Source organism: Calypte anna, chromosome 7 (assembly GCF_003957555.1).
Source record: "Calypte anna isolate BGI_N300 chromosome 7, bCalAnn1_v1.p, whole genome shotgun sequence".
Classification (NCBI taxonomy): domain Eukaryota; kingdom Metazoa; phylum Chordata; class Aves; order Apodiformes; family Trochilidae; genus Calypte; species Calypte anna.
In genome coordinates, this window is record NC_044253.1 from 18,679,583 (window position 1) to 18,967,940 (window position 288,358).

The 288,358-nt window shown below is 36.1% G+C and overlaps 3 protein-coding genes across 29 annotated transcripts; 1 reads left to right on the plus strand and 2 right to left on the minus strand.

Annotated features, from left to right (window-relative positions):
• Nucleotides 1–12,151: 12,151 nt before the first annotated feature.
• On the minus strand, nt 12,152–32,923 carry SLC38A11 (solute carrier family 38 member 11). The gene is given in 11 exon segments (XM_030454502.1): nt 12,152–12,397; nt 14,333–14,464; nt 15,113–15,225; nt 16,718–16,879; nt 17,829–17,899; nt 25,823–25,902; nt 26,408–26,514; nt 28,930–28,995; nt 30,693–30,827; nt 32,292–32,366; nt 32,773–32,923. Coding segments are annotated over 11 exon segments (1,338 nt in total).
• Nucleotides 32,924–75,627: 42,704 nt separating this feature from the next.
• LOC103530341 (sodium channel protein type 2 subunit alpha) lies at nt 75,628–130,131 on the minus strand. 15 transcript variants are annotated; one of them, XM_030453852.1, is made up of 27 exons: nt 129,865–130,131; nt 126,646–126,764; nt 125,656–125,745; nt 124,000–124,128; nt 123,226–123,317; nt 122,105–122,377; nt 121,749–121,812; nt 120,717–120,858; nt 120,362–120,568; nt 119,908–119,911; nt 117,286–117,569; nt 113,536–113,883; nt 111,643–111,775; nt 108,914–109,152; nt 106,381–106,554; nt 105,087–105,443; nt 102,643–103,125; nt 93,131–93,251; nt 92,409–92,563; nt 89,847–90,020; nt 86,180–86,302; nt 83,980–84,261; nt 82,073–82,126; nt 80,959–81,096; nt 79,020–79,124; nt 77,675–77,945; nt 75,628–76,820 (listed from the first exon to the last, which is right to left on the minus strand). In XM_030453852.1, exons 1-27 carry the CDS (start codon nt 130,129–130,131, stop codon nt 75,628–75,630), a joined length of 6,021 nt encoding a protein of 2,006 aa, XP_030309712.1. The 15 variants fall into 15 exon arrangements, with proteins under 15 accessions (XP_030309712.1, XP_030309714.1, XP_030309710.1 ...); XM_030453854.1 differs by having other exon boundaries at nt 113,587–113,883; nt 117,286–117,578; XM_030453850.1 differs by having other exon boundaries at nt 117,286–117,578.
• A 22,462-nt stretch (nt 130,132–152,593) lies between these two features.
• Nucleotides 152,594–228,100, plus strand: LOC103533323 (sodium channel protein type 2 subunit alpha). Of its 13 annotated transcripts, none has more exons than XM_030453825.1 (27): nt 152,594–152,877; nt 173,946–174,264; nt 177,425–177,543; nt 180,073–180,162; nt 181,883–182,011; nt 182,686–182,777; nt 183,657–183,929; nt 187,658–187,721; nt 188,290–188,431; nt 189,232–189,438; nt 190,597–190,884; nt 193,988–194,368; nt 195,366–195,498; nt 196,778–197,016; nt 197,863–198,036; nt 199,716–200,072; nt 201,618–202,097; nt 211,275–211,395; nt 211,753–211,907; nt 212,852–213,025; nt 215,099–215,221; nt 219,054–219,335; nt 219,835–219,888; nt 220,996–221,133; nt 222,198–222,302; nt 223,265–223,535; nt 224,752–228,100. In XM_030453825.1, the coding sequence occupies exons 2-27, from the start codon at nt 173,998–174,000 to the stop codon at nt 225,945–225,947; spliced, it is 6,054 nt and encodes a 2,017-aa protein (XP_030309685.1). In that variant the 5' UTR covers nt 152,594–152,877; nt 173,946–173,997; the 3' UTR covers nt 225,948–228,100. The 13 variants fall into 13 exon arrangements, with proteins under 13 accessions (XP_030309685.1, XP_030309692.1, XP_030309686.1 ...); XM_030453832.1 differs by lacking the exons at nt 152,594–152,877; nt 182,686–182,777 and adding an exon at nt 182,498–182,589 and having other exon boundaries at nt 173,944–174,264; nt 193,988–194,335; nt 224,752–225,717; nt 225,772–228,100; XM_030453831.1 differs by lacking the exon at nt 152,594–152,877 and having other exon boundaries at nt 173,998–174,264; nt 193,988–194,335; nt 224,752–225,717; nt 225,772–228,100.
• Nucleotides 228,101–288,358: the final 60,258 nt, after the last annotated feature.

A 288,358-nucleotide genomic window follows, 5' to 3' on the forward strand; every position in this document is an offset into this window, starting at 1 on the left:
GGAATAATCAATAAGAGAGCTAAAGAGAGTTCAGAGGAGAAAGCTGTGTGTCAGGCAGCTTGAGACAGTATAAAGAGACTACAGAAATACATGCATGCAAGGAAAGAGCTGTCAGGCACTTAGAAATTGGAAGTTAGTATTCAGTCACCCTCAGTTTCAAGAGTATGGGCTGAATTGTTACATGAAAGGGAACTGCAGTTCTCACGATACTGCATTCTGCAATCCAGGTGTGTCTGCTGCAAAGCTGACCTTCTGACAAGCACCTGATCTCATTTCAGTGCCTTGTATTCTCTGTGACATACTTCACAGTCACTTTAACATAATGAACACAGACTTCCTCAGAATATTGTCTTACAAATTGGGTTGTGATACAACTGGATGCCCAGAAGTAGAATGAATAAGTATTAAAAAAAAAAAAAAAAAGTAGAAACTCATCTTGTTTCTGTCTCTTTCTTGAAGCCCTGTTCTCAACTGTTAGGACTGCTTTCTAACAGTCCTCCTCCAGGTGTATCTAAGGATCATGAGTTATCTCATGAACAGGATTTCAGGTGTTCTGTGCTTCAAGTGTTCTCTTGTGCAGACCAATGCCAGTGTTTGTTCAGCAGCTGCCATTGTCTGATACAATGCACCTGGGTTACCCTTTATCAGACCTGTTCTTCCAGCTAGTCCACATTCCTTGCCCTCAGCACTTCCAGGATGGGGAGAACCTTTATGAAGACACTTCCTGAGCGTCATCCCGAAGGGGCATGCTCCCTCTTCAAGAAAACAATTATCACTTTCATAATACATATAAAACTGAAACAAATGGTTTGAAAAATATTTTTACTCATAACCCTGATAAAATTCTTACTTTCTTCTTTTCCTTCTTGGTGCCAGGAAAATAAATTCCCACCTTTCTACACTTCAGCTTGATTTTATTTTGTCTTTTCCAAAGTTTTTGGAACGTCTGATGCTCTTTGCAAGTTCAGTGCAAACCCCAGCTAAAAATTATTTCTTTACAGAAGATGGGTATGTTCAGCAAACCAAGTATCACAAAGCTCCTGATTCATGCTTCCTTAAAGGAGATAACCATGAATAATCCCATGAATTCACTGTCAACTGAGAAGAACGATGTACTGAATAGTACGAATGCCCTCTGCAGGTAGAACAAGAAACCGCTGTAATTCTAGGATCAATTTCTCTTTGTGTATTTGTTAAGTAGGTGATGAATAAACAAGTCCATCGTAGTCATTATTACCCTGTTCTAACAATGTCTGAAAATTGTAAATGGTATCTCCTGATATCATTGACAGACAGTTGGTTAATCTATCATGGACTTTCACCAGTCAAAAAGGCAGACTGTGTGGGTACTGCTGAATTAAATAGGAACAAGGAGCAAGATTGAACCCTGTACCCTTGTCCATCAATGCTGCTTAACTGTTATAACACTCACAGTGCGGTTTGACTGTACCTGCTAAGCATTTTTTTCCCAGACCTTCTGTATAACACAATCTATGAGTGTCCAGCAGTCCATGAGCTGCTGCACATACTTCCCACCATTTTTTAATAATTTGCGCTGAAAAAAACCCACCTTTCTCTCACAAAGATATTATCCTGTGCCAAAGCAGTGTTCATTTTTGCCCAGGGAACATCTAAGGCCAACCAATATGTACTGTGAACATAACCAGTCCATGCTATTTGGCCTCTGATCTAGAGACCATTCTTCTCTCTATAAAGCCTAAAAATCCTACTGCAAGAGTAGGATTGGAGTTAATCAAGACTGTATTTTCCTGAAAGTCCAGTTTAGTGTGGGGGACAGCCTGTTTTAGGTGTCAGGCAAAAATAGCTTCCTGTTAAAGCTGTTATCAAAACAGATGCTAAGCCATCAGGCTTACATAGGCCTGCTCTGAGGCTGCTGCTGTCTCTGTCCACAATACACATTGCCAGAGGTTTCAGAGCCTCTGTCACAGTGATCTCCTATTCTCCACAGAAAAAAAGCTGTCAGCAACTATTGCATGCCTGAACTCTGTGACATTCAGCCCCATGACCTCCATTTCAGCACATTCATGCTGGTCTTCCAATTGGCAGAGTCTATTGTGGGTGAGATCAACAGAAATATAAATACATGCGCTCAGTTTAAGGGAAGAATGATCTCATCCCCTAGCCAAAGATGAATGTGAATAAAATTAAAGATTATTATGAATTCAAAGCAGGAAAGAAGGCTTTTAAAGGACTGATGGACACCATGTGGAGTGCTGTAATGTCATACACAACAGGAGTAACAAAGCAACAACAGTACTAAATATCAAAACCAATAAAGGATAGTGGTATGACAAAGAAAATTCTACAGCCATGTTTTAACATGATCATCCTTGTTATTTCCAAAGGAACTCCTGACCACTTCCTAGAGAATATTCCCGAAACAATTTGCCAGATTGTCTCTAATGAATGGCCTTGATTTCTAGATACACATGAGCTGCTGTTCTAACTTTGTGTGTAGTACAGAATAACAGCTGCATTCAAAGACTGGCTGTTTAGATAAATACCTTGCTTGCATTTGATGATTACGCTGCCATGGAAGTTCAGGTAATACATATAGTCCACAAAATCAATATACACCATTACAACACTTGTCCGTCCACAAAAACATGAACAAATTACTTCATTCCTGTATTTGGGAAAGCAAAGAGAGGTGTTCTACATACAGAAGCCTAAGCTGTCAAGAGAATAAGAACTCAGGATCAGAAAACTTTGATCAGCTTTGAGTTCAAAGACATATCACAGCACAGGTAATTTCCAAACTGGATTGTTGACACTTGTGGTTACAAAAATACCTTTTTCTGTTCATGCCTACAGAATACTTGGAAATCAGTCAGTCCACATACATGGGTTTGGACTTTCTGGGTAGTCTTCTAATTCATTCTGAGTCTATCAAAGACTGGACGTCCTATTTACGTTCCATGAAACATAGAATGGTTTGGGTTGGAAGGGAAACCTAAGACAAAGACATGCTTCTCATGGGTCCTGCAGGTGTGCCAAGCACAGAAGATTATACAGAGCAAGTATAAGAGCCATGATTATTTGAAAATGCTTTTTTTTTTTTCCTATTTCTATGTCTGTCCTTTTATGTGCAACCTAACAGCAAGTAGATCAATCTTTACTTTTATTCCCCTGATGGATGTGTTGAAACACAAATACTCTTAAGGATAAACTTTCCATGTCTATAAAAATGGGCTTAGCAGCAAGAGACAGCGCTAAGTGCTTTGATTTATTTGCATGCTGTGTAAATTATCTAGTTTGTAAGTTCCTGTTTTTAAATTGCATTTTCTCCTTTGCAAAGAATGTGTGAGTGGGTTTGGGTTTGGTTTTATTTTGCATATGTAAGCACACATATAATTCCTACTTCCTAAAATACACTATAGTATATACTATACTTGCATTATTCTGGAAATTAGGTAGCAGGATATTTGTTACTTGCCATATTCTTCTTACACCATTGATTTTTGTAGCTGTCTCCTCTGATAAACAAGTTAGCACTGTATACACCCCTGTCCTGAGACAGAAGAGCCTAGTTCAATCTTCACAAAATGCCACCTCTAGTATACCACTTGTCATATTTCTGATTTTTTGTCAGATCTCTCTCATCTTTCCCGTACAAAAACCTTCAGGCAGCTACGGTCAATTTTAAGCTTTTGCTGTTCAAACAAACCAGCTTCATTAATGTGCCAATACATTTAATTAAACACTGACTACATACCTTGGGTGGGGTTTACAAAAGCTCTCAAGCTAGGTTCCTTTTCACACTTTGCTGCATAAACTGAAAAGGGTATTTATCAAGATGTCTGCAAGTAAAATAGTCAAGAAAACAAGGAGTGTAAAGCTGCCAGCCTTCAAAGTACCTGGACATATCATTTGCAGCATCTAGAGTACAGCATGTCAACAGGTTGTCATAGCCCCAGATTGAGACTTCAAAGAATGGCAGAGCATGTTAACTTTACTGCATTTTAACACAGGCCAACCCTTGCTTTATGAATATGAAATTAGCATAGAATTTTCTGATCTGCAGAAGGTTTTATAGTTAATATATTGTGTATAAAATTCCCAAGGCTCTTAAGATTACTGATGTATCTTTGCAGCTTAATTTCAGTTCAAACAAGGACTTTTTCTAATTTTTTTAGATTTAATAACTATCATCTGCAGCTTCAATCACCTCTCCAAATATTGCTACAATTATTAAACCTACAACACAAATCACATTTGATTAGGAGAAAAGCTACAATTTTAAGATAAAACTGCTAGCATTTAAACTGAAATATAATAAGATAAATGATGAAATTAACCCCAACAATTACTGCTAGAAGAAAACTAATAAGGAATTAAGACCTTGATTTAAAAGAAGTGTTGAGAATTCTGTTCATCCATCCTCACTCACATTTTCATTTAATTAAGTAACATGTGTAATAACCATTCTATAAAAAAATAAAACACAAAAAATAAACTGAAAATAAAGCCATCCCAACTCAGGCTGCCATTAATTTTTGAGCACCATCTGCTGGTCTGCTTCTAAAACAACAACCAAATTTCTCAAATGATACGTATGTATCAGGTCTGTATTAATTACTTACTTTGTTACATATTTATTCCCACAAGTCACCATTGTCATCATGCTAGAGGAAATAAAATAATTCGTGTAATAATGGATGGCTATATATAAGATGTGTTGGAAAGGTTAAAATAGCTGCTCTGTTTTTACCATAGGCTGAGATAAACCTATAAGCCTGTCACGATGATTCTTCCAAGCTGAAAACTTTTCCGAAGTAGACTGAAAATGAAAGCACCTTGGCCACTGTTTTCTTCTTAACTTACATGTCACCCCGACCACAACTCTTGTCAGCAACGAAAGAAGAGATACCACTGCCACATTTCTTGCAGATTCTCAAGATACTACTGGAAAGAGATGTAGAGAAATCTACAAAGAACCTCCACTTCAAATGTATCATGATGATTACTACTTGCTCACCTCTTGCTTCTAGTAATGCAATGCCTTATGCTTTGTCTGTCTTTTTCCTTACAACATACCAGAAGGAGAACGACCTAGCATTTCCTCTGCAACAAGATGACAAAATCCACTGTTAGGAGAATGGAATCTGGTGGAATTAAATATTATCCAGTCTGGAGCCTTATTATTTTCTCTTTTCTCTAGACTTCTAAACAAAGATATACTTAATTTGCACTTACCCGATTATTTTGCAATATAAGAAATCTGTACTTGCTTTCTGATAAAGATAATTTAACATCCATTTTAGAAGAGAGCATTTTCGTCTTACCACTTTCTTCTCACAGTTCCGACAAACATAACTAAATACCACAACCACATATAGTACTTTTAAAATATCAAATAAATTCAATAAGAATTATTTTCAATATCAAACTGAACTTACAGCCTGCAAGGCCTAGAGACAAGATACTGATTCATTGGTATGCTGAACAGTCATTTAATTAATTGGAGTATTGAATTATTAAAGTCACTAAAATAATTAATTCTATTATTATTTTTTTCACCTTCTAATACTATTTTCTACTGCCCACAATCCTGTAGTCAATATAGGTATATTCCATGTAATAATTATTATTTCAGAGTAGACTGTTGTTAAGAGTAAAATCTTGATTCCAACAGTATCCCAACCCTTACCTTTTTTTTTCTTTTTTTCATATTGAAGTAAACAGGATTGTTTCTGCATTTTTATTTAACCTTATATGTTCAGGATTGAGACCCTGGAGTCCAGTGGAAGCTCATAAAAATTTAAATCCCAGTAAAGGAGCATGCAGAAAGCTACTGGTAATGAATGAAGTCTTTTTGATATTGAAATATGCTTAATACTTCAAAGAACACGAACACCTCATACAGCAGAAAAAAAATCCAAGTTGTTAGTCAGGATTAAGACGTTTCTAAATACAGAAAATGCAATTAATTCTTAATACCCATCAGTAATTTGCAAGAATCCCAAGAGCATTTGTATAGACTCTATTTTACAAGAGTACTGACAGCAGGGTTAGTCCAAAAGCAAAGATCCTGGAATAACATAAACAGAAATGTTTCCACAATTCCTTTAATATCCCAATTAATACATTATGTTTGCTTTTGTAAAAGAGCAGTATATAGATTTGATTTGTGCTCTTTTCTCACTACACAAAGGGGTAGGTATATTATGATGAAAATGTATAAGCAAATTTTTATTTATCATTGTATAGAGAAGTTAAGTAAAAAATTTTAACACAGCAGTTTATCTAGTTGTTTGGTTGTATCTAGTTCTGTTCATCTTTTCATATTAACATTTTTTTCAGTTACAGTGATAGTCTTCATAAACTTGTACCAGTCCCATGATACTCTGTGTAGCACCTAAGTGACATCCTGATGCACAGGATCTGCTATTTTATCATTTTACATTGGCACTATCTGTCTTATTATAGGAAATGGCTAGAAGCTGTGGCACAAGTTGCTAAGTCTCATCATATGAAGTAATTACTTGAAAACACTCTTACCTCAACATTTTAAAAATACAGTCCAATGAAATGGAGTTTATACTGTTAAAATACCAATGTTATGAATGAGTTCCCATTGAGTTCCCAGCTTATATCTATCTATAGCACTATGCCGGGGATTTTTGTCTCCAGTTTTGTAAGTATTAAACATCACTTAAGAGCATTTGCAAATTTTCAAAGAAGTTCCTTCCTCAGTTGCAAAAGACTGGTCTTTTGATGCCCTACCAAAATCTGAGGATTGCTTTTGTAGCTGAACCTATATTAAGAAAACAGGAGCTGCTTCACACCCCTAGGGTCTAGCTCCATTGCTTTCTCCAACGTGCTGGTGTAAGATTGCTGCACCCATATGCTTTTTCCAGTTTGGATGAGTCCAAAGAGCCTACCAGCTATGATTTGATGCCAAATATTATATCTTTGCATTTCACCATTGAGGCTTACCCTTCTATAAAACCTGGACTAAATTATATATGATCTTTGAAAGACTGAAAATATCAATTATCCTATGATAACTGGAAAATATCAAAACTCCACACAGGCTTCCTGAGGGTTTATGAAGTGTCTGGAAGGACCAGTATGCAATAAACTCTTCTTTGATAATCAGATTTCTGAACAAAGTGGGCTAAGCCATGATCTTTTTGTATAGTGTAAAAAAATACTGCCTCATTAGAAGAAACAATCTTTTTTTTTTTTTTCATCTCACTTCTTAAGTCATTGGGTGGGAATATATTTAATACATGCTGTTAAGTAGATGAATGGAATCTAAGAACATATTTTTTTCTTGCCACAAGGCAGACTAGCTCTGTTACTAATGTTTTGTGTCATCATAGAGCATGCTGTTAATTTAAAATGCTGTAAAACATGGTATTATGGTATTTTCTTATATCTTACCTCCTTCAAAACTTAGTTTTAGGGATTTCTCTCTTCTCCATAAGATAGGTACTTACACAGTCCTGGGGAGGTAATAATCCTTCTGAGAAAACTCAAGTTATTTTAAGACATCTATTATTCTGTAGTGGGTCAAAGCCAAGAATTATAATGAAAAGGAAAATACATGGAAAAGACTTTGCACTTCATAAATCAGAGCACTGAAGTGGGATGTAAAGGACCTGATTCAAAAGGCAGAATACTTTCAGTGAAAAAATAAAACAGAAAAGACGGAAAGAGAAGCACTAAATGAGCAGAAATGAATTTATGTGACCTGAACATTGCTTAAATTTTCTCATATTGTTATGTTAGTGCCTAGTCAAGTGACTCCTTCAGTCAAACAGCACTGGAAGATATTTGTATTTGCTTCTCCTTAACTTATCTCTTCTAATGACAGAAAACTACCTGAAACTTACTTGCTGAAATTCTTTTAAAACATTCCCTTTCTATGACATATAAAGGTAGGATAAAAGGGAAAAGCTAGTGCTCAGTAGAGGGAAAGAGATCTAAATATAAAACCCTGTAATCATGTAACTTTTATGAACTGTAGGGCCTACCTTAATAATTTACATATTATCCAAGCAGTCACTGTTGGCTATAAAGAAAATATTTGTCTCTTGCCCTCAAAATTATTTTTTCAAATGAACTGGTATGAAAGAAAGCTTAAATTAGACACCTCTTACTTCATCAGATGTCGTGTGACCTCAACTTTGCCTCCTTTGATGAGCTGATTGGTGTCTTAGGAGGGCCAGGACTGCCCTGTATTTGAGCATATCCTGTATAAAAGGCAGGGCTCTGCTATTTCACAGTGCAGCACTACAAAAACTAGAATAACTACTAACCACTTGGCTTACACAAATAAGGTATTTGACACCTCTGTCCTTTTGCAGAAGAGCCACAAAATGCAGTGGACAAAGCATAAGGATATTTTCTAACCTTTTCCCCCAAAAATATTTGAACCAAAAATAAAAGCAAAGGGACCCTCTGTTACACAGTGACATATTTTTGTTGCTCATTCATGACAGGGACAAAATATAGAGAAACAGCACAATATGGCCAATGTATTATAGTTACTGCTTATGATACTACAGCACGTACGAGGCCCTGTACTAAGCAGTATTCAATACAGAAAAAACATAAAAAACTTTAGAAACAAGTCAGGATAGATACATACAACAGACAACCACGAAACCTCAGCGAGTCTTTGCAAGACAGGAATATCATCACTGACAGGTTTTCTGCTCCCATTAAGACAAAGGACACCACTTAGGAGTCAAAGGCAAGAAGGAGGTAACTGGGGTGGGCTGTGTGGAATTATTTCAGTACTGAGCTTTCTACTTGCTACGGCTGAGTCTGCCAAGTGTTCTGCTTGTGGCAGACATAAACTTACCATTGAAAGCTGATTTGCATGATCACACCTAACGCAGTTTTTACACAATGGCATCTGTAATTCATTCCAAGAGTGTCTAATAGTAATTTTCACTTGGTTTCTGTCTTCAGCTCATTACTTCAGTACTTGTATAAATTCAGTAAGTCCATGAATTTTAGTGGCTCTTGTGTCCTTTAGGAAACCTTATGGGAAAATTCAGACTTGCCTGAAGTCCTCTTGAATGCCTGCTACATTGATTTTGGAATTCTATCCAGCAACTATAGCTTTTCTATACAGTATAGTCTTCTGAAGCACCTAGAATGAACATTTAGCTAAGAGGGCAAAGAAAAATAAGGACAAGAAGGGATAATAAAATAATCTGATTTCTCTTCATTAAGAGTTTTGAGAAGAATGTGGAATCTGTACCAAACATGTACCTGCATCTCATCTTCTCCAAAGCACTGGATGATAGAAACCATTTATTTCCTTGACTGGCCTAAAGTCAAATCCTTTACTTTGTAGAATTTATGACAATTCAAAAACAAATAAATAAATCTAAGTAAGTGTTGCAACACAGTTTTTAGGCTGAAACTGAAGAATTGATTTTTTACTATTAGATCTCCAAGTGATGTGAACCTTTTCAAAATTTAAAATGTTTCTCGAGCAAATTCTTTCACTAATCCTGTAAGAATGCCTCGTTAGCACCTATTGAGGCCTAAAACTGGTCAGACCACCTCCCCGGCGCCTACCGAAAACAATAGGGAAATTAACAAATAGATAAGGAAAAGTCTGTTCCGGGAAACCCGTGAATTTCTTCAATTTATGCAAACGAAGACACCCTCCTTCCTCTCCCCGTTTTATTTTAAAAACCTAACAAAAGAACCAAGCAGAGGGCAAGCATTCGGCGAGCCAGCAAGCGACGGACAAGCCACCAGAGCAGCTAACTCCAGAAGCAGCCAGGAGCCAACGAGCAACCAGCCCTGAAGGCAAAGCCGAGAACAGCTCCGCAGCGGTCTGGACTCGGTAACCCGATCTCCTCTCTTTACTTGTTCTCTTGTTCCCTGAAAATAAATCCCTATAACTTGTTAAAATCACTAAGTATTATTATTTTTTTTTGTAATTCTGCGCGTCTCTGAAGCAGTGGCTGGTTTTCCTCAAACAAAATATTAAAATAATAGGTCGGATCGCGACACCAAGTCACAGAACTTCTATAAAAGCATAAATCTGCTGTGCATTATGTTTGCTTTTTGACTCCTCCCTTCTTCCTGCTATGGAATATGTTCAGTTTGATGTTTTGCATTCAAAATACCTTTGTTTAGTACTTTTTTTTCTTTCTCCCTAACTCCTATGTAGTGTTTACAACAGAGTGCAAATAAATCCTCAGAATACATATAAATTGTGTTTGCTACTGAGTCACAAATGCTAAATAGTTTATCTATAAATAAATAAATAAGTATCCTTACCCAGATAATATGTACAATATGAGACATAAAGGTTTTATATGTGAAAAATATATAGAATTCTGTCCATTTAGCAAGCGTGAGTCACTCTGCTCCCCTTCCATATAGAAATTTGAGAAAAAGGAAAATTCTCTAGGAAGTCTAAGGCAATAAATGGGGTTTGCTCATCTGACAAACTTTCAATAGAAAATACTTTGGGAATGTAGAGAAGTCTGTGATTAATAAGAAGCACACTGTTCTAGAAAGTTAGAAACGGTCTGCTTAGTTCCTGCAAGAACGGTAATTGTACACCTGTGTCCTAAAATGCCTTCTCAGGTGGAACTTGGAAGCAATAGTGAGTCACACTGCCAGCTTTTGATGTGACTATTCACCCAAAGGTAAGACAAGATCAGCTATTCTGAATCTAAATTGGTGAAAAATATTCTGTCAATAGTACCAGGTACCTGGACAGCAGAGAAATTATCATCCTCAAAGCTGACTCTATGATCACCATCTAGTGACCCTTGCTTAAAGATCTGTTTAACTAGAAGTCTTTAATGAAATTTCTCTGTTGTACATGACAAACTGAATACAGAAACCATTACCAGGTCATTTAGCAGCATAAGAATGGAGTAGCAATATGTAGCCAATTGTCAAGGAGTAGCTGGCAGCAGAAACCACAATGATCACAACAATGCAAATGCAACTCAAAGTACGCAGCTTGATCTGACAACAAAACATTTTCAAAATCCCAGCATTGGGTAGTATCAGCATAGTCTATATAATTTAAATTTCAAATTACTCATCTTCTAATGTCATGTATGTGCTTGTGTATTTTTATATATACATGCATGTATATATATGTAACCATATACATATATATATAGAATAACAATATATATATATACATATAAACTATTAAATACTTTTTGGAGAACAAAGCAAATTACCAAAATTTTGCAAACCATGACAAAATTCAAAGTCATCTATCAAACCTATTGAAACAGAGGACTGGAAAGATAACCAAGTTCATAATGTTGGTTTTTTTTACATAATTTGCTCAAGCTGCACATGCCTGGCATATAACAATTTTTGGTCTAGTTTCCAAAATAATGAGCAAGATTATAAATGTAAGAATCAAGTTGTGTTTGTTGTGCATTTCATTTTCTTCTCTGTCAACTCAGAAGTTTTTACAAAGACCACTTATTTGAATCTTTTTATATTCACCTGTGGATTTATTAGTGTAAAATCTTTTAATTAGAAGACTACAAATTGTAACAGTTACAGTTCAGTCAGAATACAATTTTCCCCTTGACTCAAGAGCCAGTACAAGGGATGTTTTCAGCACTAAAGGACAGTTTCTGCAAAATCAAAGACAGAATTAATTTAATATTAATTAAGATAATACTAATATTTAACATAATGTTTCAATTTAATAGCTAAAATTTAATACAAAGACTCAGACATCTTCAGAACTTCAAAAAAACCCCATACTATAGTGTGTTAATAAATATGCATTCAACGATTCTAAAATTAGTAAGAACTAAATGACAGAACTGAAAAATGGGATATGTTTACATTCAAAACCATCTGATTTCCAGCTTTTAAACAGCATTTCAGATCAAGTTTAAAAATGCTGCCTTTTGGGTACATTTACAAACTTATTCAAGTAATGTCTATTGAAAGGCATCTCTGAGAATTTGTTTCAAAAGCTAAAACTTGAGTCTTACCTGGAAAAGAATGGCAGCATAAAACCGAGTATGGAAATGCAGTTAAAAATTTAAAATTCTTAGTGCATATCAAAACATAAAAGCTGCATGTTCCACTCTCCTTTAAACTGACAGGCACGTCTGGCTTGTGAACTGTACCTGATCCAGTCCGGAGACTGGTGTGCTACCTATGGTGGAAGTGTACTGTTGTGAAATGACACATTACCAGGGAAACAGTAGAACATTTCCTTTCCATGGCTACATTCCTGGGGATGCAAGACAGTCATAGCAAACCCAACTGTCATCACTAGCACACCAAGAGCAAGAATCATGCAGGACAGGAGGTTATCTGAGTGGTTCCATCGCTCTTTGGACAGCCTTAGATAACACGCTGTTGGGATGATAAAAACAAGTGGGGTAGCACTCAGAACTCCCTGTGTGTGGGAAACAATAGAAAAAAACCCTCATGAGGATGTATATTTAGATGCAGAGAGCAAAACTCAAAATTTCTAAATGGTTGTGATTAGATTAATGCTACAGTAATGCCAGAGAGTAGAGGCCTTTTCCAGGATTGCTACATGGAAGACTTTAATTTTAAATCACAAATAACTTGAAAAAATATCTGCAAAATGATTTGAAATATTTCAGATTTACTTTAATGTTCTTCCATTGCTGATATGGAATAATATTTTTTGTTGCAATCCACGTAAGAATCTAGATCAAATACTGCCTTAAAAGAAAAAAGTAGAAACATTATGGATCCATTCAAAAATTCTGATAAATTTTGTGTTCATTACCTGATTATTTTGACTGTTCTATGGAAGTGAAGCTCCCTTTGAGAGAATAGAACTCCCCTCCTATTAGAAGTTCAGGTCCTTATAAAATGCACTCTCAGATAGGGACAGATAAAAAGATCTGCTTAATAACATTTTATAGTTTTTAAATTATGCAAAGCCATTGCATAATTGAAGTATGTTACATGCCAAAAAAGATTATATTTATGCAGAAATTTTGAACATTTACAGTTTTACATACTCAGTGAACAATATGTTTCAACTTAATTATTGAGATAGCAATCCAGCCTGCTGAATAACTTCGCATCACTATTTGTACAAACTCTAGTGTATTTTTATGGTAGCAGCCAGTGAAAGTGATCAGCACAGACATCAAAAATTGGTACACAAAGTATCTTCTTCATAAAAACTGAGACTATTAAGCATGTGAAGCAAAACAAACCAGCATTCCACTGTAAGAACAATACAGCAAAGTCTGTGGACCCTTGAACTGCTGCAGGAATAAATCTTTTCCCTGTGGAATTACCACAGGACAAACACAATTGCTTGTGTTTTGCTTTAAAACCAGAAAGCAGAGGAAAGCAAGCAGAGTCAGAGAAATAGCAGCGAATGCTGTTTGGTGAAAGGCCAAAAGACAGCTCTTCTGCTGGACAGAAAGCCTGCTGAGAAGACAGGTCATCTTTCATTCACATCTAAAGACTCTGCCTATTCATTTTTCATTAGTGGTGGATACCAAGACTAAACAATCTTTTTAAGTGCAATTTTCATGGCAAATAAATACATACAGCTATTGTCAAATTCTCTCTTAAAACAGAAGAACACCCATCACCCCTCAAGACATGAGCTACCCATGCAAATGCCTGGCTATGCACTTCCATTTGTAGCTAAATCAAGGTACCAGCTTGACTACCAAGTAATTGCTTAGACCTCTCTGGGTAAAGATACTGCATTGATTAAATATTTTATTTTGAGTGATTATTTCTAAAACAATTAATTCCAAATAGGAACCACACACTTACGCTAGAAAGAATCACTTGCAGTTGTCTGATGAAAATCTATTCCAACAGATTATACAATGTAATAAATGTAAAACAGATACTAGGTTCATTGTAACAATATTCAGCTATTTGGCTGGAGTAGCATGTGTGTATATATGCACACATTAAAATAGTTCCACTGGTGTTTATACACATGGGTGAATTTTCCATATTTGTAAGGGGAAAAGATGGATCAGAAGCAGAGATTAGAGAAAGAAATGCTAGATGTAGTCCTACAATACAGTTAAGTATATTAGTGATTTACTCTGCCATTTAAATACATGTTGTAAGTTATAGCCTCTTGTCATATCTCCAAAACTGTTCTAAATGCCCCCCCAGCTATATGAACTTTACTTGCAAAACTTCTTTCCTCCTCCAATTATCCAACTTTGAAGCAGTGAATAATTTTTTTTTTCCTAACATTTCTACTGACTACTATGTTGAATTATATAAGGTTTTCAGTAGACCTGTGGATTTTTCAGAGTTCTGTTCTAAAAAGAGGGGTTTATTAAATTAGAGAGTATACAGGTTCACTTACATTCAGCTCTAAAACTATTCCAAGGCAATCATACATTAGGGATACACCAGTGGCCACGGCAATGATAACTACTGTCACAGCAATATGGCAAACTCTTGAGAGGTTCCCATGGAAAAACACATTGGCAATTACCTGAAACAGAACCACAATTTAAAACCTTGATTTTCTTCTTCATGTTAATGAACAGCTTATTCCAAATCTTCTAACCTGAGGAAACTAAAAGGATGAGTGAGAATACACTGACTGAACTTCACCTGTTTTGCTTCAAGAAAGCATCTTCATCCAGAAAAAACTTGCAACAAATATTGATAATATTGCAGAACACTTGCAAGACTCGCTTAATTACACACGCAGGATTTAGGGTATATTAAACTTCTCAACTACAGAGTAAAAATCACTTTAAATTATTTATTGAACAGATGGATTTCCTCAGTTGAGATACTTTCATAAAACAACACTAGGAAGCATAATAATTATGCAATTTTCAGCTATTCTCAATGTAACAACAGTGACATTTATGCTAAACTTGGAATTTTAAGCAACCCTGATAAAGTATTTTTTAGTATAATACTGAATAGTATTATAATAACAAATTTTGTTTTCAAAACAAAATTATATTGACAGAATCAGTACCTCTCACTCATTGCACGCCATGGGATAGGACATGCTGATACTTATTACAGCTCAACCAGTGACTCTGGCTGTAATATGCATTAATAAAATGAGAATACTACTAATAGATATGAACATTATCATAGGGAGAATATAAAAAATTCTTACCTCTCTGGTCACAAAACATTCAAGGGGGAAGGTCAGAATTACAGTAATTCCATAACAAAACCTCCCAAATGTAGCAAGGTTGTCATCTCTACAGTAGTTTTCAAATATATCTCCTGAGGTATAGCAAAACACCAGTTAGTTTGAACTTGATGTCTTTTGCCTGTTTACAAATTGAAGCACAAGTTACTGGAGTAATTGAGACTTTGTGATCCTGTCTCCTGACTGTAGTTACCCTCCCAAATTGCATCCAGGAGGAATTTGCACCCTATGTTGCTAGTGGCACTGTTTTTATTTCAAGTAGCATTTATCTTGCAAAACTATTTTGACATATATACACACTAGAGCTTGTCATCTGTTACCTTCCCCTTAACACAGATTTTGTAAAAGATACCGGTGTTTGTTAAAAAGTGACAAAATCAGAAAGAAAGGTTTTATATAAAGGATGAATTTCCTTTAGAAAATGTAATTCCTAGAAGAAAAAGGAAGATCACAGAGTTACATCTGGAGAACTGCATTTTCCTGAGAGAACCAAATAATCATAGCTGCTAACCTGCAGTGATGAATTTCAAATATACTTAACCCTGAATGCCCATTATAAACATGGATTATCACCTAGCACATCTTACACCTAACAGTAAAAGCATTGCATGAGAATTCAGATCATCATCTTGCTTAGAGCTTACCACAAAGAAACTGGAATAATCTCTGTGGCACAAGCGACACTGCAAGAGAGTGATCAGACAATCTGTCAGGTCTTTCCTACATTACTACTCTACAGTCTTTTGATTTGCTACTTTTAGGATCACTGGCAATGGTGATGAAGAAGCAGTAAGGTGTACTTTAGAGAAACCAGCAAAAAGATTTTGACAGGCAAAACAGAAGGCAAGATGGAACCCACTTACAGCAGAATCGTATGCTGAGAAATATCTGCAGTCAGAGCTTTCTATACTTGAAACCAGTTTTCACTTACTCTAGCTACAGCTGCACCTAAAACAGTAAGTTATTCTGCATAAACAGGACTGGAGTCAGGGAAAAAGGACTGATCACCCACTAACCCCTATCCTACAACTCCTCTGTTCTCAATTACATGCTGCTCATCAAGGAAAAAAAAAGTTTTGAAGATGTCTCCTACTATTTGGAACAGCACTATAAAAAAAAATAAAAACAAAAAAACCCCCAGAAAATCTGCTTTCTTATGAGATTTTTTTTTTCCTGAAGAAGGTAATGCACAGAATAAATTTATGCCTTGTTCTTCTGAAAGCACCTTTTCCATTTTAACAAAATTATGATAAATAGTATGATGTAACATTTATTATATATGTATATTTACACATATATGTATATTTCTATACACAGAGAGGCGGCAGTAGGATTAGTTACAGCAGGACAGCTATTGTAAAGATAGGGAAAATCTGTAAGTCAGAGCTAGGATGCTGCATTAGCACAGAGAGGAAAAGGTACAGGAGAAATACAAATATGTACCAGTCACCAGGCAATTTCTGTTCTTACTCCTCTCTGCTGGTGGACCATGTGGCTAAAATATGGAACTAATTTCTTGAGAAGTATTGTGGTTATAATAACAATTCGAGGGATCAAGCAGTTTACCTTCTGTATATCCTGTAAAAGTCATATATCCACATGAAGCAAACACTACACTGATAACAGCAGCAAATGAGACAGACACATGTGTGACTCGAGACCAGTTCTTTAATGAGGGTTCTTCCAGAGATCCATATATTAAAAAGCTGTTATGGTTGCAGATGAATGCTGAAACACAGGTAAATGTAAGAATTAATGTATGAATTAATGCATATATGCATATAAAATAAATGCATGGAGTTTATATTCCAAGGTAGGAGAGACTAAGGACAGTTTGAATCCACTCGTCATTCATACAAACATTAATCCTGCAACAAGTGGCAAAAATAAGTGGCTCGAAGTTTTATTTGATTTGATGAAGGCTTGTACTCATCTAGAGCTGATTCTGATTACATCACCTCAAACTGCCATGCCATTTCCCACCTTCCCCACCTCCATTCCATCTCTGTATTTCCCCTTCCTGCTCTACTTATGCTTAAGAACCCAAGTGCAGTCCTAATAATTATTTAAATCCACAGAGCCATTTGCTAATTTCAGACTTCCTATCACATCCATTTTAGTCAGCAGCAAACACTGGGAGGCTTCAGATTACCACTAGTGTTATGAAGAAGTAATATGCCAGATCCTCCATACAGAAATGGATTTTAAAATTAGTATAATGGAGGTGAATTGAGACTCACCTAAATGTTTCATTTTGAGAAACAGGAAGAAATAGGCACTCTCAAGCAAATGTGTGCACTGCAGTCTAAGATTCCTTTGTTAGGGGTTATCCAAGACCATGCAGAACGATCACAGCCTCCTCAATTTATCAGTCAGACTGACCCTTATTAGTGCAGGTGTTTTAAGATGACCAGGACACTTGAGCTGGATTCATCTGCCATGTCACTATCTCTGCTGCAGTGGCAATAGCTTCCAGGGCCAAATGGGCAGTGGATAGGGATTATTCTTATACCATAACAATCAAGTTCACCTAATAATGACTCAAAGCCAACTTCATTTTTTTTCTAAAACAGCTTAACATGAATATAAAAATATGCAATATATAGGCCCAAATTATTAGTTTCTTACAGTTGATATGAAAAACAAAAATACAAAAAAAAAAAAAAGAATTACTTACCAAATGACATCACCCCAATGGCTTGTATTGCATTTGGTTTTGCAAATACCCATGCATTTTCTGATTTAGGTCTAAAACAGACATTTGTTTCACTGATTATCCTCTTTTCAATATCATTAAAAAAATTTTAAAATACTAACATGCTATACATAGCATGTATATAATTTAAAATACTAACAACGTCCTATATTAGAGAACTGCTAGTCAGATCTCCAGAACTCTCTGAAGGAGCCGCAGTGTCCATCAACAGCAAGTTGAAACTAGGGAGGTATCCTTCTCACCTCATTTTGATTAAAATCTTTCTATAACCAGCCTTTGCAGACAAAAATGTCAGCCTGTTTCACAGTGACCAGTTTGGTAAATAAACTCTTCAAGTCACCATATTCCATGAAAACAGCAACAGCGAAGGTAAAAGCTGTTACCAATTCTGACTAAGTCTCAACCCAAGAGAGTCAATTTCTTCCTTTGAATTTGAACATGTAATCCATGTAGTCTAGAAATACTTTTCTCCTAGACCACAAATAAAGATAGGCAGTTTGCCCTTTAAACCTGGTTCCAAATACTCCTTAAAGTAACCAGATTCTGCTAGTTTCCAAAGGAGTGGTAAAATAAAGTGTAAGAGAGTATACGGAGATGTCTGTAATCAGGCAAAAATGTTACTTGCCTCCCACTTGCTCCTCTAAGATATGCCTATGATTTTGGACCTCTGGTAATTGTAATTATTAGAGGAGGATGAGAGAAAACAACCAGCAAACTGTGTAAAAAGACATCTGATTCATGAACTTGCATGAAGGAAAGAAGAAACACAAATCATCCTTTTCCATAACTACAATTAGCTAAAAATATCAGATGAAATTCACAAGCCATTAGAATTGTAATATTAAGGCACAAACAAAGGAACAGTACAGAGAAATCTGCTTTTAAGAGGCTGGCTGCTTTTACCTTTGATTGCTCTGTTTTTATTTCAAGGGAAAGCTGCTGTCACCTGAGGCCTTAGCTGCTATTTTCCTACTGCCCTAGAAAGCAGTACAGTATTGATGTGAGCTCTGTGAAGGTAACAATGGCACCTTTGTCTCTCCCTCTATCTGGTAATAATTAGTTTTGACAGCTATAATGGCAGATGCTATGCAAGGTTTATTGATTTCAAATGTTTAGCCTACAACCCCACCCCCTAAAAAAGAAAATAAACACACAAAACAAACAAAAACAAACAAAAACCACAAATGAACAAAAAGCAAGACAAGGAAGATTTTGTTGGTTTGCCCTTTAGAATTGGCTTATTATTTCTAGAGAGCTCAAATAGTCAGTCCTTCCATTATTATATTAGAAAACCCCACAGATTTGCATCATCCAGTACACATTCAGTTCAGCCTTAGACAACCCTTTCAGCTTTTAAGCTGTCATTGCTAAGCTGAACTTGAAGTGAACAGAACCTGAGCATCAAAATAAAGTTCAGCTCTTTGCCTTATATGCAGTATATTGTCTTGACTACTGTAACATAGTGCTTCTAGTCTTATTCAGCTGAACATAGCCCTCCTAAAATAATTCTCAGACTCATCACATAGATTTAACAAATGGATGAAACAGAATTATCTGGCATTTGTCTTGTGAATAAGATTTCCAACCTGCTGCAGCTGCTGTAGTTTTTTATAGAGTATCCTCTCTCAACTTGATGCAACTGATTTTAAATCACTATAAATGCCTGTGGAAAATTCATAATTTTTAATGTATTGTTTTACAGGAAAACATCCATTATCTGTTTGGAAAAAATAATCAACAACATGACAAAATAAAAAAAGAACACAGAAAGCCAAGATTACAACTGCCACATTCTCTATCCACTAGAGGTCAGCTTTGATATCAAACATACAGAATGACAATTTGGTATTATCCTTTGACAATATATTTTGTGAAAGTTTCCTTAACCCCCTTTATATTAATAATTAACACTTAATAGCACTTATAATACCATATAAGCCAAAATATTTTTAAATGCACAGAAGTAAAGAATGCTTTTTTCTGAAACATTTGATTTCTTTGAAACTGGTTGATCCTGTGCAACAGTATAGCTCTATCATAAGCTCCTCTAAATAGGGGTTAAAAAAACTAAACATAGAAAGTACATGCATTTCAGGTGAAACTTTTTACATAAGGTGACTAAATAATGAATTAAATAAAATAATTTTAAAAAATAATCACAAGAGCTAGTTTTCCCTTGTGAAGTACTAGTTTATGCCCTAGCAATATGCAACAGATCAAAATATAGCTTTGCTTTATGGATGAATGGCAAATCAGATTAGAAACATTATTTGGAGGAAAAAAAATCCAAAAGAACAAAATCCTGCTCATTTAGCAGCATTAGAAGATAAATTCCACCCATGTTAGTTGCAGAACACAGGAAAAATTTCAGAGCCATGATTTGAACACTATCAGAAGCTTGAAATGTCATACACTGCACATTGCTACACTTGATATATGCAACAGTTTATGACTCTTTCTTACAGTAAGTCTTATATTGCTGCATGTGTTTCAAAAAACATTTTCATACCTTGGGAATAGAAGTATCTCACACGGATGTGATCCATGAACTAAGAAGTGAAAGCAACACAGTAAAGAATTCAATTTCTGAGTGTTTGAAACTAATAGTCAACAGCTCCAGAGTTTTGACCATATCAACAACAAATCAACCCCAAGTCTGGTCTGCAGGACATACAGACTTCAGCAAAGCTCCTGGAAAAAACTTTTACCCTTTTCCTGAAAAAGGGTGTAGGTGACATGGAAGTGTCTATATAAAGTAGACTTCAGACAGGGAGATAAAGTTTTATCAGGAAACAGTAGTTAGTAGCTAATGAAGAGCCATATAGTGAGTAACCAGGTAAAATGACTCACAAGCCAAAGGGCACCTAATGGAAACATCAAAAGTCAAGGTTAAGATACACACAGATTCATATAAATACATGCATCTCTGTAGGCAGATGCATACACAGGTTGAAAAAGTCTGTTACAAGAACACCAGGTAGCACTATAGCTGTTCTTTTTCAATCCTGCTGATGCTGTTCAAGATTAATTTATTTTATTTTGAGAGAGGGCCCTAGGTTCTGACCAGTTCAACCTACATTCCTGCTAGGAATTGCTATGTGAAGATTTTAACAGCTGATCATACAAGAATAGCCCTAGATGTGAATATCCATGGGTGATGAAAACAGCTAGCATACTGCTCCTTACTCTGTGAATAAAAACACTGGCATGAACACAGAGTACTTTTCATGCTAGAGAAAGAGAAGTAGTTAGATGAAACAGAATGAAAATTAACAGAAGAAATACATTTGTGATGCTTAACTCATTTCTTGAGAGCTGTACTATCACTTGTAGTAGAAGTTGTAAAACAAGGTAAAAGCTGAGAAGTAATATATCAGACAGGATAAAGTCTCAGCTGAAAGTAAATCAACAGCAGGAACTGTCTGTAGGAACTGAAGCTTAGTGGTGAAGAAAACCTAGAGGTTAAGAAAATAAGACTGCTCAGTCTTCAGTATTCTTAAGGGAAAGTAGAGCACAATAAACAGTGAGTTTAAAAATGTTTAAAAAAATATTCATTTTTATCTACATTACAGCAGAGTAAAATGAAAATAACAAATGAATCAGGAAAAAGTTAAGACCTTCTTATGGGGTAAATGGAATTTCACATCCAGATCATGAGTAAGAGCTGGGTAAACTTGTTTGGCAGTTTAGAAGAGTGTATCTTCTACTCCTTGTAAAACATAACAGCAAAATTTTCCCTATCTGAAGACCCATGCTATCTTTTCCATCAATTTTGTAGAAATGCTGCCAACTGTAACACAGCAGCAGAGTGCATCATAAGCAAAACATCTTTAAGGAGTGCAAAAGAAATATATGCCTCCAATCTCTACCCAGCTTGCAGGTATGAAACACAGCATGAAAAAACCCCCAAATAAGCTGATTTCTCTAGGAGAAGCAAATTCCTATGTTTATCAGGGGATCTACATGTCGGAATGAGCAAAAGATTTCCATTGTTTTGGATTTAAGATCAGTGTCAAATGACCAAGTTTAGGACGAAAACAGCATTTATCAAAATAATCCAGGAACACATGGCAGATTAATTCAGGTTTAATTCAATGATTTAGACTCTTAGGAAATTCACTGTAAAATTTCAATTCAGTTCTATCCTAAGGTAAGATAGCTTTTAAGCTATTCTTTAAACTTTCAAAGTGTAAAGATACTGAAAAAGTTTATAGGTCTGAATATGATTCCAAACAATATACTGGAAAGAAAATGAGGAGTGCTCACAGCAGCCTTGAATTTTATATCACTCTAGGTCATCTTGGTTGTGAAAGAACATAGATGAGGCAACGCTATACATTATCCCCACTAGTCACAGCTGCATTACTCCTCTTTTTTCCTTAATGAACTACTTAGCAGTTCCGTAAATATGCAGTAGCTTACTTTTATTTTTTTAATTTCATCACACACTAAAGTTCATCTTTGCTTACTATTGGATTATTTATATGAAGGAAAGAATCAGCTTTCTTCTTTCAAGCTACTTTTCTAAACACTTGGTCTTTCATCCCTGTGATCAGCTGCCAGTTGAGTAATTCTCACATCCTATTTATGTGTAGCAGATGCTATTGAAGTTTTTTCCTAGAGATTCATGTATTATGCAGACACTGACATCATGTCATTCTTTCCAAAAGAACACCAAATTAAAATGATCCATCTTTTTTAGCTACATAAAATTCTGCTTTTTACAGCAGTGAATGTTAGTTTCAGATATGAACCACAAATTTATTTTAGGCAGGATTAACATACTGTACATTTACAGCCTGATAGAATTCTAACCTATTGGTTTTAATTGTAGTAGAAAAATACCCAGCTATAAACAGGTGGAAATAAAATAAAAACTGGATCATCAACAAATTTTTGTCTGCAGGTTCATTATATACACATATATATATATATATATATATCTCCTTCAGGCAATAATAATCAAATGTATGAAATTAACCAGAAGCACAACTGAAAAAAAACCCCAAATACTTTAGGTTCAGATTTTTCTTAACAAGTATGAAATTATACCAAATCATCACTTATATTTTTTTTTTCCCCAGAGTGTCAGCTAGAGAATAATATTCCTATAATGTCCCTGGACAACCTGCTCTACTACCAAAGCAACTAAAATAATAATAATAATAATAATAATAATAATAATAATAATAATAATAATAATGCAACAGTCCAAAGACTTATAATTTATGTTTTTCAGCCTACAATTTCAAGTACATCAAACCATTAAAAGCAGAAATAAGTTTCCTTTTCCCTGATGGTCTGAAAAATTGCAGAAAGTTTCTAGGAAAGACAATATTCTCTGTTGTCCAAATAATAGAGATAATTTTCAACTACAACAGAGTTTGCATTTAAGAAAGAAATCAGATTTATTGTCCCCAGGAAGTCTTCTTGTATCTCTCAAAGGGAAGCTTCGGTTGCAAAAGACCTTCAAGATCATTTAATCAAGCCTTTGACCAACACTGTAAGTTCACCACTAAACCACGTCCCTTTTAAATAAAAGCATCATCCTTAACAGAAAGTACAAAATGTGCAATTAGCACATGCATGCTGGAGAATAGGGTGAAAAAAATCATCATGATTATGTTGATACATGGAGACATTATCTGCTAAAGCAGTACTCACTTCTATCCTGATACATTCTACAGTTATGCAGGAGAAAATGGTTTCATATGAAAAAAGCAGGGAAAAAAAGGAAAAAAACCCTCAAAACAACACCAGCTTCATGAGAACAGATTAAAAGGAAGGAAAGACTGCAAAGTTCTGCAAAGGAGGGCTTGGTGCTTCTACTGGACTGCAAACCCAAGGCACATCCACAGGATCATGCTAATTTCCAAGGAGGTAAACATCAAATTATGTTAAATAAACAGAATCATGGCAAAGCCCAGAAGATGCAGTTGAAAAGGTCTTCAAGACACTTTGCAGTCAAGATATATCAATCTTTTTTCTCAGGTTTTCAATGAGAATATCACATGTAGTTGGGGCACTTTAATTTACTGAGAACTGAAAGCAGCTATTGAGAATGACCAGTAGCAGAGAAAATGGCAGGAACACTTAAGGAACTGTGTTTTAGACTACAGAGGGGATCATGAAAGGAGAACAAGTTACAGCTCTTTACAGGTGTTTTTTAAGGGTTCAAAAAGCAATGAATAGTTTGCTGTCCATATCCACTGTTGTTAGGCCAAGAAGCAATCACCATGACATACAAAACACATTTAGGAAGAATTCATAAGAAATGGATTGCTAAGAACTCGAATGGGAAATTATAGAATTTCCCAAGAGCAAATTTGCCAAGAGCAAACCAGACAATCATTTGTCATCAATGATGGGCACGCAATCAGTTCTGCCATGTAACAACTGTAGGATTTAAATATTCTCTCTTGGCCTAGTAAAGACTTTATCTGGGATTGTACAAATTATTTTCCTGTATCCAAGTACTTAAAATCTCCTTGAAAACTCCAAATTATTTAATTTAAATAAGGATTTGCAGTAAGAGCATTCTTTATTTTACTACAATGGAACACATATTAAAATGTATTAGTGTTCTTTATTATCACTGCAGAAAAGCAAGATGGCATGCCATCATGCCATTAACAAAATATTAGATGGTTTTAATCATTAACATATATGTCTAACTGTAAAATACAAATAGTAAAAATGGACATTGATAGAATGCAGTTGAGGAAAAAATTCTAACAGTTTTCGAAATTGTTAGATGCACTTTTGAAAACAAGAAGTGCAAACACAAAACTGGAAACACAAAAAAGTCTGAAGAATTAAAAAGTAAAACTTCAAGATTTATGTAACACTCAGCATTCTTTATCATAAGAAAAAATGAAGCAACACATTCCATATTTTTCAGTGCATCACAACTGTTGAGAAGAAATGCTACCATAGTAACAAGTTAATAAGTAATCATTATATATAGCTTCTTTCTTGACAGGGTATTCTGAAGCTACCTTTTCCAATACTCCTTGAACACAGTATTCAAAACATGCTGTCTCACAGTGTTCCTATTGCTTTTATGTTCCTATTGTTTTTATGGATGACAGACAATATCTGGTACAATTTTAGAAAGTGCTATTCCTGCCATTTTCCTAGTATTAAACATGAATTATGTGTAACTGCTGAAACAATCATGGTGGAAGAATCCACTTCTTATAGAAACATTAGAAACACCTTATAAAAATATTCTAACATATGAAAAAGTACATTCAGAAATAGCTTCTAATCTTTATTAATAAATCTTCACATCATTTAAATGATAAAGTAAAAGGGATAAAGCAGAGCTAGGGCATAAAGGAATGTAATAGATGCATAGCACTTTCTTGCAATATAATTGTAAAAATATTGCCACAACACACATTCATGCATACTAAAATGTCTAGAACAGTCCAATTTTCAATGTTGCATACTACCTTGAGAGTATGAGTGCTGGAAAGCAGTTTTGTGTACTTATACTGTTGTTTTCCCAGGTTTTAATTATGTGTTTTCATTTTGAAATGTATTAATATTAAAAATAAATATTCCTAAGATACTATCTAAGATTGTAAATATAGCCATCTGACAATAATGGACAAAATTAAAGATTCTCAGTTCTCAAGTGACAGACTACCTCACATACCCGTTCACAACCCACCTGCTATTAGATATCTCACCTGAATTTCCAATTAAGCTGTCGTTTTTTGAGACTTTTTCTTACTTTACTTATGTGCAACAGAACAAAAAATAAAGCCAATTTTTAGCAGTTCATTTTGCATTGCTGCTAATACAGATTTATTTTTCATTTATCCATCTCTTTAAAAACAGCCATGTTCCAAAACATGGAATCTGCCATGTGCAGATACATGCAAGAATGAAATAACCGATTACATACAACCAAAAATTATTTTTGTGGCAAGTGTCAGAATACTTACACTTGTGGACCAAGTGCTACTGCTCTCACCATCACAATAACCAGGATGACAATGGTTAAAATCAGAGAAATAAGAGATACCTGGTAAAGGTGAAAAAAACACAATTTCAGTCAGTATGCTTGATGAAAGACTGTCCTCTTAGCATAAAAATGTACCTTTTTTTCCCTAAAGAATAATTATGAGTCAAATGAAGTCCTAAATACCACATAAAATATCCATGAATAGCAAGTTTGTCTTATAAAATAATCTTTTTTACTTACTAGCCAGTTGCAACTATTTGTATAATTTTGTGTGATATTGCTATTTAAACATTTCAAGGTCAGGTCTACATCACCCTGTGCTTTACAAGATTTGAGTTTTACTAGCAACAGATGGGAAAATTCTAGTGACTCATATGTAGACTAAATTTTTGCTTAAACAAGTTTTCTGATATTTCTGGGGACAGAAGACAGTCTGAACTTGTAAAATATTTAACATTGTCTAGCTATATGTGATTGAGTTTAAATACATTAAGTTCTGACTGGCACTGATTTTCTAATAGCATATAAAAAAGTGAACCAAAAACCAGCTGCTGTTGTAATTTACCTTTGCCAGTTTTGATATGTCTCGATATAAAGATAGAGGCAAGGTAAAGATGATGGTGGTAAGAAGAATAATGAAGTGACGGTCAGTAAGCACATTTTCCGGTGCAACTAAAGCAAAAAGAAAGTATTTTATTTCTCTAAGAGACTGACATAAGGAACAGGTTAGTTACATTTGAAAGGCTAGCAGTAACAAACAGATTTTGACAAGGTTTTTATCTACTTTGAGCTAAGTATCACCAAAATAAAGACTAAGCATAAACTAACCATGAGGAAGCAACACAGAGTATGTGCATAATCACAAGAATTCTGCAAACTTAAACCAAATGCAAAACTAATTGAATATATTATATCAAAATGTGAAGTCTGGCATTTCTACACGTAGATGAATATAAAACATTTGATCATGCATTGGTCAATGTTGTCGGACTGCAAAAAAACATTCTACTTCTTTCTGATATTCACTCTTGAGGATTTTTGACACTGTGTGTTAACATCAATTACTGTGTTGCTGGAGACATGCAAATCCTTAAAGAACAAGCCTAAGTTGTTCTTAAGTAAACTAATTTCGAGAGTTTTTTTAAAGCACCTTCTTTCCTGCTGTGAGCTGTCTTCTCTTTGTAAAATAGAGATTACCATGTGATGGCAAAGTTAGAATATTCCCTCCAATCAGTAGGATTTGTTTGTATAAATATATATGGTGCGTTTTTCAAGCCAATGACAACTTAAAACATATCTCAGATAAAGACTGGGAGGAGAAAGGATTGAGGACAGCCCTGAGGAGAAGGACTAGGGGATTATGGCAGACCAGAAGATTAACATGAGCTATTAATGTGGGCTTGCAGCCCAGAAAGCCAATCCATAGCCTGGGCTGCATTAAAAGAAGCACAGACAGAAGTTGAGGAAGGTGATTCTGGCTCTCTCCTCTGTTCTTGTGAGACCCCACCTGGAGCACTGTGTCCAGTTCTGGAGTCCCCAACACAGGAAGGACACAGAGCTCTTTGAGTATGTCCAGAAAATAATCAGCAGGCTGCAGCACCTCCCCTATGAAGACAGGCTGAGGAAGCTGGGGTTGTTCAGCCTAGAGAAGAACAAGTTCCAAGGTGACCCTATCACAGCTTCTCAGCATCTGAAGGGGGCCTACAATAAAGCTGGGGTAGGGCTTTTTACACGTGTGTGTTGTGAGAGGACAAGGGGCAATGGTTTCAAACTTGAAGAGGGAAGATTCAGGCTAGACATTAGGAAAAAAATCTTTTCTAGGAGAGCGGTGAGACAGTGGAACAGGTTGCCCAGGGAAGCTGCAACTGCCCCCTCCCTGAATGTGTTGGATGGGGCCTTGAGCAACCTGATCAACTGGGAGGTATCCCTGCCCATGCAGGGTGTGTGGAACTAGATGATCTTTAAGGTTCCTTCAAACTGTAGTCATTCTATGATTCAGCCAGACTGCCATGAATCATGGATTGAATGAAAGCTTGCTGAATAATTATGACTGGAAAGAGACCAGCAATTGACACAAAGTGTTGTGTTCAGTTCCCTCTACTTCTTTGGGAGATTATGCTTTCTAACCACTTTCCAAGCAGGCATTCTACCACACAAGTGAAATAACATGACATGCTGGATGTTCCTCCAATTACATAGGTTGTATTGTATATGAATTATGATATATTCACCCTCAGTCTCAACCTGATCAGGTATTCATAGTAGAACACAGTGTGATGTTAAAATGGCATCCACATCTTGCAGGATTCACCTGCTGAAAGTTATAGTCGTCGTGTGAAAACCAAATATTCCATGCAAATATTAATTTCCACTTCATTGCAGACATGTTATTTCTAGTTTAATTTGCCAGTGAATAGGTTTTTTTAACTTGGATGGCTTTGTGCGAAAGAGGGTGGTAAACATGTCACAAAGCTCTCCTCTGACTTTGCTGGGAAAGCTTAAAGAAGAGAAAGAGTAAAAAGTATATGAGTTAAATTATTAAAGCATGACATTTGGTTTTGGAGTGAATATCTAGCAGAACTGAAAGTAACTAATGCCATTCATTAACAGCTCTTACAGATTAAGCATTAAATCTTTATATTATTTGCTAGCCATTCAGAGTTATTCACTAGATAAGGTGCAGTTTCAGTATATAAGTTATTATTGTAGGAAATACCTAAAAAAAGAGGACAAAATATGATGACTTTGTAAATCTGCTGTGGAAGACTCCTATTTGCTTAGCATTTCATTGAAGCATGTGGTCTCTTCACTGACGCCAAGTTCAATGATAACAAAGGACTAGGATTCATACTTTTTATTTCAGGAAGACTTATTAAAAACAAAACAAAACAAAACCACATAAAACCACTCATAAAAATAATACAAATATCCTCCAAGTCCTTAACTTGAACTATATTGAAGAGTAATCCAGAAGCAAAGTTAACACATAGTATTTCATACTGACACAGGATGCTAATCCCTTAATACTTATGCTATATTCCTATCTGATACATTTTCTCCATTCTAAATTGTTTAAATGCATCTTACCTCCAGGAATTCTCTGAAAAACTTTAGTTACAGTGTCTCCTGTTATTATGTTGTAACTAATCATAGCTTAAAAAAAACAAATTTTTTGTTAGTACAAGTCAAATATGAAATATTTAATAAAACATTTAACACACTGATTTTATAGACTTCAGGATTATATGCCACTATCTATACCATATGAATCCTGGCTAGCACTGCCAATGTCTAATTTTCAGGTTTTAAAGAAATTAAAAGACTCTTCAATGTTCATTTTTTTCTCTCTCTCTCTTTTTTTTTTTTTTTTTTTTTTAAATACAGGTACAACCTAAGGAAGAATCTGGTCCAATAAGCAATGCTGTTACACAGACTTGACATATAAGACTACTTCAGAAGAGTAAAAGTTGCTTTTAAAAATTACTTGTTTCCAGCACTAACTCTTTGTCAAGTTTATTTTCAAATTCTTGTTTCTGTTAGGTAAAGTTCCTTTGTTAGTCTAATAAATGGTCCTGTAATCAAATGCATAGGACTTTCAAGCTAATGTAAAAAGCTAGCACAGAAAGGAGAAAACAGATGAAGAGAAGCAGATCTGGATTTCCATTCCTTCCTCTCATTATATGAAGTGTAGCCTTAACATTCATATTTAATTCCTACTCTACACCAGAAGTGTGTATTTGTGTGCATATGTGTGTATACATAAACCAAAATATATTTATATACTCATTTGGTCTTCATCATTTAGACAGATTACATATAGGTATTAGCCTTAACTAATGTTTAAGTATTCATTGTTGTAAAACTGTAAGTCATTGGCACTACTTATATAAAGAAATTCAAGCACATATAAATGCGTAAGTAGTTCCCTGGAAAGGACTGAGATCTTCGTGGTCTTTTCAGTTCTTTGCCATACTCTCTATGAAGCTGTAATTATACTCTTTTTAGTTGACCTATGTAACATTTTTACCTGCAGTAACAGTTAATTGACTCTCTTAAAATCCCAGCTACCTCTAATAAACTCCGACTGATTATTCCCAAAGCAGGAATTTTGATCTGGGACTGTGGTGAATGAATCCAGACTCTTGGTACCTCAAGGCACCACCTCTTGCAGTACCATGTGTGAGAATATCAAGCTTATTTAAGATTTATGTTACTTCTGCAGAGAACAGATTCAGAATATCACTTTATTTAAACTTTGAGTCTAATTAATTCCTGCATGATAATACCTGTTTGTTCTTTTACTATTTCTTCCTCAAAAGTGGTATGACTGCCAATTACCCAGTAGGTCTTAAAAAGCTTAACTTATGCTTTTGAGGAGTAGTGTCAGCACAGAACATTCAAGTGAGATCTGATCATGGCTTTTCCAGTAACAGTAATACTATATCTTTGGGAAAACAATGAATTCATTATACTCCTAAAGACACATTTTCATTTTGTTTCAGGCATATCAAATTTGTGCTCTTGCTACTCACTGTGGAACAGAATTTCATCTTTGTTGTTTCTCATGGATACTTTTGTCATTAATTTGTAAGTGTGTGATCACTAACTTCTCTGCTATTACATTTCACTTTATTTCTGTAATTCTGGTCCTCCAGTTAATTAAATTCTTCCTAAGTCATTCTTCTGAACACACTAAAAAATTCTTAATTTTCTTTTTTTTATATTAGGAAAGATACATATACAGTATATGCTGTACAGAGTTCTTACTACTTAACCAGGGAAAGAATAGGGTAATGTGAAAAAGCTTGTTATTTATAAAACTTAGTAACTTATATTTCACTCGATCTTACCAATAAATGGATAAAAAAATTGAAGAGTTGAAAGAATTAGATAACCTACAAGACCGTATGTTTTTCTGACCAGCTCTTGATAGGTGTTGCTATTGGAGAGGGTTCCTCCTTTGATCAGTAATATAATGGAATAATCTGTTAAAATATAAAATTACTATTAAAGACAGTATAAAGCACCCCATGGTTGGATGCTGCTCATCTTTTTCAGTCCTTAAGAAAAAAAAATCTGTAAGAAGTAAAAGAGTGGCACTGGGAAAAGCAGAGATGAGAAAACTCACAAGGGATCTCAACCCATTGAAACCAAGAGTTACAGGCTCATGCTGGAAGGAAGTTCCAACTTTTCCAATTGGAGATGGCAGAAATATTAATTTTCATTGTCTTCCAGTATGGTCAAAGGTAATGAGAACTATCATGAGCACCAAAAAAGAATAAAACTGGATTAATAATGCAGAGAGCTCCTAAATGGACTGAACATTTGCTTATATTCTGAAAGGGAGTAAAATGTGAGGATGGCCTGTGTCACAGTGCTAGAACTCTTAATCACTTTACTCAGCTATTTATCTAAGGTTGTGAAAAATTAAGCCTGGTTAGCATTTTGTATCTTCTCTATTGTTTAGAATAAAAAAATATTTTAAACATTTTTACTGGATACTTTCAAAACAAAACATGCATGAACTGTACTGTAAAACCATGTGTGTGACACAAGATAAACCTGATTTCACAGACAGTATTACTCTCAGACTGAACCTCAACTTTTTTATGAAGAACAGCTCAAAATGTTGTTGTTATGTCAAGCTATGCTTAATCTTCATTCGACAACCACAGGATTTTCCAGTCCAGATTAGTTACAGCCCCTACCTTAGCAGAGATGACTTGACAAATAGCAGGTAGACCTCATCTATTCATTCTGTGGCTTTTACTTAGTTTGTAATCTATGCAGTTAACAGTGAATTCCTGTGAACAGTATTGGTGTTTGTTATCTTCTAGAAATAATTAAAATTATGAAATCTTCAGTCTTTAGGAGAGGAGATTTATACTGGGTGTTAATGGGAAAGCCAATCTGGTGATTCCCATGAGTATGTGCAATTCTTACTAAAGTTTTTGAGAAAATTCTCCTTTGATGCTAATATATTTACTTATGTTTATTTTTTTGCTTGTTTATTTATTTTTCAAAACTTCCCTTTTTGAAGGTAAATCCTTTTTTTCTTGATGATGATAATTAAAATATTAAAAATAAAAGTATAATCAAAATTTATGTTCTGCTGTGTATTTTTAAAAACTGATATCCAACCTACTCAAGGATCTGTCTTTATTACGGTAAAAGTGTAAAACAGTGATTAACAGGCAGAAGTAAGAGCTATTCTTCCAAGTGCCAACTTAACCTAGTCTAAACCAAAATGCATACAAAAAGCAACATTATATGTTATACAGTATAATTCTCTGCTTTTACTAATCTGCTCGAGGGATTAGTGAGGTAAGGAAAAATATTGTAATTTTTATTGCCACACATATACTCCTTTAAGCTATCATTAAGCTCAAGATCAGCTAAACATTGAAAGACTAATTTTCACTTTACAACAGAAACTTCTTCTAGAGTACCTGTGATATAGGCAACTAGAAATAAAAGCAGTACTCCTAGTGGAAAACCAGCTTCCTTCAATGAATATGGCAATCCTGTAAATAAGAAAATGAGAGATTATAGAAGAACCTTCCAAATTACTTATCTGTGACAACAAAACTAAAGAAATACCCAAATTTTTTAAATGTTAACAATCTCCCAAATTGGGCCAGCATGCTTAATAACTTCAGAAGGTTCATTTTTAGCAAAATGTTGCTTATATGTAAAGTTCGGACAGCACTTGCCTAACCATTTCTCTGTGGTCATTATGGCAAAAGAGGCTGTAGAGTATCTACCACTGAGATGAGATCTCAGCTGGACACATTTTCACATAATAAGTAAATAAAACTAGAGAAAAATCTCCATGAACAGCAGAAGAAATCAAGGCAACTGTTATTCTCCAAACTGGATAGTCATGCATATACAAACAAGGCTGAACACAGGTTAAGAATGTACACTTACCTATAATACCTGATCCTATGATAGAGTTGATAATGTTAAGTCCAGCTGATGCCATATCACTGTTCCCTACTTTATTCTTGGGCTTACTAACAAGAGCTGTTTGGTCATCTGTTTCTACCTATTTCAGGAAGAAAATAATTACATTACACATGAGAAAACTAGGTGAGAAGGAAGACTTTACACATATATAAATAAGTCCATTCAAGGTTAAAATAATTGTCATATGCTCAAATTTGTAAAGTTAATTTGATAACCAATTTTTTTTTTTTTTTTTTTTTTGTGAGAAATCAAAGGGGCATTAGGCATCTAATTCCTTTATAAGTCCAGCTTATAATCTTTTGTAACTAATTCTCTGAAAAAAAAATAACTGGAAAGACAGAAATACATATAAATTCAGAGGAAGGCTGTTAAACAATAGGGTTTTTAGACATATTCCAAAGGCAAAAACATGAATCAAGTACTTTTGAAATTTTTTGGGCTAAACGACTGGACACTAAAAATAAGTTTTTGAATCAGAAAATGAATTACTAGTAACTAACACAGTATGCAAGCCTCTTTTAGGTTAGATATTAGAAGAAAACTCTTCACTGAAGGGGTAATTAAACAGTGGAACAGGCTGCCCAGGGAGGTGGTTGAATCACCATCAGTAGAGGTGCTTAAAAGTTGTATAGATTTGGTGCCTAGGAACATCGTTTAAGCACTGGACTTGTTAGAGTTAGGTTAATGGTTGGTAGGGTTAGGTAATGGTTGATAAGTTAGGTTGTGGTTGGATTTTATTATCTGAAAGGTCTCTTCCAACCAGAACAATTCTGTGATTCAATTTAAGGTTTTATCCAGCATTTTAAGTATTTGTGTAATCCAATGGTTTAGCTCACTATGAATAATAGTTAATGACACTAATGAAACTGAGTAGTACCAGAAAGTTTCTGTGGGAAGGTCTAGTAAAAACCAAAGTTCAAAGCACAATCTGCAGCCAGTGGCTTTAAAAAAGAATCAAAGTTCTTATCTTCAAAAAAGAATTTTTCATAGGCATAAAGTACTTCTGACCTTAGATCACCATTCTTCTGCCAGAGAACATTTAAGAATCATTCATTAGAAGGCGAGTATTTTAAATTAAGCCATGTAATTCAGAAGAGGAGCATACATTTAATGAAGAAAATACTCAACTGTATTCTATAAAAGTAAAACATTATATATTTACCATTAAAATAAAAACACTATTTCATGGGTGCAAGTATCTAACATACACAGCAGGTAGTACAAACTCAGATGCTTGTCACTAATACTTCTGGAAAAAAAATTTGACTGATAAATCTAAGCCATCTGTAGGTAGTGGCATAAGCTGACAAGCATAAGAGTGCCTCAAGGAGGGATACATATTGGCACCTTTAATCCTTAAGTGGAATTAACATAGGAATAACAGTACTAGCTAAATTGAAAGCCTGGTATAGTCTGATATTCCTTTTCTGACAGTGGCCTTGAAAGGTGCCCAGGGAAGAGTGTAAGTACATGAAGAACAGTTGGCAAATAACTTTCCTGTCCCAGCTTTCCTAAGTTTGCATATGCAGACTTCCCAAAGCAGAGGCAATCTTGGTGCATCGCACCCCTTCATAGGTTGCTCCTTGAATTAATCCTTTTTTTGAAGCCACATTTATTTTTTAGTATGTACAATGTCTTGTGGCAATGAGTTCCACATCCAAATTATACATCATGTGGAAAGACAAGTATTTCTCTTTGATTTGCATCTACCATGAAGAAATCCCACTTGGTGTTCCAACAAATGCACCACTGCTTCCTTATTATCTTCATATGCAGTGTTACAGGCAAAATTCTCTCTCACCTGTTTCTCATCTAGTCTTAACAGGTGCTGCATTTTATTTCACCACTGATTTAAGCAGCAGGAGCACCAGTGTCACCCTCTCCTGAAATTCTAGTGCTTTCTGCCACTTAGAGCAAAGTGTGTGACATTGCACTGACCTAGAACAATCCAGTTCCCTCTTGGTGGTTGTCACAAGAAAATAAGCAAAATGTGCTCTGTTCAGCTCAGAGACTATGATGAACCCTGGTCATTTCCACACTTAAAGAAAACACATATGAACTCCCAAAAAGGTCGGGAAAGGACAAGAGAAACTGTGACACAGGTGAAATAGCTTCTGTGTCAAGACCTGTGCTCTTGAGGGTTCACTTGGACTGCAGACAGGTGACCCAATGCTTGCTGGGGGGCTGTAAAAGAGGTAAATGGGATAACTTCACCTCTCATAAGGTCCTCTCACAGGGACGGGATTCAAGCCATGAGACAAACTGGAGCACCCAATTTAATACCATCAGGCCCACCAGGAGATAGGGTACACTAGTTCTGGTCCTCAAACGAGACTGAATTATAGCCATGCCAAGCAGCCAGTTCCCCTACCTCAACAGAGTAGGGGCCCTCAAATTGCCTTTTTTTTCTTTCTTTCTTTTTTTTTTTTTTTTTTTTTCCCCCTCCTTCCCTGCGTGGTACCTATAGGTCTCCCTTCCTCATGCGAATCATGAGGCCACTCAGCAGAGCCCAAAAAGCAGTAGCTGTTGCGGTCCGGTCGCCAGCGCTGGAGGGGAGCCGGGCTGAAGCGCCGACCCGCCCGCATCGCTTCCCGCAGCCGGTCGGTATGAAGCCCGCCCAAACCAGCCACGGTGCCTCTCAAAAGCCCCAAGCCCCCGTCCCCTCCTGGCGACGGACGGGCCGAGGATAGTAAAGAGAAGTCAGGTGAATGGCGGCGGGCTTGCTCAGCCGCGAAGAGCTTCCCTCCATCCCTGCCTCAACCATCCCTGCCGCCGCCGAACTCAACCCCTCCCGGTACCTGGTGAGCAGCGGCCGGTAGAGGCTCCGGCCCGGGCCGCTCCATCGTCGGCTGCTGCGGAGGAGGCGCGGTGCGTCCCTCACAGAGCCGCTGAGCTGCTGCCGGCTGCCCCGAGAGAGGCGGGGGTGGGAGCGAAGGGGCGCGGCAGGAGGGGAACAGCTCGGGCTCCTTTCAGGCGGGCTCGGACGGGTCCCGCGGCACCTCCCCGGGTTTTTGAAAGGCATGAGCTTATGGGCCTGGCTCGCCCGAGACCTGTCTGTCACTGTGTATGCCCAGAGACCTCCTGAGAGGGAGTCAGGTGCTGGGAAGAGTGTCGGAGCCTCCCGCTGGCTGCCGGCTGCTGCCTCAGGGCTGTGAAGGCTGGGAGCGCCCTGGCGTGAGGGAGCAGGCGGCTCCTCCGGCCAGGTGCTTCCTTCGAAACTTTCCAGAAAGTAAGCGCTTCAGCGTTGTATTTATGAGACCCCAAATTTACAAAATACTTGTCTGTATTTCTCTGTATGTCTCTAAAGCTTTCTCTGTGGGCTGGATTGGGAAAACCGGCTCCGATGTCCTAGTTGCTCATTTGTTGTTCGTTTTCAATATCAGTGTTATTTACAAAGCCATAGTACTGCAGTCATCGTTTTTTCTCCTCAGGGTAATTAAGAGATGCAAAATTGCAGTTCTGGAAGCTTAGTGGCAGTAGGTGGCACAGTTATCTTGAGCTGAGACCAGGCAGTTTTCAGCAGAAATGTGCTTTGTAAAAATAGAAAAAAAGCCACAGAAAGAACCCTACATATTAACCAAAAACATGTAGGAAGTAGTAAGCAATAATAAAAAATTGAGACAACCATTAGTGTAAAAGTAGGGCCTACAAGAGTCAATAACTGAGAACTTAGTCCAGTTAAATGAGGGCCCAGTCAATAGAATGTGGGCCCAAAGCTTTCAACAAGATAAAATCATTGTGAGAAAAAAACCCTGAGAGATGACAACTAAATGGCAGAATAAAATAGAGCATGTTAATTTCTTTCCTGTGGTATTAAGAACTCTTACATTTGAGAATACTTTTCTAGGGTAAACTGCAGTGGTTAAAGTAGTACATATGCTGTACATCAGTAATTTTGTCCTTAAAGATCTATGATGCATATGATTTTGTATGTAGAACAAAGTGCACATAAAGAGCATATATGACATTTTTGTTCCATAGCTTAAGCATATTAGCTTCAGCTCTTTCAAAAAACTCTCTAATCAACTCCATGACAAGCTACAAGCTGACGTGTGTTCTTGTGTGACCAGTCAGATGACATGACTCAGCAGAGAAGATTTGAGAGGCCTAAGGCACAGCGAATAGTCTGTGATTTAGTAGAAACATTTTTTTTCTGGCACTATTCAAAGAGTTCTGTGTAAGCCCAGGGAATTAAGCTGTTTTAAAGCAGAATGTAATAAAGTGTATAGTAGGTTTTCATGACAGTATTCTAACAGACTCTGTATGTTTAAGTACCGTAGCAACTTCCTCACAAAGCCTTTTTGTCAAACCCATATGCTCTACAATAGACCCTCTGAGTTATGTGATTTTGTTTTAATTCCAGTTTGGAGTGTGCATTTGTTACTTCAGAAAATAACTTCTGTTTTGTGCAAATGTTTTCTCCTTTATGTCCTTGTTATTAATCAGACACATTCTCCAGGCATTTATTTGACACAAATTTAGCGAAGTTCCCACTATATATGTGAGGGGGCTGGTGCCTGGCTGTGGTGCCCACTTATTTAAGAATCCTAGAATTTTACTTTTATCAGTAATACTGGCATGATTCTGAGCAGTGTTTGTAAACTTAAAAGCTTTAAGTCAGTATACCAGCCCTGAATTAGGGGAAGGAATTGGCAAAAGATTGTGCAGAGGATCTTTTTCCTGTACTATGAGGGTAGTCTTTGATTACTTGGGTTGTCCTGTGCTTCTTGCTGGGCCTTGCACTGTGGCTATTGTATGAAAAGCTCAATACTAGTTTTAATCTTAGCAATGAGACCAGTCACACATTGTGAATGAAATTATAGGGTGCACTCAAATGCCACTATCCAGTGTTTGAATTATATTCTGTGTGAGAGTTTGCTGCAGGACAGGTTATACAATTGTTTACTCCTGTGGTTGTGGTGGAAGGCCAAGCTCTGAAGGATGCCAACACAGTTAAACCTCAGGGGTAGGGCAGTTCTAAAAAAACCCAAACAAATAATAAGGCATTTTCCAAAAAGAAAACACAAAGGAAGTTTTGTCAAAAAAAAAGGAAACTGAAAGGATCATAAATCTTCATTAAATGTGGAAACATATTAAGGCAGGCTAAAATCAGAACAACAACAAGCAAAAAGGAATTGGTATTAGTAACTTTAGTATTTATGAGCAGAAGTCCTGCAAGAGAATCCTGAGAATCCACAGAGGATTAAAGCTAGATGGGAACAAGCAGCATAATAAAGTCACAACAGAAAAAGTAAGCTTTTTATTCACTAGAAAGCAACTTAGAAAGACAGGAATCACAGGATGGTTTGGGTTGGAAGAGACCATAATCTGGTTCCAATCCCCCTTTATTGGCAGGGACACCTTCCACTAGAACACAGAACTCTTCCCATGTGGAGGACCAGATAGGAAATATACTTTAAATGGAATTATAAATAGAGTGAACAGAAAAGATTAGCTGTAATTAATTGGGATGATCAATGTATTCATCATGGAAACCTAAATTACTTTGCAGCTGGGCAAAGGCAGTGCTAAGTTTCTGCTTAATATTGGTGGTACTAACTAGTGTTGGAAAATGGCAATTGAACCATAAATATGGCTACCTAAAAGGACTCCAGGAAACTACATACCAATATGCATGATATCTCCACTGAGCAAGGTAGTAGAAACTACACTAAAACTATAATAAATAATAGGATGAGATGGCATTGAGCTGTGTTGGCAGAGCTTTTTGGAGAAGCCTGCACTGTTATAGCTTTTGCTTTGTTAATGTTATAGCTTGAGATCTAAATTTCAAAATGCTAATAAAACAAATCATCTTTCATAAGCGTTAAGCATATTAAAGCAAAGCGTTTGACACTGTCTCCCACAGCATCCTCCTGAAAAAGCTGTCAGCCCGCAGCTTGGACAGGGACACCCTGTGCTGGGTTAGGAACTGGCTGGAGGGCCGGGCCCAGAGAGTGGTGCTGAACGGGGCTGCATCCAGTTGGCAGCCGGTCACTAGTGGTGTCCCCCAGGGATCAGTGTTGGGCCCGGTTCTGTTCAATATCTTCATTGATGATTTAGATGAGGGGATTGAGTCCATCATCAGCAAGTTTGCAGACAACACTAAGCTGGGGGGGGAGTGTTGATCAGCTGGAAGGCAGGAGGGCTCTGCAGAGGGACCTGGACAGACTGGAGAGTTGGGCTGATTCCAATGGGATGGGGTTTAACACGGCCAAGTGCCGTGTCCTGCACTTTGACCACAACAACCCCATGCAGTGCTACAGGCTGGGGACAGAATGGCTGGAGAGCAGCCAGGCAGAAAGGGACCTGGGAGTCTGGATAGACAGGAAGCTGAACATGAGCCAGCAGTGTGCCCAGGTGGCCAAGAAGGCCAATGGCATCCTGGCCTGTATTCGGAACAGCGTGGCCAGCAAGTCCAAGGAAGTGATTCTGCCCCTGTACTCAGCTCTAGTGCGGCCACACCTCGAGTACTGTGTCCAGTTCTGGTCCCCTCAGTTCAGAAAGGATATCGAGGTCCTGGAGCAGGTCCAAAGGAGGGCAACCAGGCTGGTGAAGGGACTTGAGCACAGACCCTATGAGGAAAGGCTGAGGGAGCTGGGGCTGTTCAGCCTAAAGAAGAGGCGGCTCAGGGGAGACCTCATCGCTCTCTACAACTACCTGAAAGGAGAGTGTAGCCAGGGGGGGGTTGGGTTCTTTTGCCAAACAACTTTCAACAAGACAAGAGGGCATAGTCTTAAGTTGTGCCAGGGAAAGTTTAGGTTAGATATTAGAAAGAATTTCTTTACGGAGAGAGTGATCAGGCATTGGAATGGGCTGCCCAGGGAAGTAGTGGATTCTCCGTCCCTGGAGATATTTAAAAAGAGACTGGATGTGGCACTCAGTGCCATGGTCTAGCAACCACAACAGTGGTAAAAGGGTTGGACTCGATGATCTCTGAGGTCCCTTCCAACCCAGCCAATTCTATGATTCTATGAAAGCAAACAAGGCATTAGAAAACTAGAGAAAACTCAATACTATAAGCTCCTTGTGTACTCCAAGGATGCGGTCTAGATCATCTGAAAACATATGAGATAAAAGATAGAAGAAAAATTAAACATGAAGCCAGCCTAGAAAAAGAAAAGCTATGTGATGCCAATTGGCAAATATAAAAGAGATTTCATTTCCTTTTATCTCTTTCAAGTGAACAAATAAAACAGAGGAAAATGAACATTTTTTTGTAGGGAATGATTGATATAATCACATGACACTTTAATGTCAGACTCATTAGTCCTTCCTGAAAGCATAAGTAACCTTTTCATTGTAAATAGTATCTGTCCATGAGGAAACATATTAAAAAAGAGCTGCTGTTTTCAACAGTAAATCACTTATCTTTGAGATATTTCACGGTCTTCCAGAAGGAGTGATAGTGAACCACTTTAAAAAGGATGTTGCTGAGAAATGAGCCTTTTTGATGTGTCTGAGCAAGATGTAATGATAACTGTCCAGTGTGATCAGGAACCCCTGCAAGCATGGTCAGGACTACAAGGGAATGCAGCTTCCTAAAGCAACAGACATACAGTCTGCTTGGGTTGCTTAGTTAATGAATTTAATAAACACCAAATGCATGGTCTCCAGGAACAGTGTGCAAAGTATTACAGTATTATTAATGTAAATGATTTAAAAGAATTTCGACTTGAGGAAAATATTTGTTTACACTGACAGTTCCAACCTGACCTTTATCAGAACCTGTAATCTTTGTGAAGTTAGAGGACAAATGCTAAACAATTGCACTGAAAATTGTTAGCATAACTTTGCCTCTCCTAGTTCCAGCTACCATAATCAATGTGTTTTGGAGATACATAGACTCTTTAAGGGGATGGTAACCTTCTGTTGATAGTTCTCATTGTGGATCCTGTGTCTTCAGTCTTTTGTGATAAGAAAAATTTTCTGCTTCATGTATAACATGTCCTGCACAGTTGTGATCAAAAGAAGCACCTGAAGGGAAGAACCATTAACCTAACACTACCACCACTGACCTAATTCTACAAACTCCAGTGCTTAAACCATGTTCCTAAGTTCCATATCTATATGTCTTTTGAACACTGCCAGGAATGGTGATTCAGCCACCTCAACCACACCACTACACTATGATTCTGTGCATAGTGCAAAGAGGTTTTGCAAATGTTATTTAATGGGACTGCTAGGTTATAGAAGAGTTTGTTATTTCTACAGTTCTGATGTAGAATTAAGTGTAACATCTGCAAATAGAGAAAAAAAACACCCTAAAAGGGATAGTTTTAACTGTGAACTGGTTGTAAATTTTCACAAACAGAACTTCTCAACAAACGCCTAAATCCTGTCACATTTTGCTTATGGCAAAGCAGAAAATACCTGGGGGAAAATAAAGTATGAAAAAAAAAATCTCTTCCTAGGCTGTAGAATACATGTAACCAGCTTTCATTGATCCTAGTGCCAGGAATGTGGAAAAGCAAACTGTAGAGTTGGATAGCAGTGAGCAAGGCATCAGAGAAAAACAAGAGTATGTGTGTATAAATTGGGATGAAGTTGGGAACTGCTTGGAAGGGTGTTGGACTTCAGGATTACATTCTGCAAAGACAAACTGATGAGGTAAAGTGTCAGTTTAGAATTTTTTCCTCCCACTTTACTTTGATATTTCATACCAAAATTACCAGTTTTATCTGAGGCTGGAAGTAACTGCTAACAGGCATTGGTTTCCACAAACCATCCAGGTTTGTAGAAAAAGAGTATTCTTGAGAAGACTTTTACAGTTTCTCCTGATTTTTTCAGTGTTTTCAGACATGTCTACCAAAAAAGTATAAACAAGCTTTTTTGACTCATGAATATGACTCATTCAGCAGATCAATTTCTGCACTGGTAGCTAGTGAAGAATGTTGACTAGTTGTCAGGAAAAATATTAAAGCAATTTTAATTCATGAAGCCATGTAAGAAGTAGTTTAGATAGCTGCCTGAAGCTGTCATAGTAAACCCAGTTTACTCAGTTATGTCACTCTGTGTCCCTGTGTGTTGACTACATGGAGACAACAGTATTTGTCTATGGGCTGGCTTACTCTGTTCTCCATTGGAGGCTTGGGCTTTTAGTATCTTCTATCTTTTTTCCTCCTCTCCTGGATCTTACAGGGTTTATAAAATGTGTTCTTCTTCATCCATCTTTGTGTAACTGTGAGACATTAATGGCTTTTCTGGGTGGTAGAAATTGCTGTAGTGATAATGCTTAGAGGCATTACAGTGTATGGTGTATATCATAGGTTGCTTACTGAATGTGCAATATGTAAATTACCTACGTAAATGGGTGTTCTCATGGGGAGTTGAACTGTGGGATATTCAGGATTTTTATCTAAAATTCTTATCTGTCTACAGGATTATAGATATTAAAATACTTTAGAATTATTTAAAAGATGATGAAAAGAATACAGACATAATAAAGACAAGCAGAAACTGGTCATACTGCAAGTGCTGGTATTCTGTTGTTGGGTAGTCATGATTCACTGATGACATGAAGTCATGTGCAGTTCTAGAGCTTTTACTATATGATTTCTACAGTGTCTTAGCAGATCCTATACAGAAATAAAATTAGTTGCTTTGCTTACTACTTACATGTTTTTGTTTTCAAAAGCTCATTTTTAGTGTTACTGTATTAATTTCTGTTTCTAGGGCTTGTGGTTTTGGCTCTGCTTTTCTGTAATGTTATCCTGGAATGTCTTCAGAACACATACTGATTAATGGCATGATTCCCTTGCTTTTTAAGGAACATCTCTGTTTTTTCTGAAGTGAATACTAAGCTGAATGTATACTTGTAGTAGCTAAAAAAAAGGTGCATTTATTATGATAAGCTATGAGCTCATTTGAAAAACTAAGATCAATTGACTCAGTATTTTTCTTATAGTTAAGAAACATAATACATTTTAAGATTAAAAAGGATCCTTTTTCCTCAAATTTTGATATTCATTATCCCTTGCATCCCTAACGCATAATGTTAATTCTCTCCTAAAGTTCTTTGCTAATGTTTTCATTTCCTTTTTGCAGAACTGAGTGGTTCTTATTCAGGTATATACTGATACAGCACATTTCTGAGCTATATCATGATGAAGTCAGCCAGCAAGGGTTAAGGAGTTTTTTGCTGGGCCTTGGAATTATGCCTGACCACAATCCTTCCTCCTTCTGCTTCAGATTCCCATTCACAGACTCTGTGTTCTGAAGATACAATGTTAAAAATCAGTTGTTTTTAAACAACTGTGTCCTGCAGGCCCTAGAGGGCAATATTTGACTTCTTTTGGTTGTGTATTGAAAAGCACTAAGAACTCCCCTGTAAGTAATTGACATGTAGCATGGTGTAGGTGATACCAGGTGAGCACTGAAATCACTGTCAGGACTCTCACTTCAGTTACTGTCTATGCAGGCCCTAGCAGATAAATATTTCTGCAAAAACAGTCACATTTGAAAACAAACGATGAAAACATCACCTGGACTCAGAATCCATTGTGGGAATTTTGACATGATTGAAAAGATCTGTCTGGGATGGAAAATAAAAATAAAATCAAGTGATACAGGTTCATTTCTTTTTTCCTCAAAAAATGAGTGTCATGTTATAGGAACATGAAAAAATTACATACAGTAAGTGATAATTATGTCAGAGATTATCCAGACTTCTGTCTTTTATTGGCTTGTTCATAACAATCTTAGTAACTTGGCATTCTGTACTGTTTGTCCATTTGAGTCTTGATCATTTTCAGGCTCATGTTTCTCTTTTTATCTATGCAGAGGGTGAAGAGATAAGTTGTTGCAAATCTGATGAAGAAAGCTGGTCTAAGTAAGACTCAAGCTATGTAAGTACTTAAGATAGAGTATAAAATGCTACAGGCAGTAAACAGATTGTTATTTGTTTATGATGGGCCAAGTTATTGAACCTTTTTGTTACACTCTTAGAAATGGTGAACTCCCCATAAGTTTTTGCTTCTTTGATATTTTAAAATCTAATTTGTGGATAGAATATTAATGTAGAAAACTTGGACATAGTGAAGCCAGCGATGAAACTTCTAAATGGTCTGTGGTATTGTATGAGTAGAGCATAAAAGCTAACCAATTGCATACACTCATAGAATGTAATGGATTATTTGTTATGTGTCTTCTGTGGTTTTGTTATTTGAGTACTTGACAAACTCGTTTTTATGTGTGAAGTTCTGTAGTAGATTCTAAAGTAATGAAAGTGTTCAGTGGATTAGTATCTGAAAGACTGGTGTGTTTTTAAGAGGAGTAGAACAGGTAAGTTTTTTCCAAAAGGGCTAGCAAAGGGAAGGAGAAAAGGGAGAAAATTAGAAATGGATTATGGGAGGTGCTAATTTTAAAATGGTAGGACAAAAGCAGGAGGCAATCGAGCTTGTCAAATGCTGGATTGCTAACTACTGCCATGCCATTTAGTTTGTCTTTTGATTGAATTTGTAGTGTCTCAGATTTTTCTTTCAGAAGTCTTTTCTGACTTTCTGCTCCTAAAATCTTATCTGTGGTGATTAAGTGCTTCCCAATCACCATTCAGTTTGTAATTGTATCTGATCTGATCATTTTAACCCTAAATGAATACATGCCATATAAAAGGCATCCAAAAAGTTTTTGGCAAGAGTTTTTGATTTTATTTTAAGAGTGAAGTTGAAGAGTTACATGCAAATATGGTTTTCTTATTTTTTTCATTATTATTAAAAAGAGAAGTGAAGAAAGAGGAAGAGTCTCAAGAGAAAATAAAAAAAAATGACAGATTTCTAATGTGTTGTTAATATGTCCATTTAAAGTTCAGTGAAACAGAAAATCTCTTTTAAAGTATCTACTTAATATGATCCAATCAATTCAGTAAATATATATATAGAAATATTTAGTCAAATATACCCCTCCTCCTATAGGAGCTCCTTATTATTAAATACAGATTTTTCCATTAGCAGTAAGATATGGATGTGCCTTTACTAATATCTCTTCTGTGTCAAAGCATAAATGACAGATGGTGTCTGTAACACCTTAGTTCAGCCTCTTGCTTCAAAATAGATTTGTTGCCAATCAGTTCAGACTAGGAGTGAACTAGATTTAGTTACTTGCTATTGGGGGTTAGTTCATATTCAGTATTTTTTGTATTTCCAACTCATTACTTCCTTACTCATTACTTACTTTCCAACTAATTTCCAAAGTCATTACTTTGTTAGCAGGATGTATACTGACCTATGACTGGTGCTCCTACCCATTAAGGTATTATGATGAATAAGATCAAATCAAAAAGTTGCATTCAGCATTCTATTTATTTAGCATCACAGAAGAGCAGTAAGAATATGTAGCATTATTTTCCAAAACACTAGAAGAATTAGAGATGAGAAAGAAAATTAAATTAATATTGTTCCTCAGGTATTAATGTGAAAGTATAAAAAGGGCTACATGCAAAAAATCAGCACAAAAAACCCTATTAGCTTTGTTTGAATTTGAAAAGAAACCACCTGTATTTTTAGTAAGAAGTTAAATTATTTCACTTGTGGCAGTGAACTGAATTTATTTTACTTTTGATCCATTTGGAGAGTGACTTATGTAGGAAGAAATCTGAGAGAAGTTAGAATTTGCTAATATGGAGCCTGCATGAAGATACTAAAAAGGAAAGCTATGTAGGAAGAGCCTATAATTTTCATTCCTATCTTTGGATTTGGATTAATGCCCAGAATAGTGACAAATACAACATCACTGGGGAAAGACTCATATCCAATAGCAATAACAACTAACTAAAAGAATGGATTACTGCATACAATGATAACAATAAAGTATTTGCTAATAAAAGCAATCTTTATTTTCAAATAACTGGCAAGAGAGAATTCTTTAACACTCAAAGTAGCATTTTCAAAAGGAAGAAGAAAAAGAAATGCTGATAACTGTATGTGTGAATGTATGCATGATATGTATATACATATCCATGCTCAAGTTCAGCTGAAAGTATTACAAAATATCATTTCCCTCTCAAGGTCAAAGCAGTACTTTCTCTAGTTACTGACTTACTGAAGAGACACCTTGTTGAAGATCTTGGCATACAAGGTGTATAGTTTACCTGAGAACATCTCTGCCAGAAGTAGGAGTGGCAGATAACATGATAGTTGTATTTATTTAATTTGCCCCTTTGCTAAAAAACAAAACAAACCAAACCAAACAAAAAAACCCACTCTGATTTAAGCATTAGTACTTTCCCCACATTTTAATCCCATGTTGCTATTATGGCCATCTCTTCAGAAGCCACTGCTCAACAAGAAACACTGCCTTACCTGCTCCCCTATTTCTGCCTTCCTTCAGAAGATGTACAGACAGCCTCCTTGTTCTGTAGTCCTTAAGACTTCCAAAACTCCTTCCTTTATCATGCGAAAGTATGGTATCATGCAGACACTTGCAAATCTTGCACTTTTTTCCTAGTGAATATAAAATTTGATTGTGAGTATTGAAACCATTTAATGTTCTATAAAGAATTTCACAGTCTTCTTTTATTTGGTGCACTCCCTTCTGAGCACGTACTGTAAAATTGAGTAAAATACAGAAAATAATTTTAGTAAAATATAGTAAATAAGTTTTAAACTAAAAAGTAGCATTTATGTTTATGGGAATAATTTTCACTAAATGATCAAATAGTTTGGTCTGCCATGCTTTCAAATATAAAGAGGCAGTATTATTTAAGGCAAAATGTCTGCATATGTATAAATACATATATATATGTCTATATATATTCTAGAACCTTATTAGTACTGGCTTAGTACTAGCTGGCAGAGAGACTGAAAGACTGATGAAAGACTGCAGTAACTCAAACTAGTGACATTGCTAGGGAGGTAAAGATATGCTTTAAATATTAACTGGCATGAAATACCTTGTAGAAGGCTGTTGTTGACACACATTATTCTACAAAAGCAAGAGTCTGTTTGCAGGCAGAAATAGGAACATGTGATGAGACAGTTGAGCAAGAGACAATCCTCCATATTATGTGCGGTTGCTAAGGATCTAAAGTTATCAGGAATATCTCATTTTAGAAATTCAGAGGATGAATAATAGCTCTGTGACTATTAATGATACAGAGTGAAAAAAGAAGCACTGTTGGGTAACAGAAGGTAGAATCATTTTACTATGTGCTGCAATGAACATTACTTTGCACAAACAGCACAGCCTTGAAGTAGGGTTGGTGGAGGTGCAGCTGGGTGGGAGGTAGAGAAGAGTCTTGAGAGAATGTGATTTATAGGTGAGAAATAAGATCCTGTAAGTAAATTTTAACGTTGGAAATTTAACACCAGAGCTGCTGCAGACTGAGTTTCCAGATACTCCCTTCTTTCAGTTTTGTAGTAATGACATTGTTATTTCCACAGCAACCACTAGTGACATTGCAGGAAGGACTGCAGCTACAGTTTCCATTGTTTGATATAGTTATGGATTACTGCTATTGTGGCTGTAACTATTTAAGGTGATCTTTCATCAGATCCTTTCCTCTTTTCCTCATTACAATTTTTTGCTAGCATAACATATGCATAAGAATCTAATTTCTGTAACTGAAAACTAGCTGAACAGCCTTGCACAAGCTTTCCAAATGTTGATTTCCTGGAATAAGCAAAGATATACCATATTATTTAAATTTTAGCATTACTAGTGCTACCTTAAAAACATAAATACAGCTGGTAATAGAATTGGAAATGTCTGCATGATCCAGGTTATTGGTACATTTCATCCTTCACTGCCCAGAAAGTTACTGAAAAAGTTCACCAGCTTTGGTTCAGATTTGGATTTATGTGGATAGACAGGATAAGCATAGATCTGCTTAAAGACAAGAAACATATTGATATGCAGGAGTTGAGTATCTTGATTCCTGTTACAGACAAGAGATGGAATTGCATAACAGCAGGTTATTTCTACTTAAAATCAAAATAATTTTTTCATTTTTATGCTATGAATTATTATTATTGAACTGTTATATGATACTAAAAGTTTGTCTGACTGCTTTCTCTTTTGCTTTATTTGCAAAATAAGTATTTAGTAGTCCAGATTAGCAGTGCCAGTTCAAGAAAGAATACGTTCAAGTGTTTCAAATTCATTTTTCTTTCTGAATCCTCCAGCAGAAGCAAAGTCAGGCCAAGGAATTCTCTCCCATGCATGCAACTGCTTTGTCACTCCCCTCCTATTGCACGTCTCTCTGTTGAATGAACAGCACAGGTTTCAAACTATTGCATTACCGCAGTTGCTCACAAGAGTGCAGTGTAGGGGCGGCCTGAAAGGATGTCGCAGCCAAGAATTGAAGCAGAACTGGTATACCAAATCTAATTTTAGCTGGAAGAGTCTCAACATTTTCTTTACAAATAATGAGAAACAGACTTAACCCTATCTCAGTAGGTGCTATAAATGAGCAATACTCCTTGCAGTGTTTTTTTTCTTTCTGTCTCTGATTTATATTTTGGGGATGTATTTGTATTTTTTTTAAATAAAATTTACTTCATTCCTATTTTCCTTCTCATATTGTAAGATATTTCTGGTATAATTTCCATATATTTTTTTCAGCTTTCTGGGTTTTTTTTAATGCATTCCGCTGCATTAGATTTTTTAAATGGATTTTTAATAATGGAAGTTTTACTAGAGATTAAAATAATCTACAAAGCAGATATGTAACACATACATTTTAAGAACACTTTCTTGTGCTTTGTTTTGTTTTGGGTTTTTTTAGTAGCTTCTTCTGTAATTTTATTTCCTTTAAAATAACAGCAGCTTTTATATGTACAGCATTCTAAGGTGTTAAGTCATTTAATGTAGTACTGCAACACATCTAGAACATACATAGACATAAATGCTCTGCGTGGGCAGGAAATATCACTCAGCTAGATAGATGTGCAAAATGCATGCTACAGTATTGATCAAATCTCTCAACAACTATAAATAGCAAGGAATCAATTTATACAATTTGAAACTAGTTATTGGGCAACTTGGGCTCCAGAAGTACAGCTCACAAACAACTTTTACCATGCTGATTGCATACACTGGACTCAACTAAATGAAATTCTGTAAGCCTTGACTGAATGAGGGCCTTTTGAGTAGTGCATCGATAATAGCCCAACACTGCTTAGTATTGTAGAAACTTACTTAGTGTAGTCCAGCTTGGTCCTTCCTGAGCTTCCTCACAGCACCTAAGGTATGGAGGATTTAAAACCCCATATATCTGAAAAGTGATATTTCTTGGCTTGTTGTATCATTTCTGCTTCACATCACCAACCTGAAAGATCAGTGAGTGCTGTCAGTGCTTGTGGTGATGGGTTTTTTGTTTGTGGGTTTGTTTTTGCAGCTTTGCTTTCAGGAGGAAAGGGTCATATACTTTTGGCTTTTTGTTGTGATATAAAGAAAATCAAGTGTAACCTTCTTACCATTACCATATAATGGTAAAAGAGTGATAATTGTTTAGCATTTTTATATGATGCCCAACCTTTGAGATATTTTTTCCAACCACTTTTACTCTGCCTCCAGATTTGTATGTGTTTATGGAGACCTAGTTATGTCAGAAGGGAAATGGTGATAAAATATGCATAGCATTGTTAATAGCACAAAGATCAAACAGTATAAAAACATCTTTAGATGTCAGTGCCACAGACTGAGGACACAGTGATTTAAACCTGTCTTTAGATAGTCTAAATCCATATGCTCCTAGGCTTTGTAGTACTCAAATTTCCTCTCCATTTTGCTGCAAAAAATTCTTTTAGCTGCTGATGGCCAAATAGTACTAAAATTATTTAACTGCTAATGTGCATTAGTCTTTATGGAATTTATTGAACCGGTAAAAAATAGACAACTAATTTGAGGCAAACAAGCAAAATTTTTTATGCTAACTGCTGAAGAATAATGCTGTAGCACACAATTCAGTTGGAGGCAAGTCACTAACTGGTGTGTACTCCAGGGACTCGTACTGGGGCTAGTATTGTTTAACCTCTGTAACAACTGGCAATGGGACAGAGTGCACTTCCAACACATTTGCAGAAATTAAAAAAATGCTGAGGAGTTACTACACAACGCTATAAATTATGTGGTTGGGCTGCCATTCAGATGGACCTGGACAGGCTGGGGTGCTGGGCTGAGAGGAATCTCATGATGTTCAACAAAGGGCAGTGCCAAGTCCTGCCAACATGTGGGAAGGCCAAGAGCTGGAAAAAAGCTGAGTAGAGTGGCATTTTGGAGTTCTGGTAGGCAATATGTTAAACACGAGCCAGCAATATGCTTGCACAGCAAATAAAGCCAACAGCATCTTGGGCTGCATCAGGTTGAGGAAAGTGAGTACCAAGTCCAGTTCTGAACTTCTTAGTATGAGAAATGTGGACTTCCATAGAACGACCACAAAGATCATCAGGGGATGGGAGCATCTGTCACATGAAGAGAAGCTAAGAAAACGAGGAATTTCTCCTTGCAAAAGAGAAGACTCAGTGGGGATCTTAAGTATATAAGTACTTGCTGGTAGACAATGAAGAATATCTACCTCAAGGTGTCCTACAAGAAAAGTGGGGTAAGAATTTTTGCATGGAGGTGTAGCAAGAAGACAAGGAGAAATGGTTTAAAACTTGAAGAGGGAAGATTTAGATTAGATATCAGGAAAAAAAAGTTTCATGTTGTGGTGGTGAGGCACTGGAAGAGGTTACTCAGGGAAGTTGTTGCTGCTCCCTTCCTGGAAGTGCTCAAGGCCAGGATCCATGAGGCCTTGAGCAACCTGGTCTAGTGTGAGGTGTCCCTGCCCAGAGGGGGGGGTTTGGAACTGGATGATCTCTAAGGTCCCTTCCAACCCCAGCCATTCTATGAAGAAGAGGGAGCTAGATTCCATCATCTGTGTCTACTGGTAGGACAAGAAGTAATGGGCACAAATTAAATGACTTGAAATTCCCTCTAAACAAAAGAAAAACCTTTTTTACCATGAGGATAGTCAAACATTGGAATGGGATGCCCAGAGAGGTTGTCTTCATCTGTGGAAATACTCAAAAGCTGACTGGACATGGTCCTGATAATCTGGTCTGCGTAGCCCTCCTTGTGCTAGGGGCTTGGACTGGATGATCTCAGGAGGTCCCCTTGAAACTAAATGATTTTCTGATTTCTCTTACTTTCAGATAATATTGGCTTTCACAGGTCCACCCTGTCAGCAGTTGAAGGGAAATGTTCATTTGGCACTGGTATATGTGACAATTAAAAGAAAAAATGGAGTAATAGAATGTTTGTGCAACACCATTTCCATTTAATATAAGCAGGTTTGATGGATACATTTGTAGACAATCTGAGACCTTTAATGCATTGAGAAATTAAAAACTGCAAACTATATTAACATGGTGTCTTTATTTTCAAGCTTATGGATCTCGGGTCGTATTTTTATTCAGATTTTAAAGTCCCATTCTTACAGACATAGCTAAACAACTCTAGCAAAAATAATTTCTAAAAATATTTTTATTCATCAGCACCAACTCATGAAGATAAGATTTTATGGTGTGTGAAAATTTCTATCTAAAACCTGGTTAGTAACCTTATATTTATTGAAAACCCTTTTATTCTTTTCACTAAGCTTTTCTGCCTAGTTTTAAGCATGTATAAAGTGTCAGTTTTCTGCTATAGTAGACAGAAATTTTCTGCACTTGTAATCTACTGCCAGTGGTGCAGCTACTGGCAGTAGATAATGTTTTAAGCATTTGCATCAGTGAGCACATTTTACAGGCACTTTGAGCTATCCTACCATGCATTTGAAGGAAACATTGTGTCTCTTTTGACCACAAATTGAATTTACTTGCAGGTTTCCATTTTATAAAATATAAAAAGATGCTCAGATTCTGCCAAATTCAGTTTTATGTTTTAAAGCCTCTCTCCTTAAAATAAGCTGAAAGGCAATTTGAAACAGGAAAATCCTTCTTGCTTTACTGTCAAAAAATGGGTTGCACACTGGGGATGAGGGGAAACACAGAAGGAATTGTTTTTAAGGAAAAACTATGATGTACTGTAAAAACTAAGAGAACAGCTTAATTTATGCAAGCATGCGAACACAGCCATTTATAGTGCAAAGAAGAGGCCATCTCTGGAGGCACAAAGACAAGATAGTGCATGTATCGAATTCCCTGCATATCTCAAGATATCCTGGTCTTTAGCCTACTGGAATCAACCATCTTGTTGATTCTAATTTCTAAATTTGCCAGCAGTGACTTTCAGAAACTAGAAACTTAGTGGACTGATGAGTAATAACTTTATTTTTGTAATTTTGATCAATGTGGAATTTATTTAGATTAAAATCTTTAAACTATTCTATAATCTTAATAAGATTTCACTCATCTAGTTTACCTTTCAAGAGTTGTCACTCATTTCAGTTCTGTTAATTCTGAAATGTGTAGTCTATGAATCTTGCAGTTTCACCAGAAATACTCGGTTCACTGACAGGTAGAATTCAAAAGTTTTACAAGATAATGGTTGTCTTCTCCCCCACCCCTCCCTGTAGTGAAATGAGGCAATCAGGTGTGGCTAATTATGAGGGGGGAGGTGTGAGCTTGTGTTAAGCCCATCTGTGCCCAATTAAGGCTGACCCCAGCTGTGCATGAGCAGGACTGGGCGACCAATAAAAGAGTACCACTGGTTAGCACGCAGGTCAGCCTTAATTGGGCACAGGTGGGCTTAGCACAAGCTAACGCCTCCCACCTTGTAATTAGCCACACCTGATTGCCTCCCTCCCCCCCCCTTTTTTTTTTTAATAACATTATTCCAACCAACTCTTCTACTGTGCCATTAAATGCTGTGTTGTGAACAGTTGAGTTCTGGCAGGTTCAGTGCTGCAGACCATTTGCTGCTTTCTCCCATTAATACTAGCAAGGAACAAATATGCTGAGGAGGAGGAAGGAGCTTAAGGACTTGTGGAAGTGATGCAGCTCATGATGTACTTCAGCGGAGTAAGTTAGTTTTGTTTATTTTTGCAAGCTATTACTAATCACTATCAATCAAGTACAGGGCAGCCAAGGGATCAGGGCCAGCCAGCATGGGTTTATGAAAGGGACATCTTGCTTAACCAACCTGATCTCTTTCTAGGACCATATGACCCCCATTCTGGATGAGGGCAATGCTGTGGAAGTTATGTGCCTGGACTTTGACGCTGTCTCTCACAGCATTCTCCTGAGAAGCTGGCAAATCATGGCATAGACAAGTGTACTCCTCCCTGGGTAAAAGCTGGCTGGATGACCATGCCCAGAGAATTGTGATTAATGTGGTTAAATCTAGGTTAGCAGCGGGTCACTACTGGTGTCCCTCAGGGCTCAGTCTTGGGGCCAGTCTTGTTTAATATCTAGACTAATGATCTGGATGAGGGGATTTAGTGCACCCTCTATAAGTTTGCAGATGGTACCAAATTGTCTGGGAATGTTAATGTTGATCTGCTTGAGGGCAGGAAGGCTTTACCAAGGGACCTGTGCAGCTGGATCAATGGGCCAAGGTCAACTGTATGAGATTCAATAAGACCGAGTGCTAGGTCCTGTATTTTGGTCACAACAACTCCAGGCAACACTACAGGCTTGGGGAGGAGTGTCTGGAAAGCTCCTCAGCAGAAAAGGACCTGGGGATGGTGGTGGACAGCTGGCTCAACATGAACCACCAGTGTGCCTCAGTGGCCAAGAAGGCAAACGACATCTTGGCTTGTATCAGGAATAGTGTGGCCAACAGGAGTAAGAAAGCAGTCGTGCTTCTGTACTCAGCACTGGTGAGGCTGCACCTCGAATTATGTGTTCAGTTCTGGGTCCCTCACTACAGGAAGGACATTTTGGTGCTGGAACGTGTCCAGAGGAGAACAACCAATCTAGTGAGGGGCCTGGAGAACAAGTCCCGTGAGGAGCAACTGAGGGAACTGGGGAGGCTTAGGTTAGATATTAGAAAGAATTTCTTTACGGAGAGGGTGATCAGACATTGGAATGGGCTTCCCAGGAAAGTAGTGGATTCTCCATCCCTGGAGATATTTAAAGAGACTGGATGTGGCACTCAGTGCCATAGTCTGGTAACCGCAGCGGTAGTGGATCAAGGGTTGGACTTGATGATCTCAGAGATCCCTTCCCCTTCCAACCCAGCCGATTCTATGATTCTATGTTTAGTTTGGAGAAGAGGAGGCCACATTGTCCTCTACAGCTACCTGAAAGGAGGTTGTAGGGAGGTGGATGTTCACCTCTTCTCCCAGGTGAATAATGACAAGACCAGAGGAAATGGTCTGAAGCTGTGCCAGGGGAGGTTCAGATTAGACATTAGGAAGAATTTCTTTACTGGAATAGGGGTCAGGCACTGGAGCAGCCTGCCCAAGGATGTGGTTGAGTCACCATCCCTGGAGGTACTTAAGAAACATGGCAATTCAGGGCTTGCTCTTAGTGGCCAAGTTTGTTGAGTGTGTGTATGGTTGGGTTCCATGAGCTCAGAGGTTCTTTCCAACCATGACTATTCTGTGATTCTGTAGTAACTTTTTTTTTTTAACAGACTTTTTAAAGTGTGTGCAAGCAGCACTTGCTCAAGTCTAAGAAACAGAAAAAAGGGAATGCTGGCTTAAAGAGGAGGAAGTGAGCACGCTGGAATTCTGTGAATACCTGAAGTATTTTATAATTTAGCCATTGATTTTTGTCTGGTTGCAAGATGCTGCAGAATATTTCATTTTTTTTAACTGTCCTTGTCAGACAAATCTATATGCAAAATGGTGGTTTTTTCTTTATGATGATTTGTTCTTTGAAAAAGGCCAGAGTATTATTTTGTGCATTGATTTGTTTTTCATTGTAAAAGGGCCTAGGTCCCCTTTCACTAAGTCAGCAGACAGGACGTGCTTCCTGTGGCTGCTGATATTTATGTAAAATCTTAAAATGGTTGGCTGTATATTTGTCTAAATGAAACGGAGGGGAAAGTTACTTACCCTGGAGAAGGTTAAGTATATAAGCAGTCAGAAAATTTCATGAAGATACTGTTTCCGTTTTTTGTATTGGGTACAAAATACTCATTGTATTTAATACAATGAGTGAACACATCTTGTGAACCTATTTACTGCAAGTAAGCATCCTTCTTTAAGGAAACAGAATTTAGATATAACAAGTTTGAAACACTGGTATCAGTGTAGCTTTGTTCTATTTGCTGTGCTAGAATAAGTAGCTACGAAGTTAAGGGCTTACCAGGCCAACACACATTCAGGATAATGTATTATTTATTTCAGCTCCTTCATAAATATAATTCCAGCTAACTTTTAGGGGCTCTTACTCAAATCTTGCAAAACTTGAATCTTTTGTAAATCTTTTCCACTGTCTCCTTATACACCATATTTACAATAATCTGAGTTTAACTCAGCTCACGTTTAGATTTCAGTGTCACTCAAGGACATACTTTGTCAAATGCATTACATCATGTGTGTATCAAGGCAGTTTTCAAGGAAAACTTATGAAAAATACTCTTTCCTGCTGAATGAAAATGGTAAAAATAAATAAATAAAAATAAATAAATAAATAAATGGTAAGACTAAAAGCCCTGGTCAGATTATATGAGGCTTCCTTTCAAGACTTCTCTTTAGGGAGTGAATAGAAGGGTATTTGAAATGGGTAATATTTGAATAATTTCTTTTGTAACTTGAAATTCTTAAACTAGGAGAAAAAAAAATGTTTAAAGTATCATTTAAAGGCACAAGAAATGTTTGACCGATGTTGAGTCAAAGAATTACAGGAACAGTCTAATTTCTTAATTGTGTGTTAAAAGAAAATGTTTGGAGACTTGGAATCCAGTGAAAGAATATCTTTTTTTCTACTTCTTAGAATATATTTTTCTTCATGCAGTTGAGTACAATACCAGACAAATCCAAAATACAGTCATTTGGCTTAGTTCCTATGTACTTTGAAATTATTCAGCCAAAAAGTAGCAAGCACCTTGGTGATTGGGGAAGCAGGGAAATAGTTATTCAGCCTTAGAGGTACTTAGTTTTTATTTCTACATGCAAATTTTCCAGCTTAGATTTTTAAAAAAGCACATCACATCAACATTAACAAAAATAAAGAAAATTCTCTGTTTCTGAGAAAGATGCAATAGCAAAAAAGCAGTGAGCAGAGCTCAAAGATAGAAGTATCACTGGTAGTGGTTGAGGGGAAAGAAGAGAGAATACAGAGCTAAAATCCTGTCAGCTTTTACCTTTATGATATGTCCTAACAATTTAGAAATAATAGTCATTACACAAAACTTGGGGTTTTTTCCTTGAATATTAAAAAACAACCACAATTTAGTGAATTTTTAGAAAGTAGTGACTGAACAATTGGCTCTCCACATTTTTGCGTGCCATGTAGTGGAGTCAGAAGTATCCTAGAGTGGTTAGTAATTGCTTTCCCCACTTCTTAGAGAACTAGTGGTCTATTTTTATTCTAACCCTGTGTATAACATGTAGGCTTTGTAAGGTTGCAGTCCTAGGAAGTTTTATTTGTAGAGTGCTATATATAAGTACAGGTTTTTGTGTTGTACAATTGAGCAGCTTCAAAATTAACTTGCTTAAAGTTTATAGATCTGCCAAGCATAATTAAATTTATATGATATCCTTTTTTATATCTAGATAGAAGTTTTGGAACCAGTTCTTGCATTTTTGAAGTTACTTAGGTCAGTTTTTTGCTTTAAAAAGTTCTATTTCCTTTTGGAAATTCTGGGTTTAAAATTCTTTAGCCTGTAGAATTGAACTGCTTGTCACTTAAGTTATAAGAGAAGTGGCATTTCGTACTTTTATGGAGCAAGTTCTGCTCATAAGTTTTTTTTCAGTGCCTTAGAGACATATTTGCAAATTTTTTTTCCCTTGATAAATAACATCTGTGAGTGAAGAAAGTGCTCAGGACCTTCTAATATTTTGCTAAACTGAGTTCTGCAGTGTAGATTCTCAAAACATGTGTTTACCTTTTATACTCTGAAAATTAAACTAGTAGTAAAGCTGATTTCATGTGCTATTTCCAGACCGTAGCACAAAGTGAGTGCTCACATTCTAAAGTTCCTGGTTTTAATGTACAGAGAATTGGGAGAACATAAAAGGATCATGTCAACAATCTGTCAGCTAACCCAGTAAACAGAGATGGAAATACCATCATCTTATCTGCCAGAAGGGATGAATCACTTGTCTCCCTGTCTGAAGAGAATCAGGATGGACTGAACTAGCTTACCAGACCATCTGCCCAGAGGTGCTCTCCCAGAAGGGAAGCAGTGCACTAGCTAAGAGTTTCCAGGATGCTAACCTGTAATCTTTTATCAGATGGTACTGAAAGCAAATGTATTACTTAAGAGAATGAGGGAATGGCAGAAACTAAAAATCCAAACCTCAGTCACTGTAAGGCAGAATTCTTCAATAAAAATAGGTATCTGATTTTAAGAAATATCTTTTGAGATCTAAAGCTGTATTAATGGTGAAAAGAATACTGGATTGGATTCTAATACAGTTTTCAATTCTAATGTTTGTAATCTCAAGTTTGTCATAATATAGCGAATCCAAGGGGAAGTTTCTGTGACTTTTTTTTTTAACTTCTAATTCATGTTATTTCCTAGTTCTTGAAGGGAATTTTCTTCTAGTATTTTATCTAGTATCCTAGTAATAATTCTAACTCCTTCTCATGAGAGTGAAATAAGATATGGAAATCATACTTGAAGAAAAGCAGTGATTTTAAAGAGCTGTAGATCAAACTTTTGTATGCAAATGTTCTACAAGAATTCTGAGATTGTGTTAAGCTTTGCATCAACTACTAGATTATGATATTGATGAGAAAAATATGCAAACTGTATTGTGACATTTTACATCAAAAAAGTAAAGGAGTCTATTCTGCATGTAAGAATATGGAGATTAGAATCACATTGCTTCAGTATGAAGTGTTCAGATAATTAGTACATGAAGTACAGTTTTCAGTTGTCATTATTTAGAGCATAAATTTTTCTTTACTCTTTTTTTTTTTCCCTGATAGCTTTCAGTTCATCAGATTCTTCTTTTGCTCTCAAGGAACTATGCCAGAATGTGATGCCAGACACTTTGTGATAGAGATGCCTATGTTACTGTTGGCCAAAACAGGAAACATAAGATCTTCATGGGAATGCTGCCTGTTATTAGTAGCATCTCATTTACATTTGCCTTTGGATACCTGTAATTTTTATAGATATAATCAATTGCAGACCCCACAGAGATGATTTTTTATTATTATTACTGGGGTTTCTTTGTGTCTATATGCCATAATAAGCCTATCAAAAGGCTTCTGCAAGGCATTAGATGTCAACACAGTTACTTTGATCAAAGTAACCTGTGCTCAGAAAAAAAGTGGTTTGGTAAGACTTAATTCTCCTAAAGCTGTTCTGATGCTCATCAATTGTTCTACCATCTCTCATTCAAAACTGATTGCAGTCTTTATTTTGTGTTCTTTGATTTTACCCTACATAAGTGTCAAAGTAACCAGCATATACTTACACGACGGTTTTCTTTCATCCTTTGAAAATACTAGTTAGATTAATAAGATGAAAAAGTCAAAGAAAGTTGTAATCAAAATGAAGAAATAGTGGTAATCTGAAGAGTAAATTTAAGAGAAATATAGGGGTCAGAATATTTATATCATTGGTTAATATATTTGTATATTTAAAAAATTGAACTTTTAAATGGAAATTCACAAAGAATGGCAACGTATAACTAATTTTAGAGGAAATTTAATTTTCTGTAACTACAATATTTCCCATTCTTCATCTTTATTATAAATATCATAGTTTGTGGAAGCAGCAATCTTTAGTGTTCATAACATCATGCACCTCTCTGTAGGATGCCAGATTTTTTCATTAAATTAGTTTGTATGCCACATGTCAAAAAGTAGTTCCATGGGAAATGTAGAACACTTGCATATGTAGACGTTAAAGTTCCTCAGTGTAAATGATAATATTCGGACTCTATGCAGAATGAAGTAAAGAAAATACATAGTACACTTAGCCAAAGGTCAGAACTTCTGCAGAGGAGATAAGAGGATATAGTCGTTTTGACTTCAGCATTTGTGCTTGAACTAAAAAGCTGGTCTTTGGAGCAGTAACATGGCTGGAGTTCAATTTAGTAACAGTTTGTTAGTATACAATCTGTTTTTACACATTTGTCTTCCAGAACATTTTTCAGGACATGGAGAGTTGGTTGTTTGGGTTTTTGAAAAAATGTGTGCTGTAATGTCCCTTGGTCCTTTACAAGTTTTTCCTGTGTTTGCCTTGTTTACAAGCTTTCTTGAAATAGAAATTTTTTGGGGGTTGTCTTTTCACTTTACGGCTTGTAATAGTCAACTCATTCAATAAATCACAGCAAATCCATTCTGAAATGCATAGTTAAATAATAAATAATAAGAAATGCAAATGCGATGAAAAGAAAAGCACGTAGAAGAAAACAGGAATAAGTTTGCCCATGTAAATACTTACTGATGTTTAAAAATCACCTTTCATGTGAAGTGTTTGTTGCAAGTTCAGTGCCTGGAATTTTAATGAATTCCATACAAAAATACACAGGTCTCTTTGTTCATCAGCTCAGATCCTATTTCTTACTTGAAGAATGTTCTATGGAATTATATTTCCTTTACATGGTTTATGATTTGAAAGGAATTATCCATCAAAGTCTCCTGAAATGTTTACCTTGACTGTTATTGTAAATTTCTGAATACGTCACAATATCTGTGATTTGTTTTATTCTCAAGTAATATGACTTCTAATTATCCTCTTATTTTAAGTTCTGATTTTACTTCATATTGAATGTTAGTTAACACATAACTGCTTTTTTCACAGAAATTCAAGGAAAATAAGCGTTTGTTCTTTCGCACTTATTTAAATTTTAATTCCCTTTTCAAGTAACAAACGAGCTTCAAGCTAAGACTTGTAGATGTTGAAAACTGGGTCATCTTGTTTATGCCCAAACTCTGCTTGCTATACTGCAGAGTGATGGTCTATAAAATCAAATTATTTGGATTTTCCTAGGATTAGACAAGTCACTAAGAATGTTAGAGTATCCTTATTGCATCCTGCCATGGAATAGCCATTATTATTCACTAGCTATCCACCTATTTTTTACTAACTTTTACCTGCTTCAACTGCCAGTCTCTGGATGACTAATTTTGAAGGAGATTCTTCACTGAAAATATAACCAGTGGAATCAAAGTAAGACTGGTATTTAACCAGGACTGATGCAGTAATTCAGTAATTTGGTCTTCCTTATAGAGTAACTTTACATAAGACTAGTCACTATGAAGAGAACAAGATCATATCAGATTAGGTAGTCATGCCATCTTTTTAACCAAGAAATTAATTTGAAATTTGGTGACTTAAGGCTGTTGCCTCCCTTCACCTATTTTTAGTCATACCATGTTCCCAGTAAGCCATTTGGTTTGCTTAAGTGATGCATAAACAGGGTAATAGTTCTTCTTCTCACTTCAAAATCTTATTATTTAACCATTTGTCAGAACTATGAGGGTAAGAGATAAAATGCAGAAATCTAACTAGTTATAGGGAGATAGCACTTGAAAATTATGTTTAATGTCATAGCAGCCATTCATATTTAGCTTCAACTGTTTTTTAGATTTGAGCTGTCATTTGCTGGGAGTAAAAATGTCAGGATCACGTGTTAAACTAGGGTAAGCAATCAAAAGGCATGGAGAGATTTTTTGAAAATATTGTGCATTGCTTGTTCCAGCCAGTATCATTGGTGAATCCATTCCAGTGACTTATAATGCAACCTGTTTTCCTAATAAAGACCTACTTGTAGTTCACTTTTGTTTTCTTTTTCTGAGTCTCTTGCCTCTTTATGGCAAAAAGAAGAAAGATATTAGAAAATTCTTTTAGATTTCAGTGCTTTTTATGTCAGCTTGGTAAATGTCACAATTGTGCTTCATTTACTCCTGCTAGATTCCAATCTTGTTCAGAAGAAAATTGGAAAGTTTATGAAAACTGAGAGCAAATTGTTAAGTTTTCCATATTATATATTTCAGACTGTAAACAAGTGGTTTTGCTAAAATCTGTATAAATGCCAATCTAAGACATTGAATATTTGTCTCTTTGATGTATGTTTCTTTTGCATTTGTCACCTTTTTATTACTAAGAAATAGTATAGGAATAGATATACAAGAATCTTACTGCAGTGATTGGCAGAACAAGTGTATTGCCCACATGGAAGGTTTATAATCTCTTGCCATTTCCCTATCTCCTCACATTCTGTCTGCTTCCTTCCTGTCTGCTTCTATTTCAGAAACACACAAATATACATATGTAGACAATCTACAATTTGTGATTTATCGAGTGATTCTTTTACTTTCTGATAGTTTGTGGGGTTGTCTCAAAACATGAGTACTCAAGACTCAGTGATGTAATAGACTGGAAGTGGGGAAAGTTGGTTTTGTTATTTAGAACATTGCTTCATGTGGAAAATTTATTTTATTATTTAGGATTTAACTTGCAAAAATAACTAGTGTAGGCTTGTAGTGTTCTGTTTTCCACTGAATGACTGGGGTTTTAACAGAACCTTGTGCTTTATGGCAAATGGCTAGCTCCTTGAAAATTAGATAACTAAAAGTAGAATAGAGTCTTGCTTTAATCTGAAATTTTCAGTGTTTCAATGTAATACTGTAGTTAGTAAATAACTATAATTTTTTATGCCACTGCTTTCACATTTCTTTGTATACTAGGTTCGTTGAGTTCACTGCACAGGCTGCAACGCATACTGAATCTTACTCTCCCTTCTTTCCCTCACTTCACCATGAGGAAAGAAGTAAGGTTTCCTAGTTATTTTATTAATCTCTCCTGTACAGATCAAGACCTATTACAAATAAAAGCTGAAGGCCTGAGGCAAAGAGCACATTCAGTAGCAGCCATGTGACCCAACTGTTCAAGGATTAAAACATAATTTAACCCTTGCTAGCATTTAGTCAAAGTTGTAACCTGTGATGTCTTTTATTCCTTTGTGCACAAATCTCAGTAATATTACTTGAGTAACCATGAAATGCAGTCTGTACAAATGCCATAAAATAATTGGATAGGATGTGTAAAATGGGGCAATAATCTCTTCATCACATTGTCACATTTGGAGTTACTAAAACAACTACACAGAAGTGCATGATGATAATGATTGCGTGTCTTACCTACCAGATGCTAGACTGGAATTGTTAGTAGAGGTAGTATGTTTTATTGAAATAGTTAGCACTGTTAGCAAAGTGGCACTTGGTCTCAGAAGCCCCCTTTTTGGATCTGTAATAGAAACAGCATACTTCAAAATTAAATATAATTGAAAATACTTTTATCTCAGTTGATGTGGGAGATATCTGGTTCCTGTGGAGTAAAGCAAAGAGGGAGGATATAAGCAGGGAAGAGAGATGTCAAGGTGATCATTTATTTGAGGGGAGTGATAGGTAAATTATAGCCTGTGGGACAAGAATATGTTTCAATCAGAATCAGTAGATAAGCCAGAAATAATTTAGCTTGACCTTCAGATTCTCTTTCTGGACTTTGAATTTGGAAGAGCAAGAAAACAAACAGAAAAACACAACTTACTGAATGATTTACTTGTTTACTTAGTTTGCAGTCCAAGAAAATTTAATATATGTGAGAAGCAGTGAAGAAACAATACTTTTTAGTGCATATTTTATGACATTTTCTTCAGAAGAGGTTTGTAGTTGTTCAAGTTGATCTGAAACATCTTTTTATTTACTATGTGATAATTTTTTGCTATTGAAATAACCCAGTCTTTTTTAGTCTTTTTTTTTATTATTATTTCTACTGTTTTGGCAGAAATATTCTTGATTATATCCTTTTATAAGGACACTTGTTCTTTTATAATACTTTTGACTTGTTTTACAAGTATGAAGTATCATATATGATCATGAAGAATCATCAGTATTCATACATCAAGTATGAAGTATCATATTTTCAAGTATCATTAAAATAATATTTTTCTAAATAGTTGGCTAATTCTGTGTGCCTGATGTTATCAAGCACATTCTCTAGAATATGTCTACAATATTTAAGAAAAGTGTTTGGGAGAGGGATCTGGTATTTTTGTACTTCGTAAGGATTATTGAAACTTCCTGACTCTACAGTATCTCTTGATCAAAACACATCAGTAATGTATAGCACTGGCTCATAATATTTGCAGGAGAGAAAAAAAAAAAACACATGGTGTTCTATTTTGGAAGCTATTTCTCTTTTGATTCATACAGAATTGAACTTGCTACCTGTTTGCCATGGTAACTATCTCTCGATAAACCTGTTGCCTTATCAGTATGAGTCACTCTTGACACGTGATCTGACTTGTCCTAGCTGATGTACAAACATCCTTCTGCTCTAATGGGTCAGCACAAGGCATGCCCTTACATGTAGGTGGTAAGGAGAACAAGATCCCTACATGCAGGTTCAGATTCAGATTTAATGTCTGTTTTGACCATGGGAAGACATCCTCTAGTCTCTAGTACCTATAAATGAGGCATTGTTGCCACCTTTGTCTGTGTAACATTGCTGAATCTGTGTATATGAAATTTTGTGCATTTTGCATCTCTATATGTAATATATATATGCACGAGTTAAGGAAAGATAGTTATAAATATCTGAAGTAACTGATTTAATTTGATATTCAGTGTCATTGTGTGAAGCCTTTTTAGAATATATTTATGTTTGGATATCACACCAAAATCAGTGTAGGATGCCTTGACAGAGATATGTACAGATAAGGTATGAACTTTTATTCAAAATCACTTCCCAAATCTAGATTTTGGATTTGCAACTAATGCAAAATTTTAAAGTGAGCCAAACGAAAGTTCTGGTAGTAATTCTTCTGAAAGAGTGGTTGCTCAAAATCCATGTTTTAGTTTTGTGGCAGACTTCCATTTTTGTTGCTGTTTAACTGAAATTAAGCAGTGCCCCTTGATGTAGCTGATACAATACTCATAAAGCACAGCAGAAACAAGTCAGGTGGACTGTACAAATAAATAACAAAACTACACATTTTTTGTTGTGTGTGTGTCACACCTGCATTTTAATATCTCTTACAGTATTTTCTTTTTAAAGTGGAAAAAAATACTTATCTTTGGCCTCATGAACATAATAATTATATTGCATGGCTAAGGTAGTTAATATACGAATACACGATACTAATTTGTCTTAAAAAAATTCTATAGTAGATATTAAAAACAGTGTATTGTGGTGTATACCCACAAGATGGCAGATTAACTTTAGCATATGTGACCTTCAGCATTTGCTGAATTTTGGTTTTAGACATGAAGCTTTAATGTTTTATTGATGCCAGAAAGCCTTTGCCTGTCTTTTAAATGGATAGAGAGAGTGACTATAGGCAGTGTGTGAGCGCCTTCCCTTTCTGCAGTGATAAGGGTCAGTCAAAATTGAACCAATAAATATCTGAGGGCACTGAATCACTCTTCATTCTTCCTAACTTTGTCAGAACTCTATCTTCTCTGCAAACTATTTGAAAGATAAAATGGTTACTGCTTAAAAATGATTTAGTAAAGAACATCTAACCCCATCTCCTATGACAAGGTCCACTTAGTGGATGAGGGAAAAGCTGTGGGTATTCTACCTGAGCATGAACAAGGCCTTTCACACAGTTTCCCACAGTATTCTTCAGGAGAAGAATAATCATGTCTTAAATGGGTGTACATTTTGTTAAGTAAAGAACAGGCTGGATGACTGGACCTGAAGAGTTATAGTGAATGTAGTTAAATCCAGCTGGCAGGCAGTCACAATTTGTGTTTCCCAGGGCTCAGTATTGGGCCCAATTCTGTTTAATATCTTTATTAATGATCTGGATAAGGGGGACCTCCAGTACATTTACAGAAAGTTGGGTGGAAGTGTTACTCTGCGCCAAGTATATGTGATTTAACACAGCCAAGTGCCAGGTCCTTCACTTGGGTCACAACAAATCCATGCAGTGTTACAGGCTTGGGAAAGAGTGGCTGGAAAATCACCCAGCAGAAAAGGACCTGAGGGTGTTGGTTAACAGCTGGGTGATATGAGCCATAAGTGCCAGAAATAGTGTGGCCAGCAGCCCAAAGGAAGTGATGGTCCCCCTGTATTCTCTGTAGTAATGAAGCTGCACCTTGAATATTATGTTCAGTTTTGGGCCCCTCACTACAAGAAAGACATTGAGGTGCTAGAGCATATCCAAAGGACAACAAAGCTGGTGAAGGGTTTAGAGAACAAGTCTAGAGAGGAGCAGATGAGGGAATTGGGCTTGTTTACTCTAGAGAAAAGGAAGCTGAGAACTTATCACTCTCTATAACTACCTGAAAGACAGTTTTAGGGAGGTGAGTGTTTCACAATTAACAGGCAATTGAACTAGAAGAAATGGCCTCAAGCTGTGCTAGGGAAGGTTTAGATTGGATATTAGAATAGGTTTCCTTACTGAAAGGGCTGTCAAGGAGTGGAATAGGCTGCCCATGGGAGTGGATGAGTCACCATCTCTGGAGCTATTTAAAAGACATGCTTAGAGATGATGCTCAGGGACATTGATGCTCAGTGGTGGACTTGGCAATGCTGGGTTAATGGTTGATGTTAAAGGTCTTTTCCAACCTAAAGGAGTATGCGATTCTATGATCTTCCACGCTAAAGTAATCTGTGGCACTGGGAAAGCCAGTGGATCAGTGTATCCACAGGATTTTTATGTGTCTTGTAGCTTCTGCCCATTCAGAGCTCCAGCCCAATTCAGCAGCACAGTCACTGGAAAATCTGTGTGTGGTCTGTGATGGTAAATCCAAACCACAAGACAGAGAATTTTGCAGCTTGCCTTTTAGTCCTTACCCTCCAGTCTCTCATTTCAGGGAAGGCTTTGAACAGTGAAAATCCCTACCATGCTGCATGATGCAGAGGGTTAAAATTTTCTAACACAGGAGCAATGAATGATCAGGAGATGTTCGGATGGCATTTGCTGGAGTGAATCCGGTACAAGGTGTCCAGAAGGCCAGATACGTGGTCTGCCTATTGGAGGGGTATTACTACCAACTAAAGTTGTTATGCATTGCCTAGGGCACCTAAAGGGTGACACTGACCAAGATAGAGGCAACCAAGTGGTGTGCATGCTTGGAGGAGCCATCCTATGGCTATGCAGTGCTGTGATTAAGAATATCTTGCTTAATAGGCTCAGTCTCTGTGGCTATTGAGTTATACCAGCTTTCTAAACTTCACCCATTTCTTCCATGGGGAAACCCAGTGTGCTGCCAAGAGAAAAGAGAGGAGATACTTTGTCTTGCCCAGTGTAAGGTCAAGCGAAAGTAGCAGCATGCAGCCACCATGTGTGAGAGCTATGAGATCCTGCCTAATTCCACAATGTATGCATGACCTGAGGAATAGACCAGATACAGAGAGTAAGGAGTTCCTCTGCTCCCATTCTATTTAGGCTGTGGTTGGATGCTTTTTGTCTGCTTATTTCATTGCTTATAACTGTTAACTCATTCCCATCAATGAGTGGTACCAAAATAGCTGTTTAGCCAGTTTCACTGATTTTTGGTCAGCTGCTGTTCAGAGACTCATAAACTGGCAAAACACTGCAAGCTGGACACTTTTAATATACATAGTGTATAGTAATCTGTGTGCATTCCTTTGGAATAAAAGCAATGGGAATTGACAATTGCACCCCGTTCTAAGATTGGTTTCTGTGTTGTCTGAATTTTAGACTTTTGGACATAAAGAATCCCTTTTATGATTTTATGTTTAAAGTTGCATTTTGAAGAATGTGAAACACATCAATTCATGTGAATTTTCAAGCCCCTCTTTATTTTACTGGTTCATTTTCATAAGCCTTTACTAATAAATCTGGAACTTTCTTAAGATTTTACACAGTAAAGACGGTTTCATTTTCTTTGCTTTCTGTTCAGATGAGGTTTTTGGAATTGTGCTGTATGCATTCAGCAGCAGCAAAACAAAGCTTTGTATTCTGGCTCATTGCCTCCATTGCAGGGGCAGACAGGTGGTGATGTCCTGTCACCATGACTACGTACAGCCCTTAGGGAGGGCTCTTGTAAGATGATAGATTCCTGAATGGGGGGAAGGGCATCAAGATACACTCCTCCTAGCTGTGGGTTCTTTTGTATGGATTGCTCTTGATTACACACCACCTATCCTGTCACATGCATGTGGCTCCCTGAAATGCAGGAATCTGATAGAATGCATCACTGCAGAGGGTGCAACAGAGGCTGCTCACGTTTAACATTTAGTCTTTACATGAATTAGAAAGGCAGAAAGATGTTCACAGCGGTGGTGAGCTGCAGAGAATGATTGGTTTCCTTTGTACTCTGTCTGAACTTACAGTTTCCCAGAGTTAGGCACTTCAGAAGGAAAGGTACACCTGTGCTGAGGTGAAAGCAGGTTAATATGGCAGTAGTTTGGGGCATGGGTCTGAATGGGTAGGGAGGGCTTTGTGGGTGTGACCAGATCTAGAGACAGAAATGAGACATGTTGTGGTGGGAAATGTTTATGAGATTAAATGGAAAAAGTCCTTTAGTTCTGTCTTTCCTTAATGTGTCCCAGCAATTTAGTTAAGTAGAATTAAGAAGGTAGACTGTGCCTAGTACACACAGACCACTATCTTTTGTTTGTGAAAGACATCTAATAGCATTTTCAGTGACTAAATGTGATTTGACTCTGTCACAGCTGAAAAATGGGATTGCATCATATTTAGCTTTGAATTTGAGTGGCTCAAAAAGTGCCACCCAGTGAATTGCCAGTATTCAGTATTTTCCCTTTATCTTCTTCTCTGTGGCCTGACCAGGCATGGCCTTTCTTAAACTTACAAGATCTGCCAGGTTCACAGCTGGAGTTGGTGTTGGTGCAGGATACTTGTTGTTTCAACTGAAACTTGTTTTTGATCCACTTCAATTCATGCTCAGGTGAACATCTCTGCTACTGCACAATGTAATGTGTTTGAGTAAGGAGAAACTTGAGAGGGAAAAAACTGGAAAATAATGAGAGGAAAACTGGAAAATAATAAAGGACTTTCAGACTTGAAGAGACAGAACAGGCTAAATAAATGTTGGCCCTGGGGTTCAGAAGAGATTTTTGTGTTGTTTACAGGACTGAAATTTTGAAGACCATTCTATGGCTACATGTAAGACCTGGTGAAGATGAGGTGTGGGAAAGAGTTTATAACCTATGATGTTACTAATATTATTCAGTGTTGCAATTTTCAGCCTAAAGTTCAGCCAGAAATGATGTACACATAAGAGGAAGCTCTCCTTGATTCAGTTTTAATGTGGACTGACAGGGCGTATAGTGCATGAGAAGATTAAAGATGGGACGAAACCCTGCCTTTTTTTAAAGGGGATAAATTAGAGAGAAATAGCTAAGTTAAAGACTCAACTGAATACTTCCTTGAAGTGTCCCTGTGGTGAGTAAATGAGAGTCACCACCCAGATCTTAGTTTCCCGAGGGAAGCAACTGTGTATGTTTTCAGTGCTGTGGAGGAGTGCAGGAGTGGTGGTGAGCTGCAGAGAATGATTGGTTTCCTTTGTACTCTGTCTTCAAATGCAGCAGTTCCTTCAGTCTGCTGTTGGCTCCTAATGATTCTGGAACAGAAAGAAGCAGTGACCTAGAAAATATAGAAATATCATTTTGCTGTAAAATATTTACGATCTCTAGCTTCAGCAAGATGAATTCTGCAGAGTGGTGAATTGGCAGCAGCCATACCAGTCAACTGCATTGCCTTCCAAAAGTGACAGACACGTATTCCAGTCTGAGGTACAACAAGGAGCATTTTTGTATACACACACAATCTGTAATATAGAAATAGGATTATTAGATTGATAAGTGCAGGCTTGTAGAATGTGTTTGAAGATTTCCTAGCCTGGCCATCAAATTCCCCTGCCTGCTCCATGACAATTAAGTAATGCTAAAAAGCATTACTTGTTCTGGGCCAGTATTCTGAGACTAATTAAAAAAAATGGGGTACTTTGTATGTTAGCTACCTGCAAAGTTCTAGCACTTGTTCTTGCATGTCAATCATGAAGACATACAAAGTGTCAAAGTCTGAGTTCTGATGACCTCAGATCATGGTATGCAGAGAGGCTATAATCATGCTGGGTCTGGGAACTGAGAATTCCCCTATAGTGCTGCCCACCGGTGGCTAAATACCCCTTAAGGCTCTTTGAACCCAGTACACTGTCCCATGTGTATGTCCAGCAAGTGGAATGCTGCCTTCTCTCCACATTTCAAACTCATCAAATTCTTCTGCCATGTATTAGAAACCTGGAGAGCATGGGAAGAAGATGCCACTGCTTCCTGTTTGTATTTTCTATTGCACAACTTGGATGAACCAGATAATTTGTTCTCATTTTGCAGGAAAATAAATACATTTTAAAAGTGCTTGAAAAGGAGCAGTTACAGGTTTTTATATCTAAAAATTATAATTGACAATAGACATGTAAAATAAGCATCTGAAAAGATAGATTATGGTTTAAAGTGGTATGTTATAAAACAAAGATAATGGTAATATAAAAATCATTGCTTGTCCTCATTTCTGCACAAACTCTGCAACACATGAATTAAGGATGTGCTTGGTGCAAATGGGAGATGTTAGTAACATCCTTTCTACACAGAACACATTCATGAAAGTAGCATACACTCTGCCAGTTTTGTCCCTTATCACTTTCAGAGTTTGAAAGGAATGTGCTGTTCCCTGGTGCCTGGAGTTGCAGTAGCAAAATATGGTCCAAAGAATAAATGATACCTGTGATACATGTCTCACATGTTAGGATCTGACTCTGTCAATTAAAGCTACTGTTCCAATTTTTTCTTCTGTATCTTTTTGTATACATGTACTTCATCTAATCTTTCTTGGTTGAGAGGGAGACTTTATTCAGCTTTCCCTTTGCCTGCTTTCACATGCTTCTCAGATCTCTCCCTGCATATTTGCATGAAGAGGTAGAGTAAGGCCTTTGGTATTCAGCACAGACAAAAAGCTGTTATTTTTTCTGGGTCAATCAATTTCCTTCCTTAGATCAGAGCTGGGATCTCTGAAGTATATACCAGAACTGAGCTTTCTGCAGAGTTGTAAAATTAGACCTATCACTTGTCATCCCTCTATAATAGCAACAAGGGAAAAAATGTGAAGGAGTGTAAAATTTTGTGGCTGTTCAACTCAGTCAATCAGTTCTAGTTCTCTGGGAGAGAAACTCACAATACAAGCACTTACAGTGTTTGTATGACACAATTAAAAAACCTGTGTGTTTTATCTTTGAATATAGCTGCTATAATATGGCATGTTGTTAAGATGCTTCTTTTGGTTTGCTGGATTTGATTTCACTGCATTAGACTGAGGGAAAAAATGACATGACCCACTTTGATTTAGGATGGCCGATTTCACTCATTAAGACTGTACTTTGCTGGTACTTCACTGTTAGAATATACCTGGGGCTATGCCTTCTGAAAGTGAATCCAACATTTCTGCATTAGGAGACTGGTTGGGCTGAGTGTTTGTAGTCTCTAGGTAGGCTACAAGGATTTTAGAATAAGGAGTAAATAACCCCCTGATACGTAAATTCTTGTGAGAGATTTATAGTTTTACAAAAAAAAAAAAAAAAGAAAGCAAAACCAAAAAACAATAATGCCACTTAAGGACTAATAAATGCTTTTTGTTATTTTTTATATGTGCTTCCTGTACAGAAAAAAAGAATACCCTTTTAGGGCTGGTACCACTTCCTTCCTTATCCCTTGTTGTAAGTTATGAGAAAAAAGATTATTTGGCTTTTATTATAAAGGAAATGTATTGAAGTGCAGAATGCTTGGGAGTGGATGCCTGCTTTACTGCTATAAATTGTTCATTATATGTCTTTTCTTATATGCATCAAACGTAGCACTTGCTGCAGAGATGCATGTGATTTGTCTTCTCTCCTGAGAGATGATAATTGGCTTCAGTTTACTTAGGCTACTACAGTACAATTTATTTTCTTAGCTTAGCTGAGGCTCATGTTGCAGCATGTTTTCTTCTATGAGGGTGAAGTACTTAATTTGGAAAGCGGTGGAGAGTATGCATTGCATTACAAAGACAAAGCACATCCCTACTTTGTGGTGTTTGGTGGAAACAGATCACAGCACTCCACCATCACCTTTACCTTATCTTATTAAATTGTATGTGAACTAATCATAACCTGTCAGAAAACATGCACTAGCTCAGTGTAACTAGCTCAGTAATATGAACACATAACTAATGAACTGTGGTTACTATTTTTTTTACCATTTACAATGAATAATTTCTGTGGTTTTCAGCATCAGTCACATAGTGTAACTTCTCTTTTCTGAATCTATCTCTATCTGAAAATCCAAACATTTTTCAATCAGGCAACAAATAAAAACCAATGAAAAATTATTTTAGGTATAAGGTTTTGTTGTTTTTCCTGCTCAGATTTCTCTATAGTTTTTCAAATTTATCTATCTAGAAAAGAATTAGAGATGAACATAAAAATCACAATAAATGGCACTTAAAGATTGAGTTAAGTTCTTAAATGTAAAAATATTCACACAATTGGAACAATTCACATAGCAGTAACGATTTAACATGTAAGTCATATACTGGAGATGAACCCTCTGGAGTGAGGGTTTTCTTGATTTTATTAATACCCATCCTAAATTTCCCTTCTAAATGATTGACTTTATTTTTCCAGTAGAGTACAGTATGCAGTTCATAATGAACTAAGAATTGGTTAGTACTCACAATTTCCTTTAATGGATTAATGAATTTCACAGTAAATACATTTGACTACAGGGGATCCTAACTTGCCATAATGACAGTCCCACTTTATCATTACCATGCTGCTCCTTCTTGGAGGGAATGTAGGGAGTTTTTGCCACCACACACTGAGATTTCCTCCTTTGTTAATGTCACTTCAGTGCTCATTTAGCTTCAGTTAATTCTGCAAGCTCATTACTCTTTCATGACTGTGCACATGTTAGTACTGCTGCATTAGCTCATATGAGGCACTAGGACTTCTGGGAACATTTGCTTGGGAACAGCATTAAACTGTGCAGCCCTATGAATTAATTTGCAATGTACTGAACAAGAATATGTCTCTTTTCTGGGCATCCATGTGGAAATTCTTTAATCTAAAAACTCATTAAATAAAAGCAGCAAGTAATGAATTTATACTTTTAGAGTGACCTGGCTCTACTCTCAGCAGTACTACCCTCTTATTTAGGCAATATGTGACGGATAAGAGAAGTTTAATCCATAGTGGAATGCATTTTGTCTGTGGTTGAACATGTTGAAAATTCACCAGACATGGGTCATTATAGTCATACAGTGAGGATTTTAGCAACCAAGAAGGAATCCTTCTTTGTTGGCTTAAACAATGGAGACAGACAACAAGCACAAAGTGTTGGGAGTATAAAATCATGCTTGACTGGGACAATCATCACTACTGGCTTGCCTGGCAACATGTAGGGAGTCCTTTCAAGTGGTGTTTCTGTTCAAATTCTCTGGAAACATAGGAGAGGAGTGTGTAATGTGAGATTTAAATTATAGAAACTCTACTGATTTCTGTGGGAAAATGAATAGGTAGAAGGTAGAGGGTAAAAGGAACTTCACAGAAGTTGTAAAGAGTAATTAGGACATATAAGCCCCCAAAGCAGTGAGTCTGTTTCCAGTCCAGCTTAAACCAAAACCCTCAGCTGGTCGAGGCTTAAAGTATTGTCAGTATTTTCTCATATGTAGTGTCTGGTAATGAAGCTGGGTGCAGTATTGTTTTTACAGAACCCTAGCCATTCATGTTAGCAAATACAGCTTTCCCATTACGTGGCATACCAGCTCAAAGACTCTACTGCAGTGATTGCTGATGCTCATCATATTAGACATCTTAATTGATTTTATTCCATCAGTTATTTCCTGGCTATCCAAACTATTTACTATTTAGCCAAACTATGGCTTATATGACATAATATTCACAGATGAAAAAAAACACTGAAAACATGCCAGTGTTTTCACTCCAGGAATATTCTAGTTACTGCTAATTTTGAAATAATATTTTAAACTCAAGCAGATAATACTGTGTTTCAATGTACTATATCTTTCTGCCCTTGAAGAGCATGAAGACATCCATTTGAAGTCAAAAGCTACTGTGTAATTTTGAGATATTATGACTATGAACACAACACAGCTAATTTCATTGCAGGCCCTTCCTTGTGAGATGAAGTAAAATGGTATTTATTTCTTTTGAGACTTGCTGGAATAAAAATTATCGCTGTATAATTAAAATAAATTTTTATCTGTTTGTGATGAGCCCTTTGACTTAATGTCATACAGGACCAAACACAGGAACTTTGTTGGAGGGTTCGTTTGCATATTTAAGACTTGTAACGCGTGGGCAGCTTTGGCAGCAGTGATGTGGCAAATTAAAACAATACCCTATGTATGGAGCAGTGCTTTATGGTTTGGAAGGGCTCCTGAGTATTTACAGAAAGGCAGTTAGGGCAGAGTGAGTAGGTGTCCTAGGTTATCCCCAGACAATATGCTAGTGACAAAGAAATTGAAATAAATGCGGTGCGATCAAGGTTAACAGATTTTTTTTTCAACTTGTTTTACATTAAAAAGCTAAAATATGAAGAAATTTCTTTACCATCTATAGTGGTAAAGAAAGAATTCTTTATTTCTACCAAAGCCAGTTTTTTTCTTACTTTAAGCAACAGAAGGACAGACACAAAGAAAAATCAATACAATAAAAAATGAAATCTTTATTTTTTGGCTCATTTGTAATATCATTTACATTGTTTATGATAACAATTTCCTGCATGCAATTCACCAACACATTACAAGTCAAAAGCATTTGTAAAATAAAGATTCTACGTTTAATGTTAGCTTGTGTACGAAACACAAAATGTCCTGATATCCGTGATTATACAAATGTGCCGTTTTGTTCTTGGGAAATATTGTGAATTCTATTTTTACAATTCTAGTGCAGTGTGGTTCTGAAAGAATAAGAACAGGCTATGTAAACAGACTAATATAGCAAGGACTTAATGAATAATGAGACTGTCTTGTAACTTCTGGTACAAACAGCACCAGAAATTTGCACATTCCCCTTATAGTTCCTTGCTATGTCTTGTAATCAGATATAGCTATTTGCAAAGAAGCTGGGTTCCAGATTTACAAGAACTTCATATTGAAATCTATGCAAATATGATATTAAAGCAAGATAGTCTCCAAATACTCTCTTTTTTCCCATAATGTGATGATGCCAGTTTGAAATTACTGTGGTTAGAAAGTAAGCCAAGTGAATGAGGAAAGAAATACAAGAAACAGTGATCTAAACCTGAAGACACTTCTCTTATATACAAAACTGCTGCCAAATAGTATTTCTTTACATTATTTAAATATACTAACCACATTTTCAACAGGTTAAACAGTTTGCAATATGGCCTATACAGTCTGATTCTACACCATGAAGTAGTTGCTTAAAATTTAAAATGCAAAACTAAAGAAGCTCATGAATAGCAGCAAACTATTGCTTAATGATTTGAAAGAATGAGGTCTTGGTTGTAAAATTTTATTCACTTTGTCACTGACACATGGCTTCCTAAACTGGAGACTGTGGACAATGGAAGGAGCAAGATACAGCAGCAAAAGCATTGTCATGCATCAGTGATACTCTCCACTCTCTATATGACCAAGAATACTACCTCTCCTGTTGAGCTCTTGGACGTTACCCATATTGTGGTACTTATCTGATGCAATTCAATGTAGCAAAGCTGTTTGATTCTATGCTCAAATTTGTGCAACAGTATAGCATTAATATTTACATGGAAATAATATTTATTGATTGATCAGATGTTGGCTGTAATGAGAGAAGACAGTAACTGAAGAACAGCCTAAGAAAAAATTTAGCTGTTTAAAAACAAACAAACAAAACCAAACCAAAACAAAATAAAACAACAAAAAAAGAGGTCCAGATATATTTTGGTGACACTATTTTTCCAGAGCAGAAATTGCATGGTTTTTTAAGCTGTGAATATTTTAACAAAAGCAAGAACTTTAATGATTTGCATAAAAATAAGTAATTGCAGATTCCTGTAAATTAGATGGGTCTTTCCAGGCACATTAATCTGGATGCATGGAATATGGATGCAGCTGTACAAGTAGTTAGAATGCCACAAATTTCAGAACAACCCTGGAACATGACAGTTCTTAAAATCTTTACCCTTGTGCAATGTCATATTTTTATTTATGCATGATTGATGAGTGCAACATGCTTATGCACATCATTTCTATCTGTACATTATAGAGAATCTGAGAGTAGAACACCTGGTCCTCATACCTCTTTCCCCAACATAAAACCTATTACAAAAATAGTCACATATAATAGGAAACAACTTGAGAATTAAAAATGATAAATACACTAATACCAATTTTGTAAAAATATGACAAATGTAGCAGTTGCATTACAAACAGTGAGGAGAATTACTGGTCTATGTGTTTTGCTGTATGTAAAACAAAAAAGTATCACTTTGTACCCATTTCATGCTCCCTTTTCTGTGGAGCCACTTTTCCCCTCATTCTTAGCAGTGTCAGCTGTAGTGAAAACAGTAACCTTTTGTCAAGTTTGTTACCCTGATTCGCAGAGCCACAGTTTGATGATGAAGGTTCGCTGTTTTATTATAGGCACTGACCTTAAGTATATATATATTGTATATATATGCACACACACACACGCGCGCACACACACACACACATATATATGTGTAAAAACTGTCAGTTTGGCATACACCTCCTGCAGGAGTACAGTTGATTCTCTAAGACTGTAAACAAATTGTCCTACAAGCAAAATTCTTAGATCTTTATTTTTTATTTTCCCTGACATATTTACCTTTGTAATTCTTTTCCGATTTATCTTTTTCATATTTTTCTTTATCTGGCTTTGTTACACTGTCATAAGAAGGTGGGGAAGTTGTAGAGGAACTCTCATCCGTTTTTTCTGGAGTGGAATTCCCATTTAGTTTATCAATAATTATCTCTTTTATAACTGGTCCATCTCCTTCTTTGTTTTTATTTTTGTTATATATACTGGACACCTTTTTAACTTTTTGCTTTAAAAGGTAACACCTGTAAGCACGCTGAATGATGACAGCAGATACCTCCTCCTGTTTCCTTTTCAGTGTGGTTGTAATTGGTTCGTAGGACACTTTTGAAGGATTGGCTGCCATGAAGCGATCTTCCATCTGTATTCTGAGGGCGTCCATCTCCCCACTTTCCCCCAAAACACGCTTTGTGAAAGCAAACAAAATGTCAAGGCAGTGAATTCTGTCCCCGCTTACCATGGGCAGATCCATTGCAATAAGCTGGACTTTGTTTGGTTTTGCTATAAGAAGAGGAGGATCTAATGAAGATGCAAAGTCTGATAGTTTACTGTATTCTATGAATTGTGTTGCATCGGGATCAAACTTCTCCCAGACTTCATAGAACATCTCAAAGTCATCCTCGCTCAAGGGCTCAGCGCTTTCTTCAGTAGCAACACTGAAATTCTCCAAAATCACAGCAATGTACATGTTCACCACTACCAGAAATGAGATGATGATGTAGCTGACAAAGAAGAAAATCCCAACAGAAGGGTTCCCACAGTCGCCTTTCACAGAGCTACCTGGATGATCTTTATGGGGGTCACAGTCTGGCTCCCCACTGTTAAGAATTGGGGCAAGCAAACCATCCCAGCCAGCAGATGTGGTAATTTGGAACAGGCAGAGCATGCTGTTGCCAAATGTTTCAAAGTTGAACATGTCATCAATTCCAACTTCCCTCTTAACATAGGCAAAGTTGGACATGCCAAATATCGCATAAATAAACATGACCAGGAAGAGCAGGAGACCAATGTTGAACAAAGCAGGAAGAGACATCATCAAAGCAAAAAGCAGAGTGCGGATTCCCTTAGCGCCTTTAATGAGACGCAGGATTCGACCGATTCTGGCAAGTCGGATGACTCTGAATAGTGTGGGGGATACAAAATACTTCTCAATCATCTCGGCTAAGAACATACCTAGAGGAAAAAAAAAGTGGATATTTAAAATAGAATTTAATTTTTTTCATTCATTACCTATAGAAAGGTTTTTATTGTTTTCTCCAAAATAATCAGTATAGGGAGTCTATATTATAGGAAATAATCATACAAGTTATTACATTAAAAGCTAATATTAAAATGAAAGCACCTTCCTTACATTGAAATGCTATCTAGGAGAAGGGAAATAAGTAAAAGAAAGAAGACTGCTTGTGGTAAGGTAGCTAATAACTGTTCAAGATTTCAGTTATGCCTAAAACCGCTTGGAAAGATAAGTTTCTGTCTTAGATAGGATTAGTTCTCAAAGATAAGCCTATTACCATTGTTTTTTCTGAAAGACTATATTGGCTTGATTTCCACAAATCAGTGATTTTTTCTAACCTAAGGATCTACTCTGTATCAGCACAGCCTCTCACAGGTGTACCACCCTTTAAGACTTAGATTTTGTCATACAACTCATTTGCACCTTGCAAGACCTTAGCAAAAGCAATTAAAAATCTCACTCCCTTCACATACTTTTTGTTTTAGTGCTGAAAGCAAACTTGTGGTTAGTTCACATATACTTCTAAATGTTCTTTATATTTGTACTTGTTAATTTAATGTGCAAAATAGTTCCTTTTTGTCTTTTGATTTGGAAGATGACAGTGAATCTAACAGGAGAGATAAAAATCTCATTTGAACATTTCATATACTGTATGCCATAAAGTCTGAAGGTCTGATTTAACATGTAAGTACTATAAGAAACAGAATATTTCATATCCTGTATCATAACATTCTTGAAACAAATGTTCCCTTTCTCTCCCAATAGCTCTTTCTTGAAAAGGGATAGCTCTTACCCACTATGGAGAGAATAACAACCACAAAATCAAAAATATTCCAGCCTACAGTGAAGTAGTAATGACGAAGTGAAATCAATTTCAGGACAAATTCTCCAGTAAAAAGGATAATGAATACAAGGTTTATCCGGGATAAAATTGTTTCCATTTCTTTACTCTGGTCATCTGTTTCTACCATCATCGTGACCATGTTAAGGCAGATAAGTATCATGATGCTGATGTCAAATACTTGTTTGGTTACAAAATCGAAGACCATGCCTTGGAATTTGTTCTGCAAAAACAAAGATTGAATACAGTTTATATTCCAAAAATATGTCTTTACAAACAACAAAGGGAAAAGCAAGTCTCTGCAATATTTAGGAGCATGGAGCAAGACCCATTCACGATATATCTATTGATATATACCAAACCCATGCTGGTTTGTGTCTCATCCTCTTAGAGTGGATCAAGAATCTGTACTACTGTTGGCTTAAGGAACAGGAAGGGAAACAATGCAATATTAAAATAATATTATTGAGAATTGATTTTATTAGTGTAAAACAGGTGATACAACATAAAACCCATCAAGAATACCAGACAAATGGAATTCGTTTTCTTATCTTTATTCTTAGCTGGGTTTAGATTACTAACCCCCAGAGATGTCTCCCTCTTCTTTAAACCAGTTGTCCTTGGTCAGATCATTGAATCACTGAAGTAACATGTCTCAAACACACCATGACCACAATATCCTAGTTTTCCTTTAATACTTAGTTAAATATTTGTTCCCATATATCTCTCCTAAGAAAGACTGGTTTTAACCACTCAGAGCATTATGTGCAAGTATTTTGATTATTCCAAACACTGTAGGAATTCAACGAATAACAGTGTAGTTTCTTAAGAGAAAATTTATCTTAGTTTATTCTTTACGCCCTAAGGATCTTTTCTTTTATTCTGTCAGATTATCTGCATTTTTCTCACTCTTTCACATTAAGTGACCACTACCCCCTTCCATCTTCAGCAGCAAGGGCCAGTTCATCCCCATTTCCTACAGATTCTCTTGGAGGATAAACACAAAACAAAACAGAATATCAGGTTTATCCATGGGGAACAAGAACCAATAAATGATCCAATCAACTGTACTTCTCTAGGATTTAGCAGGGAATTACAAAATTCATCACATTAAACTTACTAAATCTGAAGTTCATGAAAATTAAAAATTATGTTCATGCTTCATGGTGTATGCTTTTAGATGAAATACTATGGAAGAAATATTTTCTTTCTAGAATATAAACTTCTTTATTTAGCTAAAATCATATTCCCAAATGAGTACTTAATATTAGGGGTATTAAAATCAAATTGCTCTTACCACTGGCCTTGGTATAGGTTTCTGTGGCTTTTTAGATCCCAGTTTTTTCATTGCATTGTAGTATTTCTTCTGTTCTTCCGTCATAAATATATCCTGACCTCCAAAGTACAGAAATAATATCGAAACTAATTACTCTCATGTCCACACATACATTTAACTACAGTATATCTCTCTGTAATAAAATGTTACATTAATATTTGATAATAGCAAAATTAGGGGTTTGGGGTTTTTTTTGGATATTTTCCGCGTGGATGCTCATATGCATTCCTAACACACACAAGAAAAAACCCAACCCTTACTGGTGACTTCTTAGGCTGATGATAGAATTTTTCCAATGCCTTCATGCTTACTTTTCCTGATGTGACTAAAATGGTTCTTACTATAGGAATGCTACTAAGTAACATACCAATTAGGATATGTTTAGTTCGTAGGAGCCTGACTGGTGCCTTACATATCCTAAATTGCAGATCAACTTAGATTTAAAACTAGCCAGGTCCAAAAGTGGGATAACTTAGAGGTACAAGTTGTGTCAAGGGAGAGTATTTGGGTCTCATTTGAGACTATTAATGACAGCAAAAAAAATCACCTTTGATAGAAATTTAAGAAAAGTAAACCAAATCATGTCATTATTATGATTTATATATATATATTTCTATTTACATATATAAAGCGCCTACCACCATATTGATAAACATTCTTTGGAACCACACTGACAGCATTATTATGGCATGTTTATCAGTTATTAATTAAAACACCACAGTAACCTCAACTAACTCAAATTAGGTTTTGTTTGCAGATGCAAATGGTGCCAGTCAGATGTGCAATTGACTGACTGAATTTCAGTATAATGTAAGTTGTTCTTATTGATAAGTCTGAACTAAGTCAGATAGAAACACAATGTCAAAGTCACTGTCTGCTAAACTGGGTGTCAAAGCCCGAAGCATGGCATAATTGATAGAAACTGAAGAAGTCATCCCCAACATTTTTATGTCTCTTTTAAGAAGGTAAAGAATATTTTCACAGAGAAAAATTTATGTAGTTCACTGATGACTTTCACCACAGCTGTTTGGTACTGCTACATTTTGTTTGTATTTGTATTTGGATAAAACTAAATCATATGAAACTGTGTTTTCACAGCATACAAAGATTTTTTAGAATGATTCTGAGGTTCTAGTTCTTTTGGCAGCTGAAAGCTAAGGATTATGAGGCTTCAAAACATTTTTAATGTGATTATTTGTGGTTTTAGATTTGTAAAATAATTTAAAAATTAAACTTTATGCATTATCAATATGATTATTTTAAACATGCCGAATGTTTAAATGTATGTCAAATATATGCAGAAAAAATATCCTCACTTTTATACCTTTGCTTTATTATTGCTAATAAATTGTAGGTTGTATTTTTGTCTAACAAGTTAATCTAATTTCTCACAGACGTGTTAGGAAAATAGTGCTACTTTTTTACCAGTATTTTTTTATCAGTACGCCTGCTCACGTGAGGTCTGTATTTAATCAATTGTACGGACACAACGTCTTGTGCAAACACAATGTCTTCATTAAGTGTCAGCAGCTTATATGATTAATTAAAATTAGTTTATCTCAATTCTCTAAAGTTAATTTAAAAAGAAACTCTTCCATGGCAGATAACATTACATGTAATCAAAAGAATGATGCACGTTCCCTTTCTGCATCTTTATTTTAGTTTTTATACAATTCGCAAACTATTATGAAATGACTCATGATTTGTCCTCTTCACTCTTCAAAGTGATGACATGCAAAGGTCAAAATCACATCCACAGTTGTAACACAAGTTATCTTGAAAAAGAGACATTTTTATTCAACTTGAAATAACTATTGATTTTTATTATCTTTACATAAATAAGTTGTTATTCATAATAGCTAATAATTTACAGCACTATGGAAATATTTTAAATACTTATCTTCTTTTTTTGTTGGTTGAAGTTGTCTATAATGACACCAATAAAAAGGTTCAAGGTAAAGAATGATCCAAATATGATAAAGATGACAAAATAAAGATACATGTACAAGTTGTCCTCATACTTGGGTTGATCTTCAACCTGCAAAATATCATAGATTTTATTATCTATGAAAATAACGTGAAAAACAATGCATATAATTTGTGAATAGCTGTATGCTGTCTCATGTAGAAAAGCTATCAATTGCACTCAGTTATTAAAATGTCCATTCCAGTCAAGATTTCGAGAACAGAATCAATCAATTTTATATCAACATAAACCTCCCTGGAACAATTTTGGCCATAAATGAGTGTTCTTACACACATCTAAGAACAGATGGTTTTCTAGTGAGTATATCTTTCATGAAATCCATAAAATTAAAGCAAATTTCTAAGGATGTTTTTGCTATTGGCTTGATTCTTCTGGTTTCCACATCTCAATGCCAGCCCCTCTACTGCAGAGTAGAATTCTGAACTGTAGAATTTAGAAATGCTGAAGTTAATTAAAGCAGATATATCGCTCTGGGAGATGAATATCACTGTCTGATGACACTTATCACTAATGTCACTAACATCTAGGCTGTATAGAACTAGTTCTGGCATCTGTTTTGCACTTTTTTTTATCAAGGTAAACAGTTTTTATTTTATAGCCAAGATAAAATTCTAATCCTTAGAAAACTTAAGGCAAAACCTAATTATATTTAAGTAGCCAGATAACATAAGTGTTCATCCTAAAGAAACAGTGAAATGCACAATTACAAACTATAAAACAAGATTAATATATTCAATATGTAATAACTAAGTTATGTAATCTTAAATTATTTTATACTCATGGTTACTATAGGGAGTGGTTAAAAAGCCTTTTTTGTGTGTTTTTCATTATCATTGACTTAAAAAAAAGCAGTAAAGAAGTAAATTTACAAATTCTAAGATTCATGGAGGTAAATGTAAGTTCCTTTCTAGACTAAATGTATCTGGAAAAAGCGTGTTGGTGCATATTATAATTCTTAACATTATTGTACATGTAGTTCTATATCAGAATAAGAAAAACAGATGATCTTTAGAAGTCTTATACTTACATCTCGTGAATCAACAGCTGCATACATAATATCCATCCATCCTTTGAAAGTAGCCTAAAAATAAAATCCAGCTGTTTATCTTTCCTATAAAAATTCATAATGCGGAAAATAACTAGTTCACAGAATTTGGATGGTACCTTTCAATAAAATCTTATCTAAATTTATAAACCACATTTAATAACATGAGCATAATAAAATATTTTTCCTAGTAATACTATGATTATTGTAGACATTATTTTTATGTATTCAACAGTTATTAAAAATGAGGCTCTAAAGGTTTCAGCAAGGGCACAATGTGTTTGGAGATGCAGATACTTTGCAGATGAAGAATGCAAGACTCAGATAGATATTAATGCTGGAGTTGGTCAGGTAAAATTTACCAGAATCATACATGGTGACAGCCATTTTATGAAGTTTACAGTATGAATTGATGCAGTCAGCAATACCGCTTCTGGACAGATACCAACGTGCATCTGAATGTTTTTGCTAGAGCTAAACTGCCATGGTATTTTTAGAAATGTTTTAATACTGTGTAACTAAAAGGGCTAGACTGTTCATAATTAAAATATACATTGGTTCTTGGGGGATAAGATTCACAGAAGATGAAAAAGTGAACTGTTGAAGAGCTGTGATTAACTTTTATAAAACTTAGGGCCGAGTTCCCATGGAGACTTTGTTTAGGAAGTGTAAGAGTAAAAAAAGATTTGCAATCAATCCTCTAAGAAAATGATTTTCATGGACAAGAAATGTGCACTTTCTGAGTAGCACCATGTGGTTGGTGTGACATACTTGAAGTTGTGAATGCTGGCCCAGGGTTACAATGGAATATGATAGTTATAAATAATGAGTATTTTTTTTTATAAAAATATTTCGTATTTTCCTATCTTAATGACAGTTTGTACATGGTTTTGTAGTTTCATGCACTTCTTAATGGAACATTTATTTTAGTAGCAAGTTCTGTTTATCTGCAAACATCAAGCAAATGTGTTACGTGAATAATCAGTCGTAATACTCCTTTAGAATCTGTCTGTCAATACCTATCCACATTCTTCCCATGGGCAGCTCCTGTTTCTCTCAGGATTTTAGACCTCTTACATAAATATTATGATAATGATAGGGAAAGAATTGGCTCCATGCTACATGAAACACTGGATACCCTGATGTCAGATTTCCTATTATTTACAATTCCTTTCTCTAAACTCCTCCCAGGTCTGGAAAATGAAGCCCCTACTAAACAAATACCAGCAGTAAAGACACCAGATGATGTATTTTTACGATCTAACTCACAATCTGGCTCCTTTGATGTGTATAGACATAAAGAAAAATCCATTCTACCTTGACCAGGCTGTTGATAAAAGAAAAATTATTCCACAGTGCCAGAGTTCCTAGATTAATGGATTATGACTGTGAAATACTGTTGCTGTGGATGTGTAATGATATGGAGGAATAGATTATGTGGGAGGAATTGGCAGTAGTTGCTCGTTTCAGACCAGTCAGTCAGGATGTCTGCTCTCTTTCAAGCTGCTGTCTGCCCTCCTGTCTTACAAGGTAACTGAGCTCATAAAGGAGAAGAGAAACCTTTTTAATAATTAGAGAGACATCTGATCCTTGTCCACCATGGCAAGACTCATGAAATGCATTACTGAAGTTTATACTGTGCCACACTAAAAAGATTCTTGTATCTTTTTCACTTATTGTTGTCACATTATCATAATTGATAGACCGTGTACCTTAGCTTTGAAATGGGAAGTTTCTCTGCTATCATTAATACAAAAATTACAGATAACAGTGCAATAGAGTTGTGTATGTCATTGCTATGACAAAATAATTCCATTACGTAATAGACTTGCCCATTTTTCCTAGACCTTTTTAAAAAGAGCAAAAAGAAAATGCATAAATTTACTTACTACTTGAAGCAGAGCAAGATATCCAGCTCCTACATTATCAAAGTTTACTTTCACATTTTTCCATCGGGCACTCTGATTGTTTTTTATAAGTTCCTCACACTGAGTATAGTTGTTGACATCACGGACATCAAACATCTCACCAGTTGTGGTGTTGACACAGTGATAGTATTTGCCAGCGAACAGATTTACTCCCATAATGCTGAAGATGAGCCAGAATATAAGACAAACCAGCAATACATTCATGATAGATGGAATTGCTCCTATAAGGGCATTTACAACCACCTAGTATACAAATTAGACAAAATAACCACTTAGTTTATGAACAGAAAAATAAAAATACTATTAAAATGTTAAAACAGTATTAATATGGAATGGACAGCTAAAATATTGCATTACAAATTTATGGGGTAAATGTTATTTAGGATTCAATAAAAATCACTAATGAGATTGAAAAAAAAAAGAAAGGAAGAAATAAAATAATATGGAAACCAAGACAATGCAAAAGTCTCAAAAAAACTCAAAAATCAAAAGAAAACCTGTTAGTAGCAAGATGGATTCTTAGAATTTGTGTGCTCTAGAGAAAAAGAGAGAAAAAAATGTTAAATTCCAACAATACAAATCAAAATCTCTAAACAGAAAATAAAACAGGAAAAGGTCAAAGAATGATGATGTAGAAAACTTAAAAATGTCTGCACATAAAGCTATCATTAGTAATGATCTTATTGTCAGAAGCTTTATACTGATACCAGTGTATTTTAGCATCTACTTTCAATGTAAAGTAGTTAAGCATGTCTTGGTTTTAAATTGCCTGGCTCACTGTAGTTGCTCTTTCACTAAGTTAGGTTCCCTTTTTTTTTTTAATTTGCTGCATTTAATACTGTTGAGCGACTATACATGGGCAAGTGGCAGCAAAAGATCAGATTAGGTCCCTTGACAAAAATTTTCTTGTCACTGAACTAAAAGAGAGCTACAGATAATCAGCCAATAATTTTCTACCAAATCAGTAGAAGTTGCATGAGGTTTTCTTGTCTGGTTTTGAAAATAGTAGCATTTTTAAGTTCACAAGTTTGACAAAATAGTCTAAGATCAGTAGAGCTTTTTCCTATTTATTAGATAGGGACTTATCTGTTGTTTGCAATGCAAATAATGTAAAATTGTGGTGATGGTAATGTGCCACAGAACACACTTTCCTACTCTGGCTAGTGTGGCCAACTCTAGAGTACCAGTGGCCTCAACCCACACAAGAACCACTCTATTTGTCAGTTTACGACCTGTGACCAAGCTATTAACATGCACTGGATCATCAGAGTATTTTGAGGTGAAAGATTGAAATGAGATTTCTCAATAATATTACCTTGTTAGTTTTGTATAAATCAGTTTTTCCAGGAAATAGTCTGAATTTTCAGCAGACAGGCTGCAATAGTTTGGGTTTGATTTCATGTGTGTGTCAGATTGGCAAAATATGAAAATAATAATTTCCTCAACAGGAATGATTTAGCTGTGTAGGAGAGGTAAGAAGGCAGCAGATGCATTAATATGAAGTAAAGGACAGTAGCTGAAAAAAATTGTTTCCCATTTCTCTCTTTCTATCCTTCCAACACCATCCTTATTTCAGCTATCTGTTCAGAGAACCTTTCCTTAATATTACAGCATTTATTGTGGGATTATTTTCCTCAGGCAGGTAGAAAGGGAGGCAGCTACAGGGAAGCTTTGGTTTCCCTGTGGGGTGCCACTGTTGTCAGCTTCTTTACCTTTGGTTTTGTTTTATTTTGGTTTTGTTTTTCTGGCTAATTCTCTTCCATGCTGACAATCTAGCATAGAATCAAAGTCAATTCAGAAGCTTATAAAAGTTATCAGAAATTTATAAAAATCCCCAGCTTAACCGGAGAAAATGACCCCAATCCCCTGCTCTAAAATTTCTCATGTCCTTTTACTTGTCAATATAGGCCCACAAATCAATGGAAATTTTGAAAGTTGAGGGGCCTGGATAGCACAACTATGCAGCAGTGAGCAGGCAAATTTAATGAGCTCAAGATCTAATCTGCAAACACAAGCACTACATGTCTTGTCTCTAGGGACATTCTGGAAGGCCTTTTTTCCACACATTTTTGCATGCATCCCCATTCTGGAGTTGAGTGTCACACTTCCACATTAATTTTTGTATTCACACATTTATTCAGACTCATCCATTTCATCTCACCCTCATTCCTTCAAATCGTGACAAGGCTCTTAAAGGTCTTAAAGCTCTTAATGTCCGAAGCGATTTAATGGCACCAAGTTCAGAATAGCCCAAAGCATTGGCTACTAAACTAACCAATGAGACCTATAAAAATACAGAAAAAATATTATTATAGAAGTTGTTCTATGTTTTATTTGAAAGAAATACAGAATCAAAAGAAAGATCAGCAGTGACAAATGGAAGAGCATCATTCTTGCTTTTAGGGATATCAGAGGTGCAATCCAACATTTCTCATAGTTGCTGGAAAGGCAAGAGGTCCTATGAAGTCATGTTTGGAAAAGGAATATGTGCTATTAAATGTCTGTTACAGCTGGGTAGGGTTAAACAGGCAGGTGCAAGCACACTGTTGGTGGAGGATAAAACTTTCAGAATTGCAATAGGCAAGAAAATGAATGTGTCTCTCTCTTTTGAAATAGGAATGTGTGCAGATGAAATGAAAATGAACTCAAAATGGTGGAAAGAATTTTTACATTAATCTGAAACTCGAGGGTTGTAAGTCCACATTTTTGTGTATGGATCTTCCAATTTAGAGTGTCTGTTTCAAAAAATGTTTTGAAACTTAGCAATCACAATTAGCCTGGCTCAAGATCTTCAGTCAGGGTTGTCACCAGAGCTAGATCACTGGTCATATAGCTCCACATTGACTTTATTTGTATTTAGTAATTTTTAATCCAGATGAATTCTGTACTACTTGGTAAAGTGGCTTATTTATGTGATTTGATTCCAAGTCCCTAGTGGCATATGGTTCTCATCACCTCCAACACTGCTTATCCTATCTTCCATATAGTCTAAGTGTTCAGGTATTAGACTTAAATAAACTTTCTTTCTATTGAGAAGCTAATGATTTTTTTTATTTTTTTTTAAAGATATAAGCTATATTATCAGTAGGCATTTTTGACACTCTCAGACATAAGACCCAGTGTAGCCTTTGTTGTGTCTTATGTAGCCTTCCTTAAATTATGGTCCTGTGCTACAATAATGTTATTTTTTTATATGTACGTAATAGATAATTCTTAATTTATGATCTTTTACTGGCAAATATTCAAAGTTCATTTTTTTTCAGATATTTAATTGCAAGCCATAGGTCTGTTCCCTAACTCACTGAACAAGAACCTTCGGTTTCATGATATATAATCTGAATATCCCCTTGAAACAATTAATTCATTTAATTAATTAATTAATTAGCTAATAAATGATTAATTTCCAGATTATCTAATGTTATCATAGTGTACCATATTAGGATACACATGAAGACATATAAGACTGTCTAGGAAGACAATGTGACATCTCTTTCTTTATCTGGTTTCCAAACACATCAATATATTCCTCTTCATATTTCCTCTTGTTTTTATTACAAAGTTGTGAGGGCAGCAATTATTTCATGCTCTGTCCATAGAGCATTTAGTATCTTAGTATAATGTGACCCTCATCTTTTCCAGAATGGTGCTGCTGAAAAACTAATAAAACGGTTGAGAGTACCATTTAATTTCAATCCTTTCACTGTATTAACAAAAAGCACGAAATATTTTTAGTATATAAAGAAATGTTATATAAGTCATCAGTATGACCAGCTTTTAACATACTATACAGAAAACCCAGTTGGAGAGCTGTTTTGCGGCATCTAACTGCTCAAAAACTGTTCCCATCGGAATTTTATCCATCATGAGCATTTTCAGGATGGTCAAAGATTTCATTCTGCTTACAGATTCATTACTGCCCCACAGCATCTGGCAAATGCATGATTTAAGTGTTACTCATGTTTCAGTGTTACTCATGTCTCTTTATTTCAAGTACAATTTACTTACACAATAATTTAGATATAAAGTCTCCATACCAAATTATAGGACTACCCTATAAAGTTTAAAAATATACAGCATAAAACAGTAACCAAAAAGTTTACCTGAAGTAGTAGAATACTACTCAACTTTAATGACTGACAAACTCACTGGATATTCCCAAGTATCCTATTTCCTTCTCTGATGTCCTATCTCCCATCTTTATAGGTTGCAAAGACATTTTAGAGTCATGTTCCTTGCTATAGCTGTGTTGTATATAGCAGAATAGTGGGGCTGCAAGATGCCATGATAAGGTGTTAAACTGAGGGAGCCAGATGTACCAAGAACCATCTGGCATGGCTGTAAACTGACAGAGCTGAAAATTGTTTTTTCCTTGTGTAATTATTAAACCCTAGTCTGGTCACCATCACTGAGAGAACTGTGGTGCTAAGGGAATCGCTGAATTAGCCTTAGGCACAGTAAGATGTTTTTTACTACTTTCTGGAGCACTGAATATAATCGTTCAAAAGTAGAACGTTCCAATCTCATTTAGTCATGCTTTTGTTTCCAAAAGTAAAAATTATGGGTAAAATTTGCCATATAAATCACTTTACTTATGATGATGATTGCTCTATTTCTGAAAGCCTGCTCAGATAACAGCATCTTTGAAGCTAAACTATTATTAAGAAACCATGGAGTATGTCTTAGAATAAAATATTTACATTTATGTTCTGAAAAGAATAATTATGGTATGATTTGTAGTTTAGCTTAAAAAAAAGTCCATTCTTAACATTAACCTGGAAGGTAGCATCTGTCTTCTACATTAACATCCATTAAGAAAACCATTCACACCATTTCACTGTAGTGTAGATTTTCAGGACAGAATTAGAGATTAATGATACAGCAAATCTAACCTGGGAAGATTTAAAAAAGGAGAAAATCTTCTAGTTTGAGTTCTTGGCCAAGGTAGCTAGGTCTTTTCTCCTCTGGAAGTCAAAAAATCTGATATATTTCTACTATAAAATATTTATGGGACCTTGGTTTATCAAAACGTCTCCAGATATACAGTAGCTTGGGCAGAAATTACTATAAATGCACATTTGCCCTGAGATGGCATCTTTCAATTCCAGACTGAGGACATGTACAACCAATGAACTGGGTCAGATAATGTGTGAAGGCAAGAGACCAAAATATTCTTGGAGGAAAACCAGCTTTGATCCCTTCTGACAATATAAGCAAGGCCTTTGCACAGAGTATATCTCAGCTGGGAAGGCAGCCAAAAAATCTTGTATTCTCTTCTATCATAAACCCTGCCAAGTCATAGCTGATTTAACTATTGCAGATTGTCAGCCCATTAAGAGTAATTAATTTTTAGACCAAATAGCCCTTGTCTTTCTGTTTGACTGAAAATTATAACCATCTAGTTTGGAGAGATGGAGTTCTGAAAACTGAGGTGAAAACTGGACCCAAATGTACTGTTTCACTTGCGAAGCTGCAATGCTTGTAGAAGACACTTGCAATGTAGTAGTCTCTTATTTGCTAAGGAATAGGACAGCATGATCAGTGTTCATTAAAAATACCATGTTTTAAAATTAGGGTTTTTTCCTCATAAAATGTCAAGTTTGATATGTCCTGGGTAAGAAACTATTAACCATGAAGAATGAACAAACTTATGGCCAGCCATCCAACATAAAGTTATTTTCAACTACATATATCACTGTAGGTTATTAGTAATGCAGTATAGTATACAATGTGAAATTGTTTTGCATATTTATAGGATTACTTAGTAGTAATGAGTTTTACAACATAGAGGACTTTGGTGAATTTTTCAATATTAAAAACTCTGTACTCACATCAACAATCAGGAAGTCCAGCCAGCACCAAGCATTAGTAAAATACATTTGAAAACCATATGCTACCCATTTTAAAAGCATTTCCAAAATGAAAATATATGTAAAAACTTTGTCAGCATATTCCAACATAGTCTTGATAGTTTTGCGCTGTTCAATATATATATCTTCAAAAGCCTATGAAAAAATATATTCAGATATTACTAGTGTTTCACAGAATATACATGAGAACAAAAAGGAATAAATTGATAAAAATTAAGTACATCAGAGCTACTCATTCCCTTGTTCTTCTGCATCCTGTTATTTTACACGTCCCATCTTTAACCATGTTACAAATTGGAGCAAAATTATGTATTCTGACTCAATTTTTATATATCATATTTACAGATGAATGAAGAAATAAACTCAAAGCATGCATTTTTGCCCATTGTGGTGTTAAGAAAGTTATGCATTTGCACACAATAACACCCCGTTCTGATAAGAAATCTGTTCCAGATATTCTATTCTAGAAAGCAGTTAGGGAGATGACATCTGCTATCAAGCAGACTTTGACTAAGAGTCAAAGAATGATATTCCACAGAATGACTGAATCAAAGAAGAGCAGGGGTTGGAAGGGACCTCTAGAGATCACCTAGTCCAACCTCCCTGATAAAGCAGATTCACCTAGAGCAAGTTACACAGGATCACATCCAGAACTGTATATCCAGAGCAGGAGACTCCACAACCTTACTGTTGTGAACTTGTCCCAGTGCTGTCAGTCTCAAAGTAAGGAGTGTTTCCTCATCTTCAGATGGAATTTTCTGTGTTCCAGTTTATTCCCACTGCCCCTCATCCTGCTGCTGGGGAACACTGAAAAGAATTTGGCCCCATCCTCTTGACACCTGACCTCTCATCCTTTCCTGATAAGAGAGATGCCCCAGTCCTTTAATCATCCTTGCAGCCTTCTGTGGGACTCCTCTCAGTAGCTCCTTGTCTTCCTTGTACTGGGGAGCCAAGACCTGTGCACAATCGTCCATATGTGGCCACTCCACTAGGGCACAGAAAAGGGGATGATAACCTTCCCTGACCTGCTGGCCACACTCTTCTGAAAGCACCCCAAGAATGCCATTTGGCTTCTTGGCTGCAAGGGCACAATGGTGGCTCATGGTTAACTTGTTATCCACCAGGACTTCTGAGTCCTTCTGTGCACAGCTTCTTTCCAGCATATAACCCCCTAACCTGTCTGGCTGCATGGAGCTATTCCTCCCTAGGTGCAGGATCCTACATTTGCCTTTGCTAAACTTCATTAGTTTTTTCTCTGCCCAACTTTCCAGTCTGTCCAGATCTCGCTGAATGGCCACACAGCTTTCTGGGGTATCAGCCACTCCTACCACTTTTGTATCAGCAAACTTGCTGACAGTACATTGTCCATTCATCCAGGTCATTGATGAATATGTTGAACAAGACTGGACCCTGTGCTACTGCGTCATGGGATTCACAACCTTCTGAGTCCTGAGATTCAGCCAGTTCACAATCCTCACTGTCTGCTCATCTCACCCACAATTTCTAAGCTTACCTATGAGTATGTTAGGGGAGCCAGTGTCTGCTCTCCTCTCATCTCTCTACCGGATTGGTCAAGCATGATTTCTTCTTGGTGAATCTATGCTGACTACTCCTAATAACCTTCTTTTCCTCTACATGCTCAGAGATGACATGCAGAATGAGCTATTCTATCATCTTTCCAGGGATGAAAATGAGGCTGACTAGTCTGTGGTTTCCTAGGTCCTCCTTTTCCTTTTTGACTACCAGACTGGCATTGGCTTTCCACCAGTCCTCAGGCACCTCTCCTGCTCTCCATGACCTTTCAAATATGATGGAGAGTCGCTCGGCAATAACATCTGCCAGCTCCCTCAGTATTTGCAGGTGCATCTCTTTGTAGCCCATGGATTTGTGGGTGTCTGGTTTGCCTAAATATCTCTAACCCTTTCCTCCTCAACCAGGGGAAAGTGTACTCATTCAGCAGCATTTGCTAGAATGTACACTTTGCACATTGATACTATAGCAAAAGTTCAATTTGAGTAAAGCTGGAAAGGTGGGTAATGTATATTTTGTGGGAAAGTGGTTGCTAGGTTTAATTTGCTGTCACACACTTCCCTATCTCCTGCCTCCAAAAAAGGAAGAGAAAGTATGGTCTTTCATATACAGAGAAGTGGTTGAGCCTGGAAGGAAATAAGGACTGAAAATCATACATTTAGCTACATATTCACAATTAACAGTCCTTTGTACTCAAACCTCCTGATGGACATGCTGAAAATTGGCAGCAATTTAAATCCTAAGCAGCTAACCAGGCGTTCATAAAATTGCACCCAGTTTATAGTGGTAAACCAAAAGTATCATTAAAAAAAGGGCATGTGAAATTTAATGACCATTTTCAAGTTTGGGTCAAGTTTCATTCCATCATGAAATAACAGAATGCAGGTAATTTCATACACTCCAAGCCAAACAGGTCTTTCTGAAGCAAGTGTGAAGTTTGCTGTTGCTTCTAAGGAGATACCTAAATATTTCAGCATATGTTTTTCTACTTACTAGTGCTCCGCTGCTGAGAAGAATCATGAAGACAATGAAAGTCTCAAACCAGTTGTGCTCAACTATGCTGTAGCAGGTTTTTCTTAGATTCCACCAAATTTTTCCTTTGCCATCCTCTATACTTACTTGACAACATGGAAATTTCTGAACACAACCTGTATTAGATTAAGAGGTATTATTGAAATATTGAAATATGTTAAAGCCAATATTTACTGTGGTATCAGTTAGAAGCTCTGACAAATTTTATGGTAATTTTAAAAATTAAACACTGGAATACTCCTTTATAGGATTCTGACCATGTGAATTAGAAAAGTAATTTTAAGAGAAACTAACAATGTTAGATATAAGCAAACTCAATCAAAAAAAACATTGATACTTTTATCGTTGGTGTGCAACTGTTTAATTTGTTTATGGAGTCTCACAAAAATAATTTATTCCAAATTTCAAGGTCCCTTTCAAATAACTGAAAAGAATTTTAAGAATAGAAAACATAGTTATGTTTCTTAATTACAGGATGTATGCAGTGGGCAGGCAAGATAAAATTACTCAAAGCCTAGTGTAACCTTGTTTTGGCATCTGATTTCTAGCATGCTAGGCTGAGTATTTTCTTTCAATTGCTGAGGTCAGGCAGGTCTACCAGATTCGGAAGTCTCAAGAATTTAGACATGCCTAGTAATAAGATTTTACTAATACATCTCTGAAGTCAACAGTTATTTTACAACCTTCCGTAAAACAGGCTTCCGGTTCAAGAGCTTCTTCACTTTCAATTTCTGCTTGCTCTCCCTCTCCAGGAGGAGCAATATCAACCGTGCTGCCTTCTGATGAACTGGATGCATTTAATTTCTGCAAGTAAAGTACCACAGAAAAGTTTTTTCTCATTAGATACATATTTTTTTTTAAATTATACTGAATCAAATCGTGCCAGTCTGACTTTTGAAGAATGCTAAATTTATACTTATAAATATGCATCACCATAAGTAAAACATATTAATGACACATAAATCATATAGCTCTGTTTCCCAGCTCATCATCTCAAAATCAAAAATTAAATCTATTTTGGCTACTAACCTGATCCTCGTATAAGACTTCTGAAGTATTCTCAGCAGTACTGAAACTGGAGACCTTGCATGTACTTCATTAAAGTTATGTCTTTTTCTTTACTTAACTGGATTACACTGAAAATGTGTCTTAATTTTCTCAGTGAAATGAACTAACAGAAAGCTCCACATCTATCTTCACATCCACTACAGATGGTGTTTTCACAAACATACAATGGAAGTTGTAAATTTAATGACATTTAATGACAAATTTCTGCACAATTTAATTTTTGCAGAAAGCAAAAATTACCAGAATTGAAATCTCTTCTATACATTCCAGTCTTTTGTGCATAAGAGACCACTTCTGGTCCTTTCCATTATGAATTTTTCTGTTATTCAATTTTTTTAAACTTTTTTTGTTTTGTACAGCAGAAATACTGTAGTCCTTACTACGGTAAAATAATTTCAAGATCTGAAACCCACAGGAATTGTAGAGTTACAACAAATTGAAATTAAGGAACTTTTTACCAAGCACACTGAATTTCTGATCAGGTCAAGCTGTTTATCTGTCATGTAAGACTGCTCATAATCAATTTCTCATAAGAAAGTGGAAAGGACAAATATTTAGCAGGCTTACATAAAAATGATGTAAAAATGTGACCTCGAGTTTGTAACTTGTTTGCCATTGTTAATACTGTTTGTGACTTCAGATTTTTTCATCCAATATACATTCTCTTTTAATTTCAAATAAGGCTTCTAATCAGCAAGCAACAATAAAACAAGCATGGCAGAGAAATACATCTGGTTTATACACAGGAATTTCACAGAATCACAGAATGATTGGGATTGAAAAGGGCTTCTGAAGATCACCTAGTCCAATCATCCCTGCTAGAGCAAGATCACTTAGAGTAGATCCCACAGGAACACATTCAGATGAGTTTTGAATGTCTCCAGAGATGGAGCCTACAACCTCTCTAGACAGCCTGTTCCAATTCTTACATGAGATGAATGAAGTTTGAAAAAAAAAATCATGTCAGGCGGTGGACAATTTCAGGATTAAGCTTAAGGAGCTGCCCTTCACACACGTGCAAATGTAGCCAATGTAGAGTCACTCAGACTTGAGGCTGCTTGGCCATTACTGTGTTGTGACCAGAATTAAAAGCCTTGTCTCATGAGAGAAATAATTTCTGACAAGAACACCGGTCTGAGTTTGAAACCAATTCTTTCCCTTCTTACATGTCATGATCTGTCATACATGAAAAATCATGGTGACAAATGTCAAAGGTTTTGGATAAATAGATTGAGATATGGATGTTTCCAGTTATTTATTTTCACCTACTAAGCACTTTGAAAATCATGTTTTCTTTTTCATACTGCACATCCTCTATGATTTCCAAAATTTGTATATGTTAGTTACAACTGTATTGCCTCTATATGGCATAATTTTATCACTCATCATGTAGATTAGTACATCTGAAATAAATCGTTTTGCACCACATACTGTGAGCATATTTAAAACTTTACTTTCTAAATTACATGTACAGACCAAAATGCACATTGATAGGCTATATTAAGCATTATTAGCACACACATTATTATCCACACATAAGACTCTACTTTAAAAAGGAAATAAGCTTTCTGAATTAAACATCTTATTGTATATCCCTCTAGTAGAAAGAAATAACAATTCTGAAACCTGTCACTGAAATTATAGGCAGTTTCTTCACTAAATAAAACCAAATATTGTGAAAAAAGAGCCACTGTATTTTAAATAAGGAAAATTCAATAATGTTGGGATGTTTTCAAGTAATACAACTAATAAAACTAATAGGCAACTCAAGGTACATAATGAATTAACATAGTCTTCTTTTTGTCTCATAAATGTGATTATAAGCCTCTAGAATACGCCATGCCCTGTAAATACTTATTTGTATCTTCAGTAATATCACATTTTCCTTTACAAGGATACACTTGAAAGCAATTGCTTATGATGCAGCATTCTCAAGGCCTGAATCAGCAAAACAACATGCTTGACTAAGAGCAGAAGCCTGAGCAATACTGTGGAAATCGCACACAAAAATAAATTAAAAAAAGGCTACCTCAATGGGATTATATTTTTCTGAAAACATTATTATAAATATTATTGTATAGAGCATAACATTAAAAAAATGCTTCATCACCAACCCAAATACATGGTTAATATGTGCATGATCATCTTCCATATTGTCCTTTCAGAGCAGTGCATCTCTTTTCAAAAGCTTAGATCATTAAAACAAGCTTTGACCAACAGCATGTTAATGTGCCCATTTACAAGAAAATGCATTCACTTGGGACCCAGTCTTGCTCTCATTTGAGTTTATTCTAGATTTCAATAAGAGCAAGAGCAGGCTACTAAAATTTTAAGCTTTACAGACGGCTTCATGATTCAAGTGACGATAAAATAAAGGGATTCAGCCATTACAAATTGCCTTCAGTAATTACGTCATGTGGGTTTATTCTTTAAATCTTGAAAGCTGCACTGTAATCACATGATAAAATATAAAATAATGGTGATCAAATATTCAAAAGTTAAGAATAACTGACTTAAAATATCAGATCTTATGATGTTTGACATTTATATCATATTAAGAAAACAAGTTTACAATCTCTTTACTTAGGACTTTATTTGATGTTTGAAGTATACCTTGGTTTAAAATCTAACCAGTAAAATATGAGAATTTTCAGAATACACTGCAGTATTAATTTCTTTTGGCACTTCTGGACAATTTGTACCAGAATATAATAGAGATAGATCATAAACTGTAATCAGTGGTACAAATCAAATCATTTGGTTATCCTTTTGAGGCCCCAGAGACTCTACAGTAAGAAATCAGCTTTGAATCCTGCTATAGGACTGAAATCATCCCAATAAAATTTGGACGCCAAATTTAGCTAGAATCATTTAACTTCCTTATTTTCATGTAACTTTAGTTCCTGTGCAATATTTCCTGTACTCTGCCAATTATGCATAAATGGAGATCACACTTGTCTATAATGGAAAAAAAATGCAACAAACTAGGGTAAATATACATGCAATTTTATAAGAATTTTGCCAACTACTTTCTTAGTCTTCTAATTTGCACCAAATAAAGTCCCCCAACTTAGTCACAGACTGCTATCATGAAAGACATTCTAGAATATCACTATTTATTAATGAGGTTAAAGTTTAAGAAAAGACTATTTGTAATAAGCTTTGCTTTTATAGTTTTTTAGGGGCTAAGTTGTGAAGTGTACTTTCAGCAATTATGGAACTGTTTTCTCTGTTTATGATTGATAAAATCAAGATAGGCACTGCCCAAATGAATAAAGAATGTAGTTGGTAGCATCTTGAAGATTTGCATTACAGTGCATTGTAGCTGTAACAGTATAACGGTGTAATTTTTATGCAAGTATCTATGCTAATAGTTTTAATGTTGTTGATTCAGGAGCTGAAATTGTGGCAGTAGTCATTACATAGATCACTTTATAAATTTCATTAAACATTTATAAGGGCTGAATCAAAAAGGGTTGTTTTTAGTTTTTAAAAACTATTCATGCTCCCTTTTTCTTTGGCTTCTTTAACATATAACATTCCAGAACTTTTATGATCCATACTTCAAAACCTGTAGTGCATGCAGTTATTTCTAAGTACTGTATTAAAATATCCAGAAAAAATCATTAGCAGATAAAAAATGTATGTTGGGGTTGCCAGTCCCACCTGACCATGCTGTGATGTGAGTCCCATGACTCAGCAGAGAGCAGCTGTGCATGTTTCTACTGTCTTGCAATGGATAGGGAAGGTACATAGCTGAAGAGCATGCAGGCCAGTCAAAATTCATTGAAAAGTGATTATATATATATATACATATATATGTATAACTTGCTTAGGTAACCTGTGTGAAAGTGGTGACACGTTGCTCTACCTGGTTAAAAAGCACCAGAGCTGCATTCTTGATTGCTCCAGCTTGGTTTTACCCCTGTGAGAAGTAAGAATGGTAGGTAGTGAAGTTCAAGACATAGGATCTCTAGTTTTTCCTTTTTGGAATATCTAATTTCAACATGGCTTTAAAACAATTAAAACATTATTATTAAATATTTTATTATCAGTTGGCAAAAAGGGAAATACATACCACCTGAAATGTTTGACAAACTTTTCTACAGAACTTGTTAGTTTATTTTAGAGAAATTAGAAATGCAGAAACTAGACCTGATAATCTGCACTCTGAAATTGTAGAGCATAAATGAAAGTACAATCTATTAAATACAGACATGGTTACCAGGTTGGAGAAATATTCCGGTATTTATGTAGTGCTTATTGCATATTAATGAAAATTTTAAGGTTTGGGTTTTTTTAAAAAGTTCTAATCTTAATTTAATTATGTGATTGTCTCTTATTTTAAAAAACATGCATGCAGAAAGCAAAATCTTTTAAGATATATGTCTTCCCATTCCTCCTTCATCCTCAAGTAATGGTGGTAGAACTTAAAAGATCCCATTTACAATAAACCTCCTTAATTTCTGTTCAAATTAAATGTGATGAAGTACCATACTGTCTAAGTTTCCAGTTTCAGGTTAGTATGCTACATACTTCGGACTCTATAGTCTCTTTCTAACGATTTCAGAAGACAACTGGATATTTATCTGAGCAGTGGCCCATCAGTGTATCCAAAGACATGGTTCCATTCATTAGTTATCCACAGCTAGTCCAAAACTTAAAGAATCGGTGACTTTCAAAGATACTGTTCCAGAATTGGTTAGTTTTTTAAAAAGGGAATTTAGATTGCAGGATATTTTCAAATAAATGTGTTAAAAAATCAGTCAACAAATTAATCAAACGTGTACATCTGTTTAGGTAAGAAATTTATCAAACCCCATTGGCAATGCTCAAACTCTGAGAAACAGTAACTGTTTCTGTCTTTTTATTTCACCTAGACACAAAGGCATTAGTGAAGCCACTCAGAAATCTGAATTTATATCTTGTTTGGAAAAATGAGTGTGTTTGATGAGGAGGGATATTTTTAATTTATTAAAACCATCTGTTGTGATTTCAGCATTTAATTGGGCAGCCATACATAACCAGTCTGAATTTTTATATACTGTACATATAAAAACTTTGGAATTCTGAATGATGAAGATCTGTAGGTGTATGTATTTCTTTAGTTGTGAAATAAGCTTCCCATAACTGATGCATGTCTTTAAAATTACTTATCCCTGTTGAAATCCACAACTTTAAGAATAAAGTTGTGATTCAGACATAATGTACAGTTCTTAAGTGGTACAGAAATAGTTAAGAGTCTTACATTTGTTAAGATTAATGTAGTCCATTCACTTTAATGATCAACAGGCATACTTTATAATAGAAACAATGCTACCTTTAAAAAGCAGCAAATTATCCCCTTTAGTTACTTCTAAATTTCTTATTCTCTTTAAATGTAATTATCTTGAGTATCTTCTTTTCAGAGCAGAAATCTGTTATTTCTGATGGTAACTTCATCAGGTGTTGCACCTCTGTTATCTGATAGTGTATATTGACAAAATCTTCCTTCACAGGATCAATTAAATTTTCACTTCTTTCAGGTACTTTCAGCCAGCTATTACTGTAAAATAGTGGGTAACTTTTAAACCAAATAAATATTATTGCTTATTTCATCCAGAGACTTCCCCAAACTTCTAGTGATATGTATTAATAAGATTTCTTTTTGCCTAGAACTTTCAACCAGGTTTCAGATTAGGTTATTGTATATTAGGAAGTCATTAACTAGCAAATTAATTTGAAAGTCCTAATGTAAGGGAAAAAAATAAAAGGAACTGGCCTCCTAAAAAACTTAGGAACCTGGTGGCTAGAGTTATTTTGTACCTTATTAAATCAATTAATAAAAATAGGAAAAATTATAATTTTTCCCTCACTCACCTCACCTGCAGTTACAATTTCTGTAGTAATTACCTGCTCTTGGCATATTCCTCAGGGGCACACAGACCCTGCTCCACTTCTGGCATGACCTATTACTGCTGATAGACTTTAAATAATCATTCTGCTCTTAATATTAGTGGCAGTAAATAAGACACGAGAAAAAAAATGGTTCATTTTTCAGTTCCTGTGCAGACCTAGTTTCTCACAGATCTTTTGTTAAATAAGAAGTTATTAAACTGGATACCTCCTGAGGCTGAAGGTCTTTTAAATGCTAAGAACTGCCACAAGTAAAGCAGGGAGAGTTCTGTTCCATCTCTTACCCCTCCTTTTGCAGACCAGGCCTTCTCCTAGGAGGTATGTTGTCTCAGTGGTATCCCTTGAGAGGATAAATAAAGCAAATGATGGTGTACTGTTCTAGAGAGGTAGCTTAAAACACTGTGCCAGTATACTCTTTATCTTCCTCAAAAGACAAACAGAAAGCACCAGAAGTTGACTTGATAGGAGAAGATTGGGAATCTTCATAAATTTTTGTCACGTCAGAACATCTGTTCATATACTACCTAAGCACGCCTATTTTTATACACACAATAAATAAAAAACCCCACTACTTTCTCCTTTCCCTAAAAATCATCCAGAAGGAATGGAATAATGTATCCAGAACAGAAATAGCAAGTAATATAGCATTCACCACTAGACAACAACAGTAGGCACATTTGCACTGCACAAAAACATGTCAAAGAGTTAAAATCTGAATAGTTGTGTGTGAGAATGATTTGAGGGGAGCACTATTGCTCTAGTTGCAAAATGGTAGTGATTATTAGATTCTATGGAAACCTTGAGGCTCCACAGAAGTCTTAAACTTCTCCTATCCCAACTTCAAATTTCTCCACACATTTTAATAGATTCACCACCTACCATTTTCTGGCAGGTTTCCCAGTCACCTGAAATTTTCACACTCAAATTGTTTCTTCAGACTTCTGGATTCAATTTCTCTTCCTGAAGACATATCAATACACCTAAAGTCCTTTTGAAAAAGGCAAAATCCATTTTTGTTTATTTTGTTCCTGAGACTTCAGGATGGCCATGGAAGAAAAAACCATGATGCCTAAACCAAGCAATGATGGAAATGAGCAAAACAATTGATTTGTGAAAATAACCCTGAAATTGGTATAGTTCAATAGTTCTCAATATCTCAATACAACAAGGGCTCTTACTCTGTTTTTTCGGGTGGCACTTACATCATATGTTCACAAGGAAAGTATAGGAGTTTCTTCCTTTGCAATGCATTTAGTTCTGTCCTCAGTTGTTCTGACAGAATATATGGCAGTGCAATGTAAACTGACCCATTCAATCTAACTTAAAGAAGAAATAAACAAATAATACCAATGGGATGATGTTCTTTCACTTACATCTCTCCAGTGACATGCCTAGTAGTACAGGCCGACAAGCACTGCAGCAGAGAGAGGGGTAAAGTTTGCCAGGGGATCAGGAGCCAGGTGTAAGCCAGCTCTGCTGCTGAAGCTAGCATGTCACCTAGGTGCATGTTTAGCACAGTGTATAAGCCTCCTGACTTCCTAATGTAAATTGCAAAGTTTTTCAAAATAATGTGTTCAGGAAAGTTTTAGGCATGTAGCTTCTGAAGACAGCGTTACTAGGAGTGCACTCATCACTGTATTTCTCAAAACTAGCCACAGGAAAACAGAAAATTTATAGTAAAATATCTTGGAATATATGAAAAGATTTAGAAGACTTTGCTAAGGTTCCTTGGAAAAGACAAAGAGCTTTTATTAGGTTGGCTTACCTGAAAAATACTTAGCTCTCAGACCCAGAGGCACTTTGAATGCCTGATTTTTTATATTAGTTGATTGCAGAGATTAGATGACTTTGCAGTTCCTGCATCTCTTCTGTTCTTAAATTGCCATGGGTAAATGCTACTGCTATACTGTGCTATGCCTCTGCATTGAAAATGTTTGTCTTATGACTGACCAACTCAGGCAGATGGTATAATGTCTTGGTCTTTAGGACTGTTATGCACAGTAACCTTCTTTGTAGTTGCAAATAAACACACACTTTTTATGTTCCTCTATGTTCTTTAGCAAAAAACCTATACCATGATTAACTGAATCATGGCTATCAATTAATGTTGTATGCTATTGTTTGGTATTGCTGACGACTACATTGTTATTTGCAAATACAGCAGTTATGCAGCTCCGATATATATATATATTTATATACGGGATAAATAACAGCCTGCATGAATGCAGGGCTTCATATAAAGGAAGTTCTTCTATAAACAAACCCTTTTGTTTTAATTATTTATCACACAATATCATAACTTCCAGTATTTATTGCAAAGATCTTTATCCATGATTTCTGATCCCTTAAATCTCACAGCTCCTACATTTCTAATGCATTGGATATAATTATATTCTGCTAACACATTTATTCTCATCATTGATCACTACTCAAGCACACAAAGAGTTCCTCAAATGACATTATCACCTGTTCATGATCATTGCTTGTATTGAGCCACTTATATTTTGAGGTATGTGGCTTCTGTTTTTTTAAACAAATTTCTGTCTCTTTGCAGAATAACAGTAGCATAGGGCTTTTAAGTAAACTGCTTCCACATGAATTTATATTATGAGATTATTCTGCTCTCCAGTATAATTTGCGATACTGCTTCACCAGAACATTGAATGGTACCTGGATTACTTCAATTCATCTAGCCATTGTCTCCAAACCCAAAATCTGTACAAATATTATACAAAACTAATTTTATACAATACAGAATATATCACTGTTTTATCACGTCTCAAGGCTCATTTTTTCAGCACCCCAAATATAGAAAAAAAAATTAAATTTCTTCACTGGGTATGCAAAGCTGTATAGTCCTGATTGTTCCTTAGCCTTCGACAATATTCTTAGCCTTCTACAATATTCTTGTTCCATAAATCCTTATCATAGTATAGGTACTACAGAAACAATACTTTATGAAATATGTTCTAGTCCTAAAATGTCATGCATTTGTCAAAGAATAATCATATTTAAAATGCTAATAAACAGAGTATTAAAAAGGAAACCTGTAAGCACCCCCTAGTATTCCATTGCATAGGGTAACAATTTCCTAGAATCACAGTTGCATAAAATAATAAAATATAAAATATATTTACATGAGATAAGACAGTTTTTAAAAAATTAAATACATAATTAAGTAATATCTAAATGCATTAATACTATTTAATTTTTGAGATACAAGAAGTCCTACCTGTTTGCTCTCTTCCATATCAGATTCACTGCTAAATTCTTCTGTATTTAAATTTTCAAAATCTGATTCTCCAACTGCAATTGGCACTGTCACAGTGAGGCCTGGGTTGTTTATGAATGACATGTAATCATTTTCATCAGTTATGTATTTTTCCACACTGCTGCCTGTGCCTACGCCACTGGTGGTTCCATTCCCGTCTTTTAGATGATTTAGATCTTTGCTTACTTCAACAGCAGTATGATTGGAAATGCAGCTGTCTTTCTTGTTTAGCTCTTCAAGTGCTTTGATTTCCTCTAAAGCTTTCTGCTTTCTAACAAAGGCTTTTTGAATGAACTCCTGTATCTTTCTTTTAACATAATCTATTCCCTTCTGAATCCTTGCCACAGCAATCTGTAGATTGTTCATTTCATTATCATCATCTGTAGCAGCAAGGTTGTCTGAACTAAATGAGCTCAGCAGCAAGGCCAGAAACAGGTTCAGTACCTAGAAGGTGAGAAAATACAGCTGTATATTAGAAAGATGTATATACGAAGTAAGTATTTTTACAGGATACTGTCAAATAGTACACACTGTCTTGCAAGGCAACATTTACTAATTTCAGGCAGCCATATAGCCCCTTAAACTGCAAAACATCCCTTTATTTGTTTTGCTCAGCATTCACTCAGAAGATGGAAACAGAGAAGCTAATGCCTAATTATTTTGAATTTTTTCTTCTTTCTTTGAAGCAACACGGTTGCTTAGTGTCTAAAATGAAAAAAAAAAAGTAACAGAAATTCTAGCTATTCACATTTATCACAGGTTTGAAAGGCTTTGCCTAAATCTATTAAAATCACTTGGCATTTAACTACAATTAAATAAACATGAGTCGTTAAATTAGATAAGTTTCCTTGATGCAGATATTTTAAAAACTTGTATCTGTTAATGCTATAATAACCTACTTACGCTTTCTAACTAATCTTTGGAAGATTATTCCGTGTGACTGTGATTTTCTGTTATTTCTCGGCTTATCTCTAAAGTCTATAAAGCTTGTCATAAAAGGGTGAAAGGAATATTTTAAAATTATTTCTACACTTTAATCTCCATTATTTGTAATACTTCTATATTATTTGTATGGGGTTTTTTTACCCTTTTCACTTGGTGAAAAATGAACATCTTTTTGGTCTTAAGTAGCAAATTTAAAAATAAAATTTATTTATTTTATCAGCAGGTAGCAATCTTTGCAGTATTTCCTCAGAACTGTGGTTTATTGCCTCAGAATTCAAACATCATTACTCTTGTTTTAATATAATCCTTTATAAACTGTAGAAACTTCATTAAAGCTTACAAGCAATTAATCATTCCCTACTTTCAGTCTGAGGAAATTTATTTATGAACAATAACCTGCTCTACTATTTTTTATAGTACTAGTTTCAGCACCGAAATACTGTTTCAGATTTATATACTCCTCAAAGTGTCTCTTGAATTTCAGGGTCATTTTCTGGCATTGTGAAAGTCAGAAGAACGAAATCTCATAGAGACTGCATATGAGAGTCCTAACACATTTAACTATAGGGAAGCTTATTTATGCCATTTGGCCATATCGTGACATGATCATAAATTTCTGTGGCTCTGCACATGTCTGTTGAAATAATGTCAAGATTGCAAGGTCATGCAAACAACTAGGATAACAGCACTATGAATTCTTTTTTTATAAAAATTTAAATCACGTTAAATATATCCTAAAGGAAGAGAATTTTGATGAGTAATGAAATATATATATTTTTAGGCATATCAGAATGAACTGAAAAGATTATAAATAAAACAAGCTTGAATAATAAGTCAGATTAAATAATTTTTTTCTGTGAAGATTTCCTCTGTAAATTTGAGTTAGAAACTTTAAAATAAATTTTTAGGATGGACATCCATTTACTCTGTATTTTATTCCTGTTTTCTGCAACTAGTAAGACAAAAAGTTCAGTACTTAAAGTCTTGATGTTCTACGTAAGAACATCTACATTATACTTTACATTTTAAGTCAAAAGTACATGCTGGAATTAGCGGTAATAGGTGTAAGAAAGTCCATTAGATTTTTTTCCTCTGAAGAAGCAGCTGCCCAGGAGCTGGTTTAGCATGAGCTGTATTATTTCAAGAGTTGCTAGGAAGTCAGTTAGATTCAAACAACACCTCTAAATTAGATGCGTTTCTCCAATACAGGGTGTTTGACATTTTGATGTATTCCTAAATTCCTTGACCCCTAATGTATTTCCATGCTCCAGTGTATAGAAATAGGTGAAAAGGAAAAGGGGAAGGAAATCACCATATGTTTTTACTCAAAATCTAGCTCTTTTAGATTTACTCTTTTAATTCTAAACAGGAGTATGACAAACATTCTGATTACCTAGCTGTATGTTATGTATAGTTATGTTATGTATCAGAGTTAATGTACAGAAAAGGTCATCACATACCACTAGGTTTCCAATCACCATGACCAGCATGAAAACAATAAGGCACATGGTTTGGCCTGCAACCTCCATGCAGTCCCACATCGTTTCTATCCATTCTCCACACAGCACTCGGAATACAATCAGGAAAGAGTGGAAAAAGTCATGCATGTGCCAGCGTGGCAGCACACAGTCACTGGAGATCTTGCAGACACATTCCTTGTAGCTTTTTCCAAACAGCTGCATCCCAACCACAGCAAAAATGAACACAATGATGGCCAGAACCAGGGTCAGATTGCCCAAAGCCCCCACTGAGTTGCCAATAATCTTAATCAGCATATTTAGTGTTGGCCAAGATTTTGCCAGTTTGAAAACTCGAAGCTGTAAAACAAAAAGCCCAGAGGAATCATTAGCATTAGTTATGAAACAGAAGCTAGGTCCAAGTTGTTTAGCAGAGCATATTAATTCTGTAGATTAATTTGTTCTGCAGCAGGAACATGTGCTTATTTTAATGGAAGGCAGGTAGCATGGAGTTTGGTATTGGTGTAAACATTGGTCAGCATTTCAACTTAGTGATACTCATAGAAAAAAACCCAACATAATTCGTGTTTTTACCACTTTTGATTTTAATATTTTTAAACATCCACTTTCAGTGGATTACCGAATCACTAAATTACTTAATGACATTTTACAAGTTTGTAGTCTTTTCATCACCTTCACTAACTCCCGGTCTTCTGGCTTGGTTTCACATTTCCCTCAGCACCACATCAGGACTTCCAGGCTTATTTAGAGAACAATTTTTGAAGCAACAGTTTGATGCTGATATTGCGATGTCCAATCACAGCAGAAACAATAACTTAAAAATAATATTCAATAACTTAACTGTGGTATGTGACCCTGGTAATTTGAGCTAATAAACTAGGTCACCACTTCCTGCTCTATATATATATTAGGAAATAACTTGGGTTTTCAAGCAATGTGATAATTATGAGTACTAAACAATCTGACTCTCGTGCCTCCAGTATAATTTTGTAATATTTATAAAATTCTCAAAAGACAGCAGACAGTCTTATGCTGGCAAAGGGTATCAGTAGGACAGGACATCAATAGGATAATTTTATACCAAAAGAGATAAAAGGACATGAACTGACAAACACCTAAAACTTGTACATATCAAACATTGCAAGTAAGGCATATATGAAAAATACTGTGAGCTGTTTAACTATATATCTTTGCAGTACTGGTAATTAACACAGACATCAGCACTTTTTTTTAAATGACAGAACTACATGCAATTATTTAATTATCAAGTATTTACCAATCTGAATGACCGAAGAACAGATAATCCTTCAACATTTGCAAGACCAAGCTCCATGAGACTAAGACTAACAATAATACCATCAAAAATATTCCAGCCTTCTTGGAAATAATAGTAAGGGTCCATGGCAATTATCTTTAGTACCATTTCTGCTGTGAATATCCCCGTGAATACCTAAAACAAAATGTAATTCATTAGTGGAGTCATTGTGAGAAATTTATAAACTTAAGTAAAAAGTTTCTAATACAGCTTGTGTTCTCATACCTGTTACTTGTACCTGTCACTATGTAAAACAGTTAATTGCTGATTGCAATCTCTAAATGGCATCTTAGTTTTTCTAACACTGAAAACTGGTATTTAAAAACAAATTACTAAATCAGCATGGATATAGGATGGCAGAAGTTTGATAAAGCTATAAGAAGCAGCTCAGCAGCTCAGCTCTGTTTCATATTTGACTGATACATTCTAGACTATCCATCCAACAGATAATGTGGTACCACCCAAGTTTTTCAGTCCTGTTTCTAGCAGATAGTCGCAGTAAAGCAAAAGAAGACTTTACAGCAGTTACTTTGTTTTGGGTTTTTTTTTTCTTGCTCACAATCTAAACAGAACTGTTAGGAGAAACCCTTGAAGGTCAGACTCTGAGAGGCTTTCTAAGGTCTGTCTTTTAGGTCAGACTTGCAGGGTGTGGATGGAAAACATGGGGAAAGTTGGAGTTTCTTGCACTGAACTTTTTGTAAAGATATAAAGGTTTCAAGCACAGCTAATATTCTGTGTGATAAATATTTCTGTTTGGGAAAAAGAAATTCATAGTGGTAATGTTCTATGATATGTTCTCTGGAAATGCCAAATGTGAAATTATCAATCTGCCTTATTGGTTTTATGTCCATTGTTTGATCCAACACTTTCTTGCAATGAGTAGTGATCACTGGTTTGTGCAGCATAATAAAGAAATTTTGGAGCATAATGCAAAACCACTACAAACATATGAATATTCTGCACAACACTCAAAGAATAACTTAGATGATCCAAAAGCTTACTAAAGTTCACCAGCACACTCTGCCACTGCCTTGTGACAGTATACTTTAAAATGGAGATATGAGAGATTTTACCATACAATCAGAGAAAGGTTAAAGATATTGTTGTGTGTGGTAACGAGAATACAGTCAGATTTGCTGTATTTAATTTATCCTCAAATAGACCATGATGTCACAAGCAAAGAGTAAGTTAACATAACCTAAATGGAAATCACAAAATTAAGGTTAATAAATAAAATAGATAAAACAGAATTTAAATGAAACAAGCAGGTATAGCATTCACTGCATATAGAGTGTCCTAATTAAGGATTCTGGATTCTTACAAAGATAGTTAAAAATAAGACTTTTGATATGTTGAAGTAAATATAAAGATAAAAATTGGAAAAGGCAGAAGATCTGGTAAGTATAAACGCTTTGGAAGAAATAATTCTACCAATATGACAGAGTAGCATTTTAAAATTCAGTGTTCAGTAATCTGTGATGCCAGCAATATGTTCAGGAGAAATTAAACTGTAATGCATGTAAGAAAGCATAGGTAATAAGTTCGTTTCTAGTTCTGTTTTTTTTAAAAAAAGCAACAGAGGGATGTATTACCAGTACATACAAGGAAAATGTTTATGCTTTAAAACATACTCTGAGAACACTCTTACTGCTCCATTTAAATATTAGAAGAAATTTCAGAAGAAATCTTTTTTGAATTATTAGTTCAAAATACTTGGTTGGTTTTAATTTTCCGGACTGCATGCTAGCTGAGTCAATCCAGACATCTCCTGTGTAAACTATTAGTAGTTATGTCAGCTGGCAAGAATTTAAAAATGTATGAATCTTCCTCTGAAACAAACACTTGCAAAGTTCAGTACTCTGCTTACTGAGCATTAGAAGCAAATTAAGAGAAACAGACAAGAACATTTAAGTGTTCTGGTACATTTAGGTATCTGCAGAGAAAAGGAATTACATGTAACCCTACTAAGCTTACAGAGACAGAGTGCTTTTTGTCAGGGAATAAGTAATAATCTTATAGTTTAATAAGTACTTTTTTGTTACCTAAAGTGGCAAGTACTTACTGCTAACAAGAAATACGTCTTTCTTGAAAAAGTACTTTCACTGTAACGTAGCTGAAAAAAATTCAAAAATAAATTCTGACATCTGAATATTTCATTGATTTCTTATGGAAAAGAAATATTTTCTATGATGGAAAATCACTACCATGGTAAAAATCATCATCTACCTTAAATTTTTAATGAAAAAACCCAAAGGAGGCCTTAAGAAATCTGACAATACATTGCAGACTAGACTTCTGCACATATTCAATTACACTAGTCACTTCATTACAGTAGTTACAAAATAGATTCATTACAGGCTCCAGGAAAAATCACTTTCTCCACTGATTATAAGAAGCACCCCGGAAAAAATTTAAGACAGATGCAATATGTTTATGTATTTTTTCTTTTAGAATAGTGTATTTCTTAACAAGTACTCTATGACAAACGACTTACCAGGTTCCCCACAGAAAGGACACTGCTAAACTGTTCTGTCATGGGATAATGCTCCATGGCCATAAACAATGTGTTTAAAACAATACAAATGGTTATAGCAAGATCAACAAATGGATCCATCACAACTAAATTGACGATGTGTTTTACTTTCAACCATGGACTCCAGCAATCCCAGATCAAGAAAGTATTTGCAAATCTGTACCAGCATGGTGGGCATTTCTGTCTGGATTCTTCAAGCTCTGGAAAAAAAAACAAAAATCCCAAAACAGATAGAAAAAGTTGGCATATAATGTATATTTCAAATACACCTCAAATCCCTTGTTTAAAATACTTTAAGAAATCAAATCATTTAACTAAACAGATCACACTAATTTGGGGTTTCCCTCACCTATGTTTAGTTCTTCCCCATGACAATAAGGAGAGTCTAAATATTAACTTTACAGAAGTTGGCTTGCTTACAGCAAATATCTAAATCCTAGATATTAAAATTTAATATGACTCCACTGTCAACGAGATGATGACAATAATTTGTACAAACTTTCTAAAGTATAAATTATTTTTAAAGAATGAAATATGTACATATTTTGTTTTGAACCAATAGAAGTACTGTGCTACTACACTGAGCTACTAGAGTATCATAACAGATAAATGGCTTTATCAATTATTGCTCATTTGAATCCATATTTTTAATATAGAGAACACCTGTTTTCTCATTTTAAAAATTGCCTTAAGACTTTGTGTGAAATGTCTCACACAATTGCCGTGTCTGTCAATTGAGAAAGCAAACAACATTAGTATTAAAAGAACAACTCTGCTCTCGATTAGGATCTTTACAAACTATTTTTTCTTCCATTTCACTGTTGTCAAACTTAAAAAAAGAATTGTAACTTCTACTAGTTCATAATAGCAAGAATTAACATTTAATCTGCTGGGATATTTGAGGGCAGGCCAGATGGAGGACTGATATTTGCTTAACTGAGAAATACTGCAAAGTACATAAGAAGTGGCCACAACAGTTTCAATAAGTTTTTTGCATGGTGGCACCAAAGCTAATCTAAAATTTGCCAATTTTCAAATATCCCATAGAACACAGGGAGGTCTACATTATTATTAAACTTGTGAGTGATTTTGCTCACATAAAATAGCAAACATGCTGTTTTACAGCATTTGTTCATAAGGATTCAGTGATAAACTCTACACATAGAGGACAAGTGGACTGATTTTTTGCCTCTAATATTGTCCTGTATGGGTGAAATTACAGGAAATTAAATTGTCTGTTGCCACAGCTCTCAAATTCTTTGAAACTAACAAGCTCTTCCATTACATCAGACTGTAGCCTCCAGGCAAAAAAAGGTATCATAAATGCTGAAAGTCTTCTATAATCTTTATAAACCATAACAAAGACAGTGCTTGCAAAGGAATATACTAATTGGGTGGAATAATCACATTTCTGAACAAGTAACTCAGAATGCTGAGAGGTAGCATGAATATGAGAGGCTTTGGTAAAAGTGGCCCCTCACATTGGTTGCTGAGTTGGCACAGAAGGCTTGATTGCTTGCACTTTGCAGCTTTAGAAATAATGGAAGCCAGACATAGGTAGGAGGTAACTATCAGGACAGTATAGTTTGCATTTGCATGTTTTTTTCTGGCCAGAAGAATGAATAGACAAACTATTCAGCTAGAGGAAGAGAGCAGTACCCTCTAATGGGATATCCTTTCTTCCCTAGGGTAGACAAATGGCCCTCTGAGAATCAAGAGGTACAAATGGTTGACACTTGCACTAAATATATACTTAGATATATACAAGCTTGTGAGATTGGTTTGAAAATACTTACAGAAGAAAATAGATAATATAATCTTTACATTTCTGACTACAATTAGTTTGGGGTCTACTTGTTTATTTGAGAGCAGAGGCTTCAGAACTCACTTTAGAAAGTGTATTTCCAGTCTGACTGAAAGTAATCTAAAGAACAGTGTACATTTTCTTGGTAATCTCTTGTCTTTTAAGAACATGTGTTGTAGGACACAGGGTTTGTCTGACTATAACAGCTGTCACACTGTGCTCATACCCAGAAGACAGATCCTTTAAGCTTATAATAAATATTTTAATGGTGTATGTATGAAGTGTGAGTGTATTCAGTTTCTATTAAATAAGGAAAAATGTTCCAATGATGTATACTTTTTCACTTAGTGAAATGATGGATTTTGATCCTTGAAATTCTTACCAAAGAAATATTAAAAAAATGCTGAAGGAAAGCAGTTCATATACATTGACATGGGTTGATTACAGTTGGTTTTCTTTAAAATTATCTTTTTCATTCCAATTTCCTATTGTTTGTCCTTATATTTTAAATTCAAGGGAAATGACTGCTCTAGCACATCACTGCCTTTATCACAGCGATTCCTCTGTATCTTAATTGATTTTCGATGTTGATATAGGAAGAAAATCCCTGCATTCTTGTTTAGGGTTCTGGCAATCCCCCAGCTATGACTTTTTTGTCTCTGTTAGTTCATTCAGTAGCATAATATTTTGGAAGGTGTCATGAAAATAAATGAGTATTTAGAATGTGTAAATTATCTTAGAAATGATCAAAAGACTTTGTATCTGATGTTCAGAGATTTCACATGTTCCCTTTTATATCTATGAGGGAAATTATATAAATATTGCTCTGTAAGTGAAGTTAGCAGAAATTCACTGAGCTGCTTGTCAGATAAAATGCATCAAATACCTTCCATTGTATTTGTAAGTATGCTGGCTATACTCATTGCTCTTTGCCTTGCAGCAGAATCTTCCAGCATTTCCATGGAAATTTGATAAGAACTCAATCTTCTTTTTCTTATTTCTGTTTCTGTAGTGGTGCCCTGTAAAGGAAATACTGAGGAATGAAACCATCCTTTCTTAAAACCAGTTAACAATAATTAATGTATAAATATTTTAGTGATAATAAAAATCATCTTTATTCTGTATGCTAGACTTTTTTTACACACTGAATGTTTCTGTTCCTGTAGGAATTTCTTTGTTCTTTATTGAGGAGCTCGGTGGGATTTTTATACAGTGCTACAAATAATCAACTGGGCAACAAAACCAATGCAATGTGGGAACAGAAGTGGTTCTCGTTTAAATGACTGAGTGGGCAAAATTTTTGCTAGGTATCCATTTGTTAGCGATTATTATTATTCTTTCAAGGGTAAATGATCAAAGTTGAAACTTGTCACTTTAATTTCCAGCATTAACTGTATTAAATAATTAAAATGTGAGTTCAGAAAGACATGAACTACTATTTAAGAAATTAATTTTGATACAAGAAACATGAGTATAATTCTAAGAATTATTTGCATTCCTAAAGTGATAAGGGTGGTTGGAGAATTTTGTATGAGAGAAAAATCACAACTTATTTGATATTTTTTTCTACCTAGTTCTCATCCACTACAATCCTCATCCAAAATCTGTGATAAATTCATGCAATAAATGCACAAGTCCTCTCTGTTTTGTATGGCTTCTAATTATCTTTCCAAAGCCCAGTATGTACTTAAATGTGCCTTAGATTTAAGGTGTCCTTACAGGTGCTTTGGTTTTCTTCTGGAGTGTGACCTAGAGCTTTAAACAAAGTAGTGGAAGTAAAAAGTTCCTAAATCTTGATTCATGTTCTACCACTGAATCTCTGATTCATGGAAACTATGACTTCTTTCTTCATTATTCTGTCCCCAGCTAGAAAAAGAATTAAAAGCCTGCAGAACTCCCAAGGGGTTATTTTAGTGGAATAATAAAAAAACTTTTAGAGCATTCATTAGAGCTTTTTAGAGATAACTATTGAGTTAAATGGTTAAATATTTTTTCAGTGAATGTATTTCTGAAATAGAACCACCTACACCTAATCTCTAAGATAATCTGACTGCATTTACGGCATGAAGGTCTATATAAAGATACAAGAGAAAAACAAAAAAATACAAACAAATGTATAACAGTAGTAGTGAAATCTCAGTAATTACTATAACAAAATATTTTTCAGGTTAAATACAGTGCTATTATAGACACCAAATTACCATACTGCAACCATATTAAAATACTATGCATTAAAAAGTTTGCTTTTTTTAAAGTTTGAAAGAATATATTAGTTTACAGAAGTCTGAAACCAAGACTGAATTACAGTGCAATTGCAAAGGTACGTGGGAATTGTATGTATTTTTCTCATCAAAGTTGTGAGAAAAATTTCTTCAAGCTAAATTCACTTAAGGGCTATTTCTTTTAACTGTCATGGTAGTAGTAACTTCATTCTGCTTAATTTTACAAGCACATGTTTCCAAGTGATATTCTTAGTCTACATAAAAAAAACTACTAGCTTTGTTGATGAAGTGAAACTACATGCAAATTGTCAAATTCAATTTACGCTTTTTCCCTACTATTCGCAGACCTATTGCTGAAGGCAAGGAGAATATAATACATTTTTGAGGCTCAGACATAGGATGTTGAGGACTTTTTGCCCATATGTTATGATATTTAGAAACTGTTGCAAGTTATTTCTCGCAGGCCTAAGAAATTACAAGGCATGCAAAGGTGAGCAATAAGAAAAAAATTCATGCCTGAACCAAACTGTAATAATTACTGGTTTGCTTATAATTACCTCTGGTATAAGCTGACCAGTAGGTGAAGTTAGAGCTGAAGGTCCTCCAACCAAGGAAACTACTCCATTGCAATCCACAGTGCTGTGCATCTTCCCATTTACTGGAAGGGCTGGTACCATTCTAGATGACACACTTGCCTGACTAACGTTACTGTTGCGCCGTTCTCCATGTCGATTGGGAACAAAGAGAGAATCTCTTCTGCTCTCATTGTCTTCAAGAGTGCTGTGCTCATCATCTGCAAAGTCATTTTCGGATCCTATATCTTTTGCACGACCTCTGAAGCTGAAAATGCTTGTTTTGCTGTTGCGCCTTGGTGAGAACAGGGAACCACGAATGCTTAGCAAAGACTGTAAAACATTTAGAAGAAACCAAACCAAAAGATCATTAGAATTGAAGTCCTAGGTTCTTGACTTTTCAAAGAATAGCTATAGTGCTGGAGGAATGATTGGAACTTTTTTATTCCTTAGTATCAATGTGTCTGTTGGGGAATGTGCTCATTAGGGTATCTTATCAGATAAGTAGAGGGAAAAAAATCTTTCTAATGTAATGTAGCAGGACTGAGGAGATGTTGTGCATAAGAAAGGTTGGGCAGTTTTGAGGAAAAATAAGGTCTTCAGTTTGGTGTTAAGTTCAGTTTAAATTGATGTAAAGAACTTGTCTGCCCTCTTCACAATAAGCTCAATGATTTGGGAACAATATATGCAGCACCCCTGAGCTAAACAACAGAGGCAACAGCTTGGGGAAGCTCTGGAGGTTGGGTGTGAACATGACCAGTAGCACCCATGGTCATAGCATGCCAGGGGCTATAGTAGGCTGCTCATCTACCAGAAGGTACCACTTGGCCATCAGGCAGCTCAAAGCAAGCATTCACCAGGGACAAAATTACCTAAAGGTATCCTGTTACAAATGAGAAAAATAAATCAGTGGTTGTTGGAAATTCATCTTTTAATTACAGAAGAAGATGGTTAATGGAATGTTATCCCTTGCTACATATTTTACTAACAGCATTCATGAATAAATAAAAGGAGTACTAATTGTGGAAAATAACGAAACCCTGCATTAAGCTTTCTTCAATTCTGCATTTGTACAAATTTTGGCATTTTTGGTACATCAAAAACTGGTTGGTGATTACTCTCCATTTTTCTGTAGTTTTGCAGGTGGAAGATGCTAATATGTAATAGAAGTGTTTTTATCCTAGAATAATTGCAGTGAAAGTGAATACTGCACTGTACTATATAAGACTATATTAATACTGTGAAAACTGAGCACTGAATATATAAATCTGTCAATATGTTTCTATCTTTGTAAATGCATACTCAGATTTACACATGCTAACACATAATGTGTGTGCTGAACTGGTAGTACTGCCTGTTATTAAGGTTGGCAGGCCTTTACCTTTATGAGATGCATTTTTTCTGCTCTTACAGATATACTAAATTTTAATAATTTGGGCTGAAAATTTCTATGCTGGCTGTCAGCTGCAGGCTGAATTGCTTGAAGAATATCAGCCAAACGGGTTTGCTAACCCATTTATGTAAACTTGGCTGAAGAAAAAGTGCTGGTTTGCTTATGCTAAAAAATAATTTTATGTGAAAAAAATCTCTAGCTTCTATAGAGCATGACACTGACATCTGACAAAACAGTAAACTAGTTACTAAACTCTTTGTACATTTCTTTGAAAACTTATTTGACCAACCTATACTCCTTCAAAAAAATCACATGCTCACTAGGTTTCATCTGAAAATTACTGGGGGTAGCCATCATTGCAACCCTTGTTTTTTTACTAATGTTCCCATGGCTGCTACATTTTTGTTGTTCAATCTTTCCAATATGCCTTATGCTTTGAGCACAAGCAAATAGATCAGGCCACGGATCAAATCCCTCCAGAATTTAGGAGGAGTAGTGCCTGAAAGTCCCTGGATTGAGATGAAAGATATAAGCCAAAATGGCTGGAATTTTAACACATATAGAGTTAGAAATATATGTACCTACATGCTTCTGGAAAGCAAGTTCTGAAAGGAAAATCTGGCTTTTCTTGCAGGCTGTGTCATTCACCTGCACATGGAATACTGTGTCAATAACCAGAATCTCTACCGGGGCTGTCTGGGAAGATTACTTGTCCTTAGCACTCTGATGCTGTGTCACTTCATGCTCTGCAACCCTAATTGCATGGCTAACAAGACAAACTAGCTCCTCCTTTAACAGTTGTACTGCCCTTAATCCTTCCACTCTTGTGGCTACTCCATTTTATTTCAGTTATACGCAGGTAACCTTCACAACTGCAGAGAATGCCCAAGACAGTCTGTACTTAGTGAGGTGTCCTCATTTAGATTATTTACTTGACACAAGTTACTTTGCATTTTAAAATTTGAACACTTTAAAATTTTAAAATTTAAATTTTAAAATTAAATTCTTAAAAATTTAACATTTTCTTGCACCATAATTCATGATGCCTCAAGATGATTTGTTTCCTGCCTCTTGCAGTACCAGGGAATTCAGACTAGGTAATGAAGAGGCCTATTATCAAGGAGTTAAAGCACAGTTAATGACTCTTTAGCATGGTCAAATCACTCACCATCCTCATCTGTATGTACATCTAAGTGAGACAGAGCTGTGCAGTTGAAGATGAGATTTTGGCTGCAGCTCCTTTCTATCAGCCTGACATAACGCTCATTCCAATTACTGAGAGATTTTTTTGGAGTAGCTTTGGCCCAAAACTAATAGTGCATTTTATTAGACTGGAAATATACTTTTACAATATTACTCAAAAAAATTGAGGTAGATTTAATAATTGTTTTAAATTACATTTTATTTATATATTATCCAGAGAACAACCTCGTCATTCTTCTAAATTATAACAAACATCTCTTCCTTAGAAATGCAAATATATGTTTTCAAAACCAGTCATCACCGCTCGTACTTTACTAATTACTGAGATTTTGTCTCAAAATTAAGCTTTCTTCCCCTCAATGCATATGTTTCAGTGTGAAACATATTTCGGTATTTCTACCACTGAATCTCATATTTTATATCAGTCTGTAAACTAAAACATTTGATAGGATCACTAAGTAGGATAACTGCTGCTATATAAGTATGGGTCTTAATAGTAGCTAAAGGTCATCTGTTGGTTGAAAAAAGATAATTCTGAAGAGATGCATTCTAAGTGATTTTTCTACAAATGCCATAACTGTGTGTAGACGTGAAATAAACAAAGGTATACTTAAGTGATGGAAGATATCCTTTGATTTAAGTAAGGGATTAAAGCTTAGAAAGGTGGACTAAATTACTTCCTCAGCAATTTTTTCTATCATTGCAATGATTTCCCATCTTGTATAATGAATTTATAATTAAGCAGAATAATACAATGAAATTCATGTAAACAAAAGCAAAAATGATCCCTATATATTTTGTCTATTGTGGAGTACTAGATCCCCTTTTCTCGTTATCTACTATTTAAATAAGCTAATTAAGGACAGCAATAGACACTATTTTTTCCCCACAATCTACCAGATACATTGTGAGAAATACATTTTCAGAGAAGTTCAAACCAATTACAGTTCTTTTTATCTTGTTGTTAATAGAGCAGTTATGGTTAGAACCGTATCAAACTGTAGCACTGTTAGCAGTACTACCACTGTATTTTCCTTTACTCATCTTTTAAATTACTTCTAATATTTAAAGCTGCTGTAATATCAGTCAAAATCAAATTAGAGTAGACATATATCATTTAATAAAAGACAGTGCTGTACCTGGTGGGGAGATGTGAACCTTTTTTCATGTGTCAGTTGACTTCCTTCTGTGGAGAAGCGGAAACTTTTCCTTCGGATACTGTCTTCTGACTCGGACTTGGGGAACTTATCAAAATCTTCTTTGTTCTCTGCTTCAGACATTTCTTTCTGTCTTCTTTTCCTTCTTCTGTTTCTTCTTTCTTTAGCACTCTTTGAGCTCAACTTTGATGCTTCTGAAGAACTTTCCAAGAGCTCTCCTAATCCACCTACACCGCTGAAATCTCTTGAGGCAACTGATGCTGCTGCTATTGCTGCTGTAGCCTGTGAGGTTTCAAAGCAGGGCATACTTAGTAGGCCAAATATTATAAATTTTATAGAATATTGTCAACTGTTTTTATTATCACTGTGGTAATGTTGCAGGTTGTGCACCCTTGAGAATGAAATATACACAAAAAAATTCAATTAAAGATAAAATATTGAGTCATATAGCTCCTCATTGTTTAGTATCATGAGCTATCTGAGGCATCAACTATAGCAGAACAATAGCATTTTTATTTCTTAAAGACTTCCTGCAGAAGACATTGGTCTAAAATTAAGGTGGTCAGAAAAGTAGAAACATGGGGATTTTCAATTTATTTCAGACCTCCTTCTCCATTTTCTTGAAAAAAGCCTGACATCATGCTTTAATTAAGCTGATCCCTTCTGAGTCCTTGTAGAGAAAACCAGTCCCTTGCATCCACCAGATGAATTAATTTATCATAAGCGAACTGACAGCCTGAAAGTAGTTGAATGAGGTCTTTCCTCAGTCTCTTCACAGCAAGGGTGCTCCCTTCACTTTTCTTCTACCCTCACTGGCAACAGGCACATCCTGGAGACATGTCTTCAAGTGCCCCTCCCTCTTCATGTTTCCCCATCTCATATTTCCCCTGTGGATCTTTGTTAGAGATGCACAAATGTACCTTTATTGCCTGCTACTACTGCAGCCAGAAAGAAAATAAAAGTTTAGGTTTTTTCTCTGACAGAAAGGGATGCAGTTACTTGCTTGAGTAACTTAGGACCAGCATCCTCAACTACAGTCGTAAGCCTACCTGATTTAGTTCATTAGGGAAACCATTTAGTCATCAAAAAAAAGGAAGAATTGAGGGTCTGTCTAGTACTCTTCCTACAAGGAGTTGTCTGGGAGATCGTTGTGAAATTCTGTAGTGAAAGAATGTGTTTGGGAAGCTGATAGGCTGCTGTAAGCTTACAGAAAAGGGTGGTATGAGAAATGGCAAGAATCTATGGTTATATAACAAAGATGAGAAGTAATTGTCCAGCAAAACATGTTATATTCAACACCAAGTATTTCAGGAATGATGAGACACAGGAAAGGCGACCTAGAAAGCTCACAGTATGAATTAATGGCTTGCTGCACCACAAGACACAACTCATGCTATGCAAGTTGACTTGATACAGACTTTTCTGCTAAACATATTAAATATGTTTACTAAAACATATAATATGAAATTAAATATAATATTGAAAGGATTCAATTAAAAAAGGTGATAGTCAAGATTTTGTCATACTGGTTTCAGAATACTGACCTTCAAAAGTTCTAACAGCAACAAAGGCAGCAGATGCTTAGTCACCACCCATCTACTTCATAAAACTAACAATGGTCAAGCAAGTGGAGCGATCCTAAGACCATTGTGATGACTTAAGTTTCTATCAAGGGAGTGAAGAGAGTCCCACACCCATTTCCATCCCAGAAACCAATTCAGCAGCTCAGTAATCAACCTTGCAATGCATCCATTCTGCTAATAATTTCACATACAAAAGGTAATATTGCTTTTCTTATAATGAATCCAGTGGTCATTAATTTTAAAAAGTAATGACTTGCTAGGGCCTTTATCCATCCTTCCTTGTAGTCTGTTTAATACCATTCTAGTCCTCATCCTAATTCTGGATCGGTTTCATCTCTGACCCACTCTCAAACACACAAACATCTAGATGAGCCTCCTAATATTTTTTTATATGATGTAGTTGTCTCATGGATGAAAAGAACAGAATTTTTTTTAAAAAAGTTCTCCTTTCTGATATGTAAGTTTTTAATAAAATTTGAATTTTTCAGGATTCTGCTTTCTTTTTAGTGATTTGTAGTTCACATGCTTTAATGGCTAAAATAGAAATAAGCTAATTAGATTTCACAGGTCATACATAAAGTTATCTTTTCAATAAACAGCTCAAGAGTTTCACTTTTTATTAGCACTATATAGAGTCATTCTAACTTGGCAAAAGCATTTGTAAAATACTACCAAAAAGTCTAGTTTCACAGAATATTCTAATTTGTTAGCATTTTATAACACTGTCCTGTCAACAGTGTCTACATGCTGGAAGAAAAATGAAAGAAAAATCAAGCCAGAAATTAGACAGGTTTCTAATAGAGCTGAATTACTGCATGAATTTTACATTCAGATAAGAAAATCTCACACAAAAGTATCTATTAAAATGCCTTTTTATCTTAAATATTTTTCTTCTCTTTTCAAAGCAAACAAAGATTACTTTAAAATAATTTAGAAGTGGTATCTTTGACATAAAGATTGCTAATCTGCTCTAAGGGTATATAAACTTCAGTGTGCTTGAATTAGGAGTATTCTTAAATACCTTGCTGGACAGAAACCTAAAAAGACACTGATTACAATCCTCACCATTTGATGAATGTTAAGACACAAGTACTTAGTGTAGGAAGCCTGGCATTTCTCATTCACACTGAAACAAGGAGTAATGTCACAAGACTTTGTCATACTGTTCATAAGATCTGTAACACTTAAAAGCATCATGAACAAAGCCCAATTAAAGTCAGGTTTCTAGTACATTATTATCACAAATACTTCTGCAGTCTGGTGAACTTAGTGCCATTTGTTTCTGTACCATTAGCTTGCTTTTTTGCTATTTCTTTAGCTATTGGTTTTCATGAGCTATTTCCAATTTTGTAACCTAAGAAGACTTTTATATTTTTGTAGTTCATTGAATAATTTGTACATGTTCTAATGCATAAAAGATTATTATCCTTGCCATAAGAATACAGCTGTTCAGAAAGTACAATTTCCGTAATTACCTGAGCTTCTTCTTGCTGCTTCTTCAGTTGTTCCAGCATCTGTTGAAATTCTGCCTCTTTCTGCTCTGCTTCTTCCATGGTTGCTTGATTCTGTTCTTCATAGGCCATGGCAACCACAGCCAGGATCAAATTAATCAAGTAGAAAGAGCCCAGAAAAATCACCAGAACAAAAAATATCATGTATGTTTTTCCAGCAGCACGCAGTGTCTAGGGAGTAGAAAGCATATGTATATGTATATATTCCAACACTTATCTTTGTTACTGCAACAGCTTTATGCTATTAGTTTATGTATAAATAAGACTATGTATACCATTTTGTATACCAGCTACTGATCATGGCATTAAAATTTCTTACCAGCTGATACAGGTTTTCCCAGAAGTCCTGAGTCATAAGCCGAAAGAGTGACAAAAAAGCCCAGCTGAAGGTGTCAAAACTTGTGTAACCATAGTTGGGGTTTCTACCAGCTTTCACACATATATATCCCTCTGGACACTGCCTATGTGAAAATCAAATAGAAAGTACTTAGTCATAACATTTATTTCCTTCTGGAATATATTTATTACCTTTTGGAACAATATGCATTATTTTTTTCCACAGGAAATCTATGATTTTCAATTCACTCAGAAAAAAAAAAAAAAGTCCTAACAAGAGAACTAATGAGAGAGTAAATGAAAGATACACTTTCCAGCCGTTCACTGGTTGCAATGACCTAAATATTTAATTTCTGCTCAGTCACAATTTGTAAATAGAGTATTTATTCCAAATGAATAGTTTCCTAGCAGAAATAATTGCTAAAATGTTGTTAAGGTTACAGACAGATTAAGCAATGTTATGAGCTAAATCTCACTGTACTGTTACGGATCTCCCACATAATGCTGAGACTTTTTTTTGACAGACTTTTTCACTGCTGCCAGTCAGGTATTGCAGTTCAGTGAGCAATTCTGTGCCTGTAATTGGGCACATGTGAATGGCAGAATTTGCCAGTACTGAAAAAGTTATGCTTGAAAAATCCCAGAGGGTTCAGCCTTGAACTATGAAGTCACTACTGTGCTTTCTTAATATTTTATGTATTCTCTTTCTCTGTTCTAACCTTTGCTTTCATTCTTTCTTCAATGAGTACAACTCCAAAATAGACTTTACAGGAGTTCAAATTTTGTCCTTAACATGGGCATAACTTTCTAGTCAGGCAGGAAGAAAGGCTGTTAATGAGTATTTTGTTTCACCGGAGAATAAAAGATTTTTATTTAAGTAAGAAATCATTGTTTAGCAGCAAAGCTTTGTAAATTCTTTAACTCTGCTAAATATGGAGTTGCAACTCCTGCAGATAGGTTTCATGTCATTGCTTTTTCTACAGAATATAACAGAGGACTTTTGAAAGTGTCTTACCCTGCATCAGAGCTATTACCACAAAGTAGAGGATCTCTTTGTCCTTCCAAAATGTAAAAATGAGCTGTGTAGAAAGTAATAGAAATGTATGTGAGCAAAGGAAATTAATTTGAAAGTACTACAAAGTAAAATAAAAATAAATGGTAAAATAATCAAAGTGGCTAGATGATAATCTATTTTGTTTAGGAAGCTTTATGGTTATTGTGCTTTTTTATTGTATGTATTTGATCTCAATCAGGAACTCTAAGCAGTTCTACATAAGGCGGACATATAAACCATTAAATATCCTTTGATCACAAATAGTGGCATACTATAGCCAAAAGTATATTTAAAATAGTTACATATTTCATTCTTACTTTCATCCTCAATGTAATCCTTCCAGTTAAAAGTGCTCACTGTCATATTAACAAATGTGCCATTTTCATCCATTGTGCTATTGAAGTAGGAAATAACATTTAATTCAAAAGTAGAATTGTCTGGAGGCCACTGCAGGCATTTATTCCTCAAGTTGCCCATGAACAGCTGCAGCCCTATTAGTGCAAATACACTCAGACAGAACACAGTCAGGATCATTACATCCGAGAGCTTCTTCACAGACTGAATTAGGGCTCCTACAATAGTCTTCAGGCCTGCAAAGAGAAAAGATCCATAGATTTAAAAGAGTATCTTTGTCCTTCCCATATAATTAAGAAGTCATGCAGACACATAGAAGAAATTATTTTTTACTTCTCAAAAAGTAAAGCTTCGTGAGCAGCCTCAGAGCTTATGAAGATGAATGAAAGAAAACGATTCCTTTTATGATTATGCAGTTCTAATAAACTGAATGTATAATGTTATTCTCAAGCAGAAAATTTTATCAATCATGCTTTTCTGCTAGAGAAATTATTATTTAATTTTTCTTTGCATTTATTATTCTACCACTAATTCACTTTCCAATTAATATCAAATCTGATTTCACAAAAATTTAAAGATAGCAGGAGATAGAAAGGTAAATAATTTTGAGGGATAATAACAATTTGCATTTGATTTGCACATTTTCCTGTGCAATATTTTTCTACTTTTTCATAGCTTCTTTTTCCTGTTACTTGCTTTTCATTAAGACTAATGTAAATTTTAAGTGGTTAAATAATGAAGAAAATTCAAAATAAAGACAACCATAGCATTAAAACGTTTTTTTAATGTAAAAGACAGAACTTGTAATAATAAAATGCAGAAAAACGAAGCAGAATGAGTTAATAGTCCTGACTTTATGTTTCATGCAAGAATCTGTTAAACTCAAAGGCTGATTTTGCAAAATAAAAGAAGCTGACATTGAAAAGGCAAAAAAATCATCATCCAGGTTTATAATCCATGCCTTTTTTTTTTTTTTTTCCCCTTTTTGGCAAGACGAGCACCACACAGCAAACTTATGCTCAAAAGAAGTGACTTTGACTTCAATGGAACAAAAGTCAGCCTCAGTGTTTAACCTAGCTCTCACCTGGAATGACTGATATTGTTTTCAAAGCTCGGAGAACTCTGAATGTTCTCAACGCTGAGACATTGCCCAGGTCCACAAACTCTGTCACATATCTGTAATAGGGGAGTTCACACACAAACACAATGACAGCACACAAATAACAGTTGGAGCTACAAGGGGCCTAACACCTTACACCAACTACTTCTTACCTGGGATTACAGAAATAGTTTTCAAAGCTCTCAATACTCTGAAAGTTCGAAGAGCTGAAACATTGCCTAGGTTTACAAATTCTGTTACATACCTGTAGAATTAAATCACAGTTATTCAGAATTGTGGCAGAGCTTAATTTAATTATGTGGCTCTTCAAAACCTCTGTAGCAATATTAGCAATCATACTTCAAAATTTACCTGTCTAGGGGTCGCTGTACACCTCGCTTTTAAAATAACTTATTTTTTTATCAGTTTTGCTTAAACTTCACAGAAGTGAAACTCACTCATTTGTAATTCAATAGCTAATTAAACTAATTAGATTATTAAACTAATTAACTCATAACAGAAGGGTGGCATGAATTCAAAGGGATGGCTTCCATTCCAGTGAGTAGAAAAATGTAGGACATGAAATTAGTGTCCTTCACACTCCATTATGGCTCCTGCCATATTTTACTTTACTACAATGTATGATACGGTGTCTAAACATCACAGTTTGTAGAAATTAAATTCTGTTAGATCAGTAAAAATATTATATTTGCCACTAATTTCATGCCCTAAAACCTTAGAAAATCTTGAACCACTTACGCCATTAAAATGACACTGAAGTCAAGCCAGTTCCATGGGTCTCGCAGAAAAGTAAAACCTTCTAAGCAGAAGCCCCTTGCAAGAATTTTGATAAGTGACTCAAATGTATAAATTCCAGTGAAAGTGTACCTGAAAAGCACCAAAGCAAGAACAGTGGATTTCTTTTATACTTATGCTTACAGATAGTGCCATTCTTTGTCAAAGATGACATACAAGAAAAGAGAAAGTATTTAGAAGTGAAAGGAGGAAATCATTAAATTAACTTGCCCCAAACAAGAATTTAATCATTGTTCAGTAGATGAAAGTTTAATGTGACACATATATACTATTCTTATTCTAAAAGGCTCATTTAATTTCAGATTTTGTGCTTACATATAATTTCAGACTCGAGTATACTTGAGTATTTATAGGTACATTTCAGACTTTTCTATTTATGTGTACATTCTCTGGCACTCACAGGGCTGGCTGCCTTCATTCTGCTTTCATTTGCAAATCAGGTAGATGTGTAAGTGTAACGAACAATGATTTTTTTTTTATTTTTATATTTTTTTGTAATGTCAAAATAAGAGCTTTGTGAAAATAAGTTCTGGATAATAACTGCACTCATGCTTATACTGCAGATTTATTTCATAAATAATTGTTAAATAAAGGAAAGCATTCCCAGACTGTTATTCTTGAAGATGTGGAGCATGATTACTGATTTACCTGGTGCAGGAACAACATTCAAATCAAAACATAGAATAGTCAGTTACAACCAGTGTACTGGGGGTACTTTTTTAGATCCATGTGGGTCTGTGTGGACCTCCAGAATAGAGGAAATCTACCATACTGCTCTCCTTTCAGACTCACAACAACCCTAACAAGCCCTAGTCACTCTTCAGCATACTGGGAACCAGTGAACATTAGTGCAGTTTCCAAATATAGCATTCAGAGTAAGATTCTTTAATGCTGTGAGATAAAGAAATAGAAGCCAATAATAGCTCTTGGAGAGCAGGAGGGAATGAAAGAAACCATAAGTGGTTAGAACCAGGTTATTCATGAGGAGTATTATTTCAGAGAAAAGTATCTGTATTTTGTTAGAGAAAAAAGACACATGTATAACCCACGAACAAGAAAGAGGAACAGGTACTTTGTGGTTTCCTTATTTCTGTCAGCTCATGTTTACCCTCTTGATAGGTACGGCCTTTTCCTCAGTAGTTTGATTTTCCTGTGGTCTGGGTGTTGTTTGTGCTTTCTGTGGCTGGCCCTTGTGAGTTCACATCAGTGACCATTAATGTCCCACTTAGATCATGATTACTCAAGCAATATACAGCTGGCCTCACCAATCACATTCAAGAATTATACATGCACATTTAAAGTTCTGGAGATCCTTTTCCAATTTAGAGCTCAAAACACCCAAAGACAAGACCTTATGTTTGTACATCACAGTAGAAGTTCAGATGTTCCTCCAACATAATTTTAAAGAACAAGGCATTGCTCTTAAACCACTTGCATTATGCAGGAGGCAGCCAGAGAGATATTGATAACTCATGGAATCTGATTTTTAATTACTCTTGAAAAGCTGTTTTTAGCATGGAACTTTTCATAAATTATTCTTGTTTGGAGTCCCACAGAAACAGAGACTTAAAAATAAGGTAGTAAAAATGTTTAACTTACTCTACATTCTTTGTCCAGTCCGGAGGATTACTCATGGTCATAAATACACAGTTGGTCAAAATAGTGCACATAATAAGCATGCTGAATAATGTAGATTTTAGTCAAGGCATTTAAGTCAAAAAGTATCACAGTTTTATAACACTGGAACCATTAAAAATATTAAATGTATAAAACTATGTATAAATAACATAGCTTTCTAAAGGAAATCTGAAAATAAAGCTTTGCACATGATTTTATCTGTTTTAAATTGAATGCCATCTGACATGTTATGGTACATTTACTGTAATAGAATGCACTACTTTTATAAATATGGCAGGTTTAGGATTTAACTGAAACTTAAACACATCCTTAGGTCTGTAAAGAATATGAAACGAGTACCCAAACATAATTACTCATTGAAGCCGGAGGGACAACGCTAAAGGATCTTTAGGCAGACATTGTTTGCTTATGCCTAAGTTGTTCTTTGGACATAATTGAAATATATTTGAAAATAATGTCTTCTATTCTGACCTGGATCTTTTATAGGACACCTACCCCAATACTGAAAACACAATGCTGAAAAGTATGCCTGAAAAAGCAGCTCTTTACTCATGCTCTTTTGTCCTTGCTAAGTGACTCCAGTTCATGAATAGTACTACTGGTCTTGGTAAAAGTGTGACCTTAGATATGTTCAGGTGCAATGGTTTGTTACTAATTTGGCCTCTGCTGCAGGGTTTAGTGTGGGATCAGGTCTTCTTTTGTATATAAAGCCTGATATTTAAACTCTGACTGCTTTAGGGGATTGAGTAGAGAATCCTCTCAGTGGGAATGAAGATCATACTGCAATTCACATGTGATATTGCTGCCTTTTAAGTGTGATCAGCATATGCTGTAGTTATCATAGTACACCCACATGGACATAATTTGTATATCCATATAAAAAGCATTATTTTGATAGCTAAACAGTTTCAAATGGCAACCCTTTAATCAACATTAAGAAAAAAAGGATATGAATGTACCAAAATCTTGATAGCAATTTTTCTGATGGGATTAAAAGGAGTTAAAATATACAAGGCAGATGTGGCACTGAATCGGAAAATTGCCTTTCCTTTATTCAATACTATGAAAGTCTGCAAAAAAACAACAACAAAAACAAAGTAAAAATACAGTGTTGACTACATAAATGCCTTTACCTCCATCTGAAGGATTCCATTCTGTTCCTGGGAAGCTCAAGTCACATTCTGCTCTCTACTAGTCTAGGAAAATAACTGATTTATATGAAAAGTGGACTAAGCCTGCTACAGCCAGCATTCTGACATTATTATCATTGCCAATGTAGTAAAACAAAAAAAGAAAAAGGGCAATTCTAAATACCAGTTTGTATTTGGAATGAATACCTGACATAATTATATTTGCATATACATGGTGGAAAGGACAAACACCTGCCACTAAACAATTAACCGTATGTTAAAATTAATTTTATGACACTATCAATTATATATATCTTCTCAAAAAGTGTCTGTGGAAAAGTAAATGAGATTAATAAATTGCCAGGTTGCATTATTCTTAGCAGTCTGAGACAAACAAATGTCAGAATTTGGCATCTTGTAACAAATATTTTCTTCAAAATATGCTGGTTTCATTTGAAAAATATGCTGTTATTTTCCCTGTATGTAAGCACCAACTTTAGTTATTGCCTCTTAAAATTTGAGAAAATTATCTCTACCATTTTCATTCTGTTACTGTTGGTGGTCATTGCCCAAGTGTTCTCGCTTTTATTCCTAGTGTACTTGTGTGTGAGGTTTACTTGCATCTTTGGTGCTGTTTGAAATTTCTTCAGGACATGTCTGTTCTTCATTCCTTTTGCTCTTTGTCCACAGTAATGGCCCTGCTTTGTGTTACCATAATAAAAGCTTTGTTACACTCTCAACAGAGCTATAGAGTATCACTGGTCTCCATGTTGATTTCCATTCTCTGTAAAATCTTGGCTGTGATCAGAAAAAGTGCTGCCCTCTCCTTGGCCTTTACTGCCTATCTGATCTGCCATCTCTGGCAGAGAAAGCAAACCTCTAAAGTGGGAAAGAAAACAGGTTAAGGACTGTTGCTGGTGCCTGTTGGTGGAGGAACATCAAGTGTAACCTTGAGAATGACAGAGAATGGATTCAAGCACTGAGATTCCTCTCTGCCCTACAGTTCTTCACCCAGCTAGAAATGAGAGAAGGATGTTGTCTGTCTTAAGGTGACTGCAGATGCAGAGCCTGAAGATGGACTCCAATTCACGTATGGTTTTCCCTGCACTGACAAGTTAATGGTCAAGAGGAGTTTCTGCTATAAACTGGAGGAGGCATGACTAGTTCGTTGTTTAAAATGTCCACTTGTTTTCTTTTAAGCATATTAGGCTGGTATGTAACATAAATACAGATGTCAAGTGTGGCAAAAAAATGTGCAGTTTACTAATTACTCATATAGACTAACAGGTTCATAGTAGCCTGTATTCTTACAATTTTGTTCAAAAAATTTGACTACTTTTTCTGACTATTGAAGGTTAGAAATCTACTTCAGTATTTCAGGTTTTCTAATACTTCATTTGTAAAAGATTTGTTTAGGAAACTTTAGTCCTGGACTTATTTATGCAACTTAATTCCTGAATTGTTTTGCAACCAGTCAAGAAATGGGCTTAGTGCCCACAACTATATTGTAAGTAAGCATCTCCATTGAACTGCTGATAGGACCAAAACCATATACATGAAAATAACTTGTAGCAATACTCCCTCCCTGAGATTTCATTGCTTTAAATTTCCTTAATTATGTTTCTATTAGTATTATCTACAGCACCATTTATTTAACTTTGGCAACTTCTAGGTCATTCATTTGTGTATGGATTCTGCTTTATTTTCTGTTTCTAATACTGAAACCATGACTTTTACAACTGCTTTTCAAACCAAAAGCAATCACAATGAAGGTAGGTAGGTAGGTAGATAGAATGATTTTATACATACATATATAGATATATAATTACGTATGTTATGTAGCTGTAAAAGAAACGAATACAGTTACATGTTTTTATTTCACTCACTTGGATGAGTGCTACATATGATGAGTGCTATTTGGATGAGCTATAGATTCCTTAAACTCAGATAAAAAGAGAAATAGCTCAAGTTGCAGGAGTTAAAATATTGAAGAGAATAAACCAGTTCTGCTAACTTGTGAGAGTCTGATCTCACAGATTTGAAATTGTCTCAAAGGAACAATTTTAAAGTGAATAGCCCTGGCTAGGGTGGAGGACCTGGACTGGCCAGAGCTGAGCAGGAGGTGACACCAGTAAAGAGATAAGAACTAAGAACTAACGACTGGGTGGAGACTACTCCCCTTTTCTGAGGGCCTTCAATGCTGGGACGTCCCTTCAGGCACAATTACCCTGTCCAGGGTGCAGGAAGTCACCTAATTGTCCTCATGTTGATGTGCCTGGCTGAGGGGGCTGGAACAAAGTGGGAGTAGCACATGGAAAGAGATAAGAGTTGTGCCCCCCCTCCAGGAGAGCCTGTTTGCAATGGTTCTGATGCTAACGGACCTGGACTGGGCCAAACCAGAACAGGGGTGGCACCTGGAAGGAGATAAGAACCAGTGAGTGGGTGGGGGACTGCACCCTTCTTCTCCTCTCCAGGCAGCCTGTCTGCAATGGCTCTTATGCCAATGCCCCTGGCTTCTGTGGCAGCTGACTGGCAGCTGCCCCTTCGGAACAAAAGGAACTCAGGGGTATATATGGCTGTCCCTGCTGTGGCTGTTTTGTTGTCTCTTGACCCACTGCCGTCTGTTATCAGACCCTGTCCAGGATCAGCGACATCTTGAAGAAACTCACTGGGCAGTTGGACCCCTGGTGGTGACATTCGCTCTCTCTCTCTCTCGTTCTCACTCTCATTCTTTCTTACCCTTTTTCTCCACTTTTCTCTCTCTCTTATATCTTCTTTTCCTCTCTCCATCTTTTGCCCGGCTCTATAGTTTTGCTTGGGTCAATTGTCAAATAAAAGTCTGCTTGCACCTTCTACAGTAGGACTTTGTTTTGTAGATCCAAAACAAAAATAAATTTTAATGTTACCTTGGACCATAACATAACTAAAAGGTTCGTCCGTGTATTTAGTTGCTTGATAACTCTAACCATTACATTTTGTGATCATGCTTTCCTAATGTAGAAAACTATATTCTATGATGTGCAAAAGATTATTCACTCACTTTTTTATTGATATAATATGGGTCCAGGTCTTCCAAAGGTTCAGATACCATTCCTGGAGGTATGTCACCATAAATAAATGGTAGTGTCTTTCCTGCCTCCAAGTCACTGTTTGGTTTTGGACCATTTTCATCATCATCATCTGTGTGTTCTTGCTTGGGCTTTTTAGCTTTTTCTTCTGCAGAACGCTTTTCAATAGCTGCGAGAGAATCTCTAGTAAAATAGCGGAAGCTCTCCGGTCCTGGTGGTACCAGCAATGACTGCGCCATGTTTTCATCCTGCAAATTTAATTACTTTTAGCTTCTTGCATAAGAATCACCTAAAAAAAGAAGATCAGAGAATTTATTAGAACTGTATTGTATCAGAAAGAAAAAAACAAAACAAAACAAATGGAATTTGCTCAGGAATCCTTTCCATGTCCAATATAGAGGCTTCATATTTCAAGACTGAATGAAAATTAAAAGCAACCACTGAGTTTATTTAGCTATTTTACAAATTATTTTTCACCTTTTTCCTACTGGTCTAGAAAAAGACACCACTTTTGCTCCTTAACACTGCTCTGCCTATATCCTTAGACTCCCTGTTAGAGAAAAATATTGATAGAAATGTTTTAACAGTATATACTTTTTTTAACAGCAAGTATATATACATAATATATAAGCCTGTTTTGCTACTTCATACATTTTATCTTTCTGTATTTTTTCAAGTATCAGTAATCCAACTTTACAGATGTAAATACTTTCATTAAACAAAAAAGACGTTTTTGAACAATAAGTGCTGTTTAAATCACATCAACTGAGTTAAGAGAGAAGTAGTCACATCTCTTTCTTACTGACATTTTTGTGTGCTGAAGGCTAATGTTAGGTACCAAAGCAGGTTAGATTATGTTTATTGACTGTGAATGAACTGTGAATCAAAAACCATAGGCCTTTTAAGTGGTGGTACATCCTGGAGACAAGATGAAAAATCAAGGCTATGTGCAAGAGTGCTGCACCTGATTTTTTGCAAGGCAAGTGTCATAATACTATTTCAGATTAAAAATGGATGGATATCTAAGACTCTGATTCCTTATGAATGTCTCTGGTGCCAGTGCTGGATGATGCAGTCTCTGCTGCTTTTTTCCTGATCTTTGCATCAAACTCTCCACAATGCAACAGGTCTCTTTATGAAGCCCCATAGTGCATTAGCTGAAAGTAATATTCTATTTCTTCTGAGTCCTTCTGCAGCAGGACCAGTCGCTTAAACTCATGCATTCCACAGCAAAGTGGAGAGGTTTGAATGGATGGGGGGAGGGAATGGAAGAAAGAAAGTAGAGCAATCAAAAGAGTGGTGCCACCAAGTTGATGTCAACTTACAAAAGCTTGTAGCATAGTGTAGTAATAATTTTAGTCATGAAAATCAATGTTTAAGAGTGAGAAATGAGTTCTAATTTTGTTTTCTGTGCAAGAAGCTAGATAGGCTTCCCTATATTACTTCATGCATGTCCAACATCTCTATTGTTGCCATGCCACATTAGATTGAGATGTAACATCGTTTCCCTTTGCATTCATTCCATATTCTTGCTGTCTGGAGCAGTTTGTAGAAATTGCATGTGCACACAAAGTGTTACAGTAATGATCTTATGAGATAATGGATTCCTTTTCAAATGCCCTCCCTAAAAAATTTTATTTTGACAAGATGGAAGACTTTGCTGGTACCTGGCTTTTTTTAATGTAACTCCTAATTATTAAGATCCTGAAATCAAAATTGTCCTTTATTTGAGAGTTCAAAGCACATGCATTCTCTGGATAGAGTCCACACTCCTTTAATTACTGGTTTTCCTCATCCAGGATTAACAAACTAAGAAAATGTGTGAGGTTTGCCTTCGGTCTTTCTGAGTAAGTGATTTCTTTATCGCATATTTTACAGGTCTGTGATTCAAGTTGTTGCACTAGGTTTCTCTTCTATTAAAGTAGTCTTTAAATGTGCACCATCCTGGAGTCATCAATGGGTTTGTTTTCTCTATAGCTCAGTGCATTTGGTTTGACTGTTTTTCTCTGTTAAAAGTTACAGTTATGGATGCTATTACAAAATACATTGCCCTCACCAGAAATATATGTATTTGTATTGCTTGAAGTCCACAATGGGAACAGTGAATGACTGGGAAAAATGATATTAGCCTGTATTTCTCAGGCACTCAATAAGCATGCTTTGAAAAAGTTTTCTTGCCAAGTTGGGAGCCTCACTTGAATCTTGCTTCCACTACTGTCTACTGCAATTTTATCTTTCCTGGCTGCTACTATTACACAAGAAGGTTTTTTCCTATATTAAATATGACCCAAGTGTTTCCATTCAGATTACAGAGCTTAATAAAATAAAACAAAAAATTTATCTAATTACTGTTGCTATGCATGCAGTGGTTCAATAGAACACAATGAAACAAAAGTAATTTTGTTCCCTGCACTGACCCTTGGACTCATTCTTAACAAAGTGTTGGACTATGAACCACTAGGCTGTTAGAGAGAGCTTCCCTCTTCTTCCTCCACCAGTTTTAAAACTGCTTGTTATCAGGTAAATAAACTTTCAGGGTATGAATGAAAATGAGCAGAATTCAGACAAAGAAATCTATATATCTCATAATTTCAGAATAGCTTCCATTAAAAAAAAGAACACACACAAAAAAGCCCCAACAACAAAAAACACCACCAACAACAATCTTTAAAGGAATAGCCTCAAAAAATGTGTGGTCCAGGCCCCTCAGTACCTGTTACTTCTCCACTAAAAGAATTTCAAGCATTTGAATTATAGATTGGGCACAGATATCATATGTAAAATGGTCTACAATTCAATAGATTATCTTAAAAAAAAAAATGCATTCCAATTTCTTAAAGAAATGCTTTTGACAAATAAATCCATTTTGTTCTACTTGAGCATTGCATTCCATAAATCCTTCACAAGTTTTCCTTCAGTCCCTTCCTTTAAATAAGACTAAACAATAAACAGTATCCATATGTTCCTAGTTTTATGCATACTGGAGTTATTTTTGTGTCCATGGGTAACTTGTTTTTTTGTTTTTTTTTTCTTTTGAAAGTGAAGTATCTGTGCCAACAATGTCAAAATATTAGTTGTGTGCGTCTGAAAAAGCCAAAAGTGGCCCGAAGATATCTATTTTTATGATATCTTAAATCAGGCAAATGGTAAGAGTGAAAGTATCACTTTAGCAATCAGGTGGATGCTACGATTATTTATTAAAGTCAACAGTTTGCCTAACAGGTTATTTGAACTTTGCATGAAACAGTCCACATATACCCTTCAAAATTTTCAAGGTGGAGAAATAATAAACCTTGCAGCTTCCCTTATGGGATTTTTTTTTTCAGAGCACTGGCATTACAATTGTTTTCCTCCTAAAAGCTTGAAAATGCTGACTACTGAGATTTTCATTCCATTAAAATTGGAATACTGGCACACAAACATGCATTTGATTAAGGTTGGAATAGTGCATAGATAACAAATGGAATCTGTAAAATGACCAATTATAATAATTTCCTTTTGCTAATCTTTTATTCAAGAGGCTGAAACTTGGGGAATAGTATCCTCCTCTGTGCCAAGCACAGTGATAGCCCCTCAGATGCTAAAACTTGGATTAAAAGCTCTGCTCTAAATCATCAGTGTCAATAAGAGTAGCTGGAGTACATGCAGGATGGGTGTAAAGAAATGGGTCATCTGAACTTCCTCTCCTAGGATGTGGGAAGCTGTTTTGCAAAATTCCGGTATTAGCTTTATGGAAGCGAAGGTAAGTTATTGCTAAGCTAACATGCTCTGATCAGCTTCCAAATTGGGTAAGGCTGCATTTGATTTATACTAAAAAAAAAAACAAAAACAAAAAAAAAAACAACAAAAAAAAAAAAAAAAAAAAAAAAAAAAAAAAAAAACATAAAAATTAAATTGTTGTGTAGGTGATCTAAAATGAAATAGTTTTAATGTAATTTCTTATGTCAGTTGTGTACAGGGGCTAATTTCACAAAGAAAACCTACCCCTTTATACGCTGAAAAGCTTTGAAGCATTTCTTACACTTACAGATTGTTATCTTTGCATAACTGATATTTACCTTGTTTTTCATGGTATCTTTCTACTATTTTGTACTGCTTTAAAAATACTTGAATAAGCAACAGAACTCCAAAATAAAGAAAAAATCCCTAAAAGGTCACTGCTGTAATCCAAAGTGGTAAATGCAATGCAAAATTAATGGAGATAGCTAAAAAGATAGCAAGTCAAAACCCTATGGAGCCAAGGAACCCATGAGTGTTGGTTCCACAAAAGTAGGTATTTTTAGAGAAAGAAACAACTGCCTCAGAAGTGAAAAAAGCATTGAGCACCAGCTTGGAACCAGCATCTTTTTTAAATTGTAATCTACTAATTTTGACTATGAAAATTTGTGTTGAGAGGTCCTAACTGACTAATACATAGGATTTGTTTTCCTTTTTTCTGTTCCTTGGAACATTTATCATTCACCTGCTGTGTCATTTTCCTTAGACTATAGTTTATGGTAACAATGACTGTAATTTTTGTCTGGATTTGTACAGTCAGCCTGAGTAGCCTGTAGGCATTAGTGTTATGCAACTCTGAAATAAAAACACTTAATCACAACTAGGTATTTATTAATAAAATTAGCTGATCAACATTGTTGAAATAAAATAGTTAATTAATGTTTTGCAGATACCTTCCAATGTTCAACATCCTTACATTCTAATGGAAAATAGCTACAGTACATGTAACACAAATTTCTATAGCAACACCATATTAAAGATGTTAGTTTCATTTTCCCACTGATATTTTAGAAAAGATACACAGTGCTAGATCAAATAGCCATCTTATGAAGAGAAACATTATTTCTAGCTGAAAAGAAAATATAGTCTTACCTTTGTTATTATAGGAAATGCTAAATCTCAGACTCTAGTCATTGGATCTTTTGCTATCATGAAAACAAAAAGGCTGCATTTCTTGCAGAAAACAAAATGGTGAAAAGGTTTGATAATGGTAAAAAAGGTTTCTCCTTCGGAGCTGAAGGTTCTTCAAGACTGAAAGTTCTTCAGGGCTATCATTCTTTGTTCCATTGTCCAAAACTCCTCAAAACTAATAGCAGGAGACAAAGATAAATCTACATATTCACAAAGACACATTTTTCCAACCTAAGAGCAAAGAAATGTAGAAAAAGCAGGATGGAACATGGGTTAGTCCAGAAAGCATAACACAAACTGAAAGTACATTTTAGAGTATTCTTAAAGTTGTATGAATTTCAAAAATTACATTTATTCTTTTCCCAGCATTCTATAATCAGAAAGGAAAAATGGGTCTTGTTGAGATTACTGCAGGACTAGTGCAGTTTTTAGCAGAGATAGAGTACTGTGCCCAGGCTAACAGGAATGTTCTTATCTGTCACTTAGGTAACTGCAGTGTACATCATTACTCCCCACCAGCATTATTGTCTTTAACCAGGAAAAAAAGTCAATCCAGTCTATATTTGCATGAAAACGTGGATACTTCTTCACATTAATTATCTTAAAGAATGTTGATATAAGTGTTTTTCTTTGTTTGCAGAGATTTTTCTTCCACCTCAAGCAATCTAATAGTGAAAATTGGCATTTTCTTCTCCAGGGTCTTCAATTTAAAGATTGCATCACTGTAAGAACTGACCAAATGTTCTCTATTGCTTCTTTAGTCTTTAAAGCTTTAATAATCTGAGTATCAAGTTCATTAAATTTAAATAGTCTACTTACAGCTTGCAAAATTTAGTCTCTGTCATTGAGGTTGAGATGTCTTTTGAGACATTTGATCTCATTTGAACTAGATATATTTCTGGCTCTTTTTGTACTTTTTACATGTTGTTGTCATTTTGGTTTTATTCCTAGAGAAGAAGACATCCCTCTCTTTTAGGTTTCTGCTCTTCCGAAAGCAGCTTTTAGTAATAATTCTCTCCAAATCTAGTGAGAATGAGCAGCCACTGTAGAAACACTGTAGGTAAAATAAAGAAAATCTGGGTAGACACAGATCAGGTCAAAGAGAACACAGTGTGAAAACAGAAAGTGAAAGCTTTCTACTAGACCACGGCTTCAGCTTATAAAGATGGAAGATCTCTAAGTACTCTTACAGAAAACACATTTCAAAAACTAGCCTAAAATTCACCTGGTACTATTTACTATTGATGTAGAATTACATTTTCCTAAAGAAACAATAACTGGTACCACAATTATAGCTTCTATTTGTTTAATAATATAACATAAAGACATTCTGATGATTGTTAACAGCAAACTCCTAGTATCCTGGTCATTTTGAGTGAGGCACTGATTCAGCACATCTTCTTGTGGTGAGTCACTATTGGAGAGGCTCCACTGAAGACATCTTAAAGTTGTGTCTTCAGTGCTATCCTCAGGGGATCATGACTCTCATACTGCCACCAAGGATACTTATCCACCAATGAAGACTTTCCACTGAAGGCAGCTTTCCCTGGAGGTACGCAGGGGATTTCCCCATCCCTTTGCCTTTTGGGTGCATCTGGATTGAGCCTCTAAAGTAGAACTGTGGCTGAAATCTGATCTGATGGTCAGATACAGTGCAAATAATGTGTAAATGCTGTTGTTTCCAGGCACTAAAATAGTATGAAAAGTATACCATAGCTTCCCAGTGAAAGGCTAATCTCTAATAAGCGTTCATATAGCTTAAATTAGATTAAAATTAATTTTAAAAATTAATTATTTAATTAAATTCAAAAGAGGTCATGTAACTTCTAGCCAGTTGTTACAGTATTTGCCAGTTTGCAAAATGTTGAGGAATTAATCTTTAACATGTATTCAGAAATTCATCTTCAATGTGAAAATAGTTCATAACACTAGCAGTACAAGTAATTTCAGTAAGTCTTTATTTTGAATTACAGCACAAGGCAGTCACACAGAACCTTTTTTCGCAAGTAACCCCATCTTCTACTGTCCATCTCACTATTTATTGCATCCAATGTATGTTTATCCTGGCTGTATCTCCAAGGGGCAAGGGATGCAGCTTTGTATCTACTAACACTATTAACATCATAGTAGTTTAGCAATATCAATGGTAGTCATGTAAAAGTTGAAGGAAGGAGGCTGGCAAATTGTGAGCTCTTTGTCAGGAATTTATAATAGGGCTTGGCTGTGTCAGTGCTATTTCATTACATAATTTCAATTAATATCTCATATAGATTTTAGCATCTTTTTAGTATAGTATGCAGATACTTGCAATACATTGAAAAAATGTTTCATTTTATTTTGTCTTGTTTTGTTTTTCAAATCTAGTGTCTTTAGTTCTCACCCCAAGACTCAAAATTTAGGCAGGTCTAGATCGCACAGTTTTACTGTAGCTGAAGGTAACAAGAGAGAATTATTTTGGCTGGTATCATGTTAACCAAAATAGTAGGTTATCCTCCTTCAGCTTCAAAGAGTGAATCAAAGGTAAAATCTCAGGTCAGAGATGATTCTTGATGGACAGACTATATTTATCTTTTCATGTTGTGGTCTTTCCTTAATATTTAATTTCTTGCATTAAATTTATTTCAAGAGTGTTTGGAATACCCTTCAAATTCTGAGACATGATGTCTCAGAAACCTAGAAAAAAGTTTCAAATTATATTCTTATTCACTTGAGCTCCCTTTCAATGTAATGACCAGTTGGAAAAGATAAGTACAAATTACTGTCACACTGTCCCATGGCAAATCGTGTGATTCTATCTGGAATGTGATTTAGAAAAGAAATCAGGTTATTCAAAATAAGACAGTATGCCACTAATGACTTCAACTAAGTCATATCTCATGTTAGAGACAAATGCCAATCAACAGAAACTGTGGGCAAGCATAAGTGATTGCAAAAACGATAATCCAGTTTTAGATTGACAAGACACAAAATTATCTACAAAATTAATTGTCCAGATTCAGAGTCATTTGTTGCATGTTCTCCATAATCTGCATTCAACGATTTCCTAGTATTTTTGGTACTCAAATTAAAATTATAATGTGCTGTCAAGCGAAACACTGGAATGTATGCCAGTATCCACTGTGGAGGTGTTAAACAAGTTGCAATGAAAAACACCAGTCAGCAATACATAAATACATCACAATATCAATTTTGCTTTGTAAAAAAATAGAAAGCTGTCTGTAATGTAATATGCTTTTCTAATTTTTTCTTGGGAAATTCACAGATATGTAATTGCAACAGAAAATATTGCTTATGAACCTAAAAGGAAGTAACAAGCTAAAGTCAGAAAATTAACTTAATCATTAAGAAGCATGAAGCTGGAACACTTACTTTCCTAGTCTTAGTAAGCCCCAGTAACTAATCAATACAAAATATAAAAGAATGAACTTTGTATAGCAGAAGATTAATGGATTATATTTAGACTCTGACAGTTGTCTAGGAAACTGGAAGGGAAAAATTGGAACTTCTGGCTGAGAGGCTTACACACAGTTCCCAGTTGAATGTGATTGTTACTACACAAGGAGGAAAATGCACAGAAAGTCACATAAAAACATAGTGCTTTATACCTGCAGTTTAACACAGCCTATAAAAAAAGTACATGGATTTCTACAAGGCATTAATTCAGGCATTAAGGATGTGACCAACAAAACTTAATGAGGCCCTAAGTTTGGAAAGTTTTCTAAATGGATTATGGAAATGCAGTTTTGATCCAGTCACTACCTGTGTGTAATAAATGCAAGGAAGCAAAGCCTATGAGATCTAAGTTCTACCACCTTTTTTAAAGATGTCTCTTGTTGTAATGTTGAAATTAAGGATATTAATCAAATATTGTACTAACTAAAGTTCTTTAGTATGCACTACAGAATCATGGTCAGTAGTAGCTACTAGAATTCTTCCTATTATAACACAAACTCCAGCAATTTGGTATGTAGGAAATACACTTAAGTAACATAAACTGGTCTTGGTAAAAACCTTCCAGGCATGTTCCTTTACTAATCAGTTACATCTTTACCCAGTAGGAAGAAAATTCCTTCCTGACACAGGTGACATCTTCTTAATACTGTTTTTTTTTCCAGAACTTCTCTCTCAGATTAAACTTTTTTCTATAAACACTTTTGTCTTAAATATTAGTGACAGGCATTTCACCTGAATGGAAGTAAACATTAGGACTGCCTTGAAATCCTGGGCCCTTTTGAGATTAACTGCTTATTTCTGTCACCACGTTTATTCCACTCAGACCTAAGATAATAGATTGCCTTGCTGTCAATCCTATTACTTTGCTTTCATGTTGCACACAGCTTTTACAGATGATTTGGCTTTAAGTCAAAACAAAGTTTAATTTTTAAAAAATATTCAAGGCTGTTTCTGATGAGTGGAATTTTTGCTCCTTGATAGTGCTCAACTTAATAAGGGTTGCAAGTTGGCAAGTGTAAGTTAGGCCTAGGCTTTCACTGATCCTTTAGGAGTGCTTTCTCTCTCTTTTTCACTGTGTAAGATAACAGTTATCACCAAAACCTTGTAATTTTGGACAGCTGTACTGGTGTATAGTAAAGGCAATCACAGAATCAACAGTACTGATACTCTTCTCAGTCAATTTCCACACTGGTACCTGTGATATCCTTTCAGATTTACTAGTGACCCCCACACTTTCATTCAGAAAATCCTCCCAAGAAATCCATGGATATGCCTGATGCAGTGTAGGTATAGGGAAGACCGTACCAAGACTGGTGACCTCTTTAAAGTTTAGGAACAATTAGAAATTACAGTTTTGAGATGGGCTGACTTGTGGTTTGGTTTGTGGTCTTTTTTTGTAACAGAAGTAGATCATTTTGGGATGGATAATGGAAAATGATAGACCAGGAACTTTTGTGATACTTACCCCTGTTTAGTATTAACAGTGGCACTATGCACACATTACGGTTACTCAAGAACAGAACATACAGTGCTTTTACTCTATATTTATATGCTGAAGTAATACAGTCCCTGCCTCAGATATTCTTATCCCTAGCCCCTCTACTTTACTTCATCATAAGACAAGGAAAAAGTCAAGCAATAACACCATCACTGTTATGTAGTAGGGGTCCCAGCTGTCCATAAGGAAAACTCTGATGAAAGCGCATGAACTGGTTGTAAGATACGAGCTCCAGTATCAAGGTCTCCTATGGGAGGATGGTCAATAGCAGACTTAAAGAGAGATGCCACTGGCAATGTGCTTCAGGAGTGGCAGCTGTAGTGAGTTAACAGCAGCTTTCTAATGAAGTGGATGCAATTTCCTATATATGGATTTTACAGTGATGGACACTTGATTTGTTGGACTGACTGAAGCCACAGCTCAGAGTGTGTCCACTGGTTCTGTAAGCAGTCTGAACTAGTGAGTATCAGGTTTATTGTGATATTTTAAACCTTTTATTTATTCAAGTGAGGATGAAAAAATATACTTCCTGCAAATGGCAACAAAAATATTATTGATTAAAAGCTCTAAGGTAAAAAAATAAAGTTACAGTGAGTAGTAAATAAGCTAACTGGACTTTTGAAAGTTGTTTCGAGCTTTTAACTAGAATTTTCTCATAAAGAACTGAATTGAAGTAACTTCTGGAAACCTAATTTCAGTAGGTATTTTCAGAGTTCAGCAAATAGATCACCATGACAAATAAAGTACCAACTATCAGAAACTCTCATTTATTTTCCTTTAGATTTAACTCAGAGTTGAAGCAATTTTTTCATTTGTCATCCTATGGCCAGAAGAGCATATGGGTAAAAGGGGCCAGGATTTGCATTTAAGAGAACAAGGTTGCAATTTTCTTGCTTTGTACAAAGAACTCTCTTAGTATATGCTGCTCTCTGATCCATACAAAGTGGTGGTACTTCAGCAGTGTCATTAATGCACAGCATACACAAAACAAATAATCCTTAGTCTTCTGATGGAAAATTAATTCATCTCCATGTCTAATCTTCACAAGGTAGAATTTAACTTATCTAATGCTATCTGATGAAGAAAAAGAGAAAACACAAAATGTGTCATCAGTATATTTACTCAGACCCCAGACTTTCGATATTTCCTCCTTCCTCTTGATTCCTCTCCACTTCAAGTTACCTGATAATAAAAGGAAATGACCAAAGTACCACTCTGGCAGAATCTGAGAAGCAATAGGGGAACTGTTTAATGTTCTCCAATGAAAACTTGGAAGTCTCTGCCTCTGCTAACATTCAGCATTATCTAAAGGGAACTTCACAATACTGAGCTTAATTGGCACTGCTAGGAAAACCAGTATGGCATCTTAACTTCTGCTCATTAGAGGGAAAAACAAGCCAACAACACCAGCATAAGTTCTATAAATACCAAGGCCTCATAAACAAATCTGTTTAAAAGGTGCTATGAAGCTTCAGTTTACTGCAGTAGCTCACATTCTAGCTTTTAACAATATTTGCTCCCAAAATGGAGATGTGCAAGAGAGCAAAAATTAAATATTAAAATGTTACAGTTTAAAAGTCTTGTGAAACTGCTTTCTTGCCAAATCAATTCTGAAAACACAAAGATGATATTTTTTAAAAACAAACTTAACCATTATTTTTGTTTATTTATTTTGGAGTGACACAAGGACACCACAGACACATTGATCTGGCACCCTAAAAAATACAAACTTCATTCTTTCATATCACTGTTTCAGGTACAGGCCTCATTTCCTACTCTGAGTACTACCTGAGACCCAATCTTTCTTTCTTTTTCTTATATAGATTGAAATGGTGATTTAGAAACACTGCATTCCTTATTCTGTTGTACTATTTGGGGCATTTTTTATTTCTTCAGTTTTCTCTTGGAAATGTTTTCCAAATTAATACTATGATAACATGTATAATTTTTATGTGAACTTGCGTCTCTAGAATCACTACTGAAAAAATAATTAACATATCAAATTGATCTTCAATAGAAATTGTCCTTTCACCTTTAATAACTGACGGCTTTAATAATTACTGATTGCAATGAATGTGACAATAGATAAATGGCCAGTAGCATGAAGAAATACAGTAATTCTTGTGCTGTTTTCTTCAAGTAATCCTATGAAGAAGCATATAATAAAATTGACAGGAATGTTACAGACAAAATGTCAACTGTACCTTCAGTGTGGACCTCTGGCTAATTAACAGCTGGGCAGCCCATTCTCTCATACACACAAACACACAACCATGCAAAAAATGGCTCAGAAGGAAAATTACTTCTTACATATCTTTTACAAAATGGAGCTAATAAGGGAGTTTCTTCAGATACCGTACATATACTGAAAATAGCTGTATGAAACCACATAGATTTTTTTCCTGGATCATCAAAATCTGAGGTGCTCAGAATTTTATAAGACCTGCTGTTTCTGAGCCTAAATATCACCAGATTTTTCTTCTTAGAAAACAAGGTCACATCTGTAAAATGCTGGGTATTAATTTAGTATACCTTGATTATAAAATGATCTAATACTGCAAGTAAGACTACAACATCACAACATCACATTAAGGGTACGAGGCCAGATATCAGCTTTAACAAGGTTAAAAGGAAAAAAAAAAAAATCACACCATCATCACAATCAGTCAGTACAAAATGGCTTTGAACTCCCCATCTTTGGCTCTACCTTAACAGCAAATGAGAGGGTACAATCTGAATTCCAAAATGTGGACAAGATCATATTACTAAGATTTATTATGGGTACAATTAAATGTTTTGCCAGCTTACCTGATTGAAAGAGAATGACAAATCACTGCAAAGCCCAGCATCCAAAAATAATATGATAATATATGTCTCCTCCTGCAATAGTCCAGATTTCCATCCACAAAGCTTTACTAATCAATTATAATGTCTGTATTCTTAGTGGAAAACACAGAGACCCTTCCAGAATCCTCTCCGATTCTGCCTCCGCTTCCTGTTCTCAGTCTCACTCTATGGTACCCAACATCTATCAGAAAACAGCTTATTAGGAGAAAGGGAGGGTGAAGGGTGGGGGAATGGAGGGGGAGAAGGAGTGAAAAAAAAAAGCAGCACCTAACGTGGCAGCTCCACCTACTGGTAAAGATGAATGAGTACATACAAAGCATCATACGAACTTTATAAGGCATCTTTACCCTTTATTGTGACCCACACTTCAAGCATCTCCTGTGTTGTAAGGTTTTTCGGTCAAGAAGCAGAACAGACCAACAAAAATACAGTGATTATTTAATAATGCTTTCAAAGACTTTTTTTTTTTAATTTAAAACAGTTTTCTATGTACATCTAAAAGAACGTTTAGTTTTTAAAATCTATGGGAAAAGATGAATGTGTAGGTAAGAGAACATAGACACTGACTGCACCCCTAACTGATGCATGCTGAACTTGGTGATTTTTTTCATGCTGTCTTATTAATTAAATACTACCATACATTTTTAGTATCCTGTTAATTTCTTTTATGTGAATAAAAAGTAGTATGCTTCTGTAAAAAATATAGCTCGAAGTCTTCTGCTTTAGACATGATTCTTGGGTGTGTGTAGATTTACATCTGCTTCCCTAGGATTTCTCCAGCCATCCTGGGGAGAATTAATAGAGCAGTGGCTCCAGCATCACCTGGTCCACAGGCAACAGAATTGAGTGAATAATGTGTTTCAGGGATCATCACTTTGTGTTGCATGTCAGTTTGAGGAGCATTGCGTCTGTGGAAAGCCAGATGTATAAATACTGAACAACGTCAGCAAGCATGTACAATATATTGACTCATAGCCTTAGTTTAGAGACCACTATAGATCCCAACTAATTTTAAAACAAGCTACCAGCTGTGTTCAGTCATGGGGGATAAAATGAACAAACGTTATTCCACAAAAAGAAGAAAAAACAATATAAAAGGCAATTAATATTTTACTATTGGATAGCTCCTGTTTATACTTTAAGTACCTCTTCATTATAGCTACATATAGCCCCATTCTCTGTCACACTGGCCATATAATTGGTTTTAGAAGGTAGGGTCCCAGAGCAGCCAGCACTGATCCAGCCTGACAGCCACTACCTAATCACAGCCACACAAAACAGCAGTAGTGATGACAACTGCCTGCCACTGATGGCCCTTATCTCTAATATCATATAGATATCCCTGTTTAAATAGCACCCTTAAATGCCAATCTGTAAGCATTTGTGTCAATTTGTTAGTAGTCCTGTTGATTTCAGTTAAGCTTGCTATATGCTTGATAGATTTGAATACCAAATTCCTGAATTTGGCTAATAATAGCAAACATAAATAGGTGTATGCATTCTGTATGTACAAAATAATCTGTTTAGTAAGAGAAATAGATGGTCCCTTAGCTTGCAAATGCAGCTGTGTTACTTTTCTTGTTTAAAAAAAAAAAAAAACTGGGACATATTAGGACTTATCCAGGGAATGGATTCAAACTAGAGGAGGGTAGATTTAGATTGTAAGTTAGGGAGTTCTTCACCATGAGGTGGTGAGACACTGGAATAGGTTGCCCAGAGAGGTGGTGGAATTCCACCCCTGGAATTTTTTAAGGCCAGGCTGGACAGGGCTATGAGAAACCTGATCTAGTGGGAGGTGTCCCTGCCCTGTTGGAACTAGATGATCTTAAAGGTCCCTTCCAACCCTGAAAATTCTGTGATTCTATAAAATACCCCCTTTCATTTCAGAGACACTTTGAATTTTTTATGAACTTTTATTTTAATATTTACTTTTCAAACTTTCAGAAGTTAAGGAAGAGTATATTTTTAATTTAAAAATTAAAAAATGTTCATTTTCCCTAAATAATTGGTTTTGCTTTCAGAGGACAATGTCAACTTATCAAACCCATGAATGAACAGAAACCACTCAGGAATATTGTTTTGCACCCATATTGCATTTTGAAAATCAAGCCAGCCCTTCAATAGGACTTTCATTTACTTACATGCTGCATCCTATCTACGTAAAACACTATTTCAACCTCAATAAAAATATGAAACATAGTCTTTAATACCAGCTGTGTAATGCCAACTGAAAAGTGTCTATAAAACCCAGTTTGAACCTGAGCAGATTCTCTGATGAATTTTTAACAGCATATTCTTGGAATAACCTGGTTTCATATGGCAATGTTCCAAAAGGTGTTTAGATTAATGTCATATTACTGGAGAACATCCAGTTCTGGTTTCTGTTGATTGCAGTCTTCCATGATATACCAGTTGGCACAGTGACTATACATAATGTATTAATCTATACCAAGACAGTCTTCTTGTAGGTGTAGGTCTGATATTAGAGAAATGCTGTGTAATTTTTCATAAAATAAGTTTTCTTTGCAAAAATGATTATGCCACACAAAGTCATCGTAAATATTAATTTACAAATGTGGCTTATATATGTCGCAGTCTTCTTCATCCCATGTACAGGATTGCCTGTATAGTGATTCAACTCCACTGAAAAGAGCCAGAGTCTTTCATTTACTGAAAGAGTTTAAATTGTGTTTTTAAGAATTCCTTAGCATAATCTGTCAGAGGAACACCGGGAGAGAAACAAATAACTATGGGATTATGCATAAATACATTTACACTACAAATACATCAAACCATCTAAATGGAACACCCACCCACCCCCGAATATTTAAACATGAAAATTACATTTTAAAACAATGATCTTTCAACAAAAATCTATATAAAATGCATATATGTGATACATACTAAGCATATCAAATGTGTACATAATGTGTATCCAAGATCTCTCCCTCCATCCCTCTGCCTTCCTAGATCCCCCTGAACATTCAGCTGCCAGATCTGAAAAGCAGAAGTGGTCATTTAAAGGGCAACAAGAATAAACTGTTTTGACAGAAGTAATTTATAACAATGCCAACCTGACACTTTTTTCCGTTTAAATTATTAGTACAACTTTTAATGAATCATCACTGAAACTTCATCTCAGAAATTACATTTATAAATACACCTTGAAAATCCCTGACATTTCTAAATAATCTGTTGGCCTGGGAATTCTGCCCCAGGTGCAGTTATAATCTTAGAAATGAGTGAAGAAACGTAAAGCTATTCAGTCACTTCTAACTAAAGAACTGAATGGAAATGTTGAAATATCTTTGTTGCAAAGAGAAAAATAATTTTTAAAGTGTTAAACAGAAATGAACATAGCCTCTCTATGAGGTCTCCTGTAAGGGCAAGACCCGTACATATCTCACATGTAACTTCTCAGCAATGCAATCATCCTTGCTTTGGCATCAAATATTTGGTTTTACCTCATTTGATTTGCATCATTTTGGGGCAATAATTCTCTTTAGTAAGTCTCAGGTACTTTTGCAAATACTGTGCATTACACTACACATCATTTGACAAATTTACACCTACTTAAAGGCACCAAAATTTAAGACATACTTTCATATCTATTCCTTTGGCTACTTACCAGGGTTAGCCTTTTAAAGTGGCCTAAATAGCAGTATTTAGCTAAGAATGATGGATCTGACTTCAATCCAGGTTCAAGACTGGCTGATATAAGTATATAAGCATAATATTCCATCTTTGGCTTCTTTCTTTTTTTTAATTCTTTTTGTCTTCAGAGTGCAGAATAAGAAAATCAGTGTTTAATAAAATTTGTACCACACTTACTATTGCATATTTACAAATCATGGACATGACATAGCTAATAGTCTGCAGTTTTACTTGAGATTCCGTTTTTTATTTGATTCACACATGGCATGGTAAGGAAAATTTAGGGAAGGCAATACTCTCAATTATAGTGGAAGCACATGGTCTAACATTTAAGGAAGACTAGTGGCAAGCCTGCAGAGGAGTTCCTACATTTTCTTTTCATTCAAAACCTTTCATGTTGCACATGAGGAATTTCAAAAGTGGGAAAGAAAACACAAAATGTGGCAAGTAGTCAATGCAGAACTTGGTAGGGTGAGGAGGAGTCTGAGGATACGCTTCAACTCTACATCCTTGATGTATCATAACACAATATTCTATTTGTATAGGATCACCTGAAAGTATAAGGACAGCATTGTAGTTTAAGCCTTTGACTTCTAAAACATTTTAATAGGCCATAGAACAAACTAGATGAAAAATCACCAGCTTTAACATCTTCATAATATCATAATAAAGAAATATGATCAGCAATCTATACCTTAATTGTAGCCTTCAATAATAATACCAAATTATTTTAACATTGATGCTACTAAATAAAAGATAGACTACTCCTATTCTTGTAGAAAAATGGTATGAAGGCCATATTCAAACGACCTCAGAAAAAGCAGTCCCAGTACTTCCATTGTTTTAGTAAAAATGAATTAAAGTAACTCTCAAAGAATAAACCAACACAACCACCTTCCATATGACTCACAGTGCTACCAAAGTATTGACCTCTAGTTTCAAATTTCCTGTCATTCATATGAACTACAATCACAACAATAAAATTATTGTGAGATGAACAAAATGTACACAACAATCACAGCTTAGACACATCTTAAAATATTCACATTATACATAGAGTATACACACACACATTGTGTATATATATACAGATATATACATATACATAAAGATCAGGGATCTTGTGCAGCTAGACTTTACGTAAGTAAGATCATCAGGTGAGACTAATACCTGTTTAGTCTAGTGGTCTAACCATGGCCAGTACCACAGGCTTCTAAGTTCAAGACAATTAGCAGCAGACAGTAATAAAATAACTGGTCAATAAAAAGATTTTTCTCTTATGCCAGTGATCCTTAAGCTAGATGCTGGCACACTATTTGCATGCAAATAATAATGTCAAGGGTACTTGGCATTATTAGTTCCTTAGTCAGAGAGCTGGTGGAAGTTCCATAGGTTAACTGGTAAGATGTAGCTTTCCTACCGTATGTGTGCCAGATGTTTCTGTCACCTAGCTTTTAGCAGGCACTGCATCCACTTCAGCAGCAGCAGAAGTTTGGGAATTTCTAAATGCTATGAGCAATATTCCTTCCAATCTTGTTATCTTGCATGATGAAGTTTATTATTCAACGTCTGTTTTGGCATAAGAAGGGACAGCTATGGAAAGCAACTAATTCATAAGGAAATGCTTATTTTTGTATGCCATACAGTATACCTTAAGAACTTACAGATATACAACCAGCAGCTTAGGAGAATTTGGAAAAACACTAGGTATTTATAGGAGTAAGAAGTTAGAATAAGGAAGAGGCACTGACTTGGATAATAAGGATTCAGTCTATGACTTGCAAGCTTCTTATGTAACTTCCAGAACAGGATGTGTATTTGTATTTCAGTTCCTTATCTACAGAATGAGTGTACTGATTCCCAACTTCAGAAGGGGCTATAGGATAAATTAATTTTGTTAGCCAACCATGCTGTAGAGAACAATACTGAATAAGTATTTAATATTCCTTGTAATGTCCAAAGAGGCCAGCAAGGCCTAGGAAGCTACTGTTTTAGACCCATATATTCACAGGACACAGACCATGTTCAAAAGAATCTAGTATATATATATATATGACAAAACAAATAATCAAAGATGAAATGGAAGCAAGCAATTTCAGAGTGAACAAATACAATTTTAGATAGACAGATTTTTAAAGATGGACAAATGAATTAGAGGATACCTCAGCAACAAGTGCAGTAGTGGTCTCAGAGCTAGTAACAAAATCTAATAATGTTCTCCCAGGACACCTATAAACAGAGAGATTGCATTCATATGTTTTCATTCCATTTATTGCTACTGAGTCATGTGGTTTAATTGGTCAGATGAAAGGTAATCATCACTTGGAGAGATGGGAGGTTTTATTAAGCAAACCTCAAGTTATCATTTATTTATTCGCTAGTCTTTTAAAGATGGAATGCCTAGAAGAGTCACTCTGTTTAATAGCATATGCTTGCCAAGTTGATTTTGCATTAGAAAGTTTCTCTGCATCTCACAGCATGCCCAGCAGTTATTCTGCACTGAAAATACTACCTTTATAATTAAACTGTGAAAACACACAGCACAGAGAGATGATACAAAATTTTAAACAAATGACTCTAAAATGTTAAAGAGAAGTTGCTACCTTGATCTGCATTTGGCCAAGAATGATAAAAGTACAGAACAAGTAAACTGTTGGGTGCACTGAATTGTGAAGTAAGCACAAGCTAAGGCCTTCGTATTTCTGGCTGTAGGACATACTAATATGTCAGAAGGCAAAGATGGAAGCAATTTGTACTTTCCAAAACCGTGGTACACATTCCTTTTCAAATCTGTCTTCACCATTGGTCATTATAAGTGACCTTTTAGCATCAGGCAGCCAAGACATTACTGGCTTTATGTTTGGAAAACATTATGAAGGTGATTTAAAATATTTCCTTTGCCAAAAATAATTATCAAGACTAAATAATTTTCATTACATAGAAAATGTTCCAAAATCTTTTATATTCCAAAGTTATCTTTGTTCTTAGGTAGACATAAGAGATGGGCAGCCTCCACTAATACAGTTCAGATGTAAAGATTTTACATAACAGAAATCTAACAAAACTAAAGGATTGCTCATGTTCAGTAGTCACCAGGGTAATTTCTGTTCAAGTAGTTCTAGAACAGGGGAAAAAATATGCTTCATATTTAGAATACTCTAATAATTTAGCTTCAATGAGTAATATGTAAAGGTGATAGACTTTAAAGCAAGAATGATAGGCTTTATGATTTCATCAGAACTAATAAGAAAGGCTAACTTTTTGATTAATTTATTTCTTTTCATAAGATGACACATGAATGAACCACACACTGCTTCACTCTGCAGACTTGTCTTTTGCCTAAGCAATTTACAGATTCAGGTGTAGAATTTTACAGTTCATTGATTTATGGGTGAAAATTACAAAAGAGAAAAGTAGGGGTTCTAAATATGTGAAACTGCTCTTACTTTCAGGGCATAAAAAAGACAAGTGTAGATAGTTGTCTGTTGGCCAGTATAGTTACTGCTATTTCTCTTTAGGCTTAACATCCCATGTTCCATGGAAACTGGAGTTTGACCTTTTTGCTCCATCTCTTCGGGGTAAATGTTTTTGCATGATTTAATAGAATGGTTATTTTTTATGCAGATGACTTAGCCATGCTCTGAGAGGCAAAGAGAAATTTCTGGTAGAAACAAGCTTTATCAGCATGGTTGAATAAGCATGAAGATTCTTCTAGCTATCCTAGTTTTAAGACACTTAAATAGTTTGTGTTGTTTTTTTGTTTTTTTTTTTAAAGGAGAAAAAAACCCAGAAAATTGTATTTTTAAACAAGGTATTTTTAAATTCCTATATAATTACCATTAATATGATTAACTAAAAAACTAATAAGCCATGTTTGTAGGTGCTGTTGGAGACCTTTAATAGATTTAAAATTACATCTCAAAGATTTACTGGAATTTCTTGATTCTCACAGTGCTCTTCTGAATTTTTCATAGAAAACCTCTTATTTTCTCACAGACTTGTAACTGAAACAGTTTGTGTCACTGACAAATGCAAATTTTATAATACAATTTTTGTGAATTTTAGGTTATTTTTGAATTGTCTCTGGCTTATCATGTCATTTTATTGCAGTAGCTGTGAGATACCATATCTCATTTCCATTATACACTTCAGAAGAGACCAAAAAGCAAAGATAGCTTTGACAAGGAACTTTACCATTAAGATGTAATTGTGATATACCTACAGATTAAAGATGTGAGATAGATAGACTGTAGAGGGTGAAGATTACAGAATTAAAAAAAAGGAAAAAAAGAAGGTTTTCCTGAGTTTGGAAGAATACAAAGTAGTGCTTATAGTGGAGCTGAATGGCATGGTTCTTCCCAGCACTCTAAATTTTTACTCTAAAGCTAAGATTTATATTTGAGTGTTATTATAGGTAAAGATTCCTGTATTATCAAAAATGCTTAAAACTTTTTTATAGATTTTATATTTCATATATGTTATTAATTCAAATGATATCGGGTTTTTTTTATATAGCATAAAAATTCTTGTTTGTTTTATTAAGTAGGTTAAATTAGGTTTAAACTCAATATTTTAATGTTAGATATTCCAATGACATAACTGTTTTGTGAAAGGTATGTTCAATAAATAGCTTAATTAAAGTAGGCTTTAGAGAATCAGCTACACCAGGTTAAGCCTATAGCAGGCCTACATTCCTTCATGTGGAATTTCCATATTTATACAAAGTTGTCAAAGTATATTCCAAAATATTTAACATTTCCGGTACCTCAGGCGTTCCAAGGCACTTCAGAACCTCGGACAGCGCCAGGTCCCGCTCGGCTCAGGAGCCGCTGTTCCCGCCAGGACAAATCCCTGAATTTGCACTGAAACATTTTCTCACGGTATAAATATATATATATATATTTTTCACATAAGTAATATTTTAGAGAAAAATTTCCTTTAAAAATGGTGAGAGTGGGGTGGGGTTTTTTTGTGTGTGATAGTAGTGTTTCTAAAATGCTCAGTCCACGCTCACACATGTATTTTGACATGTTAGTATCATTACTTGAACTATTTTAGTATTTTGGAGTTCTCTCATGGTCCAAATCCCACTGCGGGGACTGAAAAAGCACATAGATTCTTCTTTATAAATTGACTCTCCAGGGGGTTGTGATAACTGTTATGAATGGCTTAAACTTAAATATGAGTTGCTACTGAAAGGGACAGATTCTCAAGCAACTTCCCTGTGTTGACATTAGTGATTTGTTTTTATGAGTTGAATCATGGATCCTAATAAAAAATTCCATAGTTTTCATCTAGGTCCATTTCTAATTGAGTCTTGCACTTTTTCATCCCCTAAAACCCATGTTTTGGTGGGTGACATTTTCTTCCACAGCTGGGAATATTTAAGCCAGCCCTATGTGCAGGTGGCTGGTAACTGATGTGATAGAACAGGTGTAAGTGATAGAAAAATTTAAGGAAACAGAGAGATAAAATTAGATACACTCGGCTATGCAGCATTCCAACATATGGCGTATTTTAGTAACAGCAAATCCAACATTGCTCTAAGAGGGATCATGGCTAGAGACAGCTGGGGTGAGGAAGTCTACTTGCACAGTAGCCTTTTGTAACTAATAGTAATCACAGCACCGATGAGCAGTTTCAAGATGCTATAAAATATGGAGGATTAAAATAAGTAAAACTGATCACCATAAAAACTTTTTTATTGAGCAAAAATGTAATAGTCCAGACTAAATCCATCCATCCATCTCCTTTGCCTTACATGATTTTTTCTTTCTCCTCTGGCTTTCAATAAATATATAAGTGTAGTTTAGATTTTACAGAATCAATAATCAAAAGGGGAAAAAATCAGGCACTCATTTTCTACAATATTGTAGTAGTGGGTTTTGAACAAAGAGTGACTTTCTTTTTTAAACATAATATGCATTACTACACAGTAAAATAACGATATATCTCAGAAACTTGAGTTTTCTGCAATTTACATACAGGTGTAGCAAACCACTTCATTAATATAAAACCAAATGAGAACCCAAAAAACAAAAAAGAAAAAGCAGAAAACCCCCCCCCCCCCCCCAAAAAAAAACCAACCAAACAAAACAAATAAAAACCAAGTTGTACAGTTTAAATATCAAACCAGTTTTTAAAATATGTTAGCTTCCATTAGTCCTAATCTGGTTACTTTCTTTTAAAGTTGTATAATGACTGATTAATATGCAATCTAAAACTAAACTCCAGTTGTTTTGGTAGAGTGAAAAGAACCCAGCTGAGCTGATTTCTTTGCCAGTAGGTGGAGCCAGCACGTAATATGCCGCCGCCTTGTTTCCTCCCCCTCATCTCTTCTCCCCCCTCGTCTTTTTTTTCCCCACAACCAATTTTCTGATCGATGCTGGGATTCAAAGAATAAATCTCGGAACGGGAAGCTGGCAAAGAGACTACAGAATACTGCAGAGGTTCCTTTGTTGTTTTAATGGGGAGGATCTTCATTTCCTTGCTTTTTCATTTCAGTAAAATTCAGAGTTTAAAAGCTTCTTTGCCTAGGAAACAGAACCTGCAGTAGAAGGATCCTCATCATCTACAAGTGGATGGATATTTCTTATGCCATGATTTTTAATTCTCTTTTAATCAGGTAAGACAGCATGATAATTAATGAAAACGCTCAAGCATCAAATTCCTGGGTTTTTGTACCCAAATTCTTCTCATATGGTGCCACACCTACTTTGCAATTAATATTAATAGAGCAAGAGGAGATTAAATAATAGCCATATTAGCTAATGCGTGGATTTTTTCCCATAGTATTTAATTAGGGTTTAGCATAATAATTAAAAAATGCTCTTTTCATTCTTTGGTGTTGTGGGCTTCTAAGGCTGTCCATAATTAGAATGACTTCTGAGTTTGTGTTTTTCATCTTAATTGTGGTGATTTGTTGCTGTTAGTTTCAACTGGTCATCCACAAGTGTTTTCTTTTCCTCCTGGAGGTTAAACTGGTGTTGTATCCAAAATACAAATTGGAATCTTTTTTAAAGCATATGAACAGAACCCTGGGGTTCTCCAGTTTTAATGTAGAAATGTGCTGTTGCTTCTTTATGCTATCTTCAGTAAGAAGCTTTCATTACCTCCTAAATTAATATTTTTTTTGCTGGGAGGTATAGGAGATTTACAAGATTCTCCCCTCCATCATCTTCTCAAAACAGCCTCTCCCTGATGCAAGATGGAATGGAGGACTTAGCTGTGACTAAACATGGTTTTGCACTGCTGCAAATATCATGTGAAACATATGTGAGGTTTTAATAGTTTTAAATATGTAAGAATAATTCTTTTCTTGTAAAGATTTCATTCAATATGGCACAAGAAAGAAAAAATATTCCCTTTCATTATATTTTTAGATGCATGATACATACTGGGAAAGACAGCAGAATGACTCAGGAGGTGGGAAGCTCATGCAGCACCCCCTAACTCTTCTTTCAAATCTTCTGGATTTTTGCTTACCTTCCTTTAATTTCAGCTGTTATTTATTTTGTTGGCAAAAACCAACATAGAAACACATAGACTTACACAGTCACAGACCAGAGAAAGAGCATAGTAGTCAATATGTGAGAAAAAGGAATGGTTAATTTAATTGCATTTTGCTTTCTGTTATAAGGTAGTAAGCAGGGAAGCACTGAAACAAAACTCTCACACACCTGTGTAAAGGTAAACTTTTAATAGGGATTAGTGGAGCAACAGAAAATTGCCTACTGGGGTTTGATTGCTAGATGCTGCCTTGGCTTCAGATGGTTCCTTAGATCTGTGGAAACGTTAATAAGATTCACCTGTATTCTTGTCATTTATGCATGTTGCCTGCCTAGTTGTGTTTTTCTGATTGATGTTCACAACATGTATATATGGATATGGCTCAGCTATTGTAGAGTCTGTGGATATCTTCATGAGGTGATAAAGGAACATCTATTCTTGAGAGGATGCGTAAAATAGATGAATAATAATATCTAAATGATCTGTAGTTTCTTTTAGTGACAAATGCTTTAGATAAATTCTGTTCTCATGTCTATAGGCCCCAATTCAACAACAAGCAGGCATGTCAATGGGATGACTCACATTCTTAATATTAGGCAAGTGGCTAAGTACCTGGCTCTGTTTCTTGATTTTTAAACTGCACCTGTGTTTGGAGAGTGAATAGCTTCTTCAATGACAGAGATTTTGCAGTGTTCATAAAATGCAGCTAGTAGACCAATCTACCAATTAGCTTCAAAGACAAGCCATATACTGACTCTTCTGTTGAAATAATAAAAAAATACATTGAGCTGTTACAAGCCTTACAGGAAAATGTTGAAACTGAATTAATACAGGTCTTTGGGAGACAAAACACATAAGTGGTCTGCAATGACTTAAGCTGGAGTTTGTGGAGGAGTTAATGAGAAAGCTGACCCTAAGAGAAAGCTGGTCCTCCTTACATTTTGCAAAACTTGCTTTCAGGGGCTATTTGAGCTTTCTTGTTACTTCTGCTAATGTGAATTATTCGTATTGAAGTCTACTCTGTACACGTAGAAGCATTAGACCTCTGCAGCAGAGACAGACCCACTCTGCAGCCAGAGCAAGAGCTCAGCAGCAGTTTATGCTGTCAGTGCTGCTTGCTCAGTCTCTTATCGCAGACCTAGATTAATGAAATTGCTGGGACACTACCTGCAGCCCTCCCTGGTTTAACCCTGAGCAGCCCCTAAGCTTTACCCCCAAGGGGACAGACATGGCACCAAAATCTAATCTACCCTATCTGTTTGAATCATACTAGGCACCATCAAATGTATCCATAATCCTTTATGTGTGTGGCTCTCAGCTGAAGCATCAGATTTGAAAACAAGCTTTTTACTGTCTTGCTTCCTGTTTTAAGGCCATGCACACACACCAGCTTCTCCAGAGGACAGTGTGGATTCCTTGCAAAAGCAGACCCTGGTCCTGTACTTCCCCAGAGTGGTGGCAGCATCTCATCCATCAGAGTCTCCCAGTTCCTCTCCCTTTAGCCTTGGCCCCAGCTTGATGAGCAGGCATCAGGGAACCTTGAGACCTCGTTTCTAGAGGCTTCCAAAAATTACTTGAATGAATCACTTTTTTTCCTCTTTTTTGGTGATACCCACCAGTTTCCAAAATGCTGTGTTAAAAGACTTTTTCTGTCATTTTAGGTCTAAATCTCCTGTTATCTTGTTGTCTTTGAAAGACAAATAACGTAGCTCATTTCAAAGAAACATTAATGAGGGGAGACAATTGGATGGTGTGAATCACTAAATACCATAAAGATGATGATCTCAGGAAAAAAAAAGTTAAGGAGCAGATTAAAAATACTGTAATCACTGCATGCTGGGAAGATATGCCATAAAGGCTTTGGACCAAAATACTGGAAGAGGGCAATTTAGAGAAACATCGGATAAGTATACTCATGTTCAGTTCAAGTTTCTACTGTTTCCAATCTTGCAACCTTACCTCTACTATATCTGCTCCTGAACCTACTATTCCTCTTTTTCCTACCTTAAGTCAGGCTGCTCTCTGACTCTTACTGTCTTGGAACCAGCATAAACGCTTTGCTTCTACTCTTAGTTTCAGCATTTATGCCTCAGCAGCTGTTGTTACCAGTTGCACTGAAGGGACTGCTGATGCTAGGCAGAAACACCATCAACATGTGGTAGCTCCAAGTATTTATTATAAGCTGCTAAGAAGCTTTTTCTGAGCATATTTAGAAATTATTTTAGAGAAGTGCTGTATGGCCAGATTTTAATACATTTACCCAGGAGCAACAAAGTGCAAACTCTTATTTGCCTGATGAGCCTACTTAAGAAAATTCAGAGTAATGCTATGATAGCAAAATGTCTCCAGATGGCTGGAAATATAAAGTACTGCAGTATTACTAACATACTAATTAAATAATCATAAAAATAGTTTTTAATCTTTCTTCCAAAACCCAAAAGCATACATTGTTCTTTCTTTTGTTTTCTAAGCTTGTAGACTAGCGAAATAATAATTTCAAACTGTTCTCAGTAAGCAAACTACAAATTTATTTTTTTCATTAACCTGTCAAGTTTTTGTTATTAAAAGCATTCAAGCTCAAAGAAAAGAAATATCATGAGGACACATGCATTATCAAGGGAAGCTTTTCTTTCTAACTTCCTTGAAAGAAGTAGATCACCATTTATAGCATCATTAAAGAAGAAACTCTGAGTGAGGCCAACAGCATAGACAAAAAGGGTTTGGCAAATTCTCATGACAAAGTACTAAGGAAAAAAACAGTCAGATCAGTTCATACTAAATAGAAAAAAAAATCAATAAATATTATAAAATGAGCAATAGTTGATTTTATAGGTATGCCTATTTAAAGCTCAATGATTTCTTTCTATATGATGTTTTCTTTGGTTTTGTGTAATTGAGGTCACAGCTGCTTCTTGATTCTTAGCTTAATATCCCTTAAATGTGACAGAATATGATTTTGTCCAGATGAATTCTTCTTTTGACCTCCCAGAGATCCTCACAGGCACCTTTTATGTGGTGAAAATTAAGACTTCCCCTGTCAAGAAAGAGGATCATGTTTAATAAGATAATGACTTCTCCATGCAAGTAAGTTACCTTACTTGGGCGAAACAATAATACATCATGTCAGCAGCCATACGTTTTAGGATGATGGGTGCCCAGGTTTTGAATGTGGAGCAAGTGGTTGTCTTGTTGTCTTACGTTGGACCTGCCATATGACAGGAGGTGCATGATTTTTATTCCATATGTTACTGCTTGCCTGGTCTTCTTAAAGAAGCATTATGTACAGCTTTTGAGTACATTTGGAAGATGTCAAACTACCCTCTCCAGTTGAAAAGTTGGGTAGCATTCCCCACTGCAGTAAAACACAACTGCAGCAGGTTTAGCCAGCTCTCAGCTTAGTGCTTAGGTTGCAAAGGTGGTGTGTGTGTGCTGTATGTACCCGCACAAACCCACCTGATTATTTTGGCTACATATTTGGCCTGCTAGCCTATCATTCCATAGCTTTTTGATCACTGGTACTGAGCTAACTGAATTTAAGCAACAATAATTCACATCTATTACTGTCATTCTTGTGTCATCAATGGGAATTTAGCTTTAGTAAAATCATTACTAGCAAGCTTTGAGAGTGGGGCAGAAACAGTCTTCCTGTTTGGGTATTACTTACGCTTATTTTTTTCTATACCGTTGTCAGCATGCCTTGCCCTCAGTGTAACTGGAAAATCCTCAGCAAACTTTGACTCCAGTGTAGTTCTGTTTGATGATAAAATTAAATGACTCACTCTGAAATTCAGAGTCTGACTCAAATTCTCTGAAGCAATACACAATGTTCTAGACTCACCCATTTGCCTTGGTAGGATAATGGGTATATTAAGTGCCATGTATATATACAAAATGAACTCAGATGCATACTGAAAAAATTGATGGTCTGTGTTCTTGAAAAGCACAGTGGCCAGAGTTTGATTCATTGTAAAATGAATACAGATAGAGCAAGGTCAGGAAGAAATCTCATTTCATTAGACACTGTGGTCTGAATTTGCTGTTTATTAATTAGTTCTACAAACAGGTGCCAACTAAAAGAAGGATGAAGTAGCACCCCAGGATGCAAACAGACCGCATGTTTATAAGGAAGTGTTTGATACAAAAATATATGTTATGAAATGAGAACTCTGCCCAGGAGATTTGAAATTTGACAGCCTATTTCTAAGTATACTCATTGTATTTTGTTCATCAGTAAATATTTGTACCAAATGCAAACCAGGGGAAAATCCTACATCTTGAGCAACAAAGTAAGCTTTATTAGGTAAGCTTTTCCCAGTGGAAGTCTCTGAAGAGGTTATTCTACCTGGGACTGTCATACACAAGAGTATAACCCAGGAGTATAACAGGTGTATTTGTAGAGTGTGTGATCTCCATGTTTTCTGTTTACAGAGTCAAAAATGAAACCATGGAAACAAAGATGATTCCTTCTACCTGGCAAAGAAAAAAAAAATCTTCCATCTGTAGTTGTGTTAACCTGAAATCAGACATGGGGCAAATGCTGCATGATATTTTCCAGAATGAGATTTTTGGATTAGCTGCACAAAAATCCTGATGGTAAACGGATTTGTTAGATTTTGCAGTGCAGGGGCAGGTTTCCATCTTATAAAATGGAAAGTACTACAAAAGTGCTGACATTGGAGAGCTTCCCGAGTATTATGATACCTAGGGAAGCAGTGAAAATATTCTTTGAAAATACTGGGGTGCAGAATTAAATGAGATGTTTTGGTTCAACTTCTAGAAAATACTAATAGACAGAATGGAAAGTACCTGATTTTACTCTCAGTAGCAATGTTAAGAGGCAAACCTTAAGGTTATTATGGAAATCAATTTCACTAGGAAGCAACAGATTGTTACTGGGCCACATTTATGACAGTCACTTTTCAATAGAATAATATCTTGCTTCTTGCAGACAGTTTGGTTTGGTAGTTTTGTTGGCTACACATATGCAACAGTCACAGATCAGTTTTAGTAGTTATTGTTTCAAACTATTTTTTTACAGTATTTTCAGTTAGAGTTAACATTTAAAGCACTCCACAGCCTTCTACAACATTTGTGATTGTAAAAAGATGTTTGTGCTTTTGCCAGATGCAGTTTTTATGAATTACATTATATTTGATCTGAAGCAAAGCTTTGTCCCTCTAAGCCAAGCTGAAGGCAGGATGGCCTTTGCACAGAGAGAAATCTGTTACTCTATTCCACCAGCATCCTTCAGAAAAAAAGTATCTGAATTTAAGCCTCAGGGCAGGAAGATTATGACCTTTAATATTATATAGGACTCTTGGGTGCTATTACTCATGCTGGTATCTTGCTCTATGGAGCAGCAGAGACTGGGAAACCAGGGGAAAGAGATAATATTGCTTTCCTCAGTATTGACCTTGCTTAAGTATTCACACATTCTCAAAAAAATCTGTCCTCAGTGAGAAAGATGAAGGATATGATGCAGAAATTGAGTGAGCTGGTATAAATATTGTGAAGATGGGCAGAGAGGTCTGAAACTGTGATAAGGGAAGAAGTGTCTTCTGGGAATCTAGAGAGATATCAATGGGGAGAAGAAATCAAATGTAGGGGGGAAACAGTGAACTTTAGGAGGCTATGCTAGTTTGGTTCATACGACAAAAATGCAGAATCCACTGTAAAGCAAACACTGAAATATGTATCCATTTGAGCCATATGGATACATATTCCTGTATGAGCCAGGCAGCATGAATAGCTCCAGCGGGAAGATCTCCTTGCAGAGGTGTAGTTCCAGGTCACAGGTGATTCTGTGAGCAAGGAACGCCTGTGATAGCTCTTTGGGGAGCTCTTATGTTCCCTCTAATCAGAACCTGTTTTGCTGGCTCAGACATTGTGGGGAAAAAAACTCTCCCGAGGTTTTCAACATCTGCTCCCTTGCTTTATTCATATGTAGCAGTGGAATATACCAAAAGGAAATTTACAGTTAGGAAACAATTCTAAACTGAAGTAAAACTGAGCCAAAAAAAAACCCCGTCAAAGTCCACTGAACAAATCTCCATTCTAAATCACACAGCTATAATGGCTGCTGTTGTATTTTAGCCTAGAATTTTGTAGATTGTCCTGAGCAGCCTTTCTTTTCCTCATACTTATAAAATTATATTGTATTGAACATGTCCTACATCCCTTGGTTATTTCAAAGTTACCTTGAAATTGAACCTTTTTTTTGAAACCCAGTGGCTGAACTTCATAGCTGTTGGCTCTGTCGTTTGTTTCATGAGTTTTTCCACAGTTATGGAGAGGAATGAGATGAGTTTTGGGCAAATGCTTGGTGCAGCTGCTCAGCTTGCCACTTCTGGAACATTCCCATACTTAAGGAAACTTCTGTGCCTCTTCTTTTTACTTCATTACCCACTTACACATTAGTATGTCCCAGTGTGAAATAAGGCAACCATTTCATAATACTTTGCTACCATGTAACTGACGAAGGCATTCTGATGAGTTTGACATGCCAAAAGGTTATGTTCTAGCTAAGGCTCATGTGAAATCAGGAGGCTGTTACAAGCCATGCTGTGCAGAATATCAAAATAAATGCTAATAACGATGTCCTCTGACTCTATGTCTATGAATCTGTGTTGTTCATAGAATCATAGAATTAGCCGGGTTGGAAGGGACCTCAGAGATCATCTAGTCCAACCCTTGACCCACCGGAGCAGTTGCTAGACCATGGCACTGAGTGCCACATCCAGTCTTTTTTTAAATGACTCCAGGGACAGAGAATCTACCACCTCACCGGGCAGTCCATTCCATAGCCTAATCACCCTCTCCGTGAAGAAATTCTTTCTAATATCTAACCTAAACCTCCCCTGGCACAACTTAAGACTGTGTCCTCTTGTCTTGTTGAAGGTCGTCTGTGAAAAGAGTCCAGTTCCCACCTCGCTACAGCCTCCTTTCAGGTAGTTGTAGACAGCAATGAGGTCTCCCCTGAGCCTCCTCTTCTTCAGGCTGAACAGCCCCAGCTCTCTCAGCCTCTCCTCATAGGGCCTGTGCTCGAGTCCCTTCACCAGCCTGGTTGCCCTCCTTTGGACCTGTTCCAGGACCTCTACATCCTTCTTAAACTGAGGGGCCCAGAACTGGACACAGTACTCGAGGTGTGGCCTAACCAGCGCTGAGTACAGGGGAAGAATCACCTCCCTGGACCTGCTGGTGACGCTGTTTTTGATACAGGCCAGGATGCCATTGGCCTTCTTGGCCACCTGGGCACACTGCTGGCTCATGTTCAGTTTCTTGTCGATGCAGACTCCCAGGTCCCTTTCTGCCTGGCTGCTCTCCAGCCACTCTGTGCCCAGCCTGTAGCGCTGCATGGGGTTGTTGTGGCCAAAGTGCAGGACCCGGCACTTGGCCTTGTTGAACCTCATCCCGTTGGAATCGGCCCAGCTCTCTAGTCTGTCCAGGTCCCTCTGCAGAGCCCTCCTGCCTTCGAGTTGGTCCACACTTCCTCCCAGCTTGGTGTCATCTGCGAATTTGCTGATGATGGACTCAATCCCTTCGTCTAAGTCGTCGATAAAGATATTAAACAGAACCGGGCCCAATACTGATCCCTGGGGGACACCACTAGTGACCGGCCGCCAACTGGATGCAGCCCCGTTCACCACCACTCTCTGGGCCCGGCCCTCCAGCCAGTTCCTAACCCAGCACAGGGTGCTCCTGACCAAGCTGTGGGCTGACAGCTTTTTCAGGAGAATGCTATTACCTTTCTTCTCTTACCTAACTGCATGTGTCTGCCATATACTGTCCCACAGGAGAACTTGATCCATAAACATGTTTTTACAGTGTTCAAAATAGTCTCTATGTCTTGGTATGACAGTTAGGTTATTAGGATACTATAAAAGGCAAATAGAAACTGGGCCTGCCAAGCCATTTCAGTGTTTTTTAAATAGGATTTCTATTTAATTGTGGTCCAGTTAATTACCCAGCTTCCTTTCAGATTAAAAAAAAAAAAATTTAATAGAGTTGTTTAATGCTTCCTAATGTTGTATATCTGACTGAGCTTTTCATTACTTAGAGAAACAAACATGCTGGTCAGGTCACCAGGGACTAGTGGTGATGTTTACTGTCTTCCTTTGCATGTGAGGTGGCAGGGTATCAAGTTGTACCCCTGACATTTTCTAATGTTTCCTGTATGATGATCTCAAAACTGCTGTATAACCCCTTGGCTGTGTTCTGCACAAGTCACTAACCATATTATTCAACATGGGATCTAATTTCATGCTGCTTAGTTTAATTTTTCTTTTAGGTTGCCAAATTTTGAATATACATCCAGCCTTATGTGCCTCATACCAGTGACATCTTCATTTAGAAGGCATACTTACTCAACTGTAGAGATGCCTGTAGTGTGAAGTTTTGGACAGTTGGCAAAGCTGTAGAAAATCATATCTATTACAAATATTGTAATATATATGTCAAGTACTACAACAGGACCCTGCATCATATATCAGTAGCTAAGCCACATATATTTTCATGTTGTTCTGTTCCCAAACTCACACATGGCTCTGCTTCCTGGGTATAATGTTAATAGATGATGCAAAATAAGTGGCTAATATTTAATAAAGAGGTGTGGAAGTATGATAGTAAGTGGCAGAGTCAAACAGGCAGTCATGGCACACTGAATTCGGATTGTCTTTACATTCTGGAAATGGGACATGATATTTGTAGCCACCTGTGAAAAGTGGATTTGAGTGAATTGCCAGCCATCCTGCTGGAGTACTGAGTAGGATTCATCTCATCTGTCTCCCTTTATAGAAAGAAGCAGGCACTTCTAGGGCACAACTTGGCCCATCTCAAGGTGCATCTCTAAAATAGGTCAGAAAATTTACCTTTTAAAGGACCTATTTTTCTCCAGTGAATATGAAAGGAGTTCAGATTGGCTTAGATTGCACTGGCATCTGATGCCAGTGAAGGTGAAACCTGTGAACAGGCAGAGGTGATAACCATTTCTCTAGGACAGCATACAGACCGTACACAAAGGACTGTACTTTTCCCCCACAGAGTTGTAAGTCGTTTTTTCCCTTCCTGTTAGTCACTTCCTGCAATCCACGTGCATCAAGGCAGTCTCCTCCAAAACAAATTTCACTGCTTTTGAGAGCTTGTATATATTGTGTACTACAAAAGACAGTGAAAGTTGCATGACAGTATCTACTGACAATGGCCCAGAAGTAAGGCAGATTTAAGAGCATATTTTAGCATATGCTGCCATTTGAGCCCTTCTTCCTGCAGTAATAGGTGTTTCTATTGGAGTGTCTGTACATCATTTTAGAGACCATATTGAGATCCATATGAATGATTAGGAGCTATCAAATCTGTGTGTACACACACTTCACACAGCTCTGAACTTGTCATCTTTATAGTTCTCTATAAACTCATGTTCAGATCTTATTGTCCATCTTGCCAATTAATTCCAGTCCAGTTATCTCAGCTTTCTATTCCCTCTTGTCCATTCAGTCTACGCTTTTGTGCTTTGTCTTATATTTGCTAGCCCTATTATACTGGTTTCCCCTTAACCCCCTTTCTCCTCATTCACTTTTTCCCAGCCCACTCTCCTGTGAGGTCTAACTGATCAACCCAGATGATTTTCTCATTCATAATAATCTACAAGTCCTTGAGCTTTCCTTCTCTCTCCAGCCAGCCTTCAGGACTACTAACAGCTAATTTTGAGACAACCTCTTTATCCAAGCAGACAGTTCTTCCACATATGATTTCCCTGGAGGTTTTTTGTGCTGCCAGTCTTAAGTCCTGGATATGTCTCCCCTTCCTCCTATCCCTGCCCCTTTTTCCTTCTGTATTTCCTTCTGTGTTATTATTAATAACCAACAGATAGGATGATTAGGAAAAGAGACAGAAGCATTCATACTCTTAGGTCAGCACAGTCCACAGAGGCATAGATTTCAGCTGCAGGGAAGTCCTCAGATGGACACTGAAGCATTGACAGAGAAGTCATTATCTCTGGAATTCACACCTTTGGGTGTTCTTCCGAATATAAGCAAACTAACTTTTCAAAATTTTTGACGTCTGGATGAGTGTTACAGATATCCATCCAACAAAAAAGTAAAAAATTCAAAATGTTGTTCTGTAAAAAGTTCAGCAAGGTTTTATGTTCATGGTTTGAAAATTGGCAGCTATAAAGTTTTAAAGAGATATATATTCATAGCTTTTTGTTAGAGATAGTTGTGTCACTTGAGCTGCAGCTTCCCTCCAAAAGTCAGCCTGAGGCAAAAATGGAAAATTTTAGCCCCAGCACTTTAAGTTTGGCATAATAAAGCAAGGGATAGGGTTTTGGGAGTGAGAGGGTGGGTAATACAGGAAAAGGAAAACGGGACAGGTCAGGCATCTCAGTAACAGTACTGCCAGCCCCACCGGTAATTATCATGAAACATGACAACCTATAAGTAGTAGCTGACTTGGACCCATCTGCACTCTATCCCTAAGCATATAGTAACAACTGCTAACCCATCAAACATTTTAAGACTACAAGAATATTTAAAAGTAAATATGGAACCTTGCCTATGATTTCATTTCCAGAATCGTTAAAACTGGTTTGCTCCTTTGTCAGCAAAGTGGGCCTTCACTGACACAAAGCCAGTTTTTCCAGTCCAGTGGCAAAGTGAATCTGATGGAGAAAACATATTGGGAAGGGAGTTGTGCATTTTGCTGTTTCCATCTGCTTTGGAGACCTTGGTATGTTTCCAGGTGCAGCTACACAGCAGGACATGTAGGTAGGGGCACAAGTAGTGCTGGTGAGGAAATAGTCTGTGGCATCCTGCCCTTGGAGGCTGATGGATACCCAGGGAGTTAATGCATCTTTCAAGCTGCATTAACTCCTGCAGATCACCTCTGCAGCTGATGCTGTGCAGCTGCAGGGAGCCTGTCAGTGACCGTGCAGTTCCTTGGGGAGAATTCTGATGTTATCCATAGAAAGACTAGTTTCTCCCAATGGTCCTCATGTTTTCTGTGTCTACTGTATTATGGTTTTAGAGAAGAGTTCCTTGAGAGGCAATTGTCTTTGTTACTATTAAACAATCTCTTCAATTGAAGGCCTATTTAGAGAATACTCTGTTTAGATTCAGATTCTCTTTGTTTTGTGACATTATGAATTAGATACGTAACTCCTGATGCTTTCACAAATACTGGACTTAAACTCAGTTATTGGGCATGTAGCAGTACAAGTTATTTTTTCTTAAAAACATAACAACGGCTTGAAATAAGGACAACATCTTTTAAAAGCAGAGATGATGTAAGAACTGTCCCAACACCCCACTCCCTGTGTCCGTTTCTATGGTTTTACAGTCACCATATCCTATTTAAAGAAAAAAAATAAATACAAACACCCCCACATGAAGAAGGGGGAATTGGCTTACTGCAGACAGTAAGCACCATGGCTGCCTTTCTGTATCAAATACAGACGGTAAACAAACTTAACAGAAGGGGTGTTGATGATCCCCTGGTTCCTTCCCACCTTGGTGGCAAAGCCTGAATGTGGCACCCCCAGCACCCCCTCAGCCCCTGGGACAGAAGGAGCCTCTCTGGCCGGGACTCCAGCTGCAGCCGGGGCTGGGGCTGACCCAGAGCTTCAGCTCTTCTTCTTTGGTGCCTCGTAGAGGCGGATTCTCCTCAACCCCACAGAGGGAGGCCACCCCCCCAGCACCCCTTCTCCATGGCAAACTCCCCCTCTCGGCTGCCCTGGCCGTTATCTACTCTCTGCCAAATGCCTGCCCTTTTTTTCCCTCCACCCCACTCCCCGTGCTTCTTCCATTTGACTAGGTTCTGCTGAACCCTTCCCCTCCACAGGGTTTGAGCTTTTCTTCTGGAAGAAAAAAATAACCCGCCTGGAGCAGGTTTTCGCAGGGAGCCTCCGCAGCCCGCCGCGGCGCTCCCCCTGCGCGGCGCTGTCTGTCAGGCCGTAGCGCGGGTGCCGCAGCCGCCGGGCCGGTTGCTAAGCAACCTCCCCCTCGGCGCCGCTCCGTGCCGGCGAGCCCCGCCGCCATTGCGGAGCCGCGTCCCTTCACAACCCAACCGCTCCCCGCCCTTCTCCCCGGGCTGGCTTTTCACGGCGTGTCGTCGTTTCGAGAGACACCGGGCTGCCCCGTGTTTCTTTGTTGCAGTCCGGTGTGGCAACGGGAGGTGGCGCGGCCCAAAGGGCTGAGGCTCGGCTGCCGCACCTGAGGCGCCCGGAGGCGGGGGAGGGCTGCGAGGTGGCACCCCCGGTGCGCTCGGCACTGCGGCCCGCGCTCCCCTCCGCCCCCGCCTTCCCTCTACTTTTTCCGCAACGCCCATGTTGCCGGCCTGTTGGCTCTGCGAGGCTGAAAGGAGCCGGTGGGAGTGGTGTGGGGCTGAAGTGGAAGCTGGCTGCAGCAGTTAACTGAGGTGGAGAGGCCATGGCCTTTTGTTCTTGAGGGGGATCTGGCCCAGCTTCACTGTAAGAGCCTGACGTGAACTTATGTAAGAGACAGACGTAAAAAAATAAGGGGTGTTGTTCATAGGTTGTGTTTGCAGTGAAGTCAGTGGAAACGTTTTCCATCGTCACTCTTTAGTAGGTTCAGAATAGTGATTTGTGTTCATTCAAAATACCTAGAGAGCTGTTAGGGGGATAGTAACACCTGTCTGCCTGGTGTCTTTTGGATAAAAGGATGTAAATTATATATGATTGTGTTTTCTGTAGCCGTGCTGTAGTCAAGATTATTGAAGATTTCATTCTGAACATCTTTACATAATGCCCATACTGGGAATGTTAACTTCCTGGTTATGGTTTGTCAGGAAAGAAATCACAGCATATTTTATTAACAGCATAAGTAGTCAGCACATTCTCCTATTCTGGCATCTGGAAATATCTAGCTCATCTCATACATATGGCACTTTTTTATCATTACATCTTTGAATTGTATAGTCACTCTCCCCACACAAACACACTAAAAATGGATATATCTCTAGCCTGACACTTAACTTATACAATAATGTACTTGTGGGCATAAATTTCTCTCAAGGGATACGAAAGCAAAGACTGATTTAATGAAAAGCCATCAGAAGAGTATCAGTGGATACTCTTCTAACATCACTTTTGTCTCCCACACTGATGTTTGCTCTGGAGTCAGTGTATTTCTCTTTTTGTAAAGGGAAACTTGGAACTGTTGTTCTGAAACTTTCTCAAGTGTGAATTGCTCTTTCGTTGTTCCTCTGGTCATGGAGCACCTGAGGAGATCGTATGAGTCCGACAGCTTATTTCACTGTATAAAAAAAACTTAGGAATGATATTTTCATCAAGTAAAAAAACCTGAATTGTCAAATGCTAGCAATAAAGACTTCAGGGACTCTTATCTGGAAAAATAAATAGATTTTTGTTCATTCACTGACATTCGGTTGAAAATAAGTCATTTTTAGGCCATTTCTGATAAAAGAGGAAAATGGAGTGTGTAACTATAGTGATAATGATCAACAGATCTTTGCTAATGAATTTTTCATACTTGGAGTACGTCTTGCCATAGGCCTGTGGGCACTACCTTGAAGTGAGTTTTAAAGAGGGTGAGAAAATTGCTTTAAAGTTACCTCCAAACTTTCCCAACAGAGGTCTTCATAAACCTATGTTCATATTAGATGATTCTTTCCATATGTGATCTGTAAAATGCTGTTGTGGTGTCCAAGCTGAAAGGCAGAGGATGATCTTGTAAAACCACTCCTGAGGTTGCTGTAAGAGAATGCTAAACCAGTTTGCTTTGCTAGTGTATGGGCATTGTAACAAGCCTTTTGCTTTTTTTTTATCCTAACTATGCTGGATTCTACATCAAGTACAGAATCTGTAGTAGTGTTTGTTGACTGTGCACTTGTTAGAGTTTTGTTTTGGTCCAGTGTTCAAGTATTGAAGATCCATTTAGTCGTATTGTGATACCTTTGAGTTTTGCAGTTAGGAGAAGCACTAAAATTTGGAAGATACTGCAGAAAGTCAGATTTGCACTCAAAAAATCAAAGGGACATACTAAGCTTCTTAACTTCTTTTCTGTAGTCTGACAGATCATGTCTTTGATCTGACTCAAATCCAGCCACTTACTTGTAGTTTTTAGCCAGATCAGTGACATGATTTGGCTAAAATGCAAAGGTGCAGAAGTGCTCAAGCCAGTATAGTGGGAAATGACCAGGGTAAGGAGTGGGTGGTGAAGGGGACTGTCCCTTCTCACAGCACCACTTAATATATATTGGCTTACGATTTTCAGAAACTGGATTTTCAAAAGTAACTTGCTAGTTGTTCATCCATTTAAAATGTTGGACAATGTAGGAAGCTTTACTTTTATATAGGCCTTCAAAGAGCTCTTAGGAAAAATATGCTGTATAGAAGCACCCACTGTTCAAATTCCACAATTCAGAGCTCTGGCTACTGAACATACAATGCAGCATAGTAGGAAATACACAAACCTCAGGCACAGGAAAATTGATTTTTATTTGTGTCTACTAATTTCAGCAGTGAAGTGGTGACACCATAGATCTTAGCAGACATACTTCACCAGCTCTAAACTTTCCACCTTCAGACAGGGCAATCACACATTATGCAGGCTTTCATGCCATGCCATGGGGTGCTGACACATCCATGAAAGGCCCTTTGAGACAGAACAGTTTTTTCCCAGCATTTATATTATGTAAGTGTATAAATTAGGAGTGTGAGGTGCAAGTCAGGAAATGGTCTATGAAATTATTCTTTTAAACTTCCAAGTTTTAATGTCTTTTCTGTCAGGCCAGGGGAACAGGAAAAGACTGGAAGGAGAGAGGGGCGGGTAAAGAGAAACTATGGGCAGAAGGAGTATTCCACACTAATGCTTCCTTAGGCACTCCATCTTTTTCTCTGTAAAGAAGTCCTTGACACTTTCCTGCATGTGATGTCAATTTATTCTGTTGTGAAACCCACTAACTCTTGAAGAACTTGGTTAGCCAATAGTGACAAATCAACACCTCTTTCTTTTCTGGTCCCCTGGTGTATAAACATAAGCTTTTGCTTTCTTGAGGCCTGGGGGGAAATACAACAGATGGAGCAGCACAAAACAGTGAGAAAGCTACACTCATTAGAACCCTACAACAGTGAAGGCCTGTCACAAGTTTCTTGATTCTCATCCTGATCAGTTTTGCTATAAATCCCACACATCCTAACCTTTCTTTCTACAAGACCTAGCATTTCTTAAAGCCCTTGGATGATTGTCATGTCATGCCCTGTTTGTGCTGTTTTCACTGGTAAAAAATTTTCCTGACAAATCTTATTGCAGTTTTAAGTCCACAACCTCTGCCTATATGCCAGATAAAAGGAAAGCAAATTTCTCCTCTTCCTTGGAATACTTCTCAAGAAATATAAAGGCTTTTTACATGTGTTAAAATAAAACTCCAATAAATCCCACAATTCCTTGGATGTTTTCTCATAAATTGTCTCTTTATTGCTCTAATCTGAATTCTTTCCAGATGGACCCCATATTTTTTACGATATAGTGCCCAAATTGGGCATACTGCTACAAATAGAGGAGTAGATGATGATTTCGTAAGTTTAGAAGTCCCAAGTGTTTGTTTGGCTCGTTTGTTTTTGCAGACTGACAGTTTTCACTTGTGCTTGGCCTCTGATGCAGTGAATAATCTTTTTGTGCAGAGCTATTGGTATGATTGTTCCTCATCCTGTAATTCTTCAGTTATTTAGTCTTGCCTAAATCAAAAACTTAGGACTTCTATCTCTTGAATTGCATTGAATTTTGGGACCATTTTATTATTTGTCAGGACATTTGAAACTCCTGCTTTTTACCTGTAGCCCTTCCAGTTTCATGTCATCTTCAAAACTAGCAAACATGTTTTTAAGTCGTCTAGATCACCATAATTAATTTTGTAGTATATTAAGTGTTCCAAATAGCATGAGGGGAAGAGGTGACAGGAATTTCTTTAGATTCAGTGTATTTGACTAAATGTATGCTATTTACAAGTTTAAATAGATACTATTTTCAAAAAGAAAAAGCTCCTTTTTCCCTCTTCTATCCTCTTTGTTCTTTAAATGCAAAAAATACGTTTTCATTTTAGAACATTACCTTCAGATCTTTTTTAGGATTAAAATTAGTAGAACTGCATCAATGTATTTTGCAAACTACAGCAAATACCACAGTAGCCTACATTTTGTCAAAGTTGCTTGTCACCATTATAATTTTGAGACAGATTTTATTTAAAATTTAATTGATTTTTTTCAGCAAAGAAAGTGGAAGTATGCCACTATAATTTGCTCCTATCACCAAGCTGGGTGGCATTGTCAAAGAAGGAGCAAGCTATTAAATAGAATGGACTAGATAAGTTTGATGACTTGGTGTTAGTAGAATGAGATGAAATTCATAACTTTAAATGAAAATTCATGTACTTAGGGACAATTCTAGTATAGTACAGGAACACAGCTGGAGAGTAAAAGGATCACAGAACCACAGAATGATGGCAAGTTGCCACATGTGCATTTTAATGCTTCGCTTTAACAAAGGCAGTCAATTTTTACAGATTTCTGAAGAGAAGCTAGTAATCTGTTTTCCTTCTCCTTCTATTATTCAGGATTTTCTGTAGATGAAGGGTTCCTAGACAACCATGAAAACACTCAGGAGTTTTCTCTTTTAGACTGCAAAGATAATAATAATATTTTCTGACTATACTGTCTCTTTAAAATACCTGCTCTTTTCCCCTTGCAGCCTAGGAAGACTGTAGACCAAAAGCCTCTAAGGCAATGGGATACAGTGTCCCACTGGCCGTTTCCTTTTTTAGTCTTTACTTTTCATGCCCTTCCAATACTATGCATGTAGATTGTATAGCACTGGTGGAAATCAAATTGAGAGCTGAGGTAATTTCAGATCTATGTGATAAGAAATAAGCGGAACACTTTAACTTAATGCACCATTAATGGAAGAATGAAACTTCTGTTCTATATTTTGTGAATTAGCCTTTTTGAATGCTTGCTTTATTGTAGCTTTCATATGCAGCTGCATAAACACATCTATGCATATCCATACATATAAGTAATCAAAATACTTTTGTAGTTACATGCTCCTTCACCCCCTCTGTGAATGTGTGCTATCTCATAATCCTCTTATTTTGAGGCTGCAGAGAAGTTCCAAACCACAGTCCTAATTAGAGCCAGCCAGAAGTTTTTGTGCAAAGCTTTTTAACAACAGCAAAAAATTCATTACATGGAATTGTTTGTAAAATTTCTATTGATTCCATTGGATCATTTGTGAAATTAGAAAACCTATCAAAAAACCCAAACAAAACCTTTTCTAAAAAGGATTTTAACATGTTTTGAAATATTATTTAAATTTTAAATAATTCAAAAGCAAATCAGTATTTCTGATGTGGTTAAATTCCATTTCTCATTTGACATGTTTTTTTCTCAGTTGACAGAAGTTTCAAAACATTACTTTTATCCAGTCAAACTGTTCATTCTCTCAACACAATCACCAGAGAGAAAGATTATCAATATTTTTGTCCTTCTCTAATTGTCCTTTTTTCAAACTGACAGAGGCATTTCTTCAGCTATATATTCTTTCCTTCCCCAAAGTTTCTCACTTTAGAGTGACCCTCTGCTTTCTATTAATTTCCACAGCTTCTTTATTCCACTGCTGAATGAAAGGAGATGGCAGAGGGACAGAAGTAAATGACTGCCTCAAGGGCTGAATCTATAGCTGCAGGAATGTTTTCCTTGAAAAGTTTGAAAGAGAGTTGGGTATATGTGAGAGAAAGAGGAGAGGGGAGGGCAGGGGAGGAGGTCAATACTGGGAAAGGGAGATACTAAAAGTTTTGGTAGTGCATCAGAAGTACGAAAATCAGTAAACAGAAAATACAGAGAAAGCAGGAGAGGGAAATAAAGTAGGTTGGCATTTAGGTGTAGTGGTGCTCAAAGGTGATGTCTTACTGATTTGTCGAATGGGAGGGGCTTGGAGTGCTCTTCATCACCCAGTCTTGCTCCCAGCTACAGTGGGTGGTTTCTGTACAAGAATTCACCACTGCAGTGAACACAGAACTGTATCCTTACCTCTCATTGCTGACTTTTCCAGATGAGTAAAGAATAAACGTCAAATATATTGTATAAATGTATTTTAGAAAGCTTATACAAATCACAGTTTAAAAAAATCCAGAGTGCCAATAATTCAGTCTCCACAGCTGCTTTGATTGTACACTGCTTGTGCAACCTCCATTTTTCTATTTTTTTTACTTTGCTATCCCTCCTACTTTCTTTCTGTGTCACTTAACAGGTATGGTTTCATCATCAGTAGCAGCTGTATATTCAAAAGAATTTTTTAAAATCTTGAGAGCTCGCTGGTTATATAAAATCGTATATTTTAGTCTCCGAGTCTCACTTCAAGCAAGTGCTGGAGCATACAGAAATTTTGTACCGTTTCTTACAATAATTTATGGATGTAAATTACTACCATCTAGCGGCAGTAAGAGCTGCAGCACTTAGTAGTAGGCTCGCACAGGAAATGCAAGATTTTACTTCAATAACCAGGATCCTTCAGCAGGAAGTTGGGTGTGGTCTATAGACGGAGCATTTAAATTAAAAAAAAAAAAAAAAAAAAAAAAAAAGCAAAGACATGATGGAATTTTAGCTGCAGTCTTCCTTGGTGCCATCCCACACCCACATAAGTGCAAGATTCTTCACTGGTAATGAATGTTTAATTGTTTCCTGCAGTATCAGCACAGGATTAGGATTGGGGTTTTTTTCCTTTTTTTATTTTTCCCCCAGTATAATTAAATATAAATCTGGGCAGGATTCTGCTGCAGGACCACTTTCATTTTCCTAACTAACCCTTCTGCTGCTACTAGTCAGTGCAGCTTCCATAAGCATTTTTATTACAGACCATCTATGACAGAACGCACCAGGTGCATTTGCCCGCAGCGGGAGAGCATGTTCAGAGGGAGACCTGCAGGAGTTGGGATGTGTGTGCATGTCTGTGTAGGTGTAATATGCTATGTGCATATGGCTGAAAAGGAGGAGAGAGCATCGTGTTGCAGTTTATTTAGCAGGCTTCAAAAATAGGAATTTGTTGCAGCTGTGCTGGAGCATGTGTATTAGCGAGATAGCAGAACTGGATCATGCTGATTGCACTCTACCTATTGTGTTGTTCTAAAATGGTAATTGTTTCTTGTATGTATTGTCTTACTTTGAAGCTGTTACTTTTAATTGCATTTGCTATATTTTTAATAAGCCTACTCAGGAAGACTCGAGAAAAATCCTGAAGGCTATAGCAGAGATCCCATTTATGATTTCAGATCAAAAGTATTTACAATGGGAATGTTTTCCACTTGTTATTTTTCACTGAACTGTCTGAAACCATTAAGAAGGTATCGTACTGCTCCTATTAGTAAAAATTGTGAAAATATGGCATCAGATGCAAAAGATCTAAGTGCAGTATGTAATGTTTAAAGATAATTTTTGTTTAATTCAGCAATTTTTCCAGTGCACAGTGTGTTGCCAGGCAGGGGTTCTGATACAGGTGCTTAGGACTGAATCTTGTTTCCTGAGCTGGCAGCTCTGCAAAGGCAGCATATTTATACCTAAAGAGGAGCATCTTATGTTGTTTTCAGCTGGTGCCTCTCACCTTACATGGCAGCAGTGGATTTTCAGAGTCATTTCTGGTCTGTCTAGCTAGAGGTAGGGTTGGTCCAAGGTGCAGCTGTCAGGGTAATGAAGAGGTTATTTGTCTGGAGTCTTGCTTCTCAAGAGCAATCCAGAAACAGTTCAGAGCTGTTGATTCTTCACACTGGATGTGGTGGAAAACATCCTCTGCTTTATTCATGGGAATGTATAGCATTACCCTTGAAAAAGGCAAGAAGATGGTATTATAAGGTATGGGACTTTTTTTATACAGTCTTTAAAGTTCTCTGTTTATTGTCACAAGCACTAAATGAATTTTAAACTAAAGGTTTTAAGAATTGATACCTTCAAGACAGCTCTAACAGGCCAGCTGCAAAGGCAAATGGTTTGTTGTGAATTAAAAATAAATGAAAAATAAACTCTTTTCACTGCAGCCTCCTCTTGGATGATTATTACCAAATTTGAAAATATGTCCCTCAGAAAATTGTGTGAAAGTGATTCCTTTATATTGTTTGTAGCTATTTCTGCTGCTTTAATTTTTTCTATGTCTTTTATATTTTTAGCACTTTTCTATGAGAGAGATTAAACAGTAATTAAGAGGTGCAGGATGAAAAGATGGCACAATCAGTGCTGGTACCACCAGGACCTGACAGCTTCCGCTATTTCACAAGAGAATCACTTGCAGCTATTGAGCAACGTGTCAATGAAGAAAAAGCTAAAAAATCCAAACAAGAACGTAAAGATGATGATGATGAAGATGGCCCAAAGCCAAATAGCGACCTGGAGGCAGGAAAGACACTGCCATTTATTTATGGTGACATACCTCCAGGAATGGTGTCTGAGCCCTTGGAAGACCTGGACCCATATTATATCAATAAAAAAGTGAGTGTGTTGTATATTTCTATCAGACTAAGAAGATGAAAATGCACAAACCCTCTGAAAGGGTATTTCCAGTATTCTGCACCCATTTTTTACAAATATTACATCCCCCCAACAGGTGATTTCACTGACAGAAATCACAGCTGTAAAAGCAGAAGTTAAAAGTGAATGTTTGTGAGACCTGTTCTGTAGGTAGAGGTGCATTTTGTTTTATTTTAATATACCTGGCATTTTACTAAAATTTGTAACTTTGAATATTTTATACAGAAGAGAATTAAAAAAGTAGCACTGAGGTTACCTAGAATTATTTTTTTATTAATTGCTGTGTTATAGATATGAAAGCAACAAGTCTTTACTATAAAACCCATCTCAAAGGCCACTAGACATCTCACTAGCTTTCTTCACTGTCACATGGCAAACTCAGGTTGCATTCTCTTGTTGCTGGGAAGAATAAGGAAATAGGTAAAAGTAATTTCTCAGGGTGTGGTGAAGATTTTCCCCATCCATTTTTTTAGTCTGTAGAGGCATCATATATCCAACTTGAATATTCTGAGTGAAAACATTTTCATATCCAGATTTATTATTGTTATCAAAGGGGAGGTGTTTAAAAGAAGGAAATAAATAGAGGAGGTATGAATTCGCATGGAGTGCCAACAGAATGTTATGTAATTTTAAAAATAGTTTACAGAGATGTCCTTTTTTTGAAAAATAAATCCCCATATTTTCTTTTTGTTTAAAGTAACAACATCGACTGTTACGGCCAAGCACAAAAGTGCTGTTCTTACCTCTGCTGTCAGAGTGGTTCCAAAGAATGTTTATCTGTATGGTGATAGGTGCTTTATATATATAAATATATACATATGTGTGTATATATATATATATATATATATAAAGGGCCTTTTGACCAGATGGCCTTGGGTTGCCTCCAGAACTCCATTCTCTCTAGATTTTGGCATCATTTAAGCCATCCTTATTATACCAGTAAAAAAGAAATTCTTGCATTTTTTATTATTATTATTGTTCTATTTCTTTCTTTTTCTTTTTTTTTCTTGTGCTTTCTTTTCTTTCCTATGGAAATTAGCTACTGAAGAAGATCAAGTGAATTTAAAAAATAAACTAAAAACCCCCAACTAACGCAACAAAACAAGCAAACATGAACAAAAAGAGCTACTTCAAAGAAAAAAGCAGAAACCCCCCAAGAATTGTTATGCATCAAACTACAACTAAGTAAAAATATTTCCTGCAGGAATTAAGGTTATGCCTCATCCCTAATATATTGAAACAATAACAATATAGGCATACTTTAAAAATATATACCTTAAAAAAATTCATTTCAGAATTTCTAAAACTCAGTTCATGCTGTGGAGAATCATGAGTAGATTTGAAAAAAAGGTTTTAAATTATTATGTTATTGTGTATTATTGTGTATTTTTGTGTTCTGCTCCCCCTACTCAATTGATTAACCCTGTTGAAATCTGGAAGTAAGGCAAATGAAATTTAGGTCAAAGTGCTGCTGCCTTCCTTTCTTCTTTCCCAGTTGTGCAGTAGTAAAAATTCTAAATTTGGTGCTGGAAATACTAAGGCTAGCTTGTATATTGTTGTGCTTTGTAAATGGGAAAAAACATTAACTGTGGACATGAAGTAAAATCCTGCTGAATTGCTTATTCTTGATTGAGAAATGCACAGCAGTTGTCTTCATCTGTTCCAAAACCATAGTGGTTTCTAGTGGGAGATGTAAGGCTCCAAACTATACATACATTATCATAATAATTTCTATTCTTTTTCTTCATATTTATTGCATATCTTTCAACGTCTTTGTTTAGGTCAGGCTCCATTTTAATTTTTTAATATGCCTTGATGAGTCAGCATCACACAAATGATGCTTCATCAGAGGTTTTGCCAAAATAAAGGGAGCTGAAAACTTATGAAAAGCTCTGATTTGAAGGCAGTTTTCTTGGATTGCAGGAAGAACAGAAATAGAGTTGAAAAGTAGTGGTAGGTGCCTTTGTACATTACAGAACAATCCTTTCTCCTCTGTAGTAAAGGACCAAAGTATGGCTTGAGACTCAAGGGGTATTTGGGAATGCGAACATGTTCGGTATGGAAAAGCTGAAATTTATGATTTCAGGCAGAGGGGAGGCACTGTGTTTTCACAATTCCAGCTGCTGTATTTGGCACACCTGATCAGAAAGTAGCACCTGATCTTTACAGCTGCTGCCCTCTGATTCCAGCAGAAGCAGATCATGGCAACTGGCAGTGCCCCAGGTTTGCATACTTTATATTCCCTTTGGGGTCTTTTAGGGCTGCCATAGTGCTAGCTAGACCCACTTACCTTCAGTGAGCATGAACTTTCACCTACATGTAGAAAGAAATGATAGAAACAGATAGGAATTTCCTCAAAAGAATGGAAATATAAAGAATTTTAAAACAACGCATGTTAAATAATGGCCTTGTTTTTCTTTATTTTCAGTTTTTAAGAAAACTTACATTTATAAATGCTCTATAAAAATGCTAGAAGTATGTATGAGATACTGCTGAAACTGTGGAGAGACTGAAAAGATATACATTCTTGGATTCTGTATTTGGTAAAATAAAGTATGGTCTAAGAAATACAGAATTGCAGGTATGAAATTCTCACAAGAAATAGTTGAAAAGGGAAGCAAAGCTTGATTATTTCCTTACATTACAGCAAAAGGTATCCAGAACTTTAGTGTTATGTTGAAAAATTGGTTACTGAACACTAAATTTCCATTGATAATTAATGATGGTCATTTGAATCAGGAAACGTTGAATTCTAATGGGTCTCTTTTTTAAAGTTATGTTCCTTGGTGTATATGTTATAAGGTACAAAAAGTATCATAATTCTTCAAATTTTATGAATATTATCCCTGTCTTTGTTTTCTAGCTAACAATATCAGGATAACTTAGGAATTCTAAACTTATTCAGATGTTTTCATTCAATTATATTTATAGGAATTTGGTTGAACTCCACTGTGTGTGAACTGGAGAAGGTGACTGTAATTCTGGGGGAGGTGGAAATGGAGTAAGAGTTTGACCAAATGTCATTAACAAGTAAATGAAAATTATTCCAGGTTTGAACTTTTAACTTGTTTGTAACTTAATATCTTTTAAATGCTATTTTTCATTCTGTTTCTTTTTCCAGACCTTTATAGTATTGAACAAAGGGAAGGCAATATTCCGATTCAGTGCCACCTCTGCCCTGTACATGTTAACTCCATTCAATCCTCTTAGAAAAATAGCTATTAAGATTTTGGTACATTCATATCCTTTTGAAGTGGTTAGTCTAAAACTGTAGTGAATGAGATGTTAGTATTTAAATCATTCTCTGGCACATGTACCAGCATCAATATGATCTAGAGTCCCTTTTGTCTCTTCTGTTTCTGTCTTCTATTCTTTTTCCCTTGCTATATCTGTGTTCAAAGCTAGATCAGAATACAGCAATATTGGAAGCCAGATAACAAGTCATGATTCTTTACAATTTCTTCCTGTCTTTTTTCTCCCTCCACCTATTTTTCCATTTCTCTCATTTATCTTGTAATCATCACATCATTTTTTCCCCTCCTCCACATTTTTCATGAACTGCAGATATATTGCTCAAAACACTACCAGTTCTTCACTGACACTTTGTGTTAAAAATCTGATCTTTGACCCCAGGTATGTGCTTGCACAAGCATTTAATGAAAACATGGTTCCATTATTGCTTTTGGTGTTCTGATGCAGATCACTACAGCTGAAGGATAGGTTGATAGCACAGCTTAGGTTTCTTGGTTTATTATTCATTCTTGGTCCTATGTGTATCTTTCATGTCTGTTTTACTTCTTGGTCATTACTGTTTTATGTGCTTGTAATGCCATAGATATTTACTTTCAGTTTTCAAGTAGATCATGAGTTTTCCACGTTATAGGTAGAGCTTTGCAAAGCTAAGTGATCATAATGACTTATCTATTATTTTGCCTTTTTCACTGTTTTAACAACTGACTACAGTAGGCAGCTCACTGATCTGGTCCTAAATGCTGATCATATGAGCAATGAGGGCATTGACTTCAGCAGGTCTACTTACTTAAGGAACAAATAAAATCTTTGCACACATATTTTATGACTGACATAAACACACTTAGTTTTCTGTAGTATTACAAAGAGATAATGTACAATAAATGTACAATAATATACAATAAATCTTGATTATTTTTTTCAATCTTTATATATTGAGAGTCTGATAATTACAATGGTTGTTTTGTGTTGGATGTTGCTATCCATGTCTAGCCTACAAATTGCTTTGTAATCAATCATGACACTACATAGCCTATTTTGTATTTGCCTGGTATAGATGTCACTACAAGTAAGTATTTTTTAATTATATTACATTTCTCAGGATATTTTAGGGCATTATTCAATTACATGGAATAACAAAAGATCATGGGACTGGTCTGTTGGAGAAGAGCTGAGAATCACCCAATTCAAAAAGTTAATTTTTAAAATCATGGGAAGGTATAGTCTAGTTATTTCTTCACTGATGAAAGAATAGTGAGGATTTGCAACTCTAAGGGGGCATTTCATCAAAAAGGATTTTGAAAGCATAAGTAAAATACAGGCTTGTGAAACACTCTTAAAACACTTTTTTTTTTTTTAGTAACTGTTTTCTGCTCTTATAGATGAATTATATAGGGAGAAGCTAGACACTGAATAAATTATTTGAAATATACTTACTGAGCAGAAAATGGTAGGAATCATTGAATGTAATGCTGCTGTTTCTTGAGGGTACAGAATGCAGAAGCATTTACTGTAACTTGAAGTTGTTTTGTTGTTTTTTTTCATCGAAGTAGACATGCCAACAGAATATTGCAAGGGCAACCTCACATTGCATTCCCACCCCACTGAACTCAGATTGCTATTTAGGAGCACAGTTTGAACCTGCGTTTTAGTAACAAGAGCTAAAGCTTTTCTCAAAATCGAGCTTTTCCTCTTCCTAGTTTTAGGTAATGGTGCCATCATGTGGACATCTTGTGCATCATCTGTGTGGTTTTCAGTTCAGAGTCAGTATTTAATTTCTAAGAATGTCATTCTAAGGGTAAGGTTGTAGATCCTGAGCACTTCTGTTAAAATAAATGAAATTATTTATGATTTCTCTGTTCTGGAATTCTTTAGATTTCTTTGGGCATATCATGTGCCTTCCCCTCTACCAATGTTTGTATTACATGTATATAAAATACGTTTAAATACGTAAGTCAAATAGTGTAAATATAAAAAAACAATAGTAAAATTTTTTTTCTGTAAAATTTCCCTTTGCTCTCTCCTGATATGTGATAAATATCTTAACAATAAGCAATACAGATAAGTAAAAATATTGATACATGCCCAATTTTATCGTGAAACAAAAAAATCCTGAAGAGTATGTATTTTCCCCCATTTTGTGTGCATGGAGTTTATAAGATTTGCCTAGATCAGCTAAAAAGGATTTTTGTCTTACTCCACTCAATTAAAAGCTACTACTTCAAACCTTCACATTTTTATTCAAAAGAAAAAATAACTTAAATTCTTCTTAGCATTAAGGGTTGGAGTTTTTTACTACCTTTCAGATTTTCTAACTTTTTGTATGTAATTGTTCTCTTTTAAGAGCTATAAAGCAGTGACTTTTATAAAGCTTTAACATATTCAGGGCTTTTCCCTGAGTATTAGCAGAGCAGTAAAGGGATAAATAGCTCGTGATGGTGGAAATCTGCCAAAGCAGCATGTTATTTGATATTCTTTTATGAGATTTTTCTGGCTTACATTCCTTAACTCTTAACCTACATTATTCAGCATGCTAATCATGTGCACTATTTTGACCAACTGTGTATTTATGACCATGAGTAACCCTCCAGACTGGACAAAGAATGTAGAGTAAGTTAAATGGATTTTCTTTGATTAATATACAGTAATCGGAAATAGAGTGCTTCAAATTATTTTATAAGCTGGCATCCACTGGCAACAATGCTTTGTTGGCATATCCTTTGAACAACTTTTCTAAGGCTTGTTTCTTCTGTGTTTTACAACACTTCCCTTATTGCAAGTTGTTCAGTGTCCTCCATCCTTTGCAGTGGTAGATGGGGAATGTAAGAAGAGAAGCATCTTATGACCATACAAAAAAGTGGATCCTAAATATTTTCCACTGTGTTCTATGTCACATCTGTGCAAAACGTGGGGAAATAAACTTATTCATCCCAATTGCAGCAACTGTTAAAGGAATTGTCTAATGGATGGCTGTGTTCAACATGGTGCAGCTTTTTTACCAAAGGCAATTTAATAGTGGAAAGCCGGTATGGAAAATAAGTTATTAAAAATATATATAAGTGGCTGGATAATCATCCCCTAGGGAAAGAAACAGACCAATGTGATTTTGACTGCTTGGTGGCCATATATAGTCGCTGCATATAAGGTGACAGTTCCAAGGCTGTAGACAACAGTGTGAAGCACTGCTCTTCATATGGCTTAATTTTTCCATCAGCATTTTATGCTTCTGCTTCTTTATTCCCAGCTGCTTTGGATGATATGTACCTGTTCAGTATCAGTAATAAAAAGTGAAATTTTAAGGATGTTAAAGTCAGTAGAAGCTTTCTCATTTTGGGTTCAGTATGAACATACATGTATTCAGGTTGTCTAGCATACAGTAAATATTTATGGGTAAATATAGGTAGCTTCAATATTTCTTCATGTCATTAAATTGTGCCATTTAGATACTTAACAGAAGTCATCCTAATCTGTTGAGTAAGGTTGTGCAGGAAAGGAATATTTAGTTAATTTATCTGAAAAAATTCACATTGGAAGATTGGTTTCAGGTGTAATCAAGCTTGAAGAACAGTTCAAGCTTTTTAGGCAGAGTAATTTGAATTCTTTTCCATTAAAGATATAAATGAAAGTTAATTTCAAGGTGGCATAACTTGGAGATGACAATTTGAAATTAATGTCAGAATTAAAACATTAGTACTTTTTACATTTCAACCATATTTTAAAGTCAAAATTAGTAGATGAACTGTGTTGGCCTCTGTAAATATTTTTAGTTGCTCTTGCACAGGATTTTGCATCTGAAAAACACTTGTTTCTCTCCAGTACTATGCCGGTCTTGCTGAAGGTGAATTACTGGATGCATAAATATAACATTACTGGATACATATTGTAACAAAGTCAATGAGGATTGACAGGAGTGGCATATTGCCAGCTCATGGTACTTAGGCATTTTGCTGCATAAAAATAACACAGAAGAAAGAAATTTTTAGTCTGAAAACTTTAAATCCTAACAATATCTATTTGTTTTGTTATAACATGGATGCAGATGTGACATAAATATTCACCAATGAAGTAACCAGGAATTTTGCAACTGTCTCATTGGTATAGATTATAGAATTTGAACTTAAGCATTTGGTTGTAATGTAGTATTTTACTAAGTATTTGATTCTTCCTCTCTTACAGTATTCATTCTGCAAATGTTTAAAGTTGGTTGTAATTTCTATTAAATTCTTATGCCACTTGAATAGAAGAAAATGAGAAGAAAGCAACTAGAGAGGATAAGAAATAAAGATAACGTGTGTGTTTCTATCAACTCTGTCTTGCATATTTTCCTCAGATACACATTCACTGGAATTTATACCTTTGAATCACTTATTAAAATTCTTGCAAGGGGCTTCTGTTTAGAAGACTTTACATTTCTTCGAGACCCATGGAACTGGCTTGATTTCACTGTCATTACATTTGCGTAAGTTGTCTTTTTTCTTTTTTAAAAAAAAAACAAACCCTTTCTGATACCATGAAATTAGGGACTAAAAATTGCCTCACATTTTGTCAGCCAGAACATTTGGAGCCTGGAATTCCTGTGGTTTCAATATGTTTCTTCTACTTCTTTTAAACATTTTAATATTTCTAACTAAGCATGTGCTGCAGATGCCAGCATGGTGTGCCAGCCCATAAGGATTAGGAATGCCATCAGATTGAACTGTTCACATCCTGTCTCCTTTCTGCATACCAGAATTAAAGGAATCTGTTTCACTTCCTACTATAAGATGACCAAATTAGGTTTCAACCCTCAAGTCAATGTGGTTTATTTTGATAAAAATTTTATGGAGAGAAGCAAATTTATAACACAGGCAAAATACAGTGAACAGTGAAGAGGTCTTGATCAAAGACCCAAGCAAATAGAATAAAATCTGCCTCAATTCTGAGTAACTGTGATTTAATTCTACAGGTATGTAACAGAATTTGTAAACCTAGGCAATGTTTCAGCTCTTCGAACTTTCAGAGTATTGAGAGCTTTGAAAACTATTTCTGTAATCCCAGGTAAGAAGTAGTTGGTGTAAGGTGTTAGGCCCCTTGTAGCTCCAACTGTTATTTGTGTGCTGTCATTGTGTTTGTGTGTGAACTCCCCTATTACAGATATGTGACAGAGTTTGTGGACCTGGGCAATGTCTCAGCGTTGAGAACATTCAGAGTTCTCCGAGCTTTGAAAACAATTTCAGTCATTCCAGGTGAGAGCTAGGTTAAACACTGAGGCTGACTTTTGTTCCACAAAGGCTCTACTCACATTTTCAAAGCATAAACTTTGTTTGCTACACATTTAACAAAATAAAAAAGCAGGAATCAAGACACGTAATTTTATTTAAATTGATTCTTGCTTTTCTAATATTAGTTATATTTTCATTTCAAAAAAATCAGCCTTTGAGTTTAACAAATTCTTGCATGAGATATTTGCAGTTAACAGCCTGATTTGCATCTTATGACATCAAGCTTTTCTTTACATCTTTTAAATATATGTTAATTTTAAGCTTTCATACTGATGCAAACTTTATCATTTATTGCAGGCACTTGATATATAGTAACAATTCAGTTTAAAGTAATGTATAAGAAATTAAACTCTAAAGTATAGCATGGGCCATGCATGGGGTTTTGTTTTAAAGATGTCTTTCTTCTCCAAACCATCACCCCTCTTACATTGTGAGCAGATTATCATGTGGATATTATTCAAATATGTACTTATAATGTATTTATAATGGGTTTACTAATGCAAAATACTCTTTAAAAGGTTCATATAAGAAAGGTTTGGGCAAGAAGCATCAGCAAAAGCAAGTGCTTTTCTATATAGGTTTGAGATACAGCATGAATAATGAGATCACTTTTTTGGTATAAATAATGTGTTTGGTATCTTCTACTTTTTATTCATGTACACTGTAAGCATAAACTTAGAGCTTTTCATTCATCTTCACAAGTAACAAGGCTTTTCACAAAAAATGTACCACAAACATGAGACTTAGTTGTAATTTTGCATGAAATATTTATCTTGTCAGGGTAAAGCACAAATTTTTGTATGTTTATTTTAACATCAAAATAAAAATATTTTGTCTTTGCAGGCTTGAAGACTATTGTAGGAGCCCTAATTCAGTCAGTGAAGAAGCTCTCGGATGTAATGATCCTGACTGTGTTTTGTCTGAGTGTATTTGCACTAATAGGGCTGCAGCTGTTCATGGGCAACTTGAGGAATAAATGCCTGCAGTGGCCTCCAGACAATTCTACTTTTGAAACAACTGTTATTTCCTACTTTAATAGCTCTATAGGTGAAAATGGTACATTTATTAATACAACAATGACAACATTTAACTGGGATGAGTACATCGAAGACAAAAGTAAGAGTTAACTATATCATTGACTGCATTGATTTTCTGAAGTGTTTTTAAATGGATACAAAAGCATCAGTATCTTTTATTGCAAATAAAATGCCGTAATCTGACCAAGACACATAAAAGCACTCATTTTATGTAGTAAGTAAAAGAACAGTCATAAGGTAGTTTAACATATTCATAATGTTGTGCTGGGCACCAAAGTATCTTTTTACCTTTTACTGAATATAACTGTCTGAGTTAAGTCTACATTTTAGCAGAAAGCAGAAATTTTAATGCTAGCTTCAAGCCTCCTGAAGTAGTGTGACAATTGTTATATGGGATCTGAAATTGTATAGCTACATTAGGGCAAAATAATACCCAATATCGTAAATCTACACTTAATCATCTGTTAGCTCATGAATCCTGCCATAGCATGTAAATGCAATTGCATTATTTCTTTCAGGACTTGGCAGGTGTCTATGTGCCGTACTCCCTTTCAAAATACAGACGTGCTTTTCTTCCAATACTAGTAATTCATTCTATGCTTCATATTCTAGCAAAATAAGAACTAGATTACATTGTGTACCTTTAAGTATGTAGAAAATGTAGAAATGATCATTTTGATTTTCCTCATAATGCAGTATTTTCACTGCTTTAGTTGATTTATATCACTACTATATCACTACTTAACAAAAATAGTTTTAAAATTCAGAGAACCACTATGTGCATACCTGTAATAGATTACTCTTCTTTGTTTCATAGAGGTAAATAGCTTCAGTCTTTCCTATTTAATTTAGTGTATTTAGGGCTTAACTTTGTAGTTAGATATAATCTTAGGGGTTTTTAATAAAGTTTATATATATGTTATAGCTGATACCTGTATCACTGGAAGTTAGGAAGCCTCAGTTTAACAACTAAATGCTTTTGGAACCAAGTCTCAATGCCTATAATCTTAAAACATACTTGTTGTCTCAGCATGCTTGTAGTACCATAGAAATGTCTTCTTGGTGATTTTGTATGATAACCTATTCTTACAAACATCTGAAAAAACAGATTCCCTTCCATTCCCCTTGTGCTGTTTCCAGTACTACAACACACAAATATATTTTTATTTTCTAAATATTTAACCTAAATATTCATAATTTCACACTGAATATATTACTTCTTCTCCTGTAGACTTAGAAATAATAGACTGCTTTGTATTAGTTTTTATTGAATCATAGAATCATTTTGGTTGGAAAAGACCTTTAAGACCATGAAGTCCATCCATTAACCCAACACTGCCAAGTCCACCACTAAACCACGTCCCTGAGCAGCACATCTTCATGTCTGTTAAGTACCTGCAGGGATGGTAACCCCATGACTTTCCTGGGCAGCTTGTTCCAGTGCTTGAAAACCCTTTTGGTGAATAATTTTTTTCTTAATATCCAGTCTAAAATTCCCTTGGCACAAACTGAGGTGGTTTCATCTTTTTCTATTGCTTTTTACTTGGTACAAGAGACCAATGCACATTTCACTTGGCACTTCCTGTACATATTGTAAAATTTATTTGCTTTTTCTTGGACTCTCTCCAATTACTCTGGGATTTTCTTTGTTTGTTTGGGTATTTTGTTTTGGGATTTGTTTGTTTTGGTTTTTTTAATCAGATGCTCAAATCTGGAACTTACTCTTCTAATAAAGGTGCAAACTCGAAATAATGACCTTATGCACCACATAGGCAATATTCCTAATAACACATCTCAAAATTACATTTTTCTTATATGAACACAACATTGTTGCTTCACAGTCAACTTGCAGTTCATGACTGTTGCTGTGTATTTTTGTACAGCAGTGGCTGTGATCAAATCCTGTCTATTTTGCATTTTACATATTTCATTTTGATATGTCAGTTGTTGTATCTTCCACTTTTTTTTCCTAAAATAAATCCAATTGATTTTGGAGCAGCTTGTCAGTTTGTAAAGTTCATTCTAAATTTCAATCATCTTGTCCCCTAGCTTGATGTCTTCAGAATACTCAGAGCATTTTTTTATTATTATTATTTCATGTCTTGAATCAGTACTAAAACTTGTAATGAAAATCATGGATAGCCCAGATCCCTGGAGCATCTTCAGAAAGATGCCCTTGTGAAGTGACATTGGGCCACTGGCAGCTGCTCTCTGAGAATCGTTTTTCTAGTATTTTGTTAGGATCCCACCCAGAACATATCTCTGTTAATTGCGTATGAAACTGTCATAGAATCATAGAATCATAGAATTGGCTGGGTTGGAAGGGACCTCAGAGATCATCGAGTCCAACCCTTTTACCACCATTGCGGTTGCTAGACCATGGCACTGAGTGCCACATCCAGTCTCTTTTTAAATTGTACCAGTGACTGTTGTCCTGTTATTAAGCTGGCAGGAGGCAGGAAGAGTTTTATGTATGGCATATTGTTTATTAACTCATATTGATTGTTTTCATTAATTTTTCATTATAATCTTTGTATTGGAAAATGTATTAATTATATGTTTTCCAAAATAGTGGCCTGAGAGTTGAGCTGACTGAATAGTTTAACTGGAATCTGTGCTTACCAGAGAAGAAACTGTACCATATAAGAATATGAATTAGGCCAACAGACAATTTTGAAAATCCGCCCTAGTCCCTATCTTCATCTTTAAATTTATTAAGTAGGGGTTTTATGTCCTGTGGGGCATGACTATGTGAGCAGTGGCATGTCTGAAAATTCACTGTTTTCATATCTGCTATCTGCCAGTTGACTGCAGATGCATAAATTATGCACAGGATCTCTCTCTTCGAAATTAACAGATTTTATGCTGTCTCTATCATATACCAGTGGTGACAAAGTAGAAACAGTCAATAGGAACTGGTTGCAGTTCCCTGCTTGTCTATTTAGCTTTAGCCCTGAGTTGGTTCATGCCAGATAAGCTAGTCCAGCCAGCTGGCAGTGAATCTCAAGGAACCATCTGCTTCCTGAGAACAGCCAGAACATACCTAATTTTGGCAACTTTAGCTTAATATGCCATCTGACCCAAAAATCTCCACTAGAAATTCCCATTTTACCAGAAGAAACCCAAACTAGGAATAGATGGCAAACTGCTTTTCCCTTTCTGCCTCAAAGCAGAGCAAAGTAAATAAAAGAATGTGCTGAGGCTTTTGACTTTCATCTCAAGTTATATTTTACCTCATTTTCATAGTCAGCCTGTTAACAAAATTCATATATATACCTGAAGTGCATAAGATCCAGTTATCAACTTTTTCCACATGTATTGTACTTTCATGCTGCAAAAATTCAGTACTTTCCCAAGAAATATTTGGAAAAAATAGTATTTAATAGACATAAATTAGTAACACCACATGGTATATATAAAAATGTATGAACAACAGCAAGGAATCATCCTCATACTTAGTCTTGCTTTCTTGGTATTTCTTCACTCATTTGCTGATATACAGAAGTTGGTAATACACCCATTGTATGCTATTTATTTGGGTAGGGTAGTGAGATTTAGCTGTTTAACTTTCTGTTTTCTAAAGGAAGACCAAGTTCAAAACTCTACAGAAGATCATTTTCTTGTCAAACCAGTATTTTCCATGCTTCTTTCATTCCTAATCACTATATATTGCAGTTAAACTGCTCGTTAGCTCTGCTTATTTCTTTAAAGAGTAAAAGTCTATACCATTGTTCAGTTTCCATTAGGTATAAATTATGCCTTTCTCATTACCTTTTTCTTTTATTTCTTTTTTTAAAAAAACAACAGATCATTTTTACTTCTTGGAAGGACAAAATGATGCTCTCCTGTGTGGCAATAGCTCAGATGCTGGGTAAGAAAGCAATCATAATTTTTCAATATGCATCAAGAAAAAAAATAATTAGCTACTTAGAATAGCTCAGGTGGTCAACTTTAATATCAACTATACTGTAGATTTGCAAATTACTAATATTTGAAATTGAAGCTATAATTAAATATACCCATCTGTGTGATTTTGACTGTACACAAGCACTTTCTGCAGCATCTTAGGCTAATTTTGTAAAGGTAGCCACATGAATGCTATGTGCATAAATGCTACTGACAGCTTGCTGGCAGCTGTTTATCATCAGCCATGCCACTTGACATTCTCTTGTCCTGGTGAAAGTGTATTTGTATGACAAATTGTGGGGAAGGGTAGATAACTATTAGTTGTATTATTAAAACATTGAAATATCATTAGGAAATGGAATTAAAAATTGAAAACCAGTGAGATATCTATTTTTATCTTAGAGTTGTAGAATAAAATTTTATTTATTCATAATTTCTTTAGCAACTGGTACTTGTGAACAATTTTGTTATTTACTGTAGCATTTCATAATTTAGAGTAGTTATTAAAAATAGCATTTCCTCTTCTTTTGTAGTCAATGTCCAGAAGGATATATATGTGTGAAAGCTGGTAGAAACCCCAACTATGGCTACACAAGTTTTGATACATTCAGTTGGGCATTCTTGTCACTGTTTCGATTGATGACTCAGGACTTTTGGGAGAATCTTTACCAGCTGGTGAGGACTTATTAAAATAAACAGCACCATCACCAATACCATTACTGCATAGTACTTGCGTAGTTATTTTTCATTCATGTGTCCCTAAAGGCCTTTGGGACAGAATTCATCTGTTATTTCTAATATGTAAAGGGGCCTTGTTCATTATTTAGGTTCCCACGTGCTACTCAAATATTTTTAAGAAATAGCTGCTGTTTTATGAAGGTAGCTAAGCATTACTGTTTATTTTAACATGAGTAAATGTATTTAGTTTGTTAAAACTTCTTCCCCAAACATGCTGTAAATATATGCTAGTTAAAGTGATTTGCAGTATAGTATAAATATGTTTTCTTTGAAAAGGTTATGTCTTGTCTCTGAACTACACATACCCTTAACCTGACAGCAATGTTGTGCAGCATGACACATGTAAACTGCACTGTCTTTGTGGCATTGTAGTTTGAGACTGATGAGACAAGAAGGTAAGATGCAGGTTAGTGGCCTCAGTACTGCTAGATTTAAATGCTGTAATATAGACATACAGTGGGGCAAGAACTGCTGCCACACATTCTCACTTCTAGAAGTTCTGAAGTATTCAGACTGCAGAATCTTGTTTACCTTGAGCATAGTAGTAACAAAACTTTTTTTTTTTGCATATATAGCCAGGAAATAGTGCTCTTTGTTTATGAAAAAAGTAATTAAATAATCTTGTGCTAACATAAAGTAATCATAATGTACTTCTAGATTATAACACAAATGCTACCATATTATGTAACAGTACTTAAAAGTCTGCTAAAAATGTGTATTTTCTCTTTTTTCTCCAGACACTGCGTGCTGCTGGGAAAACATACATGATATTTTTTGTTTTGGTAATTTTCTTGGGTTCTTTCTACCTGATTAACTTAATCCTAGCTGTGGTTGCCATGGCTTATGAAGAACAGAATCAAGCAACCATGGAAGAAGCAGAACAGAAAGAAGCAGAATTTCAGCAAATGCTGGAACAATTGAAAAAACAACAGGAAGAAGCTCAGGTATCCCTATAAAGTAAAATTTCTTCCTCCATTCATGATTGCAATCAGACGCTTTATGTCCACATATAGCAATACTTTTACTCCCTACTTCTAACAGTTACTTCCTACTGTATAAATTCCTGAATTTTGCAAATTATCTTTAATGTTTCCTCTTGCCCTTTTCTAATGGCTTGAGTAAACCTGTTATTTTGTGAAAAAATTATAACCAATAAGCTGAAGTACTGGATTTTAAAATTGGATGTGGAAATTAACTTTTTACTAACTTTGTTGAAAATAAAAAAACCAAAAAAATGTCCCAGGAACTCTTATTTAAGTAGCAAAAACAAAGATATTGTAGGTGCTGTGGGAGAAATACTTATCTTCAGCAACATTTGGCTTTTTTTACTCCTTCTCCAGCTCTCACAGCAGAAATCCCATAGTGTTCCAGTTTTAAAGAAAACTGGAAAAAGGAGAGAAACTGGACAAAATGCTTCTGTGGTACATATGTTACAATTGTATACTGCTTTGAAATTCCTTTTCATTTTTTGAAGACTCTGAAATCTTTAATACCATAATTGATAACATCTGGTTGGCATGCGGCCACATAGAGCATGTAAGTGCATGACTAAAGCTGGCAACAGGGTTTTTTGGTTTGGTCATTCAGTTGGTTTGGGGGGTTTATTTTCACAACTTGTAAATCAACGTTAATCATATGCTCAAAAAATGTCTGAAATTTCAAATATCAACAGGTCACTAATAGCCTGCTGTTTAACTGAACTCTCTTATTATCATTTGCAAAACTGAGGTAAACAATGTTGCGTGAGATCTTTAATAAATTAGAGAGAATTAAAAATCTGGCAAAACTGTAAAAAATTTTGTTCCCTGTTAATAGGGATTGTTGCTGTTCTTTTAGCCTCAATTCCTTACTTCTGTATAGTATTCCAGATGAAAAATTCATTGCAACATATTGCTTCATTCTAAACCAGATACTTGTTAATGTAGTCCTCTGACAGCACATTTTTCCCTTGGGTAAACTGTTATAATATGCTGGGTACTATGAAGTGGGTTCAGTGCTTTTATTTCATAGTCATTATTTTTTAAACGAATGGCAATAAATTTAAAATAGTGAGTGGTTTGTGTTTGTACAAATGTAAATTGCACATGTGCTTCTACACACAGGCAGCAGCAGCTGCAGCAGCTGACTCAAGAGATTATAGTGGAGCAGGTGGAATAGGTGGATTCTCAGAAAGTTCGTCTGAGGCATCAAAACTGAGCTCTAAGAGTGCCAAAGAGAGGAGGAACAGAAGAAAGAAGAAAAAGCAAAAAGAGCAGTCTGAAGGGGAGGAGAAGGATGGGGAAGAATTTCACAAATCTGGATCAGAGGACAGCATCAAAAGGAAAGGTTTCCGATTTTCCATTGAGGGAAATAGGCTGACATATGAAAAGAGATTCTCTTCTCCACACCAGGTAACATAGTGTTATCACCTCTTAAACACCTTTTTTTTGTGTACTTACCATGTAAACTAAGTCCTATAAAGCAGTTTGGTCAATTTTCAAGACACCACAGATTCTTTATTATCTTAAATCAAAGTATACAGCCATGCTAATACTTACAGCCAAAGATGAAACTAAAGAAATTTGAGAGATTTGGTATTTTATTCTGATTTTTTGTGAAAAATCAATAGAATGTGTGTTAATTAAACTTAGCTGTATTTCAAATTTCTTAATGAAAATGGACCTATCTGCCTATCGAGATGGATGTTATTCAGCATGATCAGTGGCTTCAAAAATTGATGCACACATACAGTTATTTCATGTTTTAAATCAGAAAAGTACTAACTTTAGGTTACAAAAAACCCAGTAGAAGTTGCATAAAAGTTCATGTGAAGTTAAAAAAATTAACTGATGTGAGGCCATTAATTGTGTTATCTTGAAGAAGGCAGAAATATCTGTGGCAATGTGTCCTTGCATGTGTTCTCTTACATTGCAACACCAGTGACTCAGAGTGCCATCTGCATCTCCCATCCAGACATTTCATTTGATAGTTTTATTATCCCTTCGACAGCTCCTCTTCATTTGCCCACCTCCAGCTCTCCCCTCAACACTTGAAATCCAGATCTGAAACCCTGTATCCTTTTTCTTCCCCTTTGTGTGTCTCAATATGCTTCCTTTTATCCCTACCTTCTCTATTCTCCCTGTTCTTCATGACTTGCTTCCTTCCCTTTTAATACTTTTCTATTAGTGTCTCTGAAAAGCCTGTTTCATCCCTGAATAGATCATGGTCATACATATTCTCTTCATGTACCACTTTCTCCAGCTCCCATTCTCAAAGAAGCTCGGACCTCTTCATCTAATATTTTCTTCTGGTCCTCCTTAGACCAGACTGTGGTGGTGTATAATGTTTCTAGCTTCCTATTTCTGCCCAGTTAACCCTCCTTTCTAACATATTTCCTTTTTAAATAATACTTCATCCGTCCCCACACAGGGACACCCTTGTTCTACCACCATTTTATGTTGTTAATTGTCTAACTCATCCCCATAAGACTTCATCACTGAATTTAGTTCATGATTCATTCCATTCCTTATAAAAATTTTGACACATATATCCATCAACTTCATGTTAAAGACCCATCTGATCCCTTGGGTGTATACTGTTGCTTGTGTCTTCATTCAAATTGCACCCTTACTCAACTGCAGCTCAGTTCATCACATCTTGTAAGAAGTGAAGCATTCCCCATACAGCTTGCTTCTCTTACCTTTTCATCTCCAAGTCCATGTGCAGATGTTTACTATGACACTCTAGCAATCCCCTCCTCTCTGGTTTTCCAGCCCTAGTTCCTTTCACTCTGGATTCGAGCCACTAAACAGAAATTCCACTCACCACTTTTTAATAACATTTTCTTAGACAAAATTCAGGTTTTTATATCATCTTTGACATTTTCCTTGACATTTCACTAGCCTTCAATATAACTGATGATTATGTTCTTCTTGAAAACCTTATTCTTCCTAACATTCATGATGTCATCTCCCAGTTCTCCTGGTTTAGTGTTTCTTTAGAATTTTAGAAGACCCTGTTACCCTCTGACAGCTTTCTAAGAGGTGTCCAAAAGGCCTTTTACTAGATCCCTCTCCTTTCTATTTTTATTTTTTTAAAAACCTCTACTCTGGACCCACAGCTGTGAATTGTTTTTAGCTTGGACTTCTTTTTGAGCCCCAGTTACTGCTGTATTCATCAAGAATGTTGTTGCAAAGAGCACTAACGCATGTCATTGCTTTTACCTAATCTGCTTGTAAACTTACCTACCTAAAGGTATATTTTTAATACCATAAAACATATCGTGCCTAAAGTTCTTTCCAACCCACCTTGTCTACTTACAGTAAACAAGTAAAGCCCCAGCTTTGACTGACCCATGCCAGCATCCTTAGCCTCATGTTAAGTTTTCAAACTAGTTTCTTTGAGCTTTCTATGGTATGCTGCCCCTCATGGTTGGAAGAAGCTCCCATGAATTTCCACAGAACACTTCATTGCTCTCTTCAAATCCCTCTTTAAAACTCTCTTTTACCATGCTGCCTACAGAAAGATTGACAGGGAAGTGACTTCAGGTGAGCTAAGACCACTGTTTCTCACACCCATCAATTTTGCCTCATTGTATTCCCTCGCTTTTGTATCCATTTGTTGTGTTACATTTAGATGATAGGTTGTTCCCAGAGTACCTTTTTGTTCTGCATTATACAGTGACTAGAACAATAGGGATTAGGTCCATAAAGATAAGTTGCAGAAGAGAAACAAAGATGCTGCTTTGTTATATATCATCTTTGCCGTCCATAGAGGTCTTGGATGAAATTAGGTGGTAATGCTAATTAATCAAGGCAAAAGAATCACTGCTATTAATTAATAACATGTATATTTATTTGCAAGATCAGAGCACTATTTTTACTCTGATCCTGAAAATATCTTCTTATAGCAGAGTATTTCTCCCCATGAGGAAACTGGTGAAGGTTATTGAGGTTGTTTATACAAAATTAGAGGTATATCTTTGCATGTCCAGGATAGCTAAGGCTTTAAAAAAAAAGAAATAAAAAACTTATTGTAGCTGACTTCACTAGAATCTGAAAAAATATTAATATTTTTAAACAAGGTAGTATTTGGGATAAACTTATATGTGCAGACCAAGTCCCAGGAAATTTGTCTAAAACCTTACTTACTAAGCCTGTCAGATCTGGAGTAAATAGTGTCTAGATGTGCTTATTCAGTTTATAATCAGCTGATAATGAAACAGGCAGAATGGCAGATGAAACAATTCTGTCAAGCAGTTTCTTTTCCTCTTATTAAACCAATTGATTTCATAAACCCAAAGTAGTAAAATAACCAGTCTTTGTCTGTCACTTATGTGGTCTTTGTTTACAATGCAAAACGGAGTGTATGGGGGGCGGGGGGCTGTTTACCAGCTCATTTATTTGTGATGATCTTACCCTTTAAGACATACTAACACTGTGTTTTTTCCCTTATATGAAAAAAATACATTTTAAAGATTTTCATCTGATAATCATTGTTTTTATTTGCCTGCAGTCTTTGCTGAGCATTCGTGGCTCCCTGTTTTCCCCAAGACGCAATAGCAGAACAAGTCTTTTCAGCTTCAGAGGTCGAGCAAAAGATGTAGGATCAGAGAATGACTTTGCTGATGATGAGCACAGCACTTTTGAAGACAATGAGAGCAGAAGAGATTCTCTCTTTGTTCCTCATAGACACGGTGAACGGCGCAACAGTAACATTAGTCAGGCCAGTAGGTCTTCCAGGATAGTACCTGCGCTTCCAGCAAACGGGAAGATGCACAGCACTGTGGATTGCAATGGAGTCGTTTCATTAGTTGGTGGGCCGCCAGCTCTGATGTCACCTACTGGACAGCTTCTGCCAGAGGTGATGATTGATAAAGCAGCCACTGCTAGCAATGTAAGGAAGTCTGCAATAGCTCAGGCATGATGTCCTCTCCCTGTATGATCAGCTACTTGTCTGTACAAAACCAAGTTACTTGGGAATTATTTCCTTTCTGGGCAAGCTGTGAATGCTCCTTTCATATATTCCAGTTATAAGCTAAAGGAGAAATCAAAAATACATGTTAATTTCTGTGAATTAATAGAATAATATAGTAAACCATTGAATACATTTATTATGTGTAGTCTTATACCCACTGAATTATTATGCTAACTGAAGACAACTGGAAGATTCTATATTCGTATATCAGACAGGATATCAAAATGTAGAATCATTATATATTAATTATATTTATTTACTGGAATGTATTAAATGGGTGTTTCACTTAACAATGACCATATATGAAAATTTTTGTATAACACAGATAGTACAGCTTATGTGGATTGTGATACTGTTTCTGTCCCACAGTTCATATTTCCAGGTTGTGTTTTGTTTGGGTTTTTTTGAGATGCCAACATTATTAAATATTTTCCTTTTATCTTGTTTGAGAACATGTGCTAGTAAATTGATAATTTATTCTAAATCGTTATCTTAAAAAAATGCACTTACTTTTTGTGCTTTTACTGCTAGCTGTGTGGGCTTTTGGGCTTTGCATATTCATGTTTAGAAACAGAGTTCACTGCCTAAGTTGGAAGGTCACGGCAGAGCTCATTGACAAGCATTGTGGAACTTTGTATAGTCTAAGGGCTGTTTATAGTCTAAAATACTTTTTAGCGTCTCAGCCCCATTTCAGCAAAATACTTAAATATTTATTTTTAAATACAAGAGCAGTCCTATTGATGTATTTGGCTATTTGTTATATACAAAGTTAAGCATACATTAGCCTGTTGCAAAACTATGATGTAAATGGAGTGTGATGCAGAGTGGTTTAGACCATTATACTTCTATAATAATTTAGTGTTATTCTTTTGAAATGAGCAATCAATAGTCTATTTTATCAGTGTTTTATTTTCAGGGCACTACTACAGAAACTGACGTAAGAAAGAGACGATCGAGTTCTTACCATGTTCCCATGGACTACCTGACAGATCCTAGTGCAAGGCAAAGAGCAATGAGTATAGCCAGCATGCTTACAAACACAATGGAAGGTATGCAACACCATTTCTTGAAATGAAAGTGCCATAAAGTGTTACTAAAATATGGTACACTAAGTAGTAGTGGTGGTTTAAGTTTCAGCCTGAAAGGTACAGGCAAGTTGACATTTTTAGATAGAGGTAGTATTTTTTTATTTTTTTATTTTTTTTAAAGGACTGATATATTTGGAAAAGCAGTCATGCTTTCAGTATGCTAATAGGTTTGAGGTAAAAGCAGGGAACTTCCAAGGTAAATGCAAGCAGAAAAATATTGATCAATGCAGTCTTTCCCTACAGAAGTTATGGTTTGGGGTAAAAGCTCTTTTTAAATTATTAAAATGCCAATACTTCTTGCAGCAGAAAAATAACAATCTCCATCTAACAACTCACAAGACATAAAATTTCACAAAGGAAGGATTATGTTGTGCTTTCTTTAAGGCAAAGAATCTGAATCATGGAATTAAGCAACTGCTTCTTATAAAGGGCAAAATATTACTTTGAGGCTTAAAGGACAATACCCAAAATAATAAATTGGAAAGTAAAAATGAGCACTTTTCCACTTGTGGACCATATTGCTGTCCAAATAGTTCTCAGATTTCAGGCTTGTTCTAAATGTTTGTCTTTCATGAGGAAAAATTTAAATATTTAATTAATTCTGTGTATAGAATTATAGAATGGTTTGGGTTGGAAGTGACCTTAAAGGTCATCTAGTTCCAACCCCCTTGCCATGAAGAGGGACACCTCCCACTAGACCAGATTGCTCAAGCCCCATGCTGTAGACCCCAGAGCTGAACACACTGTTCCAGGTGGAGTCTCAGGAGAGCAGAGTGGGAGAATACCTGCCTTATTCCTGCTGGCCATGCTTACTTTGATGAAGCCTAGGATGAGATTGGCTTTCTGGGCTGTGAGCAAGCATTGCTGGCTCAAATGCAGTATTTCATCCACCAAGTCTTTCTCTGCAAGATGCTTTCAATCCACTCACTTGCCAGCCTCTCTGCCAGATTTCTAGGACAAATTTCTATTTTGCATCCTTTGTAGGATTTGCTTGTGAATGGTTATTTTATCTACAGAATATTTAGAGTTCTTTTTACATCAAATTTAAACCATAATGGGATAGATCATTTTTAATTGCAATTTCTTTTAATGACAGTAGCCTTGATTTCGAAAGGTCCATAGTATCAACACAGTTTATCAACAGTATCTTGGAAAACAGCATTTAAGCCTCAAGGAAATACACAGGTGATTCTGAAATGGAAAGATATGTTTCAAATGTTCTTTTCAATTTTCTCTCTAGAACTGGAAGAATCCAGGCAGAAATGCCCACCATGTTGGTATAAATTTGCTAACACTTGCTTGATTTGGGACTGCTGTACTCCTTGGCTGAAAGTCAAACATATTGTAAATTTGATTGTGATGGACCCATTTGTTGATTTGGCCATTACTATCTGCATTGTCCTAAACACCCTGTTCATGGCCATGGAGCACTATCCAATGACGGAACAGTTTAGTGGTGTACTTTCAGTTGGAAACCTTGTAAGTCTTTCATAAGGTAACATGTATGTCAAATGCATTTTGAAAGAAAATATTGACTAGATATGTATAGGCTTGGTATGGTCAAATTTAAATTTAAGCTGTACTGAGTCCCTCTTTGTTGAAATTTGTGGATTTTTGTTGCTCTTGCTTTATGGAGACAAAGTAATATTTGTTGAGTCAAGGTGCATTTGGATTTTTTAAAACTTTAGGAATTTATCTAATATTTTTCTTTGTATACATACTTACAAATCATAAAACTTTTCAGTTCTATTCTCAGACCTGTTTCAGGCCTAACTAGCACCTTCTGAGGTTCTAGGTATTCAAGGAATAGTAGAGGAGAAAGATCTGGTAAACATGGCAGATGTGGAATGGTGCATGCAGGGAATGGTGAAATGGCACGACAGTGCCTTCTGCAGGTCATCCTGAAGCAGAATAGTTCTGCTCAACTTTCAGTATAATTCTTTTTCATAATAAAATACTTGTTCCTCTCAAGAAGAAAAAAGATATCCTAAGAGCAAATATGAGGTCTAAGGAGGAAAAACTGAGCATTAAAATCAGAAGGGATTTTAAGTATTTATGCATGCATATTAGCAGGCTAGATAAAAAAACACATTCTTATGATTTCTTCTTTGAAAACTAAATATTGTGATGCATATGTAAGCTTTAAATCTGAATTTGATTCTTAACCCCAGTGTGTGACGATATAGAAACAGTATTAAGTTTTATGCTGGATTGCTTGCTAAAGATATAACTTAACAAAAGTTAGTTAAAAGTTAGATCCTGTTAGTATTAATTTTTTAGTATGTTCTCATTTAACTGGAATAAGAAACTGCATTTTACTTGCAGGTGTTTACTGGAATTTTCACAGCAGAAATGTTTCTCAAGATAATTGCCATGGATCCTTATTATTATTTCCAAGAGGGCTGGAATATTTTTGATGGTTTTATTGTGAGTCTTAGTTTAATGGAGCTTGGCCTTGCAAATGTAGAAGGATTATCTGTCCTTCGATCATTCCGATTGGTAAATATACTAAATAAAATAAGTTTCTATGTTATATTTTTGTATTTGTCTTTGTATGTTGTGCATTTTTCATTTGTACATGATTAATTTGGCTAAGATAGATCTTTTCTTAAGAACTGATAAAAATACTAAATTGTGTACCCACTAAATGGTATACATCTATTATGTCAATTTTGCTTTATGCATTATCTTTATAACATCTATTTCTTCTTCAAGGCAATGTCAGCATCAGTTCCACTCTTGCAGTGATTGTGCTTCAAGGATTAACTTTTTCAGAAGTAGTATCTCTTAGAGTCTTCTTCTCCATAGTCAAGGGACTAAAAATTGTAAGAGACACAGACCCTAACTACCTGAGGTAGTAATCTGTAAATAATGGATTAGTTAATAAAAGCTTATTGATGGCTTTAACTGGTAAACTTCCATTACCAGTTTGCTTGCAGGGTTAGTTTTATAAGCAAGTAGTGAGATTTTTCTTTCTATAGGGATTTTTCATTGCTACCAGCCTCCCCATTACCATCCTCTACAAGAGCACATCTACTGTCTAGCAGCTTTTCTGCTTGAAAGTCCCTACAGTATATCACTCTGTTATTAAATATCTCTGTTGTGAATAAGAACTATAAAAACGTTGGTCCTGCTGAAGGCCAGGCTACTGTGCAAATTGATTTTCAAATCGTCTCTTAAAAAGACCTTCACAGAGACATGAAACTAGAGTTCCAAATCATCAGGCTCAACTTTGATCTTAAATTAAAAAAAATTTTAAAATAACTTTAAATAAAAGTTAAACTTCTTTTAAGAAAAGAAGGTGTTTAAATTTGTCTATTTGCTGATTCTCTATATAGCATTATATTGTAATTTGCCTAAAGTCTAATAACTGTCTGAACTGATTGTTCTCTCAATGACAGAATTCTGTTTTTAACTTTGCATCTGTGTATTTCATAAATCTCACCCCATGAAAAAATAGGTTTAGATTCTGTCTAGTGTTGTCCTCTTTCAATTTTCTGAAACACTTGCTCAGTCTTTCAAAGTAATGTCCTTTTTTTTTTTGGCCTTTTTCAAATTGTACCTAAATGTAACACTCTTCTTTGTCTGTTTTTATCAGTCCTGTATTACAAACTGTGAGATACATTATGTTTATTATAAATAACAGAAAAAGTATTGTTAGAGATACTTTCAAGTAACTTGAATGCCTGTCATTAACAACTCTAGCTTCCTTCTCTTTCTAGGAAAGCCACTTCTTCCATCTCTCATCCAGTTAAGAAGAAAAATATCTGGAAGTGTCTGTACACTTAACAATCCTGTAAAATTGATCATGCTTCAAATGTGCTCGTTTATTTTTAATAATATTCTCTTAGAATTAACTATAGGAGAAAGACTGTTTTGTACAACTTATTTGTAAATATCTAAAGTCACCAGAAGAAGGAAAGTCTGAACTGGAGGTAGTGTGATAATTGAAATAAGCACAGAGGCAGTATTTTTGGCTTCTTATGACTTGAATCAGGGCTTGAGACTGCTGTTATCTAGTATTGTACAAAGAACTGAAGACATGAATCTTGTAACTTAAGTTTCTAAAGGTTACATTAGCCATGATTTAGACACAGGGTAACTGCGATATGAAATACATAGCAGTAATTTCATTGCAATTAGTAACACAAATAACTATACTTTTCTCTGTTTTGCAGCTTCGAGTTTTCAAACTGGCAAAATCTTGGCCAACACTAAATATGCTGATTAAGATTATTGGCAACTCAGTGGGGGCTTTGGGCAATCTGACCCTGGTTCTGGCCATCATTGTGTTCATTTTTGCTGTGGTTGGGATGCAGCTGTTTGGGAAAAGCTACAAGGAATGTGTCTGCAAGATCTCCAGTGACTGTGAACTTCCACGCTGGCACATGCATGACTTTTTCCACTCTTTCCTGATTGTATTCCGAGTGCTGTGTGGAGAATGGATAGAAACGATGTGGGACTGCATGGAGGTTGCAGGCCAAACCATGTGCCTTACAGTCTTCATGATGGTCATGGTGATTGGAAACCTGGTGGTATGTAATCAGGGGGGAATTTAAAAAATTATTAGAACACATTTCCTATTTTTAATGATACAGAAATCAGAGATGAGGACTGGAGAAGCACTTTAGGGGAGATCAGGTAATTAATTTGCCCTTTCTGTAACCCAGGTTAACAGGTTGTTTGTCTACCTTTTCTTTTAAATCTTTAATAAATTTATAACCTCTTTATTAAGACTAGTGTTAAATTAATTTTAGAGTTAAAAATACCTTTTGTAACCTATTAAGCTGGTCTCAATTGTGTTGGAAGGCAGTAACTGTTCATGACAACTTTTATACCCCTTAAAGGCTTGCTGTTTCCCCTTTTTTCTTTTCTTTCTGAAACAAAATAAGTCTTCAAATCTTTTTTTTTTTTTAAGCTTTTTAAACCACAGTTAATGATTTCTAGACTACTTTTCCCTTTTGCTTCTGGGCCCTGAATTCTTCACAGACATCATTTCGGAATAATGTGGAATAATTATGTGGCTTGTTAGGCTTCCATGTCTGACACGCCACATTCCTTATGATACATCTCCAGTTGATAAGCAGAATTTCTGTACCCCCTGATGCAGCCTATATGCCCTTTTCTGCAGTGCTTCTACCTTGCAAGTTTTCACACCTTCTGTGCATGTACTTTTCATTTTCCATAAGCAGCTTTCCCACAGTGGTACTGCAGAATTAAATGTCATACTGATTTTGAATCACTTCACCAATTTACCATGGATATGCCTAATTGTAGCTTTTGTTGAGTGACAGCATCCATTCTCTTTTTGCTATCATCCACAAATTTTATAAATATGTATAGCCACAGACTTAGCTACCAAGTTTAAACTGGGCTAAAATATTTCTAAAATATTCTGCAGGTTCAAACTGGAAGACTTGAAAAATGTAATTTAAGTATTATTTTTAATCAGTTTTGCCCATAGTCTGTCATAATTACATGTAGTCCAGTTCACTCCTGTGTGTTTGCAAAATGCTATGCAAGGAAATATGAAATAGTTTTCTGAAATGGATGTGTATGACATCTGTGGACGGTATCTCAGGTAGCTTTCCTACCTCAAATAAAAATAGATTGATATATTCTTGGCAAATATAAGTTTATTATAATCTGAATTAGAGACACTGAAACTAGCCTGTTGAACTGTAGAAGACCAAAGTCTGCTTGCATTCCCCTTACCTGTGACAACAACAGTGGATTTAGCTTGCATAAATTTCCACATCATATTGTATCCTGCCTCCTTATGTCATTCTCCATTTTGAGAAGCAGACCTGCACTACTTCCAGTTGGGGAGGAGAGAGTCAAGGAACAGCTCAGATATTTCACCTACATTAGTCAAGTTAAACAAGCTAAAAATGTTTTTGGCAAGCTATAATAAAATATGGGGGAGAGGGATTATGGGTTGGAAAGAACATCAGGAAGGTGGGTTGAAATGAAGTCCTAGCTCTGAAATAAAAATTATGTCATATTGAATAACCCATAATGTAATTATTTTTTACTTAAAAATACGAGATCCATTATATTTTCTCCTTGCTGTCTTTTAGGTACTCAACCTCTTTTTGGCCTTGTTGCTGAGCTCGTTCAGTTCAGACAACCTTGCTGCTACAGATGATGATAATGAAATGAACAATCTACAGATTGCTGTGGCAAGGATTCAGAAAGGCATAGATTACATGAAGAGAAAAATGCATGAATTCATCCAAAAAGCTTTTGTTAGAAAGCAGAAAGTTTTAGATGAAATCAAACCTCTTGAAGACCTTAACAACAAGAAAGACAGCTGTATTTCCAACCACACAATAGTAGATATAGGTAAAAACCTTGCCTATCTTAAAGAAGGTAATGGAACTACCAGTGGTATAGGCAGCAGCGTGGAAAAATATGTTGTTGATGAAAGTGATTACATGTCATTCATAAACAACCCAAGCCTCACTGTGACAGTTCCAATTGCTGTTGGGGAATCAGATTTTGAAAACTTAAATACAGAGGAGTTCAGCAGTGAGTCAGACTTGGAAGAAAGCAAAGAGGTAAGATTAATTCTAGATTTAAAATACTCTGATGCTTTTCTTTTTTCCCTAAGGTTACTGGTGTCATATTCTACTGGTGTCTATTTAATTCCAATATATAATAATATGTACATATTATATATAATAATAATGTACACAAGCTTATAATGGTATTTAAGGTCATAGAATCATAGAATCATCATAGAATCATAGAATCCTAGGGGTTAGAAGGGACCTCGAAAGATCATCTAGTCCAACCCCCCCTGCCAGAGCAGGGCCACCTAGAGTACATCATGCAGGAAAACTAGCATAACATTGTGGGTGTTGACTGAGATGGCATTTCCATTGCATTTACAGTAACAATCAAGATACATAGGGCAATGTTTTAGAAAATTAATAGCTTTTTCTGTTTTATTTAATTAAATCAAAATGAACCAATTTAATAGTTCTGCATACCAAAAGTAATACAAAATGTGTGGGCATTGTGCAAGTTTCTCCATGATTATTTCATCAGTGCAGATTTTTTACTCTCCTGTTTACTTTCTGGAGTACCTCCTGTCAAATTAACAGTTCACTGTGATGCTTTACACCTATTTGGTACGGCAACAGCATCATCACTACATTTGAATACTGGACCATCATCACTATGCAATTTTTATATAAACCATACATCTGATATCAGAAGAAGCACTGAAGAAGTGAAGTAATGGTCTTATAGTTTAAAAGTTATTAACCTTTATATATCAGTATCAGATAATTTCTTATGGCTACCCATTGTCATTTTAAAGCTTTAAGATATTTGAATGTTACCTACTATGACTGTAATAAAATGTACATCTTTCTGGCACGAGGTGGTGCCAAATGGACAAATCTGAGCTAGCACTTAGTGAATGCCAAAGATTTAATGACTACCTAAACTCAATGCTCTGTCCTGCACAGCTCTGTATGGTGGGGGCTTACCACTTCAAATGGAGTAAGTCCATGCTATGCTTAGTACCACTGCCAGTTCATTCAGCATTACTGCATGCTGCAATGTAGAAAAAACAAGCATAAAGTTTTTTCTAAGTCATTTCCTTATGCTTGAGTCTCAGGGTATAAATATGGATAAGATTCTAGTAATTCTTATCTCAAGATGCTTTTTTGTAGAGTCTGCATCACATATTTAGTAATTTTCTTTTTTCTTATGAGAAACATTGTTCTGTTGAAAAAGGTTTCTTTTTTTGCACCTTTTTTATTAGTAGTATTTGTCTTGCACTTCTAAACCCTGATTTGGATGTAGAAAAAAAGCAAAATTTGTAGGTAAATTAACCTTTAATTTTTCTGTGTAGTCAAGAGGCTGATTACTTGGAAGTTCTTGGTCTGAATGTAGTATTTTGGTTGATTCTATCCTATATCTGTGAATAGGATAAAAAAAAGTATTTTCCAGGCACCTTTAGACCACACAAGGCATTGTTCTGTCCTTCCATCCTTCTGCTGTTCCATTGTTCTATCATCCCATTGTTAACTGTTTCAAAACTTCCTCTTGCTCAAGGAGCAGCAAATTCCACTGCTAATCTGATCGAATTCCTTCTTTCAGTGAGTCATTCATAATGATTTCATATGACACATTTTATTTTTCTCTTTTTCTATAGTTTCTTGCTATAGGCCTGGTCTTTCTGGGTTTGTTATTTTCCTGCTGATCATGTTCAAGTCCATCCATCACTTTCAGCTGTTCCCTGCTTAGCAGCTAGTGATAGCCAGACGGTGTACTGACAGTTTTAAATAAATTGCCTCTATCTCAAGTACAGTACTAGAAAACAATACTTTGGAATTCTTTATGACGAAATATTTATAGTTACCTTGGTGGAGTAAGAAATACTCATCTGTCATTCTGTATTTTTCTGCAAACTTAGTGGTTTTATCAGATTTAAGGGTGCTGTTAACCTAAATCTAGAATTTTTTCCTAAAGTATTCTAAATGCCTCGATTTGAAAGTGTGTAAAAGATACTGTTACTTTATTCTGTCGATGTGTTGTAACTGCCAATGATGCTTCAAATGATACTACTGTATGAACAACACCAAAAGAAAATCTCACATAGACACAGTTTGAGACATTAACTGTATAGTGCCAGTATGATCAGATGAATTAAAATTACTTCCAAGAAGGAAGTTATTTAAATATATTTATTAGTGATTCACTAGACTAGTTAGCTGATGAAGTCTCTCTTTAAGAATGTAATCACAGGACAGTTCTGTACTAGTGGAGAATTCTCTGTTCCTTCTGCTGACGCTCGAATTGTGCAGAAAATAATTTGTGATTCCCTGAACAGCAGCAGCAAGAAGGAACATGACTTTTGATAGTGCCTAATGATTCAGGCATGTCTTGAGAACAAAATGTTTCCCTACTACAAAATCTGTTTATAATTTTAGCAGTCAGTAGTCACTGGCTAGAATGCAGAAACTGCCTTGAAACAGGGAACGACCCTTTAATTTCCTGGATAAATTCCCTGATCACCAACATTCTCCCTTTTGTTTCTTTTTGTAGTCCATTCAGTCTTTAACTCATTGCTGCACAAGTGCATTGTGTCAGTAGAAGAGATGGAGGGTGTACATTACTCAGACCTATAGGATGGTGGCGAGCAGGGCTGAGTATGACCGTAATGACAGTGGTGCATCTATTTCTTAATTGTGTAACAGGGTGGTATGACTGCTGACTGCTTTCATTAGCCAAAACTTTACTTTTCCTAATTGATGGACCCTAAATGGATTATTCTACAAGGTGATGAAAATATTAGTGTGAATTCCCATAGGTTAAATCCTAAAGTGGATTATCCCACACCTGAGACATAATTTTCAGTCATTAAGCTTCCAGTCAGTGGACCTGAGCTGCATTACTGCTATCAGAGAAGCTATTAAAATATTTTTTCTTTTTAGGTCCTTAAGTACTACGGGAATGGCTTATATAGAAAATTTTGTAGTGCATGTATAGCCATGTAATGATTAAATTTTTATGCTAAGTTTAATTTCTGGGCTAGTAATTACACAGAAATATAACAAGCTACAAAATACTTCAAAAAGCCATGAAAGACATGAGATATCCTAATACTATTGCACTCACTTTAATAATGTATATTTTATTTAAGTAGTATTCAGAGAAGAAAAAAAACAAAACAAAACAAAGAAAAAAAAACCCCACAGAGGTACTGTGTCCTGAACTTCATTTCCTACCATTCTTACTTCTCACAGGAGTAGAACCAAGCTGGATCAGTCAAGCGGGCAGCTCTGGTGCCTTTTAGCGAGGCAGAGCATCGTGTCACCAATTTTGCACAGGTTACCCAAGCAAGTTGTACATCTATATGTATATACTATATAATCACTTTTTAATGAATAATGATTGGCCTGCATGCTCGTCAGCTATGATCCTGTCCTATCCATTGCAATACAGTACAAACATGCGCAGCTGCTCTCTGCTGAGTCACAGGATTCAGACCACAGCATGGACAGCCGAGATCAGCAACCCAGTATTTCTGTGGTTCAGATGCTATTCCATGCTATTTTAATACTATTTTGCAGTGCATGCTATGTACCTTTCCCAATACTGATGGTGACATTTTCAGGAGTCTATTTTTGAAGGGTTCTCTTTCCTTTTGACAAAAATCAGAATATGTAATATATGAGCTATGATTGTCATCAGAAGCTTATATATATGTCCATCTGTAGATTGGGTTAATAATTAAAGGCTGCTAATTGTTTTAGAAAACTTTTATCTTTACTTATAATGGAGGTACCCATGTTTTTATTTTTCACTATTCTTTTCTTAGAAATGCTTTTCTTCAGTATTTGTATAAGCTTTTAGTTATTTGGGGGATTAATATGCAGTACTTGAAGCACCATTAAGCATGACGTTCATTTAATTTTTCCACAGTCAAAGCATGTGACCATCATTTAGTTAAAAAAATTTCATACAGAATTGGTATTTTGCTGGTCAAACATTCAGAGATCAGTTCTGCTCTTACTTACACCCACACTTAGCAAGTGTACAGGTGCAAAGAGAAAACTGATAGCAAAATCTGGCCTACATCTTACTCTTTAATTTATGCTCACAAATCAGCTACCTCCTCAAACACCTATGATTGTCAGCCCTGAGAAATTTAAATATATTTTCATCTTATCAGTAATAAAGGTCAGTAGTAAAGCAGCTACAGATTTTGTTCAAAAATGTCCTCAGCTTCAGTATAGCTTACCTCTCGCCTATTAAGATAATATTTACAGTGCCATAGTTGAATGATACTGCTTTCAAACTGGTAAATCATCAGAGTTATAATATACTAATTGCATAGCTTTTTGTCTTATAGGCTTATAAGCTTTTGTTTTATATTTTAAAGGAATAACTTATCTGATACACGGACACAGACACACACACTCTTAAATTTTGATTTAAAAATATTCAGTAATCAAAATCTTTCAATACTCTGAATAATTTAGTCTTTGGATTGTTTGTGAATTGGTTACATCATACTGGCATATTGTGATTCATAGTGGATGATATTAAGCTGTTCAATATTAGAGTTAATTGGAATTTGCCTAATGAAGCTTTACAAACAGCAGTCCCTTGCTCTGTTTCAGAATTATCCTTTCACTATTGTTTTGTGAATTAAAGAGTTTTTTTAAAGTAGATTACAGTGGGAGTGCTTTTGCAAATATTTCTGCTGCTACTTAGGATGCTTTTGCTCTCATCCAACATTCTTGCAAATTTTGTCATTTATGAATTGCTCATAAATAAGTAGATGAAAGGAAAAATGAATAGCAGTAAAGTAAAGAGTGGACAATAATTTAGGGATCTTTGGGGTTATTTTGTAGTGTTGGCAAACAATAATCATCACAGAATTGTTTTGCTTTGATTTTAACAGTTCTGTTTTTTTTAACTGGTAGAGTTGTTATGCCTGACTGTATAAGCACTAGACAGAGTGAAATCTAGATTCCACTTAATTATACCAGTGGGACTACAATGATACTTATTATTTGGTTGATGTTTTAGGTGATATAGCTGTTCTGAATAAGACTAGATGAGTTTAGATTTAATAGCTGCTTTTATATCACAAAAAATATATCATTTTCATATTTACAACAACATAATGCTGAGTAAATAAAAGTAATATAATTTCATTTATTTAATGCTTTCACAGGTAGGAGGAAACAACATTAAAATCATAATGGGGGTTTTCCTTGGCACCATCTTCCTGCTTTTGTCTGTTTTGCTCTTTGCTCCTTCAGTCCTTTAAACTGTGATTTTAACAGCTATTAGTGGCATCCTGGCCAATCATAAATTTTCAGGCTTTGTTAAAAATGTTGAGCTAAGAGCTGTTTAGCTACTCTTAGATAATCATCTTGGAGCTAAAAAAATAAATAAATGTTAGAAGCTCAAAGTGGCCTGGCTGTAAGTGAAGCAGAATTTTATGAATCTGTGAGATGTCATCAAGGCTCAGAAAGTAACTGTATCAAAAACTTCCTGACCTAATCTTGGCTGCTGCTTTTTGCAATGCTGCTGTAATAGGCAAGCTGCTTTCCACTTGCCGTCTCTTTCTTGAAAGCTGAACTAAAAGCTGTATCTCATACTGTACTGTAGTGCTGACTAAAGCATGACTGCAATGCTCTTGGTAGATGTGACATAAAGGATATATCTCTATGTAATCAATATATTGCTGCTTTAGAACCATGTAAGTATTTTTCCCCTTATTGTCTTCTGTGAAAAGGAGATGGAGTCCACATTCTGGGGTTTTAAAAGCAGTTTTCTCCAAAAACAATTTCCTTAGCATACTATTCAGAAGAAATCTGGCACCATAAGTCTAAGTGTGTCTAATACTTGACCCTCATATATCTCTTCAGATCTAGATGACTGAATACTTTTAAAACCTAGAACCATAGTATTAAAAAAGCTTAAAAAAATACAATTATATTAAATATGATATTCTAATTTCGTGATTATCTCATTTCTACAGGTTGACTTTTACTTCTGTTTATATGTTAAGTATATAGCATTGCCTAAATCCAATTTTTGTAATGCTGGTGAGCCAAGAAGAATTTGAGTAACTTAATTATGCTAAGAAACGTATGCAATTACTGGGACATATGCTACATACCTAACATATCAGGGTCTGTAAATAGGAGTAGTCTGACTATCGAGTAGGATTCCATATGTGTTAACACTGACAAGTCATAGTAAATGGTTAAAAAGTCTTCCTATGTATTAAAGCGTATGGACATAACATAATCAGCAATAACATGGTCCATTTACAGATGATTTTGCATTGAATACATAGAAATCACTACAACATCTCTGGGTCAGTTGCTTTATACCAGAGCAAAGTTTCCTGTGTAAATGTTATTGTTACTGGGAAGTTTTCCTAGTGCATTGAACTTAATTTACTTGGCAAGTTTTTAACATGATGTGTTGTAACACCTTCCAAGCTGTTTGCACTATCTTCTAAATTTTATAATTATTGTATAGAATGCCATGCAATATATTCAATGTTAAAAATAACAAACAAACAAAGTAGTAATTATGCCTGCTGAAATTTTTGTTCTTCCCCAAATGATACTGAATTATTACAGACTGAATTTATTGAATGATTTGTATAATATGCTTCTTCATAAACTGATCAGTTTGGAGATAGATTCTATTATAATAGAACAGCATGCTAAGGAAATATTCTGTTAAGTCAACATCCAAAGAATGAATGATTTCTCAGTGGGATAAGGCATTTCATTGTGTTTCAGGTATCAGCTGCTGTTGATTCAATTTAGAATCTTTCTCTTTAGCTTAATTCCTGTGATTATTATTACAGATATTTTAAAAAGCATACCAGAATTTAAGTGAGAAGAGACTTATAAGATACAACTCACTATACATACCCACATAAACAAAAATGTCTTTCTGATGCTCCTGATAACTGACTGTTTTACCATATAATTTTCTACCTTTTCTATCTGATATTTCTGGTCTTTTCTTATAGTGGATATCTTTAATCTTCTATCATGAGTTAACTGTTAATCTTACACAATTTCAGTTGTAGGAATTCATTAAGCCTTAAGATTAACATGTACTGATCAAACTAACTGCATAATATCTGTTACTGAAGTCTTCATTTTCCTGTAAAAGAATGGACAGTAGGTCTTTCAAACTTATGGTTTAATTAGTTCATGATTTTTTTTTTGCTGTGCTACTATTACAGCATTTTGATATAAATGCTGTCCAGATTGGAATGATGCAAGCAACATTTTAAGAAAACTCTACACCATACAAACAGTCACTTCTCATTTTAAAAATTATACATTTAATTGATAAACATTCATTTTTAACATGAGAAATTTATTTGGAATGTGCCTTGTGTCTATGGGATTTCTGACCTTTCCTCAAACTGATGATTGACTTCCACCAATGTTTAAATGCTGTGGTCCTTACTTAAGGACTACAGTATTTATCGCATACTTTCCAGGTTCTCCATTTTAGAGGCAATATTCCACAATGACCAAACTGCCATGCTTTATCTATAATTTGGTTATGTTGCAATGGGAAATTAGTAAGTGTAATCTGCACAACAGTGTGCAACCATGATTTTGTACACTTGACCTAACGTTACAGATGGTGAAGCTAATGCACAAAGGTGAGACATGAATGTGTATCCTGAGATTTTCAAAGAAACATAAAGGAATTTGGTGTGCAGATATCACTAAAATTATGTGTATGAGATACCCTAATATCAATGCTTCCATTTGTTTCATCCTCTAGAATAAGGACTATAGTGTACCATTGTATACAAAAAAGAAAGTTAAGCCTATGTCAAAATCGGAACATATATTGTCAGTGTGATTTGATAAAATCCAAGTGAAGGAGAAAGGAATTAATCTTTTTGTTTGAAGAAAATACTTAATATAGTTTGCAATGTAAAATTCCATTAAAGTCATGTGGTACTTTGTGTATTCACATACTAATATTGTTTACATTGCCTTTACAAAAGAAATACCATATAAAAAATGGACCTTTCAAACATATTTTAAAGGAATAATGCCTCTAACTTAAGTTTTAAGTTTCTCCAAAATACATCTTTCATGTTACCATGGACTATCTCTTTGTATAATAAAAATTCCCTATAGACTGTATTCTACATCTGTTTACATCATTCCCTTTATAAATTTAGCTAATTATCAGTGCAGCCATTTTACTGATGTTATACTCCAGATAGTGATAACATTAGAGGAGTCATAGAATGCTGTGATAAAACTACTTTTACTTATTATAGTACTCATATTTGTTGCAAATGTAATGTGATGGTGTGAAATAATAAATTTTTGAGGTCTGGATTATATTACCAGTATGACTCCTTGGCATAATATTGTTTTATGACAATATTGTTTTAAAAGCATTTGTTCTTACACCAATCCACAAAAACCAAACATTTTTTGTTTGCTAATATTAATTGAACATGTATGTGTACTGTACCAAAGTAATAAGTAGTTTCAAATGCACAATTAATTCAGAAAATGCATTGGCAAGTGAGAATGCAAAATATCAGCTACTGCTCTTAAAGTAATATGCTGCTGTTTTGGAAATAAAGACAATTAAACTACCCTATACAACTCATAACATGTGTTTTCATGTCAATGATAAATAAAAGTTTGAAGAGAAACTTTTTATATTTTACATACTTGATAGAATAACATTTACTTGAGACATGAAAATACATTTGTACAGCTTGCTGTTGGTTTGGTCATGACTTTGGAAAATTATATTAATAACTGAAGTATATATATACATCTGTTTGTATATACATCTGAAGTGTAATCTAAACTGCAGCCACATAATTGGAATAATTGAATGGTACAAAGTGTGGGAGGAACCCATTCCTAATTTACTGAAATTTCATTTCAGAATTCTTATGTGTGGCTCAGAATAATAATTAGAATAATAATAATCAGAATAATAATTAGACTCAGAAGTCTAATAATTTCAGCAGTTCCTTGAATGAAAATACCAATACGTTTTCAAGGGGGTTTCTAATCTTGTGACCTCACCTGTAGTAGAGCAATTTGGCATTATAGATTGCAGATAAGAAATTATTTTAATATCAGAGCATGGAGCACATGGTGTGCATTTCAAACATGAACTTCTACTCAACATAAAAAATATTAAAAAATAATTATGTGGGGTTTTATTCACAGAAATTAAATGCATCCAGTTCATCAGAAGGCAGCACAGTTGATATTGGACTACCTCCAGAAGGCGAACAGCCAGAAGCAGAACCTGAAGAATCTTTGGAGCCTGAGGCTTGTTTTACAGAAGGTAGGTGAAGGAAAATATATGCAAGGAAGTTTGTCCCAACTGTGCTGATTTGGGTTGGGTTCTATTTTTACATAAAATCAAAAAGAAGCGTTGTGATTTCAGTTGTATTTTCTCTTTGTAACTCATTCAGGGGTACTGCCATACACATCTCATGCTCCATCTCTCTCCTTGGAACATATTATAAGAGCTACAGAGCTTTATTTTAAAATATTCATATGAAAATCCTCAAACAGGAGATACTTACTTATGAGCATCTATTGCAATATTACGGGAAAAAGCCAAATGACTTCTGTTTATTGTGATTCCCAATAAATGCTTATCTTATTCTGACATCTCAACATTTATTATTGCACTTAGGCTGTGTGCGGAGATTCAAATGCTGTCAAGTTAGTGTAGAAGATGGGAAAGGGAAAATCTGGTGGAATCTTAGGAAAACGTGCTATAAGATTGTTGAACACAACTGGTTTGAGACCTTCATTGTCTTCATGATTCTTCTGAGCAGCGGCGCTCTGGTAAATCCAATGTGGAACTACTGTGTGTATTTTAAAAAGCAAGCATTTAGGTTTAGAGTTAATTATATAGCTGGTAATATAAGAATTTAATATGCAGTTCATAAATGTTCTAATGCCAACCTATATCAAGTATTTGGCATGTATTGTTGTATACATAAGAGGTTGCTCATAGGCTATGAAACATATAGTTTGGCAAATTCAAAAATTTAGTTTTAATGGAAATAAGAAATTAGTTAGATTATACCAGTATCCGCATGTCCTCACATGGGTGATAATAGTTTTTGGTGTAATATGCATTCAAAATAAACCATAGATGAGCTAGGAGCTTATCAACAGCAGCTTGAATTGTCAAACAGACGCAAGGTGCCGGTGTGATTCTGTCAGCAGGTTGATGTTAAATCAGGTGCACTGAGTAACTCCTGAAGTTATCAGTTCCTCATAGCAGAAATAAAATATAGCATACTTCCTACACTTGGATCAGTGCACAGTGATTCACTGTCAATGTGGACATTTTCATTTGAAAATAATTAATGATCTCTCTTCAGGATTGCTTTGTAGGTTACTGTATATAGTTTGGTTTCAATCATTAGTTCCTCAAAAATTCTGTATCATGGAGTTCATTATTAAATCCTTCATATGATTTTGATAAAAATTTGTAACTACCACAAAAGAAATCTTTATACCAATAAGACATTGCTATTGGCCATTGCTATTGATGGAAATTAATATAGGTTTTGTGGATCACTGTTCATCTCAGCTGTAAGGTGAATATTTTGTTTAGACTGAGCTTTATAAAAAGACTACAATATGAAGTGAAAGTATAAGTTGTGCTTGAGAGAATGATGTATGCCTTATATCACTCATATCCTTCAAAATGTAATTCTTTCTTGGCTACTATATACCACACTGCAACACATTAATATCTCCCAAAAAATTTTTCACAGGCATTTGAAGATATATACATAGAGCAACGGAAAACTATTAAGACCATGCTTGAATATGCTGACAAAGTTTTTACGTATATCTTCATTCTGGAAATGTTGCTAAAATGGGTGGCTTACGGCTTTCAAACCTACTTCACTAATGCGTGGTGCTGGCTGGACTTCCTGATTGTTGATGTAGGTATTCTTTTTCATTCTTTTTCTATATGACAGGCTCTAAAAATAATACTGGGTTTTAGGGCGTGCTTTCTATTCTATTCAATTGACACTCATTTTTTTAACTATAGCTATGGTATGTTTTTCTCATTCTGATCAGTATTTGTATATACTTAATACTCTAGAGATGCTCTGTTGATATTTTCTAGTTTTATGAAGTTGTAATGCTTTATTCAAATAATGAGTTTTACTATTTTGTTCTTATTGTTGTGCGGGAAGGATGCTGTTAATCCTCTTCAGGTTTTACTGTATATGGAATTTAAAGGTTTCTAACATTCTAATCAGTAACTGCAAGTGTCCTGTCACTTATTCTGTATAATATGAAATGAAAATACTGACAAGAACTCTCAGTTCCATTGTGCTATTCAGTACTCTTGCACTTTTCACTGCATCACATGAGCAGCCTTAAAGAGGCAAATGGAAATCTATTGATAAAGCTCCCTTAGAATGGGTTCTGAGGTGACTTTGGCTGTACCACCAAGGTGCAAATACATGTTTTCTGGAGACCTTGTGAGAAGTGCATTATAATTGCAAGTCTACACACTCCATAATGTATGCAAAGTACTGGGTAGCATAAATAGAAGTCTGCAGATCTTTAATTGTAGAGCACGCATACATTTCTCTTCCATATCCACTTGGCTTACTACAACTATCTGTGCTAATAGGGCATCTCTCAGTTCCACAATTATAAGTCCTGTGGAATGCCAGGTAAGAATGTGTCTTGGGTCTCTTGTTGACTCTTTCCAAAAAGCAGCATTATTTTCAGGGAATCACTGTGCATCTCCCTAAAATAGGGATGAGATGATAGACCATGAATTCTTCACAATATGGAGCTTGGAAAACTTTTAAGTCCATAGAAGTACTGCAGGTCCTTTGATAAAATATGACTATATGTACACTTAGTATTCTGTGATTGAATACGTATGTTTATTGATTCAATCATCAGATATGTAAATTACCAGTAGAGCTTTACAGAAACCTTGTGGGTAATACTTGAAACTGTCATCATGTATTTATTGTGTTATCAGTCAGTATTTGATTCTTATTCAATAATCTGTGGTCTAGTGACTTCTGAGGATTTTATAACTAACTTTATTAGTTTTTCATGGGAAGTTTACTCTGGAACGATTTTTTTCATGGGAAAAATCTCTGAAGTATTTTTTTTTTATTTTAGTCAGAGGATTGAGATATACTAAAAAGATTAACTTGTAAATGAAAGAATTGAGAGGGAACAGGAAGGATGGAAAGAAAAGGCATTAAACAGAGGGAAATAGAAGCTGTTTGGGTTTTTTTTCTTTTCTTTACTGGAGCCACTCCTTCCCCATGGTTTACTATAAATGCCTTTCCAAGGATTACTTATGATAGATAATTGTATCATTTATTTTACAGCTATTCTAGTTTATTTACCCATCTGCCTGCAGAACGGACCAGCCTTATGCAAGCCAGAACTGATGAAGTGGTTAAAGGAGTCACAGGGAATATAATGAAGTGTGGATATGCCTGACAATGAAGCTTCTACTGTTGTCTAACAGTTCGTTATCAGTCTTGATTAGTCTGGTTAAACAGCTCTGGTAGCTTTGCCTGTTGAATAAGATTTTCTGGTCACTATAAAGTTACGTTTGACCAAAGCCTAGGTTCAGATAAGCTTTTATATTTTCATCAAGTTCTGAAGATATTGTGGGAAGTCCTGACCTAAATTGATCATTCCATTTCACCCAGACTTTTAGGAGTTTTCTTATTGCATGTGACTTCATTTTCTTTAAATACCACCATATTTTGATTGGTTTATATGAATTTAGAAGGTATTTTTATACCATTCTATCAACATGATTTCATTAACAGGTACCTAGAATATACGTTTTTATTCTACTTTGTCTGACTTGAAAGATCTTTCTGCATTACAGAGGGATTCCTGGAGAAAGAGGTCCAGCCTTGAATCTTCTTGAGAAGTTCAGGGCACACATCATTTCCACCATATGTATCAAAAAGCTATTCAAGATGAATGAGCAATATTGCCTTTCTGTTTTTGTGTAGGTCTCTTTGGTTAGCTTAACAGCTAATGCCTTGGGCTACTCAGAACTTGGTGCGATTAAATCCCTTAGGACACTAAGAGCTTTGAGACCTCTAAGAGCCTTGTCGCGATTTGAAGGGATGAGGGTAAGACAAAATGAAAGAATCTGAAATAATGCATGCATACACAGAAACAATGCATGCAGAATAATCAATGACAAATCCATGCAGAAATGCTACACTATTACCCTATATATTTTACGTTTGTCACTAACATATAAGCAAAGGGCTTCATCTGCTTATATGTATTCATGTGTTACATGTTACACTTATGTAGGCTCCTTGGCCTTTCACCCTGTTTTGTATTTTCCTGGAGGGCTCAAGGATTTGTCAGCTGCATGGATCTATGCAGTGCTGATACAAAAATTAATTTATCCCATACAAATAAATTCTGCTATTGTCAGAACAGTTTTTAAAAAGCAATACTTCCTCATAAAAGTGAGTGCATGTATACACACACATATATGCCCTTACATTTCATGCAAGTATATTCTGTAAAATTAATTGAGAATTTGTTATGAGTTTTGTAAAGAAACCTAGATTAATAAGCAAATGGGCAGTGTTAAAATACCTTCTCTCTTTCAGATGAGAACTTTTGCATTATATTTAAGACAGTTTCCTAGTATACCGAATATGGGGATGGCTTTATGATTTCTGACCTATATTGGCTGTTTACTGCTTTCCATATTGATTTTTAAATGTTGATTGTCATCTATGGAGTGCTCTAGCTGCCGGAAAACATATCAGAAGACTTTTGCTGACAGAGTTGTGTGCATTTATTACAGTCCCCAGCTGTTTGTTATCAGAGTATCAGTTACCACTGCTGAGATCCTGAGCTCTCCAGCTGGGATCTCCTCTGTCTATTGCATTGCAAAGTCAGACTCATGAGTTTAGATCACTTCTTTAGTGCATTAAAATGCGCAAGGACCTTACGTATTCTTCCAGGACATGAAAGCTCTAGAAATGTTTCTTTTAGGGGCAACAATTAGGGATGGCATCCACAAGATGATGTCTGACTTACACCTTCAGGGTCCATCTGTCTTGGACATATTGCCATAGCAATATGGCAGGTGCAACTGAGCTGAAACCCTAACTGCTGTAATTAAGAGCTTGTATGAGCTCCCTCCTGTAATTACTGATCTTTGGCACCCCAGGTTATAAACTGATTACCAAACTTATAAGTCAGCTACAACTGATGTGCTTCTGAAGAAAATGTGATGCTCTGTGTGTGTGGAAAGCAGAAGACTTCAACCAAAAAGGAAATGGGGTTTGATGAAGGGTTACAAATTCAAATAGAAAATACTGCTTCCAAATTCTGGAAAAAACAGTCATGGAGTCATGGGTAATTTTGAATCCCATGACTTCCATAGAGGTCTAAACTTTACCTACAGATTTGATCTTGATGTGCTTACTGTGTCTCTTCATAAAATACCCAAGTAAGGAAGACATTTATGATTTTAGTGAAAAAAATATATTTAAAAGTAGTACAGGAAGTTAGATAATTTCAGACTGGAAATGTGACCTTTATTAGTCAGGCAATTAACTATTGACATTTTTCTGTGTATGTATTGAATTCTGCCTTATTTAAAGTAATTAATTACAGTCTTAAAGTCTTTAAAGATACAGTAGCTTAAGTTGATGAAGAAATTGGTATCAGAAGATTTTAAGGCATGATACATGGAAATTTAAGATGTTCATAATATAGTAATTTCATTGGTTTGTAACATCTATAAACTGAAAATATGAAAATAATATATATGGGTATATATATATGTATATATGAATATAGCCATGAAGTATGGTTATAACTATCCCTTTATATCACAGTAATTATTCCTACTAAATTATTATATATAAGAATTCTACTTAGATTTTAAAGTAGATAAATTGAGACAAGTTTAAATAAAAATAATGTGAAAAGAATAATTAGTATCTTATCTATTTAGAAATATTCCCAAACTGGAAAAAATTGTGTCATGATTTATTATATCAGTCAAACTTCACACTAAAATCAGTGAATTCATAGATTTCCAATTTAAATTTGTCCATTTTATGGACAAACTATTCATTTGTTTAGGTCAAACTAATCCCCATGTCCTTCCATAGTCATTTCACTGATAAGGCTGAGAGCACAGCTTTGTCAGTACAAGATAGCACTGTTGAAATAGTCAGAAGAGATTTATTAATTACTTAGGGAATCCTCTCTGCCTAGCTGATGAGTAATAAAATGCTATATTATTTTCATTTATTGGTTTATAATAGGCATTGGTAACAAAATTTTTAGTATGAGTAAGAAACTATTCTTTTTATTTTGTTTCCCCATTAGAAATAACTCTTATTACAATATGTGTCTTGAAATATGTGGCAAAAAAAAGCATTGAAGTTTTATCCACCAGTTTGGTGGTTTTTATCCACCATTTTCTGCTCTTATAGTTATAGACTAATTTACATTGAAAGGACCCTTTATTGGTCCAGCTACTAAATTTAGCATAAGTCTAAGGATCCTAAGTGTATAGGATCATTCTGTCTAATGTACCACCCAAAGAGCTATTGTTTTGGCAGGGATGGAGCCTTGAAAGTAAGACAAGTAGTACTCCTTTCCTTTGGCCAATGTCTATGGTATGGTATGCATGGTGATGGGTCATCACCTACTCAAGCATTCAAAGAATTTATTGTCTGTTCTATAAAATAGCTACAAATGTAGCTATACACACACATATATTACACATGTATTACAAATATATTACAAATGTAGGGTAATATACATAGATGAGTAATTTTACAGTTGATTCTATGGGACCTATTAATTGTAGATATAAATGTAATGCTAAAATATTTTAGAGGCGTAAGCACAAATTTGTATTTCAACTAGAAAAAAAATGTATAGTGTGCTAGAGGATCTGTTATAGTACCTACATCATATAAAATAAATGAATTATTAAAAAAAAATATGTAATACCTAACATCCTGCACTTTTAAAACAAAATCTTCATTAGGTAATTAGAATCTGATTCAATACTAATTGGCAGTGATGCTCCAGTCATTAAATTTTATGTTGTTAGACTTATAAACAGATTCAAAATAGGGGTTAACTAATTTAGTGGGTCTCAATTTCATCATTAAATCACTTGTTCTCATTCATAGTGGACCTACTTTCTCCTCAATTTTACTTTCTTTACTACTATATTTTAATTGTGTCATGTTTTTAATCATTGTTCATCATCATGCATGAGCACATTTCAATATTTTTATTTGCTGAAGCCCAATTTTCCCCCAAATTGATTTGGGATTTAAATCAAGTCTTTTCCTTTTTTAGAACCTTCTTTGACAATTGCCTGACCAGCACCAGCTTTCCTGTGTTCAGATACTCAGCTGTTATCCCAATTTGAACATGTCTGCTCTTCTGATTTGATATATAACCATCCCAATGAACATGCATGCATATCCCTATTTTTATTTCAAAGAGATCTTAAAATTATTTTCAGCTACTCAGTACTACTGATTTTTACTACATATCCAGTAAACATGTAATAAAAAAAGTTTTTTCTATTTGATAAATCAGTAGTTAGAAATATTGTGGATATGATTTTGCAGACATTCATTAAGTAAGTATTCTAAAAAGAATTAATAAATGCTGATTTTTGTTTAGTTTTTTTTACCTGATTGTTGTTCTTTTTCCCATTCTTCAAAGCTAACATTTCCTACTGTTTTCAGTAGCAGTTTTTCCTTCTAACTTTGTTGACCCTTTATCTTTCTTCCATACTGCTTTTCTTCCTAGTTACTCTCAACAATTTAAAAAGTGTAACACAAATAATAGAATTAAAATAGTTACTTAGACTTAAGGAAGGCTAATGAAGCATTGTAAGATAATGTGCCTGTGTACTTACACAGTCTCTCTTTGGTTTCTTTTTTACTCTAGGTGGTTGTGAATGCCCTCTTAGGGGCAATTCCATCCATTATGAATGTGCTTCTTGTTTGCCTTATATTTTGGCTGATCTTCAGTATCATGGGAGTAAATCTATTTGCTGGAAAATTTTACTACTGTGTTAACACTACAACTGATGAGAGATTTGATATCAGCCAAATCAACAACTACAGTCAATGTGAGGAGCTCATAAAAAACAATGAAACTGCCCGATGGAAGAATGTGAAAGTTAACTTTGATAACGTAGGCCTTGGTTATCTTTCTCTACTTCAAGTGGTAAGTCATGACTTCTTGATTTGTGTTTCCCTTTCTATATCTGTGTTGCTTACTTGTAACAGAAAAAAGCAATTTTTTCATTGTTTCTTGAAATATTGTCTCTCACATCTTGGTTTGGCATTATGAAGTGTGAGATAAATCCATGATTCTAAAGAAATGAAGTGTAGAGGCTGTGCATGGGTCAAACCTAACTCACCTTAGCTGCATTGAAGTAGGTGTACAGGACACCTATTTTGCTCATACACAGAATAAAACTTTTATACCAGATATTACTAATAATTGAGAAAAGTTCTTAATATATGCTGTCACCTCTATAGTCAGATATTTGAATTTGTATCCAACTCTTGTATATGAATAAAACATACAATAGATTAGTATTGCATTGTGCAGGTGTTTATGATGAGCTCTAAGGACATGCAGGCTTCAGCTCTTAAGCAGTGTTTCTAAAAAGCCACTTCCCAGAAAATTCATGAGCTAAACACCACTGTTCTGTTTATAGGCTACATTTAAAGGATGGATGGATATCATGTATGCAGCTGTGGATTCTCGTAATGTAAGTATAGTCTCTTGACTCCATTTTTTTTTGGCTGAATAAGCTCCAGGATATGAGAATGTAATTTTAATGTCTTTCAACCAGTAAAAATTACAGAACGATGATTTATTATGGTTAATAAAGTTAACTATATGTTAACTAATGTAGTTAAAGGAAGTGGAAACCATAGAAAAAATAGAATAGATAAAGAAAGCAGAGGAGCAATCCTGAAGTGTGGTCAACTATAAATGGTCAAAAGACTACCATGTTTTCTATAGTGCAGTTGGACCAAAATTCTTCAGTTCCACAGCAGACATAACTATTGCCAGGCAGTGACTTTTCCTCTTCTCATGATGTGCACATTTGGAAATGGGCACAAATACACAGCTTAGAGAGAATTTTTTTGTAAGGGTGATCTTTTTTTAAAGTTCAGACTTTCACTGTGCTCTGCAAACCACCTAGCTCCTTTCTTCAGGACATCATACACATTCTTGACTTTTCTCCTGTATATTTTCTTAAAGTTTTACCTTCTCTTTGCTCCTATGGTCCAAGCTCCCTTCTAGTTCTAAGTAGACAACAGAATAAACTAACCTGGAAAAACTCCAGCTTTTTTTGTAAGCTACACTCACAGCAGGAGGCCTGTTGTACTACAGTAAATGTGCATAGCTGAACCAAGAAAATATGCTTACTCTAAATATAGTTTGGATATCTGTCTTCCATAGCCCATCATAGTTGCTTCAGTGTCTATAGTAATGAAAGCTCCACAAGCCCACTTTGGGAGCCTCCTGTCAGATATACAACAGAAATGATGGCAACTTTACAAGATGGTGTTTCTGGTTGTCTTGAGACTCAGACAGATGTTACAATACTATTCAACCAGTTGTGGACATGTTTGTTTATTCTGTTCTCATACAGGCTAGTTACATTTTTAAAAATTAAACATCAAGTATGACAGCAAAGTTCTTTTTTAAGAATGTAACTTCCTAGATTGATGATCAGTGGGATGGATATTTGGAACTTGACTCTAAGAAGAGAAGATCACGATGACAGAGCCCTAAATTCTGTCCAGCAAATATTTGATTCTGTCCTCACAGTTAAACTAACACTTAGTTTCTATGCCTTTTTCAGGTTTTGGATCAGCCTAAGTATGAAGATAACCTATATATGTATCTATACTTTGTCATCTTTATCATCTTTGGATCATTCTTTACCTTGAACCTTTTCATTGGTGTCATCATAGACAATTTCAACCAGCAGAAAAAAAAGATAAGTACTTCATCATTAGCCTGGAAAGAAAGCTAAAAAAATTGGATTTTTTTGGTCCAGTACCTTTATTCATAAAACATTTTTTTTGTTTTTATGATACGGTAATATATGCTCTGTAAATTAAATACTTTAAATTATTAACGCTTACAATTTGAATTGATGAGGGTTTGATGGGCAAATGACACCACATGTCTATCCATGGTCAGTGAAATACAAAATGTCATCTTTGTAAGTAGATTTGAGGCCAGAGTCTATAGTAGACATATAAAAAGACTACCCAATGAAACAGCTAAATGTAGCTATAAAATCTCTAGCTATGCTACCTTCATGTCTCAGAGCTCAGCAGTGTAGATTTCTGAATTCATATTGTATTTGTACTCACTTGAGTCTTCGTATTTTTCCAAGACTGCCTCAAAAGGTATCAGTGTTTCAGCTGCAGAAATTAACTGTAGTATCTGGCTACACAAGGTGTTACTGGAGTTGTAGAAGTGCTGCTGGATCATGTGCTGAAATAGGTTGAGATGGAAGAAAATTGGCTTTATGTAGTAGCTCTAGGATCTCATGCTTCAAGTCCTGTCCCATTGGAGGGAGAAGAGGTTGTGAAACATGACCACTCGGATACCTTCTAATTATCCTTTGGTATCATAGTGTCAGTTCTGAAATTTTGCCAAATTTACTCTAGAGGGAAAAAAGGGAATGTAATATTTTATTAGATTGTATCTCTGTAATAACTGATGGAATGTAGTAAAACAAAGAAGAAGCTTCTCTCCTTCCTAAAGACCCTCTCCTCTTTTTCTTCCCTCTTCTGAATGGAGGTCCACCACAGACAATGCAAGTTAAAAAAAAAAACAAAACCGTCTTAAACATTTAGAGTGGGATATATAAAATAATTTTTCTGTTGCTAAAGTACTCATAATCATAATAAAAGAGGATTTTTATGTCTGCCCAAACTTTTCCCAGAGATGAGCATATGAACAAAAGTAATTATTTCTATTCAGTATCTTTGCTTATAAGTAATCAATAGAGAAATCTGATTGTAACCAGGTTTTGTCTCTTTGGTTTACTTTGGAGGTCAAGACATTTTTATGACAGAAGAACAGAAGAAATACTACAATGCAATGAAAAAATTGGGTTCGAAGAAACCACAAAAGCCTATACCTCGACCAGCTGTAAGAATTATCTTTTCTGTTATTTTAAAATTTATTTTAAAATGGGATTGTTTCAATTAGGCCTCAGGCTGATTAACTCATGAGATGAAAAAACACAAGTGCTATAAGAAAAGCCTTATTCATCTGAAATCCAGGGTTTTTTTTTTTCTCTTTTGTAGTCTGCGCATGGAGGACTCATCCCTTTCTTCCCCCTTTCCCTCCCTCATTTTCTCTCTGCTGACAGCAATAACATTCTGTGGCATTTTTTCAAAACACTGATTTGACTAGAACAATTAAATGTGGCAGTGTGTTTGTCAAAATACATGAAGGCCTTAGGGCATAGGCTTTTTCAAACATCAAGGAAGACTCTGAAATTTCTGTAAGGGGGAAAATTGCTGTATCACTGTCTGAAAAAAGAATAATTTTGCCTTTCACATTTCTGTTGCACAATCCATAAAATGAGCAGGGCTCCCCTAGCACTGCAGAGCAGGGTTTGTCTGGGGCAGAGGGTGATTCCAGCTCCTCCAGAAGTTATTTTTGCAGCTTTAAGAGCACTAAATACTCAGAACTAGACTGAATATACTGGACTCAGAAACCTTGTAAGTTTGCTTGCAAATGAAATGCTATTAACTCTCACTCTGCTTAAATCCCCCCAATAGTTTTTTGCAGTTATTTTTATTCAGTTAATTGTGTGTCTCAAAAGCTTACAGTGAACTAGTAAAGGGTGGCAAAGTTTCCTTTGCAACTTTAAGAACAATGCAGCATGCACATTTTTCAATTCTTGCTTTAATGCTTACAGACATAATAGTTGCATTTCTATTTAATTTGTGCTTACATGTATGAACTGGAAAATTTATACAAATGGAGAACTTAATGGAAGAATTAAATCCCCTTCATACTAGATTTAAGTAATTTTCAGTAGTTTCAAAAAAAGTGATTTTAGCAATGCATATCATAATGTGTCTTATTTTTCTTCCCTCCAGAACAAATTCCAAGGCATGGTCTTTGATTTTGTTACAAAACAAGCATTCGATATCAGTATTATGATACTTATCTGCCTTAACATGGTCACAATGATGGTAGAAACAGATGATCAGAGTGAAGACATGGAAAACATTTTATACTGGATTAACCTAGTGTTTATTGTACTTTTCACTGGAGAATGTGTCCTGAAATTGATTTCACTTCGACATTACTACTTTACTATAGGCTGGAATATTTTTGATTTTGTGGTTGTGATTCTCTCCATAGTAGGTAAGAACAATTCTTTTTCATGGAAGGCTAATTCTGTGGAAACTAAAGCGGTTTTAGCATGTAAAGTTTGCTTATGTTTTGGTTAACATTGTCACTACCATCGGACTACAATTCTTTCTTCTGATTTCAATTATCAATAGAATAAGAACAGTATGGTAACATTATTTTTTTTAGCAATGGCTTTCATAAAATCTCACTTTTCTTAGCTAAAATTACACCTTTATACTGAATTCAGTAGAAATTCCTCAGCATAGAAATAAACCCATACAGGAAAGGCAATTTTAATATAAACTAACAGTAGCAGTTTCAGAAACAAAGTCATGCAATCCAGAATCCCAGGGCAAAATCCATGTGGGACTGTTGTTAGACTATCATGCAAACACCCAAGACAGGGCAAAACCCTCAGCTTTACAGTTCCATACCTGAATTAGAGTGAGCAAATGGAGAAGCAGAGCCAAAACATGTAGTAAGAACTTGAGTAAAAATTCTGTAAATTTAAATTCTCATAACTTTTAGTATGCAGATTGTTTTTGCCATTGTGTATGGAAACAAGATGTAGTTATGTTTCTGCTTTGAGTTACATAAAATAATGCTCAATGCCTTTACTCTTCATTGAGTTCTAAGAAGCGTTTTTATTATTAGTTTATGTTTGGAATTGCTGTGTCATTTATACTAAACTTGAGATCATGTTATTTCACATGTGATTATGAAGTTGCAGTTCCCTTCAAACACATCTATTTCCTTTGAATACCATAACTTGATTACATGGCATTTTAATACTATGATCAATATGATCTTTCTTCAGATTAACTAAAGATTATTTTTGTTAGAGTTAAATGGAAAGTTATTTTTCTGGTCTCACCATTTGTTAGTCCACATAGTCTAGTTTTCAGTTTGTCCTAAAAAGACTGATGCAGTGTATATGTGTGTTTGTTTGCACATGTCGTGATACAATTAATATTTAGAAATGTCACTGATGAAATTTTTCATTACCTATGAATTATTCAAGAATTTCTATTGGTATTTACGGATTTTCCTAGCATTCCAAACTGTAAAGGTTTTCTAAAAAGCTGCATGTCTAATTTCTAAAATCTATTCAAATGTCCCATTCTTCTTAAAATTCTAAAATTTTTGTAAGAAAAATCTTTAGCAGTGGCTTTAAAGGTAGTATTTTTTACTAATTTAAATTTAAATATCCACTTTTTTTTTCCTCTAGGTATGTTCTTAGCCGAGATGATTGAGAAGTATTTTGTATCCCCCACACTATTCAGAGTCATCCGACTTGCCAGAATCGGTCGAATCCTGCGTCTCATTAAAGGCGCTAAGGGAATCCGCACTCTGCTTTTTGCTTTGATGATGTCTCTTCCTGCTTTGTTCAACATTGGTCTCCTGCTCTTCCTGGTCATGTTTATTTATGCGATATTTGGCATGTCCAACTTTGCCTATGTTAAGAGGGAAGTTGGAATTGATGACATGTTCAACTTTGAAACGTTTGGCAACAGCATGATCTGTCTGTTCCAAATTACCACATCTGCTGGCTGGGATGGTTTGCTTGCCCCAATTCTTAACAGTGGGGAGCCAGACTGTGACCCTCATAAAGATCACCCAGGTAGCTCTGTCAAAGGCGACTGTGGGAACCCTTCTGTTGGGATTTTCTTCTTTGTCAGCTACATCATCATCTCATTTCTGGTAGTGGTGAACATGTACATTGCTGTGATTTTGGAGAACTTCAGTGTTGCTACTGAAGAAAGCGCTGAGCCCTTGAGCGAGGATGACTTTGAGATGTTCTATGAAGTCTGGGAGAAGTTTGATCCCGATGCAACACAATTCATAGAGTTCAGTAAACTATCAGACTTTGCAGCTTCATTAGATCCTCCTCTTCTTATAGCAAAACCAAACAAAGTCCAGCTTATTGCAATGGATCTGCCCATGGTAAGCGGGGACAGAATTCACTGCCTTGACATTTTGTTTGCTTTCACAAAGCGTGTTTTGGGGGAAAGTGGGGAGATGGACGCCCTCAGAATACAGATGGAAGATCGCTTCATGGCAGCCAATCCTTCAAAAGTGTCCTACGAACCAATTACAACCACACTGAAAAGGAAACAGGAGGAGGTATCTGCTGTCATCATTCAGCGTGCTTATAGACGTCATCTTTTAAGGCAAAAAGTCAAAAAAGTTTCATGTATATTTAACCAGGATAAAGGTAAGGAGGAGGATGATCTGCCCATGAAAGAAGATATGATTATGGATAAACTAAATGAGAACTCTACTCCAGAAAAAACAGATATGACCCCATCCACGACGTCCCCACCATCCTATGATAGTGTAACAAAGCCAGACAAGGATAAATATGAAAAAGATAAATCAGAAAAAGAAGATAAAGGTAAAGACAGCAGGGAAAGTAGAAAGTAACACAGAATTCTATTTGTGATAAACTGTTTACAGCCTGAGAAAGTATGTATTTGAGTCAACAGGACTCCTGTAGGAGGTACATGCCAAACTGACAGTTTTTACATATATAAATATATATACAATTATATATATCTATATCTAAAAGGTCAGTGCCTATAACAAGACAGTGACCCCTCGTCATCAAACTGCAACTCTGTAAAACAGGGTAACATCTTGACAAGAGGTTGTTGTTTTTAATACCAGCTGACACTGCTGAAGAGAAGATAAAATGGCCAATCAGACTGTAGGGACCAGTTCAAAAAACAAAGGTGCGAACGTATGAATCTCTGTGTTTAACATGAAACACACAGTACAGAAATTGTATCCACTGTTTGCATTTCAACAGCCACATTTGCCATATTTTTACAAAAAAAAAAAAAATCAGTGTTGGTGAACGTATCATTTTTTAATTCACAAGTTGTTTACTATTATATGTGACTATTTTTGTAAATGGGTTTTCTGTTGGGGAAAAGGGTATGAGAACCAAGTGTTCTACTCTGGGGTTCTCTGTAATGTACAGACAGAAGTGATTTGCATGAAGGCATGCTGCACTTTTAGTTCATGCATGAGAAAACATGACGTCGCACAAAGCAGCAGTCTGACTACTTCCATGTTTCAGGGTGGCTCTATATTTTGAGGTGCTTAATAACAGTATCCATCTAGTATCTCATCCAGATAAATCTTAACGTGCCTGTAAAGTCCCATAGAGTCTTCAATAATAGAACAGATATTTTATTTTTTCATAATTCATTTAACTGTAGTTGAACAAACTGCATAAAAAAAATTTACTGAGGGACATGAAGTCCATGTTTAAGTATTCTAATGTAGAAAAGAGTTTACCTGAATTTGGGAAATTGAATTTACCAAAAACCTGCAAAATTTAAAAATTATGAAGTTGTTCTGCTTCACCCTGCAGTATTGTTTAGCCATCTTCTGCTCTCAGCAAGGTTGACATTGTATGTGTTGATTAAAAAGTACCGTCTATGTAAATAGTTATTTTATCTGTGGTGCATGTTTGAGCAAACAAATAATGACCTGTGCACAATATAAATTGCATCAAATATGTACCACAATAAGTGTAGTTTGCAAGCTTTCAAAAGCTAAGATGAAGTATTCTGTACCATTATAGATAGTTTGGAAGATATCACTGATGCATGTTTCTCTGGCCTTTGCTGCTGTAATTTTCCTCCTTCCACTGTTAAAAGTCTAATATGGGAAGCCATATCTCAGTGGTTAAGTGAAACAAATTGTTCAATTGGTTATCATTCTTTCTTGACATCAAGCAATAGTTTGCAGGTATTTAAGAGCTTCTTGCTTTGCATTCTACCATTTTAAGTGACTACTGTACGGTGTATAGTCAGACTGTACAGGATATGTTGCAAACTGCTTAATCTGTTGAAAAATACATGGATAGAATTTTCTAAGAAAATATAAATACTGTAAAAAATACCATTTTATTTTATTTTTCAGCGTTTTGTACATAAAATGAGAAATGAGAATTATCTTCAGGTTGATGTCACTGTCACTTTTGTTACTTTCTATCCATAGCACTTTTTAATTCAAGAACTTCACAGAATAAGAAACAAAGGAAAGAATGGGGTAGCTTTAGGTTTCTGCTTTTTTATTAGTACTGTATTTTTGCACACATTTTAATGTGAAATAAGTTTCAAACTGAGTCCAAATGCACTTGCTTCCAAATAGATATAACTTGTAATTGAAATGTGGTGGGGAAGATTTGTTTAAAATTCTAGCACTGCCTGCATCAGAAGTTCCAAGATAGTCTTTTTATTCATGAGATCTTTACCAGTGTTTGTTTACATAGACTATTCTTATTCTTGTTGATTCATGCTGCACTAGAACTGTTCTAAATATAATATGGGATCCACAATGTGTTTTTTTTTTCCACAGGAATTAAATAGCAAACTTGTATAATTGATCACATCAGGACATTTTGTGTTTCTTACACAAGCAAAAATTCAATGTTGACTCCTCCTTTTACAAAACTATTGACTTGTGTGTCGGTGAACTGCATGCAGGAAAATGCTATTACCATAAAGAACAGTAAACCACATTACAGTTGAGCCAAAAGAATAAAGACTTCATTTTTTATTGTATTTAATTGTTGTCTTTGTTTTCATCACTAAAAGCTATTGGCTATCAAGAGATGCTATGAAAGTAAGATACAAATGTATGAGGTGTTAGAAATAAGGTGTAGTGATTAAAACTTAGTATGATAATAGATTTGCAAAAAGTAAAAAAGTGGAAGCCTTCTGCCTTCAGAAAGGTCTTTAATATTATTCGCACTTATACTCTTCAGGTTATCTAATCCTATTTGAAACTGTTCTCATGTAGGATAATGTTTGTTTGTACATGATGCTTAAGCCCCTTTTTCATGTCAGATATTCTGAGACAGCTAGAAAAACACGTTAAAGGAACACATATGAGCTATATATGGTAGCTCAAATCTAGCTCTCAAGGCTGCAAACCCGTATAATTTCAATGATATTTTCTATTTGAAGTAAAGAATTAGCCTTGTCTTATAAGACAAAATTTGTTTACTACAAAACAAAATATTTATGATACATTATTTTCCTTTTAAGATACAAGGTGTAGAAATCAGAAGCTTTGCTGGAAGTTTTGGTAAAGCATCAAATTCTTAGTGTTGTGTTATTTCATTTTTTTAATCTTAGGTTGTTGAATGCAATTATAATGTGAAAAATACTATAAACTTCTGTGGTGAATTTAGACAGTACTTTTCACTGCCAAAGAGCTGGCATACATAATCTCATGGAAGAGCTGACACTTGGAATACAGGAGGTAGATGTAGAACAGGCACTGCAAGAGTAAGTGAAATGGAACTGAGAAGGAATTCAAATTTTGGGGGAAATAACATAAATAAGAATTTATTGTGTCAGATTTGTCTTGCAAATTACTTAATCTCCACTTTACAGAATCCCTCACGAGATGCATGGAAATATGTTGGAAAAATGCCTGGTGTCAAAGTATTTGGTTTTCCCCTATATATAAACTATATATATATATATAAGCTATATATATATGTTATATATGTTATATATAAACTATAGCAGGGCTTCCTATAGTTTGAGGCATAAAGCAGTTTCCTGAAAAATTGGAGGACAAGAAATTGTCATTAGGTTTTAACGATGACAAAGGATTAGCTTCTCAATGCATTAAAATATTTTATTTCCATTGTTGCAAAGTAATCTCTGATCTTCTAAAACACGCTAAAATTTATTATGAATAAAATAGCATTTTCAAGACTGAAAGCAGTAGAACTAGCAATGACATTTGAGTGCTTTTTCTAAAAAGATTTTTTTTTTCCTTTGTAAATAATGCCTTGAAAGTAGGATACACTGAATAAATTAAAAGCTAAGGAAGACACACACAAACTCGAATAATCATCACAGATGTGAAGACATACGTCTCTGTAGACAATCAGGAAAATCAGACATACCCAATTTATGTATGTGGTGTGTAAGTCCTAGCTTTGGGTATGGACCCCAGCTGCGGAGAAATGCTTCCAAACGCAGCAGTAGGATGCTGCCCTTCGCTTCTCTCCAGTTTTCAATTGCTAATGGCTGAGAGTGTTTACTCCAAAATGAGTTGAGATACTAATGAAGAAGGCCTCAGGCTGCAGTTTTGCAATTAGTTTTTTACTTCTGCTTGTGGAAAAACCGTTGTCATGGTAGAGACTGAGAAAGGAATATATGAGAATCTGACATGCTGTAATTTAAGGAACAAAACTTATGGCTGGTTGATTGGTTTTTGTCAGAGGAAAATTATTATGGGAAATGCAGATACATATGTGTATATTTTTCTGAATTAGACCATGAAAAAGAAATCTGTATGTTTCTTGCAGGGATTTATACCTAACAGAAAGCTAACACAAAATTAAAAAAATAATTAAATACCTGAAAACATACAAGAAGGTCTGGTTTTGCTTGGGTTCCCCTCGTCCCGCTCCTTTTCCTCCCCCAACCCCCCCGCCCTATCTATCTGTAATTAAAAACACCCGCTAGCACACTGAAAACCAGTGGCAGAAACACAGCTTTATTAACCACAGCACTCTCCTGCACGTTGCCCTCATGCTCCCCGCCGCCCTCTGCGGCACTGCGGGCCGGACTCAGGTACGCGAGAAACGAGGGCTCGAGCAGCTCTGGCAGTCTCTTTCCTGCTGCTGTTTATGATGCCGAGGCGAGCGCTCCGTGAGGTTGGGTCCCCGCAGGGGCCTCGTGGCTCAGAGCCAGAGCCTCTGCTTAGGCGAGCGGCAAACACCGACCGACGGGCCGGGTCACAGCTGCCGCAGCCCTTGCGGCACAGCGCCGCTCCCCGGCCGCTCCGCGCCGTGCTCCGCGGCCCGCAGCGCCCCACCCCCCCTCTCCCGCACGGAGGGCAGGCGCGGAGAGGCATGGAGCGGCGGGTGGGGGCCGCCTCCCGGGACGGCAGGTAGCGAGCGACCGCGCCGAGCCCAGCCCGGCCGCCATCGGGTGCTTTTCGGGGCCCCTCCCCGCATCTGCAGCCCCGGGGCAGGTAAGCGGAGTGCGATGGAGGGCGCGGCGCGTTAGGCGTGCCGCCGACAGGCCGAGGGCTGCTGGGTCCCCCGGGGCACGGAGAGCTCCGGCCGGGCGGCACGTCCGCCAGCGGCCCCGGCCCAACGGCCGCCGAGGGCGGCCCAGGAAGGCAGCGGGGAGCGGGTGGCGGCACCGGCCCCAGCACCGTGTTAGTGAGGGCGGGCTCGGGCAGGCGGCAGGTGAGGGCGGTGTTGGGAGGGGGGTTGAGGGGAGCAGCGGCCTTGGGGATCTGCGCGGTGTTACCCGACCCGGGAGCGCAGCGGCCAGGCGTTCCCGTTACTCGCGTTATTCATAACGGCCAGCGCAGGCCCGGTGGACTCAGGCGGTGGCAGAGTCACCTGAAACGCCAGTTCTTCGGGTGACTACTTGCGAGTACGTTGGGTGTCTGTAACTGCAGAGGAGGCTGTGGAGCAAAGTTGCACCTCTCTGTTAGCCCTGGAGTTGGGGGTTTCTTGGTGAGGAAGAGAACCAACTCTACTAGTACGTGGGTTTGCAAGTTGCCTGCAAAATACTGCATTCTCGTCTATAAAACTGCCCTTCCTGGGTTTCACGTACCTGAGACGTTCAGCTGCAAGGTAAGGTGGCCTGTGGCATCCTTTTAGGGCTCTGTGGGTTTTAGCTGTGCTCAGGTTTTCCAAGTTCCCCACACTTTTGCTCCCAGCTGTGCTGAGCAGCTCAGGGCCCCTTGGTGTAAGTACTGTCCTAAGCCAGGCGTGGCTGTGGGAATGCTGGTGTCAAGGTGGGTGTCCAGGCCCACCCGCCTTGCTGCAGGTGTGGTGGCAGAGTGGCATGAGGGTGGCAGGTGGTAGCTGGTGTATCCAGTCTTACACTGGGAGTGGAATAACTGGGAGACTTCTTATGGGGTTTCTGTGCTCCCTGTGGTTCTGGACATGTGCTGTGAGGCTGGGCTAATCTTGTGTGGGAAACCATGTTCTAAATGTGCTGAGTGCAGCAAAGTCGGGAGCAACAGATACCATCAGTTCTTTCTTGGTCCAAAATGTTTTCTGGCCTAAGTATGCAGGAAAGACAAATGATTGGGCTGGGGCAGTGGTTGGCACAGACTAGCAGAGGTAAAGAGTTGTTTCAGGAGGAAAGGGGTTCTCACTTTCCCATGTTCTTTTACTAATACTGCTGAATTGGACACATCTGATTTTGCAGTGTTCTGAATGAGGTTGTGTTTTCCTTGGTGAAGATTTGTTAAAGACTGCTATGAGTGATTACATTTGTAAAGTGTGCATTTGTTGCCTTTTTGTAAACAGTGTGGAAACTCAATAAATAGTATACAGTTAAAGCTCTCAGATGTTTATATTTAGTCTGTGAAGTGGTGAAGTAAATAAAGATACAAGGGCAAAGATGCTAGAGAGACAAAAACCTGGGGTGACTTTAGTATTAGTATTTCTGGTGTTTAGCCTTGTCAGAGGAAAGCAAGCTACAGTAATTGCAGTCTCTAAAATACTGCATTTAGAAATTGACATTAAGATGTGCCCTCTCTGTATGCCTGTTTTTAACTATGGCTTTTGTTTTAATATGTAATTTTTTGTGTTTATTGTATGAAGCATAATTCAGGCTAGGCCAGCAGCGTACCTCACTAGTTGAGGGTGAGCCACTAAAATGTCATGATTTGTTTAAGATAAAGGAAAACTGGAAAACTCAGAGGAGTTGTTTCTACTTATCTTTGTTTCTGACTAAGCATCCTGAGTTTTAAAGTGTTCTTAGGTAGCTTAGATCGAGCTTTTTAAATCTATCTTTTATCATGAAACAGTCACAACTTTCTGTGATATGTGGTGTAAGTTTGGTTGAACCTAGTGAAATCTGTTTGTAGTTTGAGTTAGGTAGTCTGAGATTTCTAGAATATAAAGCAGTTGAATGTAGGCTGGCTTCTTCATGCTTTGGAGACCCTTACTTGCATAGTAGGACTGACAAGTGTTTGCACCATACAATGTTACCTTACTCTGATTTTGTCATTGTTATCTCTTGCCTCTACTGTTTAGATTTTGGGTTCTGTTAGGTCATTCTAATGATACTTTAAAATTATTTACTGTCTTTGTAACTTCATCACAACAACTAGGGGGAAAATAAGCAATAAGCAACTGCAGGAAGTTGTAATTGTGTTGTTAAAACATATATTGGCTATGGTAAATTGTTTTACTTAGGAAACATGGTCTGTACGAATATGAATACATATTCAGATGGTTTGGTATTTGTCACATGGGTACTACAGCAATAGAAGTAGCAGCTTGCTTTAACAACAGACAGATGTTACAGCACAGATCAATGGATTTCATCAGCTTGTTGAATGTGGAGAGAGGGGTGAATGGGGCTGCTTGGTTTCTTTTCTAAACAGTTAAATATACTAATCTTCTACAGGTGGTTGATGGTGGCTAATTTGGAGAAACAAGAGTGAAAAGGAGAGTTGGTTGTCCCTGGCAGCAAAGATGGATGCCTAACGTGTATATGAACTGAGAAATACAGAGTATCCATATTACTGAAATAATGACTTATCAAATGTATGTAGGGTTAAGTGAGGGATTGATGTATATGCAGATAAAATTATGTAGAAGATTAAATATTTTCCCACGTTTTTGCTATAGTTGTACTATATGTTGTTATATGAGTTACTTTCTTAGTTCATAGACCTTCTTCACCAGTCACTCCTGAGGAAAAGACACCTCTATGTTTGCATGTTCTAAACATTTGTCAAATTAATAATGCCACGCTACTACGAATATAAATTTTTATTTGTAAAAGTACTGCAAGCTTCTTCACTTTGCTGTTGTAAATTGCTTGACTGCTTTAGTCCAAATTAAATTGCAATTTCTGCAAGCTGTAATAAAGATCCTACCCCACCTCCCATCATACTGTTTACTGTATGGCTTTGACAGGTAGAAAAAAAAGCAGCCTTTCATGACTGAATATCCTCAGTTATTTGATGACTTATTGAAGCATTTCCTAAGAACTGTTCAGCTCTGTGCTAGGGTATGCATGCTAGGTCAGAAAGGAGAGTGGGCATGGCTAAATTTTAGGTAGCTGCCCTAATCAGTGCTCCAAGGAGGGGCATGAAATGAAGAGTTCATCAGAACTAGTTGGTTCCAATGGGGTAATGTTTGGTGTGATGTGCTGTCCGATAAGCAAGTGTTGTTAGATTAAAAAAGGGTGTTTGTAATAACAGATAAAAAAGAATGTTTTCTAATTAACTTCCTCTGCAGAGCCCCTTGGAACCATGAACCAGGCCACAGATAAGATTTGTACTTAGTTTCCAAGGTTTCTTGTTAAAGTAGTTTGTTACACTGTGATACTTAATGATAATGTTAAAATAAACGTGCTTAAAATCTGTATTGAGACTGCTTTGATGGGCAAAGGAAGTGTTTGCAGATACTGCTCTGCAAAACTGCTTTCTCCAGGGTTCTTCCCAACTTCATTGCTGTGTTACAAGTTGGCATATGACCAAGAGGTCAGATCATTCTAACAGCACATCTATGTAGTACTTTTCATGTAGTGTTTCTGAGACATTTAAGATAATATATGTTTGACAGGAAAATTGAGTACCTGTATCAGATTATAATATGGTGTTGGAAAGGGTGTATTTGAGAATGTGAATTCCATGTTATTACATGGATCCTTTGATCAGTGTGTTGGTTGTTTTATTCACACTTCTGGGAACTGTTTGTGTTCAAGTGGGAATTGAATGACTCTAGGTTTGACACTGATTTTTCACTTTGCTTTGAAGTGCCAGCAGCTGTCTCAAAAGGCATGATATTCTATTTTAGTAATCAAACATTAATTTTTGTTACCTGGTGAGAACACCGTTGCAAAGGGTAAATTGCATGTGTAACCAACCTTAAATATTGTTTTAAACAATTTTGTTTAAATCTTGCTTTAAACAGTTGGTCTTACTGAAAAGTCTTTTCTTAATATGCTGCTCATCTGGTGCTTTACTGTAGGTTTTTTGGTTTGGTTGTGGGGATTTTTTTGTTGTTTGTTTTTGTTTGTTTTTTTAAAGGTCTGTTTACTGTCCTATGTGTGGATGGAGCAATGTAAGTCATTAGCATGAACTTTGTACTAGGTATATCTGGAAAAAATGTATACATGTTGGATTTTCTGCACATCTTAAATGCTAACTTGTTTACCTTGTTTTATATAAAGAATATATACATATGAATAGATTTTAGTGAAAATTTCACAAAATATTTGTGGAAGGAGAGTTCAGAAGTAAGATTTGGTGTAGAACTTTGTTTTCAGGTTGAAAATACCAGTGTTTTTTGTATGAAAACCTGAACTGCTGGTAATTTGCCAGCAGACGTGTTTCTGTTGTATCCTTGCAATGTAATGAGTGGCTTTTTTTGCAGTTCCCATAGCAACAAGGATTTTTAGTCTGCAGAGCAGAATACTGTACCAGGTTTGAGGGGATATAAATTTTCTTTATCACACAAGAAATTTTGATCCATGAAAGCTGATCTTGCACCCTGCTCCCCCAACTCCCCCATCTCTGGCCCCTTAACAATCTGTGGTTTGCATGTAAGATTGCAAGTAGATGTGAATTCCTGTGTAACAAGAATACAGTTATCAGTTCTAATTTTTAATATAGCTTAAGAAATGGTGGAATATTTGTAAAGGCTTACTGTAGGGACAGCATGGAAAACGTCATCTTCAAGGTGAAGCCTTGATAAACAGGAGGACATTGTATATGCATATAAATTTGTATCTCTTTGTGAACAATGTTAATGAGTATTAAAAAGTAAGGACACTTAAAGTTGCTCAGGATTTTTATGGGTTTTTGCTAATGCTTATTTTGACTTGGATTTGTTTCCAAAATGTATTTAAATATTTACTTTTTAAATGAACTTGCACATCTTAACTGGAGCATCTCAAAATATGGTACCTGATTCAGCATCAGTAACAGTGGCAATAATCTTAATGGTTTTGTGTGAGTGTGTCTACCTGTCACCTTCTAATTTAAATACATGGGTGGTGTGGGATGTCTGAGATGTATCCTGAAAGAAATAGTTATAGGAGAAGCTGTGATAGAGTAACTCTGCTTAGGACATGGGTCACTTTTTCTAAATTTAGATAGGTTTTCTATGTTGTTGTTCTTTTTTGAGCACTTGTTTCAAAAAAAGAAGCCAATTCAGATTTGTGAGGTTGCTTCCATACACCCCCTGATAGTCTCTTTTTTTTTTTCCTTTTTTTTTTTTTAAATTATTTATTTATTTTTGTTTGTTTGTTTTGTGTAACTGGTAAAAAAATGGGAATTATCTAGTTACTGAAAACAACATCTTAGGTAAGTGAGGCAATTAGTGTCTGTGTTGCAAAAAGATCTGAATAGTGTAGCTAAGAATGGTTCTTCATGACATTTGAACGGAAATGTAGCAATTCATTGAAACCAAATTTGGAAAGCAAAGTCTGCCAGTGGCCTGCAGATTTTCATGTGGCTTGGGCAGGGAGACCTGCTTGTTTTCCCCATGCTGCTGTCACCACACACACATGTAGGTTTATTGTGGAATCAATAAAAAACACTAAGAAACCCACTGCATTGATCTCTGCAGCTGAAGCTACTCATGCGAAAACATGTACTTCTGCTGGACAGGTATTGTATGAGAGTAGGGAAATGTAATATTTAGGTAATAACTCCATCCAAATACCTTCCACTAGTTCTGTTGCCTGGGTATGTGATAGCTGTGTCAAAATAACCTCTGGATACATGAGAGAGAAATTGAGCTTCACATCAGTACCTAGGCATGGATGAAGTGAAATGTGCAACAATATCAGTTTTTTAAGCGAAGTCAGAAGCTTTGAGATGACTGGTTTTACTTTTTTTCCTCACAGCCCCTCTACCCAGTGGCTTTCTAGATGAATTGAACTCAGTGGGTGCATGGCACCCTTCTCTTGGAAAACAACTTTCAAATTGGTTCCATGCTAATGCTGAAAACAAGCTTGTAGCCTGCACTGGTGTATCATTAAGAATGATGTAGGTGATTTTTGGGGTCTCCTAATGTTTGGGAATTCAAGGAAGTTGGGATATGAAAATCAGAATTTTGAACATGGATCTGCAAAGATTTACAGTGACTGGTAGCATGTGGCAGTGTATTGTGTACCTCCTCCCCCACCCTCCCCAAACAACCTCAGCCCATTTGTTAAAGCTTGAAGGTTTATTTCAGTATTTGTTTGCATAACTTTGTTAATCCCAGGCAGTGCAGTTTTCCACTGCATTCAGTGCTCTCTGAAAATTCAAGAGGAAAAGCAGTTGTTAGCATTTGAGAAATGTGCAATGTTTAGGAGAAGAGATCCCTTAGATGCAATTGCAGAATAAGGAGAGTTGTGAGTAGCCCAGTCAGGCTTTGCCATTGTATATGGCAAGGATGTGGAGCTGGTGATTCTGCATGAAGCTGGATGAATAGGTCAAACAGCTCACTGCTGCATCGCTGCTGAGATGCATTAGCAGGGGTGACAATGTGATGACACAGTCGCTGACCCCAGATTGTTCTCGGCTATAAATCCTCTGGTTGCAGTCTCCACTGTTCCTCAGCATGTGCTGTTCACATTTAAGGGCTTTTCAGATCATCTCCATCACCATCTGCTACGTAATGGAAACAGAACAATTGTGCCATGTGTGGAGCCAGCTGACTGCCTGAGTGGATACAGAGGATAGCAAAATGCATCTCATCTCAGAACTTGGAGATGTCTGGCTGGTCTCAGTGACGTATTGTGCAGTAGTCATTAGGCTGTCATTATGGGTGAAAAATAAAATGAGGTAGTGACTTGTTTACAGGGACACAGACGTTTTTCAAGCAAGTCATAATACTGCATACTCTATGTGTGTTCTCATGCTTGTGTAGAAAAATACTGCACATCCTTTTGTCTTTGAGTAGAAAGGACGCATAGTTGGTATGTGAACCATCTTGTCAGCCTTAATATGTTGGTAAGACTTGTCCTGTGTGGGTAATGAGAACATAAGCTACAGGATTTCTTTACTCCAAGTATTCACTAGGTGTCAGTGCACGATTGTACTGAACTGATGGTTCTCCTTGAATTCCGGGATGGTTGTGGTATAACCTCCTTTATGAATAGGGATTTTAAAGAAAATTCCTGTGTCTGTCTTCAGAATGTAGTGTAGATTAAATTTAAGAAAAAATAATGATTAAAAGTAATTCAGTCATGGTTTTAGAAGCAGCCTGATCAAAATGCTGGTTTAAAAAAAAAACATGAAACAACCCACAACAGGTTTTGAGCTTAAGTCTTTCAATTACCTTTATTATTCTGTGCGTTGTTCATTATTTCTTGTCAATATCTGGTATGTTACTGATCAGACACTCAGTGATACTGCTGCTGATCCTGGGTGTGACTAAAATTCCTGTGCAGATGAGGAAGAATTACAGTTTTTATAGTGATACATTATGTGTAACACAAACCCATTCACTTTACTTTTTGCAAAGCTGTTGTTTTCCTTTGGGGGTTTAAAAGATCAGGCATCTAAGTGTCAGTTGAAGTGGACAAAAATCCCATGAATATAGCTAAAACTGACTGGTTTTCTGTATGAAAATCTTCTTGTTCTGCCTTACTGTGTTACTAGATTGAAATATGTTTATTAGAAAGTCTTGTATTACTTGCATCTCAATACTAGATTTTTGTTTTATTTATAGGCAGATTTAAATTATTAATATTTAGTTTAATTTTAGTGTTGATTGGATGATTAGAGGTGTGGTTTTGATCTGTATAGAATGATCAGCTTTAATCTAGAATTTTAAATTATTCCATAATGGGTTTTTTTCTGTTTCTGACTTGTATATGAAAGTATTTTATAAGTATTGTACATTACTAGATTAAATTATCAAAAACAGAATCTCACTTGATAAATGCATGTATTTGAAATGGGCCCTCCTGTATCTTCCAGCTTGTACTGGACTTTTCCTCTTGTATTTTAATGCAAAGCACTTGTTGACTGGTAAAAGTGCTTGCATCTGCAACCTATTATAGCTAATCTAATTACAAATGAGGCCTTTTCTAGCAATATTCCCTGGTAGCCTAAGGGAAGTGTTTAATATTCCTGCTAGTAGATACCAGAAGTTAGTTTGGTTACAAATACAGTTTTTTTCACTCACAATGTTACATTGTTACATACTCAGTAAGTAGCAGAAATACTCATGATTGTTTAGCCAACCTTTATTATGTTCCCTGTTGATGTAGCTGTATAAGAGGATCATCTTTGGTATACCATTTAACTGTCAGATCATCTGATCTTCAGACAAAAGTACATTTCTTCCACCCGTCTCCTTCTGATGTCTAAGCATTGCATCTCTTATCACGAGACCACAGCTATGGCCAGTTTTTAAGATAAATACTGACTGACCTTATCAAAGAAGGTCCATAAGAGATATGGTAGGAAAACTGCAGAAATTAAGAGACCATTGGCTAACATACACCTCTACATTACATGGACACACTGAATATAAACACATACAACAAGTTTTAAATATAGGAGAGCTTGAATGATTTCGTCTTGCATGTAACTCACTGACTTTATTTCTCTGAACATTGAATGAAAGCCCATTCTTCAGCTTCTATTGCTCATTTATTTCACCAAAATTATAATTTACAATGATGCAGAAAGACAGCAGATTATGTCACTGGATTAAGTGTTGTTCCTAACTGAGGTGTAACAAACTATGTGTAAGAAATGCTGATTTTAATTTTTAATATTAACTTTTGAAGAGAGGCCCCGGAAGAATCCCAAACCTGATCTGTCTCAAAAGAGATATCTCTGCCTTGACAAGTTGCCTTGACAAAATTTCTAACTTTCCTTTTCTGACACTTCTTGAGAAATTGGTTTAAAATAATTCCTGATGTTTGCTTTCTACTGTCCTGCTTTTCATTGCCAGCCATGACATTCTGTTGGTGTGGTTCCTTTGAAGTTTGTAATTCTGCTAAGCATTTTCTTACAGGCCTTCAGTGGAGGCCGTTAAAAAAGCATTTGCAACTCATGAAATCAAGCTGATGGTTTTCTACAGCTGCAGCTTCTGAAGTAATAAACATATACTGTGTTTTTACCCTAGAGAGTAGAACTTGTCTGTGCAAAACCTGCAATGGGCAATTAAGTAGTTTTCCATTTCTCTGGGATTTCCACTTGTCTGAAATGGACATAGTAATACAGTAGGATGTCTGAATTTCTGAGATGCTTTAGAGTATAGGCGTCTTCATGCACTGAGATCCCTCTTCTATGGGTGGACTTGTAGGGTACTGGGTTTTTCTCTTTTACCATGGATAGATGTGTCCTTGCTTATTGTAGTTGTGAGTGCTTCCTAAGAAAGTGGGAAGCTTGCTTACTGTTCTTTCCTGAACCTGAAAGTGGTCTAACCCACACCTGCATCTTTCAAAATGTTCCATGACTGACAAACTGTGAAACAATTTGGGCAAGATAGTGTTAAGCAGGGATCTATCTTTTCTTTTGGGTGATACTTGACAAAAAGGAGCGTAACACTCTAAAGAAATGCTGGGTCATTCAGTTGTATGGAGGGATATTTGGGCTTTCTTGTTCACAGTATTCTTTTGGGAACAGGGACTTGATTTCTGCTCCCTCCCAACTGAGTGGTCTCTTGTAGAACTATTTTCCAAGTCTATATGTGAAGACACAAGTAGATTTTTTCTGCTGAACACTCTTCTTTGGTGCAACTGACATTCACATCACTTGGGAAATGAGCTCATTTTAATTTATCAGCAAAACTATACATAGATGTTTTGAACTCCACCTTATCTTACAGAGAAGAAGGTAAACAATGACCTTTCTTGTGTCAGGGAGCATGACAAATCAGGCACCTTCTGAATTTCTGAAAAGACAACTGATCTTGCACCCTAAACAGCTCTGCTGCTTACAAGCGTTGCATTTGATTACTTTTCAATAGCTAAACTTAATGCTGTACTGGTAATCTGTAAAGATTAAAAGACAAGGCTGAAGTTTTCCTTAGAGCTAATTATGGTTTTAAAATATACACATATTGGGAAAAGCATAAATAGAAAAGGTATAAAGTGAAAGAGTGGATCCCAGGAGGCAGTATTATTGAAAGACTGGTTAGTATTAGTTAGTTACATGTCCTTAAGGACTGGCCATCATTCTTCAGATGCTTTGTTTCTCTGTTTTGGTGAGGTGTGCATTGGCAGCAGGGGGGGAAAACTGGGAATGATCAATTGCAAGAGTGCACAGCCTCTCTTAAAAATATGCATATGATAAAGGAGCAAAGATTTCTGGAAGTAGATTTTTCACAAGTCTTTTTATGTTTCTACCAATACAAGTGCTACATTTTAGAAGTAGTATTACGTTTTTTTTAACCAGAAATGAGTTTATGGGGAAAAAATATTTTATGCTTGTATAATACACTTGAGGATTAGCTTTACCCATTTAGTGCCTTCTCTTTGATCACTGGTTGGCATGCATGTGGATGTGCAGAAAATCGAAAATCTGAGACAGAAGAGGAGTGACTTTTGGATAATAGTGTAACCTTTTGAGCTATCTAGTACTATACGTGGACTGACTGTGGGTAATTCCCCAATGCTAACTGTGCCTGAGTATAAGGCTGCTTTTAAGTGAATGTGACCAATATGTGAGGCTGTGGACAGGGTGTAAACAGAGTCATGCATGAAGCTGACATGGGTGGAGGAGAGCAGAAAAGTGGAGGAAAAAAATAAAGAGGTCTAGGACAATGTGCATGTGGTTGAAATCAGGATGGTGGCACAAAGGCAAATAAAAATAAATCACAATGCTAACTTAGGGTCAGCGTCAAATGTTTGAAGGAAATGTATTTTGGTATTATCCCTCTTGCCACCTCTCCTGTCTCAGATGTTTGTAACTAACTGCAGTATAGCTGCTTATGCTCAAAATATTTGTTTTCACATGTTTATGGTTTTGGACTTTTTACTATGTTGTAGTATTGGCAGCAATGCAGATTTCTGGACAAACTACTAAAGAGTGTCATAAAAGGAAAAATGTTTGATATTGTTTGTTATTTAATAAACTTTTAAGAACATTTGAATACACACACATGTACATACCACTCATGAAATTTCAAGCATTTTCTCTAAATGCAGGTTCAGTTGCAACAGCTATTGGAGTCAATTTCCATGAGCATCCAATGAAAACCATGCTGGCATTTGAGTAGAACTTCTATCCCATTTCAGAAATATAGGTATTAAAGACTGGCGTTGTAGTTCTGTCATAAGTAAAAAACCCTTATTCGTGATCCTAAAGAAAGGGACAAGGGGGAAGTATATTCTTTGCTGTGTGGGTGGTGAGACACTGGGACAGGTTGCCCAGGGAAGCTGTGGCTGCCCCTTCCCTGGAAGCATTCGAGGCCAGGCTGGATGGGACCTTGTGCAACCTGGTCTGGTGGGAGGTGTTCCTGCCCGTGCAGATGGGTTGGAACAAGATGATCTGTAAGGTGCTGCTTTCCAACCCTAGCCATTCTATGAACTAGCACTTTCAATTTATTGTCTTTGTTATCTATTAAAGGAATTATTGATAACAAAATTAAAATCTAACAGGCAAGCTGGGACACATGTTTGCTGCCTGTTTTTGGTTGTTTTTTTTTCCAAGCATCTCGATGCAAAATTGCCAGCTAGGTTAGAATTGGCTTTACTCAGAATCAGCCTAAGATTTCATCAAATTGATGCATTAGTAGAGGAAGAATGAATATAAATAAATAAATAAAAAACTTGTATAACCTGTAAAATAAGCAGAAATTAAAAGAACATATGTTAATATTCCAGGACCTCAGATGTGGTGACTAAGGTCTCAAAGGTGCCCATCACAGTAATGAGAAGTGGTATTCTTCCCTGACCTAGCTGCCAGTCTGAGTCTTTTCCATTGCAAAATGAACAGTACCTTATTTTTTTTCTAAAGGTGCCATGTCAGCATTATGTTCCTTACTGGACAAGATATGTCTGAATTTATTTTGGGTTTTTTTGTTTGTATGTTTGTTTGGGTTTTTTACAGCTAGTAAAAACTGGGTTAGTTTTGCTTCATTTTGGTTTTCAGTCATGAAGTCTATGTTCAAAAGAAACTTGTTTTTGAAGTTTGATGCATTATGGCTGGAGCTGGAGGATACTGTCTGCTGACAAGTTGTTTAAACCTCATCTGGTTCCAACCCCCCTGCCATGGGCAGGGACACCGACCAGTAGATCAGGTTGCTCAAGGTCCCGTCCAACCTGGCCAGGGACACTGCCAGAGAGGGGACATTTTATTTATGAAAAGTTGATTCTTGATTGTGGGAAGTACTTACCAGACTCAGTTGTTCTGCAAATAGAGTAGTTAGAATTGGAAATAATTTCCATGCTAGAAAGCTGTGTTATGAGATAGTTAAAGATGAATTAATAAAATTCTATGTATAGTCTTATGCAAAAGTTGTTTGATTATCATTTCTCTTTTTTGTCTCATATATAATATCACTTTTGATTTCACTGAAGGCAGATGACTGTACTCTTGAGTTGATTGAAGGCATATAAATGGATGTTGGTGAGTGGGTGGGAGACTGGAGAAGTTGAAATTTATGTAACTAAGAGGTGAAAATTAGTCTGCCTTAGTAGGTTCCTCAATTTTGCCCTGAGATTTGTTCTCATGTGGTGCTATTTTTGTGGAGGTTTCTGGTGTTCTTTACAAAAGCTTGGGTTTTGCTTGCTTTTGTTTGTCAAGGAGTAAAGAAAGACTTAGCTATTATAATGGGTGCTGCAGTACTCTTTTTCTGAAAAATAAGGAAGGAACCAGTGTACACTGCTTTCAGCCTTCAGCTGCACAGGGAGCAGACTAGTCATTTTTTTTTCCCTCACCATCACTGAATAGTTTTTACAGCACCTTGATACGTAATTCCTTCTGAAGTCAGTTATATCCAAGTGTCAGATCCACAGACTAGTAGGGTCACTTTCTAGCATCCTTGTGTGCCATATAAAAAGGGCTTGGTTTATTACTGTTTTGAGGTGGAACAAATACTGTTCAACACAGCTGCTTCAGAGATGGAGTCTTCTAGGTTCTACTAATGAGTAAAAATGTATGAATGTTGTGGCAAAGTAATCCTACTCTTCTTTCTTGAAATAGTTTTGATTTTCAAAGTACAGGGTGATGTGTTTTCACTGTGCGTCACCCATAATTATCCATTTGCTTCTTTAACCTGAACAATTGCCCCTTCAGGATTCATTAGATGCAGTCAGTAGGGCACTGAAGCCACTGTGGCTTGTTGTGAAGCTTTTGACTTACAATACCTTGCTATTTCAGACTGCAGAGTTCTGGTTTGTTCAGAGCTTCATAGCAACTGTACTACACGCATCCTATTTGATAGCTTCTTCCTATTTAAACCTTGGACTACTTGAATCCTTTGTGATTTGAGAAATTTCTAAGGCTAGTAGGTGATGGCATCTGTCTATCATTTGTGAGAAAGAAACCTCAGTTTATTTTCAACCATTTCTTTTCAGTCTTAAATCATAAGTGATTTCCTTGCAATGGAAAAGCTTCAAATGTAAGGCAACCTTTTTTATTACTATTACTGGATTACAATGGGTTCCAGTTCTTTTGACCATGCAGGATTTTGCCAAGCAGCAGCCCTGAGTTCACATTCAATACTACTCAGTATCCTAAAAATGAGAGAAAGCAGGATATCAGCACATCCCATACTGATTCCAAATATTTTTTTATTTATATATTAATAAAAGTACAGGATAAGGGTGATGGAGAAAGGTAACAGGACTACTGATGAGCCTAGCAAGGGAAGGGAGTGGAACAATTAGCTCTGTTAAAGGAAGAGGCTGAAAGCAGGTATCAGGGGAAAAATCATGTTTAGTTTTAGAAGTGTGTTATGAAAGGCAAGAGGCAAGTTTGAGGCAAGAAGCAAGTTCTGATTATTTAGTAAGCTGTGTCAACTCATCTCTATGATCAGGATTGTCTAAAGCATTATGATAAACACAGGTTTTATTTCTTTCTTCCAGCATCCCTGAGTTTGGAGGTGTGTATATGTTAATCCTCATCATAAATGAAGTGTACTATATAATTTTTACTGGTCTTGAGTGGGTCAGTTAGTACCTTTCAACTTTATGTCCATTAGCTCTGAGTGGAAAGTTAAAATCTTGACTGTTAAGCCCAGATGTTACCAAGATCTGTGAGTTTCAAAGTGGAACCTGAACCAGGATCTGTATATGATTTGTAATGAACCAAACTGAGCTAGAAGCAGCCTGATAGTACAGCTGTGGAGATTCAGTCAAAGGATGTTGGCAGCTTTGTGGTTTCTGATTTCAATTTACTTATATTCTTTTAATTTACTCAGTCAGTACTGTTATATGGTAAGGCAGAGTGGATTACAGAGATGGAATTTATATATACTTCAGAAATTCTTTATCTGAAGCTTTATTCATGAAGGAGGTGATCTGTAACATTATCCTTCCACAAATGGCTTGTCAAGAAAAGCTTTGTTCTTTGTGGAGTCAGAGAAAATTGAAGCAAATATTTTAGTAGCAACAGCTGTTATCAGAGAAAGGAAGAGTGAGAAAAGCAATAGTATCATAGAGTTTTTTTGATTGGAAAAGACCTTTAAGATGAATTCCAAGCATTAACTGAGCATTGCCATGTCCACAACTAAACCATGTTCCGAAGCACCACACCTGTGTGTCTTTCAAATACCTCCAGGGGTAGTGACTCCTACACTTCCCTGAACAGCCTCTTCCACTGATGACAGTCCTTTCAGTGAAGAGTATTTTTCTTAATATACAATGTAAGCCTCCCCTGACACAACTTGAGCCCATTTCCTCTTTTCTGTTGCATGTTACTTGGGAAAACAGGCTGACACCCATCTTGCTACAGCCTCTTTTCTGGTGGTTGTAGAGAGCAATGAGGTCTCCCCTCAGCGTCCTTTTTTTCAGGCTAAACAACCCCAGTTCCCTCAGCCACTCCTCACAACACTTCTGCTCTGGACCCCTCCTGAGCTTCATTGTCCTTTGGACGCTCTCCACCTCAGTGTCCTTGTCATTGCAGGAACCTGCTTCCAGATGAAGCCTTCCTTTTGTCCCTTTCTTCTCCAGCTCTGGAGAAGAAAATTAAAATCTGTGTTGTAAGGTGTACTAAGTATAGATAAGTTTAAAAATAATAATAATGATAAAAAAGCAAGCTTCTTCATCTCTGTGTTGAAGGTGCTGGCTCTGGAAAAGAAGGGTTGGGTGTTGTGCTAGGAGGTTGCTTGGAAGGGGCAGGTGAGCCAGCAGCTGTGGGCAGCCCAGTACTGAGGGGATGAGCTAGAAGCCTTCTGGTCGGGTCTGTGGTGGAGAGGTAGGTCTTGGTTCAGCACAGTGGGAGTGTAGCTTGGTCAGGGGCCAAGGAAGGTGGGATTTGAAAGCAGCATCTGGCAAAGGACGGGCAGGCCTGCAGCTTTTTCAGTGCCACCAGGTGAACTCTCTGTAGGCTAGCCTTCTGCCCAAACCAAAGCCAAACCCACCCACCCCGCACAGGGGCATGTCCTCAAAGCCCTGGTGAACTAACAGAGGTGAAATTTGTATATTTAAATGCATCTGTCAAGTAAATTACCTAATTTTTGATGTACGAAGTGGGGCAAATTAACAAGGGCTGTTGTAGATTTGTGAAGAAACTGTCAAGTGTAGGTTTTCAGAGCTTGCGTAGCCACTGTTTTGTGGAGGTTTGTGTGCAGGGTTGTGATGGGGGGGCAACATCAGCTTGCTAAATGATGATCACTCGGCCATTTGTGTTTTATTTTAGAAACACTATTAGAATTGTTTCACTCTGGGACTATTTAGGAAGTCCTGGGTTTTTTTGTTAATAACCTTTTTTTCATAGTAGATTTTAAAAGGCGTTCCAGTGACTTTCTAGTACTGCCCATTTTGCAGTGGTTAGTTATTCTAATAGTGCTACAGGGCTGAAACAGTGTTGCACCTTGCATCTTTATGAAAAGATTTTTATTAAATCCAGTTAGGATACTACAATTTTTTATGTATCTTCTATGCATCTTCCTCAGTAGTCAGACTGATTGAGAGATGAAGCCTTTGATGCTCAACTCCACATCGCTTTCTGCAGATAAAAAGAAAATAAAGTTGAAGATGTCTTCCAGGCAGTCACTTATCAGGGCAAAGTGTCTGCTCACATTTACCTCAGTGTCCCATGCAGTTCCTCCCCACTAAGGAAAATTGTATTGATTATCTGGATTTGGAACGTAATAGCTATTTTTTAATGCTTATAGGATGGGATTTCTGGTTTTATAGGCATCTAGGAAGAGGTTTTATGTTAAACTGAGTTAATTTGGTTAAAAAGACAGCTACTTTACTTGTTAAGACAGAATCTGAATGGTATGCATAGGATCCACTAGCAGTTCATTATGATGAGACTGACAGCTAATTTTTTCAGGAGCTAAAATAGCTATTACTTTGTAGTGAAAGTATGATAATTGGTATAGTCTTGCTGTGGTTAAAGATCAATAATTAAGTGAAGAGGATAGATGCACTATTTAAAGGAATTCAGTTTTATTGGAAAGCCATAGCTGAAGTTTGAAATTTTTAAAAACAAAGGTATTTCTCAGCTTCTGCTCCCTAACAGTTTCCTTTCAATGGGAAATTCTAGAGTACAAGTGTTTGGATGTGGCAGTAAGTGTTACCTTATCTAAGAATTAAGACTAATTCCTGATTTTTATTTTAAACTGCCATAAAATAAATCTGATGCTTTCATCTTCAGCTGAGTTGATACCTGATGTATATGTATATATAGCAAATAAAAATTCCTTGATCTGGGAAAACATTTTTCAACTAGATTGAAAAATAGACTTCATAGTACATTTGAAGCGCAAACATTTAAAATAGTTTATGCAGTCATTTTTTTTGCTTTTTAAGTCTTATTTAGGTAGAAAGTTTTGTGTGAACACAGTTCACACAGCACATTGGATTTTGACTGCTGGATTACAAATAAAGTAAAATAAATGCACACTCACTTTTTATACAGATAGAGCTTTATACAGGTAGAACTTCAAGAAAAAGTATCTAGTAATATCTTTTATGTAGTTCATAAATGCTGGCTCAAACAGAAAAAAAGATTGTGTTTAGTAGTATGTTACTGGTATCCATCTCTGAATTATGGTAATATGCATTGAGATTTCAGATTCTTGCTTTGTATAAAAGCACCACTGTTACTTTAATAAAAAAAAAATCATAAATACAGCACTGGACAGAGACACAGATCTGGATAGCTGGATCAGTCTCCAAGAACATATACAGGCAATAATTATGTTCCTATAGCTTTTTGGTATTTTTCCTTAGAAAAAGGAGCTGAAGGTTTCATCACTGGAGCTGGAGCTTATTAATGACTTCTTTTTTTCAAATGTTTAAATTTTGTCATTACCTTCTAGTACAGAATGTCCTTATGGTTTACTAAGTATGCCTGTAAAGCTGTTTTTCAGATGTGCTTTGTTTTGTGTTTTCTCTGTGGTTTCCCGTTTTGTTAACATGCAGATGGGGGTGGGGAGTGGGAAATAAGGGAGCGAGCATGTTCCAGAGGATGCCAGGATGACTTCAGTTATTGGATGACTGCTGTCTGATGGATAGAAAAAGGAGGAGTAAACCTTTCACTCTGCACTGACAGAGCTGAAACCTAGAAACCCGATTTACAGGTAAGGGTGAAAAGAAATCTGTTCTGAATTGCTATTCTTGATCTTTGCCACAACATTTTTTGGTATAAAAAATGCACGTGGAAGTATCTTATTATTTAGTCCTCATTAATGATTTTGAAGAAGCTTTTCTGGTTATTATTTCTCCTGTCTGTGAGGTTTCAGCCGATGCGAGATCCATAGACAGTGAAATCATAGGCATGCCTGATGCAATCTGACAACTTTCTCATGTGACAGTATAGGCATTACATCTCATTGATGTGAAGTTGTTCAGTAAGCTGTAGGAAGAGAGGTCTTTTGTGTGATGGAAATGCTTGGTGTTGAAAATACAGTGTATGCTACTAGCAGGAAAATAGTGCTGGAAAATCTCTTGAGTTTGGATAAGAAAAGGATTTAAGAAACAGCTTTAATATTTGCTTTACTTAGCATTAAATGTGCAGTAAGAATGGCTCCTCAGAGCAACTGTTAAGAATTTTTGTTTATTTTTGCATTATTTTAAGGCATGGAATTAATGTGGTTTATAATTCGGTCATAAAATTTGTCAGAAAGAAGAAAAACATGCATATAATGAAATCGTGTACAAGACAGATAAATCTTAGAGATCTATAGCAGTTGTTGTACTATCTTTAATAAGCTGTTGAAATAGCTTGTATGAAACCTGTTCTGCTGAGTTTCCATGTTATCAGCTGCTGTTGGTTCACAGGTGCTGGGGATGGCAAGTAGCAAGCAACTTGCTTCAGATTCTTGCTTTGTATAAAGAAAATAGATTTGTTCCTCAAGCCACGTTATTTGAGGATATAGGATGACAGGCAGAACTCCTGGCCCCACCGAAATAATTGGAGATTTTGATACTGGCCTCACTGGGCAAGGATTTCAATATGTTAATGCTCTATTGACTTCTCCATTTTGCATGTAGCCAGTAACTGTTATACTACAGGACCCTGTTTTGCTGGTTTGAAACAGAAGTCTTTATTAAAAGTAATTGAATCATGATTATATATTGCTGCCAATGTGCATATATGGTGTTTTTTGTTGTTTGTTTGTTTTGGTTTTGGTTTTTTTGGTTTTTTTTTAAGCAATGAGACATTTGCATTATTTCACTTTAGTGACAGAAATAGCACTATGGTAGGAAATAATTTCTTTCAAATAGCTATGTATTTGGTATGTTAAATCTCTTGAGTATCTGCAGTAGCTCCTTTAAGATACTAAAGTAACCACTAAATAATTGCAATGTTACTTTTTTTCTGGGATTTCTTCAAGTTAATAATACGATACTATGAAGAAATATATAATCTATTAGCATTGATCAGTATATATGTATTAAGGAGGATAATATAAAGCAGTTGGTCATTCTCATAACACTTGTCCATGTTTTTTGAATGCCGTATTCTAAATTAATCCATTGGTAGAAAACCATGGAATTCTATTTTGTGAACAAATATTTTTTAGTTAGTTAATTATTCATCTCTACACTATATAGAAAAGAATTACTATACAGAATTACAGCTTTATACTATATAGAAAAGAATAGAATTATTTAATTGTCACAGTCTACTTCTATAACACTGAAATAAAGGACAGTAGTAGCTTTTTTGCTTGGTTTGAGCATATATAGTAATAAAATATATTCGTAAAGCTGAAATACTAGAATGTACTTTTAATAGCTTTCAGAGATGAAAAGCTATTTCTTCAGAGAATGGAGCCTGGTATGCTTGCTAAATAGTCAATTTAAAAAATTAATTTTTTACAGCAAATGTCAGAAATTCACAAAACTATTCTACAAGACTGAACAGTATCTTTTTCTATACTGGAGTATAAACTCTGGTAAATAATATGACTGAAAAAATAAATTAATTACATCCTAACATTTGTTATTTTTAGGGAATGGATGTGTATGTGAAAGCAGAAGCACAACTGTTAAATTATAATCTCAGGTTTATGTATTCCAATCACTTTTATTTTCCTCCTTAAATGAGAAATCTGAGTCAACGCAGCTCCAGTAACAGATAGGAGTTGATGAAAACAGAGATCTAGTTCCACATGTATTTAAATTATTCTGTCTCCTTGGAAACACCACTGCTGCAGATGGATTTGCCTTTTGGTAGCTAAAAATATCTGCTGCTTAATAATGACATTATGAAAGATACAGAATAAAACTACTGTGTTTTTACTAGTTTTGAAGTTCCCTAATGATTCAGGTATTCTAAGTGAGCCATAGATTTGCATTTGTTGTCCAATAGCCCCTATCAGCTTCTTCCAGCAGTCACCAGCTTGGTGGAAATGAGAGGAGCTCAATAGCCTTGGTTGCAGACCCTACTGAGAAGGGAGCATGTCAGTGGGAGGCAGAATAGATGAAGAGTTTAAAAGCAGGTAGAAAGTTGGTAAAAAAGTTGATGGTGGTGGAGCGGCTGTGTATTGTGTAATATTTCAGTGTACAGGCTTATTCCCAGTTACATCAGTGGTTAAGCCCTGCCTCTTGACAGTCTATAAAAACAGGAATGCATTTTTCTTTTATTAATTGTGGAATCTTTAGCAAATGTTTCCTTATAAGTTGTATGCATAGGTGATTGAAGTATAACACAAGCCATTTTAAGTCTACTATTGAGTTACCTTAAAAAAAAAAAACCCAAAACCTAAGTTACTAAAGAACTTCATTTAAACAAGAAATAGCATTACATTACTTGGCCTTGCTGTGAAATGTCGTCCTTTAGAGACTTAATTCTTTTCAATTAAGGATGTGTGGCCCCTACTATTTTTTTTTTTTAAACCCAGTCCTTTGTTGTTTATTCCCTCCCTATATCACAGCTTCTTTTGTTGTTAGCTGTTATTCAGTATATATGAAAAATAGCACTTCTGGTTTTTTCATACTTCATTTCTATTGGGTGATTTCCTGCTTGGGCCCAGAAAACAGAACAAATTATGAACATTTCCTCACTGCTGCGTGGTGGGCTAAATGTACCAATTTTTTTTCCTTATGTGTATGTGTTGGTATATATTTGATTCGTTGTAATGTTTCTACTACTGAACGTTTTCCTCTTCTGCAGTGTCTCAAAAGCAACATTAAAATAGTACAAGGTATTGTTGCACATATCAATAACTAATCCTTGGCAGATTAATACTACAGTTCATATTTATCTGAAAACACAAGTACTGAAGATCATGTAAAGTAAAAGCTGAATACTTGGTTTTGACGAATTGAAATGAGTAAGAGAAAGGCATCTGGTATCTTTCATTCTGTAAGAGACTGTTAACATATTAATAAGGCGGTTTATTACATAAGTTGTAGAAACTTTTCTATGAGGACAGAAAATATAATCATAGCAGGCTTTCTTATTAAAAAGAATTTGCTTTGCATTAAGATGAATAAACCCAAGTTGCTTTAATTTTTAAAAACTCCTTCCTATATTGAAGATTCTGTGAAAATGGTAACTAAATCTAAATATTAATTAAGGAAGTAAAGGCGTGATAGGTTGCTAGAAGTAGCATTTCTGTATTTTACAGGAGTAGTGAAGTTGTGCCCATTTGACATGAATCCTTTGATTTCTGGATAAAAAAGCAGAAGTTGTCATCTGCTCAAAACAGTAATGAGAAAGTTTGTTGCTCATTGGCTGTGATGTCTAGGTTGTAGAGGATAGTGATGATAATACAGAGAAAGTACTGCTTTTTTGGTTTGGGGTTTTATAATACGTTGCAGGCAGAGGAGCTCGGATTTCTACCAAGCTAGTTTTTTCCAGCAATTTTCAGTATTATTTGTTCATGTCTGAACAAAGATTTCTGTGCTATACACCTAGCATCAGACTATGGAGGTGAAGACAGGCTATCTAACCATGTTTGTCACTCAGAAAACCCTCCAAACTATCTGTTCGTCTTGTTTCTTACCTCTAATCTCCTATGATCAGTCACTTTAATCTTGTCATGTATAAGGAGTATGATTATTGTCAATAATTCCAGCAATAACAAGATTTGAAGGATTTGGTCTTTTGTATAAAATTTTCACAGCCACTCTCAGACACAGAGACACACCTCCATACATAAACCATTATGCTGGCAGAGTTCACTCCTGTTTCTTCAGATAAAAGAGGAAAACTTAGTTTACAGGTACATTTACAAGTATGCTCCAGTACTTTTTTTGTGTCCCAAGTTCATATCCCACTGCTTGTAGTTCTGATATTCTGGTTTTGGAGGTGTTGCATTTCCTTGTGGGCTTTTCAGTGTGGAATTTTGGTTGTTTCTTTGTTGCTTGTTGGTTTGTTTTTTGAAACTCAAACACTACAAATTTCAGAGAAGAGAATGACCAACCTTGCACCAAGATCCAGAGACCTCGGGGCAGAAGGGGAGAGCTGTGGAATTCACTCTCTCTTTGCTGACTGATGGCACTGGTGAATGAGCAGCCACGTTGTGTGTTAAATCGTGTGCAACTGGGAGTTAAGTACCATGTACCAGCACTGCAGTGGTGTGAAGGCTCCTCAGACATATCCTAATTTTGACCATGCTATGCACTGGCAGAAGCCTACTAGGATATACAAGATACACTACCATATTATGCCATATCTGTGCAGGCAGTGCACAAGATGGGCGTTCACAAAAGAACAGTGTGGAAGATCAGCACTGAAACGGTACCAAGACAGGTTGCAGAGCACCAGTTAATGTTATTACCTGGACAAAACTTACTGTATTTTCTAGGAGCCCACATACAAACTTTCTTCAGGGATACAAATACTTCTCTAGTAGAGGCTAAATAGATTGTGCTTTACTTTTCTGGGGGGTTTTGGTTGTTTGTGGGGGGTTTTTTTGTTTGTTTTTTGTTTTTGTTTTCTTCGAACAGAAGCAAGAGAAACTCTCCCACAGATATTTTGGGTGAAAAGGTTTTAACTGATGTCGTTTCATCATAAAAGCTTAAAACGAAAAAGGGGCCAATACCAAGTTTTCAGCAGTGTTGCATGAAGACTTTGGGAAGGACTTAATGACAGGGCCAGCTAAAAAGTGTTCTAAAAGACTTAGATGGAGGCTAGGCATCATGAACTTGAGTTGGTTCATAATGATAGCTTCAGCATGATTTTTACCTCAGTCTTCTGTTTGCTTCTACTCTTGTAGAAGCAGTTCTTGCTGCAGCACACTTAGAAAATTATTATAAATGAAACACAAGCTCAAACTAAACAGCTTGTGGGGGCAAATATAATCTTGACAGGGAAGCCCTCTTGCTAAATGCCTCTGAACCCCCTTCTGCCAGATTGTGCCTCTGTCACTGCAGACCCCAATGCCAAGCTACTGGACACCTGGTTGAATTACCACTGCCTCTTACTTATTTTGCTCTCTGGGGAGCATGCCAAGAAAAGAATTTTGAGAACTAGCCTAGAATTTTCTTCTGATGACCGAATTATACAAGAATTTCATTAAACTGTTGGCATCAGTTGCTGTAGCTAAGAACTGAACTCAGGCATCCAAAGGTTGTCACTGCTGGTCTATGCAGAAGTTGTATATTTGAGTGATGAAGAGGGGGACATTTATGTCCTTGGTGCAGGTAGGACCTTATGAGATGCATCTGAAGGACTAAGGAAGCCTGATCTGCCACCATTGCATCTGAACTCTGTAGAGACAGGAGGCGAGCATATGCCCACATCCTTTATGCATTCTAAATTCATTGCCAGTGGAGCTACTTGGCATGTGTTAGAGTGTACAACAATGTGTAGGCAGTCTAGAAGATTAGTGGATTACTACTCAAGTGTGAAATCAGAAGTGCTGTAAAGTGATGGTATAGAAACCCTGCAAAGAGCAGACTTGGCAGGATTTGGCTTGCAATGCCAGAACAGATTCCCTAGTTTGAATTGCCTTATCCAGCAGGATTTACTTAGTGCTTCAGCTAGACTGCAGAAAACAAGCAGAGAAAGACTTTCCCTAGCTTATGTCTGCAACTGGACCACTGCTGTAAGCACAAATTCGTGAGTATAACTGATACTAATGGTGTTCCCTGTGTCTATGCAGAATAGTCACTTAAGTGGAATTAGTTTGCTATGTGTTTTTGTTTTTTGCAGACTGCAGCAGTGAAGCTATCAGAGCCTACCTCTGGCAACTGGTGCTTGTAATTAGAGCTGCCAAAAACAGCAAAACATGTATTGCAAACATTAATTTGAATTCTGAACAGCTGTTTGAATCATGTTCATGTACCTCTGTTGTTCACTGTTTGCAAGCATTCATGCAAATGCATTTTTGTCTGCATTAATGCAGTCCTTTTCATGAATAGTCATTTTCATAAATAAATTATATTCTTAGTGTGGGTGATATTGTAACTATACATGCTTTTGGGTTTGATTCTTCCAATCCTTCACCCCATCCTCCTCGCTCGCCATTTAAAACTGTCAGTTGCACAAAGAGAAAAGTAATTAAATGCGGTATGTGGAACAAAGCAAACATCTTGATTAGTTTATGACCATCTCTGCTGCTGACAGTTTTTCAGCAGGTAAGATAAATGTCTTTAAAAAAAAAAAAATCAAGCTTTGTTTGGAAGCTAAAAGTACCTAAATTCAAAAAGAATATTAATCACAACAAATAATCCAAACATCTCTGCTTGTGAGCATCAATATTCATGATTTAACTGTGGAATTATTTGCCAAGTCTCCCTAGCATGTTATAGTACATGCTGACTGGCCAGTGGGTGGGAGTTGTTTGTGATGAGTACTTTGCAGTAATGTTTAATGTGTAACATCTGTTTTCTGCATCCTCCTGTTCAGTTTGCAGTCATTTGCATAGAAGTGTTTTTTATTTGGGAGCAAAAATGCATTGCTGCTATAGATTTTGTCTAAATTGTTCCATAATTAAAGTTGGTACATTTGAGACAAGGCAAAATGTAGTGTGACTCATAGGTGAAGTCTTTGTTTGATGCCTGCCTTTTTATTTTTATTTTTTTGTTTTTATTTTCAGATAAAATCTACCTGGATAAAAATCCTTATCGTAGTATGTGATCAGCTCTCAGGATGGAATTAGTACAAAATAAGTTTCCAGCATGCATTAAAGAAGCAATTAATTGGATTCCCCCCTCAAATTCCAGTGTGTTCTTAGACTTTCTATCTTGGTTTTCTGAGCTTTAGTCAATAACTGAATTCTATAGTAGGGGTTTTCTCTGAATCATGCGGGTATGTAATCTGCAGTGGAGTCCTATTTTATTATTTCATATCTGTTTGGTTTTACATGCTGAATATGGTACATCCCCACAGGTATGTTCCATACTTGTTCAGTTTCCCATGTGATGCTGCAGTGCTGAATTTTAAAGTAATTTTGAAGGTTATGACTGGGATGAAAATGTCTTTTTTCCTTTGTCATTGCATGAAGCTTTTGTCAATTTCCTCTTTCCATAATTTGGCTTGTTGTCTGTTTTGTTAAAATCATTTAGCATGTTTTAAAGCAATAGGTGGAGTGCAAGTCAGGAGAAATGCCTTCACAGCTCCCTGTAGTGTCTGTCCAATGTGGTCCTGGTGTTTTTGTGGTTTTTTTTTTCTGTTTTACATTTTTCTGTCCATATGTATTATTGTAACACTGGCAACTTAAAGTGAGATTTTACGGAGCAAGTTTGGCATTGTAGGTCTTCTCCTGGGAGCACAGATAATGCAGTGTCACCCCTTCACTCAGTAATTCTAGCACTGTTCTTTTTTGGCTTTCCAGTGGGATTTGGAGATATCTGATTTCAAAAGGACGCTGCCATGAGATTGTTATGACTGTTTTCTAAAATTTTCATCCTTTTTGGGTTCAAGAGAAAATCAATCCAACCAGGTTTTTACATTATTTTACCTTGTCGGTTCCAGATAGTATTGTGACAGTTTTAAATATAACCTCCATGTTTACATAAGATTTTTGTCTTCTACTAATACCATGCTGCCTATGAACTTTTTAAATGTATGGTGCCTGCCAATTATCTTGCATCATAGAAAGGCAAAGCTTGTTGCCATGGAGCTTTGAGGACTTGCTTGCAAATCAACATACCTGAAGCTAAAGACCTGGCTAAACGATCTCTCTGTGGGAGTAGTTTCTTCAGGATGGAAGACAACTAGGAAAGAAAGGAGGAAAAATGTATGGTGGGGAGGAGGTGCAGGGCCAGGATGGACAGACAGTGACACTTAAGAAAGATACACACTTCTGCTTCTGAATACATGCTTCTGAAATATTCTTGAAGAATGCTTAACTCTGTCAAGCAATTGGTGTTTGACCTAGAGCTCAGAATAATGTGTATTGCTGATTTTACTCACTTTAATACAGTTCCCTCTCTTTCATTACTGCTGTGGATCAATGCCATGTTAGAATGGTGAGGAGCATGGCAGTGGATGATGTATCACATCACCGTGGGAGGACTGTTTATTGTGAAGGGTACCTCAACTAACAGGAAAGCTGCCAGTGCCACCTTGTTACTCAGTTGTGTGAATCTGAGCTAGTAGACAGCTATTTAATAACTATCTAGAAAGGTCTGTTTCTAATTGAATTTCTCAAGACGACTTTGTCCCTTTTTCACCTGAACTGACAGTTTGATGTAGCAGATCTCTTAACTGTAGCTGGTGGTTGTCTTCCAGCATTGTCTTCCTCTGAAGGCTGGAGCTCACTGGTGTTTTACTACAAATCCAAGAATATTGACTTACCTCTGTTTTCCTTACTCACATGATATTGTTTGGTTCCTATACTCAGTCATGGACTTTTGTGTACTTTTGTGTTTCTTTGCAGAAATACACACATTTGCTAATTTTTCCTCAGAATATACATCGCTATAGTATTTCTGTGTGTTTGAGATTATTCCAGTCCTGTATGATGTGCTATCTTGCATGACATGATTTTTGCATTAGCAAAACTGTACCGTTGTGCTGTTATATTACCCTTATCATTCCTGTTATGACATACAGGTTTTATTTATAGTTTTACTTTCCATTCACATATTGAAAATCTGACTCATTTAAGTCTTTGGTGCCTTGTTCTCTAAACCTGTGGAGTCTTAGGGTCACCTGAGCTTGGATTTGGATTTCTTTGTGACAGCAGTTGCTTCAGTTTGATTCCCCAAGTTCACTGATTCAGTTATAGCTATCGTGCAGGGAAAAAAGGCCCATTAGTTTGAGTTCCTGTCCTGTTTTCTTAATTCTGGACTTGGACAACCTTCAGAGATACCACAAACTTCGTGGGCTCATTGCTGTTAGAAGTCTGATTGTTGCTTACTCCTTGGTCTCTGTCTTCCACTGGGATATATCTCATCACCAACAGAGTGCAAAATAATGCTTTTTAAAACAATATTGGATTTTGTATCACCATGCTTATCTCATTCGTGGAGATGTGGTTCTCCCTCAGGTGCTTAAGTTGGCCAATATAAACAAGGCATGGGTTAAATGTATAGGACATGCCTCGTGCTGCTGTCCAGATGTGCATTTTTGAAGAATGTTGGCTTGTGGAGTGGCAGCTGTTTCTACAGATGTTATTCTAAAGGGATCTCCTGCTGGTACATAGTGCGTACAAACAGTTTTAGATACTCTTCAATCTGTCTCCATGATAGCCAAGCTCTTGAGTAATGGAAATGTCTCCTTTCCCTCGTGTATCGTTTTCTGGGGGGAAATTAGAATCAAAAGATCTCAGGCAAGGGCAACCCTAAATTGTATTGTTACTGCTTTGTCAACCTTGATAATCTTCATGGAAGAGATTCAGAATAAAAATTGGGCAACAGTCATAATATATATAATGTATTGCTATGCCTTCTTTAGGTGTTGTGATGATACTTCAAAAATATTCTCATAGATTATCATAGATTATCATCTATCTCGATTGGTTGATGAATCATTTTTTATAGTCCATTACATAAATCTTTTTAATGAAATGGCTTTGCTGCTGCTAGGTTGTGACACTTGGTGCAAATCTAAGCTATGCTAAATGTAAGCAAACTTAGAACCCTTGGGTGTGAAAAATATTTGTTTCTCCTACTAGCTGTAAATAGTTCTGGCTATTGAGGCTCTTGCTGTCTGCACCGACTTTACTGGTGTGCAAGATGTATGTTAGTCATCTAGTCCTTGTGTGATATACTTGCAGAAGGCAATATCTGACTAAAGAGCTTTTGTCTTGAAGTCATTTCAGGCTATGAAATTAGTCCTTGCTCTCTGACAATCTACACACTGGTGATGATGGCAGCTATTAGGTTTGCCTTGCAGTGCAGTTATGAGTGAGGTTCTTTGGACCTGCAACTTCATGACTCCTGTAATATCCTGTAGCCACATCAGTGGGCTTGGATGGGGACTTGATCTAGGTCTCACTTGTACTATATGCTTTTTGTATGCCCCTTTCTCACTCTCTTGACTGAGATGTTTGAGTGTAAGCATTTTCTTTCTCACACTCCAGCTGCTTCTTTACCTTCTTCTGCAGTCAAGCTATAATCCTGTGGTTTTTATATTGCAGGCTGTTGCCATGGAAATAATGGTGATTTCACAATTTCAGTGCTGTAAGCACTGCAGGGAGGCAGTGGCAAAGGTGGTTGGCAAGAGATACAGCAAGGATGTGGGGGACAGGACAGTTCAGAGAGGTTGTTTCTAAACCTGTCTTTTGGGGAGGGGTTCTGCCCCCTCTCTAATTTGTGAGGGTTTTTCTGTGTGTGTGTGTGTGATTTTTTGTTCCTTTTTTTTTTTTTAATGTGATTATATTAAAGGTTGATGTTTTTGTGTGTTCTGACATTTTTTTGCAAAGGTTATTGCAAAAGGTTATGCTCATTTTCCTGTCCTCAAAAAAAAAAATACAATGCTTTTTTCTCAGTTTATAGTAATTCATTTTTGGACAAAAAGGCACAAAGGTTGAGATCTGAGCATGTTCTATTTAAGTCCTGTCTCTAGCCTGAAAACATGCCTTTCAGGAAAACATTTTTTTTTCATAAATAGTAAAACAATAAAACAAGCTAATAACATAATCACAGGCATACACATTTAAAGTTGTGTGATTGACAATATTAAACTCTAATATATTTATTACTTAATTTTTAGTGTGCTCTGCATAAAAAGAAGTTTGTTGAAGATCATCTTGCGCAGCATCTGTTTTTAGCATTTTGTCACAATTCTACATCTATACTGAAATCATTTCTGTGAATCTCTAAATTACTAATGTAAAAGTAGAATGAAACTTAGTGGGAGAAACCAGCTTCATTATAAAATTAATTGAATTGGCAACTTAACAATCTGAAGGCAAATGTCATTCAGAAGACTGAGAATTTTGGATACTATATGCTTGAAAGCATCAGAAAGCTGCCTTTTTCCCCCCCAGCTATTTACAGCAATATTCCAAAGATTAGTGTAGACAGGCAGTAGATACTATCTGTAACTTTTAATTTAAGACCTTAGAATTAATTTTCAGTCTTTGGTGGAGTGTAACCAGTAATGATAGTGACAGTAAACTTGAAATTTATTTTTTTTTTTAATTAAAGAGAGAGGAAAATTATTTCAGCCCATCAAATGCATTAAAATGATCTAGGAATTTTTAAAAAATATTTTGATCTTTTTCTACTTGGTATTCTGTAAATGAAGATAAGAAGATCAGCTGTTATATATGAAAGGGGAACAATGAGGAAAGTGCAACATGACTGGCTTTGTTGGACAGCATTATTAGAAAGCCAAGTTCATAAGGATAGATTAATTCCCTTGATATTTTATTTGTATGAATAGAAATAGTCTACATGTGTGCTGGTACTCGTATCTGAACTGCACAAAGCTCTGCAAGAAACTCTTGCATAAATTAAAATGACAAAATGAGCCAGAACTGGTTTTTTTTCAGAGCCTGGCCTGAAAGATGCTAAGTGTCACATGCCCTCAAATCTAATTGAGAACATGATTGTTTGATAGCAGACTATAACATAAATCAGACCTTTAAAATAAACCAAAAGAACATTTTCTTTCTGAGATATGTTTATAAGTGAACACTGATTTTTGTAATTTAATATTTCTCGGTGCCAAGTAAATTATTAAGAATTGTATAAAGGTATTTACATTGGATTATGTTGGATTATATATACTTCATGCTTGGCCCAAATTTGCTGTATAACTGAAATATTTATTTTATGCATGAAATCAGTTATAGAATTTTCTCAGTGCTGGTAGAGTACAAGCAGCATTTGCCTTCTGTCTGAAGAAGAAAAGGTTGCCTCTAAGAAATTCAGTGAGATAATGAATATAGTGATAATAAGTATTTTCTGTTCCTTCCTGGAAAAGTTGTTTGTAACTCATGGTTTGGTGCCATTTAGCTACAGTACAGATACAGGAGTATCTGATTGATATATTAACTCCTTCATGATAAACAGATTCGAAGACTTGCATATCAGTCGGGTGTTGCAGTGTCTCATTGCCTCTGTTCCTGTTACAGGTGCACGTGACAGTATTGCAGTGATGAGTGGAATTTTAAAGAGGAAGTTTGAAGAACCTGATGGCACCTCACCTTGTTCCTGTGTGTGGGAATCAGATGATGACATTTCTAGCAGTGAAAGTGCTGACAGTGGAAGTAATATCCATCCATCCACTTCTAATCATTTTACTCGTAAGTACCAAAGTGGTGTGTAAGGCATGATACTCCTTTTCATACAACCTGAGAAAGGTTCATTTTATTTGGAACAAATACGGCGTAGGCTGTCAGCTTCTATTTTGAAGCATTTTTGTGTTTTACTAAAGCTTAATGTTGACACTGTGAGGAAGTACTCCTTTTTGAAAAAGAATTATTTCCTCTGCAAGTTTGTTGTTTATGTAAAAATGTATATATCAGAGCAAGTTTCAGATGAAACTCCACTTGTATTCTGTATCTAGTGTGAAATGCTTTAAGTGTGTAGGGTAACGTCTTTCATTTTGAGTGGCGATCTGGGGGGAGAGGGAAAATTTTCAATAATGAAGGCCAGAGCTTGTGCTTGGCCCCTAACTTTTATGACCTGTGACAAAATAGCTGATCCTTTTGGTCGTTAATTTGCCACCTATGCTAGTGCAACTACACAGCCCTCTGTCCTTTTCTTTCACACATTACAGGAATAAACAGGAAGAAATGTGTAATTCTCACTGAGATGATGTTAGATTCATATTTGATGTCTCCATGAGACACATGAAGAACAGAATTCTTTTTCTTTTTCCCACTAAACTAGTTGAATGTGAAGAGTTAGTTTACAGCATATTTTTCTTTTGGCTTCTCAGGCTGAAGTTACCAGTTACTAAGCTTACATAATTTGTGGAATCTACATAAAACCTCCTATCTGCCTTATGTGTGTAAGTGGATAGCAGGATGTGATGATGTGATCTGGGAGTTTTTTGTTTGTTTGTTTGTTTGTTTTTAATATCTGTCTAATAAAGCTAAACTAGAGCTATTTGTGAATTACAGCTGGCAGCAGGGTTAGTGTAGTTTCTTATCCAAAAAGGAAAAAAAGCTCCTCTGGGGAAAAGACCCTTCTGTACTGTCTTGTCTTTGAGTAGACTTTTCAAAAGGACTCAGAGGGCTTCGATGTTCAGCAGAGAGTGGTGGTGAAGGGGCTGTAGTCTACCTGGAGGGAGTACCACTGGAGACTGTACTGTTTAACATATTTATTGATCACCTGGAGGAGGCCACGGTGTGACTTTCATCAAGTCTGCTGAGTACCACGTTGAAAGGAATAGTTGATGCCCTTAAGAGAAAAGCCACCATTCAGAGGGTCTGAGGCAGGCTGCAGGAACAGACTTTAAAGGAGACACAGAAAATTTGGCCAATACAAATGCAGAGTTTTGTACATGGGGAGGAAGAGCCCATTGCAAAGACGCAGGCTGAGAGTTGACCAGCTGGGGAGCAGCTCTGTAGAAAAGGTTCTGGGGGTCTTGGCAGACAGACAGCATAGTGAAGGTGAGCCAGCAGTGAGCCCTGGTACCCAAAACAACAGCCTCCTGGCCTGCATGAAGAGAAGCACGGCTGGCAGAGGGAAAGGACCTTCCTCAGGTCAGAGCAAATTAGACTTCACCTGTCCAGGTTTATCCTCCCAATTCAGAAGAAGGTCACCAAGATAAGGGGGCTGGAGCATTTAACCTTTAAAGAGGGGCTGAGGCACCTGACCTTGTTCAGCCTGGAAAAACAAAGTCTGTGGGGGGACCTGGTAGAAGCCATGTAGTGCCTCTGAGGAGCTTATGCAGAATGTAGGCAGGCCCTTGTGAGGGTGAGAGACAATGGGTGAAGGCTGAAATGAGAGATGTTCCATCTGAAAGTAAGGAGTAACTTTGCACCCTGAAGACTGACTGGTGCTGGAACTGGTTGCCAAGAGGCTATGTAGTTTCTGTCCTGGAAGATTCTGAAGACCTGACAGTCTAAAGCTGTGAGAAGCCTGCTCTGATGTCTTAGCTGACTTTGATTTGAGGAGACTAGACCGAAGACCCACTCAAGTCCTCTCCAACTGGAGTGATTTTTGTGGTTTTATGGCTTGTGTGCATCAGAGAATCAAAGAGAGCTGGTGTACCACTGCTTTTTGTTATTCCAGAGCTGACCTCACTGGTAAGCAGGCAGAGGTAGCAGCAAGCAGTATCCAGAAGCTATTTGTACACTGCTGTGAGACCTCAACTATACTGCTTTTTGACCTGTTCTGATAAGTGTGTAGGGAACTGTGTTTTGTTTCACAAATTTACTAGCTCAAGTGTCTGCTAGCTCTGGAATCTATTTTTCACATCATCGCCAAACGTGTGTGTACATCCTGTGTTCTGATTTGATACTTCCAGTTTTGCTGCCTCACCTCTATGAGTGCAGATGGCACCCAGTACTCAGTGGTTTTGAAAAGCTCAGGTTTCCTGCAGCCTTCTTGCTGACTTAAAGTGCTGGTGGGAAGAACAAAGACTGCAATGATTTGAGACACAGGTAGATGTGATATGTCCCCTCCCCCTCCACAATTCATTTCACTGCTGTGATTGTGTTTGAGGCTCTTGCTGTTGGCACTTGAACTCTCCAAATTTAGCAATGGGATTTTCAGCCTGGAATTTCTTCCACTTGGCAGTCTGCCATCGCTTTTGTCTACTGAATAGGCTGCAGGGCATGGTGCAGATGCATTTACTGTGCTTAGCTTTCATTTGTTTTCCATTTTTTATGTGGGTTTTTTTATTATTTTGAGGGGTTTTTTTTGTTTGTTTTGGTTTGTTTTCCTACTTTCTTTGTTTCATTCTTCACAAAGCCACTACCTATTTGCTCGTGTTTCTGTCGGCAATGGCAGTAATTTTTAAATGCATATTGGTCTAGGTAACTAATTTGTAAGATTTTTTTTTAAAAAAACACAACCAAACAAAACCAACACAACACAACAAATCTGAAACGTGCCTGACTGCTGCAATAGCAGACTTTATAAATCACAAAGTAAATGAACCAGTTCAAGTGTTTTCATAAAGCAGAAATAAACAGCAAAGATTGAATTTAAGGAGCAAATAAAGATTATATGTGTGAGAAAGTTGCAGGATTTAGTTTTATAATGTTTTAATAGAAGCAAAACAAGAAAGCATGCGTTGCTATTGCAGACAACTGTATCCTCACTAGCATATGTTACATGCATAACAGCAGGCTTTTAGGATATGTAAAACATGTTTACTCTAGCTTCATCTGAGATTGGTGTCAAATTCTTTCCTCCTCAGCCCACTTTATGCAGCAATGTGTTTATTGTGTACACATGTTCCCTGAAGTCTGTGCCCAAAGACACGCTGCTGTTCAGAGGAATCTTAAAAGACTCATATAAATTGTTTTCACTCTTCTTTATCAATGAATGTGAAGATTCATAGCTTCTCTAAGGAACTGCTGAGACACACAACAGTAATGTTGCTGAGACACACAACAATCTAAAAAATCCTCTATTATGCCATGAGTGCCAGTTATCCCTGCCAGTACACAGCAATTTTTTGTGATAGTCGAATATAAAATAAGAATTTTATAAACTGCATGTAGACTAAGACTTGTTAATTCATAATACTCAACATTTTACATTAATCTGTATATTTCTGTTCCTTTGGTAGCATGTTTTATTTGAAAATAAGTTGCTCATATCCAAATAAATTATTACAGTAGTGTTATATTGCTTTTCATTTCCTCAATAGCATCCATGGAAATTAATATGCCTTTTTTAATAAAGAAGGAAACATGTAGGTCTGTGTGCATGTGTGCACATGTGCATATATTTATAGCTTGGAAAACCATAACTGTATATGTGTGGGTGGGTATATCTGGAATTTGAAAAAAGCATATTTATGTCTTAGTGAACATATGCAAGTGCAGTGAATGTCAGTGGTATACAGAAATGATGAGTGATATTTTAAATTTAAAGCTTGTGCCAGAAGACCACAGAACTGAGGAGAGGAGTGAAAAGCTACAGAGTTTATAGTTTTTGGAACTAGAATCCCAGTCATGGTAACTGCAGAAATGTATCTGTCTCTGTCGCTGTAAGGTCTAGGGATTTGTGTGAATCAGTAAGAAACCTGCACAATATATGCAAGAAACTAATTAATTAATGCCATTCTGGTTAAGGAGAAGTGATTTGTGGTTCTTTGTGCCTTGAACAAAGTTCACTGTTTCATTCATGGATTGTTTGCTAGTCGTTGTATTGTAATCAGGATTTCACTTTTTTTAATTCAAATTTTTTTTCTAAACACATGATTAGGGGATTGGAGAGGTGGATAAGTGTTGGGCCAAACTTTACCTTGGGCACAACTGGAAGCACACGGCAGACCAACTATGCTCACCCCGGACATTAGATAGAATTCTTAAGCCAGTTGAAGAGGGTGGGGGTCAGTGAAGTTCCTTAGCAGTTCTGGAAACTCTTAGAGTAATGGTAAAACAGCTTTCTATTTAAGATAATTCTAGAAGAGCATAGGGGCAGCAGCTGTTTATTTTGAATAAAAAGTATGTTGACTTGCTTACTTGAAAGAATAAATTAAAGCTTCAGAGTGAATATACAAATATACATCTTAAGGTAACAATATGAAAACAGAAAAGCTGCTTAAATTTCTGCATAAAACTCAATCAGGGCTCCTGAGTTGCAGTGTGGTGGATTTTTTTTTAAGATCTGAATACTTTCATATTACTGCTTTTCATGGTATTCATGGCTAACCTACTCAATTTGATCACCTGCAGGGAGTCCAGGCCAACATTATTCCTGTATATTATGATTATTTTCTTTTCAACTGGATGGTCTCAGCTTAAAAGGCAAATGGATTCAGTAAACCAGTCCTGTCAGTCAGCAATTATGAAGTGTCAGGTGGTTCCAGAAAAAGGCAGGAAGAACTCTGGTGTGTGGAGGTTGTGATTTTCCTCTGGGAGAGTGAAAAGCTTGTAGCCTTTGTTAGCCAAGAGTCGGGTTTTAGCTTACTGAGGTTTGTGTCTTAGTCATAGAATCTGAAACCATGTTTTGCATGGAGCTGCCTTTTGGACTGAGGCAAAAGCCAGCAGATTATAATTCTTTTTCTGAACAACATATGTAGGAGACAGAGACTAATGGCAACGTGGATTTTGAAGTGATTTGTCTCAGTTTAAAATGTCAAAAATGGGAATGCTGAGAACAGTAACCTGAAGTTCTTCCAGGATATCTCAGACATGTAATAAAAAAAATTGAGGCTTGTATTGAATGTTCTGGGGAGTCTGTCTGCTGTTAATTTAGCCAGTGTGTAGAGCAGGACTAATAAATTCTGTTATTTTCCAGACTCTCATAACGATAGGCAGATTATTGGTTTTAATAATCTGGTAAGACTCTGTGTTAAATTTGAGGAACTGCTTTACTCTCCAGTTAAATTCACTGCAGCATTTCCAGCATGAAAACCTCAGCCGGCAGACATTTTCCATTATCCTTGTTATGTCATGACTGACTTCAGTTTTTACAGTTTCTATGACAACCATGATTTTTTGATTGGTAAAGAATAAAATACTGAAAGGTTTTTTTGCACTGTAAAGTATTTTTCAATCAAATGAGTAGAGTGAAAACCTCCGAATGCTTATTGCTAATCAGTATTGTAATTGAATAGCTGCCTAAATGTGGATAGCTGTTTGTCACTCTGCATACACTAATTTTTCAGATAAAACAGGTGAGAAAAGAGTCCTATCATAGTTTCTGAGTAACTTTCTGAAAAATTCTTAGAATTTAAGACATTTTCATTTTTCAAATCATGTAGATGTTTATATTCCAATGTTAACCCTTAGAGTAATATACTTACCAAAACATGGCTCAAAGCAACACACGAAGTTGTTTTCTGGGATTCTTTGTCAATTTTTGCAAGTCATCAGCAAAATGGTATTTGGGAACTGATGATGGAACTTCATCAGTTGGGAGCTAAAAAGGAGAAAATGTAACAAGAACATGACTTGCTGGATTATAAGAAAACAGAGAGGTCAGAATGCATGGGTGAACAATTAATCATAACTGAGGAAATACAAAGAGGATTTCATACAGATCATATCAGGGTGGGAAGACAACTTGTTGAACGTGTAATTTATGAAGGAAAAGAGAGAAGGAGGTTCCCTGGGACAAGAGGGAGCTTGGCAATCAACAAGGTGTTTTTCAGTAAGAGCAGGTAGTGGTAACAGAATTTACTTGGCAAATGTGTCAGTTTGCTGTAAAGGGTACAGGTAGGCTGGCTCATAACTGGGAAAAGAGGGGGGGTGTTAATAAGCAGAATGAGAATGAGGTGGTTTATTCCTTATTAAAGGAATTTAATGCTCCAGTAGTGTGCAAATTCTTCGTCAGTGAAAATGGCTCAGTGAAAATGGCTCATCCTCTTTCACTACGTGCATGTGTGTGGAACAGATTTCACAAACACATTGAAAAATTACTGGGAATTGTTGATTGGGTTTCTGTAGCACTTTTGAATGTGTTCTGTGTTTATTAGTTAGAGAAAAGGACCTTGCATTAAGAATGTAGGCATCAGTCCTTGTTCAGGAGAATGTACTGTTAGGAACTTTGGAACCATCCTTTGCAGGCAAATCTTGGCTCTCTAGTTTGAAGTTACACTAACACAGTGTATGAAATTATATTTGCTCTTTATATTGGTTCTTGTCTGTGAGGTTTGTTAAACATTAAGCATAACGGTTGGATTTTGTCCTTGATTTGTAATGCATAATGGAAATTAGGTTGTAGCATATCAGACTGAGTGTTAGCCACTGGTTTTAGATTTTCATAGTTGTTGGTTTTAGATGCTATTACAATATGCAAAATAATTTTAACAACTTTGCAGTCTAATTTATAGACATAGAATGTGAAGTTTCTTTTTGTCACCTGTGACATGTGTGTGCTATTTTAGAAACAAAAAATCATGATGACTATGGCTTTCTTGATAAAAAGGAATGTACCTAAACCCACAGTCTTCAAAGTCCTTTCAGAAGTTCTTCTTTTCAGCTAATTTCTAGCATGGATTTGAACTAGTCTTATCCCAACTTCCTTTTTTTGAGAAACCATAAGGTTGAAATGAAGAAGGGTTTTATTTTAGTGAAGACTTGCTCCATGGTCTTTGGCAAATAGCTTTATTATTGTTTGAAAAAAAAGCCTTCATACTTGCTATTTGAACACTGCTCTATCCTAACACTAGGTTAATTCTTAGTGGGAATTCCCAGTGGCCCTTCATTAGCTTTATTTGTGTTTAGTTTATGTGCTTTTACAAAAGAAAAGAAACTTCTTAAGACTTTTACCAGTATCCTCTCTCCTTATCTAGTGCCATGTTATGTTTCCTACATATTGTGCATTTTATACTGGCTTATAGCTGTTAGTATGAGTCTTGAAAGATAAAAAAATTACAGAATGTTTTAGTTTGGAAGAGACCTCCAAGATCATCCAGTCCAACCTTTGACCAACACCATGATCTATCTACTACACCATGTCCTTAGGGACCAGGTCCGAATGCCTTTTAAATACCTCCAGGGATGGTGACTCCACCTCTCCCCTAGGCAGGCCATTCCAATGCCTGACAACCCTCAAGTGAAAAAATGTTTCCTAACATTCAGCCTAAACCTCCCCTGGTGCAGCTTACATCCATTTCCTCTGGTCCTGTCACAGTTCACTAAGGAGCAGAGGCTGTTTCCTTCCTCACTCCAACCTCCCTTCAGGCAGTTGAAGAGAGCTCTAAGATCTCCTCTCAGCCTCCTCCAGACTAAACACTCGCAGCTCCCTCAGCTGCTCCTCATGGGACTTGCTCTCCAGGGCCTTAATAAACTTCATTGCTCTTCTCTGGACACACTCCAGCACTTCTCTGTCCCTTTTACAGTGAGGTGCCCAGAACTGAACACAGTACTCAAGATTCAGCCTCACCACAGCCGAGTACAGTGGTGCAATTGCCTCTCCACTCCTGCTGGCCACAGTGTTCCCAATAGAAGCCAGGATGCCATTGGCCTTCTTGGCCACCTGCACACACTGCTGACTCATATTAAGTTGACCAATGCCCCCAGGTCCCTTTCCAATTTACAGCTTTCTAACTGCGCTTCCCCAAGTCTGTTGGTTGTTATGACCCAGGTGCAAAACCTGGCATTTGGCCTTGTTAAATCTCATACAATTAACCTTGGCCAATTGGTCTAACCTGTCTAGGTTGTGCTGTAAGGCTTCCCTACCCTCCAGCAGATCAACACAGCCACTTAGTTTGGTGTCATCCACAAATTTACTGAGGCTACACTCAATCCCCTCAACCAAATCATTAATGAACATATTAAAGAGAACAGGCTCCAGTACTGAACCCCTGGGGGACACCACTCGTGACTGGTCATCAGCCAGATTTAGTTCCATTCATGACTACTCTTTCAGACTGACCATCCAGCAGAGTGTGTTTATCCTAGCCAAGCTCCCTAAGTTTCTGAATAAGAATGCTGTGAGAGACGGTGTCAAAAGCTTTACTAAAGTCCAGATAGACAATGTCCACAGCTCTTCCCTCAAGCCCATGCTGACTGGTTGTCCTGTATGTAGCATGTGATTCTAGTCTGAACTCAAATAATAGTGAAATTACTCTGATCTATTTTGTCAAAGACTGTTATTTCCCAGTTCACTATCAAAGCCAATTAGACATTTTTTTTGGTGACATAGGGTCTTTTGTATTTTAATTAATTCATCATCAGCTATGTATGCCCCAGAGTAATAATGGTGAGAAAGGGATTTTCACCATCAGACTGACTGAGGACTATACCATTTCCTCCCAAGTGAGGCTTTTAGCTGTTATCTCCAGGTTCAGCCTTTTTACATGCCTGGGTTTCAATGTGTGCTTGTGTGCAAAATAACAGTATGCCAGCCCATTAACTCCCACTTCACTGAATGTACTGAATGCAGCATCAGAGAGCTCACTGTGTGCTTTTCAAAACAGCTTAACCTAATGCCAGAGCTTTCTGAACTTTGGTTTCACCGATGTTTAAGGGGTTGTTCCATATAAATATTTTCTTATTTGCAACTTCTTGTAAAGTTGGTTTAGAGAGATATGTTTTGGAGACTCCAGGCTTGAGATGCAAAGAGTAGATTTTTAAGTACTGAAAATTGCCTTTTGTGTATTTCCATCTGGTTAGCTGCGTAGTTTATCTACACAAGGAAATTAACAGATACTTTTGAAAATGTTAAAGGGGGAATTATGTTTGGGAGTAGACTAATGAAAATTCCAAGCACTTCTTCAGTTCTTAGTTACTTGATGTGAGGTGTGGCTTTATTTCTGCATCACCTGCTAGCAAAGAAAACAGTCGGAGGCAGTGGTCATCTGTAGATCAGGGTTCAGCAGTGGTTACTATGGAAACCATGTGACCTACATTTTGCCAAAAAAAAAAATGGTAACGTTTCTGTGATCTTATTTATTTATTTTTAAATTAAGCACATATCAATTCTACAACTGTTATTCATCTTTTACACATTGTTTTACTCAAGTAATATTCTTAGTTTTAAGAGATTAGTGTGAAAAGGGCATAGAAATCTTGGAGCAGAGATACCATTTCATCAGTACAGTACTTTATAATGTAGTGATTTGCTGTCTTGTCTAGTTGTATGTTCTTAGGAAAAAGGCAACACAATTAATTACAATATTCATTAGAATAATGCATTATTTGTATAGTTACCAGTGTATGGTAGCTATACTACATTATTAATGTAAACTAACTTTACAAGTCAGTAGGCTACTATATGAATAAAGTTACTGAAATTACTGGAGTTGGAGTAAGCATCAGAAATGCATCTGGAAGTAAATTCAGCTGTTTTTTGTCATTATGGAAGTGAGAATTTTCTCAAAGAATGAGAATATACTGCAAACAGTGTTAGAGAAAAGAGCAGCTGGAAGAGATGATGTGACATTTGAAATAAAGCTTGAGTTGGATTTTAAAATACATATTTTACACGGTGAGATTACAACAGAAGAGTAAGTTTTGTGCTAAAGTATGTACCTAGTTAAGTCATTAAGTGTTGTGATTTGTCTAGAACCTTAGGCTGCAGAGAAGCCAGAGCTGGTTTTTAAGAAAATTTCATTAGAACACGTTACCAGAGAAAGGATTTGGATTAAATGGTTTTAATTTGGGTGTATTTGTTGCTCTCTTGATGAAAGCCCTGATATACTTTTAGTTGTTTGTTTATACTTCGTAGTGTGAAGAAATCTTTAGTTTCGCAGAAATTAAGGAAAGAGAAAAGCTAAGATGTAGAGTTGTTTGAAACTAAATATATTTTCCCTCTTTACTTTATGAACCACCTGCTAATACTTAACTCCTCTCTCATAGCTATCAGTCTATCATGACATTTGTTGGGACCATCAGAAGCAGAGGTGGGACTGGACAGATCCGTAACTGCCCGAATTTGCAGTCCTTCCTCACTGTTAACATGTACAAGATCATACACATCCTACACCAGATAATGGAATCACCTCAAGATTTCTCCTATATTTCTGACTCCTTTGCCCACGCACCTTTGTCACGCATTTGCCCACAACTACCTGAAAGGAGGGTGTAGCCAGGTGGGCGTTGGTCTCTTTTGCCAAACGACTTTCAACAAGACAAGAGGGCATGGTCTTAAGTTGTGCCAGGGGAAGTTTAGGTTAGATATTAGAAAGAATTTCTTTACGGAAAGAGTGATCTGGCATTGGAATGGGCTGCCCAGGGAAGTAGTGGATTCCCCATCCCTGGAGATACTTAAAAAGAGACTGGATGTGGCACTCAGTGCCATAGTCTAGCAACCGCAACGGTGGTTCAAGGGTTGGACTTGATGATCTCTGAGGTCCCTTCCAACCCAGCCAGTTCTATGATTCTATGACTATATGATCTTTTGCAGCCCTGTTTCTTGCTCTTAATTTCATACAGCCTGCTCAGTTTGATCTATACTGTGTGGCATTATGCTCTGTCACTTCAGTTGTGTTACTGGATTAGCTACCATCTTATTTGTTTGCACATTTCAAAAACTACAACATTTTTTTGTCTGTTACCTTCTGTCTTGCTCCAGAAAGCTTGAGTTTTATGCATCTGCTTACACTATGATACATGCAAACAACAGCAGTAGTACTGGCAAGAAATATTAATTGCGTAAGAAATCTAAAAACCACCAGTACAAAGTGCTCTGGGCAGTTGATCTAGTTCATCTTTAGGCTCCAAACTTTAGTTATCACCTAAACTTCATGTATCACAATCAACAACATTTTACAAATTATTTTGATACTAAACAATCTGAGTTGAATACTGCAATGGACACATTGCTCTGCTGATGTGCAAGGTCATAGCAAAGGCAGCATGGAGGAGTTGTATGCCAAGGCAGTCATAGCCTGTGCTGAAAGAAGATTTAAAGTTGTCCAGAGGTGTGAGTCCAGTCTGTACCAAAGCTTCTTTGTAACCACATCCTCATGAACTAGCTATGGGCACAAAACACCTTCCAGGCACATTTGAAGTGTGTCTCTGCTGCTTCTGGCTTTATGCCTGCTTCCAGCTCTGCTCGATTTTCAGTACCATGAAGAAGGTGAAAAATTACCAAACCACAGAAACTAGATTTTGCACTCAGAAATGTTGAATTTAATATTGCTTTCTGATTCTTTGCAAGTTGAGCTGAAATGCTGAACCAAGATAAGGTTCTTACATTATTTTAAAGCAGGATCACAAGTGCTAGAGGCCAGAACTGTCACTGGTTTATGCCACCAGTTCCTTCTCCCAGTACCACATCTACATCAACAAGCTTTCAGTATGGATCAAATATGTCTGGTTTGTTGTTTTTTGGGTTTTTTTCCCCAAAACTATATCCACATTGTCTTTTAGAAAGGTATCAAACCTTGCTTTAAGGACTTCAACAGATGGCAAGTCTGTCACCTGCCTTGGTAGGCAGGATTAATGTTTAATTGTCCTTGCTGTTACTGAATTTTGTTCTGTTCAGTGAAAGACAGGGAGGTTTTCTGACTCCCTGTTGTGTTGGAGCAAATGTAGCTCATGTGTACCAGAAACCAAATGTGCATACTGGCTGTGTGCTCTAAGTTTGTGTGATTGTTTATACTAAAAAGTCAGGTCTGCTCATCTGAAGTATAAAATATTTTATAAGTCAGTCAGTAATTGTTTTCAATAATTAAATATTTGAGTAAAATTCTTTGGCTTAGTCATATATGTGACTCACATGCTGTTCTGACATTTTTTCCCTAATATGATAATTGGCTTCACTGCAAGCAAACTGAATTTTCTGTTTATTCTGTGAGCGTGCATAAGGCATTGCTTATACTTTTATAGACATTCTAAAAGTTTGTTGGTATCATTTTAACAGTAATGAGACATGAATTTCATTTTTTTAAGGGCAGATTAAGGAAATGTCTACAGACTGAAAACATGATTTCAGAGGTCTAAAAATCTCCTGAGAGAAACTGGCGTTCTTTGAGATCACAAGGTCAGTAGTACAGTAGCAGTTATTCATGTGCATATATCTATACAATTATGCAGGCCCAAGATCAATTTTGTACCATTTGATGGTGCAAAACATGATGTTATATGTTACATGTCTGCCAAGATTTTACTAGCAATTTTATTAAAAATTAGTAAAAATTTTCAATTTCTAGCTGCAACTTTATTTTTTAAATACTTAAAATTTATGATGAAAGCTATTGGCTTAGTATACATCAGCAGCTTCCAATGCGTTTAGATTTATACAGGGAAAGCGTTCATAATTTCTTGTCTGTGTTTGAAATGGATTAATTATTACATGTTTGCATCTTTCTGCACTTGCTTGCAGAAGTACAAACTTTAATATGTTGGAAAGGGAAAGAAAGTTATCTGAAGAGATATTTTCAAATCTTGTGTTTTATTTTTTCATATCATCATGTGATTCATTTTTTTCCAAAGACTTGGAGTAATGGATATCATTTATAGAGCCTTAAAGAGCTGGGCAACACAAGGAGTCAATGTGTTTAGAGTACTGTGTATAATCAGTATAATATTTTAGTAACATAACAAGGTAATTAAAAATGCTTGTTAAATACAAAGAAAATTATGGTAGGATCATCTCTTGGAGAAGGTGTTGACAATTGGTTGTCAGATATGCCTGGATACTATAAAACATGTATATTTGTTATCTTTTAGATGCTTGTTACTAAAATGCTATTTTTGAGTGCAATGTACTCCTGAAGGAAAATAACTTGCAAGTGTAGCTAATGCTTATCCTGAGGGTCCTGTTTGAATTATGGGCCAACAATGATACAGATAACTGTGAGTCTAAACATAGTAATATGTTGTTTATGTGGACATGCACATACAGGGCAATATTCCATGATCACACAGTTACTGATCTCCTTTTCCTGATTACCCTGTTGAATGTTTTTATAGCCTGACACAAATGAACTTTTTATATGATTTCTTTTTATCTGATCTAGATTATCCTTATCACACGTTATCAAAGGCAGTTGTCAGCTGATTCAATTTCAATAGCTTAAGCCTTATATTTTATTGTGTCTGATTTTGATTATCTGGTGAGTTTCCATGGTAAAGAGGAAGATGCATGCCATTTATGAAGGCTAACTTGGCCCAACTTTCCTCAAATTTAGTTTGTAGGTGATGAGGAATTCATTAGAATTTTCATATAACATTTTGGAAAGAATAACACTTATAATATTGAAAGATTTTTCTTTATCTATACTCAAGTGATGAGAAGTGTTACTCTTGCATGTTTAGCATGCAGTAAGGTGGAAGGATAATAAAAACATAACCCAAAATAGTAGTACTGTCTTTAGAAGTGCTCCATTAAGTTACATCAGTAAATGCTGCAGGAAGACTTTCCATATTGATGCTACTGCTGTTCATCTGCTATGTGCAATTAAAAATGTTATTTAGAAAGGTATTAGGCCAATATTCCTGGCTGCATCAGAGGTGGGTTCCACGGAATTTTTAATTACCATGTAATTTACATTAATAAAGGTGAATAGCTCACTGTTAATTCGTACCTTCTCTAGACAGATGGGATATGCGTGTGAAATTTTGAGAAAATCTTCAGATGTGTTACATTTGTGTTGTAGTATAAAAGTAACTTCAGCTGCGTTTTAGTTATGTAAATTAATCTTGCAACAGAAAGCTTAACTTTACAGTGATTATTGAAGTAAAGCTTTTGAAAATTAGGCTTAGTAACTACACAATAATGCTGTAATGTGTAGCTTTCTTTGCAGGGTTCTAGTGAATTTTTTTTTTTCTTTTGCATTTTTTTCCCCTTGATTTCATTAACTATTAAAGGGTTTTAGAGATCAGAGGAGGCTTGGCCGGGACTCATCAGCAGTAACAAATCAGTCAATAGATGTGCAAACACAGAGTTTTCTTTGGATTGTTCTTCAAGAGTGTAACACCGAGGATCACCAAAACCAGTGCACAAAGTGCTATGACATTCTGTTCTGTCAAGAAAGTGTAACGATTTTATATTATAATTAATTTTAATTCAAATATTTCATATAAAAAGAAAAAAATTATTAGGAATTCTTAGAAGTAAAAGATTTAGCAATTTAAACCTCATTACTTTTTAATAGAATGAAGGTTTGTCAATCTGGTTTGTACCTTTAGCAAATTAATGTAAAATAACATTGTCACATTGTTCAGTCTTTCTGTAGGAAAAATAATACATTTTAGAGCTCAAAGGTACTGTAAATGAACCAGTGTCTAACATAACCTCAGTTTACTTGACTGACTTGCCCTAATCTTGCTTACCATATTTTACCATTTATTGTTTTGTTGAAAATGGAAATCAGAGGGGGAAAAGGATCCTATAAAGCAACCTAGACCAAGCATGAGCAGAGAAGCTTCTTGTGAAATGCAAGTTGCACTTGGTAGGCAGGCCCTGTGCTACCAGTTTGGGTGGAAAACCTGTGTTGCAGACTCAGTGAGAGTTACTGCACAGATGCAGTATATACATCCTCTTTACTGGTGCTGGCATGGTGCTAGAGTTTGCACCCACTTAGCACAGGAGAGATGTGAAACATGAGATATTTACCAAGAACTTCATAGTTCTGAGAGAGACAATCCCTGCTGACAGAAATGGAACCGTTTTCCCATGCCAGGATTTGTAAAACTGCAGGACAACCAACGAGAGGATATTTCAGGAACAAATGATATAATGTTATACAGCTGCTTTTTTTTTTTTTTTTTTTTTCCTTAAAAAAGGATGCAATTTTATGAGACAGTGCCTCATTTTAATGCGTAAGATAATAAAGCCTGAACCATTTGGCCAAGAATCTTTTAGGAGCATTTAGGCATGCAAAGAAAGTCTTCTCTCCCCTTAAACGTTTCGCAGTGGTTCAGTACAAACGTTTTAAAATAGAAAACACAATATATGGGAACTTGGAGGATTTACTTGAAAGATTTGTTTTGCTCATAGCACTTCTATCCCTAGAAGTTAGTAAAACAGATTTGAAAAATAAAAAGTCATGTGTCCTGTGTTCTAAATCACAAAACAACTGCTGCAAAATTTTTCTTGTAGTATTAGGGACTTGTATTGTAAGTTGTGGAGCTGTGTTTTTCTTGGAGTTTCGCTAACCAGTATTAGTTAAAAAAGAATTCCTGTGGATGACAAAAATCAATATTTAGCACAAAAAATTGATTTATACATTTGGTACCTATTATATAATCTATAAAAATGTGTGAATTATCCCTTTCAGGACTGGGAGACAATTTAAAAAGCCTTAGTAATTCCACTGGAGAAGGTTTGCATTGTGTAAAGGATAAGAACTTCCATAGTATCTTTACCCTTTTGTTTGTGGAAATACAGATTTTGTTGATAATATGATGTAGGGTTTTAAAGGAGACACAGGGACTTCAAATGCTTGTATTCTAGGCTCTAGAGTGTCTTTCTTTTGGGAATTTGAAGAATTCATTAAATAAATATGACCAGGAGTGATTAAAGCCCTCTTTTATCAAGGTGCTTAAGTTAATGCTTAATGACTATCACTGTGCTGGGACCATTGTTTTTGATATCTGTTCTACCTCAAATGGAGGCTTAAAAATCCAACAACTAAAACTACAGCAGATTAAATGGTTAGGTATACTGATGAACAATTAAAAAAAATGATTATTCACACGTAAATATTTTAATAATATTTTTCCTTTCTCCGTTTCTTCATCATCCCTATTCTGATTTTTTTGGAAAGGATAATTCAGTGGTCCAGTTTAGTACTTAAGTCCTAGACACATTCTTGTTATTTCCAGTCCATCAAGAGCACCCAACAGCTCATTTTTTCTTTATACCAGTCTAATGAGGTCAGAAAGGTCAGAAGAAACGAGCAGGAAGGGTCAGAATGGCTTATGGGTGGGTCCTTTTCCGAGGTGATATTCAGCATGCTGCCAATGGATCAGGCTATACTGTTACATTGTGCATCAAAATAATGACATGACCAATTTGACAAGTGGCCTTCATTATCCTTTCCACTGAATGTATTTCCATGACTAGAGCAATTAGTAAGGATTGTCTTTGAGAAGAGAAATAAATGGCTTGTAGAGGCTTTGTGTGTATTAAAAATAATGTTAGACTTTAAAATTTTTCCTACCTGAGAATTTTTTTTGTGAATTCATGTGACAGGATAACACCATGTTTCATAAGAAACAGTACTTTCCTATCCACTTACTGCTATGATTTGCAAACAATTGTGAGCTTCATATGGGGCTTAAATATTCAGACATGATACCTATAATTTCCCTTTTTTTTTTTTTTCTTGATAAGTTTATAGTGCAAAATAGCTCGTGATTGATTTTCTCTAATTATTTTGACTTGCTCAGTGGTAGAGATTCTCTCTAACTAGTGGCCTTAAAGTGTGCCTTTCACTTGTAATCTGCAAGTGTGCAATTGTGGGATAATTAACGAGAAAGTGTTGTTTGAAATTTTTTTTATATGGAAAAGCTAGGCATGGAATAATTAAACTGCTGAAAGTCTTAGAAAATTACACATTATAAACTGCTTTCAGGGTTTTAACTGTTTATGGAAACTGATTTCAGATCTCTGCTGTCAGTCCAGTGTTAGCAGTTAGATAGGTTCTCCATTTTACAATCCAGATAAAAGTTTTGAAATGCAAGTAGTACAAGTATTAGTAATACATGAAACGTGAAAATAATAGTTCTGGAGCAATAAATGCTTGGCAGTTTCCTTGTAATATTTCTCTAATTAGAATTTGTGCTATTTGTTGTATTTCTACTGTTGAGTAATACACCATCAGGCTATTGCTTGAGAGTCCTCACTGGTTACTCACTGTCCAGCAAAAATTCTGGTACATTTAAGATATATGTGGGCATGTGAATGTTTGGCTTTGTTTTCTGAAGTTTTGGCCTTGGCTAATTATAGGGTGTTCATGGGAGGGTTCCAATACTCCTACCACTAGCAGAGTTGCCTGGTTTATATGCTTAGAGTGCACGAAATACTGGATGTGTGGACAGGCAAGACTTTTTCACTCTGATTCTGAATCAGGCTAGGTTTGACCCAGCTGTCAGCCTTGTCTAGCTTTTTGGCTTCCCCCCTCCCCCCATTGTAGTCTAAGGTGTTTGGCATGCTCTCACCAAATTCTCTGATTTTTGTGTAGCTGTGACACCTTTTGCATCTTCCACTTTTTTTTTTTTAATTTTGCATCTGAATTTGCTGGAGGGTTTGAATGCAAGGGATTTTCTTTTTATTACTTTTTCTTTTTTCATGGATAAAATTACATTGCTAGCAAATGCTGTCAGTCAGTGTTGAAGTATGGTATTTCTGCCGTTCTCATTCATTTACTTTATTCTGTCATTCAGTTACCTTAGGACCTACGTGCTTTACTTTCTGCATACATTCATTACATAAAAATCTATTCCCTAGATCTCAAAACAAACATTTCTTTCAGGAGTTTACAGTATTTCATCTTATAAAATGTTGCCCTGCCTGTGCTTTTTTCCACTCTTGGCTTCTCTGTTCATCTAATGGCTACTCAGTTTATTTTTTAAAAGGTGCTTTTTTTTTTCTTTCCTCATCCTACAACCTTATCTATGTTTATATTTTTGTGATGATTTTTCACATAAAAATGTGAGTCTGCAGGGTGGCTGAAGAAGGCCTTCCTGTAGAGTCATGAGGTTAAGACTGGACCGTCATGCTTTCCAAACTCCTTCTCAGAGAGGAATATAGGTGTGGCTGGATCCAATCCTAGTCCCAGGCTTGGTCAGTGGTTTATGTCTAAGATTGTGTTTGTACAACCACTTATGAGAGTCAGCACCGCCCATTTCAGAGCCTTGCAAAGGACTTGCACTGAGACAATTTCAAAGAGTTTACAAGAAACTCAGATTTACAAGATTTGCCTGCTACAGAGCCCTGCCAAGAGCTTGCACTGAGACTGATGCTCAAAGTTTCAAAGAAGGAGAAATTATTAAGAGTACAGAAACAAGTTTGGAATTGCCACTGGTAGTTGCATTTACTGCAAAAATTTGAGCTTGTGGTGGGTAACTCCTGGGTATACATCCAATAGAGCTGGAGGTGTAAATCTTACCAAAGCAGCATCCCTTTCTCTGAGGGGGTAATGGAGGATTCAGGCCAGTCAACCTGTCTGGACAGCTGGGAGTTCTCTTCCTCCAAAAATAAGGTATTGTAAAAGCTAATCTATACCTCTTGATGAACATAAATTGCATGCTGATTGGTTCATAGCAGGCTAACAATCTTATAAATTAAGAGAGGGGTATGGAAAATCCAGTGTTGCTCTCAATGCAAATTTCTTCTCTGGTGTCATTGCTGACCTTTTGATTTCAGGTTATTGCTACAAACCCTCACCAAAGAACCTTCATCTCATTTCAAAAGTTGTGCCAGTTGCTGGCCATAAAGTTTGCAGTTGAGCTGTCCTGCTGCTGAGAGCTGGGTTAAATCTTAGCTTAGCTAAGGAAATGGACCATTCCATTCACGCCCCCTGCTCCTTGTACACTGCAAGATAAGTGCACTGGATTAGCCTTCTGTCTTGTTTGTGTCCAAGATAAATGGCCTGCATCCCTTTGTAGGAGGTAGGCACACTGATCAGCTTGCATTTTTGTTCAGTTACAGTTGCTCTTGAAAGAATTAAGACATCTGTTTTTCTACACCTTTGGATTTCCATCTCTGTTTTAGGGCAGAAAGAGAGCAGTTCTGGGCAGGCAGCTAGAGTAGTGGTACGGTGACTGAAATTGCTTTCCCCAAGAGATGGAACAAGGCAGCCCAGAACCTTCACTTCCTGCATTTCAGTCTCAAAAGGGGCGAATTTCTCTCTGAGCTTGAGCTGTTCATCTAGTAAAAGGCTGCTAACAGCAAATGACAGCTGGTGCTGTCAGCTTGCTCCTTTGCTGTAACCTGGAAGGTCAAAACAGGTACATTAACTACACTTTCTAAATATCTGACAAGACCAGTATTATCTCCACATATTACAGCAGAAACATGGTTCTCAGCATTCTAAAGCAGAAAAATATTGTGACAGGGACTATTATCCTCAGTGCTTAAAAATGCTGGCCCCAAGGTATAAATCTGGTTGAGAAACCACTCAGTGCAGGGATGCCAAAAATCATGCTGAGATAGTAATCGCTTCCTTTCTCTAAAATGTCAGAGGATGCAACTTCTGAACAAGTAATATCAGTGGTCCCTGCAATCCATGTTTTATCTGCACCATAAACTGGTGAGCTTTATTCCAAGTATTTGAATATAATCCTGTTTGGAAGTAATTTTTAAGTAGTTATGGGGTTTTTTTGTTGTTGTTGTTGTATTTTTTTTAATCTATTCACTGGAAAATGTCAAATAATAATTTGAAAACACCCTCCACTAAAAGTGCACAACATGAGAGGCTGAAAAAACTGCAGTCTTTAGGAACTGTAGCCTAACATACTCTATGGCTGTAGTACTTTAGTCAGGGTGATAAGTGTATCTACTTAATCCTGTGAATAAAAATCTAACTGAAATGTTAAGTCCTACAACTGGTAGTTATCAAGCAGTTTAACTGGAAAGAAAAAAAATTAATGAAGGTTTCTAAAATGCTGAAATTTTGAAAGACATTTTGGGCTATAATAATGCTCTAATAGAAGTTTTAATCTAGTCCCATTGCCTTTTAGGTAGCAGTCTGAGATAAGACAGTCACTTGGTTACCACTTCTTAAAAAAACCTTCCAGATCTGAGCATGTTGCATAAATGCTGATCCTTGTGCAGTCAGTGCATGTGACTACTGCAGTTACTCTTTGTACTTTCCAAAAGTTAAACTGAAAACACGAGTGTGTCTTTTTATACAGACAGTAGAAATCAGCACTCCTTTTTGATCTTTGAAGTAATGGATTCATACCAGTGCATCCTAGAATCATCCTCTGATTTCCTAATATGAATGTAGTTATATAAATATTGCTTATCTGTCTTCATCCTATATGAACAATATAGCTGTGTTCCTTAGAAAGTGTTTCTGACTTGGAGTGACTTTCTGAAGCTCTAGAGCATAAGAATGACATAGTAAAAAGTTTGGTATAAGAGTGTAGTGATCAGGTTTTAATTTGATCAAAATCTTGTATATATGCTATGGAAATTGTTTTGGATGCTAAAATATATGACAGGATTTTTCATTTAGTTTCTTGAAGACTAATTTGAGGGGATGTGAAATAATTAGCCTGTTTTTAGGGCATGAAGAGGGGAGTCTCCTGCATACTTCCACTTCCATAATGTCGCCTTCTGTCATGGAACATATGGGAGAAAAATGTGTTGTGTTCTGCTCATAGAGAAGACTCAACAAAAGCAATAAAATTCCCATTGCTGAGCTGGTATTACCAGTGATGCTAGCATACAAACAAAGATGTAACAAAAAATTATTTTCAAGTTCTGTTGGATGTACACAGGGGAAAGAAATCAATGTTGGCCAAATGGAAATGGATAAAATTATGAAAGAGAAATGGGTTTCTAGGCTTTCAGGTTTATTTGAGGCAGTGAAAAGTTGCCATACAGCCTACAATTCAGTGTCCTTTTAAGCTTTAAATGACAGATCTGTGGTGGTTCGTGGGTACATGTACAAAGGTGGAAAGAACAGTTAAAGTAGACCCACATCCTTGGAATAAGATCCTAACCTGATGTTTAGCAATTCAAGGCTTGTTTTATAATTTGTATGTCTTCCTGACTGGAAGAATATAATTCTACTATTACTTTAATCAAAATAGTACTCTGGAAATGTTTTGTGTTCGAAGTTAGGATGCTTCATAAACTAATTGCTATAAAATACAAAAAATACATTGCTGCTTAGATATCTCTGTATGGTTATTATATTTGTATGTCTGTGTTTGCTCAGATAATACTTGTGTTTATGGTACACAGGAAAAAATTCAAAGGTGGTAACAATGAAAGATTCATCTTCTGGTGGAAGATAAAAAGTAAAGAGCTTGCCTGCTACACCATGGAAATAATGAAGGCGAGGAATGTGACAATGTTGTTTGTTGTAGGGGTGCTTTAGAACTTCTATTCACAAGTTCAGCAAGGGAACTTTCTTCTGACTGAACTGGATTTTAATCCTATTTTAACTTTGTTGACTCAGTAAACTTTTTGGTGTGCTATGGGTAAGGGCGACTAGAAGAACCAATTAGCTGGAGAAAAAGAAAAAGAGAAAATACTAGCCATCATGCTTACTTCAAATATCTCTCAATTTAATTTATTTTTAATCTTTTTGCTGCTCAACAGGCAAGGGAAATTTGTAAGTTAGAAAATGGTACTATGACAAAAGGTGAGCTTAGTAACCAAGCAAGAACAAAGGGATGAAGTAGAGAGTAGGGAGTATGTCATTTAATTAAAACCAAAAGAGACCCTTTGTTTCTTCTGTTCGTGCTACAGTTTCTAACAGTACCAAGCATAGCTCTCTATAGTTCTGAATTTCTCCCTGGCATGGATCATGTTGCTGTGTCTGAGCTGTCACAGAAACTGGCTGAAGCAAAGCTGGCATATGAAGCATATATGAGAGAGCATAGGTAATCTCTCCAATATATCTTTTTGAAGTATCTACTGCCTTATAAGTTTTGTTTTGGTGGTGGTGTTTGGGGTTGTTTTTGGGTTTGGTGTTTTTGTTTGTTTGTTTGTTTGTTTTGGTGTTTTTGGTTTTTGTTTCTTTGGGGCTTTTTTAGAAGACAGCAAGCAGTTTGTTCTTTTTAAAAGAACTTACTCCGTATAATTGGAGAAAGTCTGTGCTTTGCTGGCATCTTGGACCTTGCTTAAGGCAAATGATCCTGTATCAAGCATTGTAGCTACTCAAAATTTATTGCTTTCATTATTCACATCATCTGATGCAGCAGTAGTCAAGAGATTCTTTTAGTGCTTGCACCTCTCAGCATATTAATTTGCTTGTCAAAGTTAATATTTTCTTTGAATAACCAGGAGTTTTGAGAAAGGTTGCAGAAGGAGAAAGAAACCATGTATGCTTACTACAGAAGAGTACTGTTGTTTGCGTGCAATGACTCTTCTAATGCATAGTACTATTCAGTGGTATTTTCTGAAAGAAAGGGCACTTTCCTCTGAGATGTTGTCCTGGGGAGAAAGTTTGTTTTATCTTAGAAAAATGCAGGTATTGTAAGATTTAACAAGAGTGAATCGTTAAGAATGAGATTGTTCAAGAATGAGCTGTTGTGCTAAAAATCATTAGGAAGCAGTATACCTCCATATCTGTAAAAAGCATTCACTGTTTGTTACTCATTGCACAGCACGATCTAGGAAGTTGCTCCTGGCAAGGAGATACTTTTATTTAAGAGTCAGAAAGAAAAGAAACTTCAAATTGACACGGCAGGGCAAATATGCCAGAAGTAGGAGTGAAAGGTGGCACTGGCATCCTTACATTGATGTGCTAGGGGTCATCACTGTGTGAAGTTTGGAGATGAGATTGATAAGGTCCCAGAAATCAGAACAGCTTCTTACCAGCCCATTGTTCAGTAATAAACTGCTTTTTCCATCCATTTGTTGAGCTGAGGATGTCTGCTTATCTTTCAAATACAATTTGTGTGTTTCCCTATGTTTTGCTGACTAGAGACTCTTATTTCAAAATACAATTGTACTTCTTTGTTGAAAATTTCATTTAGGGATGAGTTTTTCTTATTTGTGTAATACAGGAACTCAGAGCATGTTATTCTTTCTGACAGGCTATTGAAATCCATCAAGACCCCAGTATTTGAATGAGCAGTTAATGTGGCATCACTCTGTGATGTATCCAGAGAAAGCAAGACACTTGAGGACAGAGTGAGGAAATGTATTTGATTAAATTACATTTGGTTTGCTGGAATTTATACTTAAGGTTACCGTACTCCAGTGTAAGAGGTGGAGAGATTTAGTTAACATTCCACCATTTTCTTTCATAGATGTGCATTTTTAATTCTGTAGAACAGACCTGAAATGGTAGAATTCCATGGGAAGTCTGAAGCTCTGCCTCATCCGGAGCTCAAATTATAGGAGTTTCCATGGGCAAGGTTTATACATCTTACCAAAGGAGTGATCACCAACCAGCTACTTCCAAACCTGAAAGCAAAGGAGTTGCTGCTGCTGTATCTCATAAAGCATGAACCATGGCATGCAAAGCTTGCTGGTTTTTCTAAGAGGTGGAGCAGAGCATGTATTCACTGAACATTTTCCATAAATCCTGGTATTTAGATTTTTTTGGTGCTAGACTGCAAAAGGGAGTTCCAGCCATTTTTTTTTTTCTCAGATGGTGTGGAAGCTGTTGCATTTTTAGTGTACTCAGAGAAACAGGAGATCTTATGTTTTATTGCAAGGTACAGGATTCAGCCCTTCACAGTAACATGGAACCGACTGTAAGTTTCTCCTTTTTGTTTCATGCAATTGTGAATGGTGCTCTCTCAATAATTGTTTTGTCAGGATGCTGAACAGCAGATTAAGCTCAGTAACTAAAACAATAATTTGGTTATATAAGGTGAGAATAATTTAAAGTTCAATTCATAAGCTTAGTCTATTTTGCTTTATATAGCTGGTTAGGGGGGGTTGTTATTGTGGCGTTATTTGTTTACTTTTTCGTTTTGTTTTTGTTTTTTAAATTCTGTGCAAGACCTGTATTTCAGTGCATATAACTTGTGTAAAAGTACTGAAGTTTAAATACACGTAAGGTAGACTAAGCCAGGCTTTATGTAATTATTGATTAGTAATGAGGGAGAGTATTCAGGGTATGAATTTCCTTGGCAGTGCCCCTTTGCCTTGCTTTTCCTACAAAGCAGATGTGGGATCTGACAGTTTACACTTAGTCATAAATTGTCAATATGTTTTTGATTGTTTTCATTTGGAGGTTCAAAGGAACCTTTTATTAGAGGAGGGCCCTTGCTTATCTTGACTCCCATGGGCAGCTTTTAGTGGACGATACTGCTAAACATTTGCATATTATTCTTTCACTGTTGTTTCAAAGAGAGGTGAATTTTGATTCTCCTGAAGTCATGTCTGCTAAAGGAGGACTAACAGAAATTATTGTCTCATTTGGAGCTCTTCCTGCTATGGAGTGACAAGGCAGGCTTGGGATCTGGCTACTGTGAAACTGTTCAGTGGTCTTTATCTCCTTACATGTTGTCAAAAAGGCAATTCCTCAATAGCATGTTTGAACAAAAATTCAGTGAAATGGCTCTGACAAAGACTTCTTTCTTTTTAGTAAGCAGGTAAGAAAGAAGTATGGGATAAAATATAATTTAGCTACCAAAAAAAGTCAAGTTAAAACTAGGAAATCCCAAATTCCACTATGGAGGATTGAAGATTCCCTCCTGCCCTCTCTTCTCCCCTCCCAACCTTGAAGAGCTGATTAACTGAGGCTGCCTTTCGTACAGCATGAAGACTGCTCTCTGCTATTGTCTCCTGCACAAGCAGCACTTCCCTGCTAACTGGTTTAACTGTGTCGTGTCCTTGAATGTGTTTTCTTCTAACGTCCTTTCAGGATTTGAGAAGTGCTCCACAGTGTTTAAAAAACACCCAGAAGAAAAGTGATCATAGTACTCTTTTCCTGATCAGTTTTTATTTTTTCTGTCAAACGTTTGTTTTTTTCTTTTTTACTCCTAGTACTACTGCAGCAAAAATGCCTGCCTTTTGTTTATGTCTTCCTACACTAGCATCTCGTGACATCATCAGTGATATCGCTGGGGGAAAAATTATGCATAGCTGTAGCTAAACCAGCTGTTCGTTAGCAACCCATCCAGTCTGCTTTCCTTTCTTCTCAGTAATGTAAACACAGAAGTATTTCCTGCTTAAGAGATGTAGAAGATTTTCAGCTACAAACTATCTGCTTGGTCCATTTCTTTAGGTACATAAAAATGGTGGCACCTAGAAATGCATTCATTCTTGGTAATGGGATTTTATATTAAACAAATCAGATGTGACTTTAGAAGACTGGGTTTAGTTGTGGATAATTCTGAATCCTTTACTACCCATCTACTGTCATTCTTTGTGATTATAGGCTGCATATCAACTGGTAGAAAACCTTAGTAATATTCAGCGAGTAAGATGCTCATAATAATAAAGAAGGGAGTTTTGTCATTGATTTGCATGACTACACAGTAAAGTGCATGAATCTGTTTCTCAAGCTTGTCCCCTTATTCCATACAAATCAGTGGCAAACCTTCCACTGACTTCTGTGGGAGCAGAATAATGCCAACAATGAGCAACAAGCTGTCATTTACTCTAACATGGAAGATCTTAAATAGAGTAAGTAAGTATTTCATTTGTGGAATGTTAATGAGAAATAGTTTGTTTTCTGTCTTGTATTTTCAAAATGCTATGAATTACTCCAGAGATAATTGACTATTTCATATAGGATAGCTACATCTTTGCAGTGTTAGTATTTTGGTTAATTACATGTTCAATACCAGTTTTCAGGGTGGAGAAGAGATGTTTGTTTAGCACCACTGGCTACATGCTCAAAGTTTTAAATCAGAATATTTTGGGAATTCCCTATGCATCAGGAGTGAAGCCATCTCTAAATATTCCAAAATGGGTCCTTGATACTGAGAATGTATCAGTGAAAAAAAAAAAATTACTTTTTTGTGTGCTTTTGTAATTTTTATATTTAGACATTAAATTATTCCCATATCAAATGTTTAGGTAAGTTGTTTTTTTTTTCAATATAGAATGTTATTAAAATTTTAGAGGGTTTTTTGCTTGAAGTCCCAACAAAACCCAAACCAACCCGTCCCCCACCAAAACAAAAAATCAACCCAAAACCAGCAAAAGCCCCACAAACCAACCCAAACAAAAAACTGCAACAAAAGACAACAACCCTAAACCTGGAGTACCACCAGCTAATAGCAAAAAGAGATACATGTCATTGCATTATATAGTTTGCCATTTGTATTTTAGACTAATCCTTGTTTAGCTGGCCAGTTTTACTTCCCTTAGCCTCAGTGAAACTAGAAAAACTAATTGTATGACCAAAGATTACAGGATAATGCTCTTGACTGGTGAGACAAATATAAATCAAGGAGTTGCTATTTATGAACAGTATTTCATTCAGAAGCTCGTCCTCTGTGTAAAGGATAAACACTGGCAGATTAAGTGTTGGCAAAATATACCTCTTCAGAATATTAATTTCAGTGTGCAATGTGTGTGGAGCGATGCAGACAATGCATGGGTTTTGCCACTCCCCACAAGAAAAAAAAAAATTACTTTAACAACTCCTGCATTTGGACTTGAATCTATGCTACAGTGGGAGTAATAATATTAATAAAAAGTTGAGGGGTTTTCCATAATGACTGCTGTCTTAATGAGCTAAAGGAGGTTTAGAATTTGTTATTCCTTCCTCGTAGTAGACCTCAGCTGATAAAAATATCTGTAGCTGGTGAAATCAGTGGCATGCCTGGCTTTCTCAGACAAAACTCCCATGTGATCACACAGGCAGCTTCAGTGAGCCTGAAGCTGCTCAGCAAGCAGTAGGTAATGAGTCTTTGTGCAGAGCGAAGCTCTTGTGGCTGAACAATAAAGCATATGGTACTAGCAATAAAACACAGTGCTGGGAAATTTAAGAAGATTCTGCTGGAACTAGGAAGAAAGTGAATATGTCAAATGTTATAAAATTATGAGAAATCTGGTTTGGTTCCTAATTAATAAAAACAGTGCATGGATTGGAAAAACAACAATTTGAACAGGTCAGTTGTTTTATAGATTCTTCACACACTTCAATATTTTAAATGAATGGGGTTTTTTGCTATTTCCTTATTGTTATTAAAGCCAAGGGGGTTTTTTGCATTTTGTAAAGTGGGATTGGAAGGATGTACATCAATGTGATATCAAGCTAAATAAATTGTGTAAGTTTTGTAATCAGATCCATTTAAAAAATGTTTTTACTATTACTCCTATGCAATTCAAACTTCAATTGTGCATTAAAATCTGGATAGCAAGTAAAATTAAATTTATGCTTCATGGATCATTTACCAATATCATAAAATATTTAGTAACAACAATCTATTATTCTGCAATGTGTTCGAGACTAATTCTTTCCAAGTAGGTAATTTGCACTATCAGTATTCTGTAAAATATAATATAGCATTGGAGCATATGTTAGTGCATTTAAATTTGTGGGGGGGTGTTTTCTTCACATTTTTCTTGGATAATTTTGAAAGTGGTGTTTTTGTGTCATTTTTAATTCAACAGTATACATGCAGGAATGATATCATCCTCTGCATTTACTTCACTCAAATATGAATGCAAAATAGTTATTTGTTGAGCAAGTATTAATTCATCATACTAGTTCTTAGTTAATTACACATCATATTTTATCTTTTGAAAACCACCCTGAAGATTTTAGTGGCTGGTGTTTCTCTTACAGAGGGTAGATGTTTAATTTATCTGTCA

What these genes read in the sequence shown, in the direction of transcription:
- LOC103530341 (XM_030453845.1), bottom strand. Translation starts at nt 130,131, where the DNA reads ATGGCGCAGTCATTGCTGGTACCACCAGGACCGGAGAGCTTCCGCTAT. An exon ending in ATCAAGATTTTGGTACATTC is followed by an intron (nt 125,746 to 126,645) that starts ATATCCTTTTTT and finishes ACTAAAATCTAC; the next exon opens with ATTATTCAGCATGCTTATTA. An exon ending in GGAAGCCTGTTTTACGGAAG is followed by an intron (nt 92,564 to 93,130) that starts GTTGTAAAATAA and finishes AATCTAATACAG; the next exon opens with GTTGTGTTCAGAAATTTCCA.
- LOC103533323 (XM_030453825.1), top strand. Translation starts at nt 173,998, where the DNA reads ATGGCACAATCAGTGCTGGTACCACCAGGACCTGACAGCTTCCGCTAT. An exon ending in AACAATTTCAGTCATTCCAG is followed by an intron (nt 182,778 to 183,656) that starts GTGAGAGCTAGG and finishes TTGTCTTTGCAG; the next exon opens with GCTTGAAGACTATTGTAGGA. An exon ending in AAGCAGCCACTGCTAGCAAT is followed by an intron (nt 194,369 to 195,365) that starts GTAAGGAAGTCT and finishes TTTTATTTTCAG; the next exon opens with GGCACTACTACAGAAACTGA.